Consider the following 247,324-nt stretch of genomic DNA (forward strand, 5'->3'; position numbering starts at 1 on the left):
TTCTGCCTCTAACACACCACTTGCTTATCATGCTTACTGCCCCCAGCTGCCCACTCCCCGCTCCAGTAGCCTCCATGTTTTATTCACGAACGAATGTCTCCCCCTCACCTGGGCTCATCAAGTCTGCCCCACAGTTGGAGCTCTATAAACATGTGTTGAATGAATGAGCAGATCGGTGAATGAAAAGTGCAAAATTCTCTTCAACAATACATCAACAAGTGATATTGAACGTAGGCTATAAAGGAATTTATGTTTTTTAAATAAAATTAATATTTTTTATAAATCCTTACAAACCAGTGTTCCATTTTCTGATTGTTAAGATAACTGTTCACCTTCTTCCTAAATAACTTCAGGGTTTATGTATCTTCCTCAGGATCAGGTATTTTCTGGACAGTTTCTAAGAGAAAATAATTTTCCACAAATGCATCCTTCTGGAGCCAGACATGCTAGATCTGTACCCTGGCTTCGTTTCCCTCATATGCACCATGTAATAGTAGCTATCCCGTGTGGCTGTGTGAGGATTAAAGGAATTAATTAATGCAAATTTCCTAGAACAGTGCCAAGCACATAATAAGAACTATCTAAGTTTTCGTTATTTTTCTTCTCTATATTACTGTACCATGAAAAAATTGGTTGGAGAAAGATAACACCATATTACTTTACTTTGGTTTTAAATTGTATTGATCAACATAACCAAAAAATAAAGCAAAAAAACAAAAATCAAAGTTCTGCCTACCTGCATTATATGAGATATCCTGACAGGTTTTGACCAAATGTGAAATGATCTGACTTTAAATATAGACTCGGTGGCATGGTAAAAATTCACTTTGGAAAAATGCCAAAGGAAACTTCAAAATGATAGGCAGTCTTTGTCCAAAACGGCAGAGACTCCAGGATAACAAAAGTCTCATTGAACTGAAAATTAAGAGAGACGTGCTACAAATATTAAGATGCCACTGACAGAGGGAAATCAGAGACATTCTGAATAGAAGCCCTAAACTGCGAGTCACAAGGGCAAACACTCCTGGCTGTAGATACTGAGTTGTTTTCCAGTACTTTCCCCATGAGTGATTCCATGCGGGCTAATCCAGGTGAGGCCGAAAGACCTAGTAAATAATGGTTAATGTTCCTGCAAAGCAACTCCAGGGAGATCATGTAACACGTAAAAATAAATCAGTCCCTTTAGGGAAAAAAAAAATGAAATCATTCATTCAACATGAGGTCTGAGGAGACTCCTGGCAGATTGGTGAAGCACGTGCTTTCGGGATCGAAGGTCAACTCGCAAGTAGGGGAGAGATTTATAACAGAATTTTAAAATTATAAGTGTCTTTAAAAATGATCATTTTGCAGTTGAGAAAAATTTAAAAATTGAGGTTAAGTCCATAGCAAATAGAAAAAAAAAAATCTTCTGTCTCTCTTGAGAGACCCTATAATGTAAGATAATAAAAGATTAAAAACAGATTAACCTACAATGTCAAAGAGAGTAGAGAGGGGCTATCTGCAGATAAATGATTTTAACAAACCTCTGTTGAGGCAGCCAGCCGGTGGGCAAGTGGTGAAGGAAGCCTGCAAAGTGGAGGAAGGGTGAGGTATTCACTCAGAGGATTTGCCTCAAAGGGGGAGGTGGCTTGCCCCGAGGAACTCCTCAGAGGCTTCAAGATTAGAGACTCCGGTGTGGCAAAACTAGGAATGAAACTTGAAGATGACAACAAGTGGATTCTTTAAAGATAAATAAATTAAACAGTCAATGTCCCAACCCTATCACATGGAATGCTGACAAATCAGGTTCCTTTTTCAGAAATGTGAGTCGCAGCCTCCACATTCTGGCTTTGGTTGACTCCAAGGACAACAGTCACCTCCTTGCCTGATGGTCCTACAACAAAATCTTACCCAAATCTACAAAGCTCCCGATCTACTTTTAGATTTTTACTCTTAAATATGAATGGCCAACCTGGGATGGATTAAGTTTGAGAAAGACAGTTCATGATAAACAGGAAACGTGATCTCAAAAGGAAGGGATAATGTGGGGGATAGGAAAGAACTACATACATATGAAAGCTCTGGCATTCTCAAAGAAATTGGAGAATTATATCACATCTATAAAATGAAAGCAGGATGTTTTGATAAATGAATGGGTATAAAACAAGATAAAAATATTCTTACAAATTAAAAATACAAGACCCAAGAGGAAATAAATCAATAGGGCCTTTGGGAGAAGGATTAAGAAATTCTAAAAAAATAAAACTGATTGGTAATGCTATGAGAGAGATAATACATAATGTCCCATGTCTAATACATGAGGGCTTAGGGAAGAAAGACTAGAGAAAATGGAGAGGTCAAAATTAGCAAGGATATCATATAGGAAAATTTACGAGTTGAAAAAATTCAAGTCTCTACACTTAATAAGCCCACTGTAATAAATGAATAAATGAAAAAAGACTTGTGTCCAGCACATCACGATGAAATTTCAGAATACTATGAATAATAAAAAGAATCTAATATCTCTTGAGAGAAAAGTCAAGTAACATACAAAATATAAAAAATCAGAAACTACACTGCAGACAAGGGAAAAGCATATTTAATCTGGGTTTAGGCAAATAATCAGTTTTCAGGTTGAATTACAGACATTTTTAGCATTACTTGAAGATATGCTAAAGTTAAACAAATAACTGAAAAAGAAAAAGCAAGGGGAGACAGAGGTTCAATCAAGGTGCAGAGGGAGGTTGGTTAAGGGAATTTCCGTGTAGCAGAGAAATTAACCTAGCTTGGACCAGAAGAATCAGGGCTGTGAAGGAAAGGAGTTTTTGGAGAATGTAGGGCACAATAGAACACCTAAAGTTTGAGAGCATTTGAAAAACGTGAGAACATAATAAAGGAAAGCAATGCAAAATAATAACCAGAATCTTTAGGATAAACAAAAGGCCATATATAAAAAGAAATTTCATATGTGACTTTGTGAGTATAAAAATTGTGGTAAAATGCACATAACTTAAAATTTACCATTTTAACCAGAATACATCGGCATCTGGTATATTCACACTGTTGTACGTACCATCATTTCAATCTACAGTTGAACCTTGAACAACATGGGTTTGGACTGTGTGGGTCCACTTATATGTGGGTTGTTTTTAATATAATACAGTGTTATAAATGTATTTTCTCTTCCTTATGATCTTCTTAATAACACTTTCTTTTTGCTAGCTTACTTTATCATAAGATATTCATAAGAATACAGTATAAATACCTATAACACATAAAAATACGTGCCAAACTACTGTTAACATTATCGGTAAGGTTTCAGGTCAATGGTAGTTCGTGGTGGTTTTGATTTTCGTTTTCTTAATGACAAGTGATGTTGAGCACCTTATTGTACATTTGTACATCTTCTTCAGAAAAATGTCTGTTCCAGTTGTCTGCCCTATTTGAACTGCATTGTTTGGATTTTTGTTACTGTTGAGTTACAGGAGTTCTTTATATATTATGCATATTAATCTTTATTATATACATGATTTACAAATATTTTTTCCAATTCTGAGGGTTATCTTTTCACATTATTGATACTGTTCTTTGGTGCACAATAGTTTTTAACGTTGATGAAGTCCAATCTACCTATTTTTTTCTTTTGTTACTTGTTCTTTTGCTGTCATATCCAAGAAATCATTACCAAATCCAATGTGATGAAGGTTTCCCCTATGTTTTCTTCTAAGAGTTCTATAGTTTTAGCTCTTATGTTTAGGTCTTTGATCCATTTTGAGTTAATTTTTTTGTAACTTTATTCATTTATTTAATTTTGGGGTGAGGAGAGAGAGAGAGAAGGACAGAGAGACAATCTTAAGCAGGCTCCATGCCCAGCAGGGTGTCTGACACAGGGCTCAATCTCACCACCCAGAGATGGTGACCTGAGCTGAAATCAAGAGTCAGACGCTTAACTAACTGAGACACCCTGAAGCCCTGAATTAATGTTTGTATCTGGTGTTGGGGAAGGGTCCAGTTTCATTCTTTTGTTTTAAGATACACATTTGTCCCAGGGTCATTTGTTGAGAAGACTATTCTATCCTCCATTAAGTAGATATGGGGCCCTTGCCAAAAATCAATGGACTATAGATATATGGATTTATTTCTAGAATCTCAATTCTATTCTATTGATTTATGTCTATTCTTATGCCAACACTCAACTTTTCTGATTACTGTAGCTTTGTAATAAATTTTGAAGTGAGAACGTGTGAGTCCCCTAACTTTGTTCCTTTTCAATATTGTTTTTTTCTATTCAGGATCTCTTGTTACTTTATATGAATTTTAGGATCAGCTTTTCCATTTCTAAAAAAATGGGGGGATACATTGTGATTTTGATAGGGATTGCTTTGAATATTTTCATGTTCCCTTGAGAAGAATGTTTATGTTGCTGTTGTTGGGTAGAGCATTCTGTATATGTCTGTTAGGTTAGCTGGTTTATAGTGTCGTGTGAATGACTCTGTGACTTTATAATGAGCAATAATCACATATTTTTTAAAAGATTTTATTTATTTAGTGACAGAGAGACACAGTGAGAGAGGGAACCACAAGCAGGGGTAGTGGGTGAGGGAGGAGCAGGCTTCCCACTGAGTAGGGAGCCGAATGTGGGGCTCAATCCCAGAGCCCTGGGATCATGATCTGAGCCAAAGGCAGATGTTTAACAACTAAGCCTTCCAGGCGCCCCATAATTACATATTCAGAACAGTAAAAACACTTGCACAGGTGAACTCCAGATCAGCCTGAAGTCTGAGCCTGCTAATCCATCCTCCTGGGAAATTCTACAAGAGACACACAGCCAGGGAAGGCTAATGACTGACCACAGATGAGTGAAGCAACGTTATAGTAGAAGATTAAATAACAGACAACAGAAATTGAGTTGGGAGTTGTATACATCAAAATCTCCTCCAGCAATAGTTACTGAAAGAACATTAAGTAGAGTTAAGAGAAACCCACTCATCCAAAACTCAAAACTACACAGATTACTCTCTATTCGAGGATGAATAAACAGAAAATAACCAACAGAGTTTCTATGGAAAATAACCATAGAACAAAAGGGATAGAAAGTAATTTTAATGATGCAGGAGAAAAAATTTATTACAACCAGAAAAATACCTGGCATTCATAATAGAAGAATCAACAGGAAGAATCAAAATACAAAATGAAGACTTGACAACTCAATAAGCTGCAAAAAATAAAGTGGAAATGAATAGATTGAAAGCCACAATTTCAAAATTAGAGTTACAATTGTAGAATTAAAATCTGAATTGGAGTCAGTAAAGAGAGAAGTTTTGCTGACATGGCTCTATCTTGGCCTACTTGTTTCAATTTCTTCCTTAGCACACAACAACATCTCCATGGCGCCATGACTGAGTTCTGGCCAGTAAAACATGGAGTGAAGAGATACACACCACTTCCAGGTCAGGCCCATAGAAACATCCTCCATGCTCTTTCTTTACTTGTCAACCAGATGCTAAGGATCTAGCAGAGACCTCTTGAGATCCTAGCAGTAGTGTGGCTATAAAATGAGTTTAGGGAGGCCTAAATCCCTAAATCACTACTTGAGAAAAACCTTCCCTCCATTCCTAAACACTTTTTTTTTTAAACCTGAGTGAAAAATCAAAACCATTTCTATTTTGCTTAAACAAGTTGAAATTTAAAAAAATTTTTTTACTATGTTAGTAAACAATAAATCTTAAAACACTACATCAAACTAATGACGTACCATATGGAGACGTCATAACAAGTTCGATTAAAAAAAAATAAACGTCTATTATGCTCCACTACTGAGATTTGCGTTCTATCTAATTAATACAAACTGGTATCATGTGTGGAAAACTGAAGTAGTGATATCGAGGACAAACATCAGACATTCTCCCAGGCCACAGAGAAAAAGAAGAAAGAGGGATATATAAAAGAGATGATGGATAGGAAGGAAAAAGAAGAAAGATCCCAATTCTTTGTTAGAATATTTTTTAAGGGGCACCTGGGTGGCTCAGTGGGTTAAAGTCTCTGCCTTAGGCTCAGGTTATGATCTCAGGGTCCTGAGATCGAACCCCACATTGGGCTCTCTACTCAGCAGGGAGCCTGCTTCCCCCTCTCTCTCTGCCTGCCTCTCTGCCTATTTGTGATCTCTGTCTGTCAAATAAATAAATAAAATCTTTTTTAAAAAAAAGAATTTTTTTTAAAAAGCTGAACCAGAATCAATTATCAAAGGCATAATCAAAAATTTCTGGAGTAAAAAATTAATCTGGGCATAAAATTGGAAAGAGCACATTATATTTTAGGCATCATTAATAAAAAGGCACACGTGCCTGTGGAGAAATCTAGGTTTGAGGAAAATGGGAGTCAGTTGGTTCTAAGTACCCCCTCCACCCATGCAGGAACAACAACAAAAAATCAACAAAGGAAAACACAGCAAAGGGAGAAACACATGATAAAAAGGGCATTATTAGATCAACTGATGAAATTAGAATATGGATGGTTAGAAAATATAAAAATGTGTTTTCAGTGCTCAATTTACTGAAGTTGCAAATAGATTCTCCCTAGTCCTGAGAAATTCACTGATGTATTTAGGGGTAAAAGGGACACAAGCTACCCTCAAGCAGTTCAGAAGCGAGTTGTGTGTGCGCATGCGTGCGCAAGTCTGCAGAGGTGTGGTACGCGCGCAAGCTTGTGCGCATGTGCATACACGTTGTATATGCATGCTCTGTGTGTGTGTGTGTGTGTGTGTGTGTGTGTCCACGCATGCGTGTGAGTGTCCTGCTGAAAGCGAGAATGAAGACAAATGGGACCGAGTATCAATGAGGTGTGAGTCTGTGTTAAAGGTATTTGGGTGTTTTTGTACTAATCTTATTCTCGCAACTTTTTTTGTAATTCTGAAATATTAAAAAAATCGATCTATCTATATATCTATATATATATTTATATATATATATATAGAAAAACCTTCCCTCCATTCCTAAACACTTTTTTTTAAACCTGAGTGAAAAATCAAAACCATTTCTATTATAGATATATATATATATATTTGTAAATGTTGTTCAACAAATAAAACAATTCTAAGCACCTTTAGTTATAAAAGAGAGGGCCCTTCAAAAGAGAACAAAAATCAAGCTGGACTAGCAAACTGGATTTAGATTTGGGAGGGTTACATTGGATAACAGAAGAAATGAAGTAATAATACAAGTTTGGAGTACTGTCCTTGTGACTTGAGATTTTTATCCTCAGTCAAAAAGTTATTTTTCCTTTGTAAAGACCTCAGGAAAACTATCTTGTACCTTCAAGAACTCAGAAACCATATCCTCTCTGTGTTCTTCTTAAAAACTTATCTGAAGATGCATTGCAATAGTCTGAAAAATGATTATCGTTCCAGTTCTGGCACGTGTGATTGATTGAATAAAAGAACCAACCACCTGTCGCTCAAACCAATGAACGGAGTTCAATCTCAAAAAATGATTGAAAATAAGTAAATGTAAATGAATTTAGATTTTTCGTAGTGAAGAAGATGTGAGAAAACACACGCTGGATTCTTATTAACAAAGTCTGAAAAACTGGGGAGGGAGATGGTAGAAGGGGAAGTATGGGGGAATTTGCGCGTTTTATATCAGGGAAATTAGGATTATGTTTAATGTTGACTTTGATAATTGGTGGAAAGTCAGCTGAGAAGCATAGAAACATTGAAACGTAAAGGTAATAAAAAGAACACAGTGCTGATGCTGTGAGTTGTTAACCTTAAGTGAGGTCAGATCCAGGAAAAGCCTTTATGCTGATCAGGGTGCAGAGCAATGAGTGTTGTTGCTAGACCCTCATGGCTCCAGAAACGTCACGGTGCTTGAAGGCCTGGGCAGATCAGGAGTTGCTGGTGGCCTGCTGCAGGCTTCAGTGAAGGACTTTAAGAGTTATGAGCAAAGCTACGCCTCCAGCAAATAATTCTTCTGTTTTTGAGAGTAGCAGCTCCTGGCTTAGCATCGGGCCCTGGAGGAGACAGCGGACCATGCGTGGGACACAAGGTGACCAGATATCCAGTACTAGCCATTCACAAACTGGTTGTTATTTGATCCGCTCGGCCATAAAATTGGAAATTCCAAGAAGTGGTCAACCATTGCGGAAAGATGATATATTGATCTATACAGGCCCAACCCTACCAGTTCCCAAGGCACAAAGAAGGCACAAGAGCAAGTCACTCATGTGCTCGTGATGTGTACCAAACCCTGGCCACACTGGTGGCCTCACCATTGGCCTCACCATGGCCTCGTGACAGATTCCCAATAACCAGCTGACTACAGAGGAGTCAGTTCAAGCCAGATTCGATGGCTCTGTGCCACATGCCAACGCCAGCCCAATGTGGACTGTTTTGATTATGGTCCCACGTAAGGGTAGCCTTGAACAGTGGGGAAAGGAGATCCTCCCAGTGGGTAGCACTCTGCCTGTAAGAGGAGCTGGCCTGGAGTCAGGTCCTGCACAGATCCATGGAGCGGCTGACAGTTGGCCATATGGTCAGAGACAATGCCAAGGTTAAAAAAAATCCTACAACTGCATGTATATTAGTCTAATTTAATTATATAGGATTATATATAGTGTATGTGTCTAGATACATTATATATATACAGTTCTAAAATTAAAACTGTATGTCATAATGTTAACAGTATGGGTGGTTTCTATTTTCCTACATTTTCCTAAATTTTTTTTCAGTGATTATTATTTTTATAAACAGAGGCAGCAAAGATAAATATTATTTTAAAAAGAAACTTTCTTAGGGCCTGGCTTCATAGGCATTCGGCATGGTTTGCGTAGTTTATTTTGCTCTGAAGTCTGTCTTCTATAAGAAGCATTGTGGTTAGTCCTTGAACGTGTTCCCTTACGACCCTTGGTGAAGCTGCTTTGGCAGGCCATATCTGAAAGACAGTGGAGTCATGAGCTTTATAACTGACTCAGTCATATAAATAGAATGCAAAGGGAGCAGCTTTCCGTTGATCTAAAAGTCCATGAGGCAGGGTGGTGTCATTGAGAGATCCAGGCTTTGGGGAAAGACTAGCTGTCCTTTGCTTCACAACTCTGCTGTTACTTAGCCGTATGATTTTGGACAGTACAGCTGACCTCCAAGTACAGATTTCCTTCTCTTGGAAAGGAGAGGTTGCCAGCCGCTTTGTGCTATCCCTATAGAGTGATCAAAACAGTTGAAAGTGGTACACCATGTAAGTTGCTTATCTACCAGTACTGAGCCCAGGCAGGAGCTCTGCATCTGTTCTCTGCACGCATGCGCGGTAAGGGAGCGTAGGTGGTCGGGCTGGAGCTCGGACCAGGCTCAATCTTTCCAGGCTCTGGAAAGCTGCTTACTCTCCTCAGCAAGAGAGCGAGTGGAACGTCTCAATTCACCCTCTGCCCTACTGCCTACGATTGACTAAGTTGTGAGCACCGGTAGGCTAGCTGAGAGGGATGAGGAGAATCCTGGCACACGCCCCTCTCTCCCCTCAGAGCCCAGTTCCTCCAGATAAGAGTGTGAATAAGTCTCCAGTCACCATCTACTCCTGCGGTTAGATGGGAAACCATAGAATAGGAAAGTGGCCCGCACAGATTTATGAGGTATTATGAGGCAAGTCTATGGAAGTGAGGGCAACCCAGGAAGTGCTGTAGCATCCATTTTCTTTCTTCTGTTCTCTGGTTTGAAAAATGCCTTCCCTGAAGAGAAATTGCAGCACGTCCCAGCTGCATGAACCTTAAGAGCAATAAAAGAGACAGCCTTGCAGTGAGATAGAAGAGAACTTTCTAGACTCTGTCGCCACAGGAGGGTCCTGTGGCTCCCCTCTGTCCCTGACCGTGTTCTTCTGCCAACATGGCCAGGAAGCTTGTGAAATCCCAGGCTACAGGTGCACAGGTAGTATGTGCTGAGCCATCACCATGGCTCCCAGGACAGACTAAGTACGCCCTGGGAGGGGTTAGGACTGGTGGCCTCATGCTGACAGCCTGACACAAGCTGTGCTGATCGTACTTACTACCAACAGGCCACTGAACATGAGCTTTAGAGTCAGGCAGGTTTGGATTCGTAGCCTGGTCCCAGTCACATTAGCTTTGTACCATGAGTAAAGGACCATGGGCTTTCATGAAATCTTAGACCCTCATCTATGAAATTAGGAGATATATCTATCGTTAAGGTCATCATCTGTATGAAAAGTGCTTAGCATAGTACTGGAGAAATCAGGGAGGTTCAAGTATTATTGAGTTCACTCTCCCTAAGGCAGCTGAAGACTTTCTGGAATTTTCTAAGGAGGTCTGTTAGCTCTCCCTATGATTTTAAGGCAGCAAGGGATAAAGCAGGTAAGAAGGAATCAACCACAGCTCTTCCCTCCAACCAAGGATTGCAGGAGGCTCAGCCAGGGCTACAGATGGCCTGTGGACCACTGCCCTGAGGTGCTATTCATCCCATAGTCCACTCCATGTTCCTGCGTGATGACCAAGTTTGCCATATCTAAAATACCCCCGGCCAACCAGCGTCTTATAGCCTTCAGTGCCTGGAATATGGGGCAGGTTATTCCACAAAGTGAGGTTACTATTCAATGTTCAAGCCAAGAGAGAGAGAGAAAGAGAGAGAGAGAGAGAGAAGAAGAAGGAGGAGGAGAAGGAGCGGGGAGGGGGAGGGGGACAAAGGGAGGGAGGGGGGAGGAGACAAGAGGAAGGAAGGTGGAAAAAGAAAGGAAGGAAGGATGGATGGAAGGAAGGAAGGAAGAGAGAGAGAGAAAGGAAGGAGGGAGGAAGGGAGGGAAGAAAGAAAAGAAGGAAGGAAAGAAAGAAAGGAAAGTAGAAAAGAAAGAAAAGAGGAAAGAAGGAAGGAATGAACACAACTCTTTATTGTTGGTTTCCCTGATGTAATCTATTATGTCTGGGAATGACAGTCTTGCAGAAACATCTGGGACTCATCATCTGCCTTCTGCTACACCAGAGAAGAGATGATTTCTGGATATTAATCTAACATGGGGGCACTCTATAGGCCTACCAAAGGGAACCACAGGCTTTTCTAATTTATTGTGCCAGATGAGAAAATTTAGAGATTTGAAGGAAAGTTTTCATTGCAATGTCAAGGTGGGAGTCCTCAGGATTCTCCCCATCCAGATAAGCACAAGCTCCATCTGTTTCAGGGAAGACTCAGGCTGTGGAAAACAAGCTCACATTCTTTGTTTTGCACATACACTTGAAAGAATAAAGTTTCAAGGACTTTTGAGACATCAGTCAGCTGGGGTGAGAACAAAGTCTCATTTTCTAGACTCAGTCAAGCCATTTTCAACTGAGATCTTCTTCTGTAGATATTGATGATTACTAATAGTTTTAAAAGAATCACCTACAGGAAAGACAGACATTCAATTAACCTCTAGCGGAAATAAATTGATTCAAGTAGAAAATCACAGTCTACAGCTGACAGTGACTTTCCTAGTGTGGTTCAATTAGAGTTCACTTCGATCTCAACAGGCCTTGGGAAAGTTCTAAAATTATTTCCATGATGCCTCGATTTCCTTTAAAAAGAAAGAAAGCTGCAAGTTCAGAGAGCCTGTAAGAGAATGATCAATGCATAAACAGATGATTAATAACCATAATAGACATCAGCATAATTACCAGGAACCATTATATTTGCTGCCTGCGTGCATAGAAAAGATGGTTTTAAGTCAAAAGGCAGCTGAAAAAAGTAATCTTTCCTTTTGAATGATTTTTTAAATGAAATATTTATAATGTTTTTAAGAACCAATCATATGCTTATTGCAAGGAAATTCATTTGACATTTTATTTTATTTATTTTTATTTTATTTTATTATTTCATTATATTTTTTAGAAAGGGAGAGAGAGAGAGAGAATCCCAAGCAGACTCCACACGCAGTGTGGAGCCCACCACCAAGCTCCATCTCAAGACCCTGAGATCACAACCTGGGCTGAAATCAAGAGTTTGACGCCTACCAACTGAGCCACCTGGGGGCCTCAATGGTCATTTGGATTTTACATGTTAAAATTTTTCTGTCTCTGGATTTTATGTGTTAAAAATTTTAAGTGTTTACTGGGGGCATGGAACCAAAAGCTCTCATTTTACTGAAGCTTATGACATATACTCGGCTATTAACCTTTAACAGTGAAAACAGAACACTCCTTCTAAGTTCTAGAATTCGACGAGAATCTAAACATTTTCCCCCAATATTCTTTTACTACAGACAACTTCCAGTTCAGTGAGAGTACACCACATTACAAGACAACATTTGAAACACTAGGGAGAAATATTTTTTAAAGTATTTATCATCCTATGGGGTTCTAATTTTCTGCTGACTGTTATGACTCGAGAAGAGAGGGCCTCACTCTGGGGGGGTAAAGCTATTTATGAATAGTTTGTGACTTGGAGCAGCTGCTTTTCACTATATATCATCCTTTTTTGATAACCACAGTTTCACAAAAAGCTGCCACTAATAAGCAGGTGCTTATTAGCTTATTAGCAGCAAAGCTGTAACCTTGAAAGAAAGCTACCCGATAAAAATCTCCCCCCAGGTTTAAGTACCCTTGAGTTTCTTCATTATAGGGGAATAATAAATCTGAAAACCTGTTGCATCTTGGGAATCTACTGTTACTAAGAGAGAAGAATACTGTCCAGTAGTTTCCATGCAGCTCTTACTCCAGGCTAAAATGAAAAACATCTTATACGAGACGTTGCCTCCTCATGGGAATTCGCAAGGTTCTCATTCAACCATACAAACAGGATGAAACTATCTGGGTTGTATTGCAAATGTTTCCCCACCAAGCTGGAGACCAAATCATACTCCCCTCGTGCTTGGGTACTCGACAGTGGGAAAGTGGAAACAATTATGAATTTGAATATGCTGTTCCTGGCCATCCAGATGAAAAAGACATAAGCACAATAATGAGTTTCTCTCAAAATATTTATGATTAGAAATGATTAATCCACTTCTCTGTGTATTAAACAAAAAGTCAAGAATTCCTTTACCATCCTACTGTTTTGTTAAAACTTAATTTGGAAATTGGAAGGAGAGGTGAACCATGAGAGACTATGGACTCTGAAAAACCATCTGAGGGGTTTGAAGGGGAGGGGGGTGGGAGGTCGGGGTACCAGGTGGTGGGTATTGGAGAGGGCATGGATTGCATGGAGCACTGGGTGTGGTGCAAAAAATAATGAATACTGTTACGCTGAAAATAAATTAAAAAAAAAAAACTTACAGAGATACTGAAATCTATGTTGTTCACCTGAAACTAATGTAACATTATACCAACCGTACTCAAATTTTAAAAATTAAAATAAAGTGTACACCAATCTAAACAAACAAACAAACAAACAAAAAGAAAAACTTAATTTGGAGATGTGGGATACGTTTTACTGCAGAAGACTCAGCCAGTAGGCGGGGTCACTTCACAGAGTACATACCCTGGAAACCCAGCCTTTGAACGCAAGTAGCACAATTGCAAAAGTACCAATGAAAGTGACCTTTAAGTGTGTTAGAGAATACATTCTAGGACGACTAGTGGCAGGAGTGGAAGTGGAAGTGGCAAATAGTGGAGGGAAACTTGGCAGTGTATTTTAAAAGCCTTACGCATGCATAGAGCTCTTGATCTAGGAATTCTAATTCCAGGAAACATTCAGATTTCTTCATGGGTGTCCGCCGCAGCCTGAAAATTCAACATCAGGAAAATGTTTAAAGAAATGTCCTACAATGAAGGCCAGAAGGAAAGTGATTTAAGGAAAGAACTATCGTACAACTATTGGGAGCAACGTGGCAGAAGAAAATGAGAAGGCATGACAAATGTTCGTGATAACTACGGGGAAAAGGCAAGTTGTGAAGGAGTTTGGACTGTATGGTCCCAATTTTGCTTGAATATATATATACATAAAACCTTAAAAGGGAATGTGACCTATCTAAAATAATACTTGTGATCGTCTTTGGGTGATGTGATGATACTGAGTTCTTCTTTGCTTCTTTTCTGCTTTCCTATAATTTTCCTAGGATAATAATCATATGTAAGTCTTTAATCAAAAAATGATAATAAATGTTAGTATCAAGGAAGCATAACAAACAGACCAGACATTCCAAGTGTTTATCCCCCCGCCCATGAATAGCTCCCCAGTTCTGTACTCCCTTAGTGTACCACTGCACCGGGGCTGCGTGGACAGGGAGTGTGTGCATGTGTGTCGGGACCTCTGGGACATGCACAGGGCAGTGCCAAGGTGCTACACGGGTCGGCAGTTCAAAGGCAAAGCTAGAGGTGGTCCAGGATAGATTTGTGTTATAAGCCTAATTCTGATTTTACCCAAGTTATCTTTACCCCAATGTTTATAGCAGCAATGGCCACGTTCGCCAAACTGTGGAAGGAACCAAGATGCCCTTCAACGGATGAATGGATAAGGAAGATGTGGTCCGTATACACTATGGAGTATTATGCCTCCATCAAAAAGGATGAATACCCAACTTTTGTAGCAACATGGACGGGACTTGAAGAGATTATGCTGAGTGAAATAAGTCAAGCAGAGAGAGTCAATTATCATATGGTTTCACTTATTTGTGGAGCATAACAAATATCATGGAGGACATGGGGAGATAGAGAGGAGAAGGAAGTTGGGGGAAATTGGAAGGGGAGGTGAACCATGAGAGACTACGGACTCTGAAAAACAATCTGAGGGTTTTGAAGGGGCGGGGGTTGGGAGGTCGGGGTACCAGGTGGTGGGTATTGGAGAGGGCATGGATTGCATGGAGTACTGGGTGTGGTGCAAAAATAATGAATACTGTTATGCTGAAAATAAATAAAATTAAATTAAAAAAAAAGATAGGACTATGTTCTATCTCAAACGCTTTTCAAATTTCAGTCATTGTGTTTTAAAAATTACTGGGAACAGTGCCCCCTGACAAGGTATCTGCACCGCAGCTACAAGATTCTGCTTAGAAGCTTCTTGAAAAAATGGACCTCTGTTTCACAGGCTCTTCATTTAGCTATTTTGAGTTTGAGACGGAACAACAAATGAGTGCCCGGTGACCGGGATACATCTGGGAATTTGTCAATGTCAACCCACTGCTTTCATTCCCCCCACCCCACTCCCGCACAGGCATTCATTCGTTCAGGCACACGTTCATTCATTCGTAGACATTCCTGTCTCCATCAGCACAGAAAATGCGAAGAGGATGAAGACACAGTCTTCCCAGCCTCTTCCACACCCCCACCAGCGAAGAAGCTCCATACAGATGGCTGGGGCAGGCAGACACAGAAGCAGGTTATCGTGAGATTACATAGAAGGTCATGATCAGGGCGCCTGGGTGGCTCAGTGGGTTAAAGCTTCTGCCTTCGGCTCCGGTCATGATCTCAGGGTCCTGGGATGGAGTCCTGCATTGGGCTCTCTGCTTGGCGGGGAGCCTGCTTCCCCCCATCTCTACCTGCCTCTCTGCCTACTTATGATCTCTCTCTCTGTCAAATAAACAAAATCTTTATTTAAAAAAAAGAAGAAGAAGAAGAAGAAGAAGGTCATGATCACCAGCATCCTCCCATTGCACATTCTTTTATAATGCAGATCTCTTCAGGCAGGAGAAGTTCTCTAGATTGGCACTGGCTTCCCTCCTGAGTAAGAGAGGCAAGGCTGTAAGACAAACTGATGGACAGGACTCGGAAAAGAGGCCAAGACAAAGTCACCTGTTTCCCATGTTGCCACAGGGCAGGCTTGGGTTTGGCTTTCTCTTCAAAGGAATCATAGATAGAGGTGAATGAGGCTTTGAACCCAGCCATGGCTCTAGGGGTCTGGGTTGGCGGAGCGGCCAACATGGTATTCACAGGTACTGGAAATCTTTCCATTTCCAGATAGTCAGTGAAGACCCAGGGATGAGGCTTTCAGTTCAAATTGGATTCTTGTAATTGTAAGAAGGAATTTTTTTTTTTTTTTTGGAAGATTTCCTGTCCTTGGAAAAGGTTGGTGGTTGCTGTCTCAGTAGAATGTTCTTCAGCTTGGCTGTGATGTAACTTCATGTTTGGCTTTTTAGAACTATGTCTGATGGGGCCAAGAGTGAAGGGGAAAAAAAAAAGTTCCCTGATTCCTGAAGGCCATTTTAGGAAATCCCCACCAAACTTGAAGCTACTTCTTTTCGGGGGAGGGAAAGGGCAGGTAGTGAGGGAAGCAGACTCAATCTTTGGCAGTGTCTCCAAAATACTCCCAAGCTGGACACCACTCTAGATTTAACTCAATCAAAATCCTGAGCAAATAGGGTCTCCTTGGGGGCCAAGTAGTGATACCTTGAAAAAGTTTCTCTGGTAACTAAGTCATGCTACCCATTCACTGATGAGAACTATTGCTCTAGACAACCTAGATGGTGACTGATAGTCCCCAGGAAATAAGTTTTCCATTGGGAAGAAAAGGTAACACTCAAAGACTACGAGTAGAACATTTAGTCCAATGGAAAATCAAGACCTCATGATATGCAGTTCATTAATTTACTGGCAAATATTTATGGAGAGCTTCGTATGGGCCAGGGGCCATGGAAGGCTTTGCAGGTGCAAGGGAGACCCAGAGAGCCTCCCTCCTGGTTGTTCCAGAGCTTACTGTCACACAGAGATAGAGAGCAAAGCCAAGAGGGGAAGTGGCTGCTCTGGTTCGTACCCTCCCCCACCACAAACCAAGGCCTCTGCTGCCCGGGGCTAGGAGGGGGGGTGGTTGGTGGGGGGCTGCCATCACACAGGCCACAGATGGGCTCTCTTCCAGAATTTGCCTCAGGCTGCTCTGCTTTCTCAGGGGCAGCCTGCCTCCAGTGACTGACAGGTGTGGGAATGAAGAGGGCAGCTGCCCTCTCCCCATGGGGAGACCAGAGCATTCTGAAGGATCACCTGGGCTTGGAGCTTCCTCTGGAGCCTCGCTGAGGAACCTGCTGAGCCTGCGTCACAGAAGAAAGGAGAAAAGAGCAGGCCATGTTCATGTTCACAGCGGGGCCACGTTCTGCTCCTGCGGGACACAAACAACTTCGCAGAATACCACACAAATGACACTACTCTGAGATCACAATAAAACAAGATGAAACAAGCCCTCTTCACGGTTTCATTTAAGCCTAAAGACAAGGTCACTGTGCCCCTCAGACAATAACAAATTCTCCCCTCCCCGCTTCGTGGCCAGAATGAGCAGCTACTACTTCTTCACCAGTTACAGCCGGATTGTCATTCTACCCTTTCCCGCTATGGTAAGATTTACGGAGATGGCTGTCATAGACATGTTGCCATTTTGTTTTCTAGATTGCTCTGGCAACGTCCAATCTAGAGGGATCCTTAGGTCTTCTCCCAACTCTCCTAACCAAAGCCCAAATGCTAGCTACTGGTGTCTTTCTAACACTCATACTGAGAGGCCCGTGCTTCTCCACAGTGTGCGTCTCACGCTCTGCGGCGAGTCAAGACTCCAACTGTGGAACCCTAGGTATGTCATTCCTGGTGGTTTTTAGCTGAAGAGGATGGACACAGCCCAACCCCTCCTTGGCCAGGCTTGTTTCTTCCCCTTCTCTTCTCAAGGGGACCGATCCCCCGAGCATTCCCTCCAATACAAATCTTCATCTCAGAGTTTGCATATCAGGGAACCTAACCAGTGACAAGAGACAGCCCCCAGCTCCGAGCAGGAAGTGTCAGGCCTTCTCCAGGCTCTGCAACCCAGGGAAGATTCTTGCGATCCAGGCAGTGATAACCTGAAGATTGAATAGTGAACGGGGCTAGGACGGGGCAGTGGGTGCGGGAGAGAAGGCTCCACTCTAGCTGCCAGGCTTTGAAATGGTCTGGAGATGGCAAGGAGCCCAGGGAAAGGTTCTGGCTGGATCACTGGAAGGCAGGGATGGGAGGTAAAGGCGGCCACCAGATCAGGAGGCACCTCACAAGCCGCGGTAAAGAGTTGCATCTCATTGACCTAATTTTGACCAACGAAGGGATTTAAGCAGGGGAGTAATAGGCTCAGACTTGGATTTGGGGTTCAGAGTCGAATTCCGCATTTAGTCATTTCAAGTCAAACGTAAAATACAGGAGGATCAGGGCATCTTGACATTAGTGACTCTGACATGGCAACTCAGCATCAAATTATAGGTTTATTAGAAGTCTTAAAAGTCTGTTGGCTTTTCCTCTCCCCAAGGGACTCTGTGGAGGATACTTGCAAAGCTATGAGCGAATTGCGGGGCAGCGTTGGGGGTTGGGTGTGAGTGTCAGAAGGCATCACACCAACAAGGAACACAGTCGCTTGCCGGGTTCTGCAAGGTGGTGTGTGTGTAAAGCCTTCCCACCTTCATGTCCCTTGGGATCCAGCTGCGAGCACCTGATACATACACAGGAAAAGGAAGGAAAGCAAAGAACACAATAGTGTTCAAATGACTGGAAGGGCATGGGCTAAGAGGGCTTACCGTTCAAAGTTAAGACAGTAATCAGAAACAAGGATGTACCGGGCTCCATCTGCGGACAGAGGCATAAAGACTGACACACCACACATTTCCAGCGCGACCCCTTCCCATGATTGGTTTCAATGTTCCGTAGCAAAATCAGGTTAGAAAATGTATATGTAACGTCAGCTCCTCCCTCCCCCGCCTGCATGCACATACAACATTTATGATGATAAACAGTCAGTCTAAAGGAAGATTAATGATACATACTCTGTCTTGGAAATGCATCTTTGCCACTCCCACTTTTCACATGCCGGGAATACTGTTCAGACCCCTCCGTCCTTCCTCTTGAAAGGTCCAGCTTAAGAATCCATCCGCCAGAATAGTACCGCCGTTGTGCGCCATCTGCCCTGAACCTGCCCAGTGGCACAGCCCTGGTTTTGTCCCTTACCCGGAATGTGGGGTTGCACGGGTCTCCTGTCATCCTCACAGACACGACGGTGAGGGAGAGAGGGCGGAATCTAGCCCCGTTTCTCTAACAGACCATAGCGCGGAACCTCAGAGGTCAGAAGAGTGAAGCTGGTTGCAAATCCCACAGTTGGTGAGCAGGTGCGATAGTTCTGGAACGTGGAGTCGCTCCAGGCAGGTGCACTTTCCCATGCTATCCTGAGCATTCCACAACCTGGCTGCATTGCTACTTTCCCAGGTTTCGGGGCGACCTTCCCTTCTGAACCCCCTAGAAGACAATGATCATGTCTTTCACTTTGTGCTCCCAGAACCCACCAGGATGCCTTGCAGCCAAGATGAAAGCGCTGAAACTTTGTTGCTCAGAATACCTGTTGTATCAAAGTTAACATTCAAATTCTCCTACCATACAGGCAGATATTTAACTTTTCCTCTGACCGAGGTTCCTTCCTCAAGTGGTATATTTCTGAATTTAGAGAAACAGTATTCAAGACACTATTAATTTTAAACTTCATTTATTTAGCTAGTTTTGCAAAAACTAGCTTTAACAACAAATCAAAAATAGTCTACAGCAATGGGCTCTAAATTTTGAAAATGCATCCCCTTTAATGGACTACCTTTTGGTGGTAATATTTTTTAAAGTGTATGATTTAGGGGCACCTGAATGTCTCAGTCGGTTAAGCGTTTGACTCTTGGTTTCGGCTCAAGTCATGATCTCAGGTTCCTGAGATGGAGCCCCCGGGGTCTGGGCTCCGTGCTCAGCAGGGAGTCTGCTTCTGTCCCTCTGTCCCTCCCCCTGCTCAGGTGCTCACTTGCACTCTCTAAAATAAATCTCAAAAAAATATGAAGTCTATGATTTAGATCTATTTACTACAAATTATGATAAGGATTAATTAAACACTACGTGAATTGACAAGCACTAGTTTTCCAGGCATGGTAAGAACTATCTGAAGTTTCCCGCTTAGATCTGGAGGAAAAATGAGTTCATTGCAACAAATCATTGGGGAGAATGTTTAAGTTCTTGAGTAATGAATAGGGAGAATAAATCAAGCACCAGGTTATGAAGGCTATGGAGGGTTCATTTGTCTCCCCTTCATGATGGCTTTTACTCTGGGCCTAAAGAAAGAAACAACTCCTACCTTGAATCTTGGCTTTTCCTCGTCTTAACCCTACCTTAAAATGAAGAAATTTTGGATTGTACTTTATTGAGACCAGGAGAACATTTTTGCTCTGGAAAGCAAGAAACACATTCATCTGCAATTGGGAAATCAACAAGCCTTTTTCTACTCAAGAGAAATTGGCAGGCTTCCGAGTTTCGACCCCAGCAGAGGCGAAGAGGCCCGGGAAGGACGTCCTAACCCCGAGATGGTCCTAAGTCTCAGTTCACGACCTTTCTTCTGTGTATTGTATCCTCAAACATTTTATGTTTTCAGAAATAATGTTCTGACTTTAAAACAGTAGACGCTTCTTGTAGAATAGTTGGAGAACACCGAAAACCAAAATTAAGAGGTACATGTTCATAAAGGTCAGACTTTCAAGGCCAGATATGGAGGAGACTATGCGACACCGTGTCTCCTAGTGGGAATTGATTCTGTAGTCATTCAGCTCACGCTGAGCCGAACCACGCTCCCAGGAGGCGACTCCAGTCCCGGCTTCGGCACCCTCGTGACACAGAGCAAACCATTTTTCCAGACACTCCTGTTGAGGACCCCAGCCGCGACACGGTCGGTCAACTAGACCCTGGGAGACTTTTGGTGGTAGGTCAACTCAGGGCATGATTGATTGATTGATTGATTTTGCAGCTAACCTGATATTTGGAAGTAATAGCAAGTAGTTTCCTCAGTAGAACTGCCTGGCTAAGCTTTTAAACTACCCACAGTTCAGCTACTAAATGAGTTAGCTATATAGCTAGGCGCACTGTTGTAGGAAGCTAGGAAAAGGGTTATCAAGAAATGAAAATCCAGGATGTGTTTTAAAAGTGTACGAGAAGGTAGAGAGGAGAGGAATGAGAACATTAAAATGAAAAATTGGCCGCAAAGTCTCACAGACGCAAGAAGGGAAGGAGCAGGAGATTGGGGAAGAAATGACAAGAAACAGAAAGAAAGCATGTGGCTAAGATGGGGAGGGCGCGGGAAGCTCAAAATCAAGACAGAGAAAATAAATTTTCTGTTACACTTCTGTGGAAAGTTTGCATAAACAATAGTCGGCTGTCTTTAGATTTAAGATACGGTTAAAAGGAAACATATTGTGGCCACAGTCATAAATAGTCCCACCGCCTCGGGGAGCCCTGCAGAAACACAGCTTCGGGGACACAGAGACACAAACAGACTCTACACACTCACAGAGCAGGGTCTGGCCCTTTCACACACAGCTAGCGGCTTTTCCTGCCCAGCACATCCTGGGGCTTTTGAGCACATCTTATAATTCCGTTCCCATCTTTGTCGGCGCTGAGTGATACCCAGTCCCTCCCGAGGCCCTGCCCAGGCCCAGACGAGCGAGCTTCCACAGTGCGTGGATTCACAAGAAGGGACTAAAGCTTTCCACTCTGCTTTTAATCTTGTAACAATTTTTTGACCTTTCAAAAGCCATCCCCTCCATGCTGCTTTTCTTTTGTGGGAGAAAAGACACACGGAGGCCGAATGGTATGGCTAGGCAGCACTCTTCCAGAAGGCCGCCTAGGTTAGAAGCTGGCCTGAGCAAAATACTCAGGGTTTTCACAGTCCCACTGGGAACATCACACGGAGCCCATTGCCTGCACAGTCGAGCCTACTGACGGTTTCAGGCATCTTTTTTTTTAATTTTTTTTTAAGATTGTATTTATTTATTTGTCAGAAAGAGAGAGTGAGCAAGCACAGGCAGACAGAGTGGCAGGAGGAGACGGAGAGAGAAGTAGGCTCCCTGCCGAGCAAGGAGCCCGATGTGGGACTCGATCCCAGGACGCTGGGATCATGACCTGAGCTGAAGGCAGCCGCTTAACCACCTGAGCCACCCAGGCGTCCCGGCATCTTAAGGGCCACAGAGAACAATGACAAGAGGGAGTGTGTATCTCCCCCAACCCCTACCGAAGCTCTAGTAAATAGCATACCAATGGCATAAATGGTTGAGCTGAGGTCATGGTCTTGGGCAGGAGTCTAAAGTCCTGACTCTAAGACAGAAATTGAGAGCACAGGGTTGGGAGTGGTAAGTTTTCTAAGAAAGGGAAAGAAGCCATACTTTTCCCAGGGCATGGAAGTGGAAAGGGGTGTTCAGAGATGTCTATGCAAGAGAAAGTATTTGATCTGGACCTGGAAATGTGGTTAAAATTTGGACATGCAGAGACTGGAATGGAGAGAAGGAAGTGGGGGCTTACCTAGCATAAGATCTGTTACTAAGCCTGCACACCCCTCTCCCTACCAGTACTGATGGTGCGGCGTAAGCAAAGATACACATTAAATGTTATTAGTAGTGACCTTTTCCCCTCTGAACCTTAAAAATGTTTGAACAGTCCCATCAGACCAATGGAGTCCATTGATAAGCTTACGTTCTTCCCTGTTTTGCTTTAAAAACTCAATGCAAGTGCTTTAAATAAGCAGTCTACGAAATATTCTGACTGCTAACATCTTTAGGGATGTGTAAGCATTTGGTAGTGCTCTCTATTAATTGGCTAGAACAAAAGTTGGTTCTAAAAGATAATCTCTCAGACCTATTTGCCTGAATGTGTAAGAGGCCCGCCGGTACCCCCAAGCCACCTAATTCGATCCCTTTTAAATAGACACAGAAGGAAGCAGGGGAAGACATTGACTGTGTAATGGAATCTTCTGTTTCCAAGGCCCTCACTCTGTCTCTAGGAACCCTGATACCTTCCACGTCTGAATATCGATTTGACATTCAACACAGATGTCTTATGAACCGCCGTCAAGTAACACAGGAAGGCGGCGGAGGGGGAAGACCCTGTCATCTGCAATCCATTTAAGGTTTGTTAACCTGTTGCATGTCTTGCCAACAGTAACAAACAATGGAAAGCAACGCTGGGTGAGACAGACCCCTGGTACCTTTGCAATCTGGCCGGGTGCAAATAGGGAAATCCTCTGCTGGTGGAAGATATTTGAGAACGAGATTTGAAATGCTAGAAACCACAGAGCTGTTGTTAATTTTAAAGGAAGTGCCTTTCAGGAGGGATACCCTGCGCCCATCTCCCTTACCATCTAGGGGATAATAAAGAATGGCAGATGCTGGCTTAAAGCACAGATATAAAAATGTTCAAAGATAATTTCCCAAGATAATAAATTCTCAACACATCATTAAAAGGGAGTCACACAGAAGTCAAAGTCTAACTTCTTGCCTGACATCTCCTTTTGTTTCATTGCCATTTATAGACTATGGTGATACAGAGAACTTTGGTTCCATGCAGGATCTAGCTGTCCATCTATCATCTATCATCTCTGGAAATTGCCAGTGATTTATCAGACCTTTGATGAATCTGCTGGTGGCAGATTTCTATCCAAGTGTTGGAGAACAAAAAGCTCTCGGTGCAAAGGTGAGTGGAAGTGAGTTTGAAGGAAGACAGTGGCCTTGGATCCAAGGAGGATAGGGCGATATAAATATGAAATTTCCAATGCCGGCTATCAATCGTAGCCACATACAGATTAGGTATATAACTTATATATCCTACATTAGAACACAAACATTTTCTATCTATAACATATATGATACTATGTAAATATAGCAACACGTGATACGTCCATCTATATGAAAATAATAATTAATCAATAATCGAGGCCAGGAAAAAGTCCAAACATGAGACCAGAAAAGCATAACTACAACCAAACAAACAAAAATTTTTGGTCAAGCATGGAGAAAAGAGTGGTAAGGCAAAATAAACCCAAGGAAATAGAAAAGAAAAATAACGCGTGAAGCTTTGTGACAAAGGAAGAGAAAAAGGAGAGACAGGAAGGAGGGGGACCCGGGAGGAACATGCTCGGCGGAATCTGTCACCCCTAAGGGGCACATACACAGGCCAATGCTGGCCGGAAGTCCGGGATCTTCCCTCCACCTACCCAGAGTCACTGGCCCCAGAGTCCTAGATCTGGGGAGGAAATAATTCGCCAACGGTCGAACATCGGCAGTTCGGTTTTGTCCCTCGAATTCGAAATCGGCATCTCTGACCTCACCTCTCTTACCAAACCTATGGCATCTGCCACTTACTCTCTATATCGATCTTCCAAGCAGTTCTTTGAAGAAGATTCACCAGGAAACCCTGCTCAGCCTATCTGGAGGGCAGGTGCCTCCATTTCCCTTGCAGTCGCCGTCCGGCGCAGAGTTCTCTGTAAATATCCATCACACACACTTATTCCATGTGTTACATGATTAACTGTTTGCTTTACAGGAAAAGTCTGGAGCCACCGGGCCCAAACAGGGGGAATATCGTGAAATCCAAGTATTCCCACAGTAGGGATACGATTTCATAGTTAAATAAATTATTAAAGTCAGGTGAATACCTTCTTTTTATTATTCAGTGGCTCTCGATTTCACAGCTGTAACAGGGCAGAAGGCGCTCTGCTTGGCTTTTCTTTATGGAGGAAAAAAAAAGAAAAACCCACCACTCTAAACACTTAAAAATGAGTTAAAACCATACCATTTCCTTTGGAAAGAAAAGATTTTTATGAACTGTGACCATTCTCTCAAAGGAGTCAGAATCCTGCTTTCCATCTTCTTAGCAAAGTCACCACATTTCCTCCATGTGTCCCGCTCACTGGCTCGCTCTGAAGGGAACATACAGTTACCCAGCTTTCAGCACAGTAGCTTCTGGTCCTAGTGTAAAACCCACAGAGTCTTCCAGTATTCTTGTTCTCCCAAACTTCAGGCTTATAAGAGGACATGTCTGAGTTGAGATAGTTTAAAATATCTATAAACAAACATACACAACGGAAGTCGGATTTGTCCTTCAAAGCTGTCCCCTTGGGTAGTCCATGCTTATCCAGAGGACGCTGCCATCAGAGGTCCGCTCTGGGGGTTGCCTTTCCAAGAAAATCAGGTTCAACCTTACAGCTTCCTATTGTTTTTGACTAATAATGCTGTTTTCTAGCTTCATCGTTTGCTTTGAAAAAAGGGAGCTCATTCTCCAAGGACAAAGATTTGCTAGTGGGAAGGACAGCCAAGAGAGTATGTGATAGATTCTGGAGGTGGTGAGACACGGAGAGGAGGAATTCCCTACTTGGGAATATGTGGCTAGCCCCTGGGTGTTCCCTGGAAAGGGGACCACATTTATTTTGGGTGTAGAAGTTGTGATTTGAGGGCTAACAAAACAGACCAACCCCACTGCTTTCTGATTTCACAAAAAACACAGTTCTGGGCATCCCTAAGCCTGACTCTGCAAAATTTGAATAGCTAGCAAAAAAAAAAAAAACTGTAGCTTTTTCAGTATTCCTGGAAAAAGATTTCTGATCAGGTATTTCCCTTTTCAGTTGTTTTAATTCAAAAGCTCTAATAACAAAGATTGTATAATAAAAAAATTTGTTATAAACTCTCTATTGAGAGAAACGAATCAGTCTCACCTGAAGTACTTTTGTACCAAATACCAAATACCAAAAAAATCCACTTAGACATATAACCAAATGTTATTTAATATCTTAAAAAGTAACACAATCCAAAATGGATATTTCACACAACACTACATAAACAACATGAACACAATATTACCATATGGAGGGACTTTCAAATATAGACTTACAAAAATCCCTGTGCTTTTTTTCCTCTTAAGTTATTATACTAAGCATGACAAGCCATCATCATTTACAATATGGCACACCGACACGATAAAAACCATGTTACAAATGTGCTGTCGTAAATCAGTAACATTAGGGAAGACATTTCATGAACTGTAATTATTTCATATGAAATACTATACAATATAAACAGAACATCCATCTTGGATGACCTTTACAGCAACCAGAGACCAAGTAATTTAAAGTTTTGTTTTTTTTTTTTTTTCAGTGCAAACACATTTTATTCAAGGCAGTCTTGGCTGCAAAACTCCTTTCTAACATACAGTAAATCCCACTTGCACGTCTTAATTCATTTACCCCAATGCAATAGTCACATTCAGTCACTCGGAGAAAGATACCTGCAGAATTATGATCCCTTTAAACTTAACGTTGAAATGTAATTCTCTTCTAGAAAGTAGTGTCTATGTCAACTACTCTAAGGACCTTAACTTGTAGCTGTCAATACTTACATGAAGGTGACCAGAGGGCAGCTCTAGTCCTCACCCATCACGCGTGCACGATACCACACACTGTTTTGCCCTTCCACGGTGGAAACCGTGGTGGTGGATCAGTGTCTAGGTGGGAGAGTGGGACAGAGGCAGGGAGTAAGGACCCGGGAAGACAGGTGGGCAAGGAGCTGCTGAGTGCGTACTTCGTGAATCTCCCGTAACTGCAGAGGACTGATACTAAAGGAGCTCTCAGATCTCAGATTTGGTACCTCTTCTGGGTGGGAGCAAAGGAACTGGGATGCCAAGGTCAGCCTTTGGTCAGGGGGGTAGGCAGCTGTGCATGGACCAGCCAACCATCTAGCCTTACATTTGCTGCCTCACTTGTGGAACTCCCCTTCCCTCCTTGGCAGGGTGTGTGTGTGTTCTCACTGGAAGCCAACAATGAGCAGTTGAAGCCCTAGAACTGATAATATACAATCACAAGGTTTAGTCCCCCTTGAGCCTTATAGAATTCTCAACCCTGCCAATCAGCAACTGTAAGTCACGGAACAACTGTGAAAACACAGGATTATGTGTTAGAGGGTCGATCACTGGGGAGCTCTCTCTGGGCTGCTGCTGCAAAAGATGCAGAGATGAACTCAATCGGGGAGATGCCAAGCCTATTTCAAACACTCCAGGAAATTACATCATGAAGTTTTTTCGCATATATAATTTATGAAATGTCTCCAAATAAAAATCTATGGGAAAATACTGGATGTATCCTTCCTTCTGTAAAACCTTCTGAGAGAATGACAGAGTGACGGCTGATTCTTTAATCTAACTTGGCAAAGATCAGACCGATGGTAATCTCCTTCCTGCCTGTATTTTACTAACCCCAAGCAAAACAAGGTTTTCCATGCTTTTGGATTCGTTCTTCCTGTGTTCTAGCTTCCCCAAGCCCTAAACACGTGCAGACACCTGGCTTGCTAACAGAAGAGAATGGGCAGGGCCGTGGCTGGGGTGGGGGTTGGGTAGGCGGGGGATGGGAGGTGGGGGAAAGGAGAGGACGGGATCACTTCTGCTTGGGACACTGCTGTCTGTGGGACAGCGTGTTGTTAGCTGGTTCTGTGACTAGCCCGTGGCAATGGAGAAGGTCCTCAGCAAGGATCTGGTATCCCCGACTTCGAGGAAACACTGAGAACTAGGTCGGCTCCCTTGGAAAACCAGATTCTTCCGGGTAGGACTCAATATATTGTCGTGTGCTCAAGGAGCACAGTCAAGAGTACTTGATAAACTTTTTAAATTACAGTTTCTGTTGCAGCACCTGTCCACTGCCCAGAGCAGTCATGTTCCTGAAGGATGGTATTTCGCACAGGAATTACCAAAGCCCAATAGGAAACTGTAAACGAGGGTGTACGTCTAGGACCTGCCTCTGATCGCAACAGCATGGGGGTGGGTTTTGCAAAATTCCAAACACCCTGAACTGTTTGAATGAAAATGGACAAGAGTGTACAGTTGTTATTTGTTTTCTTTGACTTTATTAGCACACATCAGAAAAATAGCATTGTATTTAGGGATTTCTCATGAGGGTCTATCAAACAGATAGAAAACAGATCACTGGTAGCTGCCACGGAAATTTCTGGGTAATCTGAGGTCCCTCCTTCTCTCTCTCCATTTCAAGTATGGGTATTACAAATAGGACCTGCTTAGTTAACTGTCTGTCAATCTGAATGCTTTGGAAGCACTTTGAGATCCCAAAATGAACTGGCGAAGTCATGATCGCCTGTTGTTGGCTTTTCATCAAGCTCAAAATACTGCCCATGTTATAAATGGCTAGACTTTTCAAAATAGGTTCACTATTGTGCGCTATACGCCTATAATTTAGGTTAAAAACTTTATTTTCAAGTACACTTGGTGGCGATCAGTGGTTTATTCTGGGTAGGATTTTACAAAGCTGTGCCAACCTAAAACCAAACCAAACCAAACCAAACCAAAAAACACACAATGCTTTCCTTTTCATCCAACAGGTTTTTCTTCCCCCTGGCGGTTGCGATAGAATTGGAATTCACATCCTCGAACCGCTGGTTGGGCTCTGAGAAAGGGAGACTTGGGAACAGCTGGTGTTCAGATCATTATTAGTCCAGATTAACCTTGAACTTATGCCTCCTGAACTTGCACTTCACAACATCAGAGAAGCACTAATTTGGTATTTTTATCTTGTTTGGTCCCGATTCAGCTCCTCTAGCTGTCTTCTCTATTTGATGGCACCCCCCCCTTTTCATATGCTCATTGAGGTCCCCTGAGATGTGCAAAATATATAAAATGGAATATAAAGTATTTAACGGAACACAGCTCTTTTAATTAAGATGACGTTTGGGCTCGGGATGCTAGCAGGTGAGTGAAGGCAGAGAGGCCCAAAGTACTTCAAAGCCGGCACAGTCCAAATTTGTTGTGTGTCTTCAGTTACTGAAAACCTAGAATTTCCACATCTGATTCTGACAGGACTAAAGAGTTTGCTAAATTATGTTTACCGATCGATCGGCTCGGCTCTTCCCCCCCCCCTCCCCCGGGGAGAACTCTTAGCAGGAGTGGGGTGGGGGTGGGGCGGTGGGGAAAGACCAGAGATTCCAACTTCCTTTCGTTGGTAACAAAATCAAGTGTGCTTTCGTGGGAAAGAGAGGAGAGACAGGTTTACATCTGAAAGCGCAATAATGCCGTAAAACCAAACCACGGCCATGAAGAAGTCACGAGTCTACAGGGGCAGTCACTGACACACACACGGAACGCCATGGCCTCATGTCTACGGAGGTTTTCAACTTTGCTTTTCTGAACAATACACTTTAAACACACTGCTGCCGTTTCATCAAATTTATGGAGGTAGTTATATGTAAAAAATAAAAATTGCCATAAAGTAATATGCTGCATCATAATAATACATAAGTGTGCAAAATGCCGACAGACGGGTTGACCCTTTAGAGTTGAACGCTACACAGAGATTCAAGCAGACTCAGTTCTGTAAACCTTTCAGCTGATAAACTCTAAGTGAAGACTAGATCAGCAGCCACGTCACACAAAGCTCTATCAGTTCAGGGGAGGACAAGGATGTTGGCAAAGCTTGGCGTGGGCTGAGGGTTTGGTCACTGAGACGCTCACCCGCCGTCCGGAGGACCGTCTCGGGTCACATCTGTAACAACGCTTCCGGCCGCCACGCCTCCCCCATCCAGAACTCCTCATTAACTGCAGACGGGGACACTTCCACACGGAACGTCTGCTTACATCGTAACATCTTTAAAGCCCATCTTTTCTACGCTAATGGCTCCAGGTCTAAGGGAGTCGCCGACGTTGTTTTTGAAATCATGTACCCCATAGCATCGGGCGAATGGTATACACGTTTTATTTGAATCATGTCTTCTGTAAACCTATTTCTTGTGGAATACTGATAAATTCCTATTTTAAAGCTTCTCTTAAAGGTAATGCTTTCCTTTCTGGTCCACGCTGCGTTTGATTACTATAATGGCTACTTTCAGAGGATCAACGAGAGGCTGATGTATTGTTTCAATGGTTACGTTATTTATGAACTGATGGTACGATTTGACACTCGAGAGCAGGTTTTTTGGAAAAAAAGGAATTTAGACAGGAGAATTTGGTAACCGTATGGTATATAACTCCCCAGGGAAACAGACTGTGTGTGTAGTCTATTAGTTACATTATCATTCCTCCTGGACATATTTAAGCAATGAGACAAATAGTGCATTTCGGGGCAATCGGGACATGCCTTGGAGGAAATAAGGCATGAGACTGAAAGCCAACTGACTTAAAGCATTTTAGTGGGATGGGGGTTTTACCAAGAAATGTGCTTATGTTTCATTCTAAGCACAAACAAAGGAATCTAGACTAAACTTGAGGAGTCCAGTTTGACCTAATGCGACTTCCAAATATCTGAAAAAGCATGAGAGACTATCCACATGCTTCAAGAATAGGTCCAATTATGTGCCGGAGTGCATTCTTTAAACAGATCCCTAGTGATTAAACCTGTACTGAAGCAGAAATGTTGCACACATTTTTTGCCAATTACCGTAGTCTGAGGTGGAAAGAGTTTAGATTTATTTTTGGATATATATTTTATTATATGGCTCCAAACAGCACATGCTACTGAACTAAACTTTTGGTCAGACCATTTGCTTGTGTCATATGCAACCCTTCTGCAAATAATTTGTCATTATCGACACATTGAGTCCATTGTTCTCATAGAATAAGATGGGGAGTTTTGAAATGTCTCTTTTCTGTGAAGTTGAAGCTCAAGGTTATTGGTAATCCCTATGCTGCTGAGTCTTCTTTGTATTCAACAAGACGTTGTAAACCAAAGCAACGTGTTAACAAACCATTTTGAAATAAGTTGGGCTAGGAACTATACATCCACCTAAAAAATGCCTCCTGAAATTGGTTACAAAGTATCTGTAAACATTACTCTGGCATAGTTCATGTATGCATAATTGTTACTCTGATAAATTTTAGGGGAGTACAAGTTCGGATTATACCATACTTGCAGAATGAGCACATTCTGTTGGTAATTACATGGGCACCTGTAAATTTCTAATCAAAAATTATTTTAAAGTTTTCTCTATAGATATCTTTCCAGGAATAAAAGGCCTGAAGTTCAACTCTCCCTAACTTTGCTCTTTCCTATAACCACTAAAAATGATCTCCCATAGCCTAATTTAGGCATTCTATTTAAAACTACATAAAATAGATTAATGTCCTTCCATTAGAAAGAATAACACCCCCAGGCCATACTCTTCATTTGTATCACAAAGAACATTTTGCTTTTAAACAAACTAATCACTGTATCTATTATAGTAAGATAGGATCATCATAAGGATCACAAGGAGGAAATTATCTTCCTTAAATATTTGACTGACAGCGTTAGAGAGTCCACATTTCTCCCCCTTCCATCCCTCAGTGCCGTGCCCCAGCCAGGCTGGGGATCCCCTTCTTCACCCACTTCAGAATCAAAGGCCTATATTCCTGTTCGTGATTATGGAAGGTTAAAAATCAGACAAGCATCTGTTTCACTTAAAAACAAAATCCTGAAAAAAAACAAACACTCCCAGAATTTCGATCACGACCCCTTCTGACACACTTCCACCGGCTCCTGCAAAAAACTGTGTCATGAAAACTCACAGTGAAAAATGACGGGTGCATAAACAATTCACACACAAAGGGCTGGGGTCCCTTCCGGTCAGGTTGACATTGATCTCCCTCAAGCTGGACCCTGGCATTGGACATTTTGTGGTGGCTTACGCTTTTTTTGTCCTTTTTTGTTTGTTTGTGTTTGGGAAGTGTCAAGGATCAGTTCCGTGGCACCCTCCGGCCACAGACTGGGAGCAACGCACATCTGTGGCATTTAAAAATGGAATTGGCAACTTCATGACATTGTAATGCATACCACACTTACAGTGTCTAGACTTTCCTATGTGTGCTCAGTTACAAGTAGTGAAACAAACGTATACATATCACCCCTACTGCTATTCGGTTGCTACAGAGCCATAAATGTGAAAAGCAATACTCTGAAATAAAGATTTTTGTTTGTTTTTTTGTTTTTTTGTTTTTTGTTTTTTTTGCCCTAGCCTACTTAGCAGCACAGTTTAAGTAAACACAAAAACTGTGGTCGAGATGCTTGTCTTTCCCCAGATGTAAACATCAGTCCCAGTGTCGTAAACTTGGCTGTATCGAATGAGACAGGAGATCGGAGACAGTTACGACTGTCACACACTAGTAACAGAAGCTTGCAAGCAGTTGGAAGGTTTCTGTAATTTCTCAGCTTCGTTGGTCGCTGGGTCCGTGCTCGCTCGGAAGTTGAAGGCCGGGCCAGCTCCGCCGTGGACTGGGCTCAAGGTAGCATTCTGACGCCGGTTACTTTCAACAATGCTGGACGTGTTGGAAGCCAGGCTCTCCCGAGTGCTAAAAGAGTAAAAAGGGTTTGTTTTGTTTTGTTTTCAACATAAATAATTATCTCTTGAGCCCCAGAGGAAGAGCAAATGATGTGGTTAATGGATTTCCTCTGCTGGCTCATGATGTCATATATACACCGTCTCCCACTGATTATTCACATATGCTCGTCCAACGTGGGCTCCAGAAACTCTCACACACGTTAAAATCCACGGCACCCTGAATAACGGGTTTTCATCCAGCTAAGTGCACTTTAAATGTTTTCCCCTTCCTTCCCCATTCAAGGAAACTGCTTCCAAATTTGATGGATCAATCACTATCACGTTCATTTTAGAAAAGAATCCTCTTAAGTACACATATGCGATGATTGTATTTCAGGCTGGAAATTCACTGAATAAATGAATAAACTCAATTTTGCCCCTAATGATTCTGTTTTCATTCCTGATTAGCAGATTTTGACTTTGGTGGACTTCAAGGCATACCATTAGCTAATCTGGCACTCTGATGGGAATAAAATTCTTCTTAAAACACTTCACGCCTCTGTTTCAAATGTTAACACTTTCACGGAAATACGATGTATTTCCAGATCAGGAATCTTAGATTCCCCCATTCATTTGTGAAGTTTACATTGGTAGCAATATTTTATTTTTCAAGGCTTCTTATGGACAGAGGTGATTTAAAGGTATTTCTACTTCTCTTCTAATTTTTAAAGTTAGAACTTCTTGAATCTTGATTCAGAACATTAACATTTTAAATGTGTAGGGCAATAGCAGAAATAAGGTTACTTAGCCTGATGGATAGGAACTGGACAGGTTCTATATTCAAAGTCCTCAAAATAGGAATAAGAAACTTAAGTTTACAAAGATACTGAAGAAACCACAAGGATGCTCAAAACATCCATTCACCTGACTGGGCAGATTCAGAGTTTAGAAAATACTCTACGAGAGTTGGCCCCCCCGTTGCTGATTTCAGCCTGCTGAAACGAGTCGGCAGGTCAGACTGCTTCAGCAGACATCCTCACCACCTCTCCGTCAGTCCCACACTAAATTAACAGCCATTTTGTCTGAACCCCGCATAGATTTTTTTCCCAGTATCGGAGTGCAGAGTGTTCATATGAAATCTTCTGTAAGCCTAAACGTCAGGAAGGGTTTACACGTGCTTTCCAAATGCTCTTCATTAATGCCCTTCGCTGCTACAGAAGACCCACGTTAGTACCTGTTTTTGCTGAGTGTAAGAAATCTGAAGATTTTTGCTTTCACGAAGAAAGCTGTTACTAACATAGGGTCTTTCGTAAAAGTGAAGGGATGTTAACACAAAGTTTCAGAAAGCAGGGGATGCTTGTACTGTGTTTGGTGGCACTTCCTAGATAGTGGATTATTTCATCCTAACCCTTGTGGCCTTGAGTGTGCCAAGGGGTAGCTGTTTAAAAGGAAGTTTCGTCATCAACTACCAAAAAGACAACTGGATCTTTCTTGACTGCAAAGGGCACCTCCAGAAGGTTAATGTGTTTACAGAAATAAGTCAAGTTCTTTCATTGTGCTTATGGTAGATCTGAGCATACCTACAGAATACCCCAGAACATCACCACTAAAGCGATGTTAAGTGTTAGACTCACCTACTTACCTGCCTTACCCTTTCCCTAAGAAAATTCATCAGGGGCTTGCCAGCACCTTTGCTGAGGCCTAGGATCCGGCGGAGGAAGGAAGAAGGCAATCAACACGTAGAACCCCAAACATACTGTGACATGTTCCTTCAGTTTCACTCTTAACTGCGAGAGTAACTTTTTATAGTATTCTATTTCCCCATCTCTAAAATGAGGAGGGTTAGGGGATTAACCTACTCACAGAGTGATTGTGAAGAAGTAAGCGTCGATGAATCTGTATGCTAAAAAGCTAGATACATTATAATTATTTCAGTTGTACATATGGCATCTAATGAATGAAGCAGCTACTATGACGTGATTTCAGAATGCCTTGGTTACTGGTGACCCCTTTTCTATGGAAAAATGCATTTTAAGGTCCAAAGGCCCTTAAACCCGCTTAAGCCTTTGAAATCAGCTTTCAAGGCAGGGTTTGCACTCATCAGGCACCCGCTGTATGCCAGGCACTGGACCAGGCACTGTGCACACACATCACTGCTAAAGATCATCTAAGCTGGGAGCTGTCTGTGCTCGAAGATGCCTCTGACCACCTCTGGGCAGAGTCATTCATAGTGATGAATAGATACAGCACTCCAGTTTCTCCAAACGGTATATATTTCGTTACTGCTGTAATAATGAGGGCAGGGTGCCACGCTCCTAATGAGGGCTCTGGGTGTGATGAAAAAACTAAGGGAGATAGAACATTAGCAGTAGAAATAGTCCTCCTATTTAAAAGTTCTTGATCTTTGTTGGAAAAGAAACCCCATGGAATAAGAGGACAGGATTTTAGAAGCAGATGTAAACAGATCAGGTATGGGGCTCCTCCTGGATGCACACACCTCCCTCGCCCCACGCTCCAACAGCGCATGCTCACACCCTATAAAGTGGGCACGTCCCTGGCCGCTCTGCACCCTCGGATTTTCACACTGTGTTTGTCAGCCTGTTTTTGGCCTCAGATTTGGAGTGGCAGGTTTTTTAGGTCAAGAGTTTTCATGTTCAATATCCGATCTTAGAGCAGAATTGAAGCTTCTACTTTGTTTCCGTCTAAAAAACGCTTGCAGTCCCAACAAAAGGGACTGAAGAATTTTGGGAATGTGGCTGAACACGACTTCTGAGCTAGCATGGAAAGCTCAGAGTGTGAGGATCACCTTTCTTGGTCTTTGTTGTTGTTATTGGATCTTAGTTGCTCAGTAGAGGAGGTACTAAAAGACTCAAATAAATGACCCACTTAAAGTTTCTGTATCTCACGGCACTGGAGACGTACCAGCCTGACAATGCTACTTGGCTAAAATCCTCCTCCTGCTAAAGAATAAAACTCCCTAGAACTCAAATATTCTCCTCTACAGACCACGATCATGCATCAGAAAACAACTTAGTTGATTAACTGAGGTGTGCCGAAAATACGGTTTAAAATGGTTGTGACCTACTTTCTAACCACAGGATATTAAATGCAAAAGAGGCAAAATTAGGAATTATTCTGTAGATTATCTAACTGCATGAAATTTATGGGCCATCTATGTATTCCTACGGAGAAAATTCTACCTAACAGTAGTGGAGAGACATGTAGCTAAGTGGGAGAAAGTTGTCCCCTCAGAACCATCGTACCTTTTACGGTGACAAAGCATTTAACCTTAAGTACCTTATTAAATGAAAATAAACTCACTTCCAGAAATAATCCCGTTCACAAATTCTATATTCTGCCCCCCGACTTTAGAGATAAAACAATACATTCTGTGGCAAGACTGGTTCAATGATCTCATGAGTATTTATTTGCCCCCAAACAAACCAAAAAACCTTTCAATATTCTGTGGTGGTAGGCTGTTGAGTTAGAACCCATTAAGCTACTCTCAATGTCTCTGTAGCAGTTCTGTCTGGAGGACAGCATTCTGCCCTCTGTGGTGGTGCTGGGGCCAAGGGGCACCACGCAAGTTCAGAAACCAATGTGTAAAGCACGAGGGAGGCAGAGTCTACATAGTAAAAAACAGGTGAACATAAGGTACAGGCAGATAAACCACACCTTCCATAAGCCATGGTTTTGAACTTCTACTGTCAATTACAGACCTTCGATGATGCCTCCCTGGTAGCCACTGTTAGAAATTCAAGAGGAAACAAAAAAGAGCAGAAGAGGGAAATAGAAAGAAAAGGAGATATAAAATAATTGGTAAATAAATTTAAATTTGATTGAGGGTTTAAAAAAATATATTTAGTGTAAGTTATTTTGTAGAAAAGTCACTCGATAGGCCAGTCGTTTTCGGATGGGGGCCATGGCTCCCTGAGGTCAGTTAGGGCTCCATGAGGGAAAGGCAGAGGAGACTTGGGGCTCCTGGGCTCACACCCACTTTAAGAAGAGCACCATCTCTGGTTTGTTTGGACATTAGAATTCCACACACGTATTAACTTAGATAAAAAGGTTACATGGCAAAAATAATCCTCATCATAATAAAAAACTAGCCCTTTAAGAAATAACAAAGGCCAAATATGGGGCCGATTAGAAATTCCCAATTCTGATCTGGGGATGTGCTGTCCCCAAATTATCTAGAGATAAAGTGAAATGATCACAACAGAACTAAGTTTCATTCTTAATAATTAAAATAAATGAAGTTCATCATCGTATCTGAGTACTCGTTAAAATGATCAGTATCGCAGAATCTTGGGAATCACACCTAATGAGAAATGTCCACCTCTTAGTAGTATTTCTGCATCTCAGAGTCACCAATCTGGAGTAGAATTTAGAAGGAGAATTAGGTCCCAAGCTACCCTTGGAGGAGAAGGAAGAGTTAAGGAGGAAATAAAAAGTTGCATAGACTCTCTTTTGCTTTCTTAACCCCTGAACCACTTCAGCATGCCGGAGATGGCTGTTAGGCATCGCGTGCACTCTGTTAATCCTCTCTGAATTACCAGCTATGATTAGAGGGCCTTAATGGTCTGTATCAATGCTGCAGGAGGAGAGAGAAAAGTGTGGGCACACACTCTGATCTAAGGGAACAGAGTCTCCTCTCTCTTCTGTGAAAGACACAAGACTCCATTTCTCTGTGGATGTGAAGTGGGAGGGAGCACACAGGGTTGGGATTAGAAGGGCAACTAGCATCTAGCACCCCCAGGAAGGTGCTGAGATCTGCTTGTCCCACTAGAAGGACCCTCTCCTTGAGCCAAGAGATTTATACCCAAGACCTACCCAAACCCCAGGTGACTACTGACCACTCATTCTACTCAAGAAATTACTAAAGTTAAAAAACCAACCAACCAACCAAACAAACAAAAAACCCTTCTTTTATCTGCACGGTGCTAACAGAAACATAGAAGAAAAATCCTGGAAAATGTTTGTCCTAGTTATATTGGCCTGATGCCAGTTTGAGGGAGGGAGCCAACCCACCAGTCCAGATTGGTGATCTCTACAGCTGCAGAAACATTTGTTTCAATTCCTGAAAAAGAAGTCAGAAACAGGTTGTTAATAGCGCAACTCACATAACCCTTAACCCGCATTCACAGAATTAAAACAGTGACATCGGAAGCTTTTCAAGTTATTTTTATAAAGCCCCGGGCCCTGGTGGGTGTGTGCGTGCATGCACACGTGTGTGTGTGTGTGTGTGTGTGTGTGTGTGTGCGTGTGCACGCAAACAGCGATGTTTCTCCCTACCGTGGGGAGTTGAATCCACTGTCCACAGTGATGCTGCTGCTGTCCATGCTGTCGAGGCGTGCTGAATGGGTGGCTCTCTGGTTGCTGCTGCTGTCGGTTTCTTTTGGGGCCAGGAGGGTGAGGTTCTTCTCAAACTTCCTCTGCAAGTCTCTTTCCTTCTCCCTCTCAAGGAGCCACTGCATGGTGCCTACATCATCTCTGTTTTTTTCTTCTTCCGTGTTTTTGTTGGCCCCTTCCTCAGAGTCATCGTCGTCGGAGACATTGTAATAGTCGAAAGAGGCTTCCTGGTTCCCCCCCGACTCCTGCTGACGCTGGGAACCGGGCATCGCTGGTGCCACCGAGGTTCCCAGCGACGGCTCCAGTTTCTCGCATCGGCCTGGCAGTGTGTCGGCAGGGGTCTTCGGGAGAGATTTGAGGAGGGACAGGCTCGATTTGTGATAGCTGTTGACAGACAAGGTGCTGTGAAGAGGTTTGAACAATGTGTCTTTGCTGAATATCTCTTTCCTCTTGTCCAGGCTGCTGGGCTCAGCGCTGTGGTGCTGGACGAGGCGTCCATTGGCCATCCCTTCTGCCCCTGTGCCCGAAGCAGCTGGGCCCCCACCTGGCCCTTTTGGTGACTCCTCCTTGTGCCCTACAGGCTCTCTAGAAGAATGTGGGGCCTGCCTGTCAGGCAGAGGCAGCTTTTTCACCCCTTCCGCCAGAGTTAGAGTGTCATGATCCTCTTTGTTCTTTCCCAGAGGTGACGGCGCCGTGAGGACCGTCTCACTGGAGGTGTTGCACTGGAAATAGTCATCTGTAGCTGTTTTTGTGGGACAGGATGGCAAACTCTCAGGGGGTTTGCCCGGCTCCAAAAGGCTACAAGCACTGGAAGGCTCCTTGCTGCCACCGACTATTTCTGGAATACACACCTCTTTATAGCTAGTGGATGAAACATGAGCCCTTTGATGACCAATTGTTTGTGCAGGCCTTAAAGTACTGTCATCAATGTAGGACTGGCTGGGGGTTTGGTCATCTTGGCTACAGCCTTCAGCCAGGTCTTCGGGTGTCCCTAGAGAAGAAGCACCCAGAGGGCCCTTTGAGTTATCCATCGATCTGGATCTCTCCTTGGCTTTGCTGGATCTCTCATTCCTGGACCTTCGGTCCTGGGTATGGCTGTGGCTTCGGTGCACTTTTGAGTGGGAGCTTCCCCTGGAAGGTTCAGGAAAAGGCATCTCAGTTCTCCTTTTGGCCAATTCCCCAGACACATCCCATTCTGGGGTCATGGGGAAATGAGACTCGATCACGTTCGTGTTGCTATGCATGATGAAGTTATCTCCTTTGTGTTCAATGATGAAGCAGCCCTCCCTGGGTGCCCTGGTAAGAGGATCACAAAAGTCATACTCTCTGTCACCGGGGAGATCCAGATGAGAACCATCCGAAGGGTCTCCTTTAGACACTCGTGTCTTGCTGTGTGACCGAGATTTTCCATGGGACTTGCGATGAGTCCTACTCTTTTTACTTCTTCCACTGTGATGGGCAGAGGACCCAGCTTTACTCCTATGCGCTTTTTCTTCTTCTAGTTTCTTCATTAGTGCAGTGTGCCTCATGACATTTTCCACGGTCAAGTCCGGGTTAATGCGCCTAATGATTTCCATTTCCACTTCCCTGGGGATAGTAGTTGGTGTGTCTTCGTCTCGCAGGGGCCACTCCTCAGGAGGAAACTGGGCTGAGAAATTGGCGAGTTGTTTGGTCTTATCTTTTTTAAAACTCAGCCGGAATAATTTAAGCCCGAATTTTTTGGACTGCTTTTCACCATCTTTAGGTTTTGAGAGAGTTTCTGTCTTATAAGAAAAGTTTACAGTACTTTTGCTCTTTTCAGTGGGTGGCACCTGGCATAGTGAGGGAGGACAATAGGGGTCTTTGCAGTCCTTGGCGGGTTTCCTCTGCAGGGTGGAAGCAAGCATGCTGTGCATGTCTTCTCTGCAGCAGTGGCAAGAGTCGCAGTGGTTTCTGGGTAACGTTCTTTCCCTGACGCAGCCTGAGGCAGAGGGCGTTATGGTTCCCGGTTGCGGAGAGGTACACTGAGACCTGTCAGGTATCCTCTCGTCCAAATGGTACCATTTACTGTTAGTTCTTATGAGAGAGGGAGTAATGAAATAAGTCTGTGGGGTCACGATGAAATAGCCATCTGGAGTTGGGTAGATCTTCCGCTCCCGCACCAGCGTGTTCAACGTGTGCCGTAGAATTTCTTGACTTGGGGTGGGAACACCTGAAACCAAAGGAATAAAGACTCTTGAGAACATAGAGGGAACCTGCAGCTGCTTCCTGATTTTTTCCGAATCTTCTATGAACTGAATGTTTGGACCCCCACCCCCAATATTCCTGCATGTGAATCCTCATCGCTGATGTAAGGGTACCAGGAGGTAGGGCCTTTGGAAGGTGACTAGGCTTAGATGGGCTCCTGAGGGGCAAGGCCCTTGGGATGTGCCCTCGTAAGAAGAGGAAGAAGCGAGAGCCCCCTCCTCTTGCCATGTCTTCAAGCCAGCAAGACGGTCCTCACCAGACACCAAATCTGCTGGAGCCTTGATCTCAGAGCTCTTAGCCTTCCAGGACTCTGAGGATTAAATGTCTGTGGCTTCAGCCCCCCCCCCCCAAGTCTATGGCATTTTGTTACAGCAGTCCAAACTCAGACAAAATCCTACCAATTTTGCCAAGCTTCCGAGTACTTCACATGGCAAGTCAGCAGGACCCGGAGGTGCTCAGGAAGAGAGATGGAAGCAGGTGCAGAGAGACTGACACTTTTGTCACAAACCTTAACTGCACTGAGCCATCGAAGGCAGAGTGTTTGGGGGCGCCTGGGTGGCTCAGTGGGTTAAGCCTCTGCCTTCAGCTAGGGTCATGATCTCAGGGTCTTGGGATCCAGCCCCGCATACAGCTCTCTGCTCAGCAGGGAGCCTGCTCCTTCCTGTCTCTCTGCCTGCCTCTGTGCCTACTTGTGATCTCTGCCTGTCAAATAAATAAATAAAATCATTTAAAAAAAAAAAAGCAGAGTGTTTTTAAAGGAGGGGAAAATGAAAAATGTTTTACATGATGTAATATACATTTACCAAAAAAAGTCTTCCTTTATAGAAAAAAAATAGGGACACTGAGTTGAAATAGCGGTCTTGGCACTTGAAAACAATCAGAACACGTACAGAGTCTAGTGTATACCCTGGAAGCTACACCACACACTCATTTTTCAAGACTAAGCTTACTTAATAAACTTAATTTTGTAAGTTACATCAAAGGGCAATTAGACTTGACCATGGCTCAAGATGCACCCTCCAATTCTGAAACCATGACCTTTGGTTTTGAAAAGGACAACAGGGTCGGTCGGGTTTAAGTGAGAACATTCTCCTTCTCAGACTGAGTCTGTAGGAAGGAGGTTACTTCGTAACCCAAAGGTCCTAAGGAATACACCTGTGGAAATTTAGATGCTCTGCGTCCATCTGGTCACTGCCAAATATGCCATATTCACTAGTATAGAAATTCCAGAAGAAAGGGACAGACACTTCCTGGTACCAGGACTGACACTGTTTTCAAAGGGCTTTGTGTGCATAGCCCTTTGTGTATTTATGCCTTGTCTCTCTTAAAGGACAGAATCAAGAATCCAAATTTATTAGAGAGTATGAACTTTCCAGGTTACAGAGCATTCATGTATTTCTAGGGCTTTCTCCATCCCTCAATGCCAGGCCCACGGAGTATGCTAGTACTAACTGATTTGACCTGCATGCCAGAGTTTGGAAATGGGTCAGGTCGAATCATACTGCCAATGTTCAACCGTGTCTGACCCACAAAATGACAATTACATGTGACTCAGCCTAACACAGTTAGGGCAATGGAATGTGGAGACTGAAAGCCTGGAGCCCAGGGCCACGTGGCTAGATTCAAACTCCAGCTCCATTGCAACGAGCTGATGGTAGTGGTTGAATTAGGCAGCCTCCCCTGCCCACACCCTTCCTGTGTTTATATCTAATGCCCCAAACCTCAGAATGGGACCTTGCTTGGAAACAGGGCCTTTGTAGAGATAAACAAGTTAAAATGAGGTCATTGGCGTGGGCTCTTCTCCAGCATGACCAATGTTCTCCTACAAAGAGGAAAGTGGGCAGAAGCACATGCATGGAGAGAAGACAATGTGAAGAAACACTGGTTGAAGATGTCCATCCATGAGCCAAGGAGTGTGGTCTGGAGCCATGTCTACCCTCAACAGACCTCGGAAGGAACCAGCCAACTGCGCTGATATCTTGATTTTGTAGTTCTAGTCTCCTGAACTGTAAGACAATAAATTTCTGGTGTTTATGCCCCCGTACCTTGTTAGGCTGTGCTAAAAACACAGCAGGTACCGCCTTAGGCAACTTAATTACCCTGAACCTCTGCTCACGGTCATCAGATTGTGGATGACAGCAGGTACCCTCACAGGGTAGTTCTGAGTTTAAAGGAGTTTAATGTATGGACAGCAGTACCTGAGATGCAGTGCGGGCTCTAGAAACATTAGCTGGTAATCGTCTCAACTTTGGGGCAGGACCCATGGAAACCAGATTACCTTCAGAGAACATCATGTAGCAACCTAGAAGAGCAGGGCAAACTCAGTTTGCCACAATCCTTCCAAAACTACAAAAGTGGGATATGAAAACATGAGTAGTGGCCCGGGAGAGTGTCCCATGAATATGATGTGACCCGTCCATCCATCCCTGCTACCATCTTCAGAAGGCATCCTTTGTGACCAACGTGGGAAAGGCAACATTGCTTTTGAATAATGAATTGTTTAGTATAATCATCTAATTTTTGCACTGCACAGTTTCCCTTTAGTCTAGGGTTCTACTCTTGAGAGACGTAGTGTGTTGGTGTTCACACAAATGGCTTTCAGGCTGGTACAATAACAATTTTTAAAAAATTTTATGACAGTTTCTGCACAAAATGAACTCCATGTGAATTAGTGATACAACCCCCACCCTATATATGAAATTCTTGAGCATCGTCATAAAACACCCATTCACCTAAGAGAAGCCACTTAAGAGAGCTTCTATGCCCTACTCCCAACCAGGACCTTTGGCTGAATAAGTTCGGGGGCACCACTCACACAGACTGCCACTCCCAAGATGAGACACTGTGCCCACTGCAGCCCCGAGAATGATGCCCAATGGGCTTGGGCAGCATTGCTGTGTGGGTTTCAAACCCATATAGAAAACGAACTGTATCTGATGTGGCAGCATGCTTGTGATCACTATTGGCACAGACGTAAGTTCTTCCAAAAAACTGGTAAGGCTCATTTATAAGCATTTGTGATTAACCCATTGACTCTGCTGCTGTAATAAAGGAAAGCTGAACTGTAATCCAGAAAAACAACTTGTACTATAAACAGAATTTGCTGACTGTAGGCCTTCCAAGCACTGACCATAGAAAACTAAGGAACCTGCAGTCTCATAACCCCAGTGTCATCATGTTTATTTACCATTAAGAATCAGTGCTCAGCTACTGGGTATTTACCCTAAAGATACGAATGTAGTGATCCGAAGGGGCATGTGCACCCGAATGTTTATTGCAGCAATGCCCACAATAGCCAAACTATGGAAAGAACCTAGATGTCCATCAACAGATGAATGGATAAAGAAGATGAGGTACATATATATAATGGAATACTATGCAGCCATCAAAAGAAATGAAATCTTGCCATTTGTGACGACATGGATGGAACTAGAGAGTATTATGCTTAGTGAAATAAGTCAATCAGAGAAAGAAATTATCCTATGATCTCACTGATACGAGGAATTTGAGAGGCAAGACGGGGCATCATGGGGGTAATGGAGGGAAAAATGAAACAAGATGAAACCAGGGAGGGAGACAAACCATAAGAGACTCTTAACCTCAGGAAACAAACTGAGGGTTGCTGGAGGGGAGTGGGCTGTGGGGAGCGATGCGGTGGTGGGGTGATGGACATTGGGGAGGATATGGGCTATGGTGAGTGCTGTGAATTGTGTAAGCCTGATGATTCACAGACCTGTACCCCTGAAACAAATAATACATTATATGTTAATTAAAAAAAAAAAAAAGATAAGTGCTCGGATTGTTCCCAAAGGAAGGAATAAGCACGCGTTTCCAAAGAGAACTTACATCTAAAGTTTTCATGTCTTGGATTTTCAAGTTTGTCAGTCCAATCATGTTTAGTTTGAAAAAACATAGTAGAAGCATTCCCTGTCCAATCCACTCTCCACACGTCTACCAGTGGGTTTTCAAAGCTTTAACTGCAAGTCATTGATTTTTAGGATGATTATTTTATTACGAAGCCCTTGTCTAATGACTGGTATTTTTAGGTGTCTGTGGAATCCAAACTTGCACAAGAAATCGGCAGGGCTCTCCTGGGAAAGAGATGGCCGTGATGGGTATTTTTAGTGTTTGCACTTTCCACTACTTCCAGATTCTAGTCCCAAAATTCACCACGAATTTGGATTTTGAGAACAAAGATAAAGATAAAGAACAAAGATAAACTTTATATCCAAATAGAGCTGAAAGCTGACTTGTCTCCTTTTCCACACCTTCGCATCTTTCCAAAGCAAAAGCAGATACCTAAAAGCACCGCTTGTCAACGGGACGCTTAGACTTGTAAGATCTCTTTAATCCCGCAAACCCGACCTCTGTCGGAATGGAGAGCACATACGCACATTCTAGCATTTTGGACAGAAACTCTCGTGGGCTTCTGTGGATTATTTCTTCTCATGTGGGGAGAACACCGGCCGAGGGGTAATTCTGCAAGCACTGACGTAATGGGGTGAGTTGGGAGATAGAATGCGGGGTATATGACGTTAACATTCTCTGGCAAATTTAAAAGCCAACTTCAACCCCATTAGCAGTTCTTTCTCTGAGGGTCAGCTTTCCTCCTGGGAAGTTCCAACTACATCAACTCAACAAGTCTTAGTCTGATTTAAATGATCATTCGGGATGGGTGGACGAGGAGTACTTACTTAGCTATTAAGCAAATATTTCATTCTTTTTATACCTTAAAAAAATTCTTGTTTCTGTAATGGAAACTGGTCGAAAAGAGTTGTTTTTAAAAATTCAACCAGTATAGAAAGGTGATAAAAGGTTTTATATTAAAAAAAAAAGTATGTCAGACATTTTTACTAGGTTTTTCACTAAAAAACATTCTTTAGAATATGGATATAAAGACCAAAATCTAGACCTTTTTTTAAATTTATGACATAGGTATTAAACATGAGAGTTCAAATATTTTAATAATATTTGGTTAGACTTCAAAACTCTATTTTCAAATGGTAAGCTACAAGAAAGTAAATAGTCTTACCTTAAGAAAACAAAATAAGCCCCATAACTACAGTATTTAAATCCCTCCAGAGTTTTAGCACACTGAAAATACACTTTCAAACAGAATTTGAATTGAGTTAAGTTTCTAAATTATTTCGTTCTGAAGTACCTTAATGCTTGCAAAAGAAAGGAAGGAAATCAAAGGAAGAAAAGAAAAGAAAGGAGGAAGAGAGATAAGGAAGAAGGAAGACAGGCAGAAAACAACCTCATTTTATGAAATACTAGTCTAAAATATGGAACTGTTGCTAAAGAAAGTTTTAAATCATTACTACCGTGCCCTAAACCAGTGGCTGGCAAACTTTTTTGGGAAACAGTCAGAAAGTAACTATTTTACTTTGTCAGCCATATGATCTCCCAGCTGCAAGTACTCAGTTCTGTAGCCAAAGACAATATGTAAACAATTAGGCAAGGCTGTGTTCCAATAAAACTTTATTTATAAGCATAAGCAGTGGGCCACACTTAGCCTGCACCCATGGTTTGCCAAACACTGCTCTAGACTCGGGTTTATGCAGTGCCCCTGCCATCTGGGGTTGAATAAAGAGTCATCAGTGTCACAAAGATGAAAAAGGTTAAGTTCGCTGCTCTCAGTCTATCTGACAATAAGGTCTTGAGATGTAAGTTCACTTACCGTAAAAGTGAACTTTTTTAGCAAAAAAGTTTTTTTTAGCAAAAAAACTGCTTTTTTAGCAAAGCAGTTGTTCTTTTAAGTACAGGTGACCTATGAATTTCTCTGCAAAGTATTCCAACTTAGTGATATTGTAATCAGCTACTCGACAATTTACTATTTTATTTCGCTATTTTTCACAATTTGCTGTTACATACTGGCCCCGTGTTCTTTCCATTCTCTATTTTATATCCCAGTAATGGGAGAGATGTAACCAACTTTGGAAAAGTGATGTGATCTCTCATGAAGCCACATGAAAATAGAGGGAGTTTAAAAGCTACCGGGACGTTTGATGTCAGAAGTGGCTAACCAGGTATAAGGCTGTGAGAAGGGTCTTTCTTCACAAGGGCATTCCGTCTGGGAATCTGTCTCCTTAGATGGCTCTCACCTGGGACTCTGCTTATGTTACCACTGAAAGGAAAAGGGTTTACCTGGAAGTTAACAAAGAAAGACCATCAGACAGCGAAGAATATTCAGAGACAATGTTAGAAAATTCAAGGCAATTTATAGATTGCGAACGTGAGTCCATGTTCTTAAACGGTATGCATAATTTTGAGACACGCTAATTAGAAAATAGAAGAAGGAGAAAAAAAATCACTGGGAGAGAACTATAAAGTTCCGTTGGGGCAAAAGGAAAAGTGGGGAGACTCAACACAGTAGATGAATATTTAGTTTAGAAGCAGTCCTTCCGCACTCCCCCCATGGGTGGGGAGCATTTTCCTACATCTCAACCTTGAGTTCAGCCAAGTTTGCTTTGGCCAATGAGATAGTAGCAGGTATGGTGTGACCAAAGGGCTGAAGAACGCTTGGACAACTGGGCCTGTTCTCTTGTGCTTCTGTTGTCCAGAACAGGCCTCTGCTTGTCTCCTTTTCCAAAGAGGAGGAGGGACGGGTGGAGCAGAGGCCCCTGGAAAGTCCAGCCTGGGTCAGCTGATTCCTGGGGAACCCCCAGATACGTGAGCTAAATAAACGTTCATTGTGGTATGCCACTATCCTCTGTGATTGTTACCCAGCATCTCAGTAGCAAGAGCTAACGGCTACAGCCTCTAGCTTCTACTGACCAAGGTCTCTTCTAGGTTGAATGGAACCTGTGTCACGGGTTCATTTTTAATGCAGCCATAGGTAGAGTCCCAGCCAAGCTGGCCAACTGGGGGCAAGGTATTGTGTTTTATCTGACTTGCACATCACTGGCACCCCTGTGTTAAAATGTACACACACACACAACACAGACACGCAACGGCCAAAAGTGAAGAAAGTCTATAGATTTCACATAAAACTGAAAGTCCAGATTCTCTTGAAAAGGTAAGAGATTTGCAACTCTGGCTGGGTTCTACATTTTTGGGTGGGGAGGGGTCGATGCCCTGGAGCTGAGTAATGGGAGGCCTCTTTGGCGAGAGGGCGTTTAGCCCTGAGCTCTCACCCTAACGTCTTCCGGCGCTGGAGGCACCCAATGCCATTCGTGCAGCAACTGGCCTGTTCTTTTCATAATATTTAAGAGAAAAGGAAACATGTGAACTGATTTATCCAATATCAGATGATAAAAACTCATCAAGCCGTGACACAAGAAGACAAGGCCTGTTTATTTTTGACATGACCGTCTTTTTAGCATAGTCCCTCGGGACCCAAATTGTCTGACCTGTTCCCATGAATCCTGATGTTCATGTATTTCAAGAAGAGTATGGGGAGGTTGAACAGAACCTTGGCCATTTTTGCTAGAATTCTGCACGGATTCTGCTTTAATGTCTTCTTCTCGGTGCCGATTTAAAAAGGACTGCCGTAACACCCGAAGACAGCAAATTACTTTTGAAGGAACAGGGGTGCCTCGGCTTTGAACGACAGAACTACGAAAAAAGTTTCTGGCGCGTTTTGGCAAAGAATTTTTTTTTCTATTACATTTAAATGAGAGAAATGGTCCGCGTGACGTCTTGCGGCGAGGGAACACGCCCCTATCTGGACAGCGCTATGCTCTTTCCCCGTTACCTGGGAAACACGTGGTCAGGTGCTCCATCAGCGCCTCTTGGGTGACAGGTTTCCTGGCGGAGTTCATTGCCGAGATGGCCAAGCAAAGGATCTCCCCGAGGGGGATGAACTGAGATTGACTGATGGGAGACATGCTGATTGGTGACACATCACCTGCAGAAAGACAATTTTCAAGTAAGCAGTTCATTCAAGGACCCGGCCTTTCGTCCCGCACACACAGCTGCGCGCGCGCGCGCACACACACACACACACACACCTGCACACACACACGCCCCTCCTTGGATTCTTCCCGTTCCCTTTATTAGGAACGGATCCACTCTGAGTGCGGCAGTCTGTTCGGGCCACGGCCAATGCCACGCAGGTGGAAGGCCGCAGCAGCAAACGCCCCGGCGGCCTCGACTACTAGAACCCGCCTTGCCAACCCGAGAGCTCCCTGCCTCAGGCTTAACTACTGAAAGGCGTACAACACGAGCCTGAGAAAGGATCTCTGAGTTTATGAACTTGGGGCTGGCTTATGTCTAACTGCCATTCCCATCTCGACAAACGCACTTGCTGAAATCGTGGAGATTCATTCGATCCGATGCTGAGTGCTCTCTCCGGATCAGGCATCTGCTGAGGGCTTGGGGTTGACTCGGGAGAGGGAGTCATCCCTCCTCCCCCGGAAACACCTCTGCTCTCAAGGAGCTTCTGTGTAAGCGGAGGAGACAGACAAGTGGCCCAGAGTTCACAGTTCACCGCGGAAGGTGAACAACGGAGGGCTAGGGCTGAGAGGGCGGGGTGGGGGTGCAGCAGCCCCTTGGGGGGAAGCAGTGGAGGGGGAGGAGGGGGGAGGAGGGGGGAGGAGGTGGCGGGGCTTAGAAGCAGGAAGTGGGTGGTTTCCCCGTGGATGAGCAGCCTGAATCCAGGGATGACTAGGAGTGGGCCTGGTGGCTGGGGGGGAGGGGGGATGGTAGGACCGGTCAGCAGGTGTTTTCTGGGGAGTAGCAGAGAAGGGCCACAGGTGAGCAGGGACAGCCGTGAGTGAATAGCTGAGTGCCCAGGGCCTTCATCCTATGAGGGATGCTGAGCCACCGAAGGCATTTCAGGAATGACAAAGTCAGATGTGAATTTCAGCAACAGGCGGGACGGGAGGGAGCCGCAGAGAGCAGATCGCACATGGGACCGCGGCCGCCTACATATGTCTGCAACTAAAGGAGCCAGGGGGGGCTGGGGGCGGGCTGGAGACCCCGCAGCAGGGGGTAGACACTCCCGGAGAGTCGGCATGCAGTGAGTCTGTCTTCCTCTCCGTGATCGTCATGTCACGGTGGGCTGTTTTGCAAACTTTGTTCCAAGGACTTCTAGAATTCCCTGGAAAGACTTCTGAAATGGGGAGAGTGGAGGTAGGGGGGCCCAGCAGAGGGAGAGGCTGGCAGAGCAGGGAAGTGTGACCTTGACACCTGGGTACCACCTGTGTCAGACAGGGGGAGCTTTGTAAGGTTTCACTGGAGAAAAGGCCCTACAGAAAGAGGGGGAAGTTTCAGCACAGTAAGTTTCTGTGGGCTTTGGAGCTTACGTCCCACACGTATTTATGTAATCTCTCCTTTTTTTGTTTTCCTAAGCATGATTTCTCTCTCCAGTAAACTACCCTGGCTGGCCAGATCCCAGACTCGGGTCCACCTGTGACCCAAGCAGCATGGCTGTCAGGGACCAGCCTCCTCTCTGTCGAGGCATGGAAAGCTGTGCCCAGCCACAATCCCTGGTTTGCTGGGGGCCCAGAGGCCCTTGGAGAAAGAACCTGAATGTGCTTTGATAGACTAGATGGGAAAAGGTTTGATGGACAAAACCAGGCCAAAGGGGCCTGCCAATGAAAACCACCAGGGGAGGGTTAAGCCCAACAGGCGCATGAATGAAGCCCCCAGAGTCAAAGGTGGGAGCCCCACACCTCCCACGAAACCCAGCTCAGTTCAGTGCTTTCCTCTCCCCTGCCTCACTCAGGGCTCCATTCTCTGCCAGACGGGGGTGAGAAGGGCAAATTTTCCCAGTGGTCGGTGGGGCCGGGGGTTGGCAGTGTTGGACCAAAACCCAGCACAAGAGAAGAACAGCAAAAGACAGGAACTGACCTCACTAAGAACCCATGAACTTGGGGGGGCCTGCGGGATAGAAACACCATAAAGAGGGGCCTCTTGGCAAACATCTGGTGGGGGAGCAGCGGGTAGAAATAAGAACACGGAATTGTGCCTGTCCCTGGGGATCTGAGTTTCTTTCACTGGCTGGGATAGCTCCGCTCATACCGGTGACTCAAAAAGAACGGCTTTGTGTGGGCTGGGACCATCTCAGTGGGCAAGTGCGCTACCGCCTAGAACACTGTGTATCTTTTTAAACCCGTTGTGCCCTCAGTTAAAACAAAACCTCATGCTAAAGCCTCCTGTGTGACAGACGGACCAGGGGTGGCTGCGAGGTGCGGTGGAGGAGGGAGTTGGGAGTTCCAGATCTTTTCTGGAAATCCTTCTCTCTCCCTCCACCTTCTCCAGGAGAGGGTGGGGATGCCGAGGCTGGGTTCCTGATGAATTGGCAGGGTAGCCGCGTGGACCTCAAAGTCACTTGGGATGATTTGGAAAATGAGATGAAAAGGCCACAGGAGAGATCAAAGCAGACTCCAGCCCCTTTGGACCTGCGTACCATTCTGAAGCTGAACACCTTCAAAGATTTGCCTACCATGATTTAGGACTTCTCAGAAGACCAGGGGTACAAACCCACTAAGAGGGATGCTTTTTCAAGTGCAGGTCTACTTTAGAATTGTGTATAGGTTCCGGGAAACTCGCGCTCTCTGTGGAAAGCGAGGACAGTGAGCAAAACTAAACACTGTTCAGGCCGGGCTTGTCCTTCTGCTTTTGGTGAAAATTATGCGTTGAGTCAAACTGCCATCTTCTCTGTCCGTTTCTTTACGTTCGTCGCTGCCAACTATAAGAGCCGGCATGCTTCGAGTGTGTCTGAACCGCATTTGTTTTGGAAAAGCTCAGTTTCGCTCTAATAATGACTCTGTGCCATAACTTTTAACTCGGGCTATAGAACAGAATGGAATTTGGATGCTCTAAGGGACTCTGTCGTCCTCTTGTTTTTATACCGCACCAAGATAAATTATTTCCCACTCGCTTCCGGTCTCCAACCCTCTCAGCAATCCTCATCCACACTGTGCCCAGATGCTCCTGGGCAGGCTCCACCCCTCTGACTCCAGTGTTACCCCTCCCCCAAAGCACCCCCCCCTTCACCGCCCCCCCCCCACCGGGCCCCTGTGCACCGGACTGGCTTGATGACTGTCAGCTTTCCCTTCTCCACAGAGCAGCCATGTCCCAGAAAAACGGGAAACTCACCACCTCCCTGTATAAAGTCCTTGGGCGACAACCCACTGCACCCAGAGAGAGAGCAGAACGGTCCACCAGGTCTGCAGTAGCCCACGGGATCTGGGTCTGGGCCTGTCCAGCTTCCTCCAGGACCAACACCCTACTGCTCCCCACCCCCTCCCTCTTCCACACTCACAACTTCCTCTGTTCTTTGAACAGGACAAACTTTTTTCTCAATGCAGGGCCTCTGCATCTGTTGAGCTTCTAGAAGGCTCCTTGCACAGATCTTTGCTGGAGTGACTTCTTCTCTGAGTCTCGGTTTAATCAGGGAGCCCTGTCCTGACCACCTGATCCAATGCTGTTCCCACCTGCAGGGGACACTCTCTGATACTACCTGAGTATGATACGTGATGTATTTAAAAAAACAAAAAAAAGTATCTGGTCTTTATCCCCATTTCCTGCACAGGGCCCCTAAAGCCTGTGGCATTTCCCAAGTGATGAGAGAGAGAAGGTGTCTTGTGTTATGTTGATAAGGTGAGTTTTGGACCTGAAGTGGAAGGGGGGGCGGTGCAGGAGAACTCACGCTGTGGTTGCAGGGTCAGAATTTGCAGTCCTCCTCCTCAACCTTCGGGAAGCTGAGAGGGGCTGACAGGTTGAATCAGTCACCAATGGCCAATGACTTAGTTGATTATGTTTCTGTAATGAAGCCTCCACAAAAACCCAAAGGATGGGGTTCAGAGAGCTTCCGGGTTGGTGGACACATGGGTATTTGGGGAAGAGAGGTGCGCCCAGAGAGCAGGGAAGCTCTGAGCCCCTTCCCTGTACTTAACCCTACTACACAGCTCTTTCTTGTGGCTGTTCCTGAGCTATATCCTTGGATAATAAATTGGCACTCTCATCAGTAAAACGTTTCTCTGAGTTCTACCAGCTGCTCTACCAAGTTCCTTGAGTCCGAGGAGGGGTCATGGAAACCTCTGCTACGGAGCCAGTCTGTTCAGAAGCACAGGGAACAACTTGGGCTTTCCATTGGTTTGGAAAGGGGGGCACAGTCTTCTAGGAGTGAGCCAACTCGTAGCTACTTTGCAGCTAATAAATGTTTTCTGAGGTGCCGTAATTCATATTGTTCTAAAAAGAAAGAGTAAATAGATTTATATCAGCTTTATTTTCTTACAAACTTCCATTTAACTACAGTCCTCAGGGAACAGTTGTCAAATCCAAAATAATTCAGATAAAACCTGTGGGATCTGATGCTCTTTCTAGGTAGACCGTGTCCGAAATCAGCCCAGTTGTAGGCTGGTGTTAGAAAAGTGCTTGGGGGGAGCCTGCGTGGCTCAGAGGGTTAAAGCTTCTGCCTTTGGCTCAGGTCATGATCTCAGGGTCCTGGGATTGAGCCCCGAGCTGGGCTCTCTGCTCAGTAGGGAGCCTGCTTCCTCCTCTCTCTCTCTCTGCCTACTTGCGATCTCTGTCAATTAAATAAATAGAATCTTAAAAAAAAGAAAGAAAGAAAAAAAAAAGAAAAGTGCTTGGTGGTATAGAAAAACCACACACACCCCTGACTGGGCACCAGAATCTAAGCAAACCACTAGGTCTTCACTCTCTGAATGTGTGTGTGTGTGTGTGCGCACGTGTGTGTGTGTGTGTGTACTGGTTTACTGTCTGCCTCACCCCCTCGACTAAAAGTTCTGCCAAAGAAGAACACACAAACGCTATATTCCAACTATATTCCCAGGCCCTAGGGTCAGGCAGAGGTTACACCAGACACTCAGTAAACGTTTGTTGAATGAAAGTATGAATGAATGACTCTCCATTCATAACATTGTAATCCTAGGAATTTCCCAGGGTATTTTAAGGATTGTGACTTTCCTCACATATTTTTGCTAAATAATTGCAAAACAAACAAAATAACAAGAGACCAAATATACCCAACCAGGCAATTTCTAAGACTCTTAGTTTCAACTATCCATAACAGTGCACCGAAACACAGCAGTTACCACAGAAAAATAATTATATATTAAGTGAGGATCAGGACATGCATTTAAGATCTGTATTAAAGCAATCACAGATACCTCTTAATGCAATACATTAGCCAAGTTTACCATGATTTTCTATGGCTCTTTTATGTAAGACCTGCTTAATGAGCGAGCAAGTCACTCTTAAAACACTAGAAAATTTGGGGCACCTGGGTGGCTCTGTTGGTTGAGCATCTGACTCTTGATTTCAGTTCAGGTCACACTCTCGAGGTCGTGAGATCGAGCCCTGTGTTGGGCTCTACACTCAGCATGGGGTCTGCTTAAGATTCTCTCTCCGCGGGCGCCTGGGTGGCTCAATGGGTTAAGCCGCTGCCTTCGGCTCAGGTCATGATCTCAGGGTCCTGGGATCGGGTCCCGCATCAGGCTCTCTGCTCTGCAGGGAGCCTGCTTCCTCCTCTCTCTCTCTCTGCCTGCCTCTCTGCCTACTTGTAATCTCTCTCTGTCAAATAAATAAATAAAATCTTAAAAAAAAAAAAAAAGATTCTCTCTCCGCCTTACCTCTGCCTCTCCCCCAACTCATGCATGCTCTCTCTCTGTCTCAAAATAAATAAAATCTTTAAAAGCACAAACAAACCAGAAAATTCTTCTAGCAACTGGACCGCATGTAATGGTTAAAGAAGAAAACAAGGGAAAATACCGGTCACCATAATCTACAGAAACTACCACATTGTGTATAAACTATGGTGACTTGTCTGTAATTTATGGAATGGATTTTTCTTTTGTCAGAATGAGTTCTGAACGCATTCATAAAGACAACTCATAGCTACTTTGCAGGCTAACAATTTTTTTTCTGGACTGCCACAATTCTGTCTGTTGTTCTAGAATGAAGGGGTAAATAGGTTTTATTTCAGCTTTCTTTTCTTTCTTTTTTTTTTTTTTCCCCAGCTTTATTTTCTTACAAACATCCTTTTAAGTACAGTTCTCGGGAAGCACGTGTCAAATCCAAAATAAGTTAGAAAAAACCAAGCACTGTGTCCGGGACAAAATAAGCATTCCAGAAATTTCTGGTAAATAAATTTAAAATCTGAGAAGACATGACAATATTCCAGCTGTGAGCGCACCGTTTTGACTTTAACATCATTTATCATTAAAGTCGAAAATGCCTCACTGAGTATTTGGACACTGCTTTTATTTGAGGTACTGGTGAGCTGAGAAGCATGAGTGCAGAGGGAAGCCCCCGGAGCCAGCTGGGAGGAGCGTGGGGAGGAGCGTGGGGAGGAGCGTGGGGAGGAGCGTGGGGAGTCGACAGAGGCAGGAAGGCGCGCATGCGCACGGGGGCAGAAAGCAGCGCAGCCTGGGGTGGGGGTGGGGCACAACTGGACCATGCTGGGGGTAGGATGGAGGAAAAACAGGAGTCAGAGGGATCCTGGCTGACCAGAGGCTTACATCTAATTCTCGATGCTGATGGGGAAGCTTTGCATGTGTTTGTGGAATGACGTGACATGTTGGTGTCAGAAAAATCACTCTTCCGCATCTGTGGGAAACAAACCCCCGCAACCATGACAAGTGCCCAGGCAGCTGACAAGGAGGGTCTGCGACGACAAGCAGAAATCTTGCACGTGCCGACTTTATCCTGCACTGTCTGCGGCTAGTTATTCCCACCTCAGAAATATCTTCATCATGAACACACATTTTTACCATCGACCCCCCCCCTTCCTTCCCAACTTTCAGCTAGTTCCTTTAGTTGGAATTATTTCAAAAAAATTTCTTCCTCACATAATTCATCCTTTCAAGAAATACATTTGAGAGCCTGTTATATATTTAATACCTTTAGGCACTTACGTTGCAAAATGGGTCCTATCTCAGTTCTATCGGTGTGCCAAAAAAAAAAAAAAAGGTACTGTAATAAAACTCTGTTCTTTATAAATGCCATTTTTTTTTTCAGTTATTAATTTAGGTTCTCGGTACTCTCCAACCTCTGCATCTGGGGGAGGGCAACACAGCTCCTAAGAAGACATGACTTTCACACCAATATGCATCCATCTCCTCCCAAATGATATCTGCAGCTTTCCAAAAGATACCTAGCTAGAAAAGCAAACATAAATCTATTTCCTTCCACCTTAAAGTACCCATCTTCACACAACTCTATAAGAAAAGGACAGCCAAAATTTTTCCAGAACTACATCATAATAAACTACACCCTTGAAAGGACCCCGAAGCCCATCTCCTATCTTAGCCTTCTTTAAATAATCTATTTTTTTCCAACCACTAGCATTATGTTTAAATTATCCTGTTTTCCTGTTTATTTTTAAATACTAGTTTCTGCTGTGAATGTCGGTTTGAGCTGTATTCTGGATTAAAGAGTGACCTTTGACACTAATGAAATTCATGAATCAAAGCAACCTACTTACCAACACAGTCCTGAAACTGTACTAATTTATAATCGGGAAATTCCCAGCACATAAAGGCATTCAGAAGGTGTTCTAATAAGTGCCCAGTCTCTCATAACTAGATACAATAACCACTCTGCATCTGTTTCCTTGTCTGTAAAATGAGGGTTTGGAAATGATGTCAAAGATTCCTTCAGGCTCTCAATGATTCTATGATTCTATATCAATGTAGCAGAATTCTGGCATAAAAGCTTAACACGGTCCTGTATAGCTCTATTTCCGTCTTGTTAAAGAAACTATTTTAATAGTTTCAATCCAATCTGAAAAAAGTAGGCTTTAATCTTAAAAAGAATAGCAACATATATTAGCCATTCATTTCTTCCCTTGTAATAAAAGCTTCATCATTTGCTCCTGCTAATTCGAAGTCTGGCTCAGCTTTGCTCCTCAGCACTAAAGCGCGCCTGTTTTTGTTCTCCATGTTGCCAAAATTAACACTAAAGTTAAAATTATAGATGTCAATAAAATTACCACATGCAGTAGACACTGTGACTCATAAAAATGGTCAAACATGCCTATAAAATGTAGAGTGGGCACAGAAGCAATACAACTGTATTCCTTTGAATGAACTGTTCACAGGACTCCTGACATGCCAAGTTTTATCTGAAACACCCTTGAACCTGGGGAAATCAGAAGCTCTTGGAGGTTACATGAACAATGTCTCTGATACATCGGACAGACCCTGGGTTTTACAATGTAGTTCAATTTATTTACCCCAACTTTATGTATGAGTGGTGTTTGGTTCTCTCAACAGAGGGTCTACCACAATATTTTTTAAGAAGCTGCTCTAGAAGAACACGTATTCCCTTCCTAGACCCTCCCCAGCAGACAGCAACCCCCTCGCAGGAGGGCAGCACGTACATCCCCATGAACTCACAGGCTGCGACATTTTAAATAGTTTTCCCTCGAAACCAAACTACTATCCTTGACTTACAAATGTTCGCATTTGAAATCTAAAAGGAAACTGGCATTGAAAAAAGGCCCGTTTACCAGTGTACTATAGGTTTGGTTTCAATGCCACTGATTTCAGAAATTTAAGGCTGAGCCTTCGCTGCAATCCTTCCTTGATGGCCATAAAGATGACACTTTTTTTTTTTTTTAAGATAAGGTATTTTAGAATATTTGGAAATTCTACAACAGCTTTTCTAAAGTTACCTGGTGCTTTATTTCAATATGTGACGGGTCTCTTACAGAAGGTCTAATTCCGAAGCTATCGTTTGCATAAATTGTCTTAATTTAAAAGAGAAATGTACAAGGGGGGCTCCAATTAGTAATGCCCAAGTGAATGGTGTCCGCCACCTGTGACTTTACTAAGAAACTTTGCATGACGGTGTACAAGAGCAAACACAGGGGTCTACGGCGCACACGCACGCACGCACGCAAGAACACACACATGGGCTGAGATCCATCACATCCCCTGAATCTTCCTGCTTAGCGTAGACATGCAGCTACTAGGTACAATGACAAATCAGTCAGTTCACTGGCTTATAGGAGAAACCCATTCCCTTCCTCAATCTACAAGCTTTCCTTAGTCATAGTGGCTATTGCCCTTGCTCCTGAGATCTGACCACTGATAAAGAAAATCGTTACCGGATAAGCAGAGATGGCTAAGCATCTGGAGAATGGTGGGTGGGTGGGTGGAGAATGGGGTAGAGGAGGGTGACTAATGGACCGGGATGGCTGAGAGCCCCCTTACAGGGAGTCTGCTGTCACCATCACCAGGAATGACCACCGGCACCTCGTTAATCATTTTTAACCAAAGCCACTGGACCACTCCGCTCTTGCAAGAGATTTGTCACTGAGAAGTTAGGATGGAAATACGAGACATCAGGCCAATGACATGCTTCGGGAATTCAAAGCTTTGCTCAGGCTCTACATTCTGACCCACGTGCGACGTACAGCGGGCACTACGGAGTAAACCCTAGAAGTGTGTTACTCACAAGCACGCACTCACATGCTTGTTGAATACCAAGGTACTCCACGTACAGACAGGCAAGTTGAGACCCGGCTACTGTCAGACGTTTCCATCACCGGCTGCCCCTTTGCTCTCTAGTCGCTCATCTAGGGCTAAGTTACAGCCATTTACCACCGGGATAAAACCACGCTGACATGCCAGTCCTAGCTGACAGCCATTAATAAGACCTCTCGGAGGTTCCGCGACCCTGGCACGCGCCCGGCCAACGGGAGTCCCGTGGAACGTGGCACCCTCCTCCTCTTGGCCAGACGTGTGTCACGCAAGACAGAATCGACGTGCCTCTCTGAAGCTACCACGTGCTTCTCTTCCACTGCCCTCCTGTACCAAAACCCAGTCGAACACCAGAGCCATCCAAGACGCCGCAGGTTCCACTGATGCTGTTTCTCAGCAACAATTCAATGCGTCGGTCCGACATCCCCAGGGTCATTCGCTTCCACTGTTTACAAGTCAGACTCGTCCCAGCTGTTCTCAGCCTCTGTAGTCCCTGCTTCGCCCGTTCAGGTACGCCAACCGCACTGTGACGGATTCCTCCACAATGCAATTATGCCAGAAGGCCCAATTAGATACAGTTCAACCCTATATAAATGCTGACAGTCCCCAAATTACAGCAAAATTATACTGAATGACTGCTACCGACTCCCCAGCCGCTGAACTCTCTTAGCTCCCCTTCCAGCAGCCACGGAGGCTGGTAGGAAAGAACACGTAAGAGTTTACGGGGAGGAAGGCTTGCAGAGGCCGGATGACACCCACCGAGAACACTCCCAACTCCCTGTGCCCACGAGGAGCTTTTCTCTCCGAAGTGTGGCATCACGAGACAGGGGCCGAGGCCTTGGACTCCACAGCTGACACTGCGGGTTCGAAGCCTAGGTCTGCTCCTCGTTAGTTGTAGGATTTGGAACAAATTATTTAATTTGGTGGGGGGGAGATCACAATTTCTTCTTTGGTAAAGGGCACAAAGGGATGTTCACTTTACAGAGCTGAGGGGATTAAAGGAGATGGGGATGTTGAATGCTTACACTGTCCCTGGGACCAAACCATATCTGGCTAATAGGAATAGTATTATAATTGCCTTCCCTGAGCCTATTAAATGTATTCAATTTACTCTTTCATGGTGTTTGAATTTCTACCGAAAGGAAAATCATTTGGACCCAAAAAGAAACCTTTTTTTTTTTTAAACAAAACTGAGACATCTGCAAGAAGGCCTAGAGGCTACAGTCTTTATTACACTAATATGAATTAATTTTATTGGACTGCTCACCTTTTGGGTTTTAATGTGAGCATGAGCACTGAGCAAATGGAAGAGCTTGACTGGGAAGCAGGCAAGTTAAGATATATATATGGAAACATACAGCATTTGGCATGTATTAGTGGGCTGGGGGGAATGGTCTGAAAGCAAACGGGAAGCATGCATGACCCCAGGACCCTTGGAGAGGAGGGCACCAGAAGTCGGGGAATTGTATGCGTAGACAGTTACAAGGACACCAAAGAAAGTGGGCCTATTTCAAAAGTTCGGCTGGGCCAATCTCTTCCCCAAGAAAGGAAACTCAGCACTTGGGTTTGAGCACACTTAATACACCAAGAGCTATATAAAGTTTGACAGAACCATGATCGTCACCTCTTGTAAGGAACATGTCCTGTGGGATTCAGGAGAGTCACTTTCACATAAATATTCAGAATTTGGCATACTGCTTACCTACGGATGACTTGTTGGATAATACCCTTCCTCATCGAGTAAACCATAATCAATGCCCCCACGTAAGGGCCTCATGTTCACGTTTGTTCTGAACAGTAACAACCCTTTACAAGCAGCACGTGGCACCATCTGTAATCATTTCCTAAGGTTAAGTCCAGTCATCATTTCTAGGGTCTGAACTCCCAACGTCTACCCTACGTTAGTCTGCTCCGGGAAGACCCTTAAAATGAACAAAACAGATCATTCTCACCCTCCATGACAAATGAATGCTTTTAAAGCTGCCACTTTCAACTCTTCACCATCAACTATTTCCTGAGTGGTTTCCACGTGCAGGGAACTGCCAGGAGACGTGCACTGTGGAGAAAGGCCTAAATCTGGATCCTTGCCTTCAGGGAGCTTATGATTTAGGTGGGGAAACATAATACAAATGTGTGAAAATATCAGCAATTCTAACATATTCAAATTACTGTTTACAACATCCTTAGAAGAGACACAAGAAAATACAGGAATGACTAGCAAATTAACTCCTACGATAGGAATTTATTAATATATAATTATACTCATCTCTCCATAGAGAGAAATAGTAATTCTCTAACAGCATTAAGAAATGAACTCCTGTTGAGTAATAAGGGAAAACTTTATGGGAGAGGGAGACTTTGAATAAGGTCTTTAAGGATGAATGGAATTGTTGGTTGCGGGGACCTTATATCATTACTGTATATTCTCAGCACACTAGGATGTCACCAAGCATCCCTTAAAGCTGACTCGACACCCTCCACTTCGCTTGGAAGATGCAGAGCACTGTCACACAGAAGGGCCATCTTTGACCGTGAAGGGAGGAAGCATGATTTCTTCCCCTCCACGAAAGGGTGGGTTATGGGGATGGATATGAAAGCAAAGGGGAAAGAGATATTCAAGGAGCTGATCCCATATCTAGTTCGCATTTAAAAATGCTCTAATTATTATTACAAATGACAGAAGGGATTTAGTATCCTCGGTATCCTTTGATTGCTAAACCCATAAATTCGAGAGGATGGTAAAACCATGCTTTCAGATGCCAGGTTTCATTCTGGAAACACAACAGGTAATGGACTTTGGAGGACCCCATTCTGCCAACTCACTGTTTGGAAAAGAGAAAGCTTTCTTGTGAAAAGCCCGCGGATGTTGGACGAAAAACAGCTCTGCAATAATTTGACTCCTCAAGCAGACTTGGAAGAAACAGGCTTGCTTCCTTCGTGGTTAAACATCCACCTCAATCTGATGTTAGTCTTGGAAACAGTCCCCGAGCGCATGAATTAGGCGCTCTTGGATTTTAGTGCACTGCATGTAGGTAAACGGGCCAAAGAACACGCCAGATTTCAGGGCCTATATTAACTGAGAAGAAAAAGATGTCAAGTAGTATTTTGCGAATGCCTCCATCCGCACAGTGGAAGAGAGACCACAGATGACGGAGATCTGGAGCAGTTTAATTATTCCCTATTTGCAGATCCTACAGCTGTCTGACTTTTCAGTTCTGACGTGACTGAGGATGAATCATGCATCTGGTGGGCAGCTTACGTGAGGCACTTCTGCTGCCTCCGACGGCGGTTGCACGGGGTTATAACAGCAAGACTGCCCTGCAGAGGACAGCGCACCTTTCTCAGAGTGGGCGTAGACATTTTACCATATTGCATCACACACAGCAACTCTTGAAAGAAAAGCAGGGGAAACCTACCTGACCCTTTCTGGACTGGCTCCATCCCCGGGTAGCTTTGACGCTAAAGCCTGGTGCATGCTAGGGGGGCTTACGTCCAGGCACAAGAAGGAGCCAGTAACAGAAACGGAACTCCTAGAATCTGGAATAAGAAGAAAGAGTAAACCTCCGAGTCATCATAGCCCCAGGGAGCATTTCAGATGGGCTACTGAGGGCATGTGGAACACAACGGGAATCTGGTACTTTACCTTCGTGGATCTACTTTTAAAATATGTGTGCCAGAACTCTCGGCTCTTCTTACAATTCAGGGCTCGAGATACTGGTTGGAGTTCGCTTCAAAAGCTGGCCAAAAGCACCTTAAAAAGAGGCTCTGTGAATGTACTTTGCTGGTGAAGGATTTTAGGAGAAAAAAAAAAAATCCTCTTTACCATTCTTTCATCCTGTTGGCATGGAGCAGCTGGGATCTGTCCCATGCCTGTCCCACACATCAGAGCCCCTCGCCCTGAACCAACATCCGGCTGCAGTGCCTCGGGAATCTGCAATGTCACTCGGCTTCCGCCTCGTTCTCTGCAAAGTGAAGTCATAGGGACGGATCAGCCAACCTGACTTCTCACTACCCTGCCCAGAATCCTTTGTGAACTGAAATGAGTCATCGCTCCAAGAAAAGCTACAGCCTCTGGTTGTCGGTGCAGGCTCCTTTGTCTGTGCAGCAAGGAGACTCCGGGCTGGGACTGTACCCCAGGCCCGGGGCTGTGAGGGGTACATCCTCCTCTCCAAGGGGCCCAGGTCCCCTCCGGTGCCTGCACTGAGCACCAATTCAGATATTTTTTTCATCATGAGAACAGCAGGAAAGGGCACACACCTCCAAATGCTTGAAGGAAACACACACACACACACACACACACGCATTAAAATGGATCTAGCGTCAGATACTCACCAGTCTGTAATTATAAACCTGACCCATTCTCTTTCTCTCTCTCTCTCTCTTTTTTAAGCCTGGCTTTTCATGGTGATGAAGGACGCATCTCCCTCCTGTGTGTAACAGGCGGTTGTACTGTACACTGGATCAAAGTTTAGCTGCAGTGAGCTATTTGTCATAAATTCCAGTCTCCGCGCAAGCCCTTGCAAGCCTGGCCCTCCTCGTTCCCGGCACAGCCGGCAGGCTCGCAGCAAAGGCGGCCCCGCCGCTCGCTGCTCCCGCCGCCGCCGCCGCCGCCGGGTGCAGCCTCTGCGGCCGCCCGGGGAGGCAGTGTTGGGAATGAGGTCACTATGTCAGGAACTCGTTTGCGACGCCCCTCCTGAGCTCGCAACACCCCTGGAACTGCACCGGGGGCAGGCCTTCGCCTGGTTTTCTGGATCGCCGTTTCCTCTGCTTTTTTGAAAAACAAAAATCCTGCGTCTGAGATCAGTAAAGGCAAAACAAAACAAAACAAAACAACCCCCCCCCCATAGTGTGTTTGTATGCAACGGCATGTTTCGGGGCACTGTTTGGGTATCATGAGCCCTGCACCGACTACCGCGTGCACACACACGTGTGCGTGTCGTATTTATAGACACACACACACACACACACACACACAGCCCGAACCATAGAGAAAATGATTTCGTCTCTATTTAGAGTATGAGACACCGCATGTAAACAACTGGAGAGGAAAAGGGGGGTGCGCAGAGGGGAGAGGAGGAGAGGCGGCTCGGCAGTCACGTTCGAGCCACAGAGAAATGGAGTCTGGAGGAAAAGCATCATTAAGGAAGAAGCGAAGTCCGCTGTGTGAGTGATGACCGGTCCGACTGACCCCAAAGAAATGACGCCGTCGTGGGCGCCTCTCACAGTGTCTCCCCTCGGGAACCAAACAGGGGCCGAGAAACGACCCAATACACAGGAACCAAGTAGATTTGGGGGGCGGAGGCTGTTTGCACAGCCAAGTCCCCACATCCTCGGTCCACCTCTTCCCGCAGGAGCCTGTGCCTACCCCACCCCCAACACCCCCAAGACGAAGGTTCTCCCTCCCCAAGCTGAGTCCTATGACCCGCCCCCCCCAGTGATTCCCATTCTGCCCTCGGAAAATAAAAAATGTATGACCCTCTTCTGCCCGACAACTCATGAAGCAGCTACAAATAAAAATCCCGTTCCTACATTCCAAATCACTTCTCCCACCGCCTATGGTTTGAGACACTTTGTAAGTAGGCCCATTACAGGCTCATTTAGTGACCGACTGATACACTTGGTCTTAACACTGTTAAATAAAACTTCTTCAACTCTTCCAACCATCTGACATTTTCTAAGTCCTCTGCCCTCGTGGTTTCCCTCCTACCTGCTCTGACCCATTCCTGTGGGGCACAGTCTGAGCACTACAAGGTTAGAAAGTACACCGAAGAAACCCCTGCCTTTTAAGGTGCAGAGATGTAACTGTGTCATAAAGATAATAAAAAGTAAGATCTAAATAGAGATACCTTTAGCTCTGACAAGGTAAGACCCTCTGGGGAAACTCTGGGCCAACAGACCATCACTTGATAGCTAAAATTTCCAGTTTCCTCTGTGATATAGAAAAGGTTAAATAAATGGATAAGGAGGGGCACTTGGACCGCTCAGTGGGTTAAAGCCTCTGCCTTCCCGCTATGATTCCAGGGTCCTGGGATCCAGTCCCACATAGGGCTCTCTGCTCAGCAGGGTGCCTGCTTCCTCCTCTCTCTGCCTGCCTCTCTGCCTACTTGTGATCTATATCTGTCAAATAAATAAATAAAATCTTAAAAAAAATAAAATAAATGGATAAAGAAAAAAATGCCCCCCAAAGACGGAAATTTACCATAAAAACGTATTCAAAATTTCTAATATCCAAATATGTAGGTTTCTACCTAGACATGGGTCCCCTGTATCCATATTAGAATCTCATGTAAGCTTTCCAAGGACCCAGCAAAGTTATTGTTATTATCCCCATTTTCAACCTGGGACATCTGGGTGGCTCAGTCAGGTAAGCCTCTGACTTCGACTCAGGTCATGATCTCAGGGTCCTGGGATCAGCCCTACTTTGGGGTTCCCACTCACCTGGGAGACTGCCTGGCCCTCTGCCCCCTCTCCCTGTTCATGCTCTCTTTCTCCCTCAAATAAATAAATAAGTAAAATCTTCAAAAAGAGAGAGAGAGAGAGAGATTAACTGTCTTCCTCAATTTCCACAGCCAGTTAAGTGGCAGAAGCAAGATTTAAACTCCGGGCAACAGGCACCAGGGTCTGTGCTGGGTTTTTTGGTTTTTTGTTTTTTTAATGAAGGACTTTATTTTTTTTTTCTTTCAAGATTTTATTTAAAGATTTTTATTTTATTTATTTGACAGACAGAGATCACAAGTAGGCAGAGAGGCAGGCAGAGAGAGAGGAAGGGAGACAGGCTCCCAGCCCAGCAGAGAGCCTGATGCCGGGCTTGACCGCAGGACCCTGGGATGATGACCTGAGCCAAAGGCAGAGGCTTTAACCCACTGAACCACCCAGCTGCCCCTCAAGATTTTATTTAAATTCAAGTTAGCTCACATATAGTGTATTTTTAGCTTCAAGGGTGAAATTTACAAATTCATCAGTTCCAAGGGACACCCAATGCTCCTTCCATCACGCGCCCTCCTCAGTGCCCAGCACCCTGTTACCCGGTCTCCCACACTCCCTCCCCTCCAGCAGTTCTCAGTTCGTTTCCTGGAGTTAACAGCCCACGCTTTTAACCAACACACATATTGCCTCTCGACTATTATAATAAAATTACCACTACAAACAATTTTTTTAAACCTATACCTCTATTTTTACATTTAAATGGAAGGCCATTCACTTCATTAGCACATGAGGCCAGGGAGATTAAGTTCACAGGAGGGGACCGTGGTTACCTCTGCAAGTTCTGCGGGGAGGGATGGGCTGCCCTCCCGCCTCACCCCTCCGCCAGAGTGACTGAAGGGCGGTGCGGAGGACGGTAACTGATCAGCCAACCCGGTAACCATAAGCCCATCTTGCTGCCCTACTCAAAGCATAGGGAGTTTGATGATGGACAAAATCCATCATAAAATAAAGGCGAGAAAGGCCTGATGTTTTCTGATGTTTTCCATACCAGTCTGATGGGGAGATAAACTCAAGAATCCAGACGTGGGGCGCCTGGGTGGCTCAGTGCCTTAAAAGCCTCAAATAAATAAATACAATCTTTAAAAAAAAAAATCCACAGACGTTATTAGCAGTCCTCCTCCTCCCCTGGTGCCTCTTGCTCCTTTGAACAACAGCTTCGGTGTCCGAGTAAAGGTTCACAAACTTCCCACAGACTGTCCTGGAGGTGCTGTGCTCCATGGAGGAGGTGTGCACAGGCGCTGTCCCTGACACCAGACTGGACTGGTTCCTTGGCAAAGGACCACACCGGAGCACCTTCCCGTGACCCAGTCACGTGGGGTTTTACAGAATGCTTTGATGACCAGAGGGAGGAGCACAGTTCAAGGGCAACAGTCTGAAGCAGCCCGCAAGACTCTCCAATCCGTTAAAAATATGCATTGGGCACCCAGGTGCAAAGTCCTAGTGTAAGTACGGAGACCTGAACGTGTTTCAACAGCGCACCTAACACAGGCTACGTACACTGGTACCCGCAAACTTTTTTAGGAGCAAATGACATGGTCTCTCCTCTCAAGAAGCTTGAAAGACACTTGAGGGGATGAGATAGTCATGCATCAAAAGCACAAAGAATACAAGACAGTGTCTGTCCAAGAGGAGGAGCAGTTAGCAGGTGCCTCTGAGAATTCTGGAGTAAAGCACCTGGCCAGCAAAGTCAAGAGTGGCTCAAAGGCAAAGGCAAATCTTTCCTAAAATCTGGGCTGGTGAGAGAGAAGAGAAAAGGCACACTCATGGGAACATGAGCTCCGTGAAGAGAGTCTCTGCATGCCTCGTGTTTATAGATGTGCTCCGGAGACGTGGCCAGCCAACGGTAGGCACAAAGTAGGCACGTGCTGAGTGAGCGAATGTCCCGGGGAGGGCAGGTATGAAGCCAGGAATGGAGATGCTGATGCAGGGAGTGGGGGAAGCATGAGGTGGACCTGCCTGCGGCTGAGCGGTCATCCCGGAGCACAGGAGGGGAGGCTAAGGGGTGGCCTAAGATGAGGTTAAGAATGGTCTCTCATGGATTAGAAAATGACCCAGGTTGTATTAGCAATGAATTCCGCTTGGCATTTGTTATAGATGTTAGTGTCCTCCTAAGAAGCACTACCCCTGCAGGAAACCCTCATTCTCCAAAAACAAGTGTTTATAAGCTTATGGTGGCCCATAAGAGGGACGGAATGTTGACAGGATGACCAGACATTGCCTCCCGCGGGGGTTTCTCTGCACCTCCCATCACCACGCAGAAGCCTGCAATGCCAAGACTCTCTCTGCTTTGCCAGAACATACGAATGGAGGAGGGGAAAAAATCCTAGTCTGCAACAATATTACACTAAACTTATCCTAATTCCATGTAGCTCAAGTCAACAAACATTTCTTAAATACGACATGCAAGACCCTGCTTGTTGCTGATGAAGTTATAGCGTCCAGCCCCACAGCTCGGTGTCCGTTTCTGTGTCCTTCAAGGCAGACAGGAAAAGCGTACCGTGAGACCAAAGAAACCTGTTGATTTCTGAGCCAAGACCAGGGTGGCCGGAAGCACAGTGGGAACTGGGCAGGGCTCAAGGAAGGAGGTGGCAGCTGAGGTGGCCCCGAAGATGGGTAAGCAAAGTGGGAGGGAGAAGAAACCTGGGGATCTTTCGAGGCAGCAAAGCAGTGTGCTGAGGGACCATGTGGCTTTGAGAGTACAAGGTGCTTTGGAGAAGGGCTGGCGGCTGACCTTGCTGGACCGGCAGGGCTGAAGGAGATGGGTACAGATAAAGCCAGAGCAGTCGACTGAGATAAGAGTTTGAAGAGCAGAAAATTGTCCGAGAAGGACATTACGGGGTCTTATGGGGGCGGAGGTGCTGTTCATGCTGTAAATTTAGGTTCCCAAGGGAACAGAGTATAGGACACACCCAAAGAGAGAACGTAATGAAAGGGCAACACAACCGAAGAGCCTGTTGGGAGGAGCAAGAAGCTGCCTGAACAAGGAACACAGAGAAGTGCAGAGATGTGAGATACTTTTCTGTTTCCTAAAGGGACTGTCCAGAAGGTCCAGCAGGAAATATTAAAGGTACCACTCACAATGCATTTCTAGAAGCATCGTGTACACCTACCATGACTTGCCCAGAATCGATCCAAAAGCCTGTCTGGGCTCGGGTGATAGTCTGACATCTGAAGTGGTGCCCAGAGTAGAATATTAGTTTGAATTGAGAAATAAAAGGAAGAGGAGAAATCTGCTGAAGAGAAATCCCTGGGCACCAATAATGGACCAGAATTTCCCGGTTGCACGAACGCTGATTTAAAAAAAAAAAAAAAAAAAAGCACAAATTTAAAATTCAACGAAAGTGATTTCAGAAACAGAAAGTTCTGAAGTCTTCAAGGGCTTTATAGGCCAGGGTGTACCGAGGTGAGTGGCTTGTTGTTAGGGTGGCAGAAGACACTGCAGTTATGGTTGTGTTCAGTGCTGCAGAGCACAGGCAAGCAAACTAAGTATTTTAAGAACAAACAGACTTGTGGTATCCCTGCAGGCAGTGGGGTGCACCAGCAGGACCACAGAGTGAAGAATAAAGTTATTCTACATGACTTCCTAGAATCCTCAAAAGTCTTGATTTGGGGCAGCTGGGTGGCTCAGTTGGTTAGGCGTCTGCCTTCGACTCCGGTCATGATCTCGGGCTGGGATCCAGCCCCACATCCAGGGTCCTGGGATCGAGCTCCCCATCAGGCTCCCTGCTCCATGGGGAGTCTGCTTCTCCCTCTCCCTGGACCCCTTCCCCTGCTCGTGTACTCACACGTTTGCTTGCTCTCTCTCAAATAAATAAAATCTTAAAAAAAAAAAAAGTCTTTGGATTAGATCAATTCTCCTGACATTAGGAAGACACAATAATGATATTTTATGAGCTGGACAAGGCAGGGAAAGTGATCTTGTATATCAACATTTGACTGAGGATAATCCTGGGGTCCAAATGGGGGGGGATGACTTGCCCAAGGTTACCGAGAGTTGGTAGCAAAGCCAGAGGTAGCCCCCAGAGGTCCTGATTCCGAATGCAGACATCTCTCTATTATTCTGCAATACCTTGTAAAATTTATTAAAAGAACATTAAATTCTAAGCCTTTTCTGGATGCATTTTGGCTATTATAAATGAAGCAGGCAGATGTCCAACTTTCCATTCTTCACTGTGGTATAAATTATTTTTCTGCCCTTGGTTCTTCTCATCAACATCCAAAGAAGATACGGAAGGAAAAGATAGAAGTGAAGTCAAAAAAACTGGGAGCTGAGGAGTTTTCAGGTAAAAGACAGATTTTAAATTTGATGTTTTGATACTAAACTTTAAGAAAATGAGGGGAAGGGGCACCTGGGTGGCTCAATGGGTTAAGCCTCTGCCTTCAGCTCAGATTATGATCCCAGGGTCCTGGGATCGAGCCCCTCATAGGGCTCTCTGCTCAGTGGGGAGCCTGCTTCCTCCTCTCTCTCTGTCTGCCTCTCTGCCTACTTGTGATCTCTGTCAAATAAATAAATAAAATCTTTATTAAAAAAAAAACTAGGGGAAGACACGGGGAAATGAGATGATAAAATTTAATTTAATGTCATATAATTCCATTATAATTTTATTACAAAAGCATCTGCATTTGTGGACTATTCGTTTCCAACACCCCCTGGGTGGAAAGTCACCTAGTACATCACAGGCAGTGGAACTCAGTATTTTCAACTTCAGAGGACAGGGATGTGGGCCCAGAGAAAGCCCACACAGTAAGCCTGGGAAAAAGATTCTGTTTTGAAGACTTCCCCAAATTCAGGCAAGCTATATAGTACACTCTGTAATATATCACTTTTTGTCTTAATAGTAAAAGTTTTAAAAAAACGTTTCCACCGAACATCACTCAACATGACTTTCCGAAACCTACAAGGGAAGCAGCTCAAGGAGGCCTGTCCACATTTGTCTCGAGGTTGTATAAACTTGCAGTGTAAGTCCCAGTCCCCGGAGGCGAATACGACCCCAATTGGAGAGGCAACAACTACATGTGAAAACACACCAGAAAGTGGTATTTCCCAATTCATTTTCAAAGTCATCCTCCGTACTTCTGCAGCTTTAAAGACAGACGATGATAGAGTCCCAGAGCTCTGTTAGCTGGAATTCGTTAGAAGGTCAAAGAGCGGAGAAACTGAATTACTTTATCACTGGCTTATTTAATTATGGCCAAGTTATTCTCTCTGTGGGCTGCATTCCTCTTCTGTAAGATGGAATCAGGAGAAAAAAAAAAAAAAAGAACGAAAGAAAGAAAGAGAAAAAGAACGTTGCAAAGTCTCCCATATTTTTTAAAAGGAGACGTATCTATAGAACTAACCTCTGACCTCAAGGTGCTTCCAATTAACTGAAGAATGAAAAGTCAACACACATGAAAAGAAGGTATCGCGCTACCTCCCCAAGAAAACTATGAATAAGTGGGGGAAAATTACGGCAAACCAAGTCCAGACGGAGTGTAAAGAAATACCCCAGCCAAACATTTTCGATCACAGAGCTGAACTCCGCACGCCTGGGTTACAGGTTCCAACAGAATGCTGTCGCAAGGGGGGAGCCACTAATCCAAACACACGCTTCGGGGGAACTGGGGTCCCTCCAGCGCGCTGCTCGTCTGACACATCCATAAACCCTGGGCTGACTCGCACGTCTACACTATTCCAACTGACTCAAGTGAGAACAGGATTTGGACTGTACTTCCTGGATTCTACAAAGTGTCTGAAAACAGTGGTTTCAGCACCTGAAGCAGTCAAATAGCTGTTGACGGAAAAACAACAATAACATGATGTGGGCTTGGGTTTCCTCTAAGTAGTCATTTCACAGACTTCTACTTATCCGCTAACTGCTTTGGCTGACGTTAGTCCAATCTTCAATGTCATCTCCACATGTCATTGCAAGGAAGTCAGAGTGTACATTTGTATTCACAAAGTGTTTACGAAACTAGGGGGAAAAAATCATAAAGTTCTGGAGTCAAAAAATATAAGCCATATTGTCTATTATCTGTCTATAACGAATGCATAAAAAAATTGGAATTTCTATGCTTAGTGATCCCTGTGATTATACACTCATCCACATCTGCTCTGTCCAATACAGTAGGTACTAGCCATGTTTGTTTTTGTTTTTAACTTTAATTTAATTTGAATTAAATAAATTTAAACTTAGTTCCTCGGGGCCCCTGGGTGGCTCAGTCCTTAAGTGTCTGCCTTCAGCTCAGGTCATGATCCCAGGGTCCTGGGATCGAGCCCCGCATTGGGTTGTTGCCTCAGAGAGAAGCCTGCTTCTCCCTCTCTCACTCCCCCTGCTTGTGTTCTCTCTCGCTATGTCTCCCTCTCTCTGTCAAATAAATAAATAAAATATTTAAATAAATAAGTAAATGCATTTATTTTAGTTCCTCTATTTCAAGTGCTCATTAGCTAACACGGGGCCAGTATGCACCATACTGGGCTCGGCATATATGGAATATTTCCGTCATCTCAGAAAGTTTCACTGGACAATAATGATCTAGTTAATCAACAAGCAAGCACAAGAATATCAGGTACCATTCACTATTACCATAAAAACCTATAATTTTTAGACGTAAATTTCTTAAATTAACATACCCAAATCAAGGAATTTCTTAATGTTCAACATCTATGGGTTTGTTCTTTTTTTTTTTTTTTTTAAGATTAACTTATTTGACAGAGAGAGACACAGTGAGAGAGGGAACATAAGCGGGGTGAGTGGGAGAGGGAGAAGCAGGCTTCCCGTGGAGCACGGAGCCCAATGTGGGGCTTGATCCCAGGACCCTGGGATCATGACCTGAGCCGAAGGCAGCCACTTAATGACTGAGCCACCCAGGTGCCCCAACATCTATGGATTTTAACACCTATGTGGATTTGTGTAGTTATACCAAGATCAGGTTGAGTCAGACTTATGGAACAATTCCATCACCCCCTCCCTCCCAGAACTCCTTCATCCCTGCCAAAACACTCCTAACCCCTGGAAACAAGTGATATGCCCATGTTGTTGCATGTAGGAGGAATGGGATCTCTGGGTCATACGGTAAGAGTGTATTTACCTTTACAGCGAACTACCAAACTACTTTCCAGATTGGCGAGGTCATTTTGCAATCCACTGAGCGGTGTATTTCTAGAAGTTTTTCATAGATTTCTTGAGATTTTTCTCCATGGTCACTCATGTTGTCTGCAAATAGGAACAGTATTATTTCAACCTGCAAGGCTTTTAGTTCCTTTTTCTATAGGAAGGTTTTTTTTTTTTTTTTTAGGAATTCTAGCATGTTGTTGAATAGGGATGGCAAGAATGGACATCCCTGTCTTGTTCCCAGTGTTAAGGGGAAATCGTTCAGTCTTTCTCTATTAAATATGATGTCAGCAGCAGAGTTTTGTAGATGTTCTTTTTTTTTTTTTTTTCCAGGTTAAGGAAGTTGCTTTCTATTCCCAGATGAGGAACTTTTATCATTACTGTGTGTTGAATTTTGTCGATTACTTTTTCTGAATCAATTGATATTATCATGGGATTTTTTTTTCCCCCTCCTTTAGTTTTTTAACATGGTAGATTACAACAACTGATTTTCAAATGCTGAATTCACCCTACATTCCAGGGCTAATCTCCACTTGGTCATGGTTTGTTATTCTTTCTGTGTATTGCTGGATTCAATTTGCTGATATTTTTTGGAGGATCTCTGCATCTATGTTTATGAGGTGTATTGGTGTGTGGCTTTGCTGTACTATCTGTGTCTGGTTGTGGCATAAGGATAAGGCTGGTTTCCTAAAATGAGTTGGGAAGTGTTGCCTCTTCTTCTCTTTTCATGTCAAATCGGTGGTATTTCTTCCATAAACATTTGGTAGTAAACTTTCTGGACCTGGAGTTTTTGGAAGTAAAATGTTAACTGTAAGTTAAATGCATTTGAAGGATAGAGAACTATTCTGGTAACCTACTTCATCTTGAGTGGGTTCTGATAGGATGTTCTTTCTAGGATTTGGTCCATTTCATCTAAATTGTTCAATGTATGTGCACAGACAAGTTTGTAGTACTTACTCTTTTTTTTTTAAAGATTTTATTTATTTTATATAGAGAGAGACAGCAAGAGAGGGAACACATGCAGGGGAAGTGGGAGCAGGGCTCAATCCTAGGACCCCACCGGATCATGACCTGAGCCAAAGGCAGATGCTTGGCAACTGAGCCACCCAGGCACCCCGGTAATCACTTATTTTTAATGTCTATAAGATCTGTAAGGATATGCCCTCTTTGACTCCTAATATTCACAATTTGAATCTTATTTCCTGGCCAATTTGGCTAGAGGTTTATCAATTTTACTGCTATTTTTGAAGAACCAGCTTTGACTTCATTGGCTTTCTCCATGAATTTTGTGTTGAAATTCCTTGACGTCTACTCTATTATTTCTTTCCTTCTGCTTGCTTTGAATTTGTTTTGCTCTTCTTTTTCTCATTCCCTTAGGCAAAAGCTTAGGTTGTTCATTACAGAACTATTCTTCTTTTCTAACATAAGCACTTAATCTATATATTTCTCTCTAAGCCCTACTTCATCTGCTTTATATGAATTATGATATGTTGTATTTTCATTTTTGTTCACCTCAAAACACTTTCTACTTTTCCTGAGACTTCCTCTTTGATCCATGGATTATTTAGAAAAGGTTGTTTAATTTCCTAGTATTTGGGGATTTATCAGCTACCTTTCTGTTGTTGATTTCTAGCTAAATTCCATTATGGTAAAACAGCACACTTTGAATTATTTCAATTCTTTTAACTGTTTTTAGGTTTATGTTTCAGGATATCATCTATCTTTGTGAATGATCTCTGAGGATTTGAAAGGAATGTATATTCTGCTATTTTGAGGAGGAATGTTTTAAAAATGTCATTTGGATCTAGTTGATTAATGATATTGTTCAGTTTTTCTATATTCTTACTGGTTTTCTACCTACTTACTCTATCAATTACTGCAGGACTCATGTTGAAGTCCCCAACTATAATAATCTATTTCTCTTTTAGTCCTATCTTGTCTCATGTACTTTAAAGCTCTGTTATTAAGTACAAATATTTTTAATACATTCTTTTGAAAAGACAAAATTTTTTTGTAAGAGTACTTAACCATGAGATCTATCTTCTTAACAGATTTTAAGTGTACAATACAATACTGTTCTCCAGGGGCACATCTTGTACATCAGATTGCTAGAACTTATTCATCCTACAAAGCTAAAATTTTATACACATCATCAATGAGCAACTCCCCATTTCTCCCCTCTCCCCCCTGTCCCTAGAAAACACCTCTCTATTCTTTGCCTCCATGAGTTTGCTTATTTTAGATATATTAAGTAGAATCCTGCAGTATTCATCCTTCTATGACTGGCTTACTTCACTTAGCATGGTATCCAGGTTCACCCATGTTGTTGCATATTGTAGAATATCTTTCTTTTTCAAGGCTGAATGATACTCCATTGTATGTATGTATGATCTTTTGCTTATCCTTCATCTGTCATGGACATTTAGGTTGCTCCACATCTTGCCTATTGTGAACAGTGTTACAAGGAACACAGGAGTGCTAATACCTCTTCAAGATCCTGCTTTCAATTTTTCAGAGTAAATAAGAAGTGGTATTTCTGGATCATATGGAAATTCTATTTTTAATTTTTTGAAGGAAATTTTACACTGTTTTCTACAGTAGCCGCACGATTTGGATTCCCACCAATGGTGTACAAGAGTTCCAATTTCTCTACAACCTCACCAGCACTTGTCTTTTTTGTTTTGTTTTGTTTTTTGATAATAGCTATCCTAACAGGTATGAGGCAATATCCCACTGTGGTTTTGATTCACATTTTCCTGATGGTTAGTGGGGTTGGCATCTTTTCATATACCTGTTGGCTACTTGCATGTCTCCTCTGGAGAAATGACTATTTAAGCCTTTAGCCCATTTTAAAATCAGGTTGTTAGTTTTTTTTTATTTTTGTTTTTGCCACTGAGTTATAGGAGTTCCTTATATATTTTAGAAATTAACCTCTTCTTGAATATATGGTTTATAAATATTTCCTCCCATTTTAGAGGTTGCACTTTTACTCGACTTTGTTGCTGTGCAGAAGTTTTTTAGTTTGATTTAGTCCAACTTACCTAATTTTGTTTTCATTATCTGTGGTTTTGGTGTCAAATCCAATGACAATCATTAAAATCACTGAAATCATTCAGTGGAAAACATTAAAATAATTTCCAAGACTAATGCATGAAACTGCCTGTTTTCTTCTAAAAGTCCTATAGTTTGGGGTCTTACATTAAAGTATTAATTCCATTTTGACTTGATTTTTGTGTATGGTGGAAGAAGTACATACACTTTTTGTGTCATCTTTGTAAACGTACCCATTCATTTTTGTGCAACAATCCTCTTTATCCCCAATAATTTCCCTTGCTCGGAAGTCTCCTTTTTTTGACATTGATATAGCCACTGCAGCTTTCTTTTGATTAGTGTTTACAAGGTATGTCATTTTACCTTTTACTTTTAACCTAGTCACATCATTATATTTAAAATGTATTACTTGTAGACAACATATCCCTTGGTCACTTTTAAAAAATTCACTGTGACAGTCTCTGTTATTTATTTGGTATGTTAGACCATTTATATTTAATGTAGTTGTTTATATGTTGGGATTTAGATCTACCACTTTTCATGCTTCTACCCTCATTTTGTTCCTGTTCTCCTCTTATTTTCATTTGGAATATTTGAATACTTTTTACTATTCTATTTTAATTCACCTGAGTTTCTATTAATTTCTTTATATAGTTTTTTTAGTTGTTCCTCTAAACATTTCAGTATATATGTTTAACTTTTCATAGTCTGATTAGAATTAATATATTACTTCACTTCAAGTGAAAAACATTACCACCATATTGGTTCCTTTACTCTCCTGTTTTTATGTTATAGTATATACACACTGAAAAGTTCAGCACTCATATATACATTTATACACACTGCAAAGTTCAACACCTTTTTAATATGTTATATTTTTATATACATTTTTCATCATTACACATATTTTATAGAACTTAAGAAAAAAAAAGTTAACTATATTTAGCCAGATACATAACATTGTTGCTTTTCTTTCATTCCTGATGTTCCAAGTTTTCCTCTGGTATTTTCTGTCTATCAGCATTTCTCTTAGAGCAAGTCTCTGGCAGTGAATTTTTCTTTGTTTTGTTTTATTTTAACTGAAAATGTCATTATTTCACCTTTGTATCTGAAGGATATGTTCACTGGATATTTTTAAAATATTGTTCCATGGGGTGCATGGATGGCTCAGTTGGTTAAGTGCCCAACTCTTGGTTTCAGCTCAGGTCATGATATTATGGGCCATGAGGCTGAGCCCTGCACCAGGCTCTGTGCTCAGGGGAAGTCTGCTTGAGATTCTCTCCTTCTTCTCCCTCTGTCCCTTCCCCCCACCAATCTCTAAAAATAAATAAATAAATCTTTTAAAAAATATATTGTTCCATTCCATTCTGGCCTTCATGGTTTCTAAAGAAAAATATGCAGTCATTCTACTTGTTTTATTATATATCATATTTCTCTAGCTGCTGTCAAGATTTTTTCCTGTTTAACCTTCAGCAATTTATGATGTATCTGGGAATGGATTTATTTGAGTTTATCCTGTTTAAAATTTGCTGGGCTTTTTGAATCAGAAAGTCTGTCTTTTGCTAAATTTAGAAAGTTTTTAGCCATTATTTCTTCAAGTATTTTTTCAGACCACATTAGACCTTTGATGACAAAAATGTTAGACATTTTGGTATTGTCCCACATCCCCTGAGAACTGTTGATTTTTTTCTTTCAATATTTTGTTCTCAGTTGTTGAGACTGAATAACTTCCATTGATTGATCTTCAAGTCCAGACTTTGATTAGCTCCATTCTGTATCGAGCCCTTGCATAATTTTTAATTTTGGTTATTCTAGATTTCAATGCTAAAACCTTTGATTCTATATTACATCCTCTATCCCCTTCCACTCTACCTTCTTATTCTTTTTCAAGAGTGTTTATCCACACTTCTTGAACCATAATTATAATAGCTGATTTGAAGTCTTTGTCTAATAATTTCAACATGTGACACTTCAGTCTGGCAACTGCTGACTCTCCTTTACCATACAAATGGAGATTATCCTGGTTCTTCATATACTAATTCTGAGTAATGTTTATTAATATGTTGTGAGTCTCCAAGTCTTTAAATCCAAAGGAAAAAGTTGATTTTTTTTAAAGCATGGTAATCAATGTGGTAAGTTCAGCGCTGCAATTTCCAAACCACCTCTGTCAGGTGTGATTTGAATGTCGGTGTGCCCAAAGCTTTTTCAAGGCTATTTGGATCTGTCCCTGTACATACCATTCAGTAGTCAGTCTGAGAATTTTGTTACGGTCTGGTTCATATGTCACATCTCAAAGTGTTTAGAATGCTGCTTCAGGTCCAGATTCACACATGCGCTGCTTAGAAGTGGACCCAGGAGTTCATACAACATTTTATGTGACAGCTCTCTTGAGCTCCCTCCTCTTGGTGATCTCCTCAACACTTTCCAGTCCCCTGAGGTCCTTCTGCCAAAAGGCTGGGCCTTTGGTTTCCTTGATCAATCATGTACTTCTGGCTACTGTCTTAGTTAGACTAATGCCAAACTGTAGGAGGACAGAGCGAGGGAGAAAAAGTAATGGGAATTTACCCCACACTCTTGGGACCATGGTTCCTCCCTTCGGAGAGAAGGATTCCCCTATCCTTACAATTCGAGAGGAGTACCCACCCTGACTGTTGTTATCTCTCTGCAGGATGACTATAAGTTGGACAGGAGAGAATGAAAAAAGAAGAAACAAAACAGTGCCTTCCCTCGCTCATCTGAACATAGGAGTCCATTTTTCTACTTTTCAGACCAAAAAGTGAGGACTTCTTTTCAAGATCTTTCTGTTCACACCATTGTGCCTTACTGGGTTTTGGGCCACTGTTGAGTCTATGCCATGTGATAGCAGAGAGGGTATAAAGAGGAAACTCACAACCAGTTGGGTGGTACTTCAAATTCTGGTCTCCTTTCCCCATTTGCCTGCTACTACCATTTCTTTTCAAGTGTCCTTAAGTGGCAGCTTAATGTCTTCTGTGCAAAATCCACAGTTCCATTCAGTAGAAAAGATGAGGCGGAGTCTGCGTATCCATCTTACTCACAAATGGAATCTTCTTTTTATCGTAATTGCTTTTTCTTGTTTAAAAAACATAATTATAAATAAGTCAGCACTGTTGACCATGAAAGCCAGTATGTTAACATTGGTCTTTGTTTTCCTTTTATAAAATCTTACTTTCATTTCAGGATGTATTTAATCAAGATGGTTTTTTAAATTGTTTAATTTTAGCTGCAAAAATATTTCACTTCAGCTCTTCCATTTCTCACATATCAAATACCTCCCCCTATCCCACCTTGGTGATCATGGTAGATAGACATGGTTCACTTAGACTGACTGCCCTTTTTGTGGTCTCTTTAGCACAGTGCTTTCTCTAAAGTCACCACAGGAAAGCTAATATGATTGACACGAGCGCCATTTTCTCATTCCCCACATCCAGCCTCCGGCACGGGGACTAATGAGCTTCGTCATCAGTGTTAGATGAATCGGGGCAGTGAGGCACCCGCACTCCCCACAAACCAGATCATTAGCCTCAAATGTCATTATTGCGCTCTCTGCTTCCCTCTTTGACCCTCTCTCTTTTATCCACACTACACACGGCGTGGTAATAGGTGCTTCGAAGACTCCCTTCTTTGCCGTGGCTGAAGCCGTTACTACTGAGAGGAGAAACAAGTATGGCCGGATACTTTGACTCAGATTTGTTCAGTTCTCCTACTTTTACTTCAGACTGACGCCACTCAATTTGTGCGGTACACGAGCATGACTAGCCTCTGTACTCTACCAACTCTAAACATTCCAAAAAAAGCAAAACTCCCAACAACATAGTCCCACGCATAAGTCATTTTACCACCATATTCCAATGGCCTTCTGACTGGGAGGAGGGGTAGTATTACCTAGTGACACCTTAAAAAGGGGTCCATGAAGACAATGTTCACATCGCAGGTATCATTTTGTGTGACAGAGCTGGGGCAGTTTAGTCATCACAGGACAGAAAGTGCCTGTTGAACAGAAATCGCTAGTGGGCACATGAAGAGTAGGCAAGGCCTATTTATAATTCTATGCTCCCGTGGAGTAAAAGCCACAAGTCCTATCTGCAGCAGGAGCAGATTTGTTAGAAAAGGTTTATGTATCATGGATACACTTTCCTCCTCAGCCCAAATGAGGATTTTAATTCTGGCTACTGGCAGCCGCGCTGTGGTGGGGGAGAGAGCGAGGGAGAGAAGAAGGCCACTGGGCTCAAACTGCTTCAGACGGCACCCCTGCTGTTCGTGGGACGCCACCACGTTCCTTCAGCTACGAGGTGACTGCCCTTTGTTCTGCATGACTCCCCCCATGACATGCGAAGGGTACATGCCCCCCCTGGGGAGGGGGGCGCAATGATGTGACCTGGGTCAGGGAATGAGACCCAGGAGCCTCCCCCTCAGAGAGTGACAAGCTTTGCTTGGTCTGTTCTAGAGTGTGGTGGCCTGTGGAGCTCCCCCACCCAACAGAGAAAACACAGCTTTCGTGTCTATGTGGTGCCTAGGGAGTCATTTAAACTGAGTTACCAGTGCAGACGTCTCTGAGAGGTAGTCACACAGTGAAGGCCACCAGAGAGGTCAGTACAATCCTTACTGAAATAATGACAAATTATAAAGTAAGTAAAATTTGATTTCTAACTCAAACGGGGCACAGAACTGCTCAACCTCTCTCCCACCCCTCATTCCCCCCCCCCCCCACCACACACACACCCCGGCGCTACAGAGAGCAAGAGAACTGACGAAGGGGCTAGAACTATTTTCTACCATTAGGCAAAGAGCAGCGCCTCATGAAGTGGCCGACCAGCTCCCTTACACTCAGGTTAGCTTAGATGTCCAGACCCAAATCAATAGTTTCCACAACCGCAGATAAGTAAGTTTAACTTATAAAAACTGCAAACCCTGCACATTAAAAAGCCAGAGTTCACACACCAGGAATAAGTACAAATCAAACTAATGTACAAAATGAATGTATCTGAATAGTAAGCTGTTTCTATAAAATCATTCTAAATCTATGAAATTTATCAACACAAGTTTATCCATAAGCTTTTTTATAATAAAAGAATAATAGTACAATTTTGCTTCCACATTTCAATTTTTAGCCTTTTCCTTGCTGATTAATCATTGCCCATTCAAGTTTTTAAATTTTGTTGTCTTTTTTGTTGGTTGGTTTGTGTGTGTTTTTTTTTTTTTTCCTGGAAGTAACACCTACACTGTTGAAGGAGGCCATATTCTTGATGATCTAGTTAGATAAGTAAAATTTTTCTGTTAACTTAAAAAAATCAGCATGTCTACCACATCCAAATTTTGAAATAATGGAGTCAAGGCACATAGGAAGAGCAAAACTGTCCTTTTCAGGTTCCATGCCCTATAAAACGCCAGTTTCAAGACCAAATGACTGATGGAGGACAGTATTCCATCGTGATCCTACATAATATTCCTTCATGCTAGAATCTAACATATTCTTACGTATCTATCTTAAAGTCATACTACTTAACCATCGTATGCATATAAGTTTTTGCCATCTTGTGCTTTATGATTTACCCTTTATTTCTTCTATCCTCACTCCCTCCTTAGCCCAACCTAGTCTCAAGAAAGAAAAAAAAAAAAATCCCGTGGCAACAAAGCTCCTTTTGGTAAATTGGCCTGGGGACTTAACAAAGTGGTCTGAAAAAGTGTTTGTCTTTTCAGCACTCGGTTTGTAGCAGAGGAAGTGGCAGGATTTCTATCTCCCCAGCTGACCGGGCTGCTGGTCACCTGGGAGCCTGAAGATGGCAGTTGGACCCAGAACTTTCCAAATTCTGACCCCACGTCTGTGTTTGTATGAACAATGCAAAGTCCCCAATGCAAAGAGGGAAAAATTGAACAACGTGGAAAATTTTTCATCAAGGTAACTCTACTAGATTTAAAAAAAAAAAAAGAAAATCTTTTAGGCTGACAAAGGTTGGTGCTTTTTAAAAAGCAGTTACTTCCAGGGCGCCTGGTGGCTCAGTGGGTTAAAAAGCACTTACTTCCTAGAACTGAAAGGGCGTAATGTCCACACAGACTTTATTGAAATGCTTTTGGTCTGTGAAGCCCAAACTTGACCCGTTATATTTGATTCCAGATGGGTGGGAGGTAGAAAGGCAGAGGGATCTAGAATTCTCACACATCCTGAAACCACGCCCATTCACGGGTGAAGCTGAGTTTGGAAATCAAAGTGCCGATGACCCTGATGACCTTTAATCCCTTGGATTAAAGAAAGGTATTTTTTTAGCCATTTAATCAGTGTGTACTAATGATTTTTTTTCAAGTGGATGGCCTCACTATTTTTCCTTAAACTTTGTCTTCTTCATTTTGTTTTCTCCTGCTTTTCAAAACACGGGACTTCCATATTTCTGTCTCAAAGATTAACATTACTAAATCGCTGGTTTATAAACTTTGATGTTCCATAGTTTTTTGGCACTATCTAGTTTGTAATCCAAAGTTCATGATCTTTTTTAATCCAGTACAATGTAATGGCTTTCCTTCTTAGCATAACCATTTTCACCATATCCTGCAATCCTCCTATGTCTGACTTCAAGAAATGAAAACAAAATGAACAAAACAATTAGAGCACTGGGAAATCAACAGATTCGGTTAGGTACGCCGTGGGTCCAGTCAGGTCTGGACAACAACTCAGGTGGTGAAGGTGTGTTTTAGTGTCTTCCCACCCATCCTCACACACCCTTAAAGACACCAGATACACTCAATTTTCCCTTTCTTTCCCTTGCACCATTTACCCTTCTGATCATGCCATTCACCACCACTATTTTCTCTGGGTACACACACACCCATCACCTTTTAACCACTGTCCTCTCTTGATAATGCATATCCTCCATCACCTCTGAATATTTCTCCCTTCCGTCCTCCTGTTAATAACAATGTCCACATTTATTGAGTCCCCATATGTGCCAAGCATTACCAAGGGGGCTTTCCACATGCCACCCCATTCATTTATCATCAGAGCATTAGGAAATAGAAACTATTATCTCCATTTGCTGGACAAAATCCAGGAGAATTTGGGAACTTGTTTGGGGTCCCAGTCCATAAACAGCTTTAATGACAGATCATCATAAGAGCTATAATATTGATGTAGTTATATCCAGGGAAATTTAAAAAAAAAAAAGGTTGGAAGCAAAACTTGACAAACTCAAGAACGATGTGCTTGTTTTAACAGCTCTCGAAAGTAGAGATTAGAAGATCAAGTCACAATTTCCACATGCGTCCTAGGTCATTCCCTCTAATTATGAACTTGTTTATGCACTCATGGTGAAATGAGTTAAAACCCATTTTTAATTTGACATTTCTGGCTTAGTGTCTTCTTCCATTTTCCACAGCCATCTGTAGCACGTTTGGGTCATGAAAGTCGGAGCCCACTGTGTGGTTTGGCCCGAGTACACAACCACCACTGAGCGGGGTTTCTGGGGAGAGTGCATCACGGGAAGGCTGCGGTGCGATGAAAAGGCAAGGTCTCCCACGGACCCGGGACAGCCATCAGTCTGTCAGTCAAAGGCAGAAGGGCCGAATTACACGGCTGTGGCTCCTTCCAGCTTTGGCTTTTCAGTTCCAAACAGCTGACTTATCAATTTCTTTGGGGAAACGAGTCATGTGTGAATCATTAAAAGGCAATCTGGATGCTAAATTCACAACACGGGTCTGAGTTTCCCCTGGCCTCTTCTAGAAAGGAGCGTCTGCAAAGGCTCCGACTTTCACCATCTTCTCTCCCCGCTCCCCCGGTACTCCATCCCCAGCAGAGGCACCCCCATCCACTATCCCAGTTGTAACCGTCAGGGGTACACAACGGAGAGGGGCCAAACCTCCCTCTCAGGTCCTACAACTTAGCCCACACTTCCAGACCCTCCTGCCTCTCTCCAGACAACTCCATCTACACGTCCCCAGTGCCGTAAACTCAACATGTCCAAAACGAAATTGATCCTTCCCATAAATCCCACAATCCCTTTGATCTCCTAGTTTGGATGACAGCACCATCATGGGTGCAGACACATGACCCGTGAATGTCAGAGTCCTGTCTCCTCCTCACCAAGAATGCCACCCACTGCCAGCAATGATCCATAATCTATTCCCCATAATCCACAGTCAATAAAGTCAGTCTGTCTGCTCCCTGCCTGGATGTTTCTAAATCTGGTCCCTTTCTTCTGCTTTGCTGTTGGCCCATCCTGGCCTCTCTGGACCACCCCAAAACCTCCTGCTGTTTTTTTGTGCCCACCCTGAGCACGACTACCACAATACGCTTCCTATCTGATGCTCCCGTATTTAAGGGACAACCTCGGTTTCATCAGCTTGAAAACAGGGATATAATCACCATCAAGTGCTCCAAATATGTTGATACCAATCACATCCCTATTTTCAAGCTAATAAAACCAAGGCTGTTATACTAGATACAAGGGATATGACTTTCTTATCATATCAGAAAGACATTCCTCTAGAATAACTTATCAGAGTTGAGGAACAAATCATTCTTCTCCTATCCCAGCCAGAAAGAGATCCCATGAAGGTTAAAATAATTTGATCACTGTAGCAACTGAATGCAAACAGAAGATAGAGATAAACTACGATTTCCTGGGTAGCTACTAAATGGCAAGTACTATAAGTAAGTTACTTAAATTAATAAAAGAAATAAGAAAATTCAGCTGGCAACATCGTTCAGATTTCATAGACCTCTCCCATTCCCTGGGTCTAAGGTCAAGGGTAACTTTTCCATAGAAAAACCCATCAATTTTTTAAGTACGTAAGATTGATGGATCGGTGCCTATTCTATGCTTAGGATGGGGCTCAGTACAATGAGGACAAAAGGAAAACCAAGCCATGATACCGGCCACCTGGAAGTAAACTACGGATTCGGGGGCATCAGGATAAGAATGGGATCGTTGACGAAGGCAGTGTCTGCTCTTCCATCTTTAGGACATCGATAGGACACACAACCTCACCACACAGGATATCTGAACAAAAGTGTTCCAAATACCAAAGGATCTGACACATGAAAACCACGCAAATGTATAAATTACACCATAACAAGGGACATTCGACAGCATAAAGATCTGAAAACGGGTCCTTTGTAAACATGGCATTTGTATGAAGAACCTTAGTGACTTGAACGTTAGTTATTCTCTACACAAATGCAACTTTCTGGTGTCATAATAAAGCCCATGGGAATAGAGACCACCTTGTTCTCAAAGCGGGGAGGTAAGAGCTCCCCCTCCTCCTCATGCTACCATGTGAAGGAACTTCCTTAGAATAAAGATCCAGGTGTGTGCCTCCATCCCCATCACCCCTGCCCTGCCGTGGCACTGATTTTTGTGATCTGTAAACACAGGAGAAGGATCGACTCAGAGGTGGGAAGTGATCAAAAAGTTTCCCGGAAGAAACACAGAACAAGTCGGCTTTTGTCGCACGGCAAAGCCTTCATACTTTTGACGATTCTACTTCCCAGAGCCCCTCCTTTTGTTCCTCTTTTAACGTTTTGCTGTCCCTGCAACAACTTTTGCATCTGCTGCTCAATAAACCCCATTTTATAAATCTGCTGGGCTTTCATCTGTAAAGCGCGAATTTTTTAAAGACAAATATCTTTAAACCCCTTGAATCCCTCAGACTATCTAAAATTTCCCCCCCTACACACACACACACACACACACACACCCACCCCGGGCTTCCCCAAGCGTCATCTGTTTGAAACTTTACAAACCATCGATATCATCGATCCCACTTGGCTTTTAGCAAAGCCCTTTGCGAAGCTACGAGCCTCATGCGATGCCAGGAGAGATGAAAGCGGGGCACGGCCACACTGTAGCTGCACCCAGGCTCTACGCACCGGGCTTCGCATCAGTCAGAAGTCATTTATCCTGGAACCTGTCACGGGACCTTAATGACTCGTGCTAGTTGAGACCTGCAACTTCCCTCTTCCAGAGGGCTTATGAACTGGTAAACAGCTTATGAAACAGTAAATGAAGCCGAAAGTTACTTTTGATTTTGTCTCATCTTTACTATGTCGCTTCTGCATGTGTTAAAGGCTCTAAAATGACTTAGTAATGACGGAGTTTGCAATATCGTAATCCGATCCCCAGAGACCTACCCAATCACCTGAGGAAAAGAGATCAGAATTTTACTACCCGATGAGGAGAAACAGGTCAGCACACGGTTGCACAAGATCCAGGCAGGGCTCTTTCGTAGCCTGCCAGGTAACAAAGGGGACAGTGACTACTGGACTGCACTGCAAGAATATCCCATCTTGGGAAAACTCTGAATCATTAATGAACCTTAAAACCGTTTAAATTAAGCAGGCAGGCCTGAGATTTGCAAGTACACAATTAACTTCTCCCCAGAGGAAGGAAGGTAACAAAACATCACATTTCTCACAGAGGAAAAAGTACCCGTCTTAATCAACAGGTGGGTTTTTCTCGCATGACTCAGGGGCTCATTGCCTCCTGCTTTCTTGTAGACAAAGGACTCCAGCCCATTTCCAGGGCCTCCCCATTCATGAGGCTATTTGGAATCAACACGTTGGTGGGAAGTCACAGCCCAAGATCCTACTTGTGCCCCAAGTATTTGAACCAATTACTTCAAACCTAGATAGACTCTCGCATGTACTTATCCCTGGTTCTGTTCATTAAGTCTTTGTTTACAACCACACAGAGGAGTCAAATGAAAGCAGGCTTTAAATTCCTGAAACGAATAAAGAAAGCATGGGCGTTTTTGCAGCCACACCAGATACTGACGGACCCCTGCTGTGTGGCCTTGTATTTCTGAATGGTGACGGCTGGGCCGGCTGATCACCCGCTCCCCACCACATGCCCATGCCCTGCCCTCAGCTCAAGCAAGGGAGCTGGCAGGGTTCACGGTATTGTGCCGCGGCAGAAGCCATTCTGACCGTTATTGTTAGAGGTGTCTCATGCTTCCTGTATCCATTTAAAGGCTTATAAATTTTTATGAACTCTGCAAGGTAAATACAACACGACGGGGATATGCTCGGTCCAGAGGCCCACGGCCGTGCCTACCATTTGGGACATGAGGAACCGGGTCATCCCTCCAGCCTCCTCCAAGTCCAACACAGCATCTTGGAGCCGCTGCCCTTAACCTTGCCAGGGCACTAGGTTACCATTAATGAACGTGATAAAACATCCCCTAGCCACCTGAAACGCCCTGGAGAGAGCCCAAGTCACTCAGCTCCTACAGAATCACGTTCAGGGTTGAACTCCTGTGCCTCTGTCCCATCAGCACCTGGATGGATTTGCCTTGCAAACCGCGGCCCCCTCCCCTGGCCCCAACACACACACACACACACACACGCACACGCACGCACACACGTTTCTAGATCTCTGCATCTGTAAATACAGCTCCCTTCAGAGCTTCAAGTTTAAACTGTCAAACCATTATTCAGCAGATAATTTTGGAGCTGTCAGATATTACATTCCATTAATGACAACCTTTATGAGATCAATATTAGAATATTAAGCGGCCGATTTCAAGGAATCTTAGATGAGCTCAACCTCCTGTCCAAGCAAACCCGACCCTCTTTACCACCTCCTCTCCATCTATTAAAAGACTCATCACAAATAAAAGACCATACGAAGTCATCAACGCCAAAATATTCTCTAGAAAGGAACAAGTTTGCTTACCCAACACAAATGCACTTTAATACCTCATTTATCCATCAACAGATACTGTCACTGATGCCAGCACTCAAGAGAAATTTGACTCTAAGCAGAATGACTAATATGGAGGGTCACCTCTTTTTTTAGAAGACGCGTGAGATTCTATATGCAATATACACACGTGTTAAGTTACCTATCACATACACATGCACGTATCAAAGAATGAATAAAAGCAGCTGTAAAACTTCTTAACACGTTCGAGTCCGTAATTAACGCGAATAGGCATAACAACATTCTAGACTGCAGTCTTTTGGAGGCAGGAGCTCATAATCCCCAAAGATTCAGAAGCATTACCTCATTGCAGCCTTGAGACAAGCTGAGCGTTCACTCTAGGCCTTTACCCAGCATCCTCCGGTTCACACAAAGACAACAGAGGCGTGACCAATCACATTGTGGCTAGCAGGCACTGTTTCAAAGCCCTCTCCCAATATTACCCATTGACATGCTCGCTGGCAGCCTGCTGAACTTGTCGTCATGGCAACACATCCCAGCTGCTCACCGAGGCTTGTTATATTACTTTTCCTTTTCACCACTCACTTAGCTAATTAAAAATTTAGGACTATGTTTTGCATGTTGGACGCAAATCGAAACAATGCAGGGTCCTTTCTCTCTTTTCTTCTTCTTCTTCTTCTTTTTTTTTTTTTTTTCAATGGAGCTTTAAAAAAAATGCTGGGAAAAGCGATTCGAAGGACACTCCCATGAAGTCCCAGTATAACCAATCAATAGAGAGACTGCGTGTAGCTCTACCCAGATGGAATTTGTCGCTAAACCCAATCTGCAGAAAAGCAAAACCAAACCATGAGCGTTGCTGAAGATGTTCTTCCTGTTTCGAAATCTACAAGCCAATTCAGCACAGATGACTTACGTTGCAATATTCCCATTATTCTTGGCCAAAATGTTCTTTAAATATTTTTGCTTAACATGATTCTGATTTACAGCAGCTCTACCCAGAATTCCACAATGCAGAGTAAATAAATAAATAAAGCACAGAGGAAAAAAAGCGCCTGTAAAAACGGCCAATATGGCAAGTGCTAGAAGAGGTTCCAGCAGAAAGCGTGTCTGTGGACCCTGACATATGTTTCAGATTTGACCACCAAAAACGGGCCACTGTTGCAGGAGGATGAAAACAGAAGCCCTGCAGCCGAAAACCCGTGCAGAGAAGATGCCAGTTTTTGTTTACCAAAGCACAGAGGGATCAACAAAACCTCCCAAATGGGTTCAGGGATGATGGCTGCCTTTTTGCAAACTCCCCTTACGTTTCTACCTGACAACCGGAGTTGATACCACAGACGCTCTTAGAATTCTCCAGTAAAAAATTCCCCTTGCTTTTTTTCGTGTCAGCTTTCCTCTTAACATATTTCATAGAGTAGATAGAAAATTAAAATTGGAAACTCTGTTCATTGTGAATAAGCAGAGATAACAGACCTCAAAGTGGTTTTGAAAAACCAAGTGTTAGAGTTTATGGGAAGAGTCTATACTAATTTCAATTAAAGGAGGAAACCAAGATATCAAAAACAAGCTTGGAGAGGTGGCTCGGCTTCCGCTTCCTCCTGGGTAGGGCTGCTGATTTTCCTGTCTGAAGTCATCCACGACGGCCTGACTCCTAGCACTCTGTCCTCAAACACAGGGCAGACACATACTCAGACAGGCAGGCCATATTCCCCCCAGGGCCCCCCTATCTCTGAATTTTCATTTCTACCACCAAATACCAGTGAAAGAAGTCCCACCCACTGAGATAGTTAGAAATGTCAAAGAAGCCGTATAGAATTCTAATTTGTCTGTGAGGGATATGGGAGCAATGCCGGCCTATGAAAGCCAAGGAGAGGTGATTGGCAGAGCTATTTTGGGTATTAAGGGCAAATACTGTTTACTCTCTCCCTGTCTGCCCACTTCAGGTAACCAGGCGAGTGGACATAAATGAGGCTGGTCTCCCTCAAACATGGGAGGCTGGAAACAGTACCTCCTAATTGTCGCTAAGAGGGCAGTGAGTGGAATGGAAAAGAAGAGAATGAAAGAGGAACCCATCAAATAATTCTGGAAGCTGGAAAAACAGATGGATGAGAGGTAGCAGGATGGAGAGAGTAAAGAAAGTTTAAATATACACGCTAGAGGAAACGCATACCACGGATGGCGGTGTGGGTGTAGTAATTCAGAAATGATGTTGTGCGTATGGTGAGATTGAGAAAGCGAGTAAATACATTGTGGGAGAAGGAATACACACATGCGTCCGGGGTGGGGGTGAGGGGGGGCCCCATATCCCAGCTCTGTCACAGAAAATCTCTAGAAGCAATGCTACTCCAATAGCAACAAAACCACATAGTGTTCAGGATCTTGGGTTCTAAATACCATTCCCCACCAAAAGAAAAAAAAAAAAGATTCTCAGAGAAATGATTGATCTCCGGTCTGAGGCAAGAAACACACAAGTGAACCAGGGACATCTTTTTGTGCCAGAAAGCAAGGAAAGGCTCCCAAAACTGATGGGGACACCTGAAAAGACTTGGGGACCAAACTGAAGGGGTTTCCTTGGCCAAATCAAAACCAAATTGAACATCAAAGTGTGTGTACACAAAACACGATATAACACACTGAATGAACAAAGAACCTATGAGTAGTACACTGTGATACCATAACAAACAAATACAGGGTGTGCAGAAACAAAGAATGCTTTTTTTGTTGTTGTTCAAAAATGAATACCAATTCATAACTTCAGAAGAAATTAAAGAATTAGAAACTGCCTTTGTAACCACCATTGTAATCGAAGGGATTGAGCGAGAATTAATGATGCATGATAAAAACACAGGATAAAAGACTGTTGGAGAACAAGTATTCATCCAGGCTCAAAAGTATCAACAAATAGATTACTTTTTAATTACAAAAGGAAGGACAATGGTAAAGCCAGGTTGACACCACCATAACCAAGGGATCAAACTTAGCATCACCAATGAGACAAAGAGCTAGCATGTATCTCCTAATGTTGTGCACTGAAAAACACACACTCCAACCTATAAAATACCCTTGCCAAAAAAAGTTTAATCTATATCTAATCTTGAAAAAAATAATCAGATATACTTCAAATTGTGGAATATTCTATGAGACAACCAGCCTGCAATGCTCAAGAAGGTTAACGTCATAAAAGCCAAAAGGAAGCAGGAAAACTGTTCTAGCTTAAAGGAGAATGAAGACACGCAACACATGGGTATTGATTAGAGCTTAGGATTAAAAAATAAAAATTCAAAGAAAACAGCCATAGAGAGCATTACTGGAATAACAGGACAAACTTAAACATGAATTATACACCCGATAACAGCATTATATCAATGTTTAGCTTTCTGAATTTGGCAATTCTCATTTCTAACGGAAGATCCTTATTCACCATAAAGAGGAAGTATCATGATGCTTCACTCTCTAACAGTACTAAAGACAGACACATGATAGATGATGGATAGATGGACAGACAGACAGATAAGAATCTGGGTGGATGAATGGATGGACAGATGGATGGATAGACAGACAGATGGACGGCTGGATGGATGGGTAGGTGGATGGATGGATTGATACAGAGATAAATAGATGGAGAAAAAAAGAAAGAAAGGAAGGAAGGAAGAAAAGAGGCAAAATGTCAACAATTAGTAAATCTAGGTGAAGGTTATACTGGTGCCATTTCATTTGTTTTGTAACTTTTATGTTAGAAATAAACTCAAAGCTGGAGAGGGGAAAGAAATCTGGAAAATCTCTAGAATGTAGGTATCATTAAAGGTGAGTATATAACAGACTGAAACAGGACTACTGTTTGAAAGCCTAAATAAGGTGGATTTGGGCACTTAGTCCCACTCCTCCATCTAAAATAGTTAACCTCTCCCTCTAGGAGACATAGGAATTTTACATTCTGGAGAGGTTCAACTTTAATTTAGGGAACACGGGCATAGCTCAGGGAATAGTCAGATACTGAATAAAGTGGGATTATGTGAAAAATCCCACTGAAAAATGTGAAAACCCCATCTGAAAAATTACATACTTCACTCAGCTTCTAGAATGCCAATGGCCAATCAGGAGACTAGCAGACTCTTCTGGGGAAGCTGACTAGGCAAGAAAAGAGACCCACTGTAGCTCCTTCGGACCTCTCTGCGAAAAGGTCCAACAGAGGAAAACTCTATATCCCACAGAACTTCCAAACAGCATTTTAGTGCCTCTAGAGGTCAAAACAAAAACTAGAAAAGGAACTCTTAAGAAATGGAGTCAGTGGGGGGAGCGCCCGGGTGGCTCAGTGGGTTAAAGCCTCTGCCTTCGGCTCAGGTCATGACCCCAGGGCCCTGGGATCGAGTCCCGCATCGGGCTCTCTGCTCGGCGGGGAGCCTGCTTCCCCTCTCTCTCTGTCTGCCTTTCTGCCTACTTGTGATCTCTGTCTGTCAAATAAATAAATAAAACCTTTAAAAAAAAAAATGGAGTCAGGGAATAGAGTAGAAGAACCGTTCTCCCAACCCTTAAACATTCTCAGGAAGCCACTGGAGAGATAGCCTGGCAAAATAAGGATGTAAACTGAGGACCAAAGACATGAGGCTCAGAAAACAGTGGATCCAACAAAAGAGTGGTAAGAAGAAAATTCCCAGATAACAGCTGTTTTCCAGCCTAGAAAGCAATTAGTCTGGATCAGAAAAGGAGGACAAGGTGCTCACAAGGGAAACTCTCCAAGAGAATAGGGGAATGAGTATCATTTGAAATATGAGAGCACAGGGCACCTGGGTGGCTCAGTGGGTTAGGTCTCTGCCTTCGGCTCGGGTCATGATCTCAGGGTCCTGGGATCGAGCCCTGCATCGGGCTCTCTGCTCAGTGAGGAGCCTGCTTCCGCCCCCCTCTCTCTGCCTGCCTCTCTGCCTGCCTGTGATCTCTGTCTGTCAAATAAATAAATAAAATCTTAAAAAAAAAAAAAGAAAGAAAGAAAAGAAATATGAGAGCATCAAAAAAACACTGGTGAGTGTATAGCCCATCTCACGGAGGACTGCGGGGGGGAGCATAATTAAAGATGGATATACGAAAATCTATGCAGTTCAAAAAAAGAAAGACAATCACTAGCTGTAGGCAAGACAAACAGTTGCGTAAGAGTAAACGGACTCACAGTGCAATTCCTCGTCCTTCATTAAACAAAAACTACATGGTCCTCATAACATGAACACTGATTACTGATTTATCTTTAAATTCTTATATAACTGCACTGGAAAGATCAGGGGATGGGAAGTGAGTTGACAAGGAACCTAAATCTTCATTTACCCTCCCAGGAAGACAAAAGATAAAATATAAAATTAATAAATTGAGAAACAGCATTACAAGCACAATTTAGAAACTGCATACCAAAGAAACACCAAAAAGGGTTGGCAGGGATTGCCCAGAGGAAGTAAGAATCAGAAACGGTGATGGATAAAAGGATGATAGCATTTGGGTGTGCATACGTGTGTGTGTGTACTTACTATCACAGTGCATCATTTTTTAAATTTTGTAAAAGGAAAAATTAAATTATAAAAACAAAACTCTGATAAATAGCATATCCATGGGTAGGGTAGAAATCAATCTAGTAGTAATTCTTTTCTGAGTACCTTCTACGGGCCCATCACTTGTTAGCTTTGTGACTGTGGACAAGTTTTTAACTTCCTAGTGTCTTAGTCTGCGTACCTTGTAAAATGGGTATAAATATATCTCATTAATAGCATGTGGCACAGAAAATAATGCCCAGTCAAGTCAACTGTCACTCATACTGTTACGAATGGGGTTTCCAGGCCTTGCCACTGGGGAGCACCTGTCCTCCAGGACCTGCTGGAGGCCATGACAATGCAAGGCCACAAACGGGTAGAGATGTGGGGTTAGGAGATAAGTTTCTGGGGGCGCCTGGGTGGCTCAGTGGGTTAAGCCGCTGCCTTCAGCTCAGGTCATGGTCTCAGGGTCCTGGGATCGAGTCCCGCATCGGGCTCTCTGCTCAGCAGGGAGCCTGCTTCCCTCTCTCTCTCTCTGCCTGCCTCTCAGTCTACTTGTGATTTCTCTCTGTCAAATAAATAAATAAATAATCTTAAAAAAAAAAAAAAAAAGGAGATAAGTTTCTGTGGTCTACTTCCCCTCAGCACCCCAGCACAAAAGATGAGCATCCCCAAAGTAAATTCCAGAAAACACTTCTTCAACACAAGTTTTGTGGTCAAATCAATCTGGGAAACCACTACATATTACACCTGTTTCAGGAGAGTCACCCCTCCCCCCTCCAGCATATTTATGGCTCTGCAGTCCTACGGGGTGAAGAAAAGGGTTCAAACCCACTATTTCTCAAACTGATTTTATCATGGAACTCTTTTTTATTCTAGAGACCCAAGTGGTACAAAATTATTGCTCCCGTGAGACGTTTGGAGAGTCACGGCCATGGATTTCAAGACTGTCAAGATGGAGAAGACTTTTATTCTAATCCTACTATTTCATAGCCTTTTAAATTCCCTTTTCATTTGCCTTGATTATTTTGACAAATTTGAAAGTGGTAAAAATAAAGATTAACGGAAAGCTCCCCTAATGAAATTACTTCTGTGAAAAGGAATCTAACATGTATTGATGAGATCCGCCTATACTTCTGAAATTGACCCTATAGTTGATTTCAGATAATTCACAACCAAGGCAAAGCTCCGAGAAAGTTTTTAGAACAAAGGTAAAATCAGGAATAGATTCTTCTATTTAGAAGATAACTGTGACTGTGAAGCGTGGGTAATTTGTGAAATGGGACATGTAATGGTTCTGGAAGCCCACAGAACAAATCTACATTGCAAGACCTCTGGTTAGAACACCTTTTTAGAAAAAAAGAGCAGGTGGGATCTGCAGCAGTTTTCCTATTTTGAAATATGCATGACTTGGATTGCTTTATATTCACTTACTTCTCTTGCCTTTTGAGAAAACTCAAAATACATTCTCTCAGCGCTGGTGCTTTCTCAGAAAGCAAGTCTGGAAGTCCAGTGTTGTTTAGTTCATGAAAAACAGACAAACAAACAGCGGCTTTCGTGTGTCAAAACGGAAAAGGTCAGAGGAAAATCCCCGGATAGTAAAAACAGTTGATTGCCACCTTTTCAAAAACTGGGGAAGAGACTGTCTTCTCCCAAGTCACTGACGAAGACACTTGGGAGGAGGCAGCCACAATGACTTGCCTTTCCCCAGCCTTGTGCCTCTTCCCCCAAGGTCACCCCTCACCCATCCCACACACGGAGGGAAAAGGGGCTTTCTAAGGGGCCTCAGCATGGTCATGTCAGTCCCCCGAGGAAAGCCTTTCAACCACTCCTCTTCGTTCTTCTCACTGAAATGAAACCCTCTTTAACACGGCCTGTAGGATGCTTTCCGCCATGGCCCGAGCTAACGGTTCCTGGCCACTGTCCTCCTGTCCTGTCCTGCGGGGCCATGAGCTCCTGAAATCCGTCCTTTCTGGGCTGCCTGTTTATGTGTCTGGAGTTTCCAGCCCCCTGGAAGCTCCTTGAGGTACCAGGTCTTAGGGGATGTCATGTCCCCATTGAACACTGTGCCCTTGATGCCACTCCATTTCCTTGGTATACTGTGATTGCTTTCAGACTCGGCCTCATCAGGGCACCTGCCTCGCTGAGGACAGCCTGTGACTCCTGGGGCGGCTGGGCTCTGCGTCCTGCCTTCCATGAGCCCCTCAGGAGCTCTAGCCACACTGGGCTCCACTCTGCGCCCTGCTGCCCAACACTAGGCCCAGAGTCCTGCCCAGGCCAGGTTTCATGGCTGCTGTTGTGTTTGATGCGGTCTCTCTCCCACTGAACTCCTGGTCCATGAAGGCCCTCTGCTCACTGGCAGATCTCCTCAAATACTCCCCAGACCACTGCCAGGCCCACAGCGACTCTCCATAAATGTCTAATGAGTATATGAATGAATGAATGAATGAATGAAACAGCAGTATAATTTGGTAAGTGTAATAATTAGCAGTTGACACATGAATCAAATACAATAAAGATGCTGTACCATGTCCAGAAGACGGGCTTAAGATAAAAATTTCATGATGTTTCATTCAAGTTATTAACTTTCACGGGGAGACCTCAAAGCGCTCAGAGGTGCACAATGTGGGAAAAGAGGCTCCAGGAGACATGGGCGTTCGGCAGAACAGAATGCTGACCACCACGACAACTTTCCCGTGAAAGCCTAAACTGTGAAGCATCACTTGGCTAAATTTCTAAATTTCTAAGACTCTCCGCCTGATACAACAGCAAGAACTCAATAAGGAACTGTGATTTACCAACATAAAAATATCTGGTGAAAACACGAAATAAATTAAAGCTGAATTTTTAAAAGTACAGCAAGTCACAAACCAAAAACATGGGGCCTATCATAGCAGGTGACCGAAATTAAAGGAGAACAGAAGGAAATGATATCCTTGAGCTCCCCTGTTGAAGGAATCAATATTTTGATTCTTTGAAACCTTGCCTCGAAATATGGCTCCTGACTTTTTGCAACTTGAGATCACTGCTGAGTGCCCCTTCTCTTTTTGTACATTTCTCCATCTGCCTTTGGTGCCTAATCTTTAGGTCTGGTTGGCTGGTGCCTATGAACACCACTCCACCTCAGCAGTGACGCTAAGAACAGCAATTTCCCCACGAGGACATGCAAATAATTACCAAGACTATAACATCACTACCGCGTGGAATTTTAATTACAGATGCCACTTATCTTATTTTTCTCATGATCTCTAAGAATGCACATCTTCTTTTTTTTTTTTTTAAAGATTTTACTTCTTTATTTGGCAGAGAGAGAGAGAGAGAGAGATCACAAGTAGGCAGAGCAGCACACAGAGAGAGGGGGAGGGGAAGCAGGTTCCCCACTGAGCAGAGAGCCCGATGCGGGGCTCGATCCCAGGACCCTGAGCTCATGACCTGAGCTGAAGGCAAAGGCTTAACACACTGAGCCCCCCCAGGTGCCCCAAGAATACACATCTTCTTTCAGCAATAGATAAACAGGGAGCAAGGAGGAGAAGAGATCTCAGATTTACTGAGAGCCACACCTTAAGTACCAGGCACAGTATTTTACCTGTTGTCTCATTAATCCTAATGGCAACCCAAGAAGTTGGGTCTCATTGTCTCAACTGTGAGAATAAAGCATTAAAAAGTTAATAGCTTGCCCAGAGGCTCCACGGTCGCTAGAGCGACAGCCCTGAGAACACCTGGGTCCCCATCGAGTGATTATTACCCAAAGCACGTGTCGGACTGACCAACAGTAGTGTGGAGCTAAATTGGAAAACACTCCACCTGTCGATTTTGAAACGCTACATATGGGTTTAAGGACAAGTAATAATAATGCACAAGCTAAAAATAGTGTATCTACGGGCTTCTACTTTTGAAAGGAAATAAGGCTCTACTATTTGCCAAGCGCTGCTCTCTCTACCTACCCTGAGATGGAAGCTTGTTACAACAACACTGGGTTACAAGTTAGGATAGCACAGAACCAAGAAAAAAGCCAGCTAATTATAACACAAGAAGCCAACCGCTATGTTAGTATGTACCAAATGGTACTGGGACACACAGAGGGAACATCAACTCTGCTTGGGAGAACCCCAAAAGTGTCCCAGAGAAAGGCGACCACCGGGGAGTCTTCAGCAAGGAGTAAGAGGGAAAGGCATTTCAAGCAAAGACAAGAGTGCGTGTAATACAAATATGAGCAAATGCCTGTTGAGTACTGAGAGTAAGGCAACTACTACCACTGAAATCCTGTAACAATCCCACCAGGTGGTACTATTACCATTCACTTCTTACAGGCAGGGAAAGAGGAGCTCCAAGAAATCCAGTCATGTGTCCACCTGGTGGAAGCATGCGTCACCCGAAAGCTGAGACAACAGGGCATTTTTGGGGACGAGCGTTGGGTAAGAAGCAAAAGGCAGGTCCGCTTCGCAAACTACACCATTAATACACCAGTCAATGCGGAGACCGATGGCTAAGTGTGACTTATCGTTAGGTTCTTGCTATGTGCTTGGCACCTTCTATGTACATGACCTCACTCCTCATGTCAGTCATCTCTGAAATATTCTTCCAATAACCATTTTATAAATGAGGATATTGAGGCTAAGAAAAGCCGCGTGATATGTCTAGGAGCGCACACTAAATAAATGCAGGATTCAGGTTTTGAAATCGAGTCAGTGGGACCAGAAAGCCCATGATTTCCACCACGATGCTATACTGCCTTTCGATTAGACACCAAGAGGTCATTCAAAACAATTAAAAAGTGGGGGTTTTCACCTCAAATTCGGCCAATACCTTGTATTTATTTGTTTTCGAACGAGACTAGTTACACGGAAACATTCCTGCATTCTTACCCAAATCATTTATGCTGAGTGCCCATTTACATAGAAAATATTTTAAATTGTTCCATTTAAAAACCTGTAGTCCTAAGGGAGCTCTGCAGCTACATTCAAAATGTATTATGCAGATTTAGAACATTAAGCATTTCATGACTGAAGTTTTATAAAGAGCTTCGAGAAATACATTCTAAAGGGAGGATACGATGACTGCAGTTCTTGGCAAGGGGAGAGGAAATGATGCGTCCTAGCAAAACAAACCGAAGATAAAAGCACATACTGAGTGAGGACCAGAGCTCATTTCCAAAAGTCTTTGTCAGACCTGTTACGATGTCTTTTAGCTGCTACTGAAATGACGTGCCCGGACTTCGGGGATCTAAAACGCCTTTGCTGTAGTGGGTGACGCAATCTTCCTCTATCCTCTGCAACATTCGTAATCCCCCAAGAAGATCAAACCTCTGTTTTCACAAACCTTTTCTCCTAAGAAATGCCAGAGGCATCATTTTATGATGCCTCTTCCATGGGCACACACCTCAAAACTGACTTGAGCACAACTCACTTCTGCTCAAAATAAATATACAGCCTGGAAACCATCTATAAAATCCAAAGGACAAAACGACTTACTCTTCTAAATAGATAAATAAGTAAACTGCTCTAACAATAACCAATTAATAAGTCACTTTGCTGCGGCTTTCTCACCAATGAATGGCTGTACTGTGACAATTCACTCCCCAGCTAAAATGAGATCTGTCTTTTGTCTTCCCCACCTCCATCCCCCAAATTCTGCAACTGGGATTCTCCTGTGTTTTCCCTTCTTGGAGAAATTTTAAACACCCAAGAGACATTTTGAAAATAACAAACACCTTGTAGAGCTGTCACCCCCATGTTTTTGGCAATTGTTGACATTTTGTCCTCATCCTCTCTATAGAAGAAATGGAATCTTCTGGGTCAAGGTGATCGATTCATGGTCTCCATACCCACTGACAATCTCTCTCCTTAACTTGCTGTCCATCCTCCCAGGATACTTGAAACCCTTTTATATATATAAAGTGTCTGCACAAAGGACACTTGGAGTTTGTAGGTGCATAATAAACAACTTAACTCAGTAGTATCAGACTGTGGATTGCTCTGTAACTGTGTCTGTCTTTTCTGTTGAGGAACCCAGTATCTAGCACCAGGCCCAGATGTGGAAAACACTAGATGACTATCTGCTAATTGAATGAAAGATGGGTTGATGATAGGACAGTTCCATAATTTGCTGAATAAGGAAGTTCTTCCAAACATTCTTCACTAGTAGTCATCAAACTCAAATGCAAACAGAGAACTTACACAATTTTGCCCACGTGTTTTACACGCAAGCTCGGTAAATACCGGACTGAGTAATGACATCACCTCAATGCATCTGCGTGTTCGCTAGCGTCTGGAGGACCCCATGTCAGCCCCACATGAGTTAAGCACCGGCACTCAAAGAAGGGCATATTTTCCAGAATGTGGAGGGGTACGGCGGCTTCAGTCTCCATCATGCACAAGCTGGACAACACACTCATTTTGTAATAGGAATGACCTGATAAATGACGGTGGTTGGTTTTTTTCCCCCTGATGTAGTGCTGACCACTATTTTGTGATGTATTCCCCAATTCCCAGGATGGCTTCATTCTCTCCCACCCTGCACACTCTGTTAGAGCATTGAGGACACCATAAGTAATTTGTTGGGTTTATACATCTACCTTCTGTACATCAAACCATGGGTTTTCTCAAGGGTAGTACTTACCTTTAACCATCTTATAGCATCCACAGCCCTTGGCTTGATGCTCAGTCACAGATGGCTGCAGTGGTGTGGTATGTGATTTTTAAAATATCATCAAACTCAACAATGATTCTGTGCTTCCATCGCTCCTCATATGTTTTAAATTCTTAATCACACTATTTCTTTATATTTTTATTTTTAAAACATTTTTGACATGGGGACTTCCCAATATTCGAAAGCAGACAGAATGGTATACTCATGAACCTATCACCCAGCTTCAATAATTAACTCATTTTTATCCCTCTTCACAGAAACCAAAACCGGGTGTCACAGATGATATATTACAGGTATGATTTATTCAAGAAAAACTATGCAAAATCACATGCAAGGGAGAGTCCTTGGCCCTACATCAAAAAGGTGTTTTCAGTTAAAATATTTTAGATTTTTATAAAATGACTCCCTGCTTCAGCTAGGTTTATCAATTAAACAACTACCTTCCGGTCCTGTTGGATGAAGCCGTGTTCTGGATTGTCAACTCTGCAGACACAGGGTCATGGTCCCATAATATCCTGCACCGACATTTAATGCTAGTTAAGTGTCTGCGTGTCGTTAATAATGAAGGATCACTGTTCCTTTCCGGCCCAAGCTTTCATCTGCAATAGTGAACTTTATTACATTTGGAATCTCCCGGTTTCATCTGCCTCCCAGAGGAGACTTCTGCCTCCCAGAGTCACACATTTCTCTAAAAAGTTTTACCTCCCTCCTTCTAGAATTGGAATTCAGAGCCCCAGCAATCAGACACACTGATAAGTCATGTTAATACAGCAATCCAAAGACAGAGGCTGACCTCTTTATGAAATGAAAATCTCTGACTAGGAGAGTAATAATAATGAATTTCACGTCCATAAGCACTGCTTTCCAAAGAAAACTGTTTTTAGAAAGATGTTTTCTAAAGACCACCTGAGAGAGAAAATCCTTCCGAATGTCACGGGTCTCTCCATTCAAACCTCTACCAGCTCTGTACCATTACAAAGGTCCCGTTTTGTTTTCTCAAGCTGCAACAGCAATTGGCCTGTATTTTACAAATAAAAGGCCTCTTTCCCCCTCTTTGGGGAGTGCCTGCAAAGTCAATTTACAAATGTAAATTATGCAATATGGAATTACCTTTTTTTTTCTGAGAAAAGGAAGGATTTGGTGAAGGGGAGCTCAAGGACTAGCGGTTTTGCATATAGGTCGCAAAAATGAAAGAGGGAAGTGTGGCCGTCTCCTAGATACAGAAGACTCAGAGGTCTCCCAGTGATTCTTCAGCAGGTGCACGGAGACCCAAATCTAGCAATCTCAACACTAGTCTGATGGGGTGAGTCATGAGTGTCCTACAATGACCTATTTTTCATTTTTTTATTTTGTTGTTTCTTTAAGCAAAAGCTTCGCACATATGCGTATCACAAATGTGTAGAAAGTGTTTCACGAATGTCTAAACTAAAAGGAAATTAGCTAGCTGATCAATCAATGGTAGATTTGATTGTGCCTCTGTTGACAGGTCTGCTCTGGGTGTCAAAGTTTATTTAACTGTTGGCTGCTGATCTGTTAACATCAAAATTACACTGATTGAGCCAAAATCAAAGATTCCTCTGCTGTTTACACATTAGGCATGAAGGCTAATTACTTACTAATCCTTGAGGGTTTCAAACACTTTTGATGTACTAAATACCCCTGAGGACCATACATATTTTTTAATGGGTTGAGGACAGATCCTTCAACACATGTGTAGTCTAAAAACCAAAGAGCATGTGACACATGCCAACAAGGGAATCATTATGTCTCTTGTCATAGAGACGTCTCCAATTCTCTCTCTAGCCAAAGTTTACAATAAAATATTCACGATCTACTGATTGATATTTCATCTCTGTGTTCCTTCTGGTGGAACTGTTTAATGCATAAAACATAAACTTGATAATATTAATATTAATTCTACCTGCTATTTGCCGACAACTTCCTCTGCGCCAGGCACTGTGCTAAGGACTTATAGCACGCCCTGTGATATTTTTCTTATTACTGCATGCTCAGGACGCTTAGGAGGGACAGATCCCCAGCAAACCACTACAGGGGTGCTCAAGGAACGTTTTCGGAATGAATGAAAGGACTGAAGAGGAGGAAGAGAGCCAGAAGGATGGGTAAGAACAAATATCGTGAGCACATCCATATTTCGCAAATGCTCCATCAGTCTACCAAATCCACAGTTCAGTACGGTCATCTCACAGAGTGATTAATTCGGTTCACGGAAAGATACACCAAAGACAACCTAGTGGTTTTTTTGCTAACTCATCATCCTTACCTCGGGGCTTGTAAAAGAGGTTAGATCAGAGCCTGTTTCCTAAAAAAGTGGCTGGTTAGCCATATCAGACCAAAAACAAACAAACAAACAAGTAAACAAATAAAACACACAAAGCGAACTTTGTATTGCTTCTGTTCATCTCTGTGTTAGCCCGAACCAAAAAGGAGCACCACCCCCCAAAAAAACAACAAAAAAAAAAACCCAAAAAACGGTGTCTTTGGCAAGGTATTCATCAATCTGCATTTACTGAACAATTTCTTTGCGCAGGAATTAGAAAATGAAATTTTACAATGGTAAAATCAACAGGGTGGGGACTTAGGAAAAGGAATATGTTTAGAACAAGATATAATAGGGGCACCTGAGTGGCTCAGTGGGTTAAGCCTATGCCCTCGGCTCAGGTCATGATCCCAGGGTCCTGGGATCGAGCCCCGCATTAGGCTCCCTGCTTGGCGGGGAGCCTGCTTCCCCCTGTCTCTGCCTACTTGTGATCTCTGTCAAATAAATAAATAAAATCTTCAAAAAGAAAAAAAAGAACAAGGTATAATATATCAATTATTTGGAGCCATCCAAAATAGGAGGCTCTGTAAGAAAAAGCAAGGCAGGATTTTATGTTGCGGATTTGGGAGTAAATGTCATATAACCAAAATTAGAAAAGAGTACTTGACCTCTGTCAGCTATCACGCCAACAACCAGCTTGGGTTATCAGAGAGCCTCAGATGAGATTGTGCTACATTCCTGTTGACAACGTCTCCAAGAGGCTGGCTCTGGCATGGCCGTGGCGATAGAAAGCGGTATTGTGCAAAAATCAGTGTGGTGTCTGGATGAGGGTGGCAATGTCTCTTCTCATTTCCAGGTTTGGGAGGTGGTGCAGTGCCCAACATACGCATATTCTCCTTAGTAACTGGAGTTACTAAAGAATAAAACACTGTCTTTCAAATTGCTACTAAGTAGTTAAGATGTCCTTGAAATACTCATTTTAGTCATCGGGACCTAAATTAGAGAGCAGAACGACGAGGTATTTCTTTGGCCTTAGGAATGCCGGGACAAAATGACCAGAGCTCAAAAGGCACCATGAATCCACAGGGTCAGGGAACCTGTGGCTCCCTTCCAGGGGCACCCTGATTTCAGAATGGAAAAAAAAATGCATCCTCAAAGAAGAGAATACCATAGTTACGATCACGGCGGATATATGTGCCACACAGCTCAGAATTTTCAGGAATATTACGTCTCCTCACCGTATGGCTTCGCAGATGAAAAAGTTGAGACGCAGAGAAGTTAGGAAAGAAGTTCCCAGGGCATGGAGCTAGGAGGATGTGAGCACGGGACCTCAGACCGGGGACTGTCTCCCCCACGTCGGCACCCTTCCCTCGGGCACTGCTCCCAGCCCTCCAGCAACCCCGTTACGGCTCACACTCCACAACACTCAAGAGACGCACAGTCCCTGGAAAAAGTCTGTTACCATCTGTAGTGGACTGAGTGGCAGCCCCCCAAAAGGATGCATGGACATCCTCACCCCCAGAACCAGCGAAGGTGACGGGATTTAGAAACGGGTTTTTAAGGTAAGGATCTCAAGATGAGCAGATCATCCTGGATTTGCTGGCTGGCCCTAAGTCCAATGACAAGTGTCCTTCGAAGAGACAGAAGGCCGCGTGAAGACAGAGGCAGAGACCTGACAGATGTAGTCACAGGCCAAGATGCAGGAAGAGGAAAGAAAAGATTCACCCCTTAGAGCCTTCGAAGGGAGCAAGGCCCTGCCAACACCTCGACTTCAGACTTCCAGCTTCCAGACCTGTGAGGGAATCGCTCTCTGTGATTGTAAGCCACCTCATTGACGGTCCTTTGCTACAGCAGTGCGAGCATATCACGGCGCTCTCCACGGAGCCAAATTGCCAATGACAAAGGTGGTTGTAAAGCACCTGAAAATCCAAATGGCTTGGTCAACTACTAAGAGCTGTTACCACTGCAGACTCTGAAAGTGATCGACTACCCCGGAGACACCAAGGAGCTGACTCTTGGCCAGTTTCATGACGTGGTTCTCATTTTAAAAATAATTTATTCTCAGAAAAAATGTTTATAAATAGCAGCCTATTCAAAGACTGGTATTTTATTTTTCTTAAAGGTTTTATTTATTTGCACGTGCATGTGAGAGAGAAAATGAGAGAGAGAGCAAGAGAGCTCAAGCCGGGAGAGAGGGAGAGGGAGAGGGAGAGGGAGAAGCAGGCTCCCCGCTGAGTGGGTAGCCTAACGTGGGGCTCGATCCCAGGACCTGAGCCCAAGGCAGACACTTAACCGACTGAGCTACCCGTGAGCCCCAAGACTGGTATTTCAAATCAGAGCTGATAGACTGTAACAACGGATATTACAAGGCTAGAAAAGACATCTGAAATGCATTTCAAAACAATCGTCCTAAAATGAGACAGAATGTTGTCTCCCAAGTGAGTTACAAAAACCAAAGTTATCCCACAAAAGCCATGGCATCTGAAGGGACAAACTCGGGGAATAAAATAGATTCCTCCTAGGAACAAACTCGTGGAGAAAAATAACTGGGAAGGAAACAATCTACCTTTATTTAAAAAGAATAAAAACAATGGTGGGGACCCCACAGGTCATGGGAAAACCACAGGGTCCAAGTAATCCACCACTAAAAGCTCTTAGAAAAGGGGGTGTTTGTAAGATGTGCATATAAAGCCAAAAAATTGTAGGTTTCCTCAACTTCGGAGAGATTCATTCTACTCATGCTTCTCAAACTACCTGTGGCAAGGATGATTTTGTAAAAGATAATAAAAATGAATTATTGGGGCAAACGAAATTTAAAACCAAAAAAAAGGAAGCCTAAATGTTTTCATTTCTAATTTTTTCCCAAATTTTTATTGTATGCAGATATCTGATTGCATTTCAATAAATATAACCAGAACAAATAAAACATAGGCAGAAAAGACACATCGTGCACATTGTTCATTGAAAGTGTACTCAGACAATTAATTTCAGGAAAAGCTATTATACTCGCAATTCTTTGTCTTTCTGTAATTGCAACAGAACACAATTTATGAGATAAATAGTATTCCTCGTATTAAATGCCAATAGGCACACCCTGAACAAACTAAGTGTATCAATAAGGTTTTTAATGTGACAAATGAGCTTGCTTCCTGCTCGTTAAGTTACTAATCTAAGCTGAATGGATGGCAATGCTCTGCAAGAGATAATACGGATCGAAAACGCTTCTGTGTTTTTGTTTTCATAGCAGTCATAGTAGAGAACTCGGTCTCAAAAAGGTGTGTTAAATGGGAATGGAGGAAAAAAAAATAAATGGGAATGGAGGATATTTCAAAGCAATTCAGTAAATAGTTGAAAAGTTAAAAAAAAAAGTCTAAAAAATTTTTTTTAACTTTTACTCGAAGCCAGAAATACTGTATTTTCAGAATTTACCTTTAATCCTTCATCCGTAGTCAATGCCCACAATCTATGCAGTGAAGTCAAAGCTAAGTTTAAATCATCTGTCCAGGACACCTGGGTGGCTCAGTCGGTTAAGTGTCTGCCTTCGGCTCCGGCCATGATCCCAGGGTCCTGGGATCAAGCCCCATAGTGGGCTCCCTGCTCAGTGAGGAGTCTGCTTCTCTCTCTCCCTTTGCCACTACCCCCTACTTGGACTCTCTTGGTCAAATAAATAAATAAAATCTTAACAAAAAAAAAAAAAGAAAGAAAGAAAGAAAGAAAGATGGGGAGTACAGTAACATCCTACCAGGTCAGCTTCAAGCACACCTGAATTCAGTGAGACAGTCCACGAATTAATTGCTTGGACGTGGCTGAAATGTCAATCCCCTCCCAGGTTTAGATACCTACTCTCAATGTTCTTAAATATTTTAACCACTTTCTGGAGGTAGGATTGACATCCAAAAGGCTGCACATATTTAATGTATACAGCCTGATGATGTCAGAGAGAAGCATACACCCACCCGAGGAACAGCATTTTGCCTGTTGTTAATAGCACGGTGTTCTATACTTAAAAATTTGCCAAGAGGATAGATCGTACACTTAGTGTTCTTATCACCCAGACACAAAATACTAATAAATAAAGAGGGCAGGAAGAAACGTTTGGGGGTGATGGAACACTATTGTATTTCAGTAATGCAATAATCTATAAGCATGCCACTCACAACTTCACGTATACAGCAAGAGACGAGAGTGTGTTTTAGAGGGCCATGGCTAATGCAATTTCCAGTTCTACCTTCAGAAGAAGACTGTGTCTCCCCAACCCCATTTTTATTGATGTATAATGACATATCTACTCTTAATTTTTGCATGTAAGTCCTGGTGGACCTGTCCACCAACGCCACTCAGAGTAGCTTTCAAGCAAACTCCTGAACTCCTTAAGGAAGAACCATAACTTCATCTATAAAGGAGGCGGCTTTTTATGGCCTCCTGGGTGTTTGAGCTAAGGGGAAAAGGCATTGTCTTCTCTCCCCTGGAAACTCCTTCAAGTCAGATGAAGAAATCACGACAGCCTTTCAAGAAAGTGAAGTCTACACAAGGAATTGAAATTAACTAGGGGAATTCTGGATTAATAATTTTTTTTTTAAATGACAGATTTTTATGTCAGCGGAAGCATCCCATATGTGAAATACTAGCTTCAGTAGGTTTGGGGTTTTCCTTGCATGCTACAGAACATGCAGGGAATGGAAAGGAAAACCCCAATGATTGTCCATCTGATTGGTGGAGGTGACCACAGTCCCTCACCAAAGGGAGGCTTTAACTGTACATCAGACACCCACGCACTGATCCAGTGCATATAAATCCATGCACGTGAAAATTTAAGTTACTGTTGTGATTACTTCCCTCCCTGCTTAGGATGCCCTAGCCTGGAGTCTGTTAAAATTAATAAGATAATGCCTTTGTGAAAGAAACTCATAAAACACAAAAGCGTCAATCCTCTGGCCACAAAATGACATCTCAAATTGTTTTTAAGGATTGTTCATTGTTACAAAACTTGTTTCAATCACAGTTATAATGGAAACAAGGTAACAGAGCATTTACAAGACCTTTAAGTGGTGACAAGCTAATACTACAGGGGGTTAGGAAGTAAGACAGCGACACACAACACACAAGTATGACAAGTATGACAGCATACAACTATGTCTAGGAATCCAAGCAGGCTGGTAATGCCACATGTTAAAGGATTCCATGCACTTATATTTATTTCTTCCTTAAGTAAGCTTATTTATGATTAATACTCAAAAAGTCTTTAGTTCTTCCTACTCCAGGTTTTTCACTCATGGTCTTCAGACACTATTGTTCCTACAGAATGTTCCTGTATCATCACAATTTCAGTGCTTTGGTCCATAGTTTCTGCTTTGAGCAACTTAAAACCCTATAAGGTCTTATAATACAGCAAAATAATATATGACAATAAAGTAAAATTGTCTTTTCAATAAATTCGTGACCCACCGTAAAAGAAAAAAAAGGCACAACCTTTATAGGAGAAACATAAAGTGACAGACATCGATCGCAGCCCTCTGACAAAGAAAAGCCTTGTGGAAGCCATTAGAAATGAGTAAAATCAGGTTAGCAGGGTGGCCTCACCAGGACAGATGAAGAAGTGTCACAGGACAGGGCACGGAGCCTCCAGGAGGAAGACAGCCTTGGCCAAGGCTAGGAGGCAGACTGTAGCAGCATTCAAGTCTAAATTCTATTCACGTTGGTTACGCTTAGGAAGCTGGGGTGGGTGGTAAGAATTCCAAGTTTAACTTTATATACAGGTATATTGTTTGAAGTTTCTACGGCAACGCGTTTCTTTTGTAGCTTTGAAAAGTGAACTTTTTCTCCCCAAGGAATGTTTTAAAGTCACAAATCCAAATCTGAAATGCAGAAGGTCCATTTCAACAAAAACACAAGGGGCTTCAAGGTATATAATGTAACCTATCTCGGGTTTTTGCCCTTAGAAATGAAGAACCCAAGACATTAAGAACTTAAAACCTAAGCACCTAGGAAAAAATTATTACTCTTACCTCCTGGAACGCAAATGCCATTGTTCTAAGTGGCTGCAGGAGCAGAAGGGAGCAGAGGAAACCAGCAGGTTTTAGGTCCACCCTGGGTCCCAGGCACTATGTGAACTGCTCAGTGTATCCCCACCCAGTTCATTCCCATAACCGCCTTACAAATGTGGCGCAAGTACTTGTGTCGCAGGTGAAGAAAGAGACTCAGAGTCTAAAAGGATTTTTCCAGATCATCAAGCTCAAGTGCCAGGGCTGGGACTCACTTTGGTTTGACTTCCCCAAGCTCCCAAACTGCTCTGCCCTTATCGTGCCTGGCCCCTGATCATGCACCCCCGTTTCATCTCACCTGATTCCCTTCTAGTCTTTCCAGAACAGGTAGATCGACATATTTATCCTTATAATCCTCTAAGCAGTTGAGCCCCCAAAGCTGCACTCCAAACCGAAGGGTAAGACAACCCTAAATATGGATTTGCAATTAAAAAAAAAAAATCTTGGGGCACCTGGGTGGCTCAGTGGGTTAAAGCCTCTGCCTTTGGCTCAGGTAGTGATCCCAGGGTCCTGGGATGGAGCCCCGCATCCGGCTCTCTGCTCAGCAGGGAGCCTGCTTCCTCCTCTCTCTCTCTCTCTCTCTGCCTACTTGTGATCTCTGTCTGTCAAATAAATAAAATAAAAATCCTTAAAAAAAAAATCTTCTTCTTCACTTTCGGCAGGGTGATGCCCATTAGAGATATTTTGGACATTCGTGAGGCAATTTTGTTTGCTGTGACCTTAGAGAGGGTGTCATTGGGCTCAGTGGCCAGGGTTCCAGTGCATCGCGTGGGGCAGACCCCCAGAGAGCATGTTGCTGTGTGGACTCCCCACATCCTGCCAGACACCCATTTGGTGAAACTTCTACTTGCAATTAGAACAGAATCGCGTTTTTACATATAAATATAAATCCGTTTGTCCCACCTTTAATACATGCTGACTTTTCCAGGAGATTACAAGTGGACACATTGTTTCATTTACAATGTGGCCTTGAGTTATTCCTCACTGCAGAAAATTGTGTTGATAATGGCATTTAGCCCGGAGCCAGGAGTGGCCCGCGTTTGCATTCGGGATGACAGCGGACAGGTGCGGGCATTCACCACTTCCTGGGGTCTTCCAGAGAAACACTATCCAAGCATTTGCATATTAAAACACCCATCATTCTTTTTATTTCTCACTTCTTTTGCAACTAGGTAACATACTGGGTTTTTGAAACCATGTGTGTAGGTAAGATTATATTTCTGGATAGGAAAAAAAGCATTACCAAGGCATTTGTTGTAAGGAAAGGATGTCTGGGGGCGGGGGTGCTAAGAGGGTTGCAAATCACTGCTCTACATCAAAGAATCACTGAATAAGAGAACGGGGATATTTATTTTAGAGAACTTGGTCACTAACTGCTGTGTAACTGGACAAGTCAGTAAAAGGAGACAGAAACAAAGGATAAGCCATATAAAAATAAGAGAGGCCTATACACACAACTCAAGATGCTTCAGTAAGTCCCTGATTCAAGAAAATGGGGGTGGGGAAGGACATCAGAAGAGACAAACAGAGATTGTTCAATTACATATCATATTTACATTTTACCTTTAAAAAGGTGGGAATCAGATTTGAATTTCGTGTCGCTTCCAGCCCTATACCCTCTTTTTGTGAATCCTTAAATACTCTACCTTCTGTTTACTTTCCTTTTATTCTCCCTTTGTCCGTTTTTGCATTTATTTAATTTTTTAAAATCGTATTTTATTTATTTAGTTTTGTTTTTGTATTTTTAATTTAATTTAAACTCAATTAACATACAATGTATTATTAGATTTTTAAAAATATTTTTATTTATTTGACAGAGAGAGAGAGATCACAAGTAGGCAGAGAGGCAGGCAGAGAGAGAGGGGGAAGCAGGCTCCCCCCTGAGCAGAGAGCCTGATGCGGAACTCGACCCCAGTACCCTGGGATCATGACCTGAGCTGAAGGCAGAGGCTTAGCCTTCTGAGCCACCCAGGTGCCCCTGTATTATTAGATTTAAATATCTCCTTAAGATATCACAGATCCTGTCAGGAGAAGTGAGATACACTTAAATAATAAATGCTTTTCCAAACATGAGATACTACAATTCTAACTACTGCGCCCCGGCCAAAATGGTTAGACACACCCAGGTCAGGCACGGTCGGTGTATTATAGCCAAAAACTCCTCCCATTATTTTGTATAGATTTTTAAATAATCACTTTAATTTCAGCAAGATTAAACATGCTTAAGAAAAGCCAATCCCAGTGATGCCTTCTGCTAATTCTACAGTATTAAATCTAAAATGAATCACTACCATTTCAAATACATTGGGGAAAGGTATGATATTCGTATCTGTCCATAAACTGAAATAAACGTTGGCGGTGAACTAGATAATCTGCTTCTGAAATTATCCAGGAGATTAAAGCAAAGCCTTTAGACAGCTGTGTATTAAAAATGTAAATATTAGGGTAATATAAACATTCACCGAGAAAGCATTTGGAAAGTGTTGTGATATTTGTGTTTTCCTCACCACCATTTAGAATGTGAATCTGCCTCTTGCCAATTTCATATGTATGTTCTAAGGATATATGGAAAGATACAGGCAAGCTCTTTAAAGTCCTTTATAGGGGCACCTGGGTTGCTCAGTCGGGTGAGCGTCCAACTCTTGACCTTGGCTCAGGTCATGATCTCAGGGTCATGAGTTGTACCCTGGTGTCCGGCTCACGCTGAGCCTGAAGCCCACTTAGGATTCTCCCTCTCCTTCTGTTCCTTGCCTCCCCCCGCCGGCCCCAGTAGAAAAATAAATAAAATCTTTAAAAAGAAAAAAAGAAGACATGATTTATAAATACTAGGTATTTCTGAAGTAGTATTCTGCAAAAGGCTAAATATGGTTCCAATGAGGAGCTCTCATGTGGGACCTTTCTTTAATTCTAGAGCTGCAGAAACACCCACATCTCTTCCTGCCTGACTCAGCGGGGAAACACCGTGCTGCGGGGAGCCAGGTTCCCCCTTTCGTAGCCACAATGAGCTTGCGTCAGGAGGAGCAGCCATGCTCCTTACCTAGCACGAGGCTCAAAGCAGTAACTGGATGATTCCGGAGCGACAGGATCCCTTGTGGGACACAAGGCAAATCAAGGCGCTTGAGACCTTTATAGAGAATTAAAGCCATGAGTAATATTACTAGTATATTCTACAGGCGGATTTCTCAGATGAACATGAAGGGAGAAGGTCTACCAAACACCTCCAACTGGTGCATCTTCAGAAATACCCCACACACAACGTATCCAAAATGGAACTAGTCAACGTCCGCTACCCCAAAGCTGCTCCTCTTCTCCGGCATTTTCCATTCCAGTGAATGACGTCCCTCCCTCACCCAGAGAGCTGGGTCCTGTCCTCTACTCCTGCCCTCTGCTCACCTGCCATGTCCGATGGATCACCAAGTCTGCCAGCTGGGTCTCCAAGGGACACCTCAGGTCTGCCCACCACTCTGCCTCTCCACTGTCTTCAGAGCTCCTGGCTGCCAACGTCTCAGGCCTGGCTCCCTGGAACAGCCCTTACATGGTCTCCATGCCTCCCCTTCTGCCTTCCGCAGTGCAAAGTACTCTGACATCACTTTCTAGAGTAAAAACCTGCCATGGGCCCTTGTTTACCATTTCTTAGATAATGTGCATATTCCTTAACCCTAGAAGTAGGGTAGCCATGTATTTCAGTCTGTCTGGGATTTTGCACCTTATGCCTGTTACTCTGGTGTATTTATTAATAATGCCCTCTTTCACTGGGCCATGTGTCCAGTTGGGATGATAAATTACATGGTCATCCTACATACAAAGCCCCTTCTGAGCTTCTCCTTACCTCGCTCACTATCTTCCAGGCGTAGTGAATGTCTGTCAGTCCCTTTCTTTCCCATCGTCTGTAGACTTTAAGAACAGGAGCCCGTTTCTCTTCCTCTCCCTAGGCACCTGCCACCCAATATACAACTTGCACAGAGACACCTGATATCACAGAATAAACCAGCCAAAGAGAGTCCCAGGAATATGCTAGCTACCTAATGAGTATACTATAGCAGATGACTAATGAAGATCTTCCGAGAAATTAAAAGGGAGAAATAACTCAGCAAGCTAGGGTTTGGATTTAAGGCAATCATTTCAACAAGCAATTCTCGTTCCTAGATGACTTTTGAAAGGGCTATTTTGATACTAATACATTTTCACAATCCCCCAGCAGAAATGTCTATTATGGCTGCTGCTCTGTCTCTTTGATTTGAAGACATCTATAGAAGCCACACACGGCTCCCAGAGTCTCAAGCAAGAAACACAAAACAAAATGCCATAGAAATGGATCAGTACCTTGAACAGGTTTTCAGAAATACTGATTAGTGTTAAAAAAAAAAAATATATATATATATATATATATATATATATATGGTTTCTTCCTCCAAAAAAGAAAAAGGTGAGAAACACAACTCCATATTATTCGATTATGCTTTTAAAATGAATACTGAAAGCCAATTTCTTTCTTAAAAACAAAAGTTAGGGAGCTAGGATAATGAGTTGTCAGAGATAGACAGAAATAATCAGAAAACAGTGCACATCATGCCAACAAGACAGCTGTGTGTCTCAGAAATGCATTTAGCCACGAGCTCATCAGTGCTCCGGCCCTCCACCCCAGGATACAGCTAAATGGTCTTTTTTTGGGTACGTGTGGGGGTGGAGTGAGAAGCGAAAGTTATGAATCCCTTGCAAGAATCTCTTTGTTCCCTTTGGTGTTCCTGTTTACAAAAGACTCAGAACCTGGTGCGATCCATGGCTGAAGAGTCTAGGAACCTATTAGTAACGAGTGGGTCCCAGGACTTCAGCAAATCTTGACATTTATAAAGATGGCTACGATTCCATGTCATTCTCCCAAATAACTATGAATTTCAAGTTACCTCTTTGTATCTTTAAGGACTATGTGCATGGAACTTAAGACAGCAATTAAAATACGGTATTCAGGGGCACCTGGGTGGCTCAGTGGGTCAAGCCTCTGCCTTTGGCTCAGGTCATGGTCCCAGGGTCCTGGGATGGAGCCCTGCATCGGGCTCTCTGCTCAGCGGGAGGCCTGCTTCCCCCTCTCTCTCTGCCTTCCTCTCTGCCTACTTGTGATCTCTGTCTGTCAAATAAATAAAATCTTTTTTAAAAAATACGTTATTCATCTGAGCGCATTCTTGGACAGTTACCGAAGTTGACCTTTCTGGGCTTGAGTTACACCACAAACCCAACCCATTGCCCAATTTTGTATTTCACACTTTATCCAAAGCTTCTGTTTCTCTGCAAAAAACCTACAGCTTTCTCAGACATTTTCATTTCCTTTCCATTCTTACTTCTTTAAGGAGTGGTCAGGGTTCCTTTGAGGACCTTTCCCAAAAGGAAACCAAGGAAATTCTCTTCTGTCTCAGAAACCTAAAAGACTCAGGCCACACTGGGTTGGACGCTGGACAGGAGGCTCAGCCCACTCACTGGGCAAACGGCCCGCACCCACGTGCACAGGACCCCTGATCAAAATCTGTGCCTCCACAAAATGACAAGTTTATTCTAGACCTCCTTTGTGATCACCCATTAATAACTGGAATCACTAACAAATAAATCCTTGAAGCCCAAGGCTCTCCTCCATTATCTCCACAGTATCCTCCACCTGACAGAGACGGTTCTCAAGAACCTCAAGAAGGCAAACTCCAAAATCCTTCAGGCATGGAAGTAGCCCTACATAGGGGGGGTTTTCTTACTGTTGTTGTTTTCAATCTCCAGAGCTTATCTTCTGCAAAATGAAGGCAGGAACCGGGGCTACGAACATTCAGGGGACCACTCTGGGAAGACACTCCAAGGAACAGGAGAGGCAACATCAGATGCCAAAATGCCCCATTGTTAGAGCTGAGCCCTTTCCTTACTGAGGTAAGAGGGACAACTGCACTCAAGACAGATGGCCTGGAGCGAAAACTTGAATTGTGTTCCAAAGAAGCTGCCACAAAGCAAACGATGCAAAACAGAACCGATGTAATCCCCGCTGTGGACCCTCGGGACATTCAATTGGGAACCGATCTGCGAATTCTGTCCTCTCCCTAGAGGACCTTGACCACCATTGCTGGTCCTATCACAGCCTCCCCAAGACCATCCTTCAACAGCAAGGACAGGTGTGGAGTCAAGTCAGTTTCTGGGCAACGTGGGGGAAGACAGGGTGCCCCGAGGAGGGGGCTGTTCACTGACCTGCAGACAGAAAGTGGGGTATTTGCTAAGGGACAGGATGGGACAGACTGATGGGAGCTCCTCCCAGCTGGCGAGCCCAGGGGAAGTCCCTCGAAAGGACAAAACAAGGCAGTAATGAGGGTGTCACAGCAGCACACACGCATACTCCTCCCTCCTATCAAAAGCATCAGTTGGCACCCTCGAGACTACTGAGTCCTTCCAATAGTCTGCTGCAATAGACTGATCTGCTACTTCCTGATCAGTAACACGAGCACTGAAAATGTACCACGTCGACCCTGCCAAGCCGATCTATTTTAACCCCACCATTTAAAACTGCTCCCTACAGGTCAGGGAAATTGTAATTATGGGCAGTTAAGCCTTTCCTACCCCTAAAAGAAAAAAAAAAAAAAAGACAGAGTTCTAAGAAATAAATGACCCCTTTTTAGAGACCCAAAGCTGCTTGTGCTATCCTCAGACCATAAGGTTATTACTGATATGAAGAATCACTAACTGTTATTGAGCACAAATTTCATGCCAAGCACGACTCTCCAGGTTTTACATTTATTAAGGCTTTTAATCCTCGAAACAATCCCATAAGTAGATGCTGTTATTTTCCCATTCTACAGGCTAAACCACTGGTTACATGCACGATCTGTATCCAAACTCCGGCAGCCTTCTCCCCAACCTGGGCCCGGGGCCCCTGGCTGGCGCTGACTCTACTTCCAGAAAGCCACCTGCCAAGTCTGTGTGTACAAAGAATTGACAACTGGCTGGAAAACAGATGAGGGTCGATGACTAATATTCGCCATGACGTACCATCATGGGATCTTCACAGTATGCTGCCCTTTTTGCAGTAACATTTTTATTTTTTCTTTCTGTTAGCTGTACATTGATACCTGACTCACAACCCAGGTTCTGTCTCCTAATTCTGTTACATTTAGTTAATAGCACCTGGGGCACCTGGGTGGCGCAGTCGGTTAAGCATCGGACTCTTGGTTTTGGCTCAGGTCATGATCTCAGGGTCGTGAGTTCGAGCCCCGTGTCAGGCTCTGCACTGAGCGTGGAACCTGCTTGACATTCTCTCTCCCTCTCCCTCTGCCCCTAGTCCCACCTCTTTCTTTCTCTCTCAACAAACAAACAAACAAAACAAAAAAACCCATCACTCCCTTTATTCTAATTCCACACTGAAGGATGAAGAACTAAAGGCTTTTACTAAGGGAACTTGGATCTGGCTTCCAAACCTGGCTCTGACGTTTACTGACTATGTAATAATATTCAACCCCAAACCCCTCATAAGTAACTGATATAATCATAGTACCAACCTCAAAGGTCGGTATTAACTATATACATATTATTAACTATTATATGTAACTGGCATCTCATAGGCCGTCAATAATGAAGGATACAATTAGCACAAAATTCTAAAATCCTTTGGGAAAAACAACATGGTTTTTACTCATTTCTTCTGGGATATATATTTATCATTCTGAATGTTTATCTTGTATGCTTTACTTATTTTTAATTTTAGTATTTATTTTATCTCAAGTACCACCTTTTTTTCCATTTTACTTTTTAAGTTTATCTTGAATAACTATTAATTTACCTTGAATATGTGTTTATGCATGATGTATTTACATAGTGTGCATTTTTAGTGTCTTACTTATGAATTTTAGAAATGTATCTGTGCTCATATAGATGGCAGAAATAGGTATTTCTTTTTAACAGGCGAGCAGGATATGCAGGATGTCTTTAAGAAACCAGAATTAGCTCATTCTCCCATATAAGACAATTTCATTTTAATTTGGAAGCTACCAATTTGGACTTAGGGAATTATAGAATTGGGACTAGGCTGAAGGTCATCTTTACTTTAGTCAGGATGGATAAGTGGCATAAATATGGTTTCAAGGGATCATATCAATTACCGAAGAAGGAAAAATAACCTGTTTTCAAATACTAAAGGAGCAAATTCTTATATGGCAACAACTGATATGCTAATTATAAATAATTTATCCATTCGTTAGATAGCCTGAGGACATGAAAGTAATGACTCCATTTCATTAGACATTCTATAAAATTTAAATCTTTCACTTATTTAGACAAGTCTTCCTCCTAATTATCCCAAATTAGTGCAATTCTAGTCCTAGTTATATTTATTACAATGTCTAGTGGGACATTATATACATAGCAAGTCCCATCTGACAAAGGCCTAATTAGATGATCAATTTTTCTTGTCTAGAGCTACAGATGAACACCAACGGTCCTGAAGAAAAACTTCTTCATGATGCTGTACTCAGCCCTGAATTATTCTTGGAACAACGTTAAGAGGAGTTTGGGATGACTCAGTTTAAGAAAAAGACTCAAAAATGTTTGCCCTTTGTATTTCTGTGGAATTTGGATTCCCCTCTTCAGTATTCAGCATACCATCATCAGAGAACCATCCAGAAGATTAAGCAAAATGCCCCAGATTTGTCGTCCTACATTGTACCTGCACTTCCAAGACCGCACCTCCCATGAGACACCAGCCCCAGCTTCACTGGAAGGTGACAACACAGAGGGAGAAGGAACCTCAGCTTCTTACAACTCTTGAGCCTTCTGCCTGGCAAAGGGCCAATCCTAGAAAAATCCGAATGTCTGGTTTTTCCACTTCTGCATTCAGATTAAAGAGCACTGGTTACGAAAACCATTCAATCAAACGAAATTAAATTTAAAATTAAATGCCACCACAAATTCACCATATCTGGCCTCAGCCAGGCTCCTCAAGAAGTTGCTCACAACTCTGTCTATACATCCCTTTTCTGGTACCAGCTCGACTGTTCTGACTTCACCACCTTGCCCATCTCCCCCTTCCACCTCTCACAGCCGGTAACCAACTTCCTACTTCAAGGAGGAGACAGACACCGTGGCATTGAAATCCCTCCACATTCTGGCCCCCATGACCCTTCCAAGCTCTTGGTAACCCCTCTCCACCTCCCTAGTTCTTTCTCTAGATCCATCAACCGCTATCCCAAGACAGGATGATCTCATGCAAATCATAACATGTCACAACCCTGCTCAAAATTCTTTTGTGACTCATTATCCTGCAAATAAAATCCCAGCTCTTTGGTTTGAACTCAAAGACCCCTGTAGATCTTAACCTGTATCTCCCACCACCCCCAGCTTGCCTCCAAAGGGAAAGAACTGCCTGTGTGAAGCCCTTTCCAGCTTTCCCTCCCTGACCAGCTGACACCCCCGGAAACTTTAAGGGCCAGCTTAGGGCTACTGTCCCTCTTCTGAAGTCCCCTGCGGTCCCCCAGATTTCAGCCAGGCACTCCTGTGTGGTATCCCTCCCTCAGCTCCCTCCAAGCTTGTGTGATACCATCCTACAACTGCTTCTTCTAGGTCTCCGGAAAATTGTAGGATTCCTGAAGGCCAGGACTGGTCTGCGGGCTCCTTAACTATAGCACTCAGGCTCTCCCACAAGTGCTCCATGGACACAAGAGGACGGGGCTGAGTGAAAAACGGGATGAAAAAACCGAAAGACCTCGCCCTGGGCGAAGAACACAAAACCAATGGCTACCACACATCACGGTTCCTCAGAACCCCCTGAGAAGCCTACAGAATCCTGGGCCTCATCCCAAACTTACAAACCTAAATCCTTGAAGAAGGAGGCCAAGGACATGTGTCTGCTTAACAGCACCTGGATGATTCCGCAGAAGGAGCTAACCCCTGGCAGGTCCATAGACGGTATCCAGGAGCCACGGTCCACACAGTCCATTCCTAGCCTGCCTCCCCGCCCCCCCAGACGAGTGTATCTGGGATGCGAAGACAGGGGCACCTCCAGGCTGACCTGTCAAATGCACCACACGACTTCCGGCCGCCCTCTCTCTACCGTCATTGAGGACCTGTGACTTCTCAACACCCAACATTTCACCTCCACGTATGTTCCAGGCTCTTGGTATATTTTAAGCACCCGGAGGGAAAGGGTTCTTGCCTCTACATCCCAGAGCATTGCCCCGGAGCACACGCCACAAGCAGGAAGGGCGTTCGGATGACCAGAAGTTGACTTTATCCACATTTAAGTACGTCTCTCATTTGAGAAAAAAAAAGACAGCATTCAAAGAAACTAGAAGCTCCTTATTGTATCTGCTGTAACTTGACCTTCCACCGTGCTTATTAACCAGGGGACTGTGGCCGTCTTGAGGGGAAGGAAAAAAGCCTCCAACACTCATCATGTTTCTCTGTGTGGGAGATGACCACATGGAGATCACTCCGCCTTCCTTCCAGCTTCCTGGGGAAGAAAGATCATCTGGAACACAGGGAAGCTGTGAAGATCTGCTCTTCCTAAGATCCATGACTAAGAGCACCCCACACCCATTAGGTGTCAAAAGAAAAGGGCGCCTGGGTGGGTCGGTGGGTTAAGCATCTGCCTTCGGCTCAGGTCATGATCTCAGGGTTCTGGGATCAAGGCCCGAGTCTGGCTCCCTGCTCAGCGGGGAGCCTGCTTCTCCCTCTCTCTATCCCTTCCTCCGTCCTCGTGCTCACTCTCTCTCTCTAGCTCTCTCTTTCTCTCAAGGAAATAAATAAAAAAAATCTTTTTTAAAAAAAAGAAAAAAGGAGAAGTAGGAAGGTAAGAGGGAAGGAAGGAGGGTGGGAGAGATGGACAGAGAGAAGGAGGGAAGGAGGGTGGGAGGGAAGGGAGGAAGGGAAAGAAAAGAACCAATGTTGGCGAGGATGCGGAGAACCTGGAACCCTTCACGGTCAGTGGGCATGTGAAATGCAGCTGCTGGGGAACCAGCATGGGGTTTCCTCAAAAAAATCAACCACAGAATTATCATAAGATCCAGCAATTCCCTAACATATACCCAGAAGAACTGAAAGCAGGGGCCTGAAGAGATGTTTGCTCCCCCACGCTCACAGCAGCCAAAGGGCGGGAGCGACCCAAGGGCCCATCTGACAGATGAATGGACACACAAAATACAGCCTCTCCCTACTCGAGACTATTACTTATCCTTAAAGAGGAAGAGATCCTGATGTCTGCTACAACCTGAACACTGAGGACGTTGCACTGAGTGAAATAAAAGGACACGAGGACACAGTGGTCACAAAAGGACAAATAGGGCGTGATTGGATTTGTATCAGGTTCTTGGAGTAGACAAAGTCACAGAGATAGAAAGTAGATGATTCACAAATTCCCAAAGATGGAAATGAATGATTCACAAATTCACAGAGATAGAAAGGTGGCTGCCAGGGGCTGGGAGGAGGGGGACAGGGAATTACTACGTAATGGGAACAGAGTTTTCGTTTTGCAAGATGGCAGCAGGTCTGTGGATGGATGGTGGGGACCGCATGACGCGAACGTATTTCATACCACTGAACTACACTTAGAAAGAATCCAGATGACAAATTTTATGGTATGCGGATCTTACGACAATGAAAAAAAAAGGAAAAAGAAATACATGACTAAAGAATGAGTCCGTAGAGTTAAATATGCCTGTACCTGCGAAGCAAACTATTCGTCTCAAAGCAGCAGGACACAGGGAATGGGGGAGAAGTCTTGTCATTTCCATACGTTTTATATTTCCAGCATAACGTTAAATGCTTTTCTCTCAAGGAGTACTTGACTAATCAAATCTCTCCCAGATTGCTTTCTTGGCAATAAGAAGCTAAAACAAAGATATGCAAATATTCAGAAGCTCTAATCTTGGCTGAATACAAGGGAATGTGACCTTTTCCATTCTGAGTTTAGCTACTTTGGTGCCTTGTTTCTAAAGTTAATACACAGAAACTGTAAGTCACATGGTTTTTTTTTTTCACTTAAGAGCTGGCAATTTTGTTATATTTACTTGGTATTTTTAAGTCTGGTACAGACAGAATGTAAGTATTTGCTGATTAGCCATTAAACAGGGAAAGAGTTAATAAGAGATACAGCTTTGACTATTACATAGTGTCTAAAAGCAATTTCTGGGTTTTGCCCCCCTCTTTTTTGGAAAACCCAGTGTATCTTAAATATTTGTGACTCTTCTTAAATATTCTAAAGAATACGGGAATTTGCTTTATTTGTTTTACTTTAAATGTTATATACTCCAGGGGCGCCTGGCTGGCTCGGGAGAGTATGTTGGGAGAGTATGTCTCTCTTCATCTCAGGGTATAAGTTTGAGCCCCACCCTGGGTATACAGATTACTTAAAAATAAAATCTTTTGGGGGCACCTGGGTGGCTCAGTGGGTTAAAGCCTCTGCCTTCAGCTCAGGTCATGATCTCAGGGTCCTGGGATCAAGCCAAGCATCAGGCTCTCTGCTCAGCAGGGAGCCTGCTTCCCCCCTCTCTCTCTGCCTGCCTCTCTGCCTACTTGTGATCTCTGCCTGTCAAATAAATAAATAAATAATCTTTTAAAAAGATAAATTAAATAAAATCTTTTTTTTTTTAAAGGTAGACTCTAAGGGTTACATAGGTGCTAGATTTTGCAAGTCTTCTGACCACCAGAAGTACCAAATGAAGATGATGTCCTTATATTATTCACACTCACTACATTGCCGTGGGTCACGGAACTCCCTCCACTGGCCACTGAAACAGTAGGAATGACCACACAGGATGTTCTCAGAGGGATTCCTAGGGGGAATCACAAAGACATTTTCTCCCTCTTCCTCTAAACTGAAGGTATTATAATATACTTCTGATGTACTCTACGTCAGATTATTTTCAAAGATAAGGTCCACTGACCCTTTTTAACCATCTATGCTTTTTTTAACAGATTCACCAAAATTGCAAGTTTATTCATTTCTTTACCTTTACTTAATCCTATCTTGCGTCATGCAGACCCATATAGCTCCTCCTTCTTTGCCCCCTCCCCACACCGACATTTAAATCTATGGTGTAGAACACGGTCCAATTATTCAGTTATTTGGATCTGGGCCTATAGTACTGCTCAGGACAATGCTGGGTCTGAGCTCCTACAACAACAGACGGCAAAAGTTCAACTGCGTTGTTTCTTCAGTGATTGCATAGCTAAAGAAGGAAAGAAAGGTATGCAAGAGAAAATAAGCCTGCCGAAGAAAAGGGTTTACGAATAAATGAAATGATGTTATGTGGGGGGACGTCTTTCCAGTTAAAGTTTCAGATTTTGTTGTCAAGTCCTTTGGTGCCCAAACAAGTTAAGGCCTAGGAAGCTTATGATCCCAACTGTTTGATCTCCTCCAAGAATCAGGGAAGTTCCCCAAGTGACGGAGGGCTCATGGAAACATGAGACCAATTAAGACAAGGAGGAGCTCGCGATTGACAGATGAAGAAACTCTGTCTAAAGCGGTAAGAGAAAGGGTATGAAACACCAGCAGGAAAAGATGCCAGCGACCTTCTCCCCACTGCCTCCCTAAGACTCTCCACTATCCTCCCAACTGTCCCCGCACCCTTCTTCCTACCCCTTCACCTGCCCGATTTTAGGAGATTACAATCCTCTAGGCAAGTCAGGGTAACATCTGAGAACTAGATGGCAGAGTGGAGATAACTCTGAAATAACATACACGAATATTTGAGGTTAATCAGAATATGCAGGAAGGGCGAAAATCTGTCCTCTTGGTACAGTGCGGTCTCTCAAGTGGGGGACACATAGGGTTGGAGCAAGACAAACCACCAAAGTGGTCAAAGAAATTACTTAATATTTACTTAAAAGTAAGAAGTTAATTTCACTGGGGTGCCTGGGCGGCTGAGTGGGTTAAAGCCTCTGCCTTTGGCTCAGGTCATGATCCCAGGGTCCTGGGATCGAGCCCTGCATTGGGCTCTCTGCTCAGCAGGGAGCCTGCTTCCTCCTCTCTCTCTGCCTGCCTCTCTGCCTACTTGTGATCTCTGTCTGTCAAATAAATAAATAAAATCTTTTTAAAAAAGCTAATTTTACTAACATCCAACATACAGACTAGCAGTTGAATACATGCATGACTTAAAGTGTATATGTGTGTATGTGTGTGAGTGTGAGTGTGCGTGTGTGTGTGGTATATAAAATCTCAGTTTTGTTGGGGCTCCTGGGTGGCTCAGTGGGCTAAAGCCTCTGCCTATCTGCCAAAAGACTCTGCAGATCTCAGGGTCCTGGGACACATCGGGCTCTTTGCTCAGCAGGGAGCCCATTTTCTCCTCTCTCTCTCTCTCTCTGCCTGCCTCTCTGCCTACTTCTGATCTCTGTCTGCCAAATAAATAAACAAACAAACAAACAAATAAATAAATCTCAGTTTTGTGATCTGCGCTGCTTATAATATTCATTAGTGGCTGCCTCCCAGGACTGTTGTGTGAGATGATGCGATCACTCTTACTCACTGGCTGGTACCAAGTACATGCCCAATACACTGGTTCCCTTCCTGGGGGGAGGGAGGTTGAGAGTAAAAAGGCTCCCCCCCTCATATCTACATTTCAGGGCCACACGGGAACTGTGCTTGGGTCCCAGGGCCTTCGACCTCTGGCCTCCCACCATCAAGTGGAACTAAAACCTCCCAGGCCCTCACAATCTGCACAAATGGTGTATAACCAGCAGACACACCTACCACATACCCACAGCATCAACCCCAGCCTGAGGACACCCACAGGGCCTCACTGGAGAGGAGGCTTCACACCTCTGGCTGTATTTGGAAATGTAAACCTCCTGAAAATCAGATGGGAGACCCTCTCCTTTTGCCTGTGGCATCCTGAACCTGTGCGGAAAACATCTACGTTCTTTTTTTTATATATATATATTTATTTATTTATTTGACAGAGAGAGAGATCACAAGTAGGCAGAGAGAGAGGGGAAGAAGGCTCCCTGCCGAGCGGAGAGCCCGATGTGGGACTCGATGCCAGGACCCCGAGATCATGACCTGAGCGGAAGGCAGAGGCTTAACCCACTGAGCCACCCAGGTGCTCCCAAAACATCTACATCCTCTAGAAATGATGCTTTAACAAAAGCCAATGCAGAGGCACCTGGGTGGCTCAGTTGGTTAAATGTCTGCCTTCCGCTCAGGTCATGATCCCAGGTCCTGCAATCGAGTCCCATATCAGGCTCTCTGCTCAGCAGGAAGCCTGCTTCTCCCTCTCCCTTCAATGCTCCCCCTGCCTGTGCTCTCTCTTTCTCTCTGTCAAATAAATAAATAAAATCTTAACGACAAAAATTTTTAAATAGCCAACGCTTTTGTCCCATTCTGGAGATCTAATTAGAGAGAGGCTTTGGGAGTTCAACGAGTAGGCTGCACCGTGTAAAGCAAGGTCTCCATATCTGTTAGGATCATGAGTTCTCCTTCCCTGGACTTTAAGGAAGGAGGATGGGGGAAGGGGCAAAAGTGTTGAAAATGGACAGGTAAAATGCAAACTCAGGAGTAAACAAGGCAAAAGCGGGAAGCTCTGAGTTCCCAAATCCCAGTGGCCACAGCTCAAGTGTCTGCCTGGGAAGGGAAGCAAAGTGGGGGGGAGGGTGTGTGTGGCAGCTTTGGAAGCTGTAGGAGGAGGGGGGCTTTCTCTCCCAGCTCAGGCTGCCATCCCAAAGCCCCAAGACCTGTGGCTGAACAAGCCGCTTTTAGGAAAGCTGCTGAAATTGTAACAGTTTGACAAGTGGACCCCAAACCAGAACCCCCTTTATCTCCTACAGCATTCAGGGGGACTTCTGACCTGAGATTCCATGGGACCATTATTAAACTCACTCACAGAGGGAATGGGCTTGGTTTAGAGGAGAGAAGCCACTGGAGCTCGCTTTCAAAACTGCCCCTGATAGATACACCGTAGATTCGGCATGGCTTTCCCACGCCGCGTTCCTGTGATAGTCAATTTCACTGCACACACAAACATGTGCAAGCACACAGCCTCACCCTCAGCCCAGAAGAGGCTCCCCCCCGCTTTACCTTCAACTGAAAAGTCAAGGTAGGGATCTCAGATTAAGCTGAGTCTGGTTATACCGGGCGCTGTTCCTCTGATTCTAGCGAAGCCAAGTTCTCTTAGATGTGTCTCCCACGGGAGTACTGAATACACAACAATTCTCTACCATTCTTCCTAGGATGGAAATTCAAGGACAAGTGAGCCCACTTAGGTAAATGAATAATTTTGTAGATTTCTTAAGAAGATCCCATACCAAAATCAATAAGGAATGGAATATTTGATTTCTGATCAAACGAGTAATAGGTATGAGAGTCAGATTGAACGCTGTTTTTAACTCTCCCTGATCGTGGACACGTTACCTGTTGTCTCCCTTCTCCTGCACCCTCGGTGTTAAACATTTAGGAACAATTCAGTCCTGTAGTTATGCCCCCAAAGAAATAATAATATAGTAGCACAAATGTGCCAAAGTTCTTACCCTGTGTCAGGCACTGTGTTAATTACATTGTATGCCTTTGCTCCTTTAATGCACGTAACAACTATCGTTTAGATACTGTTTTATCCTCGGTTGACAGAGGAGAAGCAGGACAGACTGATCCCATAAATTGCCAAGATTATGCAACCAGCGAGTGGGTGTGAGGACACCGATGTACAACCCTCCGATTTCAAAGCCCTAAGTCACAGTGTTCTGCTGCTATATAAAGGGACGGAATGAAGCCAGCCTTGCCAAGGTTGCAAAACCACCTGATACGACGGCCATCCTTCCTGCTCAGCTCTCAGGGGCATGTTTACTCCCTTTATTTAAAAGCATTATTTAAAAGCTTATCAACAGCTGACCACTGTCTTCACTCTAAGTAACTAGTCGGCAAGTGGTGGTGGGGGGCGGATGGCCAAATACTCCTCTTAATTATTTTAAAACCAATCAAAATGAAAAACTCAAATGAGCTCACTAGGTTAACAGAAACCAATGCTGGCTCTCTTCCGAATGTTAAGGACGAGCAGTCCTGAGACCATGCTTCCTATATGCCAAGCCTGGTTGTAAGTGCTTCGTCTATATTCACATAATTCACCGCAAACCTCATGGGGACACACCATTATTATTATTATTCCCATTTTGCAGGTAAAGAAACTGAGGCCCGGAAGAAGTCGGTCCTTTAGCCACATTTCCCCAGCCCGTCTTGGAAAGGCTGGAGGATGAAGCCAGCATCTCTACTCTAAATCGCGATGGGACACAGCCTCTCTGAAAAAGAGAGGCTGAACTATTTACTGAAATATTATAAGCAACTTGGGGATTTCAGAGGGGTTGGAGACCTAGGCTTGGAACTCCGCAGCCAAGCTGTTTTGATGAGGACAGCCACTACCGAGCGCGCACATGTGCCACCAGCCCTGCCCCATGGCTTGCCACCTGCCAGCTGCCCGCTCCGCCTCCAGAATGCCACCCAGCACAACAGCGCCACCCTGCGAGGGGACGATGCCTCACAGCCCCCACCACCCTGAGGAGGCGCGCCCGCTCCCAAGTCTGCAAGGGCAAGGGCAGGGGCGACTGGCTCAAACCCACATGGTGCACCCATGCCCTCCGTGCCAGGCGGGCCAGGAAAGCGACCCCATGGCAAGTTCAGCACCCACACAGAGAAATGAGTTTTCCACCTCCCGCCAACATTCATAAAGCGGGTGTGGCTGGCCAAACCCAGTACCCTAAACCGGAGGGCTTCAAACAAGAGATATTCATTCTCTCAAGGAGCTGGAGGCCAGAAAGCAGAGGTGGGGCTGTTTCCCCTGGGGGCTTTGAGGGAGAACCCACCCCACGCCTTTCTCCTGCCTCATGGTGGTTGCCAGCCTTCCTTGGCTTGTAGACACGTCATTCACGTGATTCATGTGTCTGCTTTTGCTTTCACATGACCTTGTGCCCACATCTGTGCTTCTTTTCTTCTTCTTACAGGGACACCTGCCTTATGGGATTACCTTCCTTATATCTGATGCATTTCCAAGGAAGGTCATATCCATAGATACTGAAGGTTAGGACTTGAATGGCTCTTGGCTAGGGGGTGGGGGTGTTCATTTAACCCCTGACAATGGGAATGACACAGACAAAGGAAGGGGGGGGGTTCGGATGCTGAGTAGTCCCCCCAAATGAGAAATACCACAACACTTTAGTTGCTATGAGGATCCTTCATTTCACATAATAATGAATAAATGATTTCAAAGGGAAAGCTGGATATGCCCAAAGCAGTATGCGGCCTGTTGACTCTCTTAGGAGAATCAGCTAGACAGGAATGTGCAGTAGGGGCGGGGGGGGGGGGGGTGGTGTTAATTGCAAAACTAGACGGTTCCTCCCTCTGAAACTCCGGCCATCAGAAGGACAGGGCCAGGCCTAAGTCCTGCTACCACTAACGCCCACAGGCATCTGCCAAGTATCTCTCTTTTATCTTCAAAAAGAGAAAACTTGGCCTGGAGGGGCCATCATGGATTTGAGCAGAAAGATAAATGGAGATTTTTAACTGTGTGTATGAGTTACCCAAGCCATAATTTTTCAGCTCCAGAGGTATATGACAGATGTTTGAAATGTACATTATTTACATAGCTAGTCTAGTCTTCTGGGCTGTTCCGGGCACAGCTCTAACCCTTTTCACACCTGACTCTACACATCAAACATATATCCCTTTTATCAACACAGTGGCTTCTGGGTAAATGTGAGCACTGATAAAACAGATCGTACCACCGAAAAGCACTTCCCAGTTAAGAATGGGAGAGCAGAGGATCTCCTAGCAATCCTAACCTTGATTCCCCACATTTGCAGAAACCCAACGAGGAGTCAAAGTGAACCGAATCCAACTCCCCCTCCATCTGCTGGAAATAAAAATAAGTCAGTCCTCTGCTCCCCTCTAAGAAATGGAACGTGCTGTACAACAAAGCCAAGCTATCCTTGTGTTCTCAACAAACATGGCTAAGAGAGGATGACACCCCCCCACCCCAACGATATCTGTAACCTTTCCTGTTACTTGTGTGTCTAACTAGCCCCTTACATCCAAAATGGTTCCATGGCCCCTGTTTCCTGGCCATACACCACATTCTTCTAACACAAATCTTTTTTTTTTTTTTTTTACCTTTCTTTTCCTTTTTTTTTTTTTTTTTTTTTTTTTTTAGTATTTTATTTATTTTTTTGTCAGAGAGAGAAAGAGTAGCACACAAGCAGAGGAGCGGCAGGCAGAGGAAGCAGCAGGCTCCCTGGTGAGCCAGAAGCCTGACTCGTTCTTAGGACTCAGGGATCAGGACCTGAGCTGAAGACAGACCCTTAACTGACTGAGCCACCCAGGTGTCCCTTTTCTTTTTCTTAACCTCTTAAATCCAGTTACAAACAATGTCCAGTTCCTTGTTCTCAAAGAGTCTCCCTTTCCCCTTCAGGCTAATCCCTTCTTCCTCGGCCGATACAGGTTTTCTACCACCTCGGCATGAGTACGACTCAGGTAGGTGAAGCGGCCCTTAGTTGACTATTTTAACTGAAACAGTAATATGTTAATGAGTTTCGTGGGGATTAGAAAAATAGATTATCAGATGAAACCTGCAATTTCACACAGAATACAAAATCTTTTTAATCCATGTCAATAAAAATGTCAATAAAAGTGAAGGGAAAATATTAAGCATATAATATGGGTGGTGCGTGGACACGGTTAAAGTCTTGGGGGCAGTAGGCTAACGTCCCGCAGTGCTGGGAGCACTGGTCGGCGGCGACCGCTCGCCCTCTCGTGGCTTGATCACATACGCCCTCTCGACCACATCCTCGCTGGTTTCCCAGCCTGGAGATCCTCTTCTCTCCCATCGTGTCCTACGAGCCACCCCAGACACCTCTCCTGAAATGCTCCTTTCTTCATCCTTGGTTCCTCTCACATCAACAAGCTACCCTCATCCGCCTCCTTCCCCGTCTCCTGAAATCCTACCCAGCAGTCCTTCGGGACACAGGGAAATCCTCCCTTTGGGCAGCCTCTGCTAACGGACACCATTCTTGGAACTCCCATTCCATGTACACCAACCGTACCAACCACCCCGCCTGCCTCTCGATTATATCCTATTATTTACTGCTTTCTAATGCTCGGTTCATGGAGAGCTGCCCCGTCTTCTTCCAACTTTTTAAGAGAAGTCATATTTTATTCATTCCTCCGATAAACGTTTACGGAGTACCCGATCTGGGCCAAGCTCTGCGGCCGCTGGCAGAAGAGAGCCAGGAGTAGAATACAGACTGCCACCCAGGAACTCAGCAGCTCAGACAGGAGACCCACCTGGGAACTCGTGGCGTGACCTGATGTGGCCACGTGGCTATGACAGATGTACGGAACGGATGTCATGGGAGTGATTTACTCCAAAAAGGACACGGAAGAAGATGGAAAGAGAAGGGGGTGTATGAGCTGCTTCTGGAAGGTTTCATAGGATTCCATCAGACCTCTGAAGAAGGGGAGCACGTTCTCGGCAGGGTAGGAGGCATTACGAAAAGTCACGACACGGCAGCAAGATATTGCTGAAGGGAAGACTCCCGAGCCTAGAGCACCGGGTGCTGGGGAACGCACTGGAAGGAGAGGTAGAAAAGGTGGGGGAGGCCATGCCACGAAGAGCCTTGTTCTAGGAATTCATCCGCAGGGATGAGAAACACTGAAAAGAGAAATGATGTAACAATAACACAAAAGCCCTCCAGGGACACAGGGAGGATGAACCCGTCTAGAAGAGAGGTCAGTCTGGAAGATACCATAACAGAACGGAGGAAGATTTAAACGACACAGAGGAAGAAGGAAGGGCAGATTTTAGAAATATTTAGGCAGTAGAAAATGGATTTTCTGACCAACTGGTTGCACATTCCAATGTCACATAAAAATAGTCTGGGGATTAACTACTTAAGGAAAAGTTTACTATCTCCTTAAAAATTACCCATGTCATTTCTTTCTGGAGTTACTGCGGCTCAGGTTAATTTAGAGCTGACTACTGCCTACATTCTTACGAACCCTAAGAAAACCTCTACTCTATCCCATACAGAGGAAGCTCCACGCAGCTTCTGGACCAATCTCCAAAAGCCTGTCCTAAATTCGAAAGTCAGCATGTTTTGCCACCAGCGAGGATCTAACCAGATTTTGTTTCTTGGTTATAACTGTAACTGAGCATAAGCAATAATGTACCAAAGAATATGCTATTGTCTGAACTGTCCTAACTCTCAGGGGCACAGGGAATTTAAGCCAGAATTGCTTTCCGGGTATAAAAATGTGAAGGCTTTTTATACAATATACTCATATTCTTTTTTTTTTTTCAAATAAAAACGTTCATGAGAGTGTAAAAGATATTGAAATACCAAGAGAGGCGACCTTTTGTGAGCGCATTCATGTTCTCCTGGGAAATAAAGAATAAAGTCATTCACCACCGCGTGTAATATTCCTCACTTCCACTGGCCTGATGAAAGGAGTCGACACAGGTAGTTTCAAATTAAAACACAGTTGGAGTAGCTGGCTGGAAATGGATCTCGGCAAAGAGGGCAAAGGAGGCAACAGGATGCTGTTTATTAAGACTTGCATATGATTAGAGCTCCGTCCATCATCTCCCACCCCCGTTACTCTGATTGCTGGGACAAGCCCTGGGCATATTTAATGCAATGCCGGGGGATGGCGGGAAATAGGATTCTCTTGCAAAATGAGCACTGTGCCCGCATATCCCACATACGGGGAAGCACGTGACTCCAATAAGCAGAAAGGGCAAAGGTTATATCTAACGATTTCTGCGTGAGTGCTCGGAAGTCCTGTGATGGCTCATTAAGGAGGCACCACGGGGCCCAATGCTGTAATGGAAGTGGGGACCAGAAGGACCCGTTACAGACGGGAAGGGAGGTCATGTTACTTGCCGGGGACACAGCTGGTTGGTGGCAGGCCCAGATTAGAACTTCAAGTGTCCATCCTCTCTTCCCAGAAAACTCTCACGTCTCTTAAAATAACAGAACATAAGGAACTGGGACACGCCATCAGCTGTGCCCCAGAATTCGTTTCTATAAAATGAAAACAAATAAGCTCATCAAAAGTGGTGGGCTGGTCATTCCTCCCCACCAATGGTATTAGTGAGACGGGCAGACAAACCTGACCTCAATTTTCTTAAAACATGTCTATTTGGGCCTTTCTGATGACTCTGTCTTTCCAAATCCTTTAAAGCCATAATATTAAAACTGTCTGCTTTCCTATTCTTTAAAATGCCAAGTATCTGTCTGCAAGAGCCCTGACTTTGGAAGTATCTCCCGTTAAGCAACCCCCTTTTATGAACATGCCCTGGAGAACCAGTCTCATGGAAAAACTACTTTCCAAACCGGATCTACTGAACGCCCCCGAACTTGGTGGCATTACACATGGAATACCCAGGGCTAGGGGAGAAGGCAGTGAAGAAAATGGAGTCAGTAGCCTGATTTGTGTGAAGAGGTAACTGGCCACACCATTAACAGACACGGCTCTAAACAGTTTCACCAACAAAAGCTTTGGCCCCTTGAAAATTATCCCATGGAGGTCTGGGATCATGTTTTCATATGTAAAGCACTAGGAATTATACAGCTATTTCCCTCTTAGGGGAGGGAGGTTTACTTTTATCTCTAGTTAATTGCTATAGTCATTTCTAGTTTTAGAAAACGCAGAAGAATGATCCCACCTCCATTTGATCTAACCTCTTTTCTTCTTCAGAGAATGCAATGCACATTGAGTTATTCATTTTGATTTGAACAAAAGGCAAGATTTTCCCCCCTTCTGTCCAGAAACTACCAATGGGAAATTAATATTCAAGATGAACAATGAGTTCATCCCATGGCCCCGGGACTTGCTGGTTGCCAGGAGGAGGCCTGTGAATTCTTGGGATTATTTTAGATTTGGTAGCATGAATTGGGAGCTTACATAGTCATAAAAGCTGCGGTTTTCAAGATTTAAAGTTTCAGAATTCTCTATTGAACTGTGCTTCTACAGGATCTCTTTTTAAGTTTTATATGCGCCTATCCAAACCTCTTGAGTTTTCATGTAGTTTATCCTGAAGCTATATGAAAAAGTCCAGGCTAAATGTCAAGCCTATTGCTATAAATCACATTTCAAACTGGTAATTACTTATGAGTGGAGAGAGGGCTGTTTGAAATGGTGCTGTCTCATTAGAAAGCTATTATGGAACGCCTGCAATTCTGCCTTAATAAACAGAGGGAAACTTCCAGTATCTACTGCATGACAGGTACGCCAGACCAAAACAACAGCTATTAGCACTTCCAAGGATCTCTCTCTCTCTCTCTTTCTCCTTTCCTAAAGCTAAAAATTAATTAATTAATTAATTTCCCCCCATATTTTCTAGGAGTATTTGTTGGGGTGGGGGATGGATTTCTAAAAAGAGTCTCAGCTGAAGTTATTTTAAGTTCCTTAAGTAACTGGGTAACTTATCTTGTCCTTTGAACTCAGTAACAAAAAAACCCTTCTTAGTGAAAATGAACTGTGATAATACCAGTCATCATCCTCCCAAATGACTGGACAAACAGGAAGAAGAAATATGAAAACACTCATGGGCTTCTCAGCCGCTTCATTTTCTATTCCATTTTATGTGACAAAGGCTCTGTTTGTATCCAGAGTCACTAACTTGATACAAGTGGATTTCCTTTACATTTCTTAAGAGGAAGAACTTCCTGTAACTGATCTCTGCATGTTTCAATATACCCTCTATTCCTATCAGGCCTCAGATTTGGGAAAGAGCCATATTTGAAAAGGAAATTGATAAGATACCACCCACACCCACACACAAAAGATGCACATGACTGATTTCATCCATTCTCCCAGTGTTCACTGTAAGTGTCTGTCTTAATATTATTATCTTACTATTGCCCTCCATTAGCACTAATACCTTGTATTCCATGTTCTAGCTAACATTTATAATGATGCATGAATGATAGCTTTCCGTCCCTGGGAAAAACCATATTATATCCAACCCTATAGCCCCATGAGAATCTAGCAAGGCACTCTGCTCTTAGGGGACACTCCAGAAAATGCTGAATGAATGACAGCTCTTCTTGCCCCATCTCTCCTGTTTCTTTTCTCCATGGGTACCTAACGTTCAATCTGCATAGAAAACCACCAACCTGAAACAGCTCATCTGTCAATATCACTCTAAGATCAGCTTACCATTTGCAGGTCAAGAAATGAAAGAAGAAAAGAGAATCAAACAAAATTAAGAGTTTCTTCCCTGAGCCCTCCAAAAGACCCTGCAGAGAAGTACTTTAGCAAATAATGAAAATGTGCTGGTAATGAACTAAGCCAAAGACAGATAAAAACAGGCTCCATGGGAATATGCCTGAGATTGTTAAAGAACTCACAGGTTTGTTGAAGAAATTATGGCCACCTGCCCTCCTAGAGCCTAACACCTGGGGTCAGTACATATTGAAGAGGGATTCAAAAGGAGGGGAGCCATTCAGTGTGGAATGAAGACATTCAAACCCAACCATCTGAAACCTGGGATTATCTAAACACTCCGTGCAGACATGCGTTTATGTACATATGTGTTTTGCGGTTAGATTTCGACTTAGGTGTGTTTCAAAATTTACTATCCCACGTCTGAAGAATGTAGCAACCACAGCAGTGTTTAACTGAAATTACTAAAGTATCAACTGTCCTTGTCACTTTGCAAATCTGGCTTTTCATGAAAGAGAAAAATCAAGGGACTCTTATTGCCCAAATAGTACAACATGCTTCTGTTGCCAGATTTTGCAATAAAAAAGATGGTTATTTTATTTAGGTTTTATATTTATGGAAATGTGGTCCCAAGGCATTTTTAAAGCATGAGATCCTGGCCCCAGTTTAAAAAAACAAACAACAACAACAAAAAAACTTGCTGTTTTAGGGGAAAGATAGCAGAGCTACACTGTGAATACCAACCACAAGCTTAAAGCAATCTTGCCAGTTAGGACAGGGCTCAGAATGACTCTGACTAGTGTGTGGTTTCAAATACAGCCTCAGCTCTTCCTTCGGCAGAAAATGAATTCTTCCGAAATGAAGAAGGAACAGAAATTGATGTCTTCTACATCACCGCGTACAAGTGGTCGGCAGTCGGTAAGGAGAAAACAAGGAAGGAGTTCCAGGTTTTTCCTCCCTCAGCATTTCCTCCGGTACCCTATCCCTTGGGCTCCCAAGTCACAACCAAAGCCATTCCATCGGGCTGCCTAAAGGAACCGACTCCTTCCAAAACGCTTTTAACAGCACTGCGTTTTACTCTATCAGCCCTTTCCTGAAGCCCTCGCTCCCGTGTACCGCTGTGTTCGTCCTTCCTGCCTGACATGCAAACACAGCCTCCATGCTTTCCATACAGCCTAATTCAAAGCCACACATGTTAGATCCACACCGAATCATGGGAGCGTTCCATCCGCATCCACACCATGACCCCACGGAATGCATTCAATGAGCGCCAACGGAGTTCTCCGCGTGCACCTCGGACGAGCCTGCGGCGTCCGTGGGGGCTCTTCCCCGACTCAGGCCATCCAGAACCGTGCACGGAACCTGTCCCCTTTTAAGAACCCGGGGCTGCTGAAATGCCCACTAGGATAACTGGCCACAAGGCAGGAGCCGGCAGCTCGCTCCTGCAGGCGGCCACAAAAGCTCCCGGAGGCTGCCGCGCGAGAAGCTTGCAGTCATTTATCTCCTGCAGCCAAAACGCCCGGCACGGCCCCCTCCCTCATTTTACCTAACTAATAGCTCTCCAACCCCATATTGAGAGGGCCTGCTGTGGATCTTGCCGAGGTACAAAATGGTGGATGGGAGCTAATTTTTCCCTGCTTTCCCCATAACTTAGCGCATCCATCACCGGCCGTCCTCCCACCTAAGCTCCCCGGCAGCGGCGGCGCACCGAGCGCGCCCCGCGGACCCGGCCCGGGGGAGGGGGGGACGGAAACGCGGATACCCACCTGATGTCATGTAGCCCCGCGAAGCCTGGGGCGCGAAGGCCGCGGGGAAGCGCTTGTGCAGGCGGTAGTCCTTCTCGCTGCGGGACCTCATGCGGTCCGAGGCCCGGTCCGAGAAATCCGAGCTAGGCCAGGCTCGCCGCAAGGTTGTGCTCCGGGTCTTCTTCATGGTGGGGAGCGCGCGACCTGCCGCCCCGATCCCGGGGGCCTCAGCGCCGGGGCGCAGCGCGCTGCTTCATCCGTCTACGGCGGGCACGACCCGGGCGGACTCTGCGCACATTTTCCCAGCCCCTCCTCGTCGGCGTCTACACCGCCAGCGGCGGGTCCGGCCCTCCCCACGCCCCCACACACCCCCACGGCGAAGGCTCCGATTTTACACACGTCCCACAATGCATTACACTTCATTTGCAATCCGCCCGGCTTATAGCTTCCAGATTCCTGGGGGGAAAGGCACGTTAGGAGGCTCCCCGGCCTGGAGGAGGCGGGGAGGGGGCGGGCGGGGTGGGGGCGCCGAGACTTGCAGCGTGAAAGCAATGGGAGCGCAGACAATGGCCCGATTCAGCGCAGGAGTGCTTAGCCAACTGTGAGCCACGGCACAAAAGACCCAAACAAATGAGGAAGCCGAGGCCTCCGGGGCTGACCCGGGATCGGGCGCCCGGGAAGCCGGAGGGGCGGCGGCAGGCCCTCGGCACCCGGCGGCTCAGAGCGAGGCGTGGGGCTGACAGGGTCCAGGTCGTGTCCCCCAGGGCCTTTCGGCCGCGCGGCCCGCAGTCCCGGGCGCAGGCTGGCTCTGCCTCCCCTGCAGTCCTCGGGAGGCAGTCTTCATTACAGAGGCTCGGATGGGGGGCGCGTGTGCACGGGGAGCCGAGCCGGCTCTGCAGACAGCAGCTGCGGCAGGCGGGCTCCTGCGGAATCCAGGAAGAGCCCGAGTCGTCCTCGCAACTGCAGCGCCTCGTCAATCTTCCTCCTTGCGAGGCTCAGGGTGGTGTGCGTGCGTGTGTGTGTGTGTGTGTGCGCGCGCGCGCGCGCGCGCTCGCGCCGACACGCATGTGCCCCCCTACACATGCATGCTCCTACTTACTGGCCGAGGGGGCGTCGGGAGCCATGGCTGCCAACGAGGCCGTGCCTGCCGATCCACACCCGCACGGTGGCACCGCCGCTCGGTCGCGAGCGCGCAGAACCGCTCTTGAAGGGCAGGAAGCAGGGCAGCCGCCCAGTCTCATGCTAATCACCGAGCTGCCTTAAGTTAGAGCACCGACCGCGGCAGGCTTCTCTTTTTCATGTAAAACAGTCTGCGGCGGCGCGGGGGCCGTGGGCGGGTGCCCCGGCCAGGAGTCAGCGCTTGGATATTTACATATTTTTAGGATGCTCCCTCCCCCTCGCGGAGAGAGCGAGAACCCCCTCGGTGGGAACCGGGAGGTCTGCGGTGCCCTGCCTGCCCCACCTGCGCCAACCCCGAGGCCGGCAAGAGCCGGAGGAGGGGGCGCCACCGGGAGCCCCTGCGACAGCAGCAAACGCCGGGGCACCTGGTCCACGCCGCCTGGGAGACGCAGAGGTGGCGGCCTCCGGCTCTTCCTCTCTCGCCCTCGATCCCCCGTGTGAGTCACCAGGCGCCCGCTAACCTGCATTCAGGTTCTTTACACCGCCCGGCTCTGCACAGCTGCTTCGGGTCCAGCAACCAATCACTAAAGGACAACAATGAGCGCGACGCGGGGAGGGAGGGGATGCGCCGCCCCGGCCGAGGCGCGGGGCCCGGGACGCGGAGGTCACGCCGAGTTAAAGGCGCGCGGTCACAATGCTGCGAACCCCGACGACGCTGGGCCGCTGCCGTTTTTTGTTTTTGTTTTCAAAACGCTCATACCCCCATTTGGGTTTCCAAAACTGCCCGGGCGTGATAAGCAGCACAAATAAACCTGATTTTTCTTTTCCAGCATTGTTTTATTTTAATTTTTTTTTTGCGTTTTAAAAAAAATCACTAACGATGCAACGTTCAAAATCATTTTTTTAAAATGCTGTAGTTTCGTAGACACAGCTGCCAAGGTGCAGAGACAAGGATATGAAATCTTTATGGGGCTATGATCTTATCAGGCTGATACAGCAAAACAAAAACAAAAACAAAACCCAGAAAAACAGCAGGCTCTAAGGATCTAAATGGTTAAAACTCAAGAGTTCTAACGCAATTCGATGCTATTCCGAGGTTTGAATGGGGGGGGGGCGCTGCAAGGTTCTTGATGAACTATGCGGAGGGGGCGGGGCTTAAGCCACAAGCATTAGATAATCTAACTAGAGCTTCCATTCAGTGTTTTAAGGCTGCGCTCTGTCACCTGGAGCCAGCGGAACTAATCCATCTCTTGGGATGCTGGGAGGTAAACAGACAAGCTAAAAAATAAAATCACTAAGTATCATACAGAACTTATATTTACTCTTAACAAAATTGAGTACTATCTGTAAGACAATTAGCTAACGATCAGTGGCACTTTTAAAAAGTTAGGAAAGCCTAGCCCCCCAAAAAGGCACATTTTGCATGTCTTCTTTACTGTAAGAACAGAAAGGCTACAGCATTAGAAGCTATAGAAGACTAAATGAGTCCAGAAACATAGAGGTAATATAAAATAATTGTATTAATGACTGCTCGAGATACTGACATTTAGATAGCTCAATCCAATTCAACATACAATTACTCAGTATCTCCCATGAGCCAAAAGTGGTGATATGAATGATTATTACAGTTATGACTGAAGGCTAATGGTGATTGCTGCGGCACTGTGGTATTTACTCTTTCAGCAAAGAATTACTGACTGTCTAGAATATGCCAGCACTGTGATGCATGCTGGACAAACAGAACACCACACACAGCCCCACACAACTTATGGTCTCGGTAGTAAGCATAAAAATGCACAAAGTGTAACACTTTCTACGAAGAAGAAAAACCTCCATTTAAAAAAATGACAGTTCATCTGAGGCTGGGTTGAGGAGTCATCCAAGCAAAGAGTAGGGAAAACAGTGTTTCAGAAAGTGGGAACAGTAGCACATGCAAAGGACCTGAGGCAGGAAAGAAGTGTAGCTTCTGTTGGAAGAAGTTAAAGAAGGCCAGTGTGGCTGGAACTGGAGCATAAGAGAAAGGCGTGTGATGAGGTCATGGAGGAAGGCGAGAGCCAGATCATGTAAGGACTTGCATTAAGGGCTTTGTATTCTATCCCAGGTGCAGTGTGCACTGCTGAAGGGTTTTAAGCAAAGAAGCAAGGGATAGTTTTAGAACTTCTATATAGAAGGGGCTCAGCAGAGGGAATCTGTTTGAAGGAAAGGGTCAGCCAGGAATTTGCTGGAGAGCAAGCTTGAATTGTCCTTGATCTAAAACTGAGAAAATATTCAGTGTGTATGAAAAAACTAGGGTGAGTCGATGGAGATTTGGGGAGGAGAGCTACACTCAGCCACCTCTGAATGCTGGCCTTGCAGGGGAGTGGCATTGTCTAGCGCCCATAAACAGAGTACCCCTGAAGGCAAGGTCAAAGACCCAGACACAGAAGAATCAGAACAGGGTTGGAGCAGCTGAATGGGGTGAGATGGTCAAGTAGGCAAGGTAGGGACAGTTGTGTAATTTATCCATCCAAATCAGACGACAACATCAAAAAAGGCTATGAAGTAAAGGCTTGAATCTAGCAAATAGCATATTATGAAACCAATCTTGTTTGGAAAAAAATGGACGTGGAATCCTGTTATCGTAGTCACTGCTAAAATCAGGCTCAGTGTGTCCACTGTCCTATGGAAACATTCACTCTGGTCATATGCCATCTGTAGGTCCCGCATCCCACCAATTTCAAGTCTCTTAACCTACATGAGACGATCCTGTATCTGGGTTATGAACTGGGTTAGGAACCTCACAGAAGCTCAGTTACATAATCCAGTATTCAGTACTCGAAAGTTTAGAAATAAATGGAGAGGGCGCCTGGGTGGCTCAGTGGGTTAAGCCGCTGCCTTCGGCTCAGGTCATGATCTCAGAGTCCTGGGATCGAGGCCCACATCGGGCTCTCTGCTCAGCAGGGAGCCTGCTTCCTCCTCTCTCTGCCTGCCTCTCTGCCTGCTTGTGATCTCGCTCTGTCAAATAAATAAATAAAATCTTTAAAAAAAAATGGAGAAATGATAAAGCAAACCAGGTTTACAGTATTAGTGTTTTTTAAAATCAGGCTTAAGAATCATTTGTACACTTGGTATTTACATATCAGATTAGAGACTATCAGATTATAGACATTTATTAGATATACATTTGCTTTGCAATTCTAATCCAAATGTACACTTAATTTTAGACTTGTAACTTTAAGTTGAAAGGTATTAAGAATTCTGACTTTGAAGTTCTCATTTAAAACTTCAGCTTATTAGGTTTTTAAGAGTTTAGTGAACTTAAGAGTTATAAGAATATAAAGTCCATGAAGGCAAATAATTTTTCTGTTTTATTCATTGTTGCTCATTGTTCTGTTTTGTTCATTGCTGCATCTCCAGTGGCTAGAACCACTTGGCATGTATTAGATGACTAATGAAGCCAGAGTTAGTAGTCTGGAAGATTTTGTTTGAAATTTTCCCAGTCATACATACTAATAGCTTTTTAAAAATTCAATATACCAAATTTATAAATGCAACTTAAGTTTTTTTTTAAGATTTTATTTATTTATTTGACAGACAGAGATCACAAGTAGACAGAGAGGCAGGCAGAGGGAGAGGAGGAAGCAGGCTCCTTGCTGAGCAGAGAGCCCGATGCAGAGCTTGATCCCAGGACCCCGAGATCATGACCTGAGCTGAAGGCAGAGGCTTTAACCCACTGAGCCACCCAGGTGCCCTGCAACTTAAGTTTTTAAGGGAATGTGCTTAACTATGTTTCTAAATGGAACTAATCCTTGAGTAGAGGGACTTTAGTCTAAATTTGAATTAATCAAATGTTTTCCAAAGTTCCCCCAAGAGTTACAGTTTTTATTTTATTTTATTCTTTTAAATTTACAAACACAGCTCACTGAATCTAAAAACTTGAGCACATTTTTATTTTTTCAATGTGTATCTCTAGTAAAAGAAATTCCGATTTTTGAATTTGCACCTCCAGCACACTGAACATTAAAGACCTAAATATCTGTAAACAATCCTTGCTGTGCACAGAAAGCCCCCTCCGACAGTAGAAAGCCCATACTGACTACAGACTGAACATGGGATAGAACGGGGAGAACCGAATCACTGGAGTAAAGGTTCATAGTGAAATAAACATAAATATAAACATAAGTGGTAACAGGTCTAAGCCTTGACCCTGTAGCCTAGAAGAGACAAATTTCAGACCGGGACTCCTAAGCACACAGTATCCTGGGATGCAGGGATGCGAAATCATAGAACTGGCAACTCCCATTGGCATATTAGACTCCTCAACCTGGAACATCTAAGGGGCATTCCATTGAAGCTGCAGCCAAAGTTGCCCATGGCCTCATTTTTCTGCCCAAGTATGAGTGGAATAGTAAGAGATCTAAGTGTGCAGAAAGGAAAGCGTCATCACACTGATATGTGATACGTGCCTGGAACTTTGTGATTCAAGTATCTGTCAAACAAAAATCAGAATTCTTTAAATTTTTTAATTTTTTATTTTGATCTTTTTATTTTATTTTTTTAGAGAGAGAGATAGTAGAACGAGAGACAGAATCTCAAGCAGGCTTCGTGGCCAGTGCAGAACCCGATACAGGGCTCCATCTCACGACCCTGAGATCATGACCTGAGCTGAAATCAAGAGTCAGATGCTTAACCGACTCAGCCACCAAGGCACTCCTAAAATTCCAAATTCTAAGTCTGATAGTAATTTCTCTTTCTGCTTCTTCCAAAAACATGATTTGCAGATGGTATTAATAGGTTGCTTTGACTAATGAGCTGATTAGTTTAAAAAAAAAAAAAAAAAGGACCCTTTTAGTTGGGCAGTTGTGTGGTTGAGGTTGTAAATCTGGAAAAGAGCATGCCCCTGAATGTTTGTGCATCCGCAGGGCCCCGGACATGCTGGCCTCCGAAGGGAGCTAACTAAGATAGCTGACCAAGGCTCTGACCCCAGGGCACTTGTGCCCACATGTTGTCTTCCTTAATCCAGGCTCCAAACTGCTAGTTACCATTTTAACAGAAAGCTCCAGCACGGATGGTCTTTCTTAGAAGATGCCAGACAGGTAGTGGCTGAAACAGCCCAAGAAGTGGAAAATCCACAGAAGAAAACACATTTCCTTGTCACTTGCCATTCACTCCCGCCAGGGCCGTAATGAGTAGTGGTTGTCAGTGAGTGCCACCCTCAAAGACACTGACGTACAGAGATGGAGAGATTGACCAAGGAGAAGTTTGGGAGGCCTGCTGACGGAGGGCACTGGCACCACTGTGATGCAGTGCGTGTCTCGATGACAGACTGATGGCAGCGGAGTCACTCAGGGCAGCACGGCGCAGGGATGCCCGGTATACGTGCATTCCCTGGGACAAGTTAGTCTTTGAGTTCCATTTGTTTTCTCACTTGTGATGGTAACAATATCTCTCTCAAATCTTGTAGAGAGGATGTGAGGTTCACTACTAACAAGTAGAAAGCATCAGTAAAAGCTAGGCAATGTTATTACCATTGAACACCGAAGGAGGGAAGCATTTTAAAAACGTGAATCCTTTCTAGATCCTTTTGTTCACTCGTGAACCCTGCTTTGTATCAGATTAACAGAACAGACTGGATTCCCGTGGGGGCCAAGGCTGCTAGCAGGGAGGACACTGATGCCGTGGGTGTTGCTGAGTTGCAGAGTTGAAATACACAGCATCCGCTCAGGGGGTCCCAAACCAAGAAAGACGAAAACGACACCCAGTCCGGCTAGAGCCTACTCAGGAGCTGAGGCATTCACCGCCTCGCACACCTAGATTCAAGTGTTAAAGTCACTGGGATCAAGAAGAGAGTCCAGAGAAGGTGGAAACAGCCTGAGTGTCCATCAATGAATGGACAAACAGAAGGTGGGCTGCCCAGACCATGGAAGGGTGCTCAGCCTTAAAGAGGAAGGCATGGGCCACACCATGGGTGAACTGTGAAGGCATGAAGCAAAGTGAAAAGATGCCAGACGCAAAAGGACCGTATGGTTCCCCTTAAATGGGGTAGTACCGACTGTAGACAAACCCACAGCCACAGAACAGTCGTGGTCACCAGGGCCAAGGGAGAGTGGGGAAGGGGGCTTAGAGATGAGCGAGGAGAGTTTGCATTTGGGAAGACGAGCAGGTTCTGGAGGTTGATGGTTGCCCAACAATGGGAATGTGCTTCATGCCACTATCTCAGACATCATCGAAATGGTAACTGGTTTTTTTTTTTATGTGTGTTTCATCAAAATGGTAAGAAGAAAAAGAATGGAGGACATGAAACAAAGCCACCCTCAAGAAGTGGTTTTGTGCATGCACTGTTGCCAGGAGGGTGAGCTAGTGCCGACTGGTCATTTGACCTGCCCACAGTGGTCGCACACCTCTTCTCCCTCATCACCTGTGAAAACACGGGCTAACGTCAGGGAGGCCAGGAGCATGGAACACGCTCAGAAGCAAATCAGCCGGGCCAGGCGCCACCCAGCTATTAGTGGGAAAGGGGTCCTTCAAGAACGCATCTGAATTTGGAAAGATCAAGAGAACACATTTTTTAAGATTCCTTTTAGGTTTACAGACACTGGAGTTTTTGCTCCTTAAATGTATATTAGGAAGGAAGGGAGGGAGGGAGGGAGGGAAGGAGGGAGGGAGGGATGAATATTAATGAACACTCCATTCTAATACTCCATTCCTACCAACCAGAAAAGTAGCCTGAGCAACAACACGGGGTTGGAAATCAACAGAGGAAGCTGATGGTCTCATCCACCTGAAAGTCGGGAGATGTACCAAAGATACATAGGAAGGATAGGAAGGATAGGAAGGTTTTTCAGGGCAGCCAGTGGAGGGAGGGCTTAAGACTCAGGATGAAGACACTGTGCATAATTCACAAGGAAACGGGGCATAATGAATATGGAGCAAAGGAGAGACATAACTGGGTAGTACTTGCAAACAGATTATTATTATTGTTACAATCGAACTGTGGCCATGGCTGAACATTTCACCAATGTATCAACACACACCAGACATTTAAAGATGGTGAATTTTATGGCATTTGAATCATACCTCTCTAATGCTGTTTAAAAAAAAAAAAAATTCCCATCCAGTGTTGGATTACCTGGAAAAGAAAGAGACCTGCGCCCAAAGACCAGCTGGGAGACTAGAGCCATAATGTGGCTGACACGAGTCTGAATTTGAGTTCTGAATTTGAGTTCTCACTGGAAGAATGGAGAAGTGTGCATGGTTAGAACCTGTAGACCTACACAGCTGATCTTACAAGGGGACGGGCGAGGAGGACACACCGAGGAGAGAGGATCAGATATGCATTCAAGGTTTATGGACTGGTGATTCCACACACAGAAACCGGGAGGTCGTTTTACTTCTGGGCCCTCCCCCTTTCTGAACTCTGTAGCACTTATTATTTATGCTACAGATGTTGGCCCTTATTCTCATACTTCTCAATATTATCTAATTCCTAAATACTATACACACAATTTTTTTCTTGCTAATATAACTGACGATCTCTACACTGTAAAAACCATCGGTGATGTTAGTAATATCTGGGTTCTTGCTTGGTCCTGGTGTCCACTCTCTCCTCTTTTTTTTTTTTTTAAGATTTTATTTACTTATTTGAGAGAAAGAGAGAGAGCACAAGCAGGGGCGTGGGCAGCAGAAGGAGAGGGAGAAGTAGACGCCCCGCTGAACAGGGAGCCGGATATGGGACTCGATCCCAGGATCCCGGGATCATGACCTGAGCCAAAGGCAGAAGCATAACTGACTGAGCCACCCAGGCAACCCCCGTTCTCCTTTTTAAGATTTTATTTATTTATTTATGTGACAGAGAGAGAGATCACAAGTAGGCAGAGAGGCAGGCAGAGAAAGGAGGAAGCAGGCTCCCCGCGGAACAGAGAGCCTGACGCAGGGCTCGATCCCAGGACCCTGGGATCATGACCTGAGCCGAAGGCAGCGGCTTAAGCCACTGAGCCACCCAGGTGTGCCCCCCCCCATTCTCCTTTTAAAGTGCGTCTCTCATTTGTCTGTTTTGCTGTCCCTGTCTGCTGGCTCTCATCTCACCTTTCAATTCTCCTCTGCCCATGAAACACTGGCTTTCTCTGGGCTCCTTCGGTCTCCCGAGCTGACCTCAACTGTACCCTCTGTTTAGTGTTAACCCTGTAAGTGAAAGCTTTCCCCAAGCTCTTACCATGTGACCTCTCCCCTGGTCGGCAAATCCCTATTTCCTACTGCCAACTGACTATTTTCCCCAGATTCTCCACAGATAATCAAACTCAAGCTGCCCATTACACAAAATTAATCATCTTTATCCTCTCTCTCCCAACCTCTGGCTTTCTGACATACCTTTCCACGCATGCTGAACGGCGCTCCCAGACATCCAGTCTCATAGAGCAAGAACATGGGAATCAACCAGCCTATGCTTCTCTCTCGCCTCCCTCCCAACCATTCCACGACTGTCACCACTCCCAGTCCTCACCACATTCCTCCCAGTTTCTACTGCCTTCCTTTGTCCCAAAGGTCTGAGTCAAGTCACTGGGCAAGCAGCGGCTGGCCATAAAGAGAAAACCAGTGTCACTTACCAAGGACACATAAAGGGTCACCTAAAATCTTCAATGAAATAAGACTGTTTTATAAATTTAAATACCAAGAACTAAAATAAGATATATATATATATATATATATATATATATATATATATATATATAACCATATGCCTAATTTACTTATTTAAATACATACTTCGAAATAAGTTTTTCAATTAAAAATGGAAATTGATCATCAGCAATTTGGCTCAATATTAGATAGCTGAAGCCAAAAATCAGACTGTCTAGTCATAAAAAAGATTAAACGTTTCAGTCTTTCTATTAACTAGCACAGAGAAGCCCCAAATCATATGTGAACGCAGTTAGAAATCATAAAACTATTTAAGATCTTCTCTGATAAGATTTTGACACTAACCATGAGGCAGATGACTTCTGTTTAAGTTTTGTAACCTGAGGTAAACCTCAGAATGGGTTTTGATTCTGAATAGGCACATCGTTAGGACTATCTTCTGCCCTGTTCTTCGGAAAAGTACCCATGAGGATATTTTAGCAAGCTTTAAGTCTCTCTTCAAAATGCTTAAAATCCTTTCAGGAAATCAGAAAAGTTTCATCTAGTTGTTCAGCCAACTAAGAGAACCCCATTCACGACGATCTCGGGGTGCAGGCCCTACGTCCAGCTTCAAAACCACCTCTTTCAATCCTCCTTAGACTGAAAAGCTGTCTTTGCAAAAGAACACATGCTGCAGATTTATTTGTTCATTTAAAGAACCTAAAGTCATGCTCACAAGGCTTCAAGTGATTCAAGACAGCACCAAAATAGAGCCATTTACAAGGCCAGAGGCGACTAGGCACGTTCTCAAAAAGGATAGGCTTCCTCTGGAAAGGCCCAGTACCTTTCTGAAACCCAAACAGATGCATACCAGGCTTTCCCACATGATCCAGTAATATTCAGAAGGAAACAGTCTGAGTGAATGGAGTGACTGAAAATTTTGAGCCACCTCCCCGCCACACAGATTGAAAGAAGAAAATGTAGAATGTGGACCCACTGACACGCCTGGAAATAGTAACAAGTCATTAAGTAACCCTCCCTTTTTCGTGTACATGTCAGGCTTACCCTGTGTACAGGACAGTGAGAGATTTCTGCTTCCCCAGCCACGCTGCTGGAGGTAGGCTGAGATCTCCCGGGGGGCCACCAGGACATCTGCCACAACCGGACACAATGTCTCCATGGACGTTCGGCTCATACTTGACTGACTCCAGCAGACTAGCTAAAATCACAGTAGTGGTGGGTTTCTCAGGTTGTCGTGAGTGGTATCAACCTTATACCAGCAAAATTATTAACTCTCATTAGTTTATAATGAAAAATACTGCATCTTTATGTTGAACAACTCCTCAAAGCGTTCTGCCATGAGATAACCAGCCGGATTCGTGTGTTAGAAATTCTTCTCCTGGTTACTCTTCACCTTGTCATGAACTATGATGACGGTGTGAGCTGCAAACGCACTTTCTGGGCATAGATAATCTGCAATAGAGAGTAATATCCTAAAAGTAAAACAGCTGGAGAAAGGGGAACCCTCCAACACTGTTTGTGGGAATGCAAGCTGGTGCAGCCACTCTTGGAAAACAGTATGGAGGTTCCTCAAAAAGTTGAAAATAGAGCTACCCTACGACCCAGAAATCACACTATTGGGTATTTACCCCAAAGATACAAATGTAGTGATCCAAAAGGGCACATGCACCCCAATGTTTAGAGCAGCAATGTCCACAATAGCCAAACTAGGGAAAGAACCTAGATGTCCATCAACAGATGAATGGATAAAGAAGAGGTGGTATATACATATACAATGGAATACTATGCAGTCGTCAGAAAGAATGAAATCTTGGCATTTGCAATGATGTGGATGGAACTAGAGGGTATTATGTTAAGCAAAATAAGTTAATCAGAGAAAGACAAATGCCATATGATCTCACTTATATGAGAAATTTAAGAAACAAAACAGATGAACGTAGGGGGAAAGGAAGGAAAAATAAAGTAAGATGAAAGTTGAGAGGGACAAACCATTAGAGACTCTTAACTTTAGGAAACAAACTGAAGGCTGCCAGAGGGGAGTGGAGTGGAGGGAAGGGATAACCAGGTGATGGGCACTAAGGAAGGCATGGAACACGCCCGGTGATAGAACAAGCACAGGGTGTTACATGGAACTGATGAATCACTAAATTCTACGCCTGAAACCAGTAATACATTTATGTTAACTAAATTGAATTCAAATAAAAATTAAAAAAAAAAAAAGGAAAACACAGCAAGGGGGCACACAGAAATGGCCTCCAGCCCATGTACCCCCAAGCCATCCCCAGGTCACACACAGCCACCCAGCACACTCAGCTAGTGTAAGTCTTCAGTCCTGTTGCACCCTTTACTGAGAAGACAGTATGAATACAGGTCCTTCCATTTTTCTCCCGAAGGCCCAACGAATTGCCTTGGGCACTCATTGCACTGTGCACAACAGGGTGAACGGTGCCCACTCCTCAACAACGTCATTTCCGGTCTCGGGGCCTTCTCGGAAGCCGCCATGCTTGCCTGAGATGCCTGTCACTTCTTTATCTTCCCGGGAAACTCTCACTCCTCCTTCAAGACTCAGACTGTGGTCAGTATCCTAACAAAGCCTCCACCCTCTCCCTCCCTCAGACGTCCCGTTCTCCTGCAGACGGAGAAGCCTTTGTTCTGCTCCGACCGCCCCGCTCCCTGCACCCTGCACCATAACACAGTATAATACGGCAGGGCTCCCAGCTGCCTCCCTGGCTTGTATGGCCCTTGAGACCAAGGACCATTTTGCTCACAGAACCACTGTGCCCTGAGCACCTGCCATGTGCTAACAACGGCTGTCCGTTCTGGAATAACAAAGTAACAGCCATAAGAACAAAACGTCTGTCACTAAGGAGTCTGCAACCTCATGGGAAAAGACAGCGAGAAACAAATCAAGTAATAAGTTAACCGAGATCGTGAAGTAGCAATACTGCCATGAAAGGAAATAGAGCCGGGGACAAACACCGAGGCTGAAGGTTTGCGACTTAAAACGGGGTGGCTGGGGACAGCTTCCCTCTAGTCATCAGGGACGCCTGGTGCCTTTTCAAAAGAAGGCTCTCCATAAATGTGTGCAGTGCTGAGCTAATTTTAGACCCTCTTCAGTGCGGTGGTCCTAGCGGCATGCAGCAAATGCTGGGGACATGTCAAGTGGATTGGAGATTGTCAGGGAACCTGTCTTCTAGCTATTTCATTTTCCTTCAGATCCACTTGGAACTCGGGAGTAAGAAGTGATGCCTTCTGTTTGCATGGGACTTTACATTTTGTTGAGTCTCCAAGGTCTGTGGGAAGCAAGGCAGGAGATATAATTAAAGATGAGGAAACGAAGACCCAGAGGGGGTAAGGGATTTGCCCAAATGCATACAGAGGCTGAAGACCCAGGCTTCCATCCTTGAGATCCCCCGTCCAGAAGTTTCCCTCCCCACCCACCTGCCCCTGGAAGGACTGATGGGAGCAGTTGCAAGGTTCAGCTGCTCGCTGCTTTTCCAAGGTATGAATGAAGTTTACACACATTGCTAGAAGAGCCCTCAAATTCCTGTTATCTTATTAGTAAGTTTTTATGAATAGGGACGCATATGAAACAGAAGGCAAATTTCTGCAGGCGACTCCAATGACTGCCTCGACTGTTCTGGATGGATGGGGCGTGAGATTTAAATCCACATGCCTCCTTCAGACCAGTCAATCTCGGAAGTTCTCTTTCTTCCGTTGTTTGTGGTTCGCTACAGACCCGTTTCCCAAGCCAGTGAAAAGAGCCAAACCGGACCACCGATGGGTTTTAAAGGGCGGATCTTTTTTTCCCAACATGTGCCTTCCCGTAATTTAAGGAAATGTTAGACGTTAACAATTAAAATCATATATCGAAAAAGAAGCCAAGCTCTGATAGTTTCCTATGCTATCTAATTACAATAATTGTGTAAAAATAAAAAATAAAAGGACCCGGATATGGAAATTCCAGCCTCTATTGAAGAATAATAACTTCTGCTTCCAGCAAAAATAGGACTTCTAGGTAATATCGGGTAATAATTACCCACGACATTTTAAACTTTAATATGGAGTGAAAAGCACACAGATGCAGTTATTTAATAATTTCTGCTAAGTCCATGTGAAATATTTTTTTATCTTTCTTTCAATATTTAAGAGTTGAAGTAATTAGACTTGTGAATAATAATCTTCAATCTTCCTATTGTTATTCATTTGGTTATTTTAAAGACATGGTGGACCCCTTAGTTCAAACTCAGAGGAGTAGCTATAACCTAAAAATCGTTCGCAGCAGCTTTCATTAGAGTTACCATGTTATTATTCCACTAGGACACTTTTTAAAGGAGAAACAATGCTATTAATTAGACTAGGACAAAATACTTAAACGAGTGCCCTCCTGGGCAAAGGGGGACATCTGGTCACCCAACTTTCAAGAAGATTAGTCAAAAAAGTTTTTTAAGTTTTGCTTTATAGGAGTAAATAAATAGATCTACAGTGGGGAGACAAGAGAAGTTACCAAGAAGACCAGTTATTTTCAAATGTAAAATAGTTAATATTCTGGGGTATCTCTATCTGCTCTTCTCTCTCTCCTCCGACTAAAATGGTAAGGACTCAAAGATCTGTAGCAAAGGTTTAGTTTCGGGGAGACATGTATTGAGTTGGCTCTGCTAGGATGACCCCCTTTGCCAAAAAACAAAACATCAACCAGCTCAGGTAACTGCATGTGATGGGACATGGTCCTTGTCAAGGGAACGTGAACTCAGCATTCCCCAGATTTCTGTCCCCACGGTCTCCCGCTTCCCGCAGAGAAGGAGGAACTGACGTGTTCAGATGCCACTGGTGGCTCCCTCCAGGCCACTGCGTTGAGAAAACGACAGCAGAGGAAAGGGGCAAAGGTCACACTTCCTACCATTTAACATATGGAACACGCTTCAGCGAACGAACAAAACTAGGTCTCACAGTCGAGCCCTGGCCTCAGCCGACATTTGGGCTTTGGTGGACACACCTCTGTGCTAGTCAGGAAACTGTCTATCTTAGTGGCTTCTGGGAAGAAAGGAGGCAAAGTATCCTAGATGTGGGAAAAGACTGAAGTCAAATAAGAAGCTACAAGGAAGAGACAGAAGGCAATGAAGGAAAGAGAAAACCGGAACCCAGAGATAAGAAAGGGCCACCGTTACGTGACATAGTTTTCTTCCCAAATCTCAAAGACTTTTTTCCAAGGGATATCTGATCTGGCTTCCTGGACTCCAGACACTGTGTTTTAAATACCTCCAAGTCCTTGGAGGCAAGCCTTCCATGGAATTTTCCAGAACCATTTCTCAGTTTCAAACCTACATTATTTCAGTTCCAGGCACAAGGAAATCCATCCACGTTGGGTCCTAACAAATAAATGTATTTGGAGTCATCACCCATATGCTAATGAAGAGGTGGCATTGCGGAGGAGGTATTTTAAATTTAGATGCTGTAACAAGTGAAAACTAACTGCTTAGGGTGAGAGGCTAGATATGTCCTGCGTATCCATCAATTAGACTCTCCAGCTGGCTTTTACGTGTCATTACAGAGTCTTGTAATCACCACAACCTCAGCCACCAAAAGCTAAAAGTTGAAGAGAAAGTGATTCTACGCTCTTGTCAGAGTTCACACATGATCTGAGTTCAAGGACGGCAGCGCTGGACTGTACCCGTGGCGTCAGGGCAAACAGGTCCCGGCTGTGTGCAGCTGCCGGTTCGCTGAAGGGGACTCAGAGCCCCAGGACCCAAGAATGACGGGGACAGGCCTTGAGCTCTCTTGGAGGGACATGGTTCCCTGGACTCTCTCTCTGGAATTTTGCTAGGGCAAGGACTTCCCTGCAAGGGTTTTCCCAGAGTAGGAGTCACAAGGGAACGAGTACGTCAGTATCCGAATCCTGGCATCTCCGCTTCCCAGCCAGGTGACGGTGGACATGCCCTACAATAGCTCTTCCTCCTCAGTTCTTGGTCTATGACATGGGGAGAAACAATGATGCCAGCCTGATTCAGTGAGATACACTGATACAAGATTCAGTGAGATACACAACGAGACCTTAGAAGTGGGCCTGGCAATTAGTGCTCAGTAAAAGTTAATTTAAAATTTTTTAAATATTTATTTATTTGAAAGAGAGAGAAGGAGAGAGAGAGAGCGGCAGGGAGGGGCAGAGGGAGAAGGAGAGAAAGTCTCCAGCAAATTCCCAACTGAGCGTGGAGCCCAATAAAAGGCTCGAACTCGTAACCCTGAGATCATGACCTGAGCCGAAAACCAAGAATCGGTCACTTAACCAACTGTATCACTCAGGCACTCCTAATTACTTTTAGTTAACACCTTGTACCTGGTCCAGGGGTGGACACACAGACACCTTCTTCTGCCCACCAAGACGGGGGTCCATCCCTGGAAAGCCTGCAAAGTTCTTTACTGTGTCACAGGCCATGGTGGAACCTCACTCTTGTCTCTCCATTCCATTTCTTCCACTGCTTCTGTTCTTTCAGGGATTACCTTATTTTGGCAAACATTCTTACATTAAAAAAAAAAACTAACATTAATCACTACATTCTAACATTCTTACATTAAAAAAAAAAATCTAACATTAATCACCATGTCCATGTTCTCCCCAACAACACGAAGACCTTAAAATGATTCAATTCTGCCCACACACACATTGGCTCCCACACTGTCAGCCCGCTGCGCTACCTCCTCTCCTTCCCTCCCTTCCCTCCTTTCTTTCTTCCTCCTCCTGATTCTTTTCCCTCCTTCTTCCCATCTTCCTCCCTCCCCCTCACTCCCCGCCTCTCTCTCCTCCTTCCCTCTCTTCTTTTCTCCCTCTCTCTCTCTCTTTTTTATTACTGTTTTAAATAGTCAGACCTTGCTGCAATTGGCCCGTCTACCAGTTTCCCTGCTGAGCACGAGCAGACCGGCTCCCTTGGGTCTGAGTTGCTAGCTTAATGGCGAATGGAGATCACTGGGTTTTACGAGATCGAAGAGCCGTAAATACTACGAAATATTTCACCTGGAAATTTATAGATTTACTTTTTCTAATCTGGGGCTTTTCAGGATAGAGTGTCAGCTCTATTGCTGGAAATGGAAGCAAGCAGTACACTTTTCCTTTTTTTTTTTTTTTGTTATCTAAATAAGAAAAATCTCTTAATATTTATAAAATCTGATTTTTTTCACCATAAAAAGGAAAAATAGAGGACAGTAAAAGAAACACACACACACACACACACACACAAGTTCCCAGCCATCCTTTAGTATTTTCACAATAAGTCACAGTAAGACACGATGTGCTTATGATTCTCCCTCCCTCTCTCCCTCTCAGTGGGCTCAAGACAACACAGCCACTGGAAGACCTACAGAGAGGACAGTCCCTACTGGGCACCGCATGGCAAGGTTTGGGGAGCTGGGGTAGGGTGACGGCAGGTACCCAAGACAGTAACTAGGGCTCTGAAGTTCATGTCTTGGTCCTGCTCCTAACTACCTTTGGTCTCCTCAGCGATCATCTCTTCAAGGCTCTGAGACTCTCTCCTTCAGCCACCAACCTCAACAAGGTTCTGGGGAGGATTGGGGCTCTGGGCGGGACAGCAAGCTCAGGGAAAGAACACTAAAACGGCCGTGTGGAAACTCGAGTCCCATGCCAGACTTTAATGATGAGTATAATCAACCGACAAAGCCCCTATGAGACTCGACACCTTCCTTTAGAAAAGGCGGGGAGTGCATTAGTCAGCTGTCGGCTCCCCTTCCCGGCTCGAACACCACCCCGCGTTATTACATGAGATAATCCATGCGAACACACTTCGAGGTCGATATGAGCACTCTAGCTCTGTTTTACAGGGAGGAGTCGCTTAGGGCTGGAGTAACAATAAATAGACAGTAGGTCATTTTTCTATTTCTTTGTGATTTTGAGGTGACAATATAGCAGGTTAGGGTCAAATTTTATTTGGGGACTACCAGGAAGAGGAAGGAGGGATTCTTAGGAGCCCAGGATTGCTACATATGAAATGACTGGTTACGCCAGTTCAATTCAAAGTCAGATCTCAGCTCAGTGCCGGCTCTGCCTCTAACTACTTCTTCATCCCTGAACAGATGATTTAATCTCTGTAAGCCTCAGTCTTCCCATCTTTAAAATGAGAACAATATTACATTAGTGGAGTTCGAATCAGATAATACATGTGAAGCTCTTGGCTCAGTCCTACACGCATCGAAGAGAAGCAAATGAGGCAAAACTTAGTAAAGTCAAGGATTTTCATTAGGCATTTATTTGATTCATACATTAAGTCTCTGCAGGGGGTGGGAGGTTGGGGGGGGTGAGGAGTAGCTTGTTTCATCTCACAAAGAGAACTCTACTTCGGTGTCTGCTAGGGAACAAAAGGATTTACCAAATGGGGAGAACGTTCCCAGCCAACGAAACGTGCAGGTGTCCAGCTACCTTTCCCAGGATTCTCCACATAGCCAGCACCTCCCACCCTCCCGGGACTGGCCAGGGTGCAGCGCACTTTTCCCCATCCCCTTGGTACAGCTCTTGGCCAGCCTTCCAGACAGAGCAGATGTGAAAGCCATTGGGGTGGGGCGCCTCAGTGGTTCAGTCGGTTAAGCGTTTGGCTCAGGTCATACTCCTGGGGACCTGGGAACGAGCCCTGCATTGGGCTCCCTGCTCAGAGAGGAGTCTGCTTCTCTGTCTCCCTCTGTGCGCTCTCTCTCTATTGCAAGGAAATAATAAACTCTTTAGAAAGAAGGAAAGGAAGAAAAAAAGAAAGAAAGAAAGAAAGAAAAGGGGGGAGGGAGGAAGGAAGGAAGGAAACCACTGGGATTCCAAAGAGAAAATGGGTAAAATTTTGGAAAGAATTATTACTGTCACAAAGCACGATATTGTAGAAAACATAATACTCAAAGCCCTCCACAGGGCTTTGAATTCAAGAGATTTTCATCTTGGGAGACACAATGGCAAGTCCCATGGCGCTCTGCCTCTGCTGGGCGTTGGGCTCCAAGCCCTGCAAGCCCCAGGCAGTGACCAGGCGCATGCGCATACTCTTCCCACTACTGTCAGACTGTCTACACCGCTGTGCGGTCCGGATCCCAAAACCATACTCCCAAGTGGGCCTGGTTCTTTCTCTTCTCCTGTGTCTTTGATTCTCCACCAGATCCCCCAGCTGTGAAGTCACCAACACGCTTGCTTGTGTTTCTAACCATGGTCTGCCCCCTTCAGGGTTCATGGGTGCTACCCATGCCCTCCTTCACCTCCAGCTGCAGCCCAGTCCGGTAGTGGGCTTCTCTACCAACACCAGCCCCCCACTGGCTTCAACTTGACCCGACACGTGGCAGAAGTAGGGCAGGCATCGGACAGTGAGGTACAAAATGTGGCATCCAAATACACAGGCAAAGGGTAAAAGCACCGGAGGGGTTAAGGCTGGGAATAAATCTAAAATTACAGTGGCCTTTCTTCCACCATGCAGGGGGGCACTGATTTCACTTCCAGATCGGGAAAGCTGAAAGGAAGCAGTCAGTGTATTTTTATCCAACAAGGAAGATTTAAAGGAAAAGGTGGGAAAAGAGGGAGAGGTTAGGAGGCTGAGAGGAGAAGACTATCTCTGGGATATGGAGCTTGTGAAAGGGACCTGGTGATGTGTGTCAGGGCTCAGACTAAAGCCACCAGGTCCCCTGCATGCCATGGGCAGGCTCCCCACCAGCACCAAAGTCCTCTGCCTCCAAGCGGCTGCGATGTTGGAAAAAGGGAAGCCCAGCTTCACAAACGCTGCTAAATTAGCACTTTCATTTTCACCATTTTCTTTTATTTGTTTGCTTACGGGAAGAATTTGTATGAGTTTGCAACGGCTGCCATCACAAAATACCACACATTGAGCGGCTACACCAGCAGAAATTGTCTCACAGTTCTGGAGGCAGAAGTCCAAGATCAAGGTGTCGGCAAGGTCGGCCCCTTCCGAGGGCAGCGAGGAAGAGCCTGTCCCGGGCCTCTCTCCATGGTTGCTAATTGCTGGTGTTTCTTGGCGGGGGCAACATCCCTATCTTCACATGGCATCCCCCTTGTGTGTGTATCTCTGTCCAAATCACCCCTTTTTCGTAAGGACACCAGTCACTTCAGATTCGGGACTGCGCTCCGCATGACCTCGTCTCAACTAATTATATCTCCAACAACCCTAACCCTAAGGAGGTCACATTCTGAGGTCTTACAGGCTAGGACTTCAACATATGAACCTGGGGAGGACATAAGTCAACACAACGGTATTGATGACAATCCTTTGACACTCCTTCGAAGTCCTAAACCAAAGCTAGATTCATCGAGAAAACAACAACAACAACAAATCCCGACAACCCAACAGTGCTTCAAGAATTTGTCTGGCAGTTTATAAAAGCCAAAAGCTTCCCTTTGGGGGACACCTGTGCATCACGTACACAAGAAAGAAGCCAACTTGTTTTCCGTGCTCTAGAGAAAGGAAGCATTTACTCCTTTTCTTCCTACCAAACCAAAACAGTCCAAGGAACATCTAAGTGGTAAATCAGCCCTTCCAGCCACTGGCACGATTGCAGGATTTGGGCACTACCCGAAAAAATCAAGTAGGAGATACGGGTGAGAAAAAAAAAAAGTAGCCCTCAAGATCTTTAATGCCCCTTAACAGGAGCAAGAATCGGTCTCATTCCTGTGTGGACTGTGTGAACCTGTAGTCTCTTCGGTGCCAAGCCCCAGGGCCGCTAAATAAGCAAGTCAGAATAAGAAGTAACTGTGGGATTGGCAAAGAGCAGGCAAGAGAACGCATCCAGATCCCAATTAGGCCGCGCTGTCTCAGACCTCACAAAGGCCTCCTCCTCTGGTTCCATGGAAGCCAGGAGGAAACAAACAGGATGAAGCCTCAGGGGTATGTGGGATCCAGGTGGCACGTCGGAGAGGTCCTGGGGGAGACTCTGGAGCCCACTGACCCTGGCAAAAATGCACTGGGCCACTGATAATCCCCGTGTGGGCATCCCTGTGCCTCAATGTCCTCAACTGTCAAATGGAGATAAGAAGAGAACTCTCTCAGGGGGCACCTGGGTGGCTCAGTCGATTGGGTGTCCGATTCTTGATCTCAGCTCAGGTCTTGATCTCAGGGTCATGAGTTCAAGCCCCATGTTGGGCTCCACACTGGGCATGGAGCTTACTTTAAAAAAAAGGTGTGCGCGCGCGCACGTGTGGGTATGTATGTAATAGAACTCTTAGTTTCAAACAGAACTTCAGTTTCAGATAAATTAATCTACATGAACTTCTTGGAACAACAGCTGATAGAAAAGAAGCACTGCAAATGTTAGCTGCCGTTATCCCCATTTGAGGGGCACAATCTAAGGGGGGGGGTCTTGTTTGAAGCCTGAATCCCCATCCTTTGAACAAGGAAGTTGTCTCAGGAATCACAAAGAGAAACGGAGGTCTCCAACACCGTATTTTTCTCCCATGGGGTATGAGGATACAAATGGGTCTAAGATATTTGCCTACCATTCTAAGGTATTAGGAAGAGTCTGGGTTTGGGAGCCTGAATCGAACATTTATTAGACGCATAACCTTGAGCAAAGTCCAAAATCTCTGCTAAGCCATCATTTCCTCTAAGGGAAAGATGGGAAAAATAGCTTTCCCCTGATGTTGGGTGAAGAATGAATATGAAAATGTATGTAGAGAGCTCAGCAGGGTGCCCGCTAATAAGTATTTACACAGTTCAATTAGCAAAAATGCCTCTGATTATAAAGGGGGGAAAGCAGGTAGATTCAAGCCTCAACCAGCTTAAAAAGCGCCTTTGTGACAACTGGGGGAAGCGAGGGAGAGAATCCTGTCTAAGGACACATTGCTTTGTCTCTCCAAAACACGGCTGTAATTGCTCTAGGACCCCCCAACGTGAGTGACACCTTTGTCCTTGAAACAGCCTTGGGCGGGGTGGGTCTGCTTAATGCTATGAGCCCATGTGCCCTAGAAAAGAATTCTCAGCATGGGCAGAAACACGTCTTCCAAGTACCTAGCATTATTGCTCGTGCACAGAAGGTACCAAAGGAATATTTGCAGTAGGACGGGAGGGAGAGAGGAGGGGGAGGGAGGTGGTTGTCATTAAGGATTTTTCTGTGTTCAGCTGATGGATGTCAGTCCTTGGGACCTGCTGTTCAGAGGGTAAAAGGGTATCAGAGAGAAAAACAGTTGGAAGAAAAAGACTGCTGTCGCTTGTCCTTTCCTGTGTCCCTTGCCTACTGACAGGGACCTTCTTCTAGTCTGGGTCTGTCTTCGTCCTACGCCTGGGAAGCAGTACCAACGGCTACCCAGATGTTAGCGCTTTCCCCTTCTCCTGTGTCCTCCAAAGAACCCTGGAGGGATCCACAGACACACAGGCAGGATTTACTCTCCAGGTCTGTGTTACCAAAAAACCCAGGTGGCCTCCTGGTAGAAACAGTCCATTGGCAAAGCATCTCTGAAGTCCAAGGCCCGACTCCAAGGAGGCTTTCTCTCCCTCATTCCCTTCTTTGTGCTCTGCAACAGCCAACACTCACAACCCTCCTCTTGCCTGTCCAAACCCCCTGCCAAGCAACCCTCGGAAACCCCATCACACCCTCTAGCCTTCATAGGATTTTGGACCCCCTGCTCCTTATTCCCTTCCAGAATCCTCTGTATCTATCCTGCCACTTGGGGCCCAACCTCTGGGGCTGGGGAAGTTCACTCCCAATGGCCAGCAATCCCAGATGACCGGAGCCGAGGAGACGGATGGCTGCTGGAACTCTTCCAGTACTTTCCACACGGGCATTGTTACAGAGGTGGCTCAGGTTCCCTCTGTGGGGTACGCTCTGTGAGTCTGGGCTTCTGGCTGTTAGCCAATGGTAATAAGTAAACAAACAGGCAATTTTAAGAGTGGGCTGCCTCTAACAGGGCTGTGGGTAAGCCGACTATCAGGGAGGGAGACAGAAATTTTCCTCATCCGTCAGGCTGGACGTCCACATTATTTAGCTTCTAGAAGCTGAGGCATCTCCTTTTCCTTCCTCAGCGCCACTAAGCAAGCAAGTACAAGGCGGCCGGCCCAGCACAGCTCCCACGGGTGGAGGAGCCTCGTTTGTCTCTGGGCACGATTCGAGTCCCCATAACTCAGCCAGAGCTAAGAGGCTGTCGACGGGAGGCGCCGATCCCAGGGCACTGGCCCTGGAGACCCAAGTGTTCACCCCGAATCACGAACAGCTCTTCTAGCCACAGGATAGATCAGCTCTACAATCCTGCCTCTTTTTTTTTTTTTTTTTTTTGGTTTTTGGTTTCCCTAAAACCTTGTGCTTCTTAGACCAGCCAGAACCATTGGCAGAGAGAAAAGGCATACAGTGATGACAACAAACACCGTATGACAGGTCGTGGGGAAGCTGTGACCAAGTAGGGAGAGCAAGCAAGTCACAGCTGTGTCTGTGGCCCTGATCAGCACGTGACACTGGTCTTCATGTCATCGCAGATGTCAGTCTGACTTACGTTGAGTGAGTCTGAAACTGCCGTCAAATCACACTTCTGTCCTCAGGAGGGTTTCAGGGGTGCAGGGATGGAGCCAACACCGGGGCATGTGCTGTCCCTCCCCAGTGCCCAGGGTTTCTCTAGTTCGCACCCCCTCACCCCACACCGGGCGCATATGGTCAAGTTTAATACCTGTTGGTTTCTGGAAAATCCTGCTTCCTGCTTCTCATTCCCAGGACCCAGCTCTCCCTATCTTTCCTCTAAGGAAGAAAACGTCTGGTTTTAGCCAGCTTGACAAAATTCATAGCTTTCTCAAGACACCAGACGAGCCAAGGAGGAAATTTTTGTTATGTGTTCTGTATCCTGCAACACAAAATTCCAGGCCAGTCTAGATATACGACTGAGATGGGGTATTCATTCAAAACCTGCTCTTGGCTTCTCTCACTGAAGATATTTAAAAGCAGAGGTCGAAGAAACGAGAAATGCAATATCAACGGGGTGCCCCTCAAGCATCCACCTGTCTCCCCAAAAATGCTTCCCTGGAATGTCACTTGTGGTGAATGGAACACATCTCTGAACATGAAATATTTTATATCCCATCTGAGGAAACCAGAGCTCGAGGGGCCCAGGCTATTCACATCTGCCGACGGGAAGGAAAAATCAGCGATGCACCCACCACCCAAAATCGCCACGACCTTCCCTGTTCCTGCGGAGATAAGTTTCTTTAATCTACTGATCCTTAAGTCAAAATGATATGAAAAGAACAGCTACCGTGTCTTTGGAAAACATCGTATTAAAATTGACTAGTTTCGGTATGAAGGAGAAGTAAAACACTCCAAAATCAAATGAATATCTAACCAATTCCTCGGTGATTGTAAAGTCATGCCAGGTTTTTATCCCTGATATGTAGAGCCTTTGACTAGCCCCTCTCTCTTTCCACTGACCTAAAACACCCACCTTCACAGGATTTTGGACCTGTGGACTCTGGACCAACTAACAGAGTTGGTTTCTCCTTTGAATGAAAAAACAGATTTGACAATAAAATGGTCAAATAGTATTTGTAATAGAGTCTTTAAAAGGTTCTGGAATATTCTGTGACCTTATGGAATTACAGCTAATTTATTTGGGCTAATAATAACATGGTAGTTATGATGGTTTTTTTTTTCTTTAAAGCACTCATCTTTCACAGACACATACCAAAATATTTATGGGTGAGATAACAAGATGTCCAGGTTTGCTTCCGAATAATCTGGGTGGGAGAGTCCGGAGGGATGTAGAAGAAGCAAGGTGAGCCTTGAGCTGAAAATCGTTGAAGCTGGCTATTGGGTTTATGCTCTAGATCCTCCACCTTTGTACCCATTAGAAATGGCACACAACAAAAAGGAAGAAAAGTAACAGCTGTATAAAATGGCCTAAGTTTTATAAATCCCCAACAATAACATGCATTCCTTGGAAAATTGTCCTCCTGGTGCTGGACAGAGGTAAAAAATATCATGGAATCCTGTCTGGATGTAAGTACTGGAAACACGGGAGCAGGAGTCAGGACATGGGTTCTAGCCTGGGTTTGGCCCCTTATGGGCTCTGTGACCTTGAAGCAGTCTCTTGACACCTGCCTGTGTGTTGCTTCACGTCTAAGACAAATGGGTCAAGCCAGAAGTTTTCCAAGGCCTTTTCCAGCTCTAGGATTTTATGAAACACGAAGCCCACTTAAAAATAAGCAGCAAAAAATGTCAGACAAGCAGTTTAAAGTACAACCCAGGCTCAATAAATCCCAACAGCTGCTAAAACTCTACGGTCCGTGTGCTCGACGACAAACACGAAGCAGTCAACCAAAATGCTGGAAGAAAGGGATTTTCTGACGTTGACCAAAGTCTTGGCTTTGTTCCTCTTTAGGCGGCCAGAAGTATACCCCAGAATCCAGGTAGAATGAAGTGATAGAATTTAAGTGAATTAGGTTTCGCTGAACTCTTGCAATATCCCAGGATTAAGTGACCCCCTGGGACATGAGAAAGAGTTTTATGTCTGGGAAATGCCCTGTTTTCTCTTTTATAATTGCTCTAAAAAGTGGGAGCCCGGCACGCAGGAACCCATAAAGATTGATGTGCAGGCAGAGGAAAAGGGTCAATGGACAGAAAACTCCATATACAGAAAAACAGAGGGTCTAACTCGGATCAAGGAGTAGCATTTCATCTCAGGGATTCGGTTTCCCAAATTCCATCTGGGGAGTCCTGGTAAAGACAGAACAGGCTGGGATCTGTTTCAGAACAAGCATTTCCACTGTGATTTTTCAGAACAGTGAGTTGGGTATTTACGCACATTAGACCTGAAGTCCTACCATCTGTCACCTACCCGTACTTCTCCCATAGCCCTGTGGGTCACTGAGCGTGTTACAGAATGGTACTTCCCACGGGGGGCCCTCATCCCAGGTCCTTCATTCAGTTCTAGGTCAGTTCAAGTTCAAACCGGTCGAAATAAGTTACTGGTTCAAATTAGTTCTACCACTAGAATGGAGGGTGCCTAAAGAGGTCTCTATCGTCTTTACTGGTCAGTGTTATGAAGCCACATAGAGGAGGGCTCACATGCCACACAGAAGGAAATCAGAAGGAAATTCTAAACCATAGTATGAAAAAGGCTTGAGCGGAAATGGGAACAGCGTAATGAAGCAGAGAAAAATTACTCTTTGACGCATTTCTGCCTAAAAATCATCTTACAGAGAGATTTCAATACTTTCATCAGGTTTTCCTAAGGGCCCTAGGCAATAAGTTCATGTTGGAATCTCATTTTCATAAACGATGATTTCATTTCGTCATTTAACAAATACCTGAGAGTCAAAGACATGACACAGCGATAGCCTTTTAATGGACCGGCCAAGCCTTTTCTTCTTCCGCACGAAGAGGCCAGAGACTTCCTCTTCCTCTGGGCACCTGAGGTTGTACTTCTTTCCTGGACAACCTCTGAACTTTTGGGTAACGTTAGCAGCCCTTGGAGCTCAGACGAGACACTTCAATTTGGTGTCACTGGAGACAGAAAGGATCTTGAAGGGACCCGCACCACCGACAGCGTCTTTTGTCATATTTCAAGGACGTTTTAACCGCCATTCTTCCGTGTGGCGTCTGAAGCATGAACCATCCAACCAGGGAGACAAAGCTAATTGCTGCATACAGTATTCTAAATATTAAAAATCCGACTCTAATGTGTGTTCCTTGGAAAATTTTCCTCCTGAGACCTTTTAGACAGATTTCAAAAGGCCGCTCAATCCTATTCAGAAATGAGTTATTAGTCAAATTTATTACCGTACAGTGTTCTTCATCTGTTGGAGATAAGTTCCCGAAATTTCATACTTTGGCTGCTCAAAGTTTAGAAGGAGGGGAAAATAACGAACAGAGACGTGGTCCGATCTTTCTGCTCTCTCCTTCAGAGTCTTTTTAATATTTCTCCTCTTCTCCCTACCTTGTCGTTAGCGGCACAAACACCCTCCGCAACTTAATTCTAACATCAACATTTCCGTTTTATCTTTTCCATTTTCCCAGACCTCAGAAACACTTTTTCTGGTCACATTTAGCGTAGAGGACAAAATTATCTTTGTTCCTGACATGGCCATGACATTCTCTTTTTTAAAATTCTAACAGTCACCGGCTCAGGCAGTAGAGCACACAACTCTGGATCTCGGGGCTGTGAGCTCAAGCCCCACGATGGGTGTAGAGATCAGTTAAATTAAAAAAAAAAAATGAAAATGAAAACATTCTAACAGTATCTTTCAATTCCTCTGCAAAATTAGCACAATGGTTGGTTCTCCTGGTCGAGACCTGGGGCTTATTCGTTTGGTTGGTAGGCTGGTTGACTGGATTAGAATAGAATCAAATAGTCTGATAGGTGACAAAGAAGATTTTTAAAGTCTTCTTCTCCTACCCCTACACCGTGGTGAGGCAGTGATGTCTTTCCCAAGGTTACGCAGCTGGTTGGTAGCGCACAGTAGGACCAGGCGCCACGTCTCTGACTTGGGAGTCAGTGCTGTTTGCCGTATCATACGCTATCCCTTCCCCACAGTCCTGTTCTCTACTCTTGTCAAGTATAACTCAATCCTGTTCTGTTTCTCTGTCATCCCCTAAGCCTCCCTGTGCAGGTGGCCCCCCACCCTAGACCGTGCTTATTAACCTCTCCCTGGACTCAGCAGCTAGCAAACCAACGCCCCCACTCATGAAACCGGGACATGAAACCGTGTCCCCATGTTAGTTCTCCAAGAAGAGAACTCACACCGCTGTCCGTCAACACTGGCACGAGAGACGTTGGCGTGAGATGGCCCTCACTTAGAGGCAGCGCGACCCAAGCCTTGCCGATCAAGCTGTGACTAGGAGAGACCACCACTCCCTGCGGCCCGCGGTCCAGCCACTTTCTGATCTCATGTGAGAAGTACCAGAGCTGCTGACAGCAGGCCACACCTCTGTGGTTTCCTCCACAGCATTTTTATTCTGTGAAAATGCTGTACAACGCATCCATGCTTGACGCACTGGCTGAAAATAGGAAGGTGTGCGAATGGCGTGTGTAGGGGCTGTGGGGGTGGGGAAGGCAGGGGTGGTGAGAGACGGGGATAGCAGCTCTTTTAGGGGCATCCCTTGGGCAAAGGGTCGATAGTAGCCAGGCTAAGGCTGCTTGACATCCCGGTAACTGACTTATTACCCCCCACCCCCGCCCCGCACATACATACCCTTCAAACACTGAACTAACGACACACGAAGATACTTTGAAAGAGATTTATGGCTTTTTATCTTTTATGGAAACAGGCTGCGAGCACATGAAGTTGATTTGTAAGTGCCAAAGCCTTCCCTTATTCCAGCTTTTTTTTTTTTTGACAGATCCCACTGTGCAGATTTCAACATCCGCACATAGAACCCCCTCAAAAAAATTTTTTTAAATCAATCAATGAGTGAAGAACAATTCCAGAGATCCGGAGGGTTCATTGTAACTCTTATGGAAAAAGAAAAATAAAGCAAAACAAACAAACAAACAATTACGGCTTGCCCCTCAGGGGCTACTCTTCTTGTTCCTAATCTCAACACAAAGGTTAGGATTAAAAGCACCGGCATTAAAACAGCCTGCAGTTTCTGCTTTGAAATCTCACCGGACAATAGCTAAAATCTGCGGAGAAGGCAGAGTCCTTCTCAGATTCTTTGAAATGCTAAATAATTAAGTGACGAGGTCTTGACGGGGGGGGGGGGCTACTTTTTCTTAAAAGGGGCACAGAGAATAGGCTTTTTAAATTCACACCCGTTCAGTTTTCTTCCCACACCACGACTGACTGCCTGACCACTCCGCATTCGCCACCGTCCGCATTTCTCATTCGAAAGTCAAAATCAGGAACCAGCTTCCCGGGATCGAGGAAGTACAGGAAACAACTGTGAAGACACGATCATTGGTCCTTATGAAGTGACAAATAGTTCTTCTCTGGGAGCTGCTCTTACTTTCTGCCCGCCATCAGAGAGCTAAAAACATTCTCCCCCACCCCTCAAAAAACAATTTAAAAATAAAACACAAAGAATCAGGGCGAGGCGGCACCCCAAGCCCCGCATCATAGTCTGATTCCCTCCAGGAACGTCTGCAGGTGGCACTTGTGGCCCGCGGGTCAGTGAATCTGAAAGTGTCTCTAGCCAGGCCAGGCCAGGCCGCAGCAAAGGCACAGAAAAGAAACCTGAGCTGTCCAGCAGTTCGGGCCTCCAGCTCTCCTGGGTGCAAATCCCAATCCTTTCTCCTCCTCGCGAGTAGCCTCGGAGAGCGGGTTTCTTAGGCTTTTCTACAGCTCTGGTTTCTTCATCTAAAACATTCAAGTGATCACCTTACCTCCAAATACTGCTGTCATGACTTAATAAGATAAATTACGGGAAAGGGTTAATAAGCACAGTGCGACATCGGGGAGGCACTTATAATGCCTAATAAAGTTAAAAAAAAACAAACGGAAAACCAATAAACAAAAAAGTCTCTATCTTCAACCAGAAGCTTCCACACATCCCACCCAGCTGCCCAGAAAATTCAAAACATCGAAAACCAAAGTCATAAGCCCTATCTTCTTTCATCACAATGAATTCTCCTATGTGTGACCCATTCATTTTTTGTGTCCGTGAATTAATCTAAAGATAGGACTCATGTTAACATCCCAGGGAGGGTTCACGATTTCCCCTACTCTGAAATATTGCAGCAGGACATTTCCCAAATGATGTTCTCACCTACCATTCCTCTGACCGCGATGTTTGGGGTCCGTGTGGTCTGGGACGGGGGTCTGAGACGCTTCATTTCTCTCAGGCTCCCAGGACCACAGCTGGTCCTGGTCCACACACCACATTTGGAGTGACAGGATTCTAGTTCAGGATCCTAAAAATCAAAGACCCATCGAACTTTGAGCTACAAAGAACTTCTAGATTATTTTTTATCCCAGAGATATAAAACTGGTCAAATTCAGCTCATACAGAAGTGTTTTATTTATTTATTTTTTGGGGAGGGTTCTCCGACGGTTTTCAGCAATTGGAGAATTTTTACAGATCCACAGGATGAAACAGAAATCCGAGGATACCATAACATAAGGCCTTTATTCTTCGATGGCCGCCAACATGGGAGCTGAGTATGGCCATCCGGATGGACCCTGCACTCTCCAGGACCACAGACACCACGGTCCTCTCCAACATAGAGGCCAAATGTCCATGATTATGTGTCACGACATATGCCCTCTTGCCAACTTTTCTCACACCGGTTATCTATTTCTCGATTCTCAAGTCACAGTGGTACGCAGGGGACCACGTGTTCTAAGAAATGACAGACAAGGGGCGCCTGGGTGGCTCAGGGGTTAAGCCTGTGCCTTTCGGCTCAGGTCATGATCCCAGAGTCCTGGGATCAAGCCCCGAGTCTGCTCATCAGGGAGCCAGCTTCCTCCTCCTCCTCTCTCTCTGCCTGCCTTTCTGCCTAATTGTGATCTCTGTCTGTCAAATAAATAAATAAAATCTTTAAAAAACAAAAGAAAGAAAGAAAAGAAAAGTAAAAGAAATGACAGACAAGTACATCTACTTGGCTTGCTTTAATCATCTACATTACCTCCCTGGCAACCCAGGTCCGCAACCCAGGTCCGCTCCGCTCCATACACAAGAAAGTGGGGGGCACAGCAGTTAGGCGACTGGGCTGCACCCGCAGCTGGCCAGCACCCCCCTAACCCCCACCCCCCGCCAACACTGGACTCTGAGAATTACTAACAGCTGGGCGGGCGGCCTTGGCGCAGGTGGGGCCTCTTAGCACCTCTCAAATCACTTCACGTTGGCAACTTCTCCTCCTCGTCCCAGGCCTCACTTTTGGAACTCACTTTTCCTCTCTGGTGGAACTCCCTTTCTGGATATTAATGCTATAAACAAGGAGCACCAAGAAGTCTATTCATCATCCGCTTACCAGGCAGAGGCAGCCGGGTAGGTTGCCGCGCCAAAGCTGGCATTTCCCCCAAGGAAACAAAGCCCAGACTTCCTAGACCCGCCGCGCGCGCTCTGGAAGGCCCCGGCACGCACAGCCTCTGCAGGCGTGTTTGGGAGGCTGCCAGCAGCCTGGGGCCGGGCCAAGTCAGGGGTAATGACTCGGACGGCTTGGAGTCTTGTCCTCATGTTCCAGTTAGAGACATGGTCTCTGTCAGAGAAGTGTGTGTGTCAGAGACGAGGTTCAGGTATCCCCGGGGAACAGAACGGGGGTCAACAGGAGATCTGTATCTCTTGGGATGGACATGAGGGTTCAAGGTGAGTGTGGGCAGAACGTCGCCGGAGAAAGTGTAGCTGACCCGAGGTCTCTGGGTTAACGCTATCTGAAGTATTGACATAAACCTAAAATAAGCAAAACTCCATCCTTCTCAAGAGCCAGGTTTTATTTTTTTTCTTATTTTTGTTTTATTTTATTTTATTTGAGAGAGAGAAAGAGAGAGGGAGGGAGAAGCAGACTCCCCACTGAGCAGGGAGCCCGATGCGGGTCTTGATCCCAGGACACCAGGATCGGGACCTGAGCCGAAGGCGGACATTAACTGACTGAGCCCCCCAGGCATCCCAAGAGCCAGCTTCTAAGTTAACCCTCCTCTTCTTCCATCTTTTGACCGAACACATCCGGCCACTCACGCTTCTCTGAGCGCTTTGGGGAGAGCCACCAAACTTCATCGGGTGGAAGGCGGGAAGAGCAGAAGTACAAAGGCTGGCTGTAGGGCTTCCCAGGTTGGCTGGCTCCCGTGGCACGTGAGAGAGAACCCTCCACGGAACACAGCCCCGGAGCTGGCCATCCCAGATCCTTCCCCCAAAAGGAGAACACGGCCAGGACAGGTGCAGAGACCCCCCCCCAGGGAAGCAATTCAGCCAGGGGGCAGGGGAGAGCTAGCAGCAAGGAGAAGAAAACAGAACCACGATGCCTCTCCTTTCTGTCGTATCTCTAAAAGCCTGACCTTGGCACTCACCACTACCTTGCTGGGATTAAAAACTGGAGGAGGAGGGCTGGGGGGTGAAGAAAGAGAAAGACAAAAAGAGCCTGAGTGTCTTTAAGAGAGTAAGAACTGAATGAAGGACTGAGATTCAGTCTCTCCATAGTCTCCCATGGCCTCAAGTCCCTCCTGATGCGCTCTGCTGGCCACTGCTTGGGGAGACTGTTGGCCTATGAGAGAGGCAGTAGGGAGCCACGGGAAGTCTGAGGAATGGGAGCTCTTGAAATGGGTGAGATGCTCCCCCTGAGTACACACCCAAACCCAAGATACCCCACAACGTGCAAGTTTAACTTCCACCATAAAACCCTAAAACAAACAGGTACTGTCTCTGCGTTAAATATTGCACTGTTCTACCACCAAGAAAAAAAACTGTACAGAGTTCTATACAATTGCTTAAAATAATAAGTACATTTAAAAACACTTGACTGAGTGATAAAAGCTCACTGATCATCTTTAGTCTCCCGGAGACTCCGAAATCTCCAGCAGGCGACCCAAGTGTACATCTAATACTGACCACAGGGCTCTCCCCTTCTCTGAGAGGCAGGAAGTTACAAACAAAACAAAACAAACAAACAAAAAACCACACTTGTACTCAGTCTGGACAAGGGGTGGCTGGGCCTGAAGCGAAGAGTGGGACACTGACAGGCACACCCAAGAAGAGGTGATGGACAAGGGGGTCCCTTGTCCCAGGGCGTGAAGACTTCCTCACGACGACACTGGTAAGAAATCAGCCCAGCTGGAGACGCGGCTCCAAGCGTGGGCGGAGGCACCCATGCCACGTTTAGTCCCTCCAAGTCTCTGCAATCTGTTTCTTACCATCTGCTAGGCTCTGGGTACAACCACATCTGAGTCAGAACGTCACTTCTCTAAGCAAGATCGGAAGGACCGTCCACTGGTTGACTGCCTAAGAACCACGAGCAAAACTGTCTCTGATGTCCAGCCCATGTGGGGGAAAAAGGCAGGTCCCGATGCACCAAAAGGCACCTGCCAGGGCAGAGGGAACAGCAAGTCTGGAGAACAGAGTGCGTCCACACTCCCCCAGTGGAGATGATGCGATTTCACCCTCGCTGCCTGCCAAGCACCGGAGAGATTGTCCTGGCAAAACGAAGCCATCCAGGGGCAGGGCAGCCCCGTGGAGCTTCCCTGGGAAATGTTTACGAGAAACACAGATAATAATGGGGATCAAGCTAATGACATGCCTGATTGAAAGCACGCTCTTGCAGGAACGCCAAGCCTGCTCGAACACACCGTGTCACCACGCTTCCAGCGTACCTGTGAGCTAGTGAGGGGTGGCGTTGGTCATGCCCCTGATGTCCGTGAAAACAGTCCCCAAAGCCCAGTGTTTCAGACAAAAGGGTGCACGCGGTGTGTGTGTGACTCGTGCAATTGTCCTGTAAGCGTTGCGAAGGCTGTCTTCCATGCTCTCCTCGAGATCCTCGACAGAACCTTCCAGAAAATAAACCGATCCTCCCAATGTTTGCACACGCACCGTATGAAGATGTGTATGGACAGATCGGAGGGTGCGAAAGGATGTAACCTGGAGGGGAAAGACTGGAGCCCCCCTGCCCCTTGCTATGAGAAATACAGAGACAGCTTCTGAAGACGAAGCAATGTCTCCAGATCTGAGAAGTAACAATCACGGCTTATACACAAGTCTCAGAACGTGACTTGCTGAACATTTTATGTCTTATAGCTGATGCCGGGGGTTTTCATGGTCCTTCAAACTTTCGCTGAAAAGCAAACAACAGAACCACTGCAAAGAGAACTGACTAATCTCATTACAGCCGATCTGAATTCCAAAGTGTCAGATACACAGATATTGCAGGGTGAGAAAAGACAGGATTGAAAAAAAAAAAAAATAAGCAGATGGTCAATGAGTTATGAAGACGAGAGCCATCAATTTACGTGGGTTTATCTTGTTTATTTATTCAGATTTTGGCAAAAGCGGTACCCTGCCCCTAGCAACAGCTCTATCGAATGCTTCTTAGGTTACGACATACCGGGCTTCTAATTTTAAAAACCACCACTTCACAATCTGCAAGAAGCTCCTTTTGTTATCGATGTTAAATATGCTGTTTCAAGCCTCTGACACATAGCCTTTGGAATTCTCCCTTATATTTAAAATTTTTTAAATGCCCCTGTGTTGTTGTTGCTGTTGTTTTAAGTCCATATAATGTGTATACGTGTTCTGGAATCTGACTATAAGTTTTCCTTTAGAGGCTATGCTCCAGCACAATCCTGAAGAGCTGAATCCACAAGAGCTGAAGGCACTTCTAATAATAAGTAATTTCGGGCAAGATCCAAACAGCGATCCCCTTACGCCACGCTATCTTGGTACAACCTCTAGCTGATCCGTATGATAGGGGTTTTTAATTTTATTCTGCAACACTTCATAGTACATTATTCCATTAATATATGAGGTACAAATGTTCATCCTCGCAAAAATAACTAACTGGGATACATAAAATCCACTCTCTTGCCATTAGAAAACCTTATTTCTGTAGTGAATTATAGCCATACCTTTTTTTCATTCTGAATGTTTCATAAGAAGAGCTCACAGTCCGTCAGAGAAATTTTCCAAACGATAACTTATTACATAAGGAATTCATTTTTTTTCCCCCTAAAAAGAACTGGGCCTGAGGTGGTAGTTACAAGGCCAAATAATCACAAGCAGATGTGAAAATACTCGCACAAAGTAAAAAAAAAAATAATAATAATAAAATAAACTTCAGATGCTTTGCTCCTTGAAAAAAAAAAAATGTCACATGTGGCAGGCAGTCCGTGAGTCCTGATTGTCGTTAATTGCCATTATTATGTGCTGCTGATGGCTCTTAATGGCACTGTGTTTCTGAGCAATGGTTTTATATTATTTTTCTGGCACAAAAGCCTGTTCACAAATACCACAATGTTCTCAGAACAAAGCTAAAGTGACTAAGAGATTAAAAGCAATTAGTGTAATTTTACTCACTGGCGTTAGAACTAAAAGTAGATCAGGAGACACATATTGCGAGGTGCAGAAACTTTTCCAAGCTTAGCAAGATCGGAAAACAGAGCAGGAAATGCCCATCGGAGGCACTGAAGAAAGACATGCCCTCTGGAAGGGCAGCCAAGAAGAGAGCGAAGAATGTTCATCACCTAAGGAGATTGCATAGTCGTTCCAGGGAGGGCGACGGTTGGAGAGGAAAATAAAAACAAAACTCTGTGGGCACAGATGGGGCAACAGAACTAACTCCAAGGTATAGAGACTCCGGCTCCCCTAGAAGGATGGCATCTCTCTCAAACCCAGTCAGGAAGGGTGTCCACTCGGCACTGTCTCCTCACTGTGGCGCCATGTTGGTTAAGACAGAGAAGAGAACCAAAGAAACGGAAAGCTCACATATAATTTTAGGCAGTCCTTAGGTAAGCCACGTATCACCAGCATCCGCATGATTACTAGGTTTCTTAAGTTGAAGTGAAAGGAGAATCATAGAAGAGCTCAAGCAAGAACGTTTCTACATTCAATAAACTCCATGAATGGGGGCTTCGCTGAGGGAAGTAAAGTTGAATCGAGAAAACCTGTGAAATAAAGAATCCTTTGGGAAAGTACACTTCTATAGGGTTAAGAATATAGTTCTATGGACAAACAAGGTTCTGTTAGCCAGTATTTCCAGTTTGCATATATAGTGACTGAAAGTCACAACCCTGCTCAGTGTAACAACCGAAATTCATAATTATGATGTTGAGAGACCTTCTAAGGACAGCAATGCTGTGAGAATCCCAACAGGGTAAGCAATAACTATTCAAAGAACAAGTTTTCATCTGAAGAGTCTGATTACTCAACAGAGTTTACTCCCATCCTGATCATTCAAATAGGTACACAGGTGTTCTCTGACTCAAAATTTGTAAACCACAATATGCATTGTCTTAAGAAACAATATTCTCAGCGGTAATTCACTGCACAGTCCAGAGCACAAAAGATCAACCTAATCCCGAATGTAGGCAAAGTAACTAGTAAGACTGTACGAATATTCATGTACTACTTCAATGACAGGCTCACCAAGCCACCGGAAGCACACATGGCTCTGGTCCCCTAATTCTAGCAAACTATCTCACCGTATTATGGCTTGGAGATCTTATTACCACCCGATACGTCACAGCTGCATTAGGAATGAAATGGGCATGGGTAAGTCTAAAAATTTACGAGTTTAAATGATTTTCCATTTGGAAATCTGAGTTCTGAGCTGCTTCAAATCCACTCAAAGACAAATTTTGGGAAAGAGCCCCGTGTCACACGATGGACTGCCGATCTAAAAGTCTTCTGTTCCTCAGAAGCCCATTCCTTGGTCTTGCCGTAATAAAACCTGGAATGAAGACATCAAGGAAGAGAAACTAGGAAAAGCAAACTGTCTCCAGGCTTCCTTTAGACTAAAAGGAATGATTCTTAAATAGCTTATCAATGTTGGCAAGTATAGGGGAACTTCCAAAGTTCGTAAGTAGCTCTAAAAAGTTCGTAAGTAGCTCTAAATCGTCACTGATTGTGCCTACATATACAATTACATAATCTAACAAGCCTTTCGAACATCCTGCAAAGGTAACCCCTGGTCCTGGTTGTATCCACATAATGATGTTGAAAATCAGCAAGGCCAAAATTAATAAAGGTAAATTCTGAGCTAACAAATTAATAGTGTGATACATGACTAGTCTTAGTATTCTGACAGTTAGTCCAAATTTCACTTTCACTGATTTAATCTGAGGAATGAAAACATTCTGTTTTCCAACTGTATGAATAGGTGGTATACGGACACATTAACACAAATTACGTCCAATGATGAAAATCTAACTTAGCGTGTTGAAAAGGTGAAACACAGTTTTTAACCTCTCCTGGGACTCCTATGGCTACAGTAAAAAAATAAAAAAATTTTAAAAAGGACTTACGAACACCTGTTTCTACCCGCCCATCTATATCCACCACAGATAACACACTTGGATTATGAGTAACTTCCAAAATTAAGTGCGTTTCTAGCCTCACTTAATGACTTTGACAGAATTATTAACTGGTGGTTTCACCTTTCTTTCTTTTCTTTTAAGATTTTATTTATTTATTTATCAGAGAGAGAGAGAGAGAGAGCACAAGCAGGGGGAGCAGCAGGCAGAGGGAGAGGGAGAAGCAGGCTCCCTGCTGAGCAAGAAGCCCGACGCGGGAGTCGATCCCAGGACCCTGGGATTTGTTTTTAATAAGGTTTACTTTTAATAAACCAGAAAATTCAGTGAAGCCAGGTATCTTAGTTAAGACAGGCTCATGTGAGGTTTTGCTACATTCCATATGGTCTTGAATTGGGGGTAAAAGACTCGCATTCAGGACAAACACAGCATCTGGCTCCATCTCGGTCGGCAGTCAGAATGTGGTGTGCTATGACCTGCCTCCTTGGAGCGCAATGATCAGTTCCTCATTTCCCTAGACTTTTGCTGTGCACCTCGGCAACCTTCACTGCAGCCAGGACACTCCTCGCCACCCAGCACCCTAACAGGATCCAGAGAGGGCTTCTGTCGTCCATCCCACGGGCACAGGAAGGAGTTGAAGTCAGGCTTGTCCGTGGCCGTCTGGGATGCTAGTGTCTTCTCTAAAATGTCACCATGCTTTATTAGCAAAAATCATTTCTGTGTGATTTATTGGCCTAGTGTCCAAATGTTTTCTTAACATTTCACCCCGGATGCCACTGAGAGGCTACCGTCACGGAGATGGTGTTGAAGAGAGGCATTTAGGGTAAATACAGACTTGCCGAGCAAGAGCCCAAATCCTTGACCTCAGACGCACTCCAATGTCTGAGAGGCATCAGTCGGCACAGCCGATTAATCTGATGCCCTATTCCACCCATGTCAAACACCATGCATAAAGAGTGAAGGAGTTCTGACTTTCCCCAGCAATCCGCGGCTCCTTCGGCATCCCTAGCGCACTGTGGGTGTCCTAGTCTAAGGCCGGGCACTTGGTGACATCTGCTTCCTTGTGTTTTTCCCTCTCTGGGGCTGTGAGGCAGCTTTTGGGAGGAGTTATTCACCCCCATGATCTCCCAAGCCCAGCACTGAACCTGGACCAACAAAAGGGCCTCGGTGAACAGCAACAGACTAAAAGTCATGGCATGAGACAAGAAGTCACTGTATGGGACAAGCCTGGGTGGGAAACCCCTTCTCCCAATGACAAAGGACAGATGCTTGCCAGTGCCTCTGTTTAGCAGGATCATGGCTGGATGGGCTACTGCCCCAAGAAATCATGACAACTTGATATATTTTTAATGATAATCTGGACAAGAGAAAAAAAATGAGATTTAGCATTCACTGAAGCCTCACTTGGCCGCACTGTCCTAGTAGCTCCGTCCAAGGAGTGACATGTCCATCCTTCGCCGTGCTGGCCTGTGTCCCTTAGGGCTTGTGGAATTAACAAGCTGTATTCTTCCACCCTTTCTTCCAAGGTCACATTTTATTAATTTTTTTTATTTATTCATTTTTTTCAGAAAGGGGAGAGAGAAAGGGAGGGAGAGGGAGAGAGAATCTTAAGCAGGCTTTACACTCAGCATGGAGCCCGACACGGGGCTCGATCTCATGACCCCTAGATCATGCCCTAAGCCAAAATCCAGAGTTGGACGCTTAACCGACTGAGCCACCCAAGCGGACCTAGGTCACATTTTAAAAATTTCTTTCTAAATCCTAAATAGGGGGACGCCTGGGTGGCTCAGTGGGTTAAGCTGCTGCCTTCGGCTCAGGTCATGATCTCAGGGTCCTGGGATCAAGTCCCGCATCGGGCTCTCTGCTCGGCAGGAAGCCTGCCTCCCTCTCTCTCTGCCTGCCTCTCCATCTACTTGTGATTTCTCTCTGTCAAATAAATAAATAAAATCTTTTATTAAAAAAATAAATAAATAAATCCTAAATAGGTAAACAGTCCTGCTAAGTTTCAAAGGCAATCTGGGAGTTTCAGAATCAGTAAGAATGTTGGAGAAATTTCTCCAGTAAATGAAAGTAAAAGTTTAGAGAAAACCTGTTTTCTCAACAGGCAAGGGACACACACCTGGAATATTGTACGGATGGTGAACATGCCTCTCCCTTGATCTATTCCGATCTATGAAGTAGTTTTCAGGCGGCCCAAGAGCTGAAACAGGGTGATAGGTAGGGTAGCCACAAACTCCTTGATACCCAATAGCCCTCATTCATGGGGGGAAACTATAAACCAAGATAGCTCTATTTTTCTTTAATTTGTACCACAGAAATCAAACATGAGGATGAATTGCTTCAACTTCTGGACACGTTGATTTACAAACTAAGAAACACTGATCAGTTTTGTCCACTCTCTTTACTCCTATACTCCCTACTTCACCGCCCCTAATTATCTGGAACCTAGGACTTCACATGCTTTAAAGTGAGTGTCTTTGGAGTCCTATCTAGTCAGCAATGGAAAAAGCTTCATCTGCAACCAAATTGGCAGTCCGCATAGTCTCATCATGAGAAAACAAACTTCAAACACTCCTCCTACTGACGGCCCAGGAGACCAGATGTTTAGATATGCCTAAATTTTACTCCACTCCCAGATTTCTTCAAATAATATTAACGAAAAGTTAAACTTAGAAAGGCGAGAAGAGGATGGTCCTGAAGAAAAGTGCAAGATGCTGGGGCACCTGGTTGGCTCGGTGGATTAAGCCTCTGCCTTCGGCTCAGGTCATGATCCCAGGGTCCTGGGATCGAGCCCTGCATTGGGCTCTCTGCTCAGCAGGGAGCCTGCTTCCCCAGCCCCCCGGCCCCCGCCTGCCTCTCTACCTGCTTGTGATCTTTGTCTCTCAAATAAATACGTAAAATCTTAAAAAAGAAAGAAAGAAAAGAAAAAAGTGCAAGAAGCCATATGATAAAAATATGTCTTTTTTGGTACAAATGCAGATAATGTAGTAGCTCCTCATACTGTTTTTGCACAGGTGCACGCTGCCAGCAACAATACTAGGAGAAACCCAAGAGAAACCTCACAGATCAAATATTACACTTCGAATGGGAATGAACGTCTGATTCAAAAGTCAGAGCCCCTCAAATATTGTCACCACTGAGCACAGTGGTGGTTAGCACAGTAGGGTTAGATGCAAAGTCCTCTCAGGAGGCCGGGTTCAAGTTAAATCCAATTCATAAACAAAACTACCAACAGAAGAAAAGGAAAGCAAACTCTTAACCTTTGTTCCTTGCGCCAATGGTGCTTGTGCTAACAAAACAGTGACAGCATTCCAAACGGCAGTCATTTGTTATCTGGATTAAAAAAGACCGAAATTGTATGAAAATGACAAATAGCAGGCCAGAAACGACAAAATACTCGTATGAGAAGAGTCTGATCGACAGGGGATGTTTCTTTGGCAGACCCGGCCCGCCCTGCGCTGCCTAGCCCCACCCCTTCCCGGAAAGTTCCACCAGGTCTGGTCGTCCTGAAAGGAACAAGCCTTCACCCTACGACTCTCCCAAAGGCAGCCAGAACCTCCTCTTCACTGTTCTGTGTTCACGACTTCATGGAACGTGAAAGCTGGAATCGTCTCCCATGTCCAGAACAGGCTTCGGAAGACGTTAAGTCACTTGCACGATGTCCCCGAGCTCGTGGGAGTTGATGCTCAAGTGGAAACTCACTCTTTCAGCTTTCAAGTCACTCCACTTTCTCTATCACATCCTAAAAACCAAGTCCACCTTGCGACGTTTTACGTCACTTATATTTCCCACTAGAATTTCTGGAAGGGAAGGGGATCAACAGTAGGAAATGCATCCTTCCTCTCTAGAACATCCATTTAAAAGCACTTATTTTTTTTTTTCTTTTAGGAAAAGGGCACTCTCCGCATCTTTCTACACTGTAGCAAATGTGAAACTTACCAAGGAAAGGTCGGGTGGGGGCGCCTTTGTGTGGGCAGCCCGCGGATCTCAGGGGTCTGGGTTCGAATCTCAGCTGTGGCATTCCTACCATTATGACCTCCCTCTTCTCCAACATCCTCCCCTGTCCTCTGCTGGTAATAACACCGGGATCTCCCTCGGGGGGTTCCTAGGAGATTGGATGAGTTTGTATCATGTCTGGCGTATAGAACAATTCTTTGGACTACAGTAAATGCTCTACAGCTGTTAAGCATTTTTTCATGCAGGGAGATGTTATGCATAGTTATAGGCATAAGATAAACACTGTTACATTATGTTAAAAATCCGAAGTCTGAGAGCTCCAAAAAAAATCAATTGTTACTTTGAAACTTTAAGCTAAAGGGCGATTAGAGGAAAAACAACAATGGCAATCTAATAACATGAACCCACCATCGCCTGGGCCTCTGGTCCTTACATAATAATTCTGATCTAATTAGGAGAATATAGTTTATACCAGCCCCTTCCCCCCACAGCATCCTCTTCCCATAAATCACAGAAAAGGCCTGATTAAAACAGATGGCTCTTAAATCATAGCCTGAAGCTCCGAAGACTGAACCATCCTACTCATAACACCAGGAGAAACGGATCTTGAGAGTGTTAGAACGGGTTCTCCGTGGAAAACATTCCTTCCTCCCTCGGTAGAATGTGATCTCGTGGAGGCTGCTAGTTAGAGAAACCTGGAGAGAGAGTCTGGGGGAGACCAGTGATGAGATTGCCAAGCAAATGGAGCACGTGTCCTCAGAAAACACTGGAAGGTGTGGCTGTGCCAAGGTGGGCGGCAAGGGTTGAAGGCATCTGCGGTGCCCACGTCGTCGAAAGAACTGAAATCCCAATCCCACCTGCACGTGTGTCCTTGTCTCCACCCCCACCCCCCCAAGGCTGGTGGTTTTCTTGACTCCTTAGACCCAGATCTGCTGGGGATAACCAGGATCCACAATCACCCCCTCCGGACCTTCATTTTTTCTCATCTACAGTCAACTTCCCCTTCCATTTTGCCCAAACATCTGACCACATCCCACAGTGACTTCTTGAACAGCCTCTCCATGTCTCTGTGGTCAAAAGCCATCCACGATACAAGCCCCCCAAATTCTACCTCTATCTCCGCGATAGTTCCCCGAGCAAACTGCGTGCCTTCTGGACTTCATTCTTGCTCCTTCTCCTCTGCAAGGAATCGGCTTTCCTTCTTCTCCACTTGACAAACTCCCAATTCCACTTACTCTTTCTGCCTACATCACTATGTCCTCTCTGGTGAGTCTTTTTCTCTGCAGCTCTTTAATTCCTTGTATCTGCCTTCCGGCAGCCCTCCTCACCCGACACTAACCATCCTGAATTCTGTATTCCTGTAATGGTTTTTGGTACTACGAGCATGGTCTTTTATTAAATTGTATATCTCTCCCCCAACAGACTGCAAGCTCATTCAGGGAAAATAACACTGCTTTTCTTCACAGAGATTGGCCCCCTCTGTGTGCTGAATACGTTTATCGCAATTTCCACGGCAACTATTCACTCTTCTTCTATAGCCTGTGTCCACCTCATGGGCCAGGTGGTAGGTGAACCAGCAATCCGACCCCGACTCTGCACCTTACCCAGGAACTGTGAGGACGAATCGTTAGTCTTCAGAATAAAATGTAAACTGTCCTTTTCACTCAATGGAGTTTTCCCTGTGTGCAGAGCTAAAATGGAGATTAAACACACACCCCCCCCACACACACACATACACACACACACACACAGGTTTCAAGCCTCCTGGAGGCTGTGATAAACCACGAGGCAGTAAACATTAATAATACTGGCTAACGGTATGATACAGATGATAAGAACTCTAAGAGAGATTCTTTGTAGATTGTGGTGGTCAGGAAAATCTTCTCAGAGGAGCTGGGATTTGAAGAACTATGATCTCTCACACAGGTGCCAAGAAAAGAAAATAAAGCATTCCTGACTTGTGAGGAAAGATCATCGGATCCAAGGAGACGAGAGAAGGCATATCACGAGGTTAGACTAAAAGTGACGAAATGCAAAGTGTTTTAGGAGGATTATAAAATAATTAGTTTGGCTGGGACGGATAATCCAAGGGGGGGATGGGGCACAATGAAGTGAAATGCAGGCCAACAGGTTTGAGTTGGATCCTGGGACAGAATTTTCCAAAGAGGGATGTGCAGAGTAACGTTCTTATAGGTTGCTATTATAAAAAGGTCAAAGTAGAGGTTTAATAGTTAAATCAGTTTGGAAAATACTACTTGGTCTCCCTTCTAGGAAATTAACGATACATATTAGAAAATGAAAGGCACTGAGAAGTCCTGCACTAAAGGGTTTTTACCTCTAGGTTTTCACATATTTCAAAAATTTTGCTTTGGAAACCCTAATTTAAGAAACGTTGAACTCCAGGCAGTGCAGAGTATTAAAATAAAGTAACACTCACATTTTTTAAAAGTGTAGACCACAGAGTTAGCAAAATGCAGGAGACAACACAGATGGAGCTGGAGCTAAGAAACAGAGAGAAACAAAGGTGTGAAGCGATGTGAAAATCTGTGAGGAATTATAAAGTTGAAGTTAGAAGTGAATCAGGCACTTTCCACAAACTTTGCTGGGGTTCAGTGGGGTTTCTGGGAACATCTAACAAAAAAATCTCCAGCAAGTGCAGAGACAGTGATGTAACTCCCTAAGTAAGAGCAAAAAAAAAAAAAAAAAAAAAAAAAACAGAACAAAACAAAGCAAAAACAAAAAACCAAAAACATTTAGAAGAGGAATCCATATGGAAGCAGGTATAGGAGATTGCAAGTGATCTGTAAATGGACTCTTTCTTTGTAAATATATATCCTTGTAGATACTAATCCAAAATCAAAGCCATGTGTGATTTAGAACACTTATCTTTTAAACCAGATGAAACCGGTTCCGGCTTCCACATCCTAGAAACCAGAAGTATAAGCCAATCACGGCACAACACTAATGGAAATACTGGGAGTCCAAAGGGCAAAGTAATTAACATTAGTGTTCAAAACAGGAGTGGATTTATGATTTTCATCACTTTGAATCTCCATTTATCCAGGTTCTTCAGGCTAAGCATATGGAAGTGCTTTACATCTGTGGTTTCTAATCCTTTCACGGATAGAGGAGTTTTATGCTCAGAAAATAATTGAATTCTTTCAAGACACCATTTAGTAAACACTAAATAGCAACTCTCTGGGCTGGTATTTTCCAAATGGCAAATCCAGAACTTGTACTCCTGGAGATGTCAATGGGTACTGCATATAAACAAGGTTCCTAGAGTCAGGTGTGGGCAAAGGCAAGGTTACTGTATTTCTTTACGGCAGAGCTTCTTGGAGCCTTGACAGCATTTGACTTTGAGAAGCCTCAGTGGGTAGGAGATGCTGCATCCCATGTCCTCATTCACTCAACCCAGACCCCTTCTTTCATGAGTATTGTATATCCCTGATATCCCACTGATAACCTTTGGGAAGACACAAGACTACCTGTCGCCTGCAAGAATTAATTTGTTTCTTAGACAGGAAGATTCTAAGCCCTTAGGACATGAATAATCCGAATGTGAGGACCAGTGGGCTCTGTGGTGTGGTAAAGAGTCTTGCAACAGGCCACAACCCCTCACAGCTTCAGTGGTTCTCCTCTGATGGGAAATAATCCCAACTTTCTCATGGGCTTCTTAGGGTGACCGTGAGGACCAGTGGAGACCCTACACGCAAGCATGCTTTGTAAAAGAAAAACATGCTATACAATGTTCAGCAAGACACTGTAGCAAGAGGAGTAGAAGAAATCTCTGCCTCTTCTGAATTTCCTTGGTCCTTTGCTTCTCTCACAGCACTGATTACAACTGATCTTAAAGCCTCCTTAAATGAGGACAAACCCAATTTTGTCCCATAGTCTATCAGGCCCTCATGATATGGACCCTGCTGAATCAAGGACCACTTGTTCATGCCATTCTGGCCTTTTTATGTTCTTCAGACATGGTCCCCTCAATGCCACCTCAATACCTGCTCCCTCTCAAATGTCATTTCTGCAGAAGGGTCTCCCCTGACCACCCTTTCAGAAAAACCCCACGATGGCCATGACCTAGCTCATAACACTGAGCACTGTCAGAAATCAACCTATGAAAGTTTTCATGCGCATTTTTGTTATCTGGCTCTTCCTCCTCAAATGTGAGCCCCATGAGGACACGCACCCTGGCCCACTCTATCCACTGTGGTCTGGTGCCTAGAATCTAGGAGACGCCCATTAAATATCTGTTGTGTTGGTTACTTGGCAAGAAGAGAGCAGGAATCCTGTAGATGGGGAGGACGAAAAGGCTTCTCCATCCTTACTTTTACCTGAAGGTGTCTACATGCTTGCGTTTACTTTGTGATACTCCATCAAGCTGTGAATGTCTATTTCAACTCTTTTTTTTTGGGTCCTGGTCTAAACCAAAAAGGTTTTTGATGTATTGGTGTTTATATAATAATGAATGTGGGAATGAGAGTAATTGTTACTATTTTTAAGGACCCATGATGAGCCCCATGCCCTGCTAGGCATTTCATCTATATTATCACATCAAATCCTCAAAAATATTGTAAGTAATCATCATAACCCATTTTATGGATGGAGAAACTGAGGCACAGGGAGACCAAGTCATCAGATCGTGGTCACACAGGTAGAAAATCAACACAACTGGGATCCCAAATACACTATTTTAATTCTAAAATATGCATGTGTTCTACTGAAAGTCACTTATAGAGTCAGGAGGTGTCCTCGTCCATCCCCAGACCCTTTCCTACCTATAGGCTTTGTCACAGGCCAACAGGGGTTGAATGCAGCCACCTACTCTGCACCTTCTCAGGGACCTACAAACACCACAGCCACACAAATTTTACCTTTGCATGGAACACACCAGAAATCGTCTTCTGTGGCATAAATGCAGACAGAGAGCTGAAGTGCCCCAGAGCGGCGGCAGTAAGGACCTGCCAAGGTTAATAGGATGGCTGGCTCTGACCTGGAGGACTTCCCGGGGGGTGGAGTCAGACGTGGGGCTTCCCGTCCGGTCCTGAGTTTGAAATCTGACCAGCTTCGGGTGTTTTTCACTACGTCACTGAGAACTTCTTTGGAAGAAAACAGCACTTCTAATAAGAAGAGATCTGGGGCGGGGGAGGGGGGAAGCCACCATGGAGAGAGAACAGACTTTATTGTGTTTTCTTCCTCCCCCCAAATAACTACTTGCATTGTTGGATTAGTGTACCATAACAACAACTGAAAAGGATTTGTTTCTCCAACTAGAGGGTCACCTTGGAGTGATTAGCATCGCTGCCAAAATATAATCCTTGTGCAAACGACGGATGGAGGCACTGACAAGTTTCTACAGGAAGGAGCTTGGCAGAGAAGCGCTCCAGGAAAGGCCCTGACTTACACCAGAGGAAACTCAGATGGAAATGAAACTGTTTGCTTTTCCTTCCATGTGTCGGACGGATTCCCCCAGGTTCTGTGGGGTTTGTTACAAAGGTGTCAGACCCCTTCAGAAATTTGAGGGCAACCACACATTATCAAATAAATAAAAAGAACACTCGTTTGTCCGATCGTTGAGGATTTCTTATGTTGCTCTCAATCCCATCCTTCTGCCAAATTTCCCGTTCCTTGCATAATGAGATACTTTCTAATTAGCATATCACAAATAGTCCTGATCTTCTTTACAAGTCTGGATACATTTTTAAATGTTTCATTTAAAGTACCTCAGGATTTTTCACACTCTATAAAGACGTAGGAGCACGAAAGCAAGTCAGTTCAATTCTTTAATTATTTTTTGCTTTTGCTTTTCCTTTTTTTTTTTTTCCTTCTTTTTTTTTGTCTTTGTAATGGAAAGGTCACGGGACTGGAAGTCAGGAGACTGGATTCTGGTTTGGGCTGAGCTGCTAATTAGCTGTGTCACTTTAGGCAAATTGCTTTACCTTGAAGGGCCTCAGATTCCTTTTCAGCAACGGGAGGGAGGGGGCCAGACCAAACGGAAAGTCCCGCCCAGTTTAAAACACTATGATCCTATTTGTGAAGCTCGAATAATTCCTTGTCTCCTCCAGAAGTTAGAGCAAGTGATTCTCTTTGACTTAGAAATTCACAACGAGCTAAGTACAAGTAGGTAAACACACCAGTGAAAGGGATGTGATTTAAAGGCGCACAGACATTTGACTGTGAAATTACGAAGGACCTTTGAATGCCTCCCTTCCCTAGAGAGCTATACGTATCTTCACCTAGCTTTGATAGTCTGACAAATACATAAACACACACACACACACTCACATAAAGGATTCCCCACAGACATGAAGGAATATTGAGGCAATGAAAAGAATGTCCTAGGTATCTAAAAGCTATTCCAGTCTTTTGGTATACTAGACAAAAAAGAATCCGGTCAGTTTAATAAAATAATCTGGATGACCCAGCAACCTCTGGGTTTCAGGATTTGACCTGCAATATCAGTATTCATAAAAACACAGAAACCTATCTTGGTTTTGGTTGTGAACTGCTAAAGAGCAAGAACCACGCTGCCTTTATGAGTTTCATAGTCAATAGTGTCTGCCCGGTGGACTGAAGACTTCCCCATAAAGGCTTTCCATCCCCTGAACCGGCCATCTCTTTCTTGTCACAGCCACACCAACACCCACCACCCAGCTCCCCACTTTCCTTCCAAGGGCTTACCGCTGCATCTCATTTGGGGGACTTCCAGATCTGGCTGGTCCAGCGCACCTCCCGCATCCCACATCCCTGTGGGTCCTGGCCACCCTCATCCTCTTTGATCACCACCAACTTGACTCAGTAAGTGCCTGTCGTACTGAGGTCACCCCGTTCAGAGCCGTCAGCTCCCACAGCCCCGTGATCCTGCCCTATTGTAACAGCCTGTTGACACAGCTGCCTCCCGCTCTCGCTTGGCAGGAGTCAAGAGCTCAGGGGGGCCTTGGTCACATCTGTAGCTCCAGGATGCCCGAACGGCAAAGGAGGAAAAGAGAGAGAATGGACAAAGGACGAGCAAGGTGCTGAGCGAGGCAGGCACTGTGGACATCCCAAGAACCGACCCCCATGATCCCGAACCCCACATCCCTGAAAGATGTACTATATACGGTACGAATGTTCGATAATCACCAAAATACGATCTAAATAATCTCTTTCCTCATGAGGGAAGGAATCCTGAAGAGAAAATCAGAAAAACCTTCCTATATAAAGAGAAGGGTGTGTGTGCGTGTGTGTGTGTGTGTGTGTGTGTAGGCAATAGGAACCCACTGATGTTTTTTCCACGGAAGAAGAGCCAAAATGAAAAAAGTTTTAAGAAGGATACCTAGCAGTAGTGTATAAATACACTGAAATAGCACAGAGATTATTTTTTTTATTTTTTAAAATCTATTATTTTTTATTTTAATTCAATTAATTAACATATAATGTATTATTGGTTTCAGAGGTACAGGTCTGTGATACATCGGTCTTATATAACATCCAGTACTCATTACATCACATTGAAATGGCATAGAGATTAAAGTACAAATTATATCCTATAATTATGCAGCCATGAAAAATTATGACAAATAATTATATTTATAGATGTGGAAAAGCAATCATATTGGTGAAATACAAAAAGTAGTCTACAAAACCATATAGGTGATAGACTCGCATTTTGTAAGATATTTTTCTCATTTTTATAAATGAGGATATTTAAATAAGTAGGAAGGAAAACCTCAGAGAGTTAACGGGGATGTTACCTGCGTGGTGAAACAGGTGACTTTTCCCTTCCTTCTTCCCATCCTTCTCTCTTGCCTTCTCTCCCTTTGCTTATCTGTATTTTCTAAATTTTTTTCTCCCATGAACATGAACCACTTGGGTAATTTTTGTAAATCTCCTCCGAATAAGTAAATAACCCGTTTATAAATATTAAACAGCGCAGGAAGGAGGTGGCGAGGATTCGGCCCCAGGCGGTGGCCATGGGAATTGGGAAGGAAGCAGAGCTGAGAGCAATTACAGAGGAAGTGCTGACAGAGGTGGGCCCCTGCCTGGGTGATGAATTTCAGGGCAATGAGAAATCCAGTGAGAGTCCCAGGTTTTCAGCCCCCGTCGGGGAAACGCTGGCTATGCTGCCAGGAGTGGGGCCGCACTGAGGGCAGTGAGTTTGGAGGAAAAGATCATTTCTCCTTGACAGGTCTGCTTGGAGCAGTGAGAGGTCATCCAAGAGGGACTGAAGTTCAAGATGGGGGGGCGGGGGGGGAGTGTAAGATGGCTGTAGATTCAGGAGTCACGCCCCACCCCAAGCCAGACTAGGCGCCCCTCCACAGTGCCCACAGGAGCCAGACTCGTTCAGTGGGGAGGCCCTCGGGATGTGCCCAGATGAGCCATCTGCTGGTCTCCCTTCCTCACTAGACCCTGGACTCTGGGAGACAGGGCCCAGCTGACGCATCAGGTCCTTTTGATGCCTAGGTCGATGCCTGGGGCAGAGCAGGTGCCCAGGGAGCGTCGCGGATTGCTGAATCCTCCGTGGTGACTGCTGAAGCAGGGGGAGTGGATGAAACGTCGGAGAGAGAGGAGGAGAAGCAGGATGGACAGACTGTTGGGAAATACACAAGCGTAGGCGGGACAGTACCGTCCACAAAACAGGCAGGTCAAACGCAGGACAAGGACAATGCAACTTCCCTGAAGTCCCTCGATGGAAGCTGCAAAGCAGAAAAGGAAACCAACAAGGGCCCACGGTAGTGACAGTCCGAGGGGACAGGATGGGAAAGGTCACCAATGACAAGATTTCTAGTGATTCGAGAGAGAATGCTGTCAGGAAGGAAATACCATGAATAAAGGCAGAATACTCCCCAGCTGTGGAGTGAGGAGGTGCCGTAACGCAGCACACGGAGAAGCTGAGTCAGGGCAGACTTGTACAGGATCCAAAAAGGGAACCTGCACAGGCAGCCATAGGAGGCAGAAGGAAGAGGGAAACCTGTGTGATCTCCCTGTGCTCTGACGGCCTGCGGCACCCCCAGCCCACACGACGCAATTTAGCTCTAATTACACACTCGGATCCTTCGCTGCTGCTGCTTATGTCCTCTCCCCTCATTCAGATGGCAGAAAGACCGCAGGGACTTTCCGGAGTAAATTTCTCGATGAGATTTGGTAGTGGATGGCTTGCGTCCCGTGGGATCGGGGCCAAAGAGAATACAGCCACAGACATAAACACACAGGTACTAACTTTTAAAGAGACACTACTGCAAAAAAAAAAAAAAAAAAAAGAGGCTATTCTTAAAGTCGCACCTTGACATCTCCCTTCCCTCTTTCTCTAACAGCAACACACCCTATTATACCCAAGCAAGGGAATTATCATCCTCCACCAGCCTTGCCGGCTCAATTAGCCGACCCGTGCTACTATTAGCTGCGAGTCAGCGGGGGAGGACAGGTGGCTCAGAGCAGTGGAAGCCCCGGTCAAGGCCAAGGTGTCTGCAGGCAGATCCTGTGTGCCGGCTGGGGAACCCAGCATGCACGCGCCCCACAGTTCGATAAGAGGTACCCCTCTGCAGCAAGATTTTCCAGAAGGGGGTCAGGGAGCTCCCAGCAAGGCCAGGAAGGAAGCCCGACACCCGGAAGCTGACTCAGAAGGGACCTGCCCAGGCAGCTGCCAGCCTCCGCTAAGCTTGTCCTGCTCCGGACCCACATGGGAACAGCTGTGAGCAGGGCGCTCCCGCCGTCCCTGGGATGAACTCAAGATTCCTACGGAGCTGGCACCACAAGGTGGCTAAACGCCAAGTGTCTCTTCAAAAAGAAGGCAGGATGGAGGCAAAGAGCTCACCCTTGCCCCCCACTCACACGCTTCTGCACAAACCATCAACATGCCTCCCTAGGTCATTCCAACCACAGCTTCTGCTGAATAAAACCTCGGGGCTTGCTCGCATGTATTTTGCAATCAGAGAAATCAACTCTGCCCATTTAAGCACTTTTATTTCCTTAAGCTCGAAGATGCTTACATACACAGAAAAAAGTGTACGATAAACATACCCATAATAAACTTGACCAAAGATTTTCCCACATGGAGATATTTTCAAAATGGATGCTAAACATATGAACGTTGGTTTTTTTCTTCAATAATGAGCTTGGCTCTCTCCAAGCTACTCTTGCTATAAGTTACATTTTCCAACAAGAAAAAGTGAACATGTGGAAATTACATGAACATTTTCGGGACGCTGGGGTCCATTTAATATAGTGAAGCAACAATTTATCAAATAGGACCCCAGAGTTCAGCCTTATGGCCCCTTTCACATATGCTCAACGACTCCCCCAAGCCACGTCTATAGACTAAGAATGTGCATCATTAATTAAAGAACTGGAACAGTCTGCACCAACCTGAGAGCGCCCTGCAGGAGGACGAACTCGAACGTACACTGTAATTGCAAAGTGAACACTTGGGATGAGGAGTTTTCCGAATTAAGCACTTGAAACTAATGTGTATGATTCAACTTCTTGCTCACCTAGTGTACAACAGGTGTGGGAATTAATTCTGTTATTTCCACCTCCTCTCATTTTAACTTGGCCAAATGTTCTGTATTGAATTGTTCTATGGGTTTTAGATTAATCACCAAAGGAAAAAAAAAAAATCAGGATGAAGAGTTTCTTGCTAAACACTAAGGTTTCAGGGCTTGTTGGGAAACAACAAATCTATCCACGGCACATTTCCTATCCAGGAGACTCAGTGGAGTCTCAAAGATCTGAGATTTCAGTGTTGCCAAACTAGCCAAGAGTTGCCAAGTATTATACTAAATTCGTACGCACATTAAAAAATACTCCCTGTTTATAAACAATCTTCCATATGCGTTGGACAGAAAACCGCTAAGTTACGATTCACTGGCTGACTTCCGCAATCTGTCATTAATTGCTATTTTCAAGTTAAAATTATCCCATTAAATTTATTTCCAGGGCTCTCTATCAAACCTGTTTATAAGCAAGCTTCCATTTCCCAATGAGATGTCAAATAATTTACCTAATGGTTCCATTTACATAGTTTTTAACTTTCTATGTAAACATTTTAGAAAAGCGGGCCTCTCTTGTGCACGGCTTATTATTTTAAAACATATGTTCACTTTGTATAAAAAAGAACAAAGTCAACTCTCCCTTTCCCGACCCCTCCTGGCCTCCTATAAACCCTATGAATCTCCTATGAATTTTTTCAAGGGTTGGAGATTGTAAATTTCAGTCGAAGCTCTCAGAACACATAGAAATCCAGATTAAACCACACGCATGTGTACATGCACCATCTAAAGCTTCTATGGGGTATGTCTGGTCTCTACGTAGGTCTCAGCTGTTAGGGAATCTTGCTGTTGGCTCAGATTGCAAAGTCAGTCAAACAGGGGGCAAAGGACACTAATCTAAAGATATTTCCCGCAGACTCATCTGAAGGTACCTTCCTTTGGATAACAAATAGCAAAGTCCAATCTAAGTGATCTATGACAGCGATGAACCAATTCATTCTCCCAAACACTTAAATGTGTTTCATGATGACCTTTCCACAAGTGTCTGGAAGAACGCAAAAACGCATTTATGAGAACCATCTGAACGTGGAGAGCAATTGACAAATAATTCTACATTTACGGAGAAATCATGAAAGTATGAGGGCCCGGTGGGGTAAAAGTTTGTAGCAATGGAGTATTCCCCCACCACGTGAAACACAAATAAGCCTCCTGAGGGTCCAGATTTGGGACAAATGAAGTATTAGGATCACTGTCACCAGACCAAAATAAAAAAACCTGTCAGAAAACAAAACAAAACAAAAAACCTGTCAGGTTTTATGGAGTATTGTAGTTAAAAATTCAGACCAGTTCCTGAGTTTCTTGCGTCTAGCATCATGCCCCAGAGTTCAATATACTTACTCTCCAGCGTGCGTCCTGGTCTCTGGTTTTGCGAGCGGTCTGTTAAATGTACAGATGGTAATCATCTGCGGCTTCCTTCCAGTCCTGACGACTGCGGCTTCATTCTCCTGATTTCCTCCGGTGCCGGAGACGTCGTTCCCTTCCAGGGTTACCGCATGTTAAGTGAAACTGCTGTCAACATTTTATTACGTTCAGCGTTTCAGGCTTCCCGATAGCTAACTCAAACATTAAAGATAGCCGTGCTCTGTATATTTTTCAATCTCCTTATTCTCTTTCCCCTCCCCATGGAAGGGTGCTGCGTCCTCCCGAAGCCGCACAGAGGTTTAAAGTTTCCAGACCGCATTAAAATAAATACCAATGCAATTCATTTCTACCTTCAGACGTGCCTTTCCTTCCCCGGTGGCTCCGACAGCGTTGATTTTCCCACACTCTCCTGCCATGGGGAAGGGCTTGTCTGGGCAAGTGAGATAGCACTTGGGCAGGAGATTAAAAGCCCACACTGAAGTCATTAAGTCCCTGTGGGGTTGGGCCCTGAAACCACTCAACAGAGTCTCCGAACACTGTCACCTAGACTCCAAAAGCAACCAGTAAAGCGTAATAACTAAGACAATCTCATTTGGACATTTCCAGACCCTCGAACCTCCTGCATTTTATATCACAAAACAGTGCTTCAGCTCAGAGGTCAGGACGAGGAGGAAGTGCCTTCCTTTCATTTCCTTGCACCCTGAAGCATGGGAACAGGGGGTCCTGACCGAGGTCTAGAACCCAGGTGACAAAGTCCCATGCTGCCCAGAACAGTCCCCAGCGTGTAACCATCCCTGACACTGCCTTCCCCACTCAACACGGGCCTGCTTGCATCAACACTCGGTTACCCTCTCTGTAGCTTTTGACTGCAGTTCTGGAAAGTTCTTTACCATGTGTGTCTGAGAAACTAGCTAACACTCTACCCCCGAAATCACAGGTTCAAGCAATTACTTAGCCCTTCCGACTGCTAAGCATTGACACCTTTGTCCCACCTGTTACTTACACGAAGGCACTCTTCCGTCAACTTATTTTATTAGCCAGGTTTAAGTATTTTTCTTTTTCTTTATTAATAGAAATCCTCAAAAATCCACCTTGAACTTACACAGAAGAATCCTCCACGCCTTAAAGGACAATTCCTCCCCGGCTATCAGGTGTGGTCAGATCATCCCATCTAGAATAATTTCAATGTGGGTGTGACACAAGGCAGCGTCTTCCTTTCTCCCATTTGCCGCCTGATTAAAGCATGAAGGAGAATGTTGCAACATATTCTCCTTTGGACATTTTTAAAAGAAATCTCGTTACAGAATCTTGGGGATGATCCATAAATAACAATTATTATAATTAGAAATCATAAAGAGTAATCAACAAAAATCTTCATCTGGGGGTTGGAAAAGATGACACTCTCCATTTTTTGGGGGGGTTCCTTGAAGATTCTGAATAAAGCTTTCAGCATAAGGAAATGCAGATATTTGGGGAAATTGGGTATAACTGAAAACACTGGGAAAGAAAATCCATCAGAAATCAGAGGGATCTGGAAATAAAATTCATGGGGCAGTAAAACGAATAGGAAACAAATACCACCGGAAGGGCTTCTCCTTGCCTCCTCCCGATCCAATCCTATCCCATCATTATCTTGATATGGATGACTCCAGCCCTGACTTTACTCTCTCTCCCAAGTTCTAGTCTCCCATGGCCAATAAGGACTTTGCCACCTAGGTGTCCCATGTATGGCTCAGGCTCAAGGGGCTTTAGCTTCAAAAAGTGTGGCTACCTCCACATTCCATATTTTTGAAAAGCCCAGCCCCCGACTGTCCAGCGCCAGCACCAGCACCATCTTCCTCTTGCAAAATCCTATCAATGCTACCTCCAAAATTCTTGTGTCTCTCTCCTATGAAGCTACATCTTCTCTGACATCCCAGGTGGGACCCGCTAACCCCTACAGGCAGCAGGCTTGGCCTACTCTCCATTCCCACGACCAATCCCACCCCAAGGCAGGGACCTTTAGTTTAACCTGAGCCATTTCCACCCTGGAATCTGACAGCAGGTAGCACAGACCGAAGGTCCCTCTCAAAAGTCCCAGTTTTAATCAAACAGCTTCCAGTTCCCTGATCCCAGCCCGTCTCCAAACCTCAAATAACAGGGCTTCACCTCTAGGCCTTGTTCCCAAGCTCCTATTTCGGTGACTGCCCAGAACATCAGGCTCCTCCTGGGTCTGGGACTCCTGCCAGTTTCCCATCTTGGCCCTGACAAACCTTTCTTCCGTCTCTAGTTCAATACTGGGAATCTGCTAGCCCCTGCCACACCGTGTTCCTACCCAGAGCTAACTAGCTGTCGGAAGGCCTAGAGATCGCCAAACCTGTCAGAAACTGCTTGCCAGCTCTCAATGCAGTGTGAACTCTCACCAAGCCAAGACCAGAGCCAGAAACCAGGTGCTCCGTAGAACCCTATGTGCTCCGTCTGGGCCCTGACATGGGCTCTGGGATCCTGTTCCAGCTTTGGACACACCACAGGCTTTGGCTTATTTGGGCTCTGAATCGACACTTCTGGTTTTACCCCTGTTATATGGCTGTCTGGACATTTTGTGTTTCCGATCCTCATTCCTAACCTTCCTTCCCCCATAACTATGACAGCTTGCTCCCATCTGGGCATGTCTAGAACAAAGCAGCCAGCCAGCTGCCACCTCCCAGCCTCAACAGCCAACTCTCCTAGTTTCCGCCTATGACCACCACTTCCATTGCCAACTGAATACCTAGCCTCCTTCTTTCTTCCTGGCTTACTTGACCTTGATCCATTGACCTCTTGACAGACAGACCTTGCTTGGGCCCTAAGGAAAGGGTTGTGGTAAATCTCATTCCTTTTGTCCAGTGACTGACGGGAGAGGGCAGGCAACCTATTCTTGGCTAATGCAATATAAGAAGTTTTCTGAAAAGGATTTCTGTCCCAATATTTTTTAGAAGTCATCAAGAAAAGGCCTTGTACCAGTCCTCTGCCTTGAACACACAGGAGCTATCTAGAGCTACAGCAGCCACCTTGAGATTAAAAGGCAACAACAGAATATGTAAGAGATGATATTTTAATGATGCTAGAAGAGAAAGACAGATGGGGCCTGCATTCTTGACAGCATCATTGGTCTACTTCTCTAGCTCTTCCCTGTCCATCCCAGGTTTCTTGTTATGTGAGTCAAATAAATTCCTATCTGTCTGAACTAGCGTTAACCAGGTTTTCTGTGACGGGTGACCAAACACCTTTCCGCTAATAGAACAGACACATGAACTGTGTAACTTGCCAGGAGGGCTGTGCTGAGTTTTGGTACCCTGGGGCCGGGGTGGTCAATATCTCCCCATTTCCTTCTCCTTTCTTCTCATTCAATCACTCCCCTCCCCAATTTGTTCTATGCCAAAGGTAGCAGAGTCAGGAGGCATTTTGTACTTAGCACATATATATGTTTTCTTTGAGGTGTACAATACTCCTATGGTACGTGAGTGACATCACCGGAAACAGTGGAGTGGGGAATACGGGCTAGACCCTCCATGAACAGCTGATAAAAACTGTCAGAGTCAACTTCACCCAAAATCTGGAAACTAATTAAATGTTTACAGTAACCAGGTGAACATAAAACCAAGAAAATGGTGTCTAAGTATCCGTAGCAGAGATTTGTGGCATTTTAACTTACCCTAACCCCATGCCCTCAACCTAGCTCAGTGGTGGTCTTGAAGGCGCAACCAACTTGCCTGGTGTGGGTTCCTGGTGCCAGAAGGAGTAGCGCAGACCTTCTTTCCAAATAATTATGGTTATTTGTTTCTGGATCTGTCTGGTGGCTCCCTGAAGGACTGGTGCAAAGGGTTTATCTTTATTTCCCCTAATTCAGAGCTCTCCCTGAGTGAAGACGTGAGTACCCAAGATGCATTAATCAAACCTGTTAAAGGCAAATGAATTTTCTGCTGCCACGAGGGGTAAGGGATACTCTTTGGAACAAATAACAGATGTACCAAAAAGCCTGGAAGAAAAGGCTGGGAATGAGACACTTTGGGAAATAAAGACTTTGAAAACTCTCACATATTGCTGGGAATTTAATAGTTCCTACACATGTCCAAGGCAGGGTATGCTCAGTAAAGACCAGAGAAGGCCCCTATCTCTCACTTCCACCTGACTTTTAGGCCATGAGCAAGCAGCAAGTGAAGGCTAAGGCAGAGTCGTAAACTGCTGAGTGGTGAAGGCAGGCCCCAGTACACAGCCTACTCTGTGGTTTTTTTCTTTTTAAAAATTTATTTCTTCTTCTTCTTCTCCATCTCCTCCTCCTCCTACTTCTTCTTATTGTTATTATTACTATTACTACTATTTCTGTCTGCTTGAGATGTTTAAGGAAATCTCTGTCAAATTGTTAGCTGATCACTAAGCTAAGACTTCAGTGACCTTATCTGACAAATAATACAAACCTCACAAAAATTAGTGCAGAGAAGTCACTAAGCCACCAAAGGCAAGAACCACTTGTGAAGGAGAAATCTGGTTTCCAAAGTAGCCACATTACAGTATTCAAAACATCCAGTTTTTAACAAATAATTATAAGGCATGCAAAGATACAAGAAAGTATGGGCCCATATATGAGGAAAAAAAAGAAATTAATAGAAACTGTCTCTGAGGAAGTCCGGATATTGAACTTACTAGACAGAATTTAAATTAGTTATTCTAAATATGCTCAAAAATCTAAAGAAACCTTATACAAAGAACTGAAGGAAATCAAGAAAAGAGTGTCTCACCAAGTATAAAATATCGATAAACAGAGACATATTATCATACACACACACACACACGAAGCAGGGGAGGGAGGAATAAGGAGACAGAAGGAGAGAGCAACTGAAATTCTGGAGTTGAGAAGTCTAACCATTGAAACTGAGGAGCTCAACAACAGATGTGAGCAAACAGAAGAAAGAACTAGTGAACTTAAAGGTAAATGAATTGAAGTTACCTAATCATAGCAGCACATAAAAGAGAATGCAGAAAAATAAACAGAGCCTAAGAAATTCAAAGAACACCACAAGCATACCAACATGTGCATAATAGGTGAGCCAGTTTAGAAAGGAGGAAAAGAGGTAGATAGAACATGTGGGGAAATGAAGACCGTAACATTAATATACGTACTCACGTAGCTCCAGGGAGTCCAAGAACGATAAACTCAGGACCACATTGAGACACACTGTAACCAAAGGACTGAAAAGCACAGAGAATCTCAAAAGTAGAAAGAGAGAAAGGCTTATCACACACAAAGGGCCCATTCTAAGATTAACAGCCAGTTTCTTGTTAGAACCCACAGAAACCAGAAGGTGATGGGTTGACATCTAGGTGCTATAAAAGATACTACCGACTAAGAATTCTTTTTTTTTTTTCCGACTAAGAATTCTATATTCAGCAAAACTACCCTTCAAAACTGACAAAATAACAAAAACTGGGATAGCCTGTTGCTGGTAAACTACCCTACAAGAAATGCTACAGAATGTCTCATGCTGAAATGAAAGGAGACTACAGTAACCGGATCTGCATGAAGAAATAAAAACACTAGCAAAGGTAACTACATGGGTAAATATAAAAGTCAGCATTGAGGCATCTGGGTGGCTCAGTGGGTTAAGCCTCTGCCTTCAGCTCAGGTCACAATCTCGGGGTCCTGGGATCAAGCCCCACATCGGCCTCTCTGCTCAGTGGGGAGCCTGATTCCCTCCCCCACACTCTTTCTGCCTGCCTCTCTGCCTACTTGTGATCTCTCTGTCAAATAAATAAGTAAAATCTTTAAAAAAAAAAAAGCCAATATTAACGTGTACTTACTTATTTCCTTTTTGGGTATATGATGTGAAAAAACAACTACATAAAACAATAATTATAAACTATATCGAGAAGCACACGTGGTATAAAGATGTAATTTGTGACAATAAAGCACGTATGCATAAGACAACAATACATCTGCATTAGGGTAAGAGGACGGGTTCCTAAAGCAATGATGACAACGATCCCCAAGAGAAGACATCCTCTCCTTTCCACATCCTTTCCACTTCACTTGTTACCTGCCTGGTATTTATAGGCATTTGAGTTTCCAAGTCTTATGTTTGAAACTCCTCCTAGATTAATCACACCTCTGCTTGAAGACCCTAAATGGTCTTCACTTCCTAGGACACAAAGTTCAAACTTCTTGATCTGCCATCAAAGACTTGGAATATGTGTCTCTTTTCCATTGTTTCTGGCTGGATCTCTAAAAACTCCATGAGGCACATTCTGTACCCCAGACAAATGGAACTGCTGACTACTCCTATTTCCAGTCCTCCCATGTTCATGCCCTCCCTGGCTTAAACTTCACTGAAGCTTTCCCAGGGCTGGACGGAAAGACCTTCCCCAGTAAAGCCCATCTAGCCGGGTTCCCGTGGTAATCCTTCGTCCATCCCCTGCCCGGAAGCCATCTCTCCCTCTTCTGGACCCCTCACCACTTCTGCGGTACTTCCCTAATGGTAAGCATTATTTTCTATTTTGTATTTAGCCGCAATGGTCTTAGTGTTCTTTTTAGATTGTCAGTCTTCTCAGTAGCTTACGAAGGTCACCTGATTGGTAATCTAAGGAACTTCATTAGCGACAGCCTTGGGGAGACTACTATGTTTTCTGTGTTTCCGTTTCATCGTTAAAATAAATGAAACAACATCTGCTTTATGAGATTCTTGTGAGAATTTAATGATGTTATTGGTAATGTGTAAAGTTTATTTTACAGATGAACTTTATCTGTGAAGTTAACATTTTAGCCCGGGGTCAGAGTCCACATTTCAGTCACATTTATGTCTAATAAAATTTTTACTCAACACATAGTAGGTGAGGTGCCCAATAAATTTTTGTGGAATGAACGAGCTTGCTAACTCTGTGGTGAGATGAAGCTGAATAATTTAAAATAATTTAGAGATATTTTTATTAATGATTTTAGCATCCAATCCATAATCTCTACCAGAGGTAATCAACACAAGAATTGTTTTTTAATAGATGCAGTTAAACGACTCACCTTGACTTTTAACACAAGCAACAACTTATTTTACTTATTTAACATGACTTTTTTTTTTTTGGTATCCCTCACAGTAAAAATTTTCTGAACCCAGGATTATTTTTCACAATTCAATAATCAAGTTGTCAAACCAAAGTGAGAGAAGAAAGACGAACTGCATTAGGTACAGTGAAAGTTACTCAGTTTTATTTAAAAAAAAAAAAAGACTTTAAATACAAGAAGATTAAATGAGTAAAACTGCTGATTTTAGAGTAAAATAAAGCAATTGTTCACCTCGGTTTCACTCACCTACAAATGTCAGGCAACCTACAGAGAGAAATGAGTTCATAGGTTTGTTTTTCTAAGAAATCCACTGTTGGTTTCCTGAAGACATTTTTCAGCATCAAAATGTTCAACTGGACCATGGGAACTCCCCAGGACAGGTTCAGAGGGGAAGAAGAGAAAAAAAAACAATGACCACTACCCTAATAACTACTCGTGACTGATATTCCAGAACACTCAACAAATACAAAGTCACCAAATTGCATACTGGTTTTGTTTTTATAAAAAAAAAAATGTATTAGACTTTTTAGAGAAGAAATTGGAACTGGGGGTGCCTGGAAGGCTCAGTCAGTTACACGTCGGCCTTCGGCTCAGGTCATGATACCAGCCCCACAGGTCCTGAGATCGAGCCCCACAAAGGGCTCCCTGCTCAAAAGGGAGGCTGCTTCTCCCTCTGCTCCTCTGTGTTCTCTCTGTCTGTCTCTCTCTCAAAAAAACAAATAAAATCTTATAATGAAAAAAAGAAAGAAATTGGAACTGGGTATGGATGAAATTAAACAACAATTTTTTCTCAAAAATGTCATGCCTATACTATGTAAAACTGATAATGACAATATGACTTTATATACCTATGTACCTATGTACATATAGACATACACTGCCATGTATCAACATATATTTATTTTTTTATTTAAAGATTTTATTAATTTATTTGAGAGACAATGTGAGCATAAGCAGAGGGAGGGGCAGAGGGACAAGCAGACTCCCCACTGAGTGGGGAGCCTGACATGGGACCTAACCCCAGAACTCCGAGACCACAACCTGAGCCAAAAAAACCAGCAGCTCGCTCAGCCAACTGAGCTGCCCAGGTGCCCCGCACAACATATATTTATTTTATATCTATAATATGTATTTTCATATAACATATAAATATATTAATAATGTTGATATATATTAACTGAGGAAGAACAAATGCATAGAACTATGAGTCAACTTTCATTACAATTACGAGAAAACACACTGTCGTATGAGAAATGTGGAATGAATGGATTATGAAATAATGGATGGATTTTTTTCCTTTTTGAAAATTTCTCTCATGCTATTAGCCTTATAGTAATGAAACTTCAAACAAGAAAATCTAGGATTTTTTTGGTTTGAGGGGGATTTTTTTTTTCTAAAACAAAACAAAACAGAACATTTCTAAGCACTCAAGCTAGTACATTCAGTGATCTCCAATTTTGAATTTAAAAAATGACAGATGTATATTAGGTAAGGGACCTTTAGGAAAATTACTTTTCTTCTGCTAATGTCACACATAGTTCTTAGTTTATTTGCATTGTTATTCTCTAAATTCTCCCTAAAATATAAATTTAAGAAGTGTTAAAATAACTGACAAATTATGGTATTTTTTAATTTGGAACAGAAAAATTCCTTAGCACCAAGTTTAGAAACCACCAAGAATACTTGGGTTTGAAGTGAAACTCCAAATAAAACATTGGGTAGTTAATCATCTTCTTTTTAATACTAGTGTTTTTCTATTTAAGGAAAGGATTACAAGTTCGGGTTGCATTTTTTTTTTAATAACCCTCTCTAAGAACCGATTGCTTTTTTATAAATAAGAGAGAAGCACATGTGCTGATTATTTTAACACGTTTACTTTATTTGGTTTTCAGGTAGACAATTCTCACGAAATGCCTTTCCTCTCATTTGCTTATGTGCTCTGCTCCCTCACTATCCTCAAGAAATCATAAAAAGTGAGAGTGTTTTAGCCCCTGGATCACATTAATGTCCTATGCGTCTGTGTGTCACTAAACATTTAGTAATTTAATATACATCTTTACTCTAACAGCTAAACATAAAAGAAATGGCTAAAGTTTCACATACATTTTTCAGATTTTTTTTTTTTATTGTGAAAATCACTCAAAACCTTCCTGGTCTATGGACGACACACTTTGACATCACTGATATTTGAATACTTTGTCCATGTATATCCTTGGCTATGGTTATTGGCTGTCAAATTCTATTTATTTTCCACATGAAATGAGGTATTTAAAAATATCTGTTAGTAATCGTGGAAGAATTCTGAAATACTGAGACGGAGACAGAGAGAAAGTTGTACAATGCTACTAACATACGGACAGCAAAAGAGTATTAACCTGTTGAATTGGAATTCACCTTTATACCTACTTTTTCTCACAATATCTTTATCTTCCCCAAATTTTACATACTTGAAAATCCACTGAGACTTCAGCCAAATGAGTTGCTTATGTTTTCTTTTTTTTTTTAAAGATTTTATTTATTTATTTGGCAGAGAGACAGCGAGAGAGGGAACACAAGCCAGGGGAGTGGGAGAGGGAGAAGCAGGATTCCCGCTAAGTAGGGAGCCCAATGTGGGGCTCGATCCCAGGACCCTGGGATCATGACCAGAGCCGAAGGCAGACACTTAATGACTGAGCCACCCACTTATGCTTTCTTAAGCCCTTATTTCACCTTGTTAATGAGACTATAGAAAAACATTAGAATTATTACACAATAATACAAGTTCCATGAAAGCAAGAACTTTGGCAATTCTGTTCACCACTATGTCTTGACCTCACGGGACCACACCTGGTATACACTTGACACTCAATCCATGTCTGTCACATATTTGTTGCATTTGTAGAACTAAATCACAAAAATATTGAATTTAGGAATTAAAAAATTGCAAATGGAAACATAATCAATTTTGCCATCTACAACCACAAGAATTATTTTTCACAACTACTTTCTAAAGTTGAATCCCTTCAATTCTGAGCCTCTTCTAGAACCAGATAGAGCATCATTTTCATCAGTGTGGGCTCGCTCACCTTTGCTGACATGCAGAAGTTGCTGCAAAGCCCAATTCAGGGAGTGGGATCCCTCTGGTAAACTGTCATTTAACACTTAATGACCAGCTACTCACCTGCAGGAACACAGGCCACACCCACAGGTAAACACTAGCTCACTCCGCCTTGGTCTAAACAGACACAGGGCATCTGAGCCTCCTAGTGGACTTTCCATCTAGCATTGGGAGAGCTCACACCGCCAATGTGTCCTTAGAAGGCTGGAAATATAAATGCACCTTCGTGCCTTTCGCTTTAGTCTCTGCGCACATTATTTGCAAACCCCCCCCCTTTGAAGTCCAAGACCTGGGCTCAGGGCTGAAGGTCTTCAGATGGCTCCAGGAAACGGTGTCACGTGGTGTCATTGATTCGCTGCCCGGACCCTGGAGCACCCCACAGGCGGAACTCACGTACCTTCCCTCCCCTGAAATTACTCTCTCGGGCTGATCTGGCTCTCAAAAGAGCCGACCTCTCTGTCTGGAGTAAAAGTGAAACGAAATGCATGAGGAGATCTGCTGTAATGCTGGCTGGGATAACTCTGTGTCACCCTCACTCTGTGTCACCCCCGGGGCTAGTGCGGCTCCTCGGTCCCCACTACCCCCTGCCCGGCACCCTCCCACGGGACCCACCTCGCAGGGGTTCCCTCCATGACACCGATCCAGACAGCAGCTCCTTCTCCCTCCATGTCTCTCCCAGGCTGGGGGGCCACTCTCCCCTCCTCTCGCTGTCCTGAGCTTCCCAGGCCTGGGGTATATGCCATTCGTCTCCAGTCCCCAGTCCCAGAGTCTTCCCTATCTGCTCGGGCGGCAGGAATCCTCCGCTTTGAATCCCCATAGCACTTATTCCTGGGCAGAGAGGGGCTCCTTACTCCAGCTTCAACCCAAACATCCCTCCGCTTGTTTGTTGTCTATGTTGGTCTCCGGGGAGGTGTTAATTTGAAGAATGGATGCTGTCATTTAAAAAAATAAATACAAGCATAAAAATCCAGAACCATTGGTCTACAGGGCTAATTTTGGTAAACATCCAGTTACCAGATGATTTCGTGTTGAGTCCTGCCTTGCAAAACAAATAAGGAGGCTCCTGAAGGGCAGAATATACCTTATTCTTGGTAGGTTTCCCTTGGAAGGTAGCATAATGCTATGTACGGGTAAGTGTTCTAGAATCAAAGCTGAGTAAATGAATTTTACTGCTAGAATATATAACACAGATATCTCCCTACCTTACCCTTAGGGGTGCCAGGAATTTCTAGATCTCAGTTTGACTGGCTGTCGCATAGAATGTATGTGTGTGTGCATGTACATACATATATATACATATATATAGTGAGTGTGCAGAGATACATAAAATCATTGAGCCATATACTTAATGCACTTCACGTCTTTCACTGCATCTTGTTAGTCCTCAACTTTTAAGTAAATAAACACAACTTAAAAGTAAGAAAAGAACATAGCTACTCCACGGGCATTAATCGAATCTATACCTTATTCCAAACAAGGCATAACGTTCCACATTTATCGCCCCATCAGTCCCTCTTGTGACTACACACAAGACACTGAACATGCGTGTCTGAGACGATCGTGGTCCTTACCCTCTCAGGCTTTATAGTCACATGAGGAGGATAAACCCTTAAACACGCAATTGTAGTTGGGAATGATGTGCGTGCACTGAACCAGCAATGCCCTGACAGAAGCGACAGAAACATCCAATTTTGTAACTGGGAGACATTTGGGGCACCTGGGTAGCCAATCGGTTAAGGGTCTGCCTTCAGCTCACGGCATGATCCTGGGTCCTGGATCCCATGGTCCCATGGTCCTGGGATCGAGTCCTGCATCAGGCTCCCTGCTCAGTGGGGAGTTAGCTTCTCCCTCTCCCTCTGCCCCTTCCCCTCACCCTGCATGCTGTGTTCTCTCTCTCTCTCTTTCTCTCTCAAATAAATATTTTTAAAAATGGAGTTGTGAGGCCAAGTGGCCACCCCTGGGCCCAGGCACCTATATTCCAAGCTTTGATGAAATAAACACACTTGACTTGAAGAATATAGTTCCACAAAAGCAATTCCCAAACTCCAAACACTGTAAGAAGCTGAGCCTAGAAAAATAATAGCATTTCATAAATGGGGAGATATTCTTGGGATACGGGCCTCAAAAGAGAAATGAATACTTATCCCGAGTCTTTGGGAGGCTCAGAAAAATAACTTCTTCACTTTTTGCTTTTTTAAAAATGGTTTTCTATCAGCCATGTTTCTTTACTCTCCTCCTACACAAGTCTCTGCCCAAACAGTATTTCAAGAAAGCAAAAGTTAAATTTTAATTTGCTTTATTTTAGACAAATCTGGCCAATGCACTGAATAATTAGTTTTAATCCCCCAATGAATATAAGCTTGTTCCTAACATCCTACAGAATTTAACATTAAATGACAGGGGCAGAACGTTTGACACTTCCCTAGAAGAAGGAAAAATTTACCCCCTAAAATTTCCCCAACACTTAAAACTGAGACACAAAATGGCAAGATCAAATGTGACAGAGCTGGCAGGACATGGGAAGCTGAAGCAGGAAGCTCTGTTATCCAGCCTCAAAGATAAGGTTTAGACAAGTGCTTTTCAACTACCCAGGAGGTTGTAGGAAGTAGCAAGAGGTGACAGTTACACACGGCTTGAGTATCAGTTCTGGTTCAATCTCAGCTCTGTCACTAACTTGTGATGTGATCTTGAGCAAGTCTGACCAACTCCCACACTTCTGGCCCTGATCACTATGGGGGGGGCACAGTCCTATCATAACAACACTAGCCAACACGCAACAGCAAATAACATAACAGTTACTCACACACACACACACACACACACACACACACACTACTACAACCAAACATCATTGCCATCATGGGACTAGAGCTGTGCTTGGGGTGGCTGGATAGGACGAACAGATGACAAGTCATAAGATGTACATTTTTGTGTGGAAATTTCAGGGGTGCCTGGGTGGCTCAGTGGGTTAAGCCGCTGCCTTCGGCTCAGGTCATGATCTCAGAGTCCTGGGATCGAGGCCCACATCGGGCTCTCTGCTCAGCAGGGAGCCTGCTTCTCTCTCTCTCTCTCTCTCTCTCTGCCTGCCTCTCCATCTACTTGTGATTTCTCTCTGTCAAATAAATAAATAAAATCTTAAAAAAAAAAAAAGAAGTCAATTTCAACCTGCGAATCAGCTGGTTGAACTATTCCCCTTGCTGCGGTGTCTGCTCCTTTTCAATCCCTCTTCCTGTCTTTAAAACCTGCCCCTCAGGGGCGCTTGGGTGGCTCGGTGGGTTAAAGCCTCTGCCTTCGGCTCGAGTCAGGATCCCGGGGTTCTGGGATCGAGCCCCGCGTCGGGCTCTCTGCTCCGCGGGGAACCTGCTTTCTCCCCTCTCTCTCTCTGCCTGCCTCTCTGCCTACTTGTGATTTCTCTCTGTCAAATAAATAAAATCTTTAAAAAAAAAAAAACCTGCCCCTCAGCTCAGAGAGAAACTAACTGGGATTCGCCCTTTTGGTGACAACGATATAGGGTCTTGACAAAAGCAAATATGGGGACTCACTAACCTTCTGAGTATTAATTTCCATTTTGCTCTTCTATAAAAATGGAAACCAAGAAATTAGTGCTATGGCTTGAATTTTTGTGTCTCCCCCTGCCAAAAAAAAAATTCCTATGTTGAAGACTTAACTCCCAGTGTAATGGTATTTGGGGAGCAGGATTTGGGGAGGTGATTAGGTTTAGATGGGGGCATGAGGGTGCGTCCCCTACAAGAAGATTTGTGTCCTTATTACAACAGGAAGAGACCAGAGCAGATGCTCTGTCCTCCATAAGAGGACACAAAGAGGGCAGACATCTGCAAGCCAGGACGAGAGCCCTCACCTAGAGCCAAGCATGCCAGCAGCTTGATCTTGGCCTTCCCAGCCTCCAGAACAGTGGGAAATTAAATTCTTGTTGTTTAAGCCACACAGTTTAATGGTATTTTGTTATCACAGCCCATGAAGACTAATACAGAGATGATGCAAAAAAAAGAAATACATATATAGTAATAAAAACGATTTTTTAAAGTAGCCATTGTTAACAGGAATGATTCGAAGGGGAGGGGTCTGGCATTTAAAGGTGGCCAAGGGGGGCGCCTGGGTGGCTCAGTGGGTTAAGCTGCTGCCTTCGGCTCGGGTCATGATCCCGGGGTCCTGGGATCGAGTTCCGCATCGGGCTCTCTGCTGAGCAGAGAGCCTGCTTTCCTCTCTCTCTCTCTCTGCCTGCCTCTCTGCCTACTTGTGATCTCTCTCTGTCAAAAAAAAAAAAAAAAAAATCTAAAGGTGGCCAAGGACAGGCCATGTGCTGCCTCTCCTCTCTACCGGCCACTCGGGGAGCACACAGTATGGGCACTGCAGATGCCCTTTCTTAATTCCTCTCACTTAATCCTTGCAGCTGCTCTAGGCAGCAGTGTTCCTGTCCCCACGTGACAGGTGAAGGACGCAAGGAGCTGGGTCCCAGTAGAGAGCTCAGGGTCTTGCCAGGGCTGAGCTGCAGAGATCTGGGCCCACCTCTGCCTGGGGGAGGCGAGGGGAAAATGTCTACCTTATGCCACTATCTTTGAAAACCTCGCACCACACGGGAAATGGGTACCTATCCCCACTACGGCTTTATAGGTAAGGCATAGAGACTCAAGGAGACTCACTTGGACATTGAGTCTGCATCCTGACAGCCTTCCTCTCCACCCCATACCCAGCTTCTGGCTCTTTCCCCCTCTGCACCTCCACAACCACCACCTCGCTTAGAATGGCCGTCAACTCTTGATGGACATGTCAACTGCCACCTTGCTGGTCTCTCTGCCTGCTGTCAAGCCCATCACTTTTGCAGACCATACAACCAGGGCCGTCCTTATAAAATGCTCACAGATGGAAGTGTCAGTCCTGGCGCAGAAGCCTCAAATGTTCCCCAAAGCCATGAAGAGAGGATTCAGATCCGTTGCGATCCAAGACACAAGGCCATGTTCATCAACCCGGCACCCTCCTGATCCTTTATGAGTCATTACATCAATTTCATTGGTCGGCATGGGTAATGATGAAAAAAAAAAAAGAAGAAGAAAGCAGAATATCAAATATCAGGGTAGCCTGCCTATTCTAAGAGCATTAGTCTTGTTCAGCTATATGGGTCCTAGCACACGTGTGCACGGGGTCACAGAGCCTGTCTGCACGTGTGTGTGCAGATCCATGGTGCACCGTCTTTTGCTTTCTCTTCCTGCACTTTTCCAACTCTTCTGCACTCAGGGTGGGACCGGAACAGGTGCAGACCACGTGAGAAACTCGGGAGACTGACCCTACATTTCTCCAGCCTGAGTTTTAAATCTATTCTTGGGAAAATGTCTCTTAAGAAGGAAACAGAAGACACTGGAAAGAAAGCAAATACTAAATCGAAAATAACAGATTTTTCATTTTGATACCCAGCAGCTGAGCTACTTTGTAACCTAGGTCGATGGCCTAGCATGCAGGTCTATATTTAACTGTGTCTTAGCCATGGACATTTGTGTCAGGAATTAACACAAAGCAGACATCTACAGTAGTCTCAGAACAGGGGAAAGGGGTTGTCAGAACAGCTGAAATAAATGACAAACGCCTTTATCTGAACTTCAACGAGACACATACAACTTCCTCTTTCCCCCGCCCCCAAAAATATCTATAGAGTGACTAAAGCTGGACCCAGCGAACTAGGACACACACCAAATCCAGTTCCGTGGCCCAGGATCCAAGACTTGTCTGTCCATCTTCAAGAGGCCGAAAAAAATCGAAACCCTACAATTTCATTGCAGGTGAATATCATTTGAAATTCAGATTTTGGTGTCCCTAAACAGAGCCTTCTCGCACAGCCACGCTCAACAATCACATAGGTCTGTGGCATCACAGTGGCAGGACTGAGAAGCTATGACGCAGACCATATGGCCCACAACACTGACAACATTTACTCTCTGGCGCTTTAGAGGACAAGTTCATCAATCCCTGAATTCACGTTTGTTCCCATGAAGGCCCAGAAATGCTTCCGTCCTTAGAAATGCTTTTGCACTCAGACACAAAAACAACTTAATCTTCTATTTCATGGGCTTTCACGCCAAGTTCTGAGGAGTCCTCTAGGTCAGGGCAATGCCCCTGTGGGAGACATGCGGACAAGCTTCTGAGACTCTCCCTCCCCCTCCCAAAACGGGGGCCTTTGCTTTCATCCTTATAAATTGGGATACTATCATTTTATTTGAAAAAGGGTTTTCTTGGGGGGTAAAGAGAAAAGGAGTTTGGGACTCACTGTGACCTATTTTATCTGAGAAATGACTGCAAACTCGAGCCAGTTTCAAAGGCCACGAATAAAAAAAACCATCGTGCATCTAAACCCCACAAACCAGGATAGCAAGCCCGTTAGCCCTCTGTCATGGGCCACAGCGTGGACACCCAACACGGTGTGTTATAGGAAGCCATAATTTCTGTCCTCAAGTGTTTCCCTCCACCTCAGCTTGACCCCACGGGCACACAGCGCTGTAGTATACTTTATTAAATATATAAAATTACAAAGCAATTTGGTTCACAGGTCCGTATTTTTGCCACACGCCCATTTTCCTGGTGGAAGCCAAATCAAAAACTTTAAAGAAACTACAAACAGGGTTGCAGGGTACCTATAATTTATTTTTATAAGTAATGAATCATTAACAGGTTCTTCAGGAGGTAATTAAAGGTAAACTGATAGCAGTTAACCGTAAGGCTCAGAGTTTTCGTGTTTGCTTTTTTAGTAAACCAAGAGTCTTCCATACACCATTCAAAGCATCTGAAAAATCAGTTTAGTCGTGCAGTAAGGAACTAGTAAACTGATAGGGGCTAGGTCCCATCTAAATAAGCTGGGCTAATACATTCTTGCAAAGACACAATCTCGCAGGAAGCCAAGAACAATAATTCCAAGGTGGGCTTCTTAAACACTCCAATCATTGAAGGCAGTAAGAACTACCAGGGAAACAGGGAATTACCTGTGCGTTACATTCTGCTGACTATATGTTGTAATGAGCTCAAAGAGATCGAGTGACTTCATTACCCATCTAGTAGTTGTGTGTTTTTTTTTAAACAGGGTTTATATGAGGAAATTAATTACATAAGCCACACACCAGCAAAAACAGAGCATTTGCTGAAAGCGATGCCAGTATTCATAATTTCACAGGTGCATTTTTTTCCCTATGAAGGACGCTCTGAAGTTGCTATGCCTTCGTGGGAAACTAGATGGCCCGATAGACGTGTTTATCCTGCCCATGATTTTTCAAATCTTGATTAGCACAAAACCAACTCGACTGCTTTTTTCACTGCTCATCCAGTAATAGCTTCTTAAAACAGAGTTCCTCTCCGCCATCCTCTGGTATATATTTCAGAATGCTTTAATGAACTGTTTATTTTTCCTGCTCCTGTTTTCTAAACCTCTTACCTGTTTAAAAAGTTGTGGTCCCCTTCGCACCGTGGGTATCGTCCAATCATTACGCGGTACTCCTTCGACCTGTGCGAGGCTGTGTGTCAATGACAGCTTCCTAAAACTGGAACTAAATAAATGAATAAAAAGTTGTTCCAAAATAGTGAGGGAAGCAACTTCCAAGTGAATCTTACTTTAAAATAAGAAACAGGGAGCACCTGGGTGGCTAAGTTGGTTGGGCATCTGCCTTCGGCTCAGGTCATGATCTCAGAACCGTGGAATCAGACTCCCTGCTCAACAGACTCTCTCTCTGCTCCTCCCTACCCCACTCTTGCGTGTGCTCTCTCTTTCTCTCTCCCCCCACCCCCACACTAAATAAAAGAAAAGAAGAAACAGGTTGGACAGTTAGCGGGGCTGGGGAGGGACCAGGGAGCTGCAGGGTTCTGATGATCAGTGATGTTGCGTTAAAAACTCTCTCCCACGGATCTGCACCGTGTCTCTAAGACATACTGCAATCACACTCCTAAGCATTTCTGTAACCCTATGACTAGATTAAGACCAAATCTCAGGGCACGGAAGCGGGGCGTTCTGGCAATTTTGAAATATGCAGAGTAGACAAACCCCACAGTACTCGAATTTCCACCAAAACTGCCATCTATATAATCATTTGGGTTTTTTTTAATTCGTTTAAGTTTTACTTAAGTCATGTCTACACCCAGCGTGGTGCTCAAACTCGCGGTCCCGAGATCAAGAGTCGCGGCTGAGCCAGCCGGGCAGGTGCCCCTTACGTTACAGTCATTTTTAAAGGACTTCTAAGAAGCCAAGTGAAAACGACGGCAGTTTCATACAGTCAAAACACAACAAACAGCGTCCGCCACCCACGCACTCACACAGGAGACCTCACACCTGTGCTAGGAAAGCATCACCGCGGCCGGTGCAGGGTCGCACTGACCGCTTTTCTTTGCTCGCCCCCTGGTGGGGAAACCAAACCCGAGCCCGCCCGCGGAAGGGGAAACAAACAGCCACGAAAATCCACTCTTCAGGTAACAAGAGTCGACTGTACAAGGACAAGGGCAAAGCAAAGATATTTGAGACAAACACAGAGTTTTCCAAAGAGGGTAGGAAGCATTGTTTTCGATTGTCCATCCATTCTCAAAAAATTCCACCTTTCATACGCACTGCCTACCTCGAACGACAAAGGTATTAGAACATTGCAATCTAGGTACCAAAGACTTGATTCCAAAAAGCAAAATTATTTTTGCCATCCCCCCTTCCCCTTAACTTCTCCATCCCTAAGACATACATACACACACACACACACACACACACCAGGAAAAAGAAAGGAATCTTTGCCTGTTGAGTCTTTCTGTACCACCAGCCTCCTCTGTTCCTCTAAGGTTTTTTTTGTTTTGTTTTGTTTTGTTTTTGTTTTTGTTTTTTTAAGAAAAACAAGCAAAACCCCTTAGAGTGTTCACCAAAACTAGCTATGGGCCCAATACCAATAGAATTGGGGTATCCTGAAAGTTTATCATTTCATAATTCATACCAAAAAGTTCTATGGATTCTATATTCATATAATCTGCATAATATATATGTGCCATTTTATCATATGTAACGTATAAGAACCAAAAGAACTCGGACATATTTCAAATTATTTCCATGTAATTATTATCATGAATTATCAGTGTATATTCATTATAATGCAACTAATATACATTTTTGTAATGGCATGAAAGGTAAAGTCAAAAATCTACAGTTCTATGTCTGGCTGCCATCACTAACTGACTCTGTATCCTTGTGATGAGACTTTCAGGCGGGAAAGTAACTTTCTCAACTGTAAAAGTACGGACTGGAACAGAGAAATCCCCCTAGGGTTTCCTGAGGCACCTCTGTTGGTTTTCTAAAGCCACATCTTCTGTTTCCCTTGTTCACAGTGCCCTCCAGTGGCTCCCGGGGAAAAAATCAAGTAATTTAAAAAAATTTTTTTTTGCATATTCATCAAAGACCCTTAAATTTAGTGGCAAAGACCCTTACATTTTTAGATCCGTGTGATGGTGTCCACTTGGCGAGGGGATGGTCAAACCCAGTCTAGATGTCACCATGATGGCGATTTTTTAGATGAGATCACTGGCACTCACTAACATCAGGTCTCGTGGAAGGCTACACTTCCTAGATCCCATTCTCCTGGACGCAGCCACATGTCCGGGCTCACCAATGGCTTATGAACAGAACAGATGTCTATCGCTTCTGGGGTGAGGCCACGAACAGCCCTTGAACAACTAGTTGTTCCCCTTCATAGAAAGCAGACTAGAGCCACATGATTGGGTCATGGACTTTGTATGAGAATGACATAAGGCTTAAGACTTTAGAGACACCAAGATGTTGGGATTGTCATATCATCATAAAATAGCCTACTGACCGACGCAGACACTCTTCCTCTGCTGACCTCCAGTACTGCTGCCGCTGGGAGCCCCTAGATCACCACCATATTCACCACCTTAACGAACATGCAGCCTCAGAAGATAAAAACCAATCCCAACAGATTAAGATGAGTCCCAGCAATAAGTATTAAAAGTCACTGGATCTCAAAACGGACAAAAGATTTGAACAGACATTTGTTCCAGAATGGTATATAACTCACCAATAAGCCCACGGAAAGATGCTCAGCATCATTAGTTGCCAGGGAAACACAAACCACAATGAGATGCCGGTTCGCACCCTCTAGGAGGGCTAAAATAAGAAGGATGCACCATCACAAGTGCTGGTGAGGATGTGGAGAAACGAGAACGCGTACGCACTGCTGGGAGAATGTGAGACGGTGCAGCCGTTCTGGAAAACAATCCGGCAGATTCCTCAAAATGTTCAACACAGAGCTCCCTTGTGACCGAGAGCTTCTGCTTCCCGGTACCTGCTCCCCATCCACTCCAGCCCTAGCACGAGAAGATGCGCGGTTCCTCCACTGCCCCTGTATCCCTGGGCCGTAAAGATGGATGCCTCTTCCACCCAGAACTTCAAGCTCCTTGGGGCTGAGCGCTCAGGCCCTTGCACTGTGCCAACACAGGCAATTGCTTACATCGGTTTGTTGGATGAATGAACGAACGTCTTCCACTGAAATTCAAAGCAAGCAGCTAGTGCTCAAGAGCCTGTGTGTTCTCCTTCCCTTACAGCAGCAGCATCAGGAGACGAAAAGAACGCGGGTTAGAGGCAGGAGTTTCATGATTATTCTGAGACACAATGGAAGACTGAAGGGATTCTAGAGTCCCCCCCGCCCCCGTGGGCTTTCATTCCCAAGTGCACGGCAGAGACGCCAGCTCCACACTCCCTCCCGGCTCCGCGCTATCTTGGGTCCAGAAATAACAAACCGCCGGCCCACACAGGCCTGGGCTGGCCAATGGTTCAATAGCTTTCACCATGTCAAACCTCAGAGATCCAAACTGGTTCAGATGAATTCAATACTACACTATTTGGGGATCCTCCGAGACTGTGACAAGGAACTAACACAAAGACTGGTGAATGCTTTCCTGCTTAGGAGGTGCTCGCCTGCCCCGTGAATTAAAAAATAGAACACTCTTGTACCCATTCTACAGACGGGAAAGTTGAGACTGGACCAGATCAAGTGGCTTGTGTTAGGAGGCTCCCGGGTTCTAAAGTGGAGGATCTTGGGACGACACATTCTCCCATCCTTTCAACCTGCTTGGGTTAAGCTCTTGTATGCCTGGGGTGGGAAAAAAAAAATCCAGCAGAACGATCTTCTTCTGTGGCACTTACCTGGGGAAACCACTCCATGAGAGTGATTCAACCACCCCCTCACTCCAGTGGCATTATCACAAAATACAGTCGGACAGGGTTGGATGATTCTGGACCCAAGTGCTCCACCAAGGAACCCTGAACGGAGTCTCGATACATCACATAAACACGGATCCCACTGCAAAGCACAAAAGCTCCCATAAGATCAGAAAGCGATTTGGGGCCTTTAGTCTGGGCCTGACGTTTTGCAGGTGGTTATTAACTGCAGCAAAATGAACTTTAGCTAAATTTTAAGAAATTTATTAAGAGCTAAACGCATCAATGCTAAAGCTCACTGAACCATACCCACCAGAGGGGAGAAATTTTAGGAACACAGTCACCCTCGATGATCTGAATCTGGTAACAAATTAGCAAAATAATCTTAATGTGGACTAATCTTCCAAAGTCATTTCAGATGCAAAAGAGTCAGTATGGCACAGCAAAAAGTTTTAAAGTGAGGGGGACCTGTAATCCACCCGGCAGAGGTGCAAGTAAAAAGAGACAGAGTATTCTTTTTTTTTTTTTTCCAATTTATTTATTTTCAGAAAAACAGTATTCATTATTTTTTCACCACACCCAGTGCTCCATGCAAGCCGTGCCCTCTATAATACCCACCACCTGGTACCCCAACCTCCCACCCCCCCACCACTTCAAACCCCTCAGACTGTTTTTCAGAGTCCATAGTCTCTCATGGTTCACCTCCCCTTCCAATTTACCCAAATTCCCTACTCCTCTCTAACGCCCCTTGTCCTCCATGCTATTTGTTATGCTCCACAAATAAGTGAAACCATATGATAATTGACTCTCTCTGCTTGACTTATTTCACTCAGCATAATCTCTTCCAGTCCCGTCCATGTTGCTACAAAAGTTGGGTATTCATCCTTTCTGATGGAGGCATAATACTCCATAGTGTATATGGACCACATCTTCCTTATCCATTCATCCGTTGAAGGGCATCTTGGTTCTTTCCATAGTTTGGCGACTGTGGCCATTGCTGCTATAAACATTGGGGTACAGATGGCCCTTCTTTTCACGACATCTGTATCTTTGGGGTAAATACCCAGGAGTGCAATTGCAGGGTCATAGGGAAGCTCTATTTTTAATTTCTTGAGGAATCTCCACACTGTTCTCCAAAGAGGCTGCACCAACTTGCATTCCCACCAACAGTGTAAGAGGGTTCCCCTTTCTCCACATTCTCTCCAACACATGTTGTTTCCTGTTTTGTTAATTTTGGCCATTCTAACTGGTGTAAGGTGATATCTCAATGTGGTTTTAATTTGAATCTCCCTGAGGGCTAATGATGATGAGCATTTTTTCATGTGTCTGATAGCCATTTGTATGTCTTGATTGGAGAAGTGTCTGTTCATATCTTCTGCCCATTTTTTGATGTGTTTGTCTGTTTCGTGTGGGTTGAGTTTAAGGAGTTCATTATAGATCCTAGATATCAACCTTTTGTCTGTACTGTCATTTGCAAATATCTTCTCCCATTCCGTGGGTTGCCTCTTTGTTTTTTTGACTGTTTCTTTTGCTGTGCAGAAGCTTTTGATTTTGATGAAGTCCCAGAAGTTTATTTTCGCTTTTGTTTCCTTAATCATATGTACTGGTATTATGCATGACATTGACCTTGCCTTCATTTTCACTGAGGAAAGATTCAGGGGGGAAAAGTGTAATGACAGTAAAGGTAAGAATCAAGTCATGGGCTGGTAAAGACCGGCACAGTCTAGTTTTCTGGAGTTCTCAAAAATGGCATGAATTCTTAAACTCCCTAGATTGTTTCAACAGGGTCATCTCTGACAGGTGATGAAAGTTTAAGTGCCCGAATGGGTAGGGATAGGTAAAGCCATTGTTCTCGAAAGCAAACAGAAATCGACAAATTCCAGAATTGGGGGCGTTGTCTCCCAGAGAAGACTGGGGGCCAGGAGGACATGAGCAGAGGAGCAAGGAAATGGGCAGAGCCCAGACTCAGAGCTGGGGACAGGGTGCTTGGGGCCACCGAGAAAGTGACAACGAACTGGGTTAACAAATTCTGTTCAATGTCCCTCTCTTTACACGGTACAGTTTTCATTGAACAGTGGATTCATTCTTCACTGTATCACCAGATTCCAACAATATGACACTATACCTAATAATGTATTTCTAGATCACTCTTTTCCCGATGATCATAAAACATTCACCTATTTCTAAATTTTCCATCTGGGTCCTCAAACGCCGATGTCCACGATCCAGCCAATTATCAGCATTCTCAGGAACCGTGCGTGACCACCTGTTTCCTGACAGCGGCTGGAATTTGGCCATGTGAGCAAAGCCAGGTTCCAAGTTCAAGCCAGAAGTGAGTGCCAGCAAAGGAGCCAAGCTTCTGTCCTGTCGAATTTTTCCTTACACTTGGACAATTGTGGGTGTGTTTTTCACAGGACAACCTTTCTAACCTTCCATATCCTGCCCCTCCTGGAGACCTCTGCCAGCAAACCACTCCCACTAAAATCCTGACCCAGAATCCCTGCACCCTCCTAAGGCCGGCCTCCAGTGTGATGGAAACAGGAGAAAGTACGGTCTTTACACTGAGAATAATTTAATTACATGCAGCTGACAACAACAACAAACTAGTATTTTCTAAAACCACAGACCTGCCTGTGACAAGAACCTTTCAAAAACATTCTGCGCGGCTTTCGAATTCAGTGGCTCCCTATTACCGTGACTTTCCCAAATATGTCCCTGGTGGATCTGGTGACACTGAAACCGTGACAAATTTCCTGTGCTTGGAGGCGGAGCCTTGATGATTGCTTTTCAGGTGGGAGTGAAGCTCATGACTAATTTCTTTTCACTGAACCGCTGGCTTGTGAGGAAAGCTATATGCTTGCTGCTCTGGCTCATTTCAACCAACAGGGAAGCCTTTACGTCACCCGCAAACACCCTCATCTAACCTCCCTAGGAAGAATGACAAACGTCAGGCAGACCAGCCCTGCACACATGGAGAGAGCAGGGTTGGAAGTGAAGCCAGGGCCAAGGTCAGAAAACAAGGTCACTGCTTCTGTCCAGCCCACCACTTGGACCTCCGCTAGACAACTTCCTTTCCCCCAAAGGACAAAGTCAACCACTCTAGCCCTGGGGAATGTAAGAAACAACGTCCCTACCCATAGTTGTCATGTCTTGGTACATCTAGAAAGTACTCCAGCCAACGTAGAATCGAATACACCACATCTGCTTGCCTTTGGCCAAAGGGAGGAAAGCACTTTTTTAATTCTAGTCAGAACATGAAGTTGTATTTGGCCCAATTTTCTACCATGTGCAACAAAAACAAGTTGGCCTTAAAGCAAATAAGAATGTACCAGGTGACCCAAAATGCCTAATATTAGAATAGGGGTGAGATGAGTTCTCACACAGACGTTGGGAAGAGCACCGCCTCCCTGAGGCACGGTGCCCAGAATCAGGTAAAAATCCATCACTCCAGCAACAATGGGAAAGGCAGTAAAAAGGACTTTGCCAGTCCCATCCACATCACTCATAATTGCATGAACAAACGGAGATTAACTGTGCAGGTAAACAGGCCCAATCACGTCCAACTCTAGGATCAACTAAGACAACATGAAACAGCTCACACTGCCAACACACAGCAGGTGCTCAATAATTGTCCACTTGTCTTCTTATCTCTTCGGGACAATAAATTCCTTGTCTCACAGAGGAGAACGGCTCTGTTTCATTTCCAACAAGACCCAGAATATCTGCTTGTAAAGTTCATTACAATTAGAATTAGTTAGGTGTATTTGGTTGCAAGTAATGAAACCCCAAGTCAAGATGCCTTAAAATTAACATGGAATTTATTGGCTCATATTATGTAAACTCCAGGGGTAGGGATGGAATCAGGAGGGGCACAACCCGGTGGCTCAGAGACCAATGTACATATGAAATTTAAAATGTGTACTGCAACTTATCCTCGTGACTCATACTAGAACCAAAAACACAAGAGAATGAGGAACAAAAAATAAATCTTCTTGCTTGCAGATATTTCTCGCTATAAGTAACTTTCTAATTATATGTAACACTGGTGGGTTCTTGAGGTTGCAAAGATCTACACAGTGAGGAAGGCAATGAAGTGATAATGGACTAAAAGTTCCACAAAAAGGAACAGGCTGCTCCCAGGTTTCCTCCTCTCTGCTCTCTGCTACTATTGCAGCTCACGATCCCGCAGCAGTCCGAAAGCATATGGCATATAAAGATTAATATTTGTAATATTTCATAACTCAGAAGTTGTACGCTTGAAGTTAAATTCAAAGTGCAGCAGATTAACTTAAATGGTTCACCAAAAAAAAAAAAAAAGATCCAGTAGTTTCATGATGCACTTTGTAAAATACCTTTTAATGAGTTTGAAAAATGATTGACAGGCATCAGATAGAATATCTTTAACGAAAGAAAAAGATGATAGTTTTTAAAAGACTGAATACCACCTCTTTAGACAGGTAAAAAAATAATAAAAGTTAATTTCTAAAATCTCTTGTGTCTCAGTGCTGGCAGGCAAAATATCTGTGGAGGAAATTAGTCAACTTTATAAATGCTATTTGAAACAGCCGAAATAAGCAAATTGCTGCTCTAATCTCCTGGTTGGCACCAAAGTCAAATTGCTTTCTCTCGTTTGCCTGTTTCAACTTCAATCTACTTGATGAAACTCATATGGGTACCGCAGATTTTTATAGCGTGCATATGACTCGCCATCAAGTTTTTAAAGTGTGTTCTTGGTTAAACACCAGAAAAAAATTCCATCAAACTTAAGGTAAATCACAATACTTTCCTCTGAAGTTAGTAAGGACCCCAAAACAAAGAGATGAATAATTTCAAAGCAAACAGAAATACTTCATAGAATTTCATCTTTCCCGTTCTCTGAATGCTTGATCATTTGATGAGGCATTTTCTAGGATGTTAGATCCAGACTGAACAATAAAAGCATATATCTAGAAACTTCAATCTGTCACCACCGGGATTATGCCACTGAAGTGTATGGATTGACCCCACTACGTCTATTAATTTTACGAAAAGATCTTGTTGTGCAGCATATCCCCCAAATTTCTATCAATTTTTTAAAGGGGAAGAAAAAAAGCCAACGTAATGACTTCCCAGTTGCCATTAAAAGAAGGATCAACTGTAAAGGGAGAGATGGAGAGTTGAAGGCAGAAAATACCCATGCAGGACAGAATGTGATTTTAGATTCTAAATATGAACCACAAGCCAAACCCATCGTATTTTCCTGGGGCTGCTTCTTCCTTCCACCTACCCTATCTCTGTCAAGAGTTTCCTCCAGCATGACCATCCAAGCTTATAACCTTGGGGGCAAAAGGAGCCAGTACCATCTGCATTTTCTGACTCCAGTCAGCTACCACACCAGCCGCCAGCTCCTTGGAAATATCCTTCATCATCATCAGACGGGGCCTTGCGAAGTGCAGACACACAATTGAGCCCTGAATGAAGTCTAAGAAGGACAAGTTTTCAGGTACTCCGCTTTAAAAGTCATCACTAAAAATACGCTCTTTGTCTGGATCCTCATTTAAACAAATGAATTGTAAACATTGTAAACAATGTTTATGTGGGGCACCTGGGTGGGCTCACTCGGTTAACCATCCGGTTCTTGGTTTCCGCTCAGGTCATGATCTCAGGGTCGTGAGATCGAGTCCCACATCGGGCTCCTCGCTGGGTGTGGAACCTGCTTAAGATTCTCTCTCCCCCTCCGCCTCTGCCTTTCCCCCTCCCCCTCTGCCTCTCCCCCTCTCCCTTTCTCAAAAGAAAAAAAAAAGTGAGAGGGGGAGAGAATGTTAATGCGACCAACTACAGACATTTAAACACAAACTTGAGAGTTAATATTAAGGAACGGATAATACTTTAAAGCGTGATAATAGCATTGCGATTAAACTAAAAAAAAGCATCTTTTAGAATTATGTACATAGGTATTTACCATGAAATTATCTGATGTTTGGGATTTGCTTCCAAATAACTTGTAAGGGGTGGGGCAGACGAAACAGGACGGGCCACATGTTGATTATCACGGAGGCTGCGTTAATGGAAATTCATTAAAACGTTCCCTCTATTTCTGCAGTATATGATTAACAGGTTTTCCAATAACAAAATGGGCTTTTCTCTTATTCAAGTGCAGTAAAACACAGAGACGGTAACCAAACTTTCCAGGTCCAAACGCTGGCTGTGCTACCAGAAGCATTCTCTCTCTCTCTCCCAAATAAATAAATAAAATCTTAAATAAAATAAAATGCATACATTTTTCTCTCTAAAGTTTATATCACACCTCAAACAAATAGACTTTTTGTTAACTAGTTGGTCGAGAAGAATTTCTTCCCTTTTTTTTTTTTTTACACTCACACAGTATAATATTTCTGTGGCTGTTGATTTGAGAAGCTGTTGAAGATTAACAAGAAGGCTGGCTGTTCCATTTAACTCTCTAAGGGGGGTTTTCATAAATAGTTGTAACTGAAATGTACCTAAGGGAACTACGCAGGGCCCCTCGCCCAGGAAAATAAAATAGGCTAAATGAAAGTTGAACATAGGTGAGAAATAACTTTGTTAAAATATAGGGAATATTGGGAATAATAAAAAATATTTTATTAGCTTTAAGATGCAGGAAAAAAAGTAAAGCTTATTATGACAGTACGCCTGTTTAAATTCTGCTATTCTGGGGCACCTGGGTGGCTCAGTAAAGCCTCTGCCTTCAGCTCAGGTCATGATCCTGGGGTCCTGGGATCGAGCCCCGAACTGGGCTCCCTACACGATGGGGAGCCTGCCTCCCCCCTCCCTTTTCTTCTCCTACCACTCATGCTCGCTCGCTCTCTCCCAAATAAATACAATAAACTCTTAAAAAAAATTAAAAAACCAAATTCTCCTATCCTGGCAAGTCTAAATGTATCATAAGACTGTTTTAACCTCAGAATTATTTAAAGTGGGTAACAGTTTAGAGGATGAACTAAACAAAACCATTACATAAGCCTGTCAGAGTTCTTTAACACTTCATGACTTCTCAGGTTCGCAGGAACACAGCAAAATGTATCTTGTTAAAAACCACTTCTCGTGGAAAGTGTGGTAGCCGATTTTACAAGGTACATGGCTACACACGTCCTCATATCTGGGAAAAAGATTGAGACCCGAGGCTGCGTTTAAAGGACAAGGTTGCATTGTTGTTACATCTTTTTTAATGTAAGGTGTACACAGCCCTTTACTATAGTTAAAATGTACCAAAGACCAAAATCTTTGCCCTGGAGCGTTTACCGTCTAGAGGCGCTAATGGAAAGAGCCAAGGAAAACCCCAGCAAAGCTGTGGAAGTCACTGGAATTGAAAGGCCCGCTCAGCTAGCAAGTTTTCCTTCCTGCCAAAGCGGTCCCCCAGACCCACCTGGGGGCACTATATGCTTTGGGCGCCGGGTTGGCTCAGTGGGTTAAGCATCTGCGTTCAGCTCAGGTCATGATCCCAGGGTCCTAGGATCGAGCCCTGTGGGGAGTCTGCTTTTCCCTCTGCTCGTGCTCTCTCTTGTCTCTAATAAATAAATAAAACCTTAAAAGAAAAAGAGGACCCTTATTAAATTATTATGGTGAAATTGATATTGGAAGGAAAAATTGATTGAGAAGCTCTGAAGCGCATCTGAAGGTTCCAGGAGAACCAAAGAGGCCAGGTCGGAAGCAGGGGAGTGTGGGGGCAGAGGGGTACCCTGGCAGGGGGAGAGCCCGGGGTGGGGGGGAGGTCTGGGCTGTAGAGTCCAGTAGGTCAGAGCCTCAGCCCTGCCACTCTTTATCCGTGGGATAGCGGGTGACACACTCGCTGTCTCTGAATTTCAGCCTCTTGGAAAGCGGAGGGAAGAAGCAGCCGCTCAGTGAGTTTCTGTGCAGACTGAACACAGCCACATGTACAAATGGGTTACTTCTGAGTCTAACATACAGCAGGTTTGCAATAAAGAAAAGCTTTTTCCAACCTCATTCTTGAGCAACAGTGGCATCTGCCGTGTCCACAAGGGCACAGGAATCCCCTCCAGGCTCGTAGTGTATGGAGATGGAGGCGTGTTGGAAAAGCCATTTCACTGCCAGCTCAGGGATGGTAAAGACACCCTCTTCCAGAGCCTGGAAGCCTGACGGGGAGGGAAGGGAGTCTGAGGAGCATCCTGTCCGGAAGGCAAAGCTGAGAGCCCCGGGACACACTGGCTAGGAGATGCTGACACCAATCTGATCTTTCTATGCTTCCGTTTCCTGTTGAGCCAAGGGCAGGCCAAGAGACCATGAATCCTGAGGTCCTGTCTGGATCTAATATCCTAAGCTCCAGCTCTGTGACCCAGACCCCCAGCCTGCTCACAAACAGACCGCTGAGACAAGGGTGGCATCAAGCCTGACAGGGACAGAGTGGGGGTGCGTTGTCAGCTGGGGAAGGGGGAGGGGAAGGCAGCCTGTGCCTGCACAGGGGTCTGCCAGGGGCCCTGGAGGGCTGGGGGATGGGTACTGTCCAGCAGCAAGGAGTGGGCACTGCCAGGCCTCACCACCGTGACCTCCCTGCCTATTAGCCTCCCTCAACAGCGCCCCCCCGGCCCCCGACCCAACACCTGTGACATCACAGCAAGGAACACAGGAAGGGCTGAAGACCACTGACCTTGAAAGCAAGGTCACCCTCAACTCTCTTCAGAGTTATGGGTGACATGACCAGAAAGAAGAGAGGTACGATATCTGGGCAGATTAAGTCTGTTGTACTCTGGCAGGAACAATCCCGGGCGATGCTTTCATCTGTACTTGGTACAAAAGCTCTCCTACCTGCTCGCACAGGTTCCTACCTATTACAACACAGAGGAAAATGAAGCCATTATCTGCATTCCACGAAGTACCATATGGTTACACACGGGCACCCGGCCAAGGGAGGGCTCTAATCAAGCCTCTGTGGACAGTTCAAAAGCAAAATAAAGTCGTCACACTATATTGGATTAGCGTCAGGGAAGGAGGGCCAGGAAGGCAGCAGAACCCAGAGCAGAAAAAAACTCCTTGGTTTCATTTCTTTTTTTTTTTTGTAACTTCTAGTTTTGGAGTTACCTTGAGCTTCTCAAAAACCACAACTGGAACTCGACACATTTTACTCTACCGACAGCCTGCTATTCAATCCGCACACTTTGAAACCAAATATGAAAAATTCAATCCTTGAGGTGCCTGGGTGGCTCAGTGGGTTAAAGCCTCTGCCTTCAGTTCAGGTCATGATCCCAGAGTCCTGGGATCAAGCCCCACATCGGGATCTCTGCTCCACAGAGAGCCTGCTTCCTCCTCTCTCTCTGCCTGCCTCTCTGCCTACTTGTGATCTCCGTCTGTCAAATAAATAAATAAATAATCTTAAAAAAAAAAAATCCAATCCTTTGCAAGATCCAGAACCCAGTGAGACGCTCTGAGACACCTCCTTACCAGAAAGGACCTTAATAATAGGGACTTATGCAGAAACAGAAACTGAGGGACATGGTAAGGATAAGCACGTCAGTCTCCTGGACACTGCTTTAGTAATGAAATAAAAATAACCCGAAGTTTTCAGACTTTATTAACTGTGCAACTGGACCACACCTCAAAGTCAGAGGGATGAGGGAACGAAGCAAATCAGGTCTAACCACTAATACTGAGACTAATATTGAGTGGGGTTTAATTTTATTTTTTTAAGATTGTATTCTTTATTTGTCTCAGAGAGAGACAGAGAGAGAGAGAGAGACCACAAGCAGGGGGAGCAGCAGAGGGAGAATAAGCCTCCCAGCTGAGCAGGGAGCCTGATGCAGGACTCGATCCCAGGACCCCAGGATCATGACCTGAGCTGAAGGCAGACACTTAACCGACTGAGCCACCCAGGCATCCTGGGGTTTACCTTTAATTCTGAAACTTATCATGCCACCAACTGCATTTCCTAAGAAGTCCTCACCCTCAGCTTTGCTGTCAAACTCTTTCTAGACTATTTGCTTGCCCTGTTTAAGAGCATAACCCTCACACCTTCTCTTCCAAAGACCGTTCACACGGGAACAAAACCACAACCCTAAAGTTAGCAAGTGACAATGGAGGAAGAAGTTGACCTTCCCACTTGTGACTGACCGTGGCAAAATTTCACAGCCATGCCTCCTTTAGTAAACATAAAAACCTTCCTCTCTTTTAATTGTACTGGGTGTGTCAAAATTAAACATATTGATGAAAAGTGTCACAGCAATGGTATTTTTCAAAGAAAAATATTTATAGTAACCTTGAAATATACATAGTTTTTCCTCATCACACAATTTTTTTTTAAGATTTTATTTATTTATTTGACAGACAGAAATCACAAGTAGGCAGAGAGAGAGAGGAGGAAGCAGACTCCCTGCTGAGCAGAGAGCCCGATGTGGGGCTCGATCCCAGGACCCTGAGATCATGACCTGAGCTGAAGGCAGAGGCTTTAACCCACTGAGCCACCCAGGCGCCCCCACACGATGTTTTTAAAGGCTGTTGGGGATGTTTGCTCACCGCAAGAACAATGACAATCACTTCATCATCCAAGTGTCCTGCTTGTTCTCAGACTCCCCAGCGAAGGAGAAACCCGGCCCAGCAGATGTATGTAAATGAGAGAAACAAGCTCACATCTGGAAAAGTTGTTTTAATACGAAGAAGGCAATCACCACAGTAAATCTGTAAAGCCCGGCGGACACCTCAATCAGATCCCTTTCCAGAATTCCTCTTAGTCGTCTTCTCAAGAACATCAGTGAGAAAAGGTCTCCCCTCAAAAGCTCACGAGTGTGACTTACTAACCAAGAGTACGTTATCCGGATTCACCTAGCAGATGGACTGAAAGGGATCAGACTTTTCGAAAACCACCTGCAGGAAGCCTGGAGGGTGTCCTCAAATTTTAAAAAAGACTAAAAGGCGACAGACGCCTGGGTGGCTCCGTCGGTTGAGCATCTGACTCTTGATTGTGGGCTGGGTCGTGATCTCGGGGTCGTGGGACGCTGCCTCCCGTTGGGCTCTTTCTCTCCTTCTGCCCCTCCCCCGATCACTCACTCACGCTTTCTTAAATAAATAAAAATTTAAATGTATTATTAAATTATTAATAATCATTATACATAATAGGTAAACATGTATTATAATAACAAAACATTAATAATTATAATAAATAATTATGAGTCATTATTAATTTATTAAATACAATTTAAATAAATAAGATTTTAAAAATAAATAAAGAAATAAAAAGATGGCTTTAAGTTTTAAAATCAGCTATAAATGTTGGGTCTTTATCCCTTTAAGTTTCCACCTCTGTGTATTAGAGGGTCCATTTTTTTCTACCGAATATGCAAGGCTCCAACTGAAAATTATTCCGAAGGGCAAAGAAGTTGGTCTTTTCCCCTGGAGATCCCCAAATAAAACTACTATGTCTCTGTACTCACGAATCCGGTGAGCACATTTCCCTCGGACAGCCCAGCCAAGCACAGACCCAGGGGTCAGCGTTCAAGGGTTTTCAATGCAAGGTACAGCATCTGGTGTTTAGCCCATGCATTTGGAGGTGAATAAGGCCCTGACCCATGGGTTGAGGTCTTGTAGGTACTGAGGACTTCTGGAGGCCACTGTTTCCTAATTCAACCCCCCAAATAGGGTTTTTCTTTGGATTCAGTTCACCGCCTTGTAAGAATGTTGACCCCCTTTCCAAGCTCTAGTGGTAGTCTCCTACCTTGAAAACACAGGACAGACTTCATTTCTTCTCTTATGACAATAGGGATCCATGGGACCCAGAGCAAGTGAACATGATTTCAATGACCAGAGCGGACACCAAGAACCATGTTGGATCAATAGCTACACTGGAAATTCAGTAGCTTCCCCTGGGCCATCATCAGTCCAGCGGGTTCCGCATTTGTCCTCAAACTGGACAATGACATCATCTGGAATTCCTTCTCCCCTTCCACGCCAACGAAGCTGGGACTGATGTAAACATCTAGTTTTCATGAGACTATCTTTAATGGGGACTTTTTTTTCCTTTTCAATGAAGGGGTGATTTAAAATAAAACTTTCACAGTCTTGGTGGATTTCTGGTTATCTTCTCCACTTCTGTCCCATCTCTTGCATAGACATCAATGCTCCAGAGGAAAAAAAATGTTTGCCATTTCTTTAAAAACATTTTTTTGTCATAACTAAGGCTACATAACATCATTACTCAGCATTTAAAAATATATACAATATTTGGGGCACTGGAGTGGCTCAGTCGGTTAAGCACCTGACTCTCGATTTCGGCTCAGGACATGATCTCAATTTCCTGAGCTCAAGCCCCATGTCAGGCTACACGCTCAGGGGGAGTCTACTTCTGTCTCTCTCTGCTCCCCTTACCCCTGCTCACATGCTCACGCACAAGAGCACGCAAACACTCTTTTTCTCTCTCTAAAATAAAGTAAATATTTATAAATATATATATGCAATATACACCTTCTTCTTTACAATATACATTCATGAATCCATATGTGACTTATAACTCGTGCAATTATTTATGATCTTCTGAACACACCCAGGAATTCTGAAGACTGGCCAGGCCTACAAAGGGAACGAGATATTGACCTTACACCCTGGAGGCTGAGGCTACTCGGGGCCCCCTTCATGTGCGCACACGTTCTGATCATTTCATGTCTCCTAATAAATATGAAAATATCAAATCACTCTTTGAACACTCTTTTTAGGATAAGCACATTCGACTTGTCTGGCTCTGACATCTTCCTCTGTCCTCCTAAAAAACAGAAACTGGTCAGCACTGCTTTCCTCTTTTGTAAGGTTCCCCACTGTTACTCCTGCCTCAGGGGTGACCCAACATGGCAGCTCTCAGTGACACAGAGACCGAAGAAAAAGGCCGTGTGTTGACCTCCCCAGCACGCCTGTCACTTGGCTGCATGTTAACAATAAAGTCCATTATTTCCTGTAAAATTATGATCTCATTTCACACCCCTTCCTCCCAGCTATGAGAAAAAGAACCTTTTTCCCTTTGCTTGACAACAAAAATATGCCGTGATCACAGTCTTCTCTCTTGCTCGTCAAGATGCTAACCAGACCAGTTTCTCTGGGGCTTTGGCTAATCATCCAATTTATTTATTTTCTTTCTTAGTTGAAATACAATTAACATACCACCTAACTTATTTTTTTTAAATCTATGGTTCCAGTCGTATCTTCTAAGGCACCGTTACAATACAAACAAATTTAATATGTACTGTTAAATGTAATCACCATTAGACGGATGTATTTTGTAGTATCTTGCTAATATTATGCCTCATTTGGACATCATTCCATTTTTCTCTCTTATGCACCCTCCGAATGGACTTTTAAAAAGAAGCAGCATATAACACCCTCTCCAAAAAAGGGGAGATGCTTTAAATGAAGTGTTTTATTCAACACTGTCTTTGTTAAGGGCTTATACTCAAAAGTAACATCATTTCTCACTGAAGAAAATCTGAAAAATGGAGGGAAAAAATGAAATCACCCTTAGTCCCATTACCTAAACTCAACCATTATTAGTATTCACTAATTAATATTCAGTGTATTTTTTTACATGAGTGGAATTTGCAGAGGGTCCTAAATGCCAGCCACAGGCTGGCCACAGAACCCGCCTTGTGTGTTAGAAATACAGGCTCCTGGTTGTCTGGCTGGGAATCCTGATCCATCAGATCTGGGATTAAGCCACAGAGTATTTATTCATTTATTAATTCATTTAGTTATTTAAAGTTCCACAATGCACAGTCAACTTCGTGAATCACCAGTTTCAAGCACACATTCTGGGTCCCATAGACCTGGGCCCATCACTTAATATGGCTGAGCAAGATTATCCAATCTCTCAAGGCTCAGTTCCCTCATCCATAAAATGGGTGCACCCAAGACCATGTATAAAAATTCAATAAGAATATGTACTTGGCACTATGCCCAAAACATACTCATTATTCAGTACCTGGTATTTACTGTTATTCTTTCTCATTTTTTCCCACGCACCTGGTTTGAGATATTTGTTCTGACTTATACTGCTATGAAACACCACACACACTTGCACGTAAACTATGTAGCATAGACATTTCCACGTGCTTCCATAACCATCAGAGACCTGAGAACAGTAATCTAATAGTCACACAGTACACAGAAATACGATCTACTCTCTACTCAAGATATTTAGGTTACTTACAATCTATCTTTTTTTTTTAAGATTTTATTTATTTAAAGAGAGAGAGAGAACACGCAGGTGAGTGCACGAGAGCGGGGTGGGAGGGGTGGGGGGAGACGGGGCAGAGACCCTAAGATCATGACCTGAGCCAAAATCAAGAGTAGGATGTTCAACCAACTGAGCCACCCAGAAGTTGTACAATGAGGGCTCCTGGGTGGCTCAGTCAGTTAAGCGCCTGCCCTTGGCTCAGGTCATGGTCCCAGGTCCTGGGATTGAGTCCCGTGTCAGGGTCCCTGCTGAACAGAAAGTCTGCTTCCCCCTCTCCCTCTGTCCTCCCCCTACTCATGCTCTCTCTCTCTCTTAATCTCTCTCAAATAAATAAATAAAGTCTTTTTTAAAAATTGTATAATGAATAGCGTCCTACATACAGCTCTCTGTAGTTTGGATTCCTACCTTAGACATAGTCCTCAAGAGAGACTTACCATATCAAACTACATGAATATTTAGATGGCTTTTCCATACATACTGAGACAAGATGCTCTCCAAAAAAAATTTTTTTTCAATTGACAATACCACTGGCAATATATTAAGGTTATCAAACTCATCTTGCCTATACCAGGCCTGAGTCCTTTTTTTCCCCAATGTTGAAATCTATAAAAGGATAAATCAAGACACATTATGTTTTTAAAAATTTACTTGAGCAAACAATTCCAACTGGACACTACCGAAACCAAAAAGGGGTTGGAAGTCTCCCTGGGGGAGCAGAAGTATTTATAGAGAAGACACAGAAGCAAAGCAAGGAAATTACTTAATTGGCTATAATTTAAATTTTTGTCTTACTTGGGAAAATTTTCAGCTGTTATGATAGTTGTTCTTAAGTTCCATTTTCTCAGAGTCAATAAAATCTAGTTGACTCTGGGTTTAATCTGTTTACATAGGCTACCAAAGGCATATAGGCTTTCTAATGGCCTCCTTGTTCAACTATTTTATCAAATGGGACTTTAGAAATAGCCCCTAGCAGCCGGTTAGCATTAAGTATACCTATAAGTATACTTGTGTTATACTTCTAAATCCACATTACATAGAGGATTGGACTAGGACACTAGAAACTGAAATTTACTGTCCCCACCCTCAAAGAAGTTACAATCTAATGTGAAAGACACATTCACAGGGATGTGCTAATAGAAGCAAGTAGAACTCTCCTGCCGATTCTTTTAAACTATGTGACTGTATAAAAATGGTGATCATGTCAACTTTTGTGACTTGAGAAGGCAGTATCTTAGTTGAAATGCCTGAATAATCTTTTTGGCGTGAGCACAAACTCGGCACAATGACCCACCGTCTTAGGAAATTAAATATGTTAGCTATATTACAGAGGACTTCATTCACTCATTTGAGTGCCCAGGCTTAAATCCGCGGATTTAAGTACCCAGGGTCAAGGCTTAGAGAAAAGGACCCACATTCTCTCCACACAATTGCATGTACTGTAAATCCGTCTCCTTGAAAGTAGAAGCAGTTTCTGAGTGGGTCATGCTCTTCACCCTCACACTGGCTAACACAGATTCACACTGTAACAGAGGAGGCACATTTCCAGTCACTGAAATCGTGCGAACTCACCAATTCACATCGAACGGGTCTTTAGAACAGTCTTCAGTTCACATTGTGTTAGCGTGTAAAGGATCCCTCCCACGTCTACTAATAAATTTCCAGAATTTTTATAGGAGGGGGGGAATAATTGAAAGCAATGTAATGCTTATTTCAGCAAAGCTTCCTTTTTTTTCAGACCTGAAGTCATTTAAAAAGTGTAGACACATTAAAAAGTACTATGCACAAAGTGATTTTATCAACTACTCATCAGTTTCAGCCCATACACATTTAAAATACAGTTTATTCAAATTATATGTAAATTATCAAATGTAAATTACATTCGCTTTTACACTTTCAGTACAAGTGTAGCTACATACAGCTGGACTTTGAGGAATCCAGGCTTTCTTACTTCCGGCCACTTTAGGAGGAGTGGTCACCTACTTTGGAACAAAAGAAACTGGTATTATTTATTTTAAGACAACAAAGATAGGGCGCCTGGGTGGCTCAGCAGGTTAAAGCCTCTGCCTTCGGCTCAGGTCATGATCCCAGGGTCCTGGGATCGAGCCCCGCATCGGGCTCTCTGCTCGGCGGGGAGCCTGCTTCCTCCTCTCTCTCTGCCTGCCTCTCTGTCTACTTATGATCTCTCTCTGTCAAATAAATAAATAAAATCTTAAAAAAAAAAAAAGAAAAGAAAAGAAAACAAAGACATTTGGGGTGCCTGGGTGGCTCAGTCGGTTAAGCATCTGCCCTCTGCACAGGTCATGATCTCAGGGTCCTGGGATGGAACCCCACATTGGGCTCCCTGTTCAGCAGGAAACCTGCTTCTCCTCTCTCTGCCTCTCCTCCTGCTTGTGCTCTCTTACTCTCAAACAAATAAATAAAATCTTTAAAAAAAAAAAAGAAATGAAAGGCATTTGGGAGTTTTCTGAGTCTTATTTCTTCCCTAGTGCCAAAGAGATATATAAATGCTCATTTTTAAAAGAAAGAAGGGTGGAAAATCACAAGATTAAGTCTTTTCTTCACAGGAAACCTTTTATCATTAGTCACAAAGACTGAATTAACACCACCAGCAATTTCCATCTGACTGTGTCTTTGTGGGCTTCTACAGGCTGAAGACTTGCTTCTGCGACAAGTTTCTAGTCTCTTTCTTGTCTTTATTTATTCATTGATTCGGCATAAATAGCTTCACACAGAAATCAATCTCTTCCGCAGGGAAAATCATGGAGGATTTACAACAGCAGAGAAGAGTGACAACCACCAAAACTGTCCCCCAAGAGAACAGCAGGACGCTCCACAGGCTGGGCCTGGCTCCAAGACCCGGTGCTGGCTGAAACATCTGGAAATCTCTCGGCAGAGACGCCGGAGAGCTCTGCCTGCTCTGCGAGCCCATGAACTCAGAACAACGCCAGCACCACTCACTTTTCTGCCTTTGAATACTGAATCCAAGATACTTGCACAGTGGGAACAAAAAAATAAAATAAAATATCCAGTTTCCAAATGACACTGAGGTATCCTCTTTAGAACAAACAGGTGCCACTGCCCGTGCTCCCCCTTCTGCCTCCCTGCTCTGAGGCCTGGTCAAGCGGGAGCCTGGTCAACTTCCTCTGGTCCCAGTCAACACTGCCAGAGCCTGGGAAGGGAACACCCTACCCACATGCATCTACATGGGCTCCTTTCCGGGAAATTCAAGGTACCAGCAGTGACTTCCTTTCTCTCTGTGACAGTGGAGAATTTGGGACTCACTAATCTGTAGAATAATCAGGTTTGCAAACCGTCGCTGTAGTTACAATGTCCAAAAGCAAACACCAAAGAAGGGACTGACTTCTTCCTTTAAGAGACTAGCGAGGGAACCCTCGAGAGTCACCGTGCCCTGCTCCAGCACAAAGCAAATGATTTCTAAAAAGCTGACACTGTAGGGCCTTCCAGATAAACATAGAAGTTCCAAATAAGAACAAACGTATCAGTTATTACAATACGGTTAAGGGCTCAATATACCTAAAAGACAAATACTCTTCACCTTGAGTTAAAATTCAAACTCTAACTCTATCTTGCTTACGAAACATACACCAAAGCAGAAGGATACACAAGATGAAAATGCTGGGCATGGAGCTTGCATTAAAACAAAAAAATTCACAAGAGGACTTGGGGCGCCTGGGAGGTTCACTCAGTTAAGTGTCTGACTCTTGGTTTCAGCTGAGGTCAAGATCTCAGGGTCGTGAGATCGAGACCCACATTGGGTTCCATGTTCAGCATGGAGTCTGCTTGAGATTCTCTCTCTCTTTCTCCTTTTGCCCCTCCCCTCTCCCCACAGTGCACACTCACGCGTGCGTGCTCTCTCTCGATCTCTGTCTCTAAGAAACAATGAAAACCAAAAGATTAAAAAGAAAAAAGAGGCAGTGATATACCCACCAAAACACAGAGATGGCACCATGAATCCTGGAAAAAGATTTCAAGGTAAAAAGGATGAGAGAGCACTATGTGTTAAGTGTATATTTACATGTAATATAAATGTACATACACTTACAAGTATATGTGCAAATATATAATTATATATATATTTTTATGTCTATAAAAGGCAAAAAGTAACAGTAAACATATGTGTTGGCCATCCCCTGACCCTGAATCTTAAATATCAAGAATAGAGTCCTGTTACTAAGACTCTGCTTCACCTTTTTCCTGGGATATTGTCTCATGGTTTAAGGACATTTCGCAAATCGTAATCCAAGTGAGACGACTTCGTTTAACATTCAATTATAAGAGAAATAAAACTCTCAGTGATAAGGAATGAAGCCAAAACCTGCATCCAACAGAAATGACAACCAACTTTGCCATACGACTCCACTCGTATGAAGTTCGAAACAGGAATGAACACATATTTGGTGAACCTACAAAAGACAATCAGGGGAAGGAGTGACAGAAATTTGAGGATAATTATTATCTCTTGCAGAGAGAGAAAAGGACACCGTGGGAGAAAAGTGCAAAGATGCTACAGCCATTCATGCAACATGTTATTCTGAAATTGGAACATGGTTGCACATACTTTGTTTTAATCTTATTACATATGTGTGCACATACATATGCATGTGTTTTGTATGTAGAAATTATTTTTATATATACCAGTTCATATTTGGAAATGTTTACAAGCTAGATATATTTATTAGTTGGGGGGGGTCACTGGGCCAACGGCGTATGGATATATTCTAATGGGATATATTCTAATAACCATACCCAGATCTTGAGCAGACTATTTCATTAAGCTCACAACACTCTGTCGTTTGGCACTTGTCATACTTCAGAGTTAAATAGGGATGAGACAGAAAAATTCCCATCCTGAATTTTTCAAGTCTTTGATAGTAGTCTTAGTTCCTGTGAGCCTCATCTCCAAAGGCAAAAAAAGATTTTATGACTGTTTTACTGGAAGTGGAGAGACCCGGAGCTGCCACAAGGCTCTCTGCATCAGAACGGTCCTTACTTACTCCAGAGTCAGGAAGCTAACCTGGAGATTCTCCCAGTGGCTGAGGACATCAGTTCCAACTCCACACCCATGAACTAGGAAATAATTGCAGGGTGATCTGGCATTCTGCGAAGGTAGACTTGGTTATGAGCTCCACTGATCCCCTGACAAGGCCCAAATTCAATCAATTAAAATAGTCTGATTAAAAAAAAAATAGTCTGATTTAAAAAAAAAGAAGGAAGAAAGAAATGACAGCTTTTTAAAAAGTTGACAGCTCAGACTCTGGAATCCGATTACTGGGTTGAATTCGAAATTGCTTGTTCATGCAAGGTTACTCTCTGAACCTCAGTTTTCTCTTCTGTGAAACAGAAATAATGTTAGCGCTACCTCTATAAGGATTAAATGAGACAACGTATCAAAGTGTTTGGAACAATTCCTGACCCTAATACCAACTCTGAAGCACAGCCAGTAAATATTTAATAAAATGAAGGAGCATCTAGCGTAAAGATTGTGTTCTAGAATGTTCCTTCAGCGTAAGAGGAAATGTTAAAGATACAGGAAAGAGTAGAAGATGTTAGTGTAACCCTCACTGTCTGGGAGCTTTCAGAGACATGGTTTTTGAAGTACTGATTTCTTTCCTCTACATTAGCACTTCCCCGTTACTAACTAAAAGCCTCTTTCTTATTTTTGAAACAAATTAATAACCAGATTCTGATGAAAGGAAAGTGATCAACCCAGGCAAATGTGCAGGTCATAAAGTCTCCCGTAACAACCAATAGATCATCTCTCCAGAGATTCCGTACTAACTCCAAAGCCAGCAGGCTTTCCAAGTCTCTCCACGCTGGGCATGACCAAACAAGAAGGGACCCATGGGGAAAGATCAGCCATCAGAACCGAGGGTGTGAGAGGGCATTTTGGAGGGAGCCGGTTTGAGGATCTGGGGGAATATGGGGAATATGAGACCTCATCATACATCATCAATGAGATGAAGAGTTGGGATTTCTTTCCAGAATGATAGCAGTGCTCATGGAGCTGTATCAATGTTTTCTGCCTCAGGAAGAGTCTAGAAGTGTCCGGCTGGTTGACCAGAGGCAGAGATTTGAGGGAAAAGGCCAAGGTGTGTTGCTCAGTCTGGACAGTCTTCTTCACACAGCAGGGGGAAAGCCCTCTACCACAGGCTCCCACATTTCGGCCCATGATTCTCCCCCAGGCCCGCACGAGACTGACACAGAGAGAAAGCACAGAGCTCAGTCCCCACCCATGCTCTCCGACAGGGACAAGAAAACTTCCAAGAGGAGGACCTGATTCGCAGCAGAACTGTCCAGTGGGAACCCAACCTGCACCTCGCCTACACCAGACAGTCTTCAATGCTTCCTTGTAACCCCCATGCCCTGGCTTCCCCCTGGTACTCTGTGTGTGTCAGCCATGGACCCGTGGCCTCCTGCACACTCCCAGCCTCCCCCTCGCACGCATGCTCCAACCCACGCTGCTGGGGTGCGGCTCCTCCTGGCTCTATCTGCCTCCCTAGGGCCACTGCCAAGCAAGCAAAAGGAGGAAAAAACTGAGCTGGAAGTCTAGTGGGTCTGTGACTTTAAGAATAAAGGACAGTTGCCCCCAAGCTGAAGTCAAAGAGGGAAGGAACTGAGAATTGGCACGGAAGTGGCTGCAAACACGGACGGCATTCTGGGGTGGGCATGCAGACCCCTTCCACTGACGGGCTGACCGCACAACCCATCCCCCAAGGAGGACATAGCCTAAATGGGCAAGAGCCAAAGGGTTAGGAATATTTGTAGATAAATAAAATTTTGTCTTGAGAATCCTATCAACCCTCTAAGGGGTTCAAGATGTAGACCATTCTCCCCCTCCTTCCCAGCATGAAGGAGTCAGAAAACTGTCTAGGACTCATGAAGGTCACTTTCAGGGGTGGCACAGTGGTGATGGGGACAGGGGGTGGGGAAAGGGAGCCTGGAATTTCTGAAGATCAAGCCCCTTAGAAGAGTAGGCGCTGAGTTCTATTATCTTACACATGGATTCCTAAGGGGAACTTGAGTTTCCAGAAAAATCTGGGGGAGAGAAAACTACTCAGAAAGGAAGAGAAGGAATCATAATCTACTGCGACAAAGGTGTGAAAGGGAAAAGGGCCCATACCCTGGAGGGAAAGTTGGGGGGTGGGGGGTATCTGACACTGCTTTGGAGGAAGTGTGGCAGCCACAGAAGGAGAATGCTAAGAGACAGCAGATTTCCCCGAGAAGGACCAGAGCAGAAGCCTGCAGCCATCCTTGGGGCCAGTGTCCCCTCAGCGCCCGGGGCTGACTGCGAGGACACAGGATGCAGTGATCTCAAGTGGTAAGAAGATGAACTCCCCGCGGACTGTACTGCGCCCCTTGAAAACATTAGTAAGCCCTTAGGGACCCCCAGGGCCCTAGATTCTTGAGACGATGGTTATTTTGAACAGACTACTAATCAGTTCGTAAGCAGCAAAAGTATTTTAGGGGCTTCTCAAGACACTGAAAAAATACAGGAATTTATTGTGTTTCCTCGTGTCTTAGTAGTAAAACTGACAGCACGGAGGTAGGCTTTCATACTGTTAACATCATAAGAACGCCTTAAGACCCGGTCTGCTCCATACCGTGTCCACCGCCCTGGGGACCTTCTCTGCCCTCCTAGACAGGCTTACCTTCATCTTTGCCCCAAAACGACTCTGATGGATCCTCTTTATCGAGGTCACTTATCAAATTCTTCAAGCTGCCTCTAGTTCTGGTCCTTGATAATGTCCTAATTTCCTGTTCTGTATCAAGAGAGATTGACTGTGGGGCACCTGGGTGACTCAGTTAGGCATCCGACTCCTGATTTCAGCTCATGTCATGATCCCAGGGTCCTGGGACCCCTGGGACTGAGCCCCACATTGGGCTCCTTGCTCAGTCGGGAGTCTGTTTCTCCCTCTGTCTGCCGTTCCCCCCGCTTGTGCGCTCTCTCTCTCTCCCCGACAAATAAATAAATAAAATCTTAAACAAAAATAAAGTAAAAACAAGCCTATGATTATGTCTACAGCTATAATCCAGAATGAAAGGTGTATTAGGAATGCATGAACTGAGTAGAATAATGACTCGGGTACATCTCCAAACTTTAAGGGACTATGGTAAAGCCCACCCCATCCACATCAAACCCCATACACATCAGCATATGAGATCCTTTAAGCAGGATGAAACCTTTCAAGTTATTTGCAGTAAGTAGTTTGTGTACAACAGACCTCTCTGGGTTTTTACCCCAAAGCACTGGAGTGCTTATACTCTGGAACAAGACACACAGACACCTTTCGGTTTTACGCTCCTTTAAAAAGAACTTGGGGATAACTGACAAATTTACCTCTTAATGCAAGAGGGAGAGAAACATGTGCTCCGAGTAAAATTCACAAACGCCTGCCAAGCCTCCCGGTTGTCACAGCAAGCCCGTGAGTCCCAGAAGTTCATTCTCAGAGCTTTATTACAATGAAACTGACACGCCTTTGCTGAAAATATCTTTGAGCCAGAGTGAGGTAATTCATAAAAATATTTTTTGTGACCAGCCAGAAATAAAATTTGAAATGCACCATCTTTCGCTGTTTTAGAGTTCATCCTGAGATTTTTCATATGAGAGGTAAGTTTCTCTAAGAGTGAGGCCCGTGTCTGAAGCTCTTCTGGATATTTTCTGGATTTTCTTCAGAACCCCTACTGGTGCTCTATGCTCACTGGATGCTCAATGCCTTGTCAGCTCAGAAGAAAATCCCAGGCTGCTAGCCCCTCTGACCTCATCTCCCTGTCCCGCCTTCCATTTCCATTCTGCTGCTGGTTCAGCCAGCCCCTGCTCTTTCCTGTCCCTCCAGCACGTCAAGCTGATTCCCATGTGCTCTCCCATTGTCCGCAGACCCATCATCACTCAAGTGCTCCACGAAGGAGAGGTTATTACAGAACAGTCGCTCTGCACACTGGTGGGGAAGGGCGCTAGCTTCACCGCAGAAAGCGAAGAAGTCGCTCTCCTTTGCCTAAGCACCTTTGTCAACCGCACAAAGTAATGAACCTACCCGTTTGGCCCAAAGGAAGCTCAAACATGATGGTCTCGGGCAACACCCTCGACCCCGACACTGGTTTCTCCTTTCCGCTGTGTTGTGATAAGGAGGATCCAGCCCCTTCCAGCCAAGCCGGCTGCCACTGGGCCACCCGCCCCCTAAATTGTTGGGAGGGTGCGTGTCTGTCTTGGAAGGAAATTTTGGTCACGACAACCTCACCAAAGGGAAAGGAAGAAAAAGAAGAAAGAAAAGAAAGAAAGGTAGGTAGGAAGGAAAGAAGGAAGAGAAAGAAAGAAAGAAAGAGAAAAGAGAAGTCAAGACAAGACAAAACCCACCGTCTGGCCCCAGATCCCAGCTCTTTCTCTTACTAACTAGGTATCCTTGAAGCAGTGCTTGTTTTTTCTGTCCCTCAGTTTCTTCGTTTGTAAAACGGGGGAAATAGTGATACCTAAATGGGAGAGCTGTCTTTTTTTTTTTTTAAAGATTTTATTTATTTATTTGACAGAGAGAGATCACAAGTAGATGAAGAGGCAGGCAGAGAGAGAGAGAGAGAGAGAGGGAAGCAGGCTCTCTGCTCAGCGGGACTCGATCCCAGGACCCCGATATCATGACCTGAGCCGAAGGCAGCGGCTTAACCCACTGAGCCACCCAGGCGCCCCTGGGATAGCTGTCTTAAAGATTACGTGCTATCTTTAATATGTGATCTTTAATATGCTAATATTTAATATGCTAAATGAAGTGAGACGGAGAAAGCAAAATACTGTATGGTTTCATTTATATGCGGAATCTAAACAAGACCAACAAATTTACAAACCAGCAAAAAGCAGAAACGGCCCCCACAAACACGGAGAACAAACTGATGGTGGCCGGAGAGGAGGGGGCGGGGGAAGGGCTAAATGGGTGGAGGGGGATGGGAGGTCCAGGCTTCCAGTTAGGGAACGGATGTGGGATGAGAGGCACCGCACACGGAATATGGTCACGGGACGGGACAGTGTTGTACGGGCACCGATAAGAGCTGCGTCTGTGATGACAAAGCCCACAGACTTGTCAAATCACTATGTCGTACACCTGAAACTCCTGCAACGCTGTGTGTCAGCTTTATTTCCAGCTAAAAAAAAATGAGTGAATAAAAGTAAAGTACTTAGACAGTAATAAATGACGGATAAACACTGACTACTAACCTATTTCTCCTCCTTGGTCTTTATTCTAGCACCTGCCTCAATTTTACCGCACTTGGGACTCTGTGAAATTCTTCTATCTTTGTTGAATTTTTGAAATGTCTGCTGCCCCACTAGAAGGGATCTTCCAGAAGTACAAGGGCTGTGTCCGACCTGTTGTCCACTTCCATTCCCAGAACAGATCCTAGAAGTGGTAGGTGTTGCAGTTGTTGGATGAATCAATCTCTCTCCTTCAAAAAGCTTCGTAACACTCGTGAAGCAATCCCCACCATCGGTCTATGAGTGTTATTCAATTTGAAGTTGACTTAAGTAAAATAAACCTCTGGGGGAGTATATACAAACTTTTTTGGGAGAATACGTTTTTTGTTTGGTTTTGTTGTTGTTGTTGTTTAAAGATTTTATTTATTTATTTTAGAGAGAGAACAAGAGTGGGGAGAAGCAGAGGGACAGGGAGATGCAGACTCCACACGGAGCCTAGAGCCGGATGTGGGGCTCGATCCCACAACCGTCTGAGATCACACCCTGAGCTGAATTTCAAGAGGGGGTCACTTAACCAAGGGAGCCACCCAGGTGCCCCTGCTGTTGTTTTTTAAGTAAACTCATGACCCCAAGATCAAGAATCACATGCTCTATGAACTGAGCCAGTCAGGCGCCCCCATGAGAATACATTTTTTAAAAAACAAACAAAATAGAAAACTCTTCTGGGAGCATCTGGGTGGCTCAGTCGACTAAGCATCTGACTCTGTTTAGACTCAGGTCATGATCTCAGAGTGGTGAGATCGAGCCCCGCAATGCTCCACACTCAGGATGGCGCCTGCTTAAGACTGTTTCCCTCCCTCTGCCTCTGCCCTTCCCTGCCTCCCTCTTATAAGTAAATAAATACATATATGTGTGTGTATGTGTAAAAGACAAAACCCACACAATTCTGTCCTAAAATTCTACAACTTGGAGACACCACCATAAGAGAGCAACTTCTTTTGAGAAAACCAATAAAGATACTGAATTAGAATAAAATCTTGATGCCCATAAGTTCTAAACAACTTTATAATATAAAACACAAGTTCTGATTTAAAGTCTAAAAAGCATACAGCATCTTTGGTGCCAAGCATCTGAATATCGAAGGATGAACTGGGGAAATAAAAGGAACCACTGGCAGGGACACAGAACTGAGAAGTGAAGTCAGGAGAGCCCACGGCATTGACCGCGGGGTCTGACTAAGGCTGGCAGGTGGGAAAACCTGAGCCCTAGGAGGAGGAGTACGTGAACTACACACAAAGGTCCGTGAGTTAGGAGCTGGGACAGGAAGGCCCTCCAGACATAGCGCAGCTAAATGGTATCTTCTTTAAGGAACCAACCCTTGACCATGGGATGTACCTTAGAGAGTGACCGCCCTAATACAGCTCCCATCACCTCTCCCCACAACCGTGTCCACGAACTTAGCTGGGGTTCCTGTGTCTGATCCCCTCCAGTCCCATCCCCCAATCCCACTGGCCCCAGAATTTTCCTTATACCAGCAAGCAAATCATGTCACCCCTCTTCCCGCTCAAAAGCCACCAGTGGCTTCCACATGGGTACATCTGGGCCTAGCCTCCTTTCGAGTTGTTGGATCACACCCTTCTCCCCAGCTGCCCGCACCAGCCAGTTTCCAAACAGGTCATGAGCTCCCCAACCTGGTAATTCTGCTCCTGCTCCTGCCTGCAGAGAAAAGCTGTCGTGTTCTGAATGAACCCCATGCACCCCACATCTGCACGCGTTCTAGCTCAAGCCTCAGCTCTGGGAATCCTCCCTACCAGCTCACAAGGCAGAAGAACCTGCTCCTCACTCCCTTAAAAGCCCTGCCCAGTTCTGTGAAATTTTTTCTGAAATTTTCTGAAATCTTACAGTTGGTGAGAACCACATGCTTTTGGAGTTACAGGCAAAAGCCATTTGGAATTGCTTGCACCTTCAATCCTGCAGCAGACACCGAGGCTCCCACAGAGAATTCTTAGATCAGATAAACTCTCTCCAACAACTCAGCATTTTATAGTCATTACTGAAGCGCCACTGGCATTCCAGTAGAAATTCTGAACCCCCAAATCAGCTCAAAAGAAAGGGACCACTTGGATCCCAGCAGACTCACTCCTGCTCCTTTATCTAAGGCTCCTGTCTGGAGAGGCTTTTTCTTTGCACCCCATCAAGGTACTGAGTGTGTGAGTGGGGGGGGCGAGGGGGGGTTGAACAATGCAGGGGCTGCGCCCACCCAGTCAGCTGGAGACGGCCCAGGCTACCCAGCCAAATCGGGACAATGGTCAATCCACGACAGCAACCTGGAAACTTCCAAATTGCCAAAATATTTCTCTTTGGTTCATAGAAGAGATCCCCAATTCCTACAACTTTACAAATTCTGCTGAAATGAAAAAAATATATATATGAACTGATATTTACAAGTCAAATGCTATTGAAACAATGTCTGGGATTTCAAAAGGGCATTAGGTGGGGAACAAGGGAGGAGGCGAAATCAGACTGGCCAAGTCCTAATGTATTTCAAAGTTGGATGATGGGTACATGGGAATTCAATGTAAGATTTTTGAATTAGGTTACCTTTCTATGTTTGAGACTTTTGAAAATGAATAGGGAAAAATAAGAATGAAGTCGAGTTTAAAAGAAGACTATTAAATGCTGTCATCTAGACAGAGTATAAAAATAATTGCATATATCCCTGCTTCCTGGTGTGTTGCAGCCGAACATCAAGAGCAGATGAAGCCTCAGAGGCATTAACCTTGGCCCTTTACTAAGGCAGCTTAATTACAGGTAGTCCACTGTGGGTTTTGCTAAAGTAAGAAAAAAAAAAAAAAAACTAAACTAAACTAAAGCACCTTTTGAAATTTGGCACGGGTTACAAAACACTCAAGATGCAAGTCTTCCTGGTTTTTTTGTCTACTCAATTCAAAGGAAGCTTTGTAAAGATTTCTGCTATGCAGAAACAGACAAAATGCCACTAAATAAAAAAATGCTATCAATTTGCGATAGGCATACAGGAATACACACGAACAGGTACAAGCTAATCGGTCAGAGGAAGCAGCGTAGCAACAGTGGGCAATGAAAAAGGCGGTTTTACAGTGTTTTCGCGTTTGAACTTTTGACCTCCTCCCAAAACGTCATGAAAGAATTCCTAAACCGCGGTACTAGAAAGAACGCTTTCTTTCTTGAAGTCGTTGCATCAAACACTACTATTTTACCATGCACGTTGTTAACCACTGGGCCCAAGGTACAAAACTGAAAAGTATATTCTAAAAGAAATGCAATCTGGATCAAGAACACAGGAGAGCAATTACAAAAGAAAACAGCAAGTCGGGCAACACTGGAAGCGCGCAGCGACTAAACCTTTAGGGCTCTCTCCCCGCCACACGCACACTCTTCTTTTGTTGAGGACCAGACTGTTGCCTGATTTCCTCATGTCCCTTCTGAAACCTTCAAACACACAAAACTAAAGAAAGACGTACCGGAGGCAAGACCTTTCAAACGAAATCCACAGCTCTGTCTAGCACAGAAGAGCCGGCGCCCGACACCCACGCGCCCCAGAGCCGCGCCGAGGGTCAGGGTGGTCGCCGGCAGAGAGGACGTCGAGGGACCACGAGGGGGCCGCCGCGCACCTGAACTGCCCGCCGCCGCCTTCGGCGGCGGAGCCCGATGCTACCTGATGCGACCCGAATCCTCTCCGGACTTCCCTCGCGATCGCTCGCCTCCCCGGCCGGATCCCGGCAGCGCGCAGCAGGGAGCACGGCAGAGCCTCCCGCGCCGCCCCTACCTGGCCGGCCCCAGGCACCGCCCCGCTGGAGCGCGCGGCCCGCGCCGCCGGGAGGCTCCGGGGGAGGAGGGGGGTGTGGGGAAAGGGACGAGTCCCGGTTTTAGGTGCCAGGAAGTTCCCCAATCCCGCGCTCGCGGAGGCCCGCCGGCCCCTGCCCCGGCCGCGGCTCGGAGGCGGAGGGAGGCGCGGGGCGCCCCCGGGAGCCGGCCGTCCCCGTCGCGGGGCCCGACGCGGGCTCTGCGCGGGCTCCGGGCGGGACGGGGCGGGCGGCGGCCGGACTCACCGAGGCAGCGGATGTGGAAGCCCGAGGGCGGCCGCAGCGCCCGGCGCGTCCAGCCCTCGCGCAGCGCCTCCAGATGCTCCTCCTTGCCCTGGATCAACAGGACCTGCTCGTCGATCCAGCCCAGGAAGAAGGTCTCGGCCACCGCGGCCGTGACCTTCTTGTTCCAGAAGTGCTGCATGTTCTCGGCTTTGAAGTCGGCGAAGATCTCGTAGCCGATGTGGTGCCGGGCGAGCTGGCGGGGCTGGGCCGGGGGCGCGGGCTGGGCGGCCCCGGACCTCTCCCCCGTGGGCCCCTCGGCTGGGCCCAGGACGATGGCCAGAGAGTGAGGTGCGATCTGCAGAAACTTCTCCATCTCCCGAAGCAGCCGGCGCCCCCGCCGCGCGGCCCCCGCTCAGCGCCGCCGCCGCCTCCCGCCGCTCCCGGGAACAGCCGCCGGAACGTCGCTGCGCGACAGGCGGGGAGCGTTAGTGCCCCAACCCGCGCCGGGGCTGGCCGCGCCCCCCTCCCCAGCCCCGCGCCCCAGCCGCCCGGGACCCCCCGCGTAGCCCCGGGGTCGCCGCGCCGGGTAGGGGACCGTGCGCGGAGCCCGCTCAGGCCCCAGCCCTGGCGCGCGTTACCTGCAGCTCCGGGCCACCCTCCGGGCACCGCTCATTTTCCGGCGGCGGCACCCTGGCCTCCCTCGGCGCCCGGCGGGCCCGGCAGGGGGCGGAGACGCTGGAGGAGGAGGGCAGTTCGCGCCGAGGCCCGGAGCCCTCTGGGCTGGACTTAACCGAACTCTCCAGGAGTCCGAAGTGAAAGGTGTTCGAGGTGGCCCGGAAGGCCAGAGGTGGGGGGTGCGTTTAGGTGGCGGGACTCAGAGGAGACCTAGAGACTCAGGGCGCGGTGGGGGGGGGGGCGCGACGCACAGCGACACTTGGAAGGCAAAGATTCCCGAGCCGAGTGTCGCTCCTCCCCACGCTCCACCCCCGACCTCCCACCTCCTGCTGGAACAAGTGAATTAGCTAGTTGATGGGCCCTGGGAAGTCGCTTTTTAAAAAACTTAGACAAACCACACAAACGTGTCATCAGTCCCTCCTCCCAAACTTGTGGCACTCTCCTGTCATACCTCCATCATGCACTGTGGGACTGCTACAGAAGACACCTAGTAATTCCCTGTGTTGTCTACACAACACTCCCTTGGTGAAGAGAACACAGATATTACCAGTTAAGGTAACCATCATGCTTTAAAAGGAAAACAAACAAAACCTTCGTTAAGGTTGCTTCTGTACAAAACTGTGTTTTGCTTATTTTTCATTGAGAAAAACTATATATAGTTGTCATATATCTAAAGAGATGTCTTAAAAAATAAAAGAAAGACTATCAGGAGGAGCATAAGGATTAATGCTCCATGTGAATGATTTTTCCAGAACAAAGAATGTTTCCTAGAATACACAAAGGAATAGTATATTCCGAAAGCTAACTCTGGAAAGATTGCTTGAAGCTTTCAAACAACAGGCTTTCCAGCTTCTGCTCTCTAGGCTCAAAGGTCTTAGAGCTATGTTTTATTCAAGAGTAAGACTCAAGTCTGCCCTCTCCTTGCATCTGCAGGGAAAGCCCCTTTTCCCAAATGCAGGCCTTAGGAGTTCACCGGGAGATGTCTGGACCAGCCCTGTGGGCATACTCTTCCCGCATGTAGCTCCCAGGGTCCCTATCTTCCTTGGGCAGTAATCTCCCTTGATAATAGAGCAAAATTCATTCAGTGCTCCTGGTATGCAAGGGTCTTTAATCCTCATAACAGCCCTTTAAGTTAGATATTACCATCCCCATTCTATGGAAGAGGAAACTAAGGCAAAAATGTAAGTAAATGTGACACTTGGGTGTCTCAGTCAGTTAAGCGTCTGCCTGAGGCTCACATCATGATCCGGTAAGTAATGTAAGTAAATGGGACACTTGGGTAAGTAAATGGGACACTTGGGTGACTCAGTCAGTTAAGCGTCTGCCTGAGGCTCACGTCATGATCCGGTCCTGAGATGGAGTCCCTCAGTCCTGCACCAGGCTCGTTGCTCAGTGGGGAGCCTGCTTCTCCCTTTACCTCTGCCTGTCTCTCCCGCTCCTTGTGCGTGCACGCTCTTTCTCTCTGACAAATAAATAAAATCTAAAAAAAAAAAAAAGAATGCAATTCGTCTAGGGTTTCCAGTCATAACATAGTAGAACGGCAGTCTAAACCTAGACAGTTTGTCTCCAAGGCTCAACCCTTGCGCTTTTATATCTGTTCCATTTAGCCGACCAACCACTGGCAGATAAAATTTTCAAAAAAGTCCTTCAGCGGTGCTTCTTGAATAAATGATATTTGACGTCTGTAGTAGGTATCTATTGCGGTGTAATAAATCACCCCAAAATGTAGCAGCTTAAAACAACAAGCATTCATTATCTGACACTTTCTGTGAGGTGGGAATCCGGGCACGGTCCAACCAGATGCCTCCAGTTCAAAGTCTCTCTACAGTTGCAGGCAAACAAGGCTGTAGTCTCATCTGAAGGCTCACTTGGGGCGCATGCTCTGTCAAGTTCACTCGCATCGTAATTGGCAAGATTCAGTTCCTTGAGTGTGGTTGAACTGAGGGTCTTAGTTCCTCCCTCTCCAGAGACTTACTCTTTTCCTAACAATATGAACGTCTACATAAGGCAGCTCACAACATGCTAGATGCCTCCCCTCAGATCACCTAATTCGGAAATCACAATCCAATCCTGGAGATGACCTCCCATCACCTCCATTGCATTCTGTTTGCTAGAAGTGACTCACTCAAGCAAATCCCAACTCCAAGGGAGAGGATTACACAAAGATATGAGGACCAGGAAGTAGAAATCATCTTAGAGGCTGTCTACCAATGAAAAGGTTTCATTTTTACGAGGTTTGCAATAGTGTGACAAATTAAAGGCACAACTTCTAATATAAATGCTCTCACATACAGCTACCAAGCTCTTCACACATGTGCACACGTGCACACAAAACACTACTGATCCTCTGAACAAGTAGGGTCACATGAGAGTCTAATACCATCAGAACTCAATGGCATTAATCTGAGGAGCTATCTAATCCATTCTTACCACTATCCTCACCTGTATGATCAGCCCCATTAGCATTATTAGGGGCATTTATGATTACATGACACTGTAATGTGCTAAGAACTTTTTATGTATGTGATATTATTGTGATTTTTTTTAAAGATTTTATTTATTTATTTGAGAGAGAGAGAGTGTGAGAGAGAGTATGAGCGAGGAGAAGGTCAGAGAGCGAAGCAGACTCCCCATGGAGCTGGGAGCCTGATGTGGGACTCGATCCCGGGACTCCAGGATCACGCCCTGAGCCGAAGACAGTCGTCCAACCAACTGCGCCACCCAGGCGTCCCTTATTGTGATTTTTTAGAGGATAAACACAATGGCAATAATATCTTTGAGATGAGTAGCCCAACACGTTTTCATTTTCAATAACCCTGTGTTCCCAGATATGCATGAGCTCGATTTCTTGTGCTCCACGTCAGTTCACCAAAATCTGTCTACGAATATAGCTTTCTTTTCTTCCTCTATCTTCCTCTCTCTTTGCCTCCCTCCCCAGGCCCAATTGAAGGTGCAAACGTTGCTAAGCAAGGAACCATTTCCTCCCCTAGATTCAGTTTTCGTGACCTTTATGTTGACCCAAAAAGCATGAAGATTTCATGGTTATTTTCCAAGGAAGGGTGTTCAACATTTATCAAATGCCCCATTCTTACAAAATTCAATGTGGAGGGGCGCCTGGTTGGCTCAGTGGGTTAAACCTCTGCCTTCGGCTCAGGTCATGATCTCAGGGTCCTGGGATCAAGCCCCACGTTGGGCTCTCTGCTCAGCAGGGAGACTGCTTCTCCCTCTCTGCCTGCCTGTCTGCCTACTTGTGATCTCTGTCTGTCAAATGAATAAAATCTTTTTAAAAAATTCAATATGGAGGAACAGTTATTTCAATTTTCCCATTGAGAAAACTGCAGTTCGCAGACGTTAAATAATTTGTCTAAGGTGAAACTAATAGCTGATCAATCCAAAATTTCAACCAGACCTATGACTCCAAAATCCATGCTTGTTCAGCATTCACTGCAGCCTCCCAGGGAAGGCATTAACTGCAAGGGAACTAAGAACCCACAAGACAGACCTGATGTTACATCATTCAGAAGAAAGGCTTGCACCAATTTCCTTGAAAACACTCAGGAAAAACAGTGAAAAACTCTTTGAGTACTAATCAAAGAAGAAGCCCCCAAACCCAACTCCAACACTGGGGAGAACAATTGCCTCGGCTGTCTCAATCCTGGGGTTCAAGATTGAGTGGGACTTGTGCAGGAGGAGAGAGCACTGGGAATGAGCTTCTCTGTCAGCATTTCTCCCCACTGCCTGCAGTCAACCGCCTGCCATTCTGGTGGGGAGAGAGGGTGTTGCTGAACTTTCTCTTGTCCGGGCTTATCAATTGCTGATTGTCTGCTGGGGTATAACAGAAGTTCAGACAATCATCACTCAGGGAGGTACATTCCAGCCTAAGGGCCTTCCCTTTGGAATTTCTGCTGGTGGCCGGCAGTGTTTTCTAAAGACGGCTGCCATGATATTGCCCAGGTACGTGCATTTCTGTAATACAACTTTGCCACTCCCTCAGCAAGAGGTAGTGTCTCTCTCTCTCTCTCTCTCTCTCTCTCTCTCTCTCTCTACCTCCTTGACTCTGGCCAGGCCCTCTGATTGCTTTGCCCAACAGAATAAAGCTGAATTGATACTCTGCCAGCTCTGGGCATGGACCTTATTGGATTCATCGTTCTCACTCCTGCCTCTTGGAAGCCAGCCACCATGTAACAAGTGCAACTCTGCTGAGATCATCATGTTGTTAGGACGCCTGAGCTAGCCACATGAAGAGGGTATGGAGAGAGAGAGGGCTGTGCCTGCCAACTCCCAGCCATGCTTGCCATCCCAGGAACCAGAAACTTTATTTGTGGGAGTAAAAGAGACATTCTAGTCCCAGCTGACACCAAGTGGAGAAGAACCAGGACCCCAGACTGAACTCCAGTCTAGACATGTCTGGGTCTTTAAGTCACTCCGGCTGAAGCTTCCAACTTAGTGTAGCACAGGTGAGCCCTACCTGAATGTCTACCCCACAGAATGGTGAGCACAATAAAGTGCAGCCATTTTTCATCATAGTTTTGAGGTGATTGGTTATAAAGGCATAGATAAGGGGACCACTATTGGCTGTGGCAGTATTTGCATGCTTCTTATGGAACTCAAATGTGTAAAGAATCCAGGCAGGAAACCATATTTCAATGACATCCTGAGTGTGGTACCTATGGAAAGTCAACTCGTAGAAAGAAAAAGGAAGTGCTGCCGTGTTATTTTTATATCACCAGGGTTGTAGTGGGATTTAGACTAATACATTGAAGGCACCAATTAATGTGTCAGGAACAATGGCGCCTGCACAAACCACTTAATAAAATCTTGCTGCAGGGCGCCTGGGTGGCTCAGTGGGTTAGGGCCTCTGCCTTCGGCTCAGGTCGTGATCTCAGGGTCCTGGGATCGAGCCCCGCGTCGGGCTCTCCGCTTAGCGGGAAGCCTGTTTACCCCCTCTCTCTGCCTGCCTCTCTGCCTACTTGTGATCTCTGTCTGTCAAATAAATAAATAAAATCTTGAAAAAAATAAATAAATAAATAAATAAAATCTTGCTGCAACAGGAGTCTAGAATTTCCACGAACTTCCATAACCATGGGGTCACCACTCTATCTAATTAAAAGCCTCATAATAAAAAAGTAAATAAGTAAATAAATAACTTTAAAGGCACCAGGTTGGCTCAGTTGGTAGAGCATGTGACTCTTGATCTTGGGGTCACAAGTCCAAGGTCCACATTGCATGTAGAGATTACTAAAAAAATAAATAAATAAAATTAAAGGAAAAAAAGCTTCCTAAATAGTTATTTCAAAGGTAACTCACTTACACCCTTCACAGTGCACACCACTCATGCAGTAGTAATGATTTTGTTTGACCCTTATGAATACATGCTTACCTATCTGGAATGAGTTGATTATTGATGACCTGAATTATGTGTCTGTAACATCCTTTCCTAGATTAATAATAAAAATAACTAACATTTATATTGTGCTTCCTACGGAATGCATCTCACACTAAGTACGTTACATATATTATTCATTCATTTCCTCCACATGACAACCCTATGCTGTAGATACTGTTGTCATTCTATATTTACAGCTGGGGAACTGATCCACAGAGATGTTAAGCATAACATGCTCAGGGACTCAGATGTTAAGTCACCAAGTAAGGATTCAAATCCACACACAGTCTGTGCTCTTGACAACTCTACTATAAGGCCCCTTCACTCTTCTTCAAAGAGTTAATGATCATCTTATTATCATAGCAGACATGTGTGAATCACTTGCTTGACGATATTGGCTATATTTTGTGGTATTGAAAAGACTGCAAAAGTATATCACGTGCTTCACTTCTTCCAACAACCTACCACACATTCTTACCGCAGTCGAGACCAAATTGATCTTCCTTACATGGAAATCGTTTTCATTGCCCGAAACTCTTTTCAAAATGGCTCAAAGTGTTCCCAGATGCTACTCTGATTCCTCACTCAGTTTTCCCCCAAATGGTTCATCTTTTCTAGGGCAAAATTCAAGACTGCCACTGTAACTGAGAGACTCACAGAGCCTAAAAACTAAGATGGTTCATCTAGATGTTTCTTGAGATGTTTTTGAATAATGCCTTCGTTGACAATGACCCAGCCATGCCACCCCCCACCCCCACGTACTCTGGCTGTCATATGGCACTGGCCTTGGCATCTCATTGGCAGTGGCAGAAGCCCATCCCAGTCAAAACCAATTTTCAAAGACCAGTGTACAAAATCTATTTTTCTTCATCTTCTGTTTCTGTTAGTGGTTCGTGTGTGCTCAGTTCCTAGAGTTATGCACAGCAGCAATTAAGGGGAGAAACCAGTCTAGAATAATACTTTATCCCCCATGAAAATATTTTACAATTTTTCTGCCTGTTATTGTAAACCCAATTCAATAACCCTAAATTTCATGCTAAAATCATTTTTATTTGAACAGAACTTCCATCAGCCACAGCAAATGCATGGGTTTTTTTTCATGTAATGTTTTGTAATACTGGTTGTCCATACCATTAGCACTCATGCCTCGGGCTTCAACTCTGAGCGACTGAGAATCACTAAATCTTGTTCCCATTCATTAACAATCATATGACAGATAGTCACTGTATTCCAGGTGGTGTGCTGAGTCCTAGACACAGAAAAATATGACCTAGTCTTTATTTGGGGGGAGCTCACATTTTATAAGAGACAAAAGACTAATAATCTCCCTGAAATGAAATTTTGTCTTTTGGTGCAATGGTAGAAGCATGTACTTCTTGGTATCCCACAGGAGCAGAAAAGTGGGAAGGGATAAAACGAAGGAGTAGTTCATTAAATGGGTGACATTGAGAACAAGCTAAGAGCTTATATAGTAGGATATTGAGTGAACACTTGAAAGGTAGGTATTTATTGTATGATATTCATGAATTCCATACAGCTCTTTCCAAACTAAAGCATATGTTCCAGGAACGAGTATCTATCACTGAGAAGTGTGTCATAGAAACTGGTTATTAACAATAGAGTGTCTGTTCAGGATTGATTCCTTTCTATTTATTTTTAAATTAGGCTAGATTCAAAGTTCCTCCAATAATAAGTTTACTCTCATTCCTCTGCAAACTACAAGGCTTTTTAGATCAGGAAAGGAAGGGGTGGAGGGATTCATGCATTTCACTAACATTCCCAAGGGGCTGTATCCCTTATGTAAAAGGTACTCCTCATTAAAGTTCTGGTGTTGAAGGAAAAAAAAACATGGAAAAGTGCTGCTCTAATACATACTATACCATCATTAATTTTATAAGTGCATAGAAGAACATATATAACACCTCATTGCTATTTCATTGAAATAAAAATGGCTGACATTAATAACAAAGCAACACGATAAAGCAAACACAATGCTTGTATATTTTCTCCTACTCACTGGAATGGACTCAGTTCCTTATCTGTTGGGTTTTTTAAAATATAATTGCCAAGTTCTACCCTTGGTTATGTGTCCTCCAGATAGGGAAGTGAATGCTCAGTGTCTGAGATCTCCAACTGTGGAAATTACAACCTGTCAGGACCCTGCCATCTTGCCCAAAGTACACATTCTCCAGTAAACAGGCCCTCCCACTCTGAGATCACTGCACATGGCAGATCTCCAAAGGCAAGAGAAGGGGCAGCTAAAAATAGAGAGTTTTAGGAAAATGCTATGATTAATCAGATAACTGCTATCTGAAACATGCAGATATCAAAACATTTTAAAAGGCAGAAACACAGTCATTCACGAGAGGAAGCTAAATGATCTAATTCATGTTGTATTTGTCCAAAAGTGGAATTCCAAAACCATCTATCTTGGGCATTCAATTATAAGTGGAATTAGATTCTTTTGCTGTTTTACACTTAATTACATTAAAAACGTGACTAAATAAAGCATTTAGAAAAATATTAAATGTAGCTGGCTACTCTTAATGATTCAAGATAAAGTTATTAACTTCAAAACATTTATTCCATTTATTGTCGATGAAAAATATAGATAACTCCTCTCGCAAAAAAAAAAAAACTGTGGTTTTGTTGGCAGTTTGTTCACATTTCCTTTATACTCTTAATGGGGATTGTTTTGATAATTTAGAAGTACAAAATAAGTGGCACATTGACAAGAATTTTTTACCATCTGCGGCAGTTATTACAAATCCTGGTGTCTTTCCAGCTCATCACTTTCAATTTATTCTATTTATTGTACTTAAATATTTTTAAATGCCTAAATGTAATTTGGAAAACTAATTAGATAAGTGCTCCACGTCTAAATATTGTATTTCATATGAGAATTAAATATATACATACAACAAAGACAACATGTTTTCTTTGAAAACATGTTGATTATCAAGAAAAAAGTGCATGTAGGTCTCCCATTTCTGGCAACAGAGCACACTACATGTCTAAAAATTTCTCTGTTCAAGCATTTAAAGTGATGTATATCAAAAGTACCACCTCCAGCACTGACATTATGCTTCTAAGTGGGATGGAGTTGTTAATGTCAGACCAATGATTTTGCCAGGAACCTAGAAAAGCTATATAAAATATAAACACTGTCTGCTTAAAGGCATCACATAGTTGCTGAAGCATGAAGGAAAAAAAGAAAATTTCAGAGGGAAGACCCATGAAGCAGTAAGCTGACCTTCTGTAGCCACTTTCCCCAGAGGAAATGCTCTGTCCAATTCCTGGATATGAGCAGAAGCTGAAAATCCAGTCTTTGCCTGATGAGGGAACTGCTCCTGGTTGATGCAGAAACCCACAGAGTTTTGGCAGTTTTATGCAGCTGAAATGACATAACTGGAAGGTCTCAAATGAGGAAAGTTTCTCTTTAAGAGAGCTGCAAAGGATGAGAGGAAGAAAAGCTGGGCTGAAACCCTCAGAAAAGGAAAGCCTTTGGCAATCTCAGTATAACAATGAGACAAAGATTGGAGTTCATGATATGTCCAGGGGGCGGAGCCCCAGCACACACATCAAGCTCTCAGCTGAAAGTTTCAGAGGACATCAGCATGTGAGGGGGGTGAACCAACTGTAAACTGAGCTTTGCCAAAACTTCAATCCAGACCATAATCTGCTTCAGCCCTTTAGCGAACTGATGTGACCTGCCCTCACTCTATCTCCTTAGCAAGGAAAAGGGTAAACTCTCCCTGGAAAAAGAAAATATTTTAAACACACACACGCTTCATTCATTTAAAAATTACAATGCCAAGGAAAAAACTCTATTGAGTCCTTAAGGAAGAAATATATGTACTAGAAACAGACCCATAGGAGAAAAGAATTTTAAAATAACTAATACGTTTGAGAAAATGGAAGACAAGATGGAGAAAAAGAAACCAATAGAGGATTTTACCACAGAAAAGAAATCCTTAAACACACACACACACACACACACACACACATCAAATGAAACTCTAAAATGTAAAGTACAATCTCCAAAATTAAAACTCAAAATATGGGTTTATGAACAATATATACAATATATATATGTATATATACACAAAATACAATACAATACAACAATACAAGAAAGAATTGGTGAACTAAAAAATAGGTCAACAGGAAATATGCAAATTTGAAAGTACAAAGGAAAACAAAAATGGGGAGGGGCACAGAAATATGTATGAAATATGGGAAATTTTTAATATGTGTGTAATTCAAATTCCATAAGAGGAAAGTGAGAATGGGAAGGAAGAAATATTTGAAGAGATAACAAAAGAGAATTTTCCAGAACTCATATGTACCATCATCTCACAGATTTCAGAAACCAAAGCAGAGTAAACACAAAGAAAACCACCCACAGGCATATCAAAATAAAACTGCTGGAAACCAAAGACAAAAAGAATACCGGAAAAGAAGCCAATGGAAAAGAAAGCACATGGTCTTCAAAGGTGTAATAATGAGATTAACAGCTGACTTCTCAGTAGAAGTGATGGAAGCTAGAAGACAATGGAATGATACCTCTTTAAATACAGAACGAAAATAACTGCTAACTTAGAGTTCTACAACCAATAACAATGCTCTTCCAAAGTGAAGGTGACCTAAAAATATTTTCAGACAATCAAAACCACAGCACTAACTTAACGATTCTAACCCTCATGTGGTAGACTGAATAATGGCCTTCCAACAATGTCTAGGTCCTAATCACCAGAAGCTAGGAATATGTTACATTACACAGAAAAAGGGGCTTTGAGGATGTAATTAAGGTTACTAGTCAGTTGACCTCAAAATAGGAGGATTATCCTAGATTATCTTGGTGAACCATGTGTGATTGCATGAACCCTTCCAAGCAGAGCTTTCTTCTAGCTGAAGGCAAAGAGAAAGGCAGAAGGAAAATACAGCAGAAAGAAAGGTTAGAGAGATTTCAGTGCATCATGGCGAGCTCTAAGATGTGCAAGCCCCTGTGGAAGAACAAGAGAGAGCCCTCCAGGAGCTCAGGGTGTTTCCCCTGCTGATAGACAGCACAGAAACTGAACCTCAGTACTACATCTGAAGTTCAGGGCATCTGAACATGTGTACGAGAGACTGAGACAGAGCTGGGAGTGAGAAGAGAAGGGGGAAGGAATAGACTGAGAGCAAGGACCTGCCTCTGAATGTCCTCAGGTAGAATGCCCTGGAATCAAGAAGTTCTAAATTAGAACCTGAATTTATAGGTGATTGTAACTGTGTAGTCATTAAAATAAAAAATATATACTATAGTCATCAAGATGGTACAGTACTAGCATATGGACAGACATGTGAATCAATGAAAAAGGATTGAGAGCCCAGAAATAAATGCTTACATTTCTGGTTTTCTTTTTTTTTTTTTTTAAAGATTTTATTTATTTATTTGACAGAGAGAGATCACAAGTAGGTAGAGAGGCAGGCAGAGAGAGAGGGGAGGAAGCAGGCTCCCTGCTGAGCAGAGAGCCTGATGCGGGGCTCGATCCCAGGACCCTGAGACCATGACCTGAGCCGAAAGCAGAGGCTTTAACCCACTGAGCCACGCAGGCGCCCCCATTTCTGGTTTTCAATAAGTGTGCCAACCAAATGCAATAAGAAAGAAATACCCTTTCCAACCAGAAACAATTGGATACTCACAAATAAAAAATACCTCACACTATACAAAAAATGTTTACTCAAAATTGTCATAGACCGGGCGCCTGGGTGGCTCAGTTGGTTGGACGACTGCTTTCGGCTCAGGTCATGATCCTGGAGTCCCGGGATGGAGTCCCGCATCGGGCTCCCAGCTCCATGGGGAGTCTGCTTCTTCCTCTGACCTTCTCCTTGTTCATGCTCTCTCTCACTCTCTCTCTCTCAAGTAAATAAATAAAATCTTTAAAAAAAAAATTGTCATAGACCAACATGTAAGAGTTAACACTATAAAAATCCTAGAAGAAATGGGAATAAACTTCCTGACCTTGTGTTAAGCAATGATTTCTTACATACAACACTAGAAGTACCTGCAATTTAAAAAACTGATAAATTGGATTTAATCAAAATTAAAACCTTTTGTACATCAAAAGATACTATTGAGAAACTGAAAAGATAACCTATATGCTGGAAGAAAATATTTCCAAATCATGTAAGGAACTTGTATCCAAAGTATATAGATAACCTCCAAAACTTAATGGCAAAAAGATAAGTAGCCCAGTTAGAAAATCAGCAAAAGACATGAAGTGATATTTCACCGATGAGGATATACAGGTATCAGGAAAGCACATGAAAAGAGGTTCAACATCATTAACTATCAGGAAAATGCAAATTAAAGCACAATGCGCTATCATTATAAAACTCTCAGAATGGCTAAAATTAAAAATAGTGGCAACACCAAATGCTGGTGAAGATGCAGAGAAATCGTATCACTCATACACTGCTGGTGGAAATGTAAAATGGTACAGTCACCCTGGGAAACAGTTTGGCAGTTTTTTATAGAAGTAAATATGTGGTTACCATATGGCCCAGCAAACTGCACTCTTTATGTCAGAGCGATGAAAACTCAAGTCACATAAAAATCTGTACATAAATGTTCATAGAGGTTTTCTTCACAATAGTCAAAGACAATGCAGCTCACTCAGTGCCCTTCACCAGGGGAATGACTGAACATACTGTATGACATCTGTACCATGGACTACTGCTCAGGGATAAAAACACATGAACCACTGATCCACGTGGCAGCTTGGAAGATTTTCTAGAGAATTATGCGAAGTGAAAAAAAGGCCAATCTCCAAAGGTCACATACTCTGTGATTCCATTATGTGACATTCTTGAAATAACAAAATTATGGGAATGGAGCTCAGATTAGTTGTTGGCAGAGGTTAGGAACGGTGGCGAGAGGTAGCTGGATATGGTTATAAAGAACCACACTAGACATCCTTGCAGGAACGAAAACTGTTCAGATTTTGATTGCGGTCTTTGGTCCCCAAACCTCCACAGGTGATAAAAATGCATAGAACTAAGTACACACGCACATGCACATGCACGCACACACACACACACACACACACACGAATAAAATAAGAAATCTGAGTAAGATTGATAGATTGTATCAATGTCCACAACCTGGTTGTGATATGCTAAGATAGGTTCCCATTGGGAGAAACTGGGCAAGTGTACAGGTCTTTTCTTACACAAACCTGTGAATCTACAATCATCTCAATAAAAATTTCAGCTAAAAAAAGACAAAGGCATATAGTACACCTGAAACTAATATATTGTTATACCTCAATTCTTTAAAAAGGCAAATGATTTTATTTTTTTTAAGATTTTATGTATTCATTTGAGAAGGGGAGAGCAAGAGAGCATGCACGAGCTGGGGGAGGGGCGGAGGGAGAAGGTGGCTCCCCACTGTGCAGACGGCCTGATACGGGA

General features: G+C 44.2%; 1 protein-coding gene across 6 annotated transcripts; it reads right to left on the reverse strand.

Annotated features, from left to right (window-relative positions):
- Positions 1 to 25,411: 25,411 nt before the first annotated feature.
- On the reverse strand, positions 25,412 to 201,622 carry STOX2 (storkhead box 2). 6 transcript variants are annotated; one of them, XM_044225641.1, is made up of 7 exons: positions 61,238 to 61,443; positions 60,729 to 60,867; positions 60,549 to 60,656; positions 60,322 to 60,442; positions 47,203 to 47,355; positions 37,224 to 39,471; positions 25,412 to 31,959 (listed from the first exon to the last, which is right to left on the reverse strand). In XM_044225641.1, exons 4-7 carry the CDS (start codon positions 60,344 to 60,346, stop codon positions 31,764 to 31,766), a joined length of 2,622 nt encoding a protein of 873 aa, XP_044081576.1. In that variant the 5' UTR covers positions 60,347 to 60,442; positions 60,549 to 60,656; positions 60,729 to 60,867; positions 61,238 to 61,443; the 3' UTR covers positions 25,412 to 31,763. The 6 variants fall into 6 exon arrangements, with proteins under 6 accessions (XP_044081576.1, XP_044081577.1, XP_044081574.1 ...); XM_044225645.1 differs by lacking the exons at positions 60,322 to 60,442; positions 60,549 to 60,656; positions 60,729 to 60,867; positions 61,238 to 61,443 and adding exons at positions 36,960 to 37,008; positions 131,600 to 131,838 and having other exon boundaries at positions 31,876 to 31,959; XM_044225642.1 differs by lacking the exons at positions 60,322 to 60,442; positions 60,549 to 60,656; positions 60,729 to 60,867; positions 61,238 to 61,443 and adding an exon at positions 201,600 to 201,622.
- Between the last annotated feature and the right edge of the window lie 45,702 nt (positions 201,623 to 247,324).

Source organism: Neovison vison, chromosome 11 (assembly GCF_020171115.1).
Source record: "Neovison vison isolate M4711 chromosome 11, ASM_NN_V1, whole genome shotgun sequence".
In the NCBI taxonomy this organism is placed as follows: domain Eukaryota; kingdom Metazoa; phylum Chordata; class Mammalia; order Carnivora; family Mustelidae; genus Neogale; species Neogale vison.

Excerpts from the sequence above, each read along its gene's own strand:
- STOX2 (XM_044225639.1), bottom strand. The coding sequence starts at position 131,765 with ATGAAGAAGACCCGGAGCACAACCTTGCGGCGAGCCTGGCCTAGCTCG. Across the intron at positions 47,356-131,599 it reads GCGGGGCTACATGACATCAG|GTGATGTGTCACCAATCAGC; the intron begins GTGGGTATCCGC and ends GTCTTTCTGCAG. Across the intron at positions 31,960-37,223 it reads AGTGGATTCAACTCCCCACG|CACTCGGGAGAGCCTGGCTT; the intron begins GTAGGGAGAAAC and ends TTACTCTTTTAG.